At 41.1% G+C, this 276,647-nt stretch overlaps 3 protein-coding genes and 1 pseudogene across 3 annotated transcripts; 1 reads left to right on the top strand and 3 right to left on the bottom strand.

The window, feature by feature from the left end:
- Positions 1–1,059: 1,059 nt before the first annotated feature.
- Positions 1,060–224,627, top strand: LOC140713758 (FYVE and coiled-coil domain-containing protein 1-like). Its single transcript, XM_073024245.1, has 18 exons — positions 1,060–1,195; positions 20,927–21,004; positions 22,873–22,979; positions 35,211–35,336; positions 37,948–38,054; positions 52,457–52,600; positions 61,494–61,581; positions 61,887–64,382; positions 64,963–65,055; positions 65,166–65,284; positions 76,348–76,515; positions 78,967–79,116; positions 107,875–108,086; positions 128,028–128,175; positions 202,310–202,423; positions 203,695–203,905; positions 219,649–219,758; positions 223,754–224,627. Exons 2-18 carry the CDS (start codon positions 20,950–20,952, stop codon positions 223,833–223,835), a joined length of 4,530 nt encoding a protein of 1,509 aa, XP_072880346.1. The 5' UTR covers positions 1,060–1,195; positions 20,927–20,949; the 3' UTR covers positions 223,836–224,627.
- Positions 157,754–160,401, bottom strand: LOC140713759 (C-X-C chemokine receptor type 6-like). The gene is made up of 3 exons (XM_073024246.1): positions 160,166–160,401; positions 158,710–159,818; positions 157,754–158,550 (listed from the first exon to the last, which is right to left on the bottom strand). Exons 1-2 carry the CDS (start codon positions 160,245–160,247, stop codon positions 158,728–158,730), a joined length of 1,173 nt encoding a protein of 390 aa, XP_072880347.1. The 5' UTR covers positions 160,248–160,401; the 3' UTR covers positions 157,754–158,550; positions 158,710–158,727.
- LOC140714003 (C-X-C chemokine receptor type 6-like) lies at positions 168,792–169,816 on the bottom strand (annotated as a pseudogene).
- Positions 186,595–188,252, bottom strand: LOC140713760 (C-C chemokine receptor type 7-like). Its single transcript, XM_073024247.1, has 2 exons — positions 188,152–188,252; positions 186,595–187,953 (listed from the first exon to the last, which is right to left on the bottom strand). The coding sequence occupies exons 1-2, from the start codon at positions 188,158–188,160 to the stop codon at positions 186,877–186,879; spliced, it is 1,086 nt and encodes a 361-aa protein (XP_072880348.1). The 5' UTR covers positions 188,161–188,252; the 3' UTR covers positions 186,595–186,876.
- Positions 224,628–276,647: the final 52,020 nt, after the last annotated feature.

Below are 276,647 nucleotides of genomic sequence, written 5' to 3' on the forward strand. Positions count from 1 at the left end.
CGAGGGGAAGACTTGCTGCTTGGGCAACTGCTGGTCTTCCATACAACCTTGCCCAGGCCTGCGCCCTGGAGAGGCAGAAGCAAGACTTCCCAGGAGCATATCCATGGTCTCGTGAGACTTAACGATGCCATTTACTCTTTAGAGGCATTGATTGTGTGGATAGTCAAAGGCTTCTTCCCAGGGCTGAAATGGCTATCACAAGAGGGCAGTTTTAAGGTGCTTGGAAGTAGATACAAAGGAGATGTCAGGGATAAGTTTTTTATGCAGAGTGGTGAGTGCATGGAATGGGCTGCCAGTGATAGTGGTGGAGGTAGATACTATAGGATCTTTTAAGAGACTCCTGGATAGGTAGTGGAGCTTAGACAAATAGAGGGCTATGGGTAACCCAAGGTGATTTCAAAATTAAGTACATGTTCCGCACAACATTGTGGGCCGAAAGGCCTGTATTGTGCTGTAGGTTTTCTATGTTTCTAAGTCACATTCCGAGGTTACTGAGAGAACTGAGAAAATGCTTCAAGGAAATGTTCTTAAAGTTTCTGTGAACAAGTATAACATTCTCATAGACCCATGCGAATCTCTGGACAGTATCAAGAACGTAATGAGAAACCTCTTCTGGGTTTTGAGTAATTCTAAGTAATGTAAGTTTCTTCTAGGAGGCATGTAGAAACGCAACGGAACTGAAGGAATGCCATAATCACCCATCCAACCTATAAAGCACCGACTGCCTCGCTTGTACTGAACTCACAATACCTTATGGAAGCCCTGCCCCACTCCCGCGACTGCGGCGTCCTGCAGTGTTATGTAGCCAGCTGGGATACCCTCACTAACCATCAAACGTGAGTGACCCAAAGTGTCATGCAATGTTCAGGCGGACGTGCCTTCTGCTAGCCTGTAACCCTCAGGTCCGTCTCGGGCTGTCCTGTAACCTTTGACCGGTGCTAACCCAGACCCACCAGGCCGGGTTGGCCAATGACGGGCGCTACCCTAGAGTGCGGCTCCTCCGTCAGGTCAGGTGACGGACTATTGTTGACAATCTGCCGCTCAGTCTCGCCTCCTTTGGCCGTGTTCATTGGTTCAGTGGCCCGGGCACGGCGCAGCGGCCACGCTGATTGGCTATCTCATGTGTCGCTCCGTGGCAGCTGCAGACGCCAGAGGTTGGTTGGTATGCGGCCTGGCCTGTTGTAGACATAAGGCGGTGAGTGACCGGGGTCTGGCTGGAATCTGTCTGGCTGCTTTATATGTGAAATATAGTAAAATGCTGCGGGAGTTCTGATCTCCTCCCAACACACGGTGCTTTTGCATCACTGTGGAGGAGTGAGGCCAGAACCAACATGAAGTCCAAGGCCATAGTCTCAACCCGATTATACAGACGATGGCAAAATATCAGTTTGCTGTTCCCATTTAAATCTGATCTAACTGCTATCGTTTTATTGCTATGTCTTTGCACTTTTAGATCAGTATTTGTAAGCCATTGATCCTTTCTTGCATTTGCTTCTCCTGAAATGTTTGAATAAAACAATTGTGTTTTGAACACTTTTGGATTCATTTGAATCTTCCTTGACTCTTCTCAACAATGATAATGGCATGTACCTGCATTTTATCTTTAATAAAATATATCAAAGCAGTAGCATGCAGAAGTTGCATATATGCCTACCTGTCTTCAAAAAAAATCCTAAAAATCTATACAATAGAAACAGCTCACTAGATGTTTATTTAGTTTATGCTCTACTCAAGCCTTCACCAAACGTGTTACATCGAAGCCTATCTATTCTGTTACGTTATTGAGAGAAACTTCCTCTTTAATGCTATTTGGTCCAATAACGTCGCAGCAAGTTCTGCTTTTTGAAATAATGAAGTTTCTCCTGAATCCTTTATTTGACTATTTTGTAATTTGTGCCCCTATTTTTTTTTGACTTCTCCATATAAGTGGGAAGGCCTCTATCCTTATCCTACCAGGCCTCCTTTATTTTAAAGACCTATACTAGATTATTTCTCAGGTTTTTGTTCATTAGAGAAAATAGATTCAGCTTGTTCAGTTTTTTTTGGAAAAGACAGCATCTCTGTTCTGACATAATTTTGTAAATTATTTCTTTAGTGCCTTAACAATATATTTTTTGTAACATGAAGACTATAATTATGTTAAGTTCATTATAGCTGGGGGTGGTAGTGTGGCTGGGCTACTAAGGCAAGCAGAATCATTTCTACTAACACAAGGGCCAAAAATGGGTTTCTGGCACCTTAAACCAGTCACTCCGGGCAGATGGGGCTTGTCATCTGTGGATCTCAAATCTCTGCTGTCTTGTGGCTGTACCCACTCATGGGGAGGGCTTTGGGAGTAAACCCTAAGGAGCTGGGCAAATCCTGTGGTGATAGTGTCAAACTGTATTTGCCGATCCTTTGTATTCATCAGCTTCGAGAGGAGAAACCTGTTACATTGACATCAGCTTGCTCCCCATATCACACTGCCTTGGCTTGCATATCATGTAGACAGCTGGAACGCAACATCCGTGGTTGACCCCGACCATGTGAACCTGAATCCCTGTACAACTTCTACTTTGTCAATGAGTTGCTTGCTTCCTTGTTTTCCTTGTAGACTGCATCATCACTCCTGTTTATTTTGAAGTTCCTTTCCTACATATGTTTATTTACAGTTTATTTTCTTGAACTTTGCTGTCTTTCTCAATTATTTGACTATTTGCTGTTAATTATAATTTTTTAGTATTGCATTTACATTTTACATTCTAATCCTTTATGTAGATACTCACCTATTCCCTGCACTGATGACTGTCAAACTCTGTCCACATTCCTCCAGTTTGCTTAGATTCAACAAAGCCTAATTATTTTGCAACTACAGTGGTTTCCTATGTATTATTTCATATATTTTCATGTGAAATGTGCTCTGATTGTAGTTCTGCTTTGGTGACCTTTACAAAATTCAAGCCTATTGCATCAATAAAATTACCATTACCTCTTGCCAGTTGCTTTATGCTGAATATTGTGTTGCTATTTTTCATTTCGATCCTAACAAAATTCTTGAGTTACTTAATTTATACTGAGAGTGAAGAAATGGGAACTTGTTTGCATTTGGTATAATCTTGCCAACACCTTAAAATACGATAATAATACACCATTGTAAATACTTACTCATTATTAGTGTACATTGTTCCCATGCTAAATAAATTTAGGATTACATGAGTGAGTTAATATGGTACTGTGAGTTCAACTGGCTCTCTGCCTGATAATGGATAAGGCATGCAATGTTTTAGGGCATCCCCACTGCTTTAAATGTACAATAAGAAAGAAAGATTCATCCTGCATCAATGAAAAGTAAAATGTATTGGAAAATATGAAGCTTCTGAGTTGCATGAACTCCCAGATTGTACTTTAGATCTGACGTGTTAATGCATGAGGAATGTCATGAGGTGAATGTAAGAGCAGGGAGATTTTGTTATTCATTTTGCAGTCCCGAGAAGTCATCGGAATTGCGTCGTGGGAGAGAGAGTTTAAAACAAGCGAGCAGGGGCAGTTGGCACATTTAATTGAGTCACAGTCCTGAGGAGTAATCTTACTGTGTAGAACGAGAGAGAATTTAAAAGAAGCAAGGGGGCAGTCAGCATATTTTGCGCAACTGTGTTCCTGAGGAGACATTGGAGTGTGTATAATTAAGCACTTGGCAGAGTGACATTGTGTGACTGAGCCAGTGTTGGAGTGGAGAATTGTGGCTTAGGCTCATTGAGGCTTTGGCAAGGAAAGGCGTAGCCATAGGTAGATTATTTTCATTATTTATTCTTTCCTTTTTCCTTATTGTACAATTAGAGCAGTGGAGATGCCAGGTAGGGTAGTGGGATGTGGGAGGGGAAGTGTCACTGATGACTACTCCTGCAAGAAGTGCATCCAGCTATAGTTTCTAACAGATCGTGTTAGGGAGTTGGAGCAGGAAGGAGAGCTTCAGATCTTTGGATCATTGGGCTCTCTTCCAGGGATTTATACAGAAGGGATGGTTTACACCTGAACTGGAGGGGTGCTAATATCTTAGTGAGAAGGTTGGCTTCTGCTGCATGGGGTGGGGGGATGAACTCTCGATCTTTTGGGAGTCTTAAGGGTTGATAACCATACAGGGAGGTACTTACACCCAAGGTGCAGGCCACAGGTAACTTGGTGACTGTCAGGAGGGAGAAGGGGATAGGCACCCAGTGCAGAGTACCCCTGTGGCTGTTTTCCCGAACAGCAGGTATAGCACTCTGGGTACTGGTGGGGAATGAACTAGCAGAGGAAAGTTACAGTGGTGAGGTCTCTGGCACTGAGTCTGACTCTATGGTTCAGAAGGGAAGAGGGGAGGAATGGCAAGCTGCAGTGATAGGGGATTCATGGATTGGGGGAACAGAGAGGAGGGTCTGTGGATGAGAATGAGATTCCTGGATGGTTTGTTGCCTCCTGGGTGCCAGGGTCAGGGGCATCTTGGATCCACAGCACTCTTGGGAATGTGAGAAGCCAGAGATCCACATTGGTACCAATGACATGAATCAGAAGGGTGACAAGGTCCTGGAAAGTGGGTTCAAGGTGCTGAGTTTAAGGACAGACCCCAAGGGTTGTGATCTCAGGAATTCTACCTGTACCACATACTAGTAAGGCCAGAAATAGGAAGATGTACAGTTTTAACATTTGGCTAAGGAGATGGTGCAGAGGGGGTGGGGTGGGGGGGGGGGGGGGAACTTCAGATTTTTGGATCATTGGGCTCCCTTACAGGGGAGGTGGAACCTGTGCAAAAGAGATGTTTTGCACCTGAACTGGAGGGGGACAAATCTCTTAGTGGGAAGGTTTGCTAGTACTCCATTGGGGAGGGGGTTTTAAACAGTAGTTGCAGGGGTATGGGAACCAGAGAGCCAGAACAAATAGTGAAGTGGTTGTGGAGAAAGATGTTGTTCGGCCTACGTATAAGGTCAGGAATCAAAAGATTGAACATGGTGTTCTGAACTGTGTATATTTCAGCGCAAGGTGTAAAATAGGAAGGCAGATGAGATTTTGGGCATGAATCAGCATATTGAGTACCATTGTAGACATTAGTGAGACTTGGTTGCAAGATAGGCAGGATTGGCAGCTCATTTTTCCGTGGTTCTGTTGTTTTAGATGTGATGGAGTGGGAGAGATTAAAGAGGGAGGGATGGTATTACTAGTTAGGGAAAATGTTATGGCCGTGCTTACTTAGGACAGACTGAAGGACTGGTCTAGTGAGGCTGTATGAGTAGAACTGAGAAATAAGAATGGTATGACCACTTTAATGGGGTTATATTATAGAGAACCCAAAAGTTTGTGCAGCAAACTTGTAGGGAGAGCGCATACTGTTGTAAGAAACAAGCTTCTGATAGAGGTGATTTTAACTTTCCACATATTAACTGGGACAGTAAAAGGGCTGGATGGGAAGAAGTTATCAAATGTGTTCAGAAAGTTTTTCTTAATCAGCATAGAGTCCCAAGTAGAGAGATTGTGATACTGGGTGTCCTATTAGGGCATGAGGCAGGGGGCAGAAGTTTGTGTAGGGGTACACTTTGCATCTGAAGATCATAATGCCATTAATTTCAAGGTAAGTATGGAAAAAGATAGGTCTGGTCTTCCAGTGGAGAATCCAAATTCACAATTAAATAAAGGGAATTACAGAGGCATGAGAGAGGAGCTTGACCGCTGCATTGGAGGAGGATACTGGCGGGGATGACAGCAGAGCAGAGGTGGCTGAAGTTTCTGGGAATAGTTCACAAGGCGCAGGATAGATATGTCCCACAGAGGAAGAAGTTCTCAAATGGCAGGGTTAGGCAACTGTGGCTGAAAAAGGAAGTCAAGGACTGTATAAAAGCCAAGGGAAAGGCATATATGGTAGCAAAATCGAGTGGGAAGTTGGATGATTGGAAGCTTTTAAAATCCAACAAAAGGCAACAAAAAAAGCTATAAGAAGGGAAAAGATGAAATATAAGGGCAGACTAGCCAATACAGTAATATAAAGCAGGATACCAGAAGTTTTTTTCAGTTACGTAAAGAGTGAAAGGGAAGTGAGAGTTGATATTGGACCACTGGGAAATGATGCAGGCGAGGTAGTAATGGAGGACAAAGAAATGGCAGATGAAGTTAATGCATACTTTGCATCTTTCTTCCCAGTGGAAGACATTAACAGTGTGCCAGAGGTCTGTGAATGTCAGGTAGTACGAGTGAGTGGCATTGCTATTACAAAGGAAAAAGTACTAGGCAAACTTGAAGGTCTTAAGGTGGATAAATCACCTGGGCCAGAGAGACTACATCCCAGAGTTGTGAGAGAGTCATGAGAGAGGTTAGTAAAGAGACAATGGATGCATTGGTCATGATCCTCCAAGAATCATTTGATTCTGTCCATGTCCCGGAGGGCAGGTAGATTGCAAATGTCACTTCACTCTTTTAAGAAGGGAGGAAGGCAAAAAAAGGAAATTATAGTCCAGTTAGTCTAACCTCTGTGGTTAGGAAAGTGTTGGTGTGTATTATTAAGGATGAGGTTTTGGGGTGCTTGGAGACTAACGATAAAATAAGTCAAAGTCAGCATGGTTTCTGTAAAGGGAAATGTTGCCTGATAAATCTGTTAGAGTTCTTCGAGGAAGTAACAGCAGTGTGGACAAAGGAGAGGCAGTGGATATCATTTACTTGGCTTTTCAAAAAGCATGTGATAAGGTGCCGCTCTTGAGGCTGCTTAATAAGATAAAATCCTGTGGTGATACAAGAATGATACTGGCATGGATAGAGGAATGGCTGACAGGTGGAGGCAGCGAGTGGGAATAATGGTGGCCTTTTTTGATTGGCTGTCAGTGACTAGTGGTGTTTACTCGGGGAGTCATTATGGGAGCCATTACTTTTCACATTGTTCGTCAATGATTTAGATAGTGGAATTGATGGCTTTGTGGAGGGGTAGGTAGTGCTGAGGAAGCAATGTGATTGTAGCAGGACTTAAATCAGTTGGAAGAATGGGCAAAAATGTTGTAAATGGAATACAGTGTTGAGAAATGTGTGATAATGCATTTTGGTAAAAGAAACAATAGTGTGGACTATTATCTAACTGGGGAGAAGGTTCAAACATCAGAGGTGCAGAGTGACTTGGGAGTCCTCGTGCAAGACTTCCTGAAGGGTAATTTATAGGTTGATTCTGTGGTAAAGAAGGAAAACACAATGTTGGCATTCATTTCACAAGGAATAGAATATAAAACCTAGGAGATAATGCTGAGCCTTTATAAGACACTAGTCAGGCCATACTTAGTGTATTATCAATAGTATTTATACATAGAAAATCTAGAGCACATTACAGGCCCTTCTGCCCACAATGTTGTTCCAACCACGTAACCTAGTCTAGAACCTGACTAGAATATCCCTACTGCATAGCCCTCTATTTTTAAGCTCCATGTACCTATATAAGAGTCTCTTAAAAGACCTTATTGTATCCAAATTTATTCTTTGATAATAAATGCATTTTGAACCCTGAAGTACTGTTTCAGTTCATCTACTCCTAAAGAAGTTATAAATTCCTCCATGGCTAATATTTGTTATGTGGATAATGCAGGATTTTCAGTATTTTATTCAGAAGCTCATCTCAATGATACCCACCTAAAGAACTGTAAATATAAATCATTCCTGCATATTATTGGGCCCCATATCTCAGAGTGGATGTGTTGTCATTGGAGAGAGTCCAGAGGAGGTTCACAAGGATGATTCTGGGAATGAAAGGGTTAATATATGAGGAGCGTTTGGCAGCTTTGGGCCTGTACTCACTGGAATTTAGAGGAATGTGTATGGATCTCATTGAAACCTACTGAATGTTGAAAGGACTAGATAGGGTGGATGTGGAGAGGATGTTTCCTATTGTGGGGTATCCAGAACTAGAGGGCACAGCCTCAAAATTGAGGGGTGACATTTTAGAACAGTGCTAAGGAGGATTTTTTTTTTAGCCAGAGAGTAGCAAATCTGTGGAATGCTCTGCCACAGACTGGTGAAGACCAAGTCCTTGCATATATTTAAGGTGGATGTTGATTGTTTCCTGATCGGTCAGGGTATCAAAGGATGTGGTGAGAAGGCAGGTATATGAGGTTGAGTGGGATCCGGGATCAACCATGATGGAAAGGAGGAGCAGATTCAACGGGGTGAATGGCTTAATTCTGCTCCTATGTCTTATGTTCTTAAATTGGAGAAAGGCCAATTTTGATGGTATCAGAAATGATCTGGCAAGTATGGATTGGGATAGGTTGTTTTCTGGCAAAGGTGTACTTGGTGAGTGGGAGGCCTTCAAAAGTGAAATTCTGAGAGTACAGAGTTTGTATGTTCCTGTCAGAATAAAAGACAAGGATATCGGGTTTATGGAACCTTGCTTTTTAGGCGATATTGAGGCCCTGGTTAAGAAAAGGAAGTATGTAGCAGGTAGATGCAGGCAGGAGCAAATGAGGTACTTGTGGAGATTAAGAAATGCAAGAGAACACTTAAGAAGAAAATCAGGAGGGCTAAAAGAAGACATGAGGTTGCTCTAGCAGATAAGGTGAAGGATCATCCTAAGGGCTTCTACAGATATATTGGCAGTACAATAGCAAGGAACAAAATTAGTTCTCTGGAGGATCAGAGTGGTACTCTATGCATGGAGCCGAGGCAGATGAGATATTAAATAGAGTCTTTTCATCTCCTTTTACTCAGGAGATGGACACAGAGATTATAGATGTGCACCAGAATGGTCATGGACCCTATACAGATTACAGAGGAGGTGGTGTTTGTTGTTTTGAGGCAAATTAGGGTGGATAACCAGGCTCTGACAAGGTGTTCCCTTTGACCCCGTAGGCTGGTATTTCAGAAATTTCAGCGACCCTAGCAGTGATACTTAACACATCCTTAGCCATGAGTGAGATGTCGTAGGTTTGAAGGATAGCTAATGGTGTTACTTTGTTTAAGGATCTGGACCAGCTTGAAAAAATGGGCTGAAAATGGCATATGGAATTTAATACAGACAAATGTGCGGTATAGTACTTTGGGTGGACCAACCAGGGTAGGTCTTACACAGTGAGTGCTAGGGCACTGAGGAATGCAGTAGAACAGAGGGATCTGGGAATACAGATCCGTAATTCCTTGAAAGTGGAGTCACAGGTAGATAGGGTTGTAAAGAAAGTTTTTGCCACGTTGGCCTTTATAAACCAATGTACTGAATACAGGAGTTGGGATGTTATGTGGAAATTATATAATACTCCAAATTGCGAGGCCACTTTTGGTCACCTACCTACAGAAAAGATGTAAATAGATTGAAAGAGTGCAGAGAAAATAGATGTTGGTGGGACTTGAGTACCTGAGTTGTAGGGAAAGGTTCAATAAGTTAGGATATTATTGCCTAGAATGTAGAAGATTGAGGGGAGAATGATAGAGTAAACAAAATTATGAGGTGTATAGATGGGATAAATGCAAGCAGTTTTTTCCCACTGAGGCTGGGTGAGACTACTTCTAGATATCATGGGTTAAGGTTGAATGGTGAAATAGTTAAGGGAACATGAGGGGGAACTTCTTCCATGTAGAGGGTGGTGAGAGAGTGGAACTAGATATCAGTGTAAGTGGTGGATGCGGTTCGATTTCAACCTTTAAGAGAATTTTGGATAGGTATATGGATGAGAGGGTTATAGAGGGCTATGGTCCGGGTGCATTTTGATGGGACCAGGCAGATTAATAGACTAGATGAGCAGATAGCCTGTTTCTGTGTTGTAGTGTTCAATGACTTTATGACTCTAAAAGAAAGTGTTGGAAATACAAAGGATTCTGGTTAATTGAGCCATTAGTTAATTGGGACAACTCTTTTAAAAAAAACAAAAAAAATAGTGAAAATAGCCGGGATTTCCTTTGCTTATTTAGGAAAATGTTGTTTAATTGGGCAGGAGAATGTTGTCAAAGTTTCTAATTAGCGTCCACTTGTGTGGCAGTTACACATGAAGGTTAACGTCATTGGGAGAAATGTGTATAATTCATAACCACTGACATTGAATTGGGCTTTCGCTTTAAGGGGCTGGTCTGACATTGTTATATGAGGATTTTTAGCGCGCTTTGGTTGTGTAGGTTTTGGAGTTTAATAAAATATGTTACAGGTTTCGTTAGACATAAAACGCTTCACTTAATTTTATTTGTGTAAACCTACATTAGTGACCCCGATGCTGTAGGACAATTCCGGAGTTATTGAACATGTCAGCCAATGCAGCTGCCTGGTCAGCAAAGCCCCCGACATAAGGATGCCCATGGCTGTGAAACACACCGCTGGGCCTGAGCTTTTACCATACTCACTTTGGTAGGAACACTAGGAAGTGCTGACTGCCTTGCAGCTTTGACAGTGCCAGCGCATCGGGACATCAGAGGTCTGTGAATACCGTGGGTTCCAGCTGCCGGGGTCATCTTCTGTTCATTATGGGTACTCTTTCAGAGTGATGCTTCGGCTGTGACATGGGTGCTCAAGTGAGTGTGCTACCAGCATCGCCTATTGATGAGAAGGCAAACAGCGACAAGACCGGCAGCGGGATCCAGACTTACAGGACAGAATGGGCGATGTTACACACGAGACTTCATCCTGGCTAAAGTGCCTAGACCTCTGCTCGGTGCAGGTTTCCTGTGTGCCCAACGACTGCTAGTTGATTTTAAGAACTGTCGGCTTGTGCATCTTTGGGTCGTTACGCTGCTCCTCCAGGAAGTTCCCCATAATGACTCTGTCAAGTGCACGCATCACCACATGTGAGTTTCCAGACCTTACTGAGCCCACATTCTCCACTAGTCACAAGCCATGGGATTGAACACCACATTCCCTCAACTGGCCCACCAGTCCATGCTCGTGTGCAGAGACTGCACCTAGAAAAACTGGCAACCGGGAAGGCTGAGTATGCCGACATGGAAAGACTTGGAATTGTATGCCAATTGGATAGCCCCTGGGCTTCACCCCTCCATGTGGTCCCTAAGTCTGATGGTAGTTTCCCCCCCATGTGTGATTAATGACAGCTTAACAAGGTTACCACCCCGATTGTTACCTGGTCCCACACATTTAAGACTTTTCGGCAAGTTTAGCTGGAAAGTTAATTTTTTCAGAAGTTGATCTAGTTAAGGGCCACCATCAGGTTCATGTGCGCTCGGAGGACATTCCCAAAACAGCTTGATAAGCACATTTTTCCTTTTTGAATTTTTGTGCATGCTGTTTGGACTGAATAATGCAGCACAGACTTTCCAATGGCTGATGGACTGTCTATTAAAAGACATAGATTTTGTTTACTTGGATAACATACTTGTTACCAGCGAGTCCAAATCCGAACATGTATCTCATCTCCGCACACTTTTGGAGCGCTAAAGCCAGCATGGGTTTATTATTAGCACTGCCAAATGCCAGTCTGGGTTGTCAACCATTTGATATTCTCGGCCATCGCATTTCCACAGAAGGTACAAAACATCTCCCATCAAAGCTAGCCGCTATTATGGATTTCACTACAGGAGCTTTTAGGCATGGTGAATCTCTATCACTGCTTCATTCCACGAGCTGCTGAACTTATACACTTTCTGTATAGTGTGCTTAAAGGCAAAACCTCTAACCAAGTGCTTGACTGGTCAGTGGACATGACCAGGGCATTTGATGATACCAAGCGAGCTCTTTCTAATGCGACCCTACTAGTGTACCTGCATCCCAGCTGACCAAGATACTGACCTTGAGGTCCAGGCTTACCGAACAACAGTCATGGGTGTGTGGTTGGCTGACACTAAGTTTGGGAAAGCTAAGGTTTCTCTCCCGTGTGAGATGTCTCAACTGGTAGCCCTGGCCCCTTCGTGAGCCTTTTGCATCTGGGCTGGAAGGTCTTACAGAAACTGGTTGCACTAAAGTTTGTTTGACACAGCCTCAAAAAGTATGTGCTTGATTGGACTGCAGCTTGTGTGGAGTGCCAGTGGCAAAAATTAAGCATGTTCAGGTGCCATTGGCACCTTTTGAGGTCCCTGAGCAACGGTTTGACAATGTCAATGTGGACCTTATTGGTCCTCTTACACACTCCTGTGGTTTCACGCACCTTCTGACTATGCTAGACTGTATCACCAAGTGACCAGAAGTCGTCCCTCTAGCATCGATGGCGGCTGCAAATGTGTCTCATGCGTTCATAAGCACCTGGGTAGTTCGGTTTGAAACCCAATCTGATGTTTCCTCTGACTGCGGTCCCCAATTCATTTCAGACCTCTAGGCTGCAGTGGCCCAGAACCTTGGCATTTGATACATCACACCACGGAGTATCACCCGCAGTCCAAGGGCCTATGTGAGTGGTTTCACCACTCTTTAGGTGATTTCATTCCTAAAATGAAATTGGGCCACAACTGCCTGGTCAGCCTCTGAACAGAGTTCCACTCTCCTCAGTAAATTTAATTCCCTTTTACCTATTCCTACCTCCTATCAAGGCATACAGCACTCTTTGGTCCCTGTTGACTTACATTCCACCTCATTTGTTTTCTTCCATCATGATACATACCAACATCCCCTTAGGTCCCCTTACAATGGCCCGTTCCATGTTTTGGAATGGGGTAAGAAGACCTTTATCATAGATTTCAGTAGGTCGCCTTAAACCGGCCCACCAAGATTTGGAGTATTCCGCTCCCTGGTGTCACAACGTGACCATGAGCCAGAGGCATCTGCGGCTTGCCTGCGCTTTAGACAGGCTCACAATACTGGTTTTAATGAATTCTGGGGGGGGGGGAGGTGGGGTGCTGTGTAGGGTCACATAACTGGGAGAAATATACATAATTCACAACCACCGACATTGAGTTGGAGTTTCACTTTAAGGGGCTGATCTGATGAGATCACATTATTATGTAAGGATTTTTAGTGTGCTTTGATAGTGCAAGTTTTGGAGTTCAATAAAATGTGTTACGGGTTTCGTTAAACATAAAACACCTGACTTTGTTTTATTTCCGTAAACCTACAGACACTACTAGCTTTGTGGACTGAAGGGCCTGTATTGTGCTATAGGTTTTCTATGTTTCTATCATTCTATCACTATTCCATGCTTAGAGCGAACAGTTTTTATGTAGCATCAGTTCCATATGTTTGTGCTCAAACAGCTGTGATTTTTGTCACTGATAGCTGGCGAGAAATAAGCAGTACGGCAATTCAGAACTGTTTTGCTCACCACAGTTTCAAGCATTCAGGCATGCATGGAGATGCCAGAAATATCTGGGGGTGAAAATGAAAAAAAAAATCACTAGTTCATCAAGTTAGGAATTATGAAGAATTTGAAGATATTGACAATCATCTTGAATGTTGCAATGAAGATAAAGATTTGGAGATTGCTATTGTTAAGAGCATTGTACATTGGCAGTTATCTGCACTAGGTGTCTGTGCTGATTTTGTTCATTTACTGTCAATCAAATGAATACGGCAGCGCACACTGGATTCATCGATAGCTGATAGGAACTAAGACAGTTTTATAGTACTATAGAGGTATTGGCAGTGTTATAATTATTCTGTATGTCATTTAAATACATAATTTGTTGTGCAGTTAAATAGTAGTTTGTCTGTTTTATACCTTTTTAACTATTTCCATGAAATTTTGGCTAATTGGGGCAGCCACTTAATTGGGCCAAAATGCACTGGTTCCAATGTGTTCCAATGAAATGGAATCCATTGTACTAAGAATTCAAGGTATCATTCTATGGTCTCACTTTCAAGAACTCTTCTTCTCATGGTTTCGATATTTATTGCTTATATATTTTATTATTATTTATTTTCTTTTGTATTTGCAGTTTGGTGTCTTTTGTACTCTAGTTGTCCACCCTGTTGGGTGTGATCTTTCATTGATTCTATTATTATTATTGGATTTATTGAATATGCCCACAAGAAAATGAATCTCAGGGTTGCATATGTTGATATAAATGTAGATTGATAATAAATTTACTTTGGACTTTGACTTTGAAGATGAGTGAAGCAAAATTAAAGTTTCAGACTGATGAGTTTTATTGTAATTGGGAAAGACTGGAAATCAGTTCTTTTGGTTTACATGTGGGGGTTGAGAGAACGAGGAATATCTGTGATAAGGGGGAGACATAGAGAGAGGCACAAGTAAAACAGGAAAGAGAAAAAAACTTTTGAACTATAATGTAAAACTGTAGGTGATGGAAGTATGAAATTAGGCTGAAAACACAGAAAAGGAATGTCATTAGAAACGGGGATGGTGCCGGAGGATTGGCGTATTGCTCATGTGGTTCCATTGTTTAGTAAGGGTTCTAAGAGTAAACCTAGCAATTATTGGCCAGTAAGTTTAACGTCAGTGGTGGGTAAATTAATGGAAAGTATTCTTAGAGATGGTATATATAATTATCTGGATAGGCAGGGTCTGATTAGGGGCAGTCAACATGGATTTGTGCATGGAAGGTCATGTTTAATAAATCTTATTGAATTTTTTGAAGAGGTTACTAGGAAAGTTGATGAAGGTAAAGCAGTGAATGTTGTCTATATGGACTTCAGTAAGGCCTTTGACAAGGTTCCACACGGAAGGTTAGTTAGGAAGGTTCACTCGTTAGGTATTAATATTGAAGTAGTAAAATGGATTCAACAGTGGCTGGATGGGAGATGCCAGAGAGTAGTGGTGGATAACTGTTTGTCAGGTTGGAGGCCGGTGACTAGTGGTGTGCCTCAGGGATCTGTACTGGGTCCAGTGTTGTTTGTCATATACATTAATGATCTGGATGATGGGGTGGTAAATTGGATAAGTAAGTATGCAGATGATACTAAGATAGGTGGCGTTGTGGATAATGAAGTAGGTTTTCAAAGCTTGCAGAAAGATTTAGGCCAGTTAGAAGAGTGGGCTGAAAGATGGCAGATGGAGCTTAATGCTGATAAGAGTGAGGTGCTACATTTTGGTAGGACTAATTAAAATAGGACATACATGGTAAATGGCAGGGCATTGAAGAATGCAGTAGAACAGAGTGATCTAGGAATAATGGTGCATAGTTCCTCGAAGGTGAAATCTCATGTGGATAGGGTGGTGAAGAAAGCTTTTGGTATGCTGGCCTATATAAATCAGAGCATTGAGTATAGGAGTTGGGATGTAATGTTAAAATTGTACAAGGCATTGGTGAGGCCAAATTTGGAGAATTGTGTACAGTTCTGGTCACTGAATTATAGGAAAGATGTCAACAAAATAGAGAGAGTACAGAGGAGATTTACTAGAATGTTACCTGGGTTTCAGTACCTAAGTTACAGAGAAAGGTTGAACAATTAAGTCTTTATTCTTTGGAGTGTAGAAGGTTGAAGGGGGGCTTGATAGAGGTATTTAAAATCGTGAGGGGAATAGATAGTTGATGTGGATAGGCTTTTTCCATTGAGAGTAGGGGAGATTCAAACAAGAGGACATGAGTTGAGAGTTAGGGGGCAAAAGTTTAGGGGTAACATGAGGGGGAACTTCTTTATTCAGAGAGTGGTAGCTGTGTGGAATGAGCTTCCAGTAGGAATGGTAGAGGCAGGTTTGATATTGTCATTTAAAAAAAATTGGATAGGTATATGGACAGGAGAGGAATGGAGGGTTATGGGCTGAGTGCAGGTTGGTGGTACTAGGTGAGAGTAAGCATTTGGCATGCACTAGAAGGGCTGAGATAGCCTGTTTCCATGCTGTAATTGTTAAATGGTTATAAGGAAATCAATCACAAGAGCTATTGTTATGAATGTGAAGCAACTCTGAGGTACAAAGTCGCCCTGTCCTTTTTGAGAATCGCAAGATCGCTATTAATTCGGGTCTGAGACCCAGGAAATGAGAGAGAGATGTCCAGAATACACAAGGTTTGGAATTTGTCCTGACCTCAGCGAAACGGAACCACTGATAACGGCTATTGTCTCTTGGAGACGGAATTGTGTATTGAGTACTGTACTATTCATTGAAACCCCTCAGGGGACGACCAGAGTGGTCTGGTTGAGGGATTGCATCATCCCAGCCTGATTGACATCTGAGACCCCGTGAGTAAGGATAAAAGAGGGTCTGGGGAACAACCCCTTTAGACGCACAAGGAGAAACGCTGGAAATCCAGTGACAGCGTTTATAGCAAAAGCCGGTGAGAGCTCGTGTGCGTTCTCCCGTGCCAGGGTGGCGAGCTCACCACGGAAGAATGGTTTAGCTAAAGGAGGGGCCACAAGTGAAAGGCCACGACAACGAGACTCCTGACGGATCGAAATCATAAAAGAAAAGCCGGCAAGTTTTTCTCCAAATCTCTCTCTCTCTCCAACCATTGCAACCCAGTGGTCCCCAATGGCTGCAGCCTGCATGAACTGAGTGAACTTTATATTTCCATCGGACAATACATTATCCCCTAGACAACGATAGAGCTTATTTCTTATTATTATTATACCCGCACTTTTAGATTTAGTATTGACGACGTATATTATCTGTATATCTGCTTTGATATTATTTTTGTATATTTTTACTAATAAATACTGTTAAAAATAGTATCATCAGACTTCAATGTCTCCATCTTTGCTGGTAAGTGACCCAGTTACGGGGTTCGTAACACTATGTCTATCAAAACTGCCCACTTCAGAAACAAGTTGGAAATATTGAAACAACACACACAAAATGCTGGTGGAACACAGCAGGCCAGGCAGCATCTATAGGAGGTCCTGACGAAGGGTCTCGGCCCGAAACGTCGACAATGCTTCTCCTTATAGATGCTGCCTGGCCTGCTGTGTTCCACCAGCATTTTGTGTGTGTTGTTTGAATTTCCAGCATCTGCAGATTTCCTCGTGTTTGCTCTTTGGAAATATTGAATTGAATTGAACTGAATTATTGACCATAACCAGCCAGTTGATGGGATGGTGTTTCCTGAGTTTATGTTCGGCTTTTTTGAAGTGATGTAAGGGTCCAAAAACAAAGAGATCTGAATGGAAATATAAAGAAAACTTGAATTGACAGGAAGCCTCTAGTCACTCTCGAGGACTGAACTGAGGTGTTCTGCAAAGCAGTTACTGAATCTCCATTCAGTTTCTCCATGCTAAAGACTAATTAAAATAAGAGGTAACAATACTTGTTATTTTAATTAATTATTTTCCCTGTTATTAATGTCTACCAATTTTTTTTCTTTTCCATTTTTTTCACTTTCTTCATTTGATTACTAGATACTCTCACCAATTTCTCCCCTCCTCAATATCTACAACAGTTTACTCTTACTTCATGATCCCAATGAAATCAGCAAATGCCTCTCCTAGGTGTCAGGATCTCTCATCCTGACACCTTTACTTATCATTCTAACTTATCTTCACCCCTCTGCCCAAAGAATAGGCCAGCTTCTTTCTCAATAAAAGAACCAACCAGTTCCTTTCCACCACCACCATCCTCAGTCTGGCAGAACTGGTCCTCACCTTCAACATTTTTTCTTTCGGCTCCTCTCACTTTCTCCAGACTCGAAGGGTAGTCATGGGCACCCACATAGGTCCCAGCTATGCCTGCCTCTTTGTTGGCTATGTAGAATTGTCCATGTTCCAAGCCTTCCCTGGTAATGCTGCCGAATTGTTCCTCTGCAACATTGATAACTGCATCGGTGCTGCTTCATGCATCCCCGCTGAGGTTGTCAGTTTTTTCAACTTTGTCTCTAACTTCCATCCTGCCCTTAAATTCACTTGGTCCATTTCAGACAACACTTCTTGATCTCTAGAGACAGACTGGTAACCAAAGTCTTTTTATAAGCCAATGGTTCCCACTGTTTTTCTTGACTATATCTCTTCCCACCCTGTCTCCTGTAAAAATGCTATTCCCTCTTCTCAGTTCCTTTGTCTGCACCATATCTGTTCCCAGGATATGGCTTTCCTTTTCAGGACATCAGAGATATCCTTCTTCTTCAAAGAGCAGGGTTTCCCTTCCTCTATATCATTGATCCGCATCTCCTCCATTTCCTGAACATCTGCACGCACCCCATTCCTGTACTCACCCTAAGGAACATGAGAAAGCTTTAGGATTAAAAGCAGTGTGAGGAGGGAACGTTACACCAGTGGATTATATTGAATGACTGTGGCTTTGGGGAATAATCACCGGAGTTCTTCTAGATTAGCCTTTCTCAACTGTTTTGCCCTGGAGGAACCCTTGAAATAATTTTCAGGTCTCAGTAAACCCCTGTGTAAAAATTATTATCTCTTTGGCTCATGTTACGTTTGTGTGATCAGTAAGTTGTAGACATAATAATCCAAAAATATTTGTCACTGCTCTTTTCGAGTAGAGAATGAATTTTAGCCCACCTTTCTTGAAAAAAAACAGGTAGTTAAGTTTAGCTTACCTTTCTTGAAATTAATCTCTTTCTTTCCCTATCATAAATTTTAAAAACATAAGGCAAGCATAATAAATTTCTGTTTTCAATAAGACTCAAGACATTCTGATATCCTTCCTCACTCTCAAGCCCAAGCAGCAGCGGAAATATTTCAAGATTTCCTTTTGCAACGTGATTTTTGCAAAGATTCCTTTTCCTTTTAAATCCAAGAAGTCAAAACACTTTCTCTAGGGACTTACAGAGACTTGTACAACTGGTTCATATGATGAAAGATGTCTGCTAAGTGGGCTGATTTCTGCAGCCATTCTTCATCTTAAAAGCACTCAGCAAAATCTGACTTACATTGTTTTCTTGAAAGTACCCCTACAATTCACCTTTCAGCTTAAGCACCCTGTTGGGAAATCCTCTGCTAAGCCACCGGATTTCTGTATGAAGCAGGAGATTGGTGTTCTCTTTGACCAGGTTTTCACACAGTTTTTAAACATTCTCGAGTGAATTGGTCTTTGTTTAATAAAGTTAACCATTTTTGTAGCATCATCCAGAACTTTTTGTCATTTCATCTCCAGAAGCTCTTGACATCAACACCTCTCTGTGAAGAAATCAGTGTGTTGTGACAACTTCAGGATTTTCTTTTTTTACAAGAGAAATGAAACCTCTTATGGAGCTAACCATTGATAGAGGACCATCAGTACAGATGCCAACACAGTTCCTCCAAGACAGATCTTTTGTTTCCAGATATGAAGACAAAACATTATATGTATTTTGCCTTTGCTTGTTCCAGGTAGCTCTTTGCAACAGAAAAATTTTTCTTGAATTTTACCATCATTTACAAAGCTTACAAATGCTATAACGTGACATTTATCAACCTGGATGGAAAAGATGTTGTTTTTCAGTTTATCACACAAACCCTTATTAGCATCATGTGACACGTCATCAATACATTGATTTATCATACTGTTTGTGAGTGAAACCGTTTCAATTTCTCATACTGCATCTTGCCCTAACACGGTAATTCGGGTGACATCACAACCCAAATTGGCAAGTCCATTCAATGCTCGGAAAATGCACTTCATGCTCCTCATCAGCCACCCATCCTCCTGTCTGCAATACAGCACTCACCAATGATCAACCTACAGTCTTCCCCTCCGTGCAAGACAGCGTTCACCAATTATCAGCCTACTGTCCTCCACACATTGTCAAAAACACACCAAGCCTACTGTGAAGCACGGTGGTGGCTGCATCATGCTGTGGGGATGCTTCACTGTAGCAGGCCCTGGAAGGCTTGTGAAGGTAGAGGGTAAAATGAACGCTGCAAAATACAGGGAAATCCTGGAGGAAAAGCTGATGCAGTTTGCAAGAGAACTGCGACTTGGAAGATTTGTTTTCCAGCAAGACAATGATCCCAGCAAAAAGCCAAAGCTGCACAGGAATGGCTTAAAAATAACAAAATTAAATGTCCTGGAGTCAATGGCCAAGTCAGAGTCAGATCTCAAACCAACTGAGAATTTGTGGCTGGACGTGAAAAGGGCTGTTCACTCATGATCCCCATGCAATCCGACAGAGCTTGAGCAGTATTATAACGAAGGATGATGAAAAACTGCAGTGTCCAGATTTGCAAAGCTGATAGAGACCTATCCACACAGATTCAAGGCATCAACTAAATACTGACTTAAAGAGGGTGAATACTTACGCTTTCAATTATTTTGTGTTTTATATTTGTAATTAATTTAGATCACTTTGTAGGGGTCTGTTTTCACTTTGACTTGAAAGTCTTTTTCTGTTGATCAGTCCCAAAAAACTCCAAATTAAATCCACTGTGATTCAATGTTGTAAAACAATAAATAATTCCAAGGGGAGTGAATACTTTTTATAGGCACAGTATGTGGTCTGAATCTATGTGCTGCTCCCTCTGAGATGTTTTCAGTCCCAGAAGTTTGGTCATGGTGGAGAACATGACTATGGTAATTGTGGAGGGGAACATAGCTCTGCTATATATAAGGAAGCTGTGGAAGTGCATCATGTTCGAATATAAATGGGCATTTCATATCCAGAGGCTCTGCAGAAAGTACAGAGGACAAAGTTAATGGGACTTACTGATATCCAGGATACTGACAGAATAAAGTGAGTGTGTACAGTGCATGATTTATAACAGGATTTATTGATTGTTGATAAGCTAAAATTTGTTTTTTTCATGACAGATGTGGTAAACATCTGGAGATAAAAGAGTAAATTCTAGAAGAGTTTAGGAGTGCTTTACAAGGAGAGGTAAATAATATTCAGGGTTGTTAATGTTCTTTTTCTTTTTTATACAACGGAATACTAGAAGTTTGTTAACTATTGGTTGGGATTTTAATGCTCAGAGTAAGGTTGTAGCGACACAAAGGTGGAGGAAGACTTTCTGGAAGTATTTGGTGTGCTTGAATGATGCTCAGTAGGTGGCGGTAATGCACCTCATGTGGTCTACCATCCGCCATTAAATATTATGAAGAAGAAGAAGATCTCAACAGATGACAAACTGCAACCCAGTCGTATGTTAGAATTATACAGAATGCTTTGCAGTGAAGCTCAGGGTGTTTATTTCTTTTATTTCACTGCTAGGTGCTACAACAGCATTTTCAATAACTGTATTGATTAAAGTATTTCCAATTAACAGATATCAGATTGGAAATCACTACAATGGCAGGGTCGGTTGGAGAGAATCAGATGCAGAGGATAATCCGTGATCTAAAAGGTTAGTATTTCTAAATTTGCTCTATTGTATCCTTCTTCCTACAAATGTATTTTAAATATTACTTGAACAACACAATTTCAACACGTTGATGATATTTAGTGCCCTGAGAAGGAGGGATGTTGAGGATGATGGAGGTATGTTTGTTTTTTTAAAAGCTATTGGTAGGATCTTCTGCCCAGATATGCTCATGCATTGTAAGGATATCTGAGAAATAATGTCTTTGTCTCCATGCATTAGATAGATAGATAGATAGATAGATACTTTATTCATCCCCATGGGGAAATTCAACATTTTTTCCAATGTCCCATACACTTGTTGTAGCAAAACTAATTACATACAATACTTAACTCAGTAAAAATATGATATGCATCTAAATCACTCTCTCAAAAAGCATTAATAATAGCTTTTAAAAAGTTCTTAAGTAGTTTACTTAAATACATTAATACAATCAACCCCGGCACTTTAACATATCTTACTCCTGGCGGTTGAATTGTAAAGCCTAATGGCATTGGGGAGTATTGACCTCTTCATCCTGTCTGAGGAGCATTGCATCGATAGCAACCTGTCGCTGAAACTGCTTCTCTGTCTCTGGATGGTGCTATGTAGAGGATGTTCAGGGTTTTCCATAATTACCAACCTCCCATACCTCCTGATACTTTCTGTCCCTTTGTTAAGGTTAAGTCATTTGTTTTTCAAGAATGATAATTATTCTCTTGGGGTTGAAACAACATTGAAGGAATTAGAAATTTCTGAATTTGTAAAATGCACAAGAATCCTTTATGGATGTCAAAACAGCACGTGAAATTTTAAGCTCCCCAGCTTTATGGTACCTTTTTCCAACAATTCCAGCAAATGTTGTTGTTGTCTCACAGCTCAGGTGAACTGAGTTTAGTCCTGACCTCTGCCAGTGCCTATATCGAATTTGTAAGATCTGTCTTTGACTTTGTGGATTTTCTTACTTTTTAAAGCAAACTGGTTGCTAGGCTATTTGTGCTGTAAATTTCCCCTATGTAGTTGGATGGTAGGAAAAACAGAGAGCAGATAAGTGTGGGTGAGAAATGGATAAGCTACAGGGAAATAAGTGGGGGTATGGGATAAAGTCGAGATTCTGCAGTTACTGGGAGTCTTGAGCAACTCACACTAAATGCTGGTGGAACTCAGAAAGGTCAAAATTATCTTTGGAAGGGAATAAGCAGTCAATGTTTAGGGCCAAGGTCCTTCATCAGGAATGGAGTGGTGGTATAGCTTTGAGAGCTGGCAGATTATGATTATTTTGCAATATACAGTACTGTGCAAAAGTCTTAGGCACATGTAAAAAACATTCTGAAAAGCGAAGATGCTTTCAAAAATAATTGATTGTAATGTTTGTAAGCATTAAAAATTACTATGAAGTGCAGTAAACAATAAAAAACTAAAACAATTCAGTATTAGGTGTGACCACTATTGGCCTTTAAAAGTGCATCAATTCTCTTAGTTACTGTCATGTGATTTTATAAGAAAATCAGTTGGTGAGTTGTTCCAAGCATCTTGGAAAACTTGCCGCAGTTGTTCTGCAGGCTTTGGCTGTCTCACTTGCTTCCGTCTCTCCAAGTAATCCCAGACAGCTTCTTCTTTCTCCTTCTTTCTTTACTTCTTCTTTCAAATATGATTGTACTACTAAGCTGCATGCAATTTGAACTCGTGATTTACAATCGCCAAAAGACCAAAGGGGTTGCAGCTGCTAGTAAGGGTATAATGCAAAACAAAAGGAAGGCAGTAGTAGGCAAGATGAACATAATTGATGAAATGGTGGATTTTCTGCTCATTTCACTGATGTTAATGTTTACGTATGTGAAATTTTGAGGTTATGTGTAACATTACTATTGCAGATGCAATTTCAGAATTAAGTCGAGAACATAAGGAAAATGGTGATCCAATCACTGATGATAGCACAAATCTCCACAAATGCTGCTTAAAATTAGAATACCTCCTTCAGGTAAGAAGATCCCAGAAAACAAAGAGTTCATCAGCAACTAATAGTGCATGATTAAAGTAAAGTTATAGTAGCTAGTTAGTGATTTGTTTCTCTTTTCAATGAAAAACACACCCATTACGTGGTCATTAAGTTGGTTTTGGTTGACATTGGTTACCACAGAAACAATGACTAAGTCTATCTAAACAGTTTTTCCAGCATTTTTTTGTTGCTGCTTATTCAGAATAAGTTGGTTATTTGATTTATAATTATTAAACAAATTGCTGCATCAAGCAGGGTTTTTTTTACAATAAATAATGACTAGATAAAATAAGAGTATAGATGATCAGTAGGCTTTGGTACATGAAACTATAAACAAAAACTGGATCTAATAAATTAGAGGGTGTTTCAAATGCTGGCTTCTTTTTACAGTGTTCTCTGTTTACATCTTGTCTTTATGGGAATTTATTTATAAGAAAATAATTCATCCTCTAGTTCAGGGGTCACCAACCTTTTTTACATTGTGGACCGGTTTAATATTGACAGTATTCTTGTGGACTGGCCAACGGGGTGGGGGGGTGTTTAATCATGACCGGAATATAGATGATAAGTCACTTATAAGTGGCTAATACACTCAATTTCGTTTCTAAAAGGGTTTATCTAATGAATTTAATATTAAACACACAGTGCATATTTTTCCTCACATGAATATAGTGAAAAGTCAATTATAAGTCACTTATAAGTCAATAGCATCATAACATTTTAAGTTACGTTTGGATATTAACCACACAGTGCATATTTTCCTCGTATGAACATATAAAATCATTGCAACATACCAATATCGCTGAATCAGTGGGAGCCCTGGGCTTGTTTCCCTGCAACAAGATGGTTCCATCGAGGGGTGATGGGAGACAGCGATACTCGAAGGGGGTTCCTTATGTCCAGTCTATTCCGCAATTTAGTTTTCGTTGCATTCATTGCAGAAAATCTTGCTTCGCAGGGATATGATGTTGGAAATGGAAGCACGTTTTCAGTGGTTTCGTGGCTATCTCAGGATATTCAGCCTTGACTTTGATCCAGAATGCCAGCAGAGATGTTATGTCAAACATACTTTTCAGCCCACCATCATATGCAAGCTCAAGGAGTTGATCTTCTTCCCGCGCTGACATGGATAATTCACCAGGGACATTCACAAATGGGTCACGGACCCATTCCTTTCCACATCTTGGGTCATTTGTGGTTGGGAAGTAATGCTAAAATTCTGTCGACAGCAAAGCTAGGTGAACGCGCACCAGCTCTGAGAAGGACGGTGCAGCCTCAGTCTCTGCCAAAATCCCAGCTAATGTTGGGAACATGTCAAATATGCCCTTGTCCACTCGCCATTCTAAACTTCCAGTTTGGCTTTGAAAGCAGACACTTTTTCTGCCAACTTGAAGACAGTTGTCATTCTCCCCTGAAGTGACAAATTGAGTTCATTGAGCAGGTAGAAGATGTCACACAGATAAGTGGGTTTTGCTATCTACTCTTCATCACTGAAGTGTGCTGCCAGTGCTGACTTTTTTCCTGAAAGAAATCTCTCTGGTGGCTCTCTTAACTGAAAAACCTTGGCCAGGGCTTTCCCCCTTGATAGCCACCTGACTTCAGTGTGTAAGAGAAGGCATTTGTGCTCTGCATCCATTTCCTTCCAAAGCTGCTCAAACAGACGTGAGTTAAGGGCTTTAGCTTTGAGGTGATCGATAACTTCAACAATGTCACTCAATATGCTGTTAAGATCAGATGACACTTTTCGGCTAGCCAGCATTTCCCTGTGTATGACATGGTGTGTAGACTGGCATTCAGGAGCAACCTCTTTGACTCGGGTAGTGAAACCAGACAGCCGTCCAGTCATAGCTGCAGCCCTGTCTGTGCATATTCCAACACAGAATGACCAGTCCAGTTTGCCTGACATGTAGTCATTCAAAGACTTGAATAGTTCTGCCCCAATTGTGATAGTTGGCAGCGGCAGTGCACACAACATATCCTCGTGCACATCGTCTTGAAATATGTATTGCACATTGTTATGCCGTTGGCCCCCTCCTTTGTGAAAATCGCAAGAACTCTAGTTAAGGGGGGGTCAGCTGACCTAAAAGAGAGAGACGTGCGGAAGACCACGTTCTCTCAAGAAGCAGAATAACGGTGACTTCGATTATCGTCTCATGGAAACCACGTGAAAAGCCCTCGGGCAAAGTGGGCTGGTTGAGAGAAAGATTGCATTACCTGCAACTTGATTGATACCTGCGATCCTGTGAAGAAGTATAAAGGCGGGTCTGAGGGGAGGACCCTCAGATGCACCCAGCAGATGCACCCAGCAGACACGAGATCGATTCCCGTGGGAGCGGGACGCCATTTTGAAGGAAGCCACGTACGCTAGATTCCGACTTTGAATCTGTGGCTAAAACCGACGAAAGACTGCTTTTAAAATAACAACGGGGAAGTCTGCTCCCCTGATTCCAAGGATTTGCTCTGCCAAGACGACGGGCAAGTGTGCATCTTTTCTAAATTATAAAGGAAAAAGCCTGCAAACTTCTGAGTGACTCTTAAGACTTCCGTTGGACTCAGTATTACCCCCCTAGACAACTGTAGAGCTTATTTCTGATTGATTATGGTTACACCGGTGTTTTAGATTGAGTTTTGACGATTTGAATGTTTTGTATTAACCATACGTTTGTGCCCTTGTTGAATAAAACGTTTGAAAATAGTAGCATCCGACTCAGCTGATCCATCTATCTTTGCTGGTAAGTTACCTGGTTACGGGGTTTTCGTAACAAGTGGGGTTCTCGTCCCGGGTTGGAAACCAAATGGGAGGGTCAGTGAATCGGGCTGTAAGTCCAAACTTAAATCTGGTTACGCAGGTAGCCAGACGAGAAACCAGCAAAGATGGATGTGCAGGAATTTAGGAGAAACCCGACGGTAGGGGCGCTATGGAAAGCTACAAAATCAGACTTAGTAAGTTTGGCGCAGGCATTAGACCTCACAGCGGTGAAGCCAGCAATGAAAAAGCAGGAAGTGCGAAGGGTCATACAACAGCATTACGTTGGGAAGAAGGTGTTTACAGCTGAGGATTTGGAAAATATTCCCGAAAGGAGATTAGTGAGTGGGACAAATCAGGCAGAGTTGGAGAAAGCAAGAGCGAAGAACTCAAGGGGGAGAGAGAGAGGAGGGGTTTGATATTAGTCGGGCGTTGAGGTTGGTCCCCCCGTTCGAGGAGACGGATGTTGATAGTTATTTCTTGCTCTTTGAAAAGGTGGCAGGGAATCAGCAGTGGCCCAGAGAGCAATGGGTGGCGTTGTTACAAAGTGTGTTACGAGGAAAAGCACAGCGGGTATATGCCGCGCTGCCCACAGAAAGGGACGGGAATTATGATCAAGTAAAGGAGGCCATTCTCCGAGGTTATGAGTTAGTACCTGAGGCGTATAGACAAAGGTTCCGAAATTTAAAAAGAGGGTGGAATCAAACGTATACCGAGCTAGCCCATGAGAAGGGTGTGCTCTTGGACCGTTGGTGCACAGCTGAAAAGGTGGCCGAGAACTATGGGCGTCTCAGGGAGCTAGTTTTGATTGAGGAATTTAAAGGTTGCATTCCGGAAGAGATCCGAATGTATTTAAATGAGAGGACGAATCAGTCCATCTCAGAGATGGCTAGGCTCGCAGATGAATATGCCCTAACCCACAAGACAAAGTTTTCCTCGCCAAAAAGTTACCCGAGAGACCGTCGGAATGGTAGGGACAGTCCGCCGGCTAAGGGAGAAACTCCACCGGGAGCTAGCATAAAAAGTGAGGATAACAGACAGGAAACCTGGAGATCTCCTGGTTTCAACTGTTTTAATTGTGGAAAGGTGGGACATATTGCATCAAAATGCACTGCTCCGAGGAAGGAGTCGGAACGAGGGAAAGCAGCTATTTCCATAGGCTGTGTTGCGTCGATCCGAAAATCGACAAGCAGGCCCCAGACAGATGGAATACAGGAGGGGCGGGAGACATTTAGGTCCGAAGGAACCGTGGCTTTGAAGGAAGGGGACCCCCCAATTCCCGTACGAATTTGGAGAGACACGGGGGCGGAACTATCGTTAATTAGCCGTAATGTGTTAAAATTCGGCCCTCGCACGGGGGAGGTAGCCCTTAGAGGTATCGGGAACTGAACCGAGGTCGTGCCTTTGCATAGGGTCTTTCTAGATTGTGAGTTGGTGTCGGGACCAGTAGATCTGGGGGTCCTGCCGGAATTGCCAGGAGAAGGAGTGGACGTCCTTCTGGGTAACGACCTAGCGGGTGGGAAGATGGGTGCCGCCGTGAAGCTGACCACCCAGCCCGTGAGAGTTGAAGACCCTCCCTCAGAAAATAAATTCTATCCCGCATGTGCGGTCACTCGCAGCATGTCGAAAAGGGCCGCTGAGACCGAGAGCGGGTGGAATCTGGCCAGTTTTGATTTGGCCGAAACTTTTTTACCGACTCTGTACCAACGAGAGTCCGAGGAAAGGAAAACGGAGAGTAGGGAGGAACGAGTGGGAAATCGGGAGGAGGTAGACCGGTCCTTAGCTAGAAGAGAGTTTGTACGGGAACAGAATGGTGACGAGGAGCTGGTAGCCTTGAGAGAGTCGGTTCTCTCCGAGACTGAACTGGAGGCAGAGCCAGAGGGTTATTATCTCCAGGAGGGGGTGTTGATGAGGAAGTGGAGACCCCCTGCGGTGCAGGCCGATGAGGACTGGGCGGTGCTACATCAGATAGTAGTCCCGAAAGTATATCGGGACGACATTCTTGACTTAGCCCATAAGGGACCTTTAGGCGGGCATTTAGGAATAAAGAAGACCGTGGAGCGGGTTCAGAGGGAATTCTATTGGCCCAATCTGAGGAAAGATGTTACTGAGTATTGTAAAAGATGTCATACCTGCCAGGTGGTGGGTAAGCCGAATCAAGTTATCCCTAAGGCCCCCCTCCGACCTATTCCCGCATGTGAGGAGCCTTTCTCCCGAGTCATTGTGGATTTTGTGGGACCCTTACCTAAAACTGCGAGTGGGCGGCAGTATATCATGACCCTGATGTGTGCCGCTACACGATTTCCCGAGGCCGTGCCTCTGGGTAGTATTAGGACCTCTGCGGTGGTGAAGGCCCTTATCAAATTCTTTACCACCGTGGGGCTACCCAAGGAGATACAATCAGACCAGGGAAGTACATTCACGTCGAACGCATTTCGGCAGATGATGACCCAGCTCGGGGTGAGGCAGATTATGGCCTCTGCGTACCACCCGGAGTCACAGGGAGCGTTGGAAAGGTTCCACGCTACCCTAAAGACCATGCTTAAAGCTTATTGCCAGGAGAACGTTCGAGACTGGGATGAGGCTTTACCCCTTTTGTTATTTGCCGTAAGGGATACAGTCCAGTGCTCCCTGGGGTTCAGTCCGTTCGAGCTGGTTTTCGGTCACAGGCCCAGGGGACCCCTAACCCTACTGAAAGAAAAATGGTCTAACCCGACCGCCCAAGTCAGTGTGGTCGACTATGTGCTGAAATTCCGGGAAAGACTGCGTCAAGTATGCGCCTTGGCAAACGAAAACCTTAAAGCCTCTCAGGAAAAAATGGGTCAGTGGTATAACAAGAGAGCGAGAGAACGAGAGTTTCACGTGGGCGACCGGGTCCTGGTCCTATTCCCGGTAGCTACTCACCCCCTGGGGGCGAGGTTTCAAGGACCATATACAGTGCGTAAGAAAATAGACTCGCTGAATTACGTGATCGAAACCCCCGACCGACGAAAGCCGACCCAGTTAGTTCACGTGAACATGATAAAAGGGTATCACGAACCCACCCCCCCGGTTGTTGGCGCGGCCATGAAAGCCGATGAAGTTGGGGGGGACGGTAAGGAGGAACCAGAACGGTTCGACAAGATAGGTATAGTCCCTACCAGATTAGAGAACTCTGTCGTATTGGCGAATCTTGCGGGTAAAGTTGGCCACTTAAAGCCTGAACAGCGGGAGCAGGTAATACAGCTCGTTAACCGGCATGCAGACTTATGCCCAGATGTTCCCCGAAGGTGTAATGGGACGCAACATGATGTGATAGCTACCTCAACCCAACCTATTAAACAAGCCCCTTATCGGATGAATCCTGAGAAAAGCCAGCTGGTAGAGAAGGAGATTGAATATTTGCTAGCTGCTGGGATAATCCGCGAATCCTCATCCGCGTGGGCTTCTCCTTGCGTGGTTGTCCCAAAGCCGGACGGGACCATAAGATTCTGTACCGATTATCGGAAGGTCAACGCGGTTACCCAGACCGATGCTTACCCTCTTCCCCGGATGGATGATTGCATTGATCAACTGGGGAAGGCAAGGTACATCACAAAAATTGACTTGCTAAAGGGGTACTGGTGCGTTCCTTTAACGGACAGGGCTCGAGAGATTTCAGCCTTTGTCACCCCGTCTGGGTTGTACGAGTACAACGTTATGCCGTTTGGGATGAAAAATGCCCCAGGGACATTTCAGCGGATGATAGACGCTGTGATAAAGGGGTTAACCCACACCAAGGCTTATCTTGACGATGTGGTAGTTTGGAATGACACCTGGGAGGAGCATCTGGGGGCTGTAGAAAGTTTGTTTACCCGAATGTCGGCAGCCCACCTTACTGTAAACCTCGCCAAGAGTGAGTTTGGTCATGCCACGATCACCTATCTGGGGTATGTGGTGGGAGACGGGCAGTTGGCCCCTGTGCAGGCGAAGGTCCGGGCTATTTCCGAGGTCCCGGTACCCTCCAATAAAAGGGCCCTGAGGAGGTTTCTGGGCATGGTGGGATACTATCGGAAATTCTGTAAAAATTTTGCGGACATTGCGCTCCCCCTTACAAAATTACTGCAGAAGGAGGAAAAATTTGAGTGGGGTCATTCTTGTCAGAATGCCTTTGAAAAGTTAAAAGCCGTATTGTGCCATGACCCGGTGTTAAAAGCGCCCGATCTGTTAACCCCCTTCTCCTTGGCCACGGACGCCAGCGATGAGGCGGCAGGAGCAGTCCTATTGCAGCAAGCGGGGGATGGAGTGGAGCACCCGGTAGCATATTTCTCTCGGAAGTTCAATAGACACCAGAGGAATTACTCTACCGTGGAAAAGGAATTGTTAGCGCTTGTGTTAGCGATACAACATTTCGAAGTGTACATTTGTCCGGCGCAAAGACCCCTAGTGGTCTATACTGATCACAACCCGCTGGTATTCTTGAACAATATGAAAAACAAAAACAGAAGGTTATTAAGCTGGAGTCTGATGCTACAAGAATTTGATATTAAGATCCAGCACATAAAGGGGAGTGATAATGTGCTAGCGGATTGTTTATCCAGGTGCTGAATTAAGTATACGATGTATGGCACGGTAGGGTAAGGTATTAAAGAAAAGGGGCACTGTACTTGTTACCTGTTTAGATACTGACTTGAATGTATAACAGTAGTACTCTGTGAAGAGAAAAGCTTGTGTAGTATGTAGATTCAAAAAGAAAGAGAAAAAAAAATCCGGTGTCAACCTGTTTTTAACCGCTGGTTAAAACCCATTATGGGGGGAGGTGTTATGCCGTTGGCCCCCTCCTTTGTGAAAATCGCAAGAACTCTAGTTAAGGGGGGGTCAGCTGACCCAAAAGAGAGAGACGTGCGGAAGACCACGTTCTCTCAAGAAGCAGAATAACGGTGACTTCGATTATCGTCTCATGGAAACCACGTGAAAAGCCCTCGGGCAAAGTGGGCTGGTTGAGAGAAAGATCGCATTACCTGCAACTTGATTGATACCTGCGATCCCGTGAAGAAGTATAAAGGCGGGTCTGAGGGGAGGACCCTCAGATGCACCCAGCAGATGCACCCAGCAGACACGAGATCGATTCCCGTGGGAGCGGGACGCCATTTTGAAGGAAGCCACGTACGCTAGATTCCGACTTTGAATCTGTGGCTAAAACCGACGAAAGACTGCTTTTAAAATAACAACGGGGAAGTCTGCTCCCCTGATTCCAAGGATTTGCTCTGCCAAGACGACGGGCAAGTGTGCATCTTTTCTAAATTATAAAGGAAAAAGCCTGCAAACTTCTGAGTGACTCTTAAGACTTCCGTTGGACTCAGTATTACCCCCCCTAGACAACTGTAGAGCTTATTTCTGATTGATTATGGTTGCACCGGTGTTTTAGATTGAGTTTTGACGATTTGAATGTTTTGTATTAACCATACGTTTGTGCCCTTGTTGAATAAAACGTTTGAAAATAGTAGCATCCGACTCAGCTGATCCATCTATCTTTGCTGGTAAGTTACCTGGTTACGGGGTTTTCGTAACAACATAAGCCAGCAGTATTGCCTTGTTGTCGTCATCGGTAGACTGGTCGACCTGGATAGCATACCATGGTGACTCATTAAGCCATTCCAACAGCTGTGCTTCGATGTCCTCTGCTATGTCATCGATTCTCCTTGAAACTGTGGTGGCTGAAAGAGAAACCTGTGTCATCTTGTTAGCTGCAGCTTCTCTTAACAGTTCACCGCCAATGTCCTTGGCAGCAGACAGAATCAGTTCTTCACCAACAGTGAAAGGCTTCTTAGCCTTAGCAATACGGCTAGCCACTAAGTACGACACTCTCAGAGCAGCAGCATTTGCGGAGGTGGTGGCTCTCAGCACTTGCTTCTGTCCCGCTTTTCCACTCAAAAAACTCAACGGGTTTGGCTTTAAGTGCAGGGTGCTTGGACTCAAGGTGCCGAAACAGTTTTGAGGGCTTCATTGCCTCATTAGACAGCTTGTCTCCATATATCACACACAGGGGGCTTGGAGCGTGCGAGTGGCTGGTTGCATTAAAGCTGTATTTTATGTAAGACGTTGTATTTTCTGTTGAAGAAAGCTTTTTTCTGCAGTTTCAGTTTCACCTGTCTCTGCATTATTATCATTGTTACGCCTTTTATGTCCCTAACACCTCTTCCAAAGAAACTCTCAAGCGACGTTTGCTTTTTACTCAGTGAGTAGTTGTAGGTTAATGACCGATTGATGACCTCGCGTGCGTAATGACCTCGCATGCGTTCAAGTTCAACAGTGGGCGTGACGGAATGAGGAAAGGTGCAGCTGACTCATATCGTTTCATATTGCCAAATCATATTTTCTTGTGGCCTGGTAGCAAATGCGTTGCGGCTCAGTACCGGTCAGCGGCCCGGTGGTTGGGGATCACTGACCCAGTTAATATGCTACATGTAGAAAGTACATACTTGTGCATTGAGCACCATTTCTAAAATTCAATTACATTGAAATTGATGGATGTATAATACTGACAAAAAATATTGCCTAGAAATTCTGTGGTATAATGCTGCTAATTTTCAGCATTATGCAACTGAACATCTCTTTTCCACTCTGGATTGAAATATGATGTTGACCATTTCTAGGTTATTTTATGTCATTCCAGAAATACAACTGTCCATTTCATTTCATGTATCTTTCGTGTTATGATGATGTAAAGGGACTATGTTGTCTGGGAAAACCTGCCGTTGGGAATTTCCTGAACAACGTGGTCTTGCAACCGTAGACTTGCAGGGAAATCCTCGTTTACTAATTCTATAATATTCACACAGAAAACTTTTACATGTTGTTTATTACCTCTATTTATCATCAACTCTCTATTGCCCTTGCAGTTCATGTGTACAGAGCTAGGGAATTTAATACAGAATTGCTGTGCACCTGTATGTACCAATACCATCGAGTATGCTCATGATCAGTGTTAACCACATGCAACATTCCATAACTATGCCGTGTAGACCAGAGTGAACTTGTGGCATAACGGCAACCTAATACTTAGTCATAGAAAAATACAGCATAGAAACAGGCCCTTCAGCCCATCTAGTCCATGCCAAATCATTTAAACTGCCTACTCCCATTGACCTGTGCTAGGACCATAGCCCTCAACACCCAATGTTCTGTCTAAATTGTAATGACCAGTGTGCGCAAAAAATCTTGTCTTGTGCATTGTCTGTACCGCTACCATCTTCTTTCAAAGTACAAATGGTAAATGTTTACCAATATTGACAAAACTTAAGACTCACAGCTATTACTGTTTCAAGGGCAAATAAAGAGTGGATGGAGATGGATGTCTTTCTACCGCGTGTGCTTCAAGTCGAAATCCAAATTAACTCGCGCAAGAAATTATGGCAAAACACCTTGCGTATCAGAAGTGATGTTCATACAAAATGAAGTGCATACAAAACAAACTGCAGCTTTGGAGCTCAGAACAACCCCTGCTTGTCATCCATGGGATGTCAAACTTAACTACTGAAAATAAAAGTCAAATGATAATTTCATGAAGTCTTTGGCAAAAGAGAGGGTAGACTCAGAGACTAGTCTTGAAACAGTCGAACTGCACAGTCTTTATCTATTCTCGCTTGGAAAATGCCATTCTTTCTTAATTGACCCAAGTATTTGAGTGTCCAGGAGATGTGATTGTAAGCATACAAGCACAACAAAGTAACTTAAGCCTAGTTTATTTTCATAAAAATATATAGCACAATTAAACTACACAAAATACTACATAGTAAGTCACAAAGATTTCTACAAGTCTCAGGGATTTCTTGGCTCATGATTCCTAGTCACCACACAGTTGTTGTCAGGGACACTCCAGTTCCGACTCGTGAAACCACCTTTTGGTACCAGACAGCGATTGTGATTCCATTCTGGTTAAAAATCTAATGAAGCCTGGGAAGGCATCCTCATAAATACGAGTTTCACAAGTGCAGGGTCATCAAGAGACAGAAAAATTCTTTGTTTTCACCCATTAACGCAGTCTGCTTTCTTTCATTTAAACAACATATTGTGTTCATCAACACAGTCTCATAAATCAATTAGATGTTTTAATGGTCACTCCTTTTTATCCCATTCCTTAACCTCAGAATCTGCATGACACACAACATTCCTTGGGTTTACACAGTACATTAATGTTCACAGATAAGTGATATACCCGAATTTTGAAAGAATTCAGCTATCAAACCCACTTGACAGATATTCTCACTAATAGACTTACAGACCTTGTGTGCTATGAAGTTCAAAAAGAGTTATCACCTGACCTGACCTGACATATATTCAATCACTCATTGTTTTACAAATTTCATATGCTACACTTAGTCAGCTTTGGTTTAATTCAGTCATTTCTGTAAAGGTAGTAATTTTAAACTTGAACTCCAGCATTTTAGATGCTTTAATCTGTTTCCTTTGTTCACAAGTATTAATGGATCTTTCAACACACAGACAGCTCTGGAGATTAAGTCATTTGTTATATTTAAAGCAGTGGTTGATAGGTTATTGGTTAGTAAGGGTGTCAATGTTTGCTAGAAGAAGGTGGGGGAATGGGGTTGAGAGGGGTAGTAAATCAGCTATGATGGAATGGTGAAGTAGACTTAATGGGCATAGTGGCCTAATCCTGTTCCAAAGTCTGATGTTCTTATGCTCACTATAAAAAATCCTAAAGTCATGAAAAGTACTATTGAAGTAAAAGTTCGCATTGCAGTAAAACTCCAATAATATAGCACCTTCAGTATTTGGAAGGTGCCCCCCCATACATTCTGATTTTCCAGACTATTGGATATTACTTCTAGACACAATACCCTAAACACACTTTTAATTCACTTGTATTAGATGTTGCACGGTAGTATAATGAATTTTCCCACAAACTTGAAGAGAGCATGGAAACAAAGCCTTGGTAAGTTTAAAAGGAGTATGAGAAACAGAACACTGTAAACCAGACAGTGAGCTGTCAGGATATCCAAATAATTTGATACCTGATTTTCAGAGTTTCACTGTAATTTAGTGATCCTTATGATGTAGTTAACATTCCATATTCTGTGTGTAAGCATGGAAGCTCAATGCAAAATATTTAAATTTCTATATTTTACAATAAGTGTAAGCTATTATAAGCATTGGGTTAAGAACGTGAGGAATTTTACAGTAAAATGAATATCACTTTTAATAAAATATTGAACAGCTGAAATTTTTTTCCCAAACAGAAATTTTGTAAATGAATGCTTTATGATTAAAACTTGGAGTGGATGTTTGGTGAAAGGTTGGTGAATGTGACTTCTATAATAATAAGACTAGATGTGAGTTTGAACTTTGAACTAAAAGAAGCAGATTTTAGACTGTTCTTATGGAACAATTCTCATGTTTGTTTCCTTATAAACTGTATTACATTTATTTTAGTATAATTACAAAGTTTTGTTCTGACAGTTCTTGTTGTTCATAATTTGCATTAAAAGTTTGACCTGAAAGAAAAAACTTCATTTCTTGGCAACAAGAGAGATTATTGGGATTTCTTCTGCAGTTGCTTAGCCAAGGAAAAAGGAGCAAATGATGGAATTCGTTTTGTGAAATCTATTCCAGAGGTAAGGTGGAGAAGGTCTTTAGCGAAAATACTGGGTTTATTTGTGTTTTTTTTCTTATAGCTTTAGATTAGTTTTTTTTAGTACTTTTAGTAAACTACAGAGTGTTTCCATGAACGTGTTGCAGCATGGTTATCATAGATCCAGTCGTCTTGCTTTTGTGCCATTTGCATGGATTTTTCTTTTTAACATTGGCCTTTTACGTATGGAATTCCTGGTTTTATATCTTCTTACTTTCTGAAAGAAATAGTTGAATAACAACAAAGCTGTAGGAGCAAAAAACCTTGTTCTGAACAATTTGAAGGGTGACTTTTACTTTGCTGTTGTAAGTTGGTGATAGAAAGTTTTAAATAAATTAATTAAAATCCTAGAAAAATATGCATCATATTTTTAAATCAGATTTATGCTTGGAATGATAATTAAAGCCACACAAAACAAAAATCTGAAAAGGTTTTTGATATTAGTGGGCGGGAAAGCTATAGTTATTAAAACCTCTAATCATTCAAGCCTGGGATCAGCTTTGGTTCCATGATTGTTAGAGTACAGTTTCTGCAGACTCATTAAAAATGTATGCAATGTTACCTCGACTCTGTTTTCTCCCCCCTAGTTCAGTCCCTTTCTACCTACATCCATGACACTTCACACCTCTGGATCTTTTCAATGATTTCAGGTTCCCTGGCCCCCATCATCTTATTTTTAGTATGGATGTCCAGTCCCTATCCACCTCTATCCCCCACCAGGAAGGCCTCAAAGCTCTCCCTTTTTCTCTGGACACTAGACATAACCAATTCCTCTCCACCACCACACTCCTTTGCCTAGTAGAACCTGTCCTCACTAAATAACTTATTGTTTGGCTCCTCCCACTTCTTTCAAACAAAAGGGGTAGCCATGGGCACTCACATGGTCCCAGCTATGCCTGCCTGTTTTTTGGCTATGTGGAACAGTATATGTTCCAAGCCTACAATGGTGACCATTTTGCAATTTTCCTATGCTACATTGACTACTGCATTGGTGTTGCTTCCTGCACCAATGCTGAACTCTTTGACTTATGCCTCATCCCACCCTGTAAATTGTTAAAATGCCATCCCCTTTTCTCAATTCCTCTGTCCCTACAGCATCTGCTGTCAGGATAAGGCTTTTCATTCCTGAATCAAGGAGATGTCCTCATTTTTCAAAGGAATGAGCTTCCCTTTCTCCACCATCAGCACTGTCCTCAACTGTATCTCTTCCATTTCATGCACTTCTGCTCTTACCCCATCCTCCTCACCTATTAGCTTCACTAGCCTCTGCGTCCAGCACATAATCCTCCGAAACAATGGGATCCCACCACTAAGCACATCTTTCCGTCCATCCCGCTTTCTGCTTTCTTCTGGGCTCGCTCCCTTCGTGACTCCCTTGTCTATTCGTCCCTCCCCACTGATCTCTCTCCTGGTACTTACCCTTGCAAGTGGAACAACTGGTACACCTACCCCTACATCTCTTTTCTCATTATCATTCAGAGCCCTAAACAGTCCTTCGTGGTGAGGTGACACTTCATCTGTGAGTCTGTTGGAGTCATATGCTGTGTTTGGTGCTCCAAGTGTCGCCTTCTGTATATCAGTGAGACCCGACATAGATCGGGAGACTGCTTCTCCGAGAACCTACACTCTATCTGTCAGAAAAAGTGGGATCTCCAGTGGCCACCGATTTTAATTCCAGTTCCCATTCCCATTCTGATATGTTCATCCATGACCTCCTCCACTGTTGTGATAAGGCCACACTTAGGTTGGAGGAACAACACCTTATATTCTGTTTGGGTAGCCTCCAACCTGATGGCATGAACATCAATTTCTTAAACTTCTGGTAATGCCCCCCATGCCCCTCCTTCACCATTTCCCATCCCCTTTTCCCTCTCTCACCTTATCTCCTTGTCCTCCCATCACCTCCCTCTGGTGCTCCTCCTTCCCTTTCTTTCTTACACGTTCTTCTGTCTCTTTCACAATCAGCTTCCCAACTCTTCACTTCATCCTACCCCCTCCAGGTTTCAACTATCATCTTGTGTTTCTCTCTCCCCTTCCTCCACCTTTTAATCTATTCCTCAGCTTTTTTCTCCAGTCCTGCCAAAGGGTTTTGGCCCAAAACATTGACTGTACCTTTTTCCTGGATGCTGCCTGGCCTGCTGAGTTCTTCCAGCATTTTGTATGTGTTGCTTGGATTTCCAGCATCTGCAGACTTCTTTACAATGTTTTACTATGTTGTTAAATAAATTTAATATTATTATAAATTAAGTGTATGTGTTATCATTACCACTAATTTCAACTTAGTTATTTAGAGACTGAATGTTTCTGAATTTCTTGAGTAAAAATTTTCAGTAACCAAATTAACATGATTATAGGTAAATCAATTAAAACTTTGGAAACAATTTTAAAAAATTAACTCTAGTTATATGTTACATAATTTGGTAACTTAAATTCTCAGTTGCCAAACACCTTGGAAATTTTCGTTACATGATGTTGAGGGAGTAGTTTCAAGAATAAGTTAATGTAACAATTTTAGAGTATAAAATCAGTGAATGTATTGTTAATCATACATATTTTTACCCAGATGTGATAATTTTAAAATTTTGTTTTTGAAGATAAAAACCTCTCTTGGTAAAGGTCGAGCATTTATCCGCTATTCCTTAGTCCACCAGCGCCTGGCTGATACTTTTCAGCAATGCTTAATGAATGCTAAAGCTACCAGGTAAGAGGCACATATTTGAATTACTTAAAATACATGATAATAGGTTGACATTTTAGTGCTTTATGAACATATAAGATGTTGAAGCTTTGTGCAAGAACCATTGTGTGGCATTAGGGTTAGATTGTCTTGTGCTAAGCGTTTAGTTCCTTCACTAATCAATTTTATTGCCACAAAAATAGTTTTAATTTTTCACTTTTAACGATTCATTATTGTTTCTCGTTATTGAAAGCATACAAATCTGTTCCATTATTTTCAATGACAGTGGGGAGGGTGAGACTGACAATTCTAAGTTTCACTTGCACAAATTCAGAAATGCCAGATGGCTTTAGAGGATTTTGGTTCTGCCATCCTGACTCCTCTCTGATCATGAATTTCTTTTTAAAAAAAAATATTTTATTTATAATTTTCTACAAACTACAACGAAGAAAAGAAAATCAATAATATATATAGAAGGATCATTGCCATATAAACAAAAATAACAATAATACATGTCTTAACAAATGTGCAAGTCACCCATAGTAAAAAAGGAAAAAAAAGAGAAAAAGAAAAGCACCCAATCCATCACCTATCCAACTCCAAGCCAACCATTATATGAGATAGACTTTTATTACCCCAGAACTACATATTGTAATAAAAAAAGGGGGGGGGGGCAGCCTGCTACCTGATCAGAAAAAAACAAAAGTGGAAAAAAAGCTGGAAATGTAGGGTCTGATTATCAAGGGAAAAAAGAACAAACACCTGTCAATCTAGGTGAGAGTTATGAAAATATTCGAGAAAAGATCCCCACACCCTATGGAACTTTATGTCCAAATTAGAAAGTGAGTAGTGAATCTTTTCGAGATCTAAACAAGACATAATATCCCTAAGCCAGTGAGCATGGGTAGGGGGAACTACATCTCTTCATTTAAGGAGTACTGCTTGTCTGGCTAGAAGAGAGGCAAAAGACAATGTTCGTTGTTTAGCCGGGGTCAAATGCTTGTCAGGGTCTCAAAGAATAGCAAAAAGAGCGATCAAAGAATCTGGTTCCAAATGACAATTTAATATAGAAGATAAAGTTAAAAAAAACATCTTTCCAAAATTTTTCCAGAGTAGGACAGGCCCAATACAAATGGAAAAGGGAGGCCTCACCTCCTTTGCATTTGTCACACCAGGGATTAATATCAGGATAGAACTTCGCCAATTTTGGTTTTGGACATATGAGCCCTGTGGACGACTTTAAACTGCAGGGCACAATGACGAGCACATAAAGAGATTGAATTGACGGATTTAAGAATTGAATCCCAAACCTTGTCGGACAAAGAAAAACCCAAGTCATGCTCCCAGGCAGTTGTAATTTTCTCACAAGGGGCTCGTCTGAGAATCATAAATTTAACACGAGTAGTAGAAATTATGCCTTTGCCCAAGGGGTTCATTTGAAGAAACAAGTCTACAAAATTTTTATCAGGTTGTTCAGGAAATGTGGTATTCAAGGGCTAATAAAATGTCTAATTTGAAGTGTTACGTATCCTGTAACTGGATCACTTACCAGCAAAGATAGAGAGGTCCGCTGAAGTCTGATGGTACCATTTTTAAACGTTTTTATTTATAAAGGGGCACAAAAGTAAGGTTAATACAAACATTTAGATAACATACGTCATTAATACCCAATCTAAAGTGCAGGTATAGTAATAATCAATCAGAAATAAGCTATATCGTTGTCTAGGGGATAATATATTGTCCATTTGGAAATATAAAAGTCATTCAGAAGTATGCAGGCTTCAGCCTTTTGGGAACTGCTGGGTTTCCCGTATTGGAGAGAGAGAGAGAGATTGGTGAGAAAAGGAACACTTGCCCGGGTCCTTACGAAGCAAAGCCGTGGAATCAGGGGAGCAGGCTTCCCTGTTGTTAGTTAAAAGCGGTTTTCCGTGATTCCAGCCACAGACTCCCGATTCGGAATCTAACGCACGTGGCTTCCTTCAAAATAGCTTCCTGCTACGACGGGATCGCTATCGTGTCTCCTTGGTGCGTCTGAAGGGGTCGTCCCCCCCAGACCCTCCTTTGTACTTCCTCACAGGATCGCAGGTGTCAATCAGGTTGCAGGTGTCAATCTCTCTCTCAACCAGCCCACTTTGCCCGAGGGCTTTACACGTGGTCTTCATGAGACAATAGTCAAGGTCGCCTTATTCTGCATCCCGGTGGAACGCGGTATTCAGCACATCTCTCTCTCTCCCATTTCCTGTGTCTATTCAGCACGTCTCTCTCTTCTCTTGGGTCATTGACCCCCCCCCCCCCCCCTTCACTAGGGCTCTTGCAATTCTCACAAAGGAGGGGGCTGGTATCATAACAGAAGATATCTAAAAAAGTGAGTATTCGGTAAATTAAACTTTATAGACAACTGTTCAAAAGACGCAAACCGATTGTCTATAAAAAGATCTTCAAAGCGCCTGATACCTCTCCTACTCCAGTTTTGGAATGTGGAATCCTGCATAGGCGGTTGAAATAAATGATTGTATAAAATAGGACTAGAGAGGGAAAAACTATAAAGACTATGGTATTTTCTAAATTGAGCCCATATTCTCAGAGTATGCCTGATTACAGGATTAATAATAGATTTTGGCAATTGGCAAGGAAGAACAAATCCAAGTAAAGCTGGAATAGATAATTTCTTATAAGTGTTTAATTCCATTGCCACCCATGTTGGACAAACAGACTGATTATAAAAGTAGGACCGGGACTTCCGGTAAGATGGCGATTGCTTAGCAGCTCCGAACTTTTGTTCCGTTACTGTCGCTACCTTTGCACTAAATGTCGCCATTTTATAAAGCTTAGTTAGGAATTATTTCGGTATCTCTTACTTGCCTGTGAATATATCTAACCTACAATGCCTAGCAAGAGTTCTAAATCCGGGAGAAAAGAAACTACGACCTCGTCGGACGTGACGATGGAGGCGCTTGAAAATCTCCGAGACGAAATCTTAAAGCAAATTAAAACCACTTTCAAACAGTTAGAAGAGAAACTGGATCGGATCAACGATAAAGTGGACAAACATGCTGAACACTTATCTCGCATTGATTCGACTTCTGAAGCTTTAGAAAGTCGGGTTCGATACTTGGAGACTCTCTGTTCCAGCTTAGAGGAAAAATCTAATAAACTTCTTTCCAAAATGGTGGATCTCGAAAATCGCAGCAGACGCTGCAACATCAGAATTCTGGGATTACCAGAGGCAACTGAGAAGGGGTCAACCGTGAAGTTTTTCGCCGAGTTTCTCTGTGAGATATTCGGGAAGGATCTGCTTCCAAACCCGCCCGAACTGGAACGGGCACACAGAGTCTATGTCTCCCCCGGAATTCTGGGATCCCGTCCACGACCAGTAATCTTGTGTTTCCATCAATACCAGGTAAAACACAGTCTGGTTGTGGAGGCACGTTGCAGAGGCTCTTTTTCTTTCCAGGATACAACCATTCGCTTTATGGAAGATTTTGCACCCCAGACCTTAAAGATGCGCGCTGAGTATAAAGGCGTAATGAAAGTGCTTTTTGATCGTGGTTTCAAACCTTCCTTTCGTAATCTTGCTGACCTAAGAATCAAGTTTAATACTGGGGAATTCAAGTGGTTCAAATCAGCGAGGGAAGCTGAAGCGTTTGTGGCAAGTCTTCTGGCTATCCAGTCATCTTCGGAATCTGATCGGACCTCCTAAAATGGTGGATAAGTACTCCTCGTAGTAAAATTACTTTCTCTGGACTCGGAATTCACTTGAATCACTCAGACATTATTCACTGAAACTCTAAAGGCTGTTGACAATCTCTCCCGGGATTTGGTGTGTGTGTAATCTATTTTTACCTCTGTATAACTTTACCTACAGAGTTCTACAACTAAATCTAACTTGTTTTGGAGGTTTGAAGTCTTTAGTGAAGGCCTCCCTGTTTGTCGGTTCACAGTTCAACTGCTGATTTATTTTTCCTCTGTTTTAAATACTTATTTATTTTATCTTTTTCTTTTCTTCATCCCCTTTTTTTTTCCATTCTCTGAATGTTTTTTTCTCCCTTCTCGGTAAACTGTTGATAAATACTCGTCTTGAATTTATAATTTTCCCCTTCCTCTTTTTTTTTCTTTTTCTTCTTTTTCCTTCTTACCTTTTTTTTTCCCTTTCTCTTACTTTATTCTTCTATAATATTTCGCGGGTAGGTTAGTTTTGGTTTTCTTCTGATTCGCTCTGTATTAAGTTGTATATCTCGGCAGAAGGTGTTCTAATCTGTAGTTATGTTTTCTAGTGCATAAACTAGTTACTGCTTGTTATAGCATTTATACGGAACTGCTGTCCATGACACAGATCTGGAAGTTGTATTTGGGTTAATTTTTCTGGTAGAGCTAGCTACTTGTTTTGGTAGCTGTCTAGTTTTGGGTTGTGCGGATGGGTTGGGTTTTCCAGTTCCAACATTTCTTTATTGTTTAGGACATGTTTATATTTTGACCTTACGAATCTATGTTTACATCTCTGCTCCCAGACTGCTGTTGTACCGCTTGATTTTTTATATGCCTGCTGCCTTTTATGCATTAGTAATTGATAATGGCTAGTGCACTTAAATTTGTGAGCTGGAATGTAAAGGGACTGAATCACCCTGTTAAAAGGAGGAAGGTATTCTCACATATTAAACAACTCAAAGCTGACATTGCTTTCCTCCAAGAAACTCATATTCGTTGTTTCGATAACTCCCGGCTTCTGTCCAAGTGGGCGGGACAGCATTTTCATTCATCCTTTGCCGCTAAAGCTAGGGGAGTCTCCATTCTTATTAACTCAAATATTCCTTTTGAACTCCATAATAAAATATCGGACACAAATGGCCGTTTTATTATTGTTTCTAGTAAACTATATAACACTAAAGTTGCACTAGCAAACCTGTATGCCCCCAACTTTGATGATGTTAACTTTTTTGAACGGTTTTTTTCCTCACTACCAGACTTAAACTCATACTCTCTTATATTGGGTGGTGACTTTAACTGTTGGTTGGATCCTAAACTGGACCGATCGTCCTCTGTTACCAGATCACCTACCAAATCTGCCTTAGCTATTCATTCGTTTCTCTCTAATTTTGGTATCTCTGATATATGGCGTTTCCTCCATCCTACGGAGAGAGATTATTCCTTTTTCTCACATGTTCACCATACCTTCACTAGAATTGACTATTTCCTACTCGGTAACCAACTTATCCCATTTGCCCACACTTGTGACTATCAGAGTATACTGATTTCTGACCATGCCCCAATTACCCTCTCTCTGAACTTTCCCGGTCTCCCTCAGAGGAACAAACACTGGCGGTTCGATTCAACTTTATTATCGGATGATGATTTCGTAAAATTTATTAAAGACCAGATAACCTTCTATTTTAACACTAATACATCACCTGAAGTGCCATCCCAGATTGTCTGGGATGCCATGAAAGCATATTTGAGGGGTCAAATAATCTCTTACACAGCAAATCTCAATAGAAGATCCCGTGCAGATCGAGCAGACCTCATTAACCAGATTAAAGATGTGGATCAATTATATGCCCAAACTAAGAACCCTGAATTATACAAGAAGCGCGTTGAACTCCAAACTAAATTTAACCTTCTGTCCACTCAACCTGTCGAACGCCAACTTCTCGAAAGCAAGAGCCGCTTTTACATTCATGGGGATAAGTCTGGTAAATTCCTAGCCAATCAGCTGAGGCGTTCTAAAGCCAAACAACATATTACAAAGATCCGGAAGGAGAACGGAGACTTTACATCGGATCATTTAGAAATTAATGACACATTTAAAAATTTTTATTCTCGGCTTTATTCCTCTGAATCCCTGAATCCAAGATGCTTGTTCCTCCTTAGATGGAGAGATGTTGCCCCGCCCACTCATGCGCAATGGCTTAACGACATTATGGCCTGCTTGGACCTCGAAAAAATTCATTATTCAGTTCTCAATTCGGAATTAAAGTTCCATAAGATCTGGGGGCCTTTTATCGAGTACTTTCATAACCTTCCTCTTCACTAGGGTTTTTTTTTCTTTTCAGTCCCTTGCTTTCAGCTCCCTTTTTTTTTCTGGTAGTAGGCATTATTATCCTCTGTTGCTAAGTGTATTCACAGTCTGGGAGTTTGACTGTCCGGACTTATACTCTCTATATTGTGTGGTGGTTGGTCTGGAATTGTTTTTTTTTCTTGTGTTGTGGGGTTTGGGTAGGACACTAAGCTCACTTAACTTTAATTTAGGTGCTTTTTTGTTAAATTCTCTTTCTGTGTAGCATATTGTTATTGTATGCTTAACCTTGCTCTGTATTAATGCTCCTCATTGGGATTTGGGGTTTTTAATTTTGTAAAATGTTTTGAAAAACTAATAAAAAAATTAAAAAAAAAGTAGGACCAAAAGATAATATTATGAATATTGGCTGCCCAATAATATGAACAAAAATTAGGCAACGCCAAGCCACCTTCTCTTTTAGGCTTTTGGAGATGAGCTTTATTGAGTCTGAGCTGTTTACCCTTCCATAGGTATGACGAGATAATAGAATCTAAAGAATCAAAAAAAAACTTTAGGAATAAATATAGGTAAAGATTGAAATAAGTATAAAAATTTAGGGAGAATATACATTTTAATTACATTAATTTGCCCAATTAAAGACATGGAGAGAGGTGACCACTGTGCTAATCTCTGTTTTGTAAAGTTTAAAAGATTATTGAAATTCTTATCGAACAGTCGATTGTAGTTCCTTGTTACGATAATACCAAGATAAGTAAAACAATTGTTTACTACTTTAAAAGGGAGATTGTGAAATTCTAATTTTTGTGCTTCCTTATTTATCAGAAAAAGTTCACTCTTATGTAGATTAAGTTTGTATCCGGATAGCTGACTAAATTTATTGAGAAGTGAAAACAACAAAGGTAAGGAGGTGGTCGGGTTTGATATAAAAAGTAGCAAATCATTGGCGTATAGAGAAACTTTGTGCTCAAAACCACCCCTCCAGATCCCAGTCAGTTCAGTACAACTGCGAAACGCAATTGCCAATTGCTCGATAGCCAGATCAAATAACAGAGGGCTTAAAGGGCATCCCTGTCGGGTGCCTCGTTTATGATCAAATGGTTGAGATTGCTGGGAATTAGTCAAAACTGATGCAATTGGATGGGAATACAGTAACTTAATCCACTTAATAAAATTATATCCAAAATCAAATTTTTCTAAAATGGCAAATAAATAGTGCCACTCCACCCGATCAAATGCCTTTTCGGCATCAAGAGAGATAACACATTCAGGGGTCCCTGATGAAGATGAATATAGAATATTAAAAAGATGTCTAATATTGAAAAAGGGAAGGCGATTTTTAATAAAGCCAGACTGATCCTCAGAGATAATTAAGAGTAAAAGCTCTCCAGCCTACTGGCCAAAACTTTAGTTAAAATTTTGGCATCTACATTTAATAGAGAAATCGGCCTGTATGAAGCACATTCTAAAGGATCCTTGCCTTTTTTCGCTAGAAGAATGATACAAGCCTCATCAAATGATGCAGGCAATTTATTTTGTTTAAAAGAATCAAAAAAAACTAAACTAAGTTGGGATAAGAGCAATGAGGAAAATGATTTATAAAATTCTGTAGAGAACCCATCAGGACCAGGAGATTTACCAGGCTGCAAAGCAGAAATAGCGGAGGATATTTCCTCTAAGGGTAATGGCTCATTCAATTTATGTTTAAGATCAGAAGAAAGTTTAGGAATATTTAAACTATCTAAAAGTTGTATAACAGTAGTATTACCATTAAAGGATTCAGAGATGTAAAGTTGAGAGTAAAAATTCCCGAATGTATCATTAATTTCAGACTGGTCCACACTAATATTCCCATTACTTATTCAAATTTTAGTGATGTGTTGTTTTGCTTTAGAGCATCTAAGTTGGTTAACTAAGGACTTACCAGATTTATCCCCTTGAATATAGAACTTACTTCGACTACCCAAAAGTTGCCGTTCAATTGGATAAGTAGAAATAAGATTAAATTTAGTTTGAAGTTCCATTCTTTTCTTATATAACTCTGGATCCGTGACCTGGGCGTATAATTGGTCTATAGCTTTAATCTGATTGATCAGTTCTAAACGTTCTTTGTGAATCTTTCTTTTCAAATTTGCTGGAAATTATTTGACCTCTTAGATATGCTTTTATTGCGTCCCAAACCACCTGACTAGAGGTTTCAGGTAGTGCATTAGTATTTAAAAAGAAAGTTATCTGATCCTCCATAAATTTTACAAAGTTGTTATCCGACAACAAGGTCGGATTAAAACGCCAGTGTTTATTTACTTGAGGGAGGCCAGAGAGAGCTATGGACAATGTAAGTGGGGCATGATCTGAAATCAATATACTCTTATATTCACAAGAATGGATGGATGGGATCAATTGGTTATCAATTAAAAAATTGTCGATTCTAGTAAATGTATGGTGAACTTGTGAGAAAAAGGAGTAATCTTTCATGTGGATGAAAGAAATGCCAAATATCAGATATTCCATAATTAGAAAGAAAAGATTGAATAAATAAAGCAGATTTACTTAATTGTCTAGGGATAGAAGAAGATCTGTCCAAAACTGGATCCAGCCAACACCCCAATACAAGAGAGTATAAACTTAGTTCTGGCAATGAAGAAAAAAACCGGTCAAAAAACCGTACATCATCCTAGTTAGGAGTGTAAAGGTTGGCTAAGACCACCCGTGTATTATAAAGTTTCCCCGAAACAATAATAAAACGACCATTAGGATCAGATATCTTATTATGAAGCTCTAAAGAAACATTTTTGTTTATAAGAATTGAAACGCCCCTTGCCTTGGCTTGAAAAGTTGAATGAAAGTGTTGTCCTGCCCATCGTGCCATAAGACGAGAATTATCTGAGTGACAAATATGTGTTTCTTGTAAAAAGACTACCTCTGCTCTAAGCTGTTTAAGATGTGCGAACACTCTCCCCCTTTTAACGGGATGATTCAAACCCTTAACATTCCAGCTGACAAAGTTCAATGGACTAACCATTGAACATAAGAAAAAAAAGGATAGCAGGCATTAAACCATATCTGAAATTTATATGTAATTCTGGGGCAAAAGTATAGAAGAAAAAAAAACAGGATGAAATTACATCCTGTATAGTACAAATATGTCAAAATCCCATATATAATATTAGCATTGGAGTTCCCACCCACACCCCCTAAACCTACAACAAGAAAGCTGCAAAATTAAAGCAGCAAGCTCTCCCCGAGAAAACCTAACCCCCTACTGGTCTTCCAATTAGGTAACATCTTAATTATCTCCACTCCAACTGTTGATACAGTAATGGAAATAAACACCAAAAAGCTTTAAGAGTTACAAACAAAGATTTACCTTAACAAGAAAAAACAATACATTCAAAGTTTGTAAATCTTGAAGTATAATAATGGTCGAAAAAAAACTTTACCCCAACCTTCCCGCTAGAGTTGATAACCGAAAAAAAGATAATCTATAAACTCAGTTATACAGAAAAAAAAACTTTAACGTCAAAGTAAGTAATCTAACTGAATCATAAAAATACATTAAAAAACCCACAAATAGCATCTTGAAACACGGGGAAAAAAACCACCAAAGAAAAATCCATTCGAGAGGAGTTTGATCCAAACCCGAAACTGAGTTTGAAGGTACAACATCAACCGCTGCTTAAGGTTAAAATAATCTAACCGGAGAGAAAAAAAATCATTACCTTTAAAGAACTAAAATTATGTAAGATAGAAACTAAAATTGAGAAAATGGAAAAAAAAACACGCTTCAATAGGACAATGCAACATAATTAAGCTACTAATTAAATAGATGCGACACGGCTACATTTTAAATTTAAAAAAGAAAATATCAAGATTTGTAGAAATTGGAGACTGAAGTCTGAAAAGAAAAACAAAAAACCATTCAAAGACGTCGTCACTTCACGAATCGATATCAATTTTTAAATGCAACACCGACTCCATTTTGAAATAAAGTCTCCAAAGACCTTTAAGAGGTGTCTAATTACATAGTTTCACAATCAGCTCTATTTAATGAAAATGTCCATACTGAAAAATAGAAATCCATCGTATCGAAATATATTGAGTTAAATGGATAATGAAAAAGATAGAAATAAAGATTAGAATATTAGAAAAAAAAAACGTTATCTAAACAGAAACGAAAAAGGCTGAAAAAGAAAAAAAATCATATCATATCGTATCTGAGGAACTCGAAGTAGCAGATAGGCTATCAATGAAGGTTGGCGCCTCTGCAACCGAATCGAAACGTTTAAAATCGCCGTTCCTAAGCTTGATTCGGAGCTGGGCTGGATAGGCGAGAGACGGATGAAGTCCACGATTGTAGAGAACTTCCGCTGAGCGAGATGTAAAGATACGGTGCGCTCGAACAATCTCTGGAGGACTGGAAAGTATTTCGCTTCCAAAAGTCTCACATAGAAAGTTTGAGAAAAATTTGACATGAGATCCCCCGTCACAGTCTCAGGCAAGCCGAGAATTCGAAGGTTTTGGCGTCTACTCCTGCTTTCAAGGTCCATAACTTTAAGAGTTAACTTGCTATTATGCTCCTTTAGGGTAGAGCAAACTCTTTCCAGGTCTTTACAACGACGGTCTAGTTTCTCCGTGGCTTCTTCAACATGTGATAAACGTTGAGCGTGATTCTCCAGTGTAGAGTTGATTTTATCCAGTTTCAGTTCCAACAAACTAAATTGAGAAAACTTATCTTGTCGGGTTTGTTCTAACAGCGACACAATTTCACTCAAGGTTGCTCCCGATGGAGTGTCTTTTTTTGCCGATTTAGTAGGCTTAGATACACTCATTGTGCAGCCAGCAACTTCAATAGTGGGAAGAAGAGTAAGAACTAAATGCAGGTATATGAAATGGAGCGGAGCAATAGTTTTAGCGACTTAAGCTACCGCCATCTTAACCGGAAGTCCCTCTGATCATGACTTTCTTCATTTAAAAAAAAAATTACACTGGAATGTAGGACACTGGATGGTAGAGTTAAATGATGCAGTTGAAGTGATTCTGGACTATGGGACATGTTGTGTACCACTGCCAATACAGCCAACCTTTAAATTCACAGTTTTATCCTTATTTCAACAATATTGCCTATGCTTATTTTCTCAGTTACATTTAGATAACAAAGTGATTTCCATTACAGAGTTAAAAGGTTCAAACGTTCAATTTAATGTCAGAGAAATGTATACAATACACATCCTGAAATGCTTTTCCTTCGCAATCATCCATGAAAACAGAGAAGTGCCCCAAAGAATGAACGACAGATAAACGTAAGAACCCCAAAGCCCCCCCCCAGCTCCCCTCCCTCCCATGTGTAAGCACCAATCCCCCTCCCCCCATAACAAAAGAAAAGCAAGCATTGACACCATCACCAAGCATTCAAGCATGAGCAAAGCAATAGCAAGGACACAGACTTGCAGTTACTCCAAAGACTGCGTTACACTTGGCATTTGACATACCGCAGTTTCTCTCTCTCCCTAATAAGGGAGAAAAAGGTGTCTCCATTTTACCAGCGGGCGGGGAGACATAACAAACAACTTGCTGGTTTACGATGTTAAAGAGTCCATTACGTCACTTTTATTGAGCCCTGTGCCTGAAGATCACAAAGATCCTGGGTCTTCAGGCCCTGATGACACACAATGTCCTCTGTCGTGACATTGACCCTCAGTCCACCTGTACCCATTGCCTGAGATTGTAGGCTTCCAAATTTGAGCTGGACTCTTAGGCCAAACCCTTGGCATGCCAAACAATGGCCAGTCCTGAAACCCTGAGAACAGGTCACTTTCCCACAAAGAACTGAAGTCGGCGTATAACTCCAGGTCAGGGACTTCAAAAGAACCCTGAAGGGGAAAAATAGAGATATTAAAGATGGAAATAGAGCTGTTTCCGAAGATACAAGCAAAAGAGTTGCCGTTTAGCGTGACTTTTAAAATAAATGGATAAAAATTATTTGTTTACTGAACTTTATGTAATTTTATTAGTCTGAAGAGGTTAACCTGTTGTGATGTAGAGGTTAATAGGATCTGATGACGTGCTTCTCAGGATTTTGCAAGAGGTGATGGTGGTGCAAGTGAATGTGTTGGGTTTTAATTTTCCTCTTTCCATAGATTCTAGAATGGTTCTCACAGATTGTAATATAACAAATGTATCTGCACTGTTTAAGAAAGTTATAGGAATCAGTTCAGGTAACTACTGAGCTGTTATTTGCCAAAAATGATAGGGAATATTTAGGAAGTGATAACAGGCTTCTTAAAGAATAATAATCAGAATCGGAATCAGGTTTACTATCACTGGCATATGTAATGAAATTTGTTGTTTTAGTCAGTGTCAGAATGAACTTATGAAAGTGAAATCATGCTGGACAATTTTTTGAAGTTGTTTCTAGCACAGTAGGTAAGGTAGAACCATAGATTGTAATGTGTATAGTAGTAGGTGGCACATAAGAGGTTATTATAGTTAAAGCACGTGTAGTATACTGGGAAGCTGAACAAGGGGTAGCAGATGGAAGCAGAATAGAAATAAGAAGATCTGATGCTCTGGTTAGTATGATAGTGCAGTTGATCCCAGCTGCTCAGTCTGCATAAGTAATGTGGATAGACGAAAGTAGAATATATCAAAGTTTCCTGATGATGCATAGCTGGGTGCCAGTTGGAGTAGAGAGGAAGGTGCATGAGCAGGTTAAGTGCATTGGTGAGAATATGGTACGTAGAATGTAAAGTGGAAAAAATATGTAAGATCATCTGCTTTGATAGGTTAAAAAAAAGCATTATCTTTCTATGAGGAAGAGGTGAAGAAGTATTAGTATTTAGATGGAGCTGGGTGACTATAGCTCAGCATTTAATACCATCATTTCCACAATCCTGATTGAGAAGTTGCAGAACGTGGGCCTTTGTACGTCTCTCTGCAATTGGATCCTCGACTTCCTAACTGGAAGACCACAATCTGTGCGGATTGATAACATATCCTCCTTGGTGACGATCAACTCTGGCGCACCTCAGGAGTTGTGCTCAGCCCACTGCTCTACTCTCGATATACACATGTCTTTGTGGCTAGGCATAGCTCGAGTGCTGTCTATAAATTTGCTGATGATACAACCATTGTTGGTAGAATCTCAGGTGGTGATGAGAGGGCGTACAGGAGTGAGGTATGCCAACTAGTGGAGTGGTACCGCAGCAACAACCTGGCACTCAATATCAGTAAGACGAAAGAGCTGATTGTGGACTTCAGGAAGGGTAAGATGACGGAATATGTACCAATCCTCATTGAGGGATCAGAAGTGGAGAGAGTGAGCAGCTTCAAGTTTCTGGGTGTCAGGATCGCTGAGGATCTAACCTGGTCCCAGCATATCAATGTAGTTATAAAGAAGGCAAGATAGCAGCTATACTTTTTAGGAGTTTGAAGCAATTTGGCATGTCAACAAATACACTCAAAAACTTCTATAGTTGTACCGTGGAGAACATTCTGACAGGCTGCATCACAGTTTAGTATGGAGGGGCTACTGCACAGGACTGAAAGAAGATTGTAAATCTAGTCAGCTCCATCTTGGGTACTAGCCTACAACGTGCCCAGGACATCTTCAGGGAATGGTGTCTCAGAAATGCTGTGTCCATTATTAAGGACCTCCAGCACCCGGAGCGTGCCCTTTTCTCACTGTTACCATCAGGTAGGAGGTACAGAAGCCTGAAGGCACACACTCAGCGATTCAGGAACAGCTTCTTCCCCTCTGCCATCCGATTCCTAAATGGACGTTGAATCTTTGGACACTACCTCACTTCTTTTAATATACAGTATTTTTGTTTTTGCATGTTTTTAAAAAATCTATTCAATATACGTAATTGATTTGCTTGTTTATTTATTTATTTTTTCTCTGTTAGATTATGTATTGCATTAAACTGCTGCTGCTAAGTTAACAAATTTCACATCAAGTGCCGGTGATAATAAACCTGATTCTGATTCTGATTTTGTATACAGGAAAAAATTAGGATAGCAAATGCCATGATGATAATGTTTTGAAGAAAGGATTTGAGTGCAAAGAGTAGAGATATCTTACAAGAATTGTTCAGGATTGGTCAGACTAAACTTATAATACTGTACAGCGGCTGAGTTTATCAATGTAAAGAATATATTAATTTCAGATAATGTAACAAATGCACAATTAAATGTAAAGCAATAAATCAATGCTTTTAATAGTATGACAGAATAAGATAATGATTATATGTATACAGGTTAAAACACCAAATAGGTGCATTATCATTCATGTGTTTTCCTGAGTTGTGGAAGAGTAGTATATATCTTGGTAACTTTCAGTATTAAGAAGATGAATATTTTAAACATTTTTACTTCATTTTGCAATTGTTATTTTTGTTTTTACTTTTAAAATTTAAAGTGACTGGTATTATGCTCGAAGCCCTTTGCTGAATTCTCACCTCGGCTCTGATATTGTTACTCATCTGTATGAACTGAATGAAGTGCAGTTTGACTTGGCATCGAGAGGGCATGATTTGGATGCTGCTTGGCCAACATTTGCACGGTAATATACATTTATTTGTATTGACTTGTTTATTTGAAGATTTATTAGCAGGCAATTGAACATACAGTAATTAAGTAAGACTTATCCTGCAGAATTCATTAGTCTGTTATTTAGAAATGTATAGAATTATGTATTATTAGTAATTTAATAATTCTAACCACTATACGTAGAAATGTTTTTTGCTGTTTGATTACAGTTTGGTAAAGTCTCAACATTAACTATTGACTGACTTTGTTGACTTTAGAAGAGTGATCTTAGAAAGTTGAGAGATAATCTAATCAATTTATTTAAAATGGCAGGGTGATTTATTTGAATAAATTTGGGAAAAAATTTCCTCTGGTGAGAGAATCCAAAAAATATTCTTTCAAATAGAATGAGGTTTTGTCAAAATCTAGTGTAGTTAGCTGGTGGTGTAGTGGCATCAGCACCGGACTTGGAGGTGAATGGTTCCGGATTCGAATCTGGCCAGCTCCTTGCACGCTTTCCATCCATGCTGGGCTGAGCATTGAATTAATGACTTGGCTTCATGAAAAAACAGACAAGTGCTAAAGAAGTGACAAGGTTGCTGCCCGATGTGCCACAAAGTGCAAAGACGAACAGCAAAATCCACTGTAAGGTCATGAAAATCTCTTCACACCAAAGGTTATGGAATATTGGAACACGCTTCTTGAAAGTCTGTGGATGTTGGGCTATGAAAGTGAGGAAGTGTTGAAAAAGAGATCAGTTTATTTTTTCCTGGGCATCAGGAGAAATTTGACACCTCCATACTGTGTTGCTTACAGTCTGACAATATGCTCATCCTGCTCTTCTTGGGTATTGGTATGACTGTTGCTCTTAATGAGGTCAGTGAGAACCTCCAGCTGCAACAGTGAGAGATTGAAAATGTGCTTGTACATGCCCACCAGTTGGTTTGCACAGGTTTTCAATCAGGCCTACTAGGTAGACCATCAAGGCCTGACACCTTGTGAAGGGTGTACCTGGACTTGTATAGTTGTGGATCACTGATCATGAAGACCATAGACCATAGATCTAGCCCTCAGCAGACTATGAATATCCTGGTTCAACCATGGTTTTGGTTTGAGCATATCTGGTATGTTCTCGAAGGCACATCATCCACACAGGTCTTGTGAAATCACTGTGGTATGTTTATTCAGATTCGAAGATAAATTCCTGAATGTTGTCCAGTCCACCTACTTAAATCAGTCCTTAAAGCACTTCTCTCCCTTGACCATACCTTGGTCTTCTCCACTGGTGCTTCGGTCTTTCAGGAAGGTAACTATGAGACCAACAATCAGATTAGTTGCGATCTGATTGAGTGGTGGTGCAAGCACCAAGAGGCTGTTTATTCCAATTATGCTTAGTACTTCTTATGAAGAAGCCCAATTTCAAAAATGTTTTCTTTTTCTGTATGTGTTTATCGCTTGTTGAAATTGGCATTATATGAGAAGTCCTTCACATCAATTCAAGAGTTTTGCGGAATGAAGAAACAACATGAGCAGTATTGAAAGCGGAATATTAAATTGAAAAGTCAGATGATTTATATGTTCCTGTAATGTATTTTGATTGTTCCCTTTTTAAGCAAGGAAATGAATACAACAAATGTACTTTAGCAAATTTGTGTAGAAAATGGAACACCATATTGTTAATAGATACATATGTATCCATTAGATACATCTGTTACTTACATAGGCTCCTGTTTCTTCAAAATGTTCACATATGAAGAAGCAGTTTTCCTCAAATTTGAGTTAATACTAGCAGATTAAAGACAATTAAATAAGGAACAATAAGGAATGGATGGGCAGCAGCAAACTGAATGAGTAAATTTCCAAATTGAGAAGCAGAAGAAACTGATCAGTATTTTTTTACGAAACCTCATCTTGAAGTTATCACTAAAATAAAATTATGCAATTAAAAGCTATCCCTAATATGAACTGTGGAGGAAAGGCCTGGCAATCTACTTCTGATTCTTGCCATGAAAACCCTATGGACAACTACACTATCCATAGATTTGCCATGTCGACAACAACTTGGTGGCACTCAACAACAGCAACAATATGAACTAGAAGAGGGTGGTGTTGTGGTAGTTGGTGAATGGGAGCAGGGATGGATGGAGCAGTTGTTCTTAAAGTAGAAGCAGAATTCCTCACAAAGTTGCTGGCAGGAGGGTTGAGTAGTTTTAACCCTTTGCTTTGTTACTGTTTGAATGGTAGACCATCAGAAAGCTCATTTGTATTAACTCTAAATTTCAAATACATTTACAGTTTCTTTTCTGACAATATTCAATAACAGCCATTCTGTCCTCACATCCTACTTCTGATCACTGACCTTCCAATACTACTGCCTCTGTTCATATAAAACACACATTCTTTTATCCTTCCTTTTATGCAATTAATCTTTTAGTGTGTATGCTAAATGTTACCATGCAATTCCATTGACCTTTTCAACAGATTCAAACTAAATCTTCCTCCACGACATTCTGCAGTATATAATCTGAGAGAGAGCACAACAGATGAAGTAGTCGAAGCATTATTACCCACACTCAAGCAAAGCAAAGATCCCTTGGGCTTACTGACATTTGAGGAGCCATTATTAATGCAAAAGAATAGTTGATGACTTAGCTTTAGCAGACTATCTGAATGCTGACTTTTTTTTGATTTTCATTTTCTTAGCAAGTAATTTACAACTGCCACAGATGCAAGCTGCATTTTCAGGATAATCATCTGCTAGTTACTAACTTCATTTTACAATTCTAGTTCTTGTCTCTTTTTCCCTCAGGCACCCCATGGCACCAGGAGACTACTGCATAAGATACCTCGGAGGATGACAGTACTCCTGAGGATGCACTATCAAATGCTTTATTCCTTTCAGTCATCAGTTCAGCCACAGATATTCCAGCTGAGTTAGAAAGGGAGTGGAGCGATATATATTTGATTCATTACCATGAGCCAGTAGGCAGCAGCCTGTATGATAAGCTCAGGCAACCCAAAAAAGTGTTTGCTGAAGGAAAATGACCTTTGACAACTGAACTGCACTATTCTCAGAAAACGAATCAGTAATGTATGTTTTCTTTCATGGCTTCTGGATACCACCAAGCTGCTTACATTCAGCAATGTTATACTGAAGTGCAGTCACTGTTGCAGAAAGCTGAGACAGCAGCTTTGACACAACTCTAGTTCCCTTGAGATGTATTTGAAAATGGCCAAATGCTCTGTTTATTGATGGGTGAATATCTGAACCAATTCTCAGGATACTATCCTAATCCTCATTGAAATAGACACTGGGATTTTTTACATCCCCTGGTGAGAGCGGATGGGTCATGTCCAAAGGAAAGCATTTTATAATCAAGCACTCATTTAATACAACACAGTGACAATCTTGATCTTTTTTTTGTGTGTGATTAAGACTGGAGTAGGTGACGAACACAGATGCTTATGAAACAAGTGTGATCTGACAACTGACTGAGCCATGGGTATAACTGGATGAGAAAAATTATGACTACTGGTGATATTTCATCCATGACATCATAATGAAAATATTCACATGTTTTGGAACTTTGAGGGCAGCTTTAATGGGTGAGAATGTGAGCTCAAATGTACATTATCTATTGAGACAATTGTTCAGCATTGATGAGGGCAACTTTGAAGAAGTGACTCAATAGCCCTTCTCTTGAAGGATCATGTTTTACACACTCAACCATTGTGTCAAATGAGCTAAAATAGTTACACCTGCAGATAAGGTCAAGTTGTCTGTAGTTTTGCCCTCAGATGTCTTTATAGTTCCAGTATAAGGAAAGCAATAGGGGAGCATCTTTTTGGATCTCCATTGCTTGTAATCATCATTCAGGGAAATATACTGGGCTAAGATTTAATTGTTGGGCAATTGTTGACGTATGTGTGGGTTTTCTTGTGGGATGTGTTGTGTATTTTTAGTTTGGTTTCAGATTGACACTGGATTCTCATCATTAACTATGATATAAGCTAACAGGGCTATAAAAACATGACCAGGGTTAGTTTTGCAGTCGTAGCACTGAAAAGCAGAGAAGTTTGTTGAATGTTGGTAAGACCATAACTTAAGTTATACAGAGGTGCACAGCACAGAAATATACCATCCAGCTTTCCACATCCATGCTGATCTATTTGCCCATCTACATCATTCCCATTCCTCTACATTGTTATATCTTTCTTTTGCTGATTTGTGTGTCTTTCTAAATGCCTCTTAAAAAAAGATTTCATATCTGATTCTACCAGCTCCTTTGGCAGTGCTTTCCTGATATCATCCACTCTGTGTCTGTGTAAAACAAAAACTTATCCTTCAGATCAACCTTTGAAACTCCTTCTCACCTTAAATTTATGACATCTTGTTTTTGATGCCCCAACCTTGCAACGAGTTTTTGACTATGTACACTATCAATGCTCATCATAATCTTATATACTTATATTAGATCATCTCCACCTTCATTGTCCTCCCAAGGCAGACTGTTGAATTTCTCTCCATAACTAAAGTCCTAAAATCCTGGCAACATTCTGATGAATCTCCTCTGCACCCCCTCCAGAGCTCTTTATGGTTTCGAGTAAAAACCAGTTCAAAGAACGATGACTGAAGTTCATGATAGTAATCTCGGGTCCCAGGACATCAATGCGGAAGATGCTTAAGGCAGTGTAAGGTCCAACCAACTTCTGCTATTCTATATCCTGTACCCTTCAGTATAAAATCAGAAAAGGTTCACTGATGATTTCAAAGCATTGAGCTCCGTTTACAGTTCTTTGGATCAAGAAGCAGTCAGGGCTTTCTATTTAGCCTATCTAGGACAACAAAATCTTGGATTCAAAAGTGGCAATTAATATTTGAGCTACAGTGATCACCTTCAATAGGAACGAAGCTAATCAGCTCTTCTTGAAATTCAATTCCCATGTCTCCAACATCAGTATCTTTGTCATCATCAGAGATCAGAATCTCAACCAGAAAAACTTCATAAATACTGCAAAGATAAAATATGTTTGAGGCTCGATATTCTGTGGCAATTGACTTGTCTTCTTACCACCCAGTCTGTCCACTATATACAAGGTTTCTGTCAAGAGTGTGATGGAATGCTACTTGGTTGCCTAGATGAATTTAATTGCAATAACATTCAATAAACCTGACACCATCGAGAGCAAATCATTGTATCTGATATCTCATCCGTGTCCTAAATATTCCTTTCTGTTATGCACTGTGGCTGGATTGTGTTCCATCTACAAAATATCTTGCAGCTCAGAATATTCCAACAGCAGCTCCCAAATACAGAATCTCTACCTAAGAAGGTTAAGTACTTAAGGCTATTGGAACATTGCCACTTGCATTAAAAGAGACAATGCTGGATAAAGGCTTCAGGTAAGATAGCATTTGTGGAAGGAGAAGCAATTAAGATTGCATATCTAGAACCCTTCTTCAGAACATATTCTAAACATATGGTTTTCATTACCATATGTACATTCGCTCCAAGCTGTGCACCATGGTAACTTAGGTTACGTCCACACTAGACTGGATAATTTTGAAAACGCCGGTTTCACGTAAAAATAATAGGCGTCTACACTAAGCGTTTTTGAAAATACTTCTGTCCACATTAAAAGGGATATTTCGGCAAATCTCCTCCTATTGCACACGCGCAGGACACATCTACCGAAAACAAGTGACATGTTTGGTGTTGAACCTCGCCGTGAAAGACTTGGTGCGCATTTGTTCGGTTACAGACTAGAAAAACTTAAACGACAGACAGCTGTTGGCTCTCGCGCAGGTGGACTTAAAACTAAATAAAACAAATACTGGAGTGTATGGAGGCAACCGACAGGGAGTTCACGGACAGTATGACCCGGCTGATGACAAACATTGAAAAACTGACTAACTCTGTTGCATTAATAAAGCCCCTTGTTAAATGTATAAAACATGTCTGCATCAGTATTATCTTGTATTTCCATACAATGTTACATTAGTCTGTTACACATCTATTGTCAGAGAAGTACTTGCATAAATAGGTAAACCACCTTCATTCTAGCAAGGACAGAAAACAGGACAAAGTGAGTATACTTACTTATTCAGTAAGTTATGGGTCAAAGTATTTGGTGAGTACATTTCTAACTCTTTTGGCTTCAGTCTCGTTGCCGTCTGTTCGGAAATTGTGGTTGCATTCAAGAAAACAATGAAATGGCGCGCTGCCGTCACCATCTGTTCCGGCACGTCATGACAGTGCTTTTAGATTTCTCCGGTTACCCTGTCCACACTGCTTTGGCCAATCGAGCGTTTTCAAATTTACACACTCTGAAGGGCGTTTTAGGAAAGCTCCGTTTTCGGGGGAGGAAAACGCCGTTGTAGTGTGGATGGAGGGTCAAGCCAAAGAGAAAAAACTTCGGTTACAGATTTATCCGGTCTAGTGTGGACGTAACCTTACACTGATATCTTATCATTGTTACCAGAATCCGTAATAGCACAGTGGGAGCACTATCTACAAGTGGATCTCAGCAGTTTAAGAATGTGGCTTTCATCCCAGATATTCAAAGACAATTAATGGTGGGCAACAAATAATGACTTCTCAAAGATGCTCACATTACATATAATCAAGTAACATACTGTAAAATAAGCGCAAGCAAAAATCATGTTTTCACTAGAAATGTAATATTGACCATTTCCAGGTCATTTGCATTACTCTGGGCATTCAAGCAAACACTTCCTCTGGAATCTCCTTAATGTAAATCCTATTATTATTTGCATTTCACCATCCCCCCCATTCATTGATCAGATCTTTTGATCATGTGACAGCTCCCTGCTTGCCATTGGACCTGAAATTGACCTCCTAGCCCTCCACTGGTTGAATTCTCTGCTTAGGTTCTAATCCATTCAAGTTTGCACCATGCTCCATCCAGCTTTCTGAGCCCTGATCCCCCCATTAAGATTAGCTAAATGTAACACCCACCCCCATGACTACCCTGATCCAAGCTTTAATTATGCTTCTTATGACCAGAGATTAACCTGGGTGCAATTTGAATTTGAATCAGATTCAGGTTTAATATCACTAGCATACCGTATATCATGAAATTTGTTGTTTTGCGTCAGCAATACATTACAACACAATAATAAAAAGCGATACAGAGGGGTATAGGCCATTCCAGCTCTTCAAGCCTTTCTGCATTACCATGGCGCCCAATAAGAAGTATATAAAAGGGAAATTAAATAAGTGGTGCAAAAAGAGAGGGAAATACTGAGGTAATATTCATGTGTTCATTGTCATTCAGAAATCTGATGGCAAAGGGGAAGAAGTTGATCCTGAAATGTTGAGTGCTCCTGTACCTCCTCCTTTGTTGGTTGTAATTTCATCTTGGCTATTTAATGGGGATGGTGAAAACATTGTGCAGTAGATAACCAGCTCCTTAAATGTACAAACCACCAACTGATCATAAGGGAGGGATTGAGATCTGAGATGTTGTGCTTTGATATTTTTTGAGGAGGTCTATTACCCATTGAATAATTTGAAGTATTTTGCAAAGCAAGCTAATGATGCATATTTGTATGTTCACGATTTTCAATACTTTTGGTACATGGAACTTAAGTCCAGATGCTTATATAACTAATAAATGTACTTGCAATATAGAAATAGTACAAGACCATTGCCTCAGAGTATTATGTGCCTTCCTTGAGAGTATTATGTACATCAGAGTATTATGTACCCTGTTTGTGTCTAAAGCAGTTTGGTTGCTCCAGGTCTTGCTGTCTTGACATTTATTGCAAATTTGAAATATTGCAGAGTATTGGTAGCTCAGAATGGTTATCTGGAAGTTTGGTTGATCACCAAAGCTTGGCAAAATGTTTGCAGATGTTTCTGCTCCATTCGAGAAGCCATCATCAGTGTGCAGTCTGAGGGTGTAATGCTGGGTTATATACTCCTCCAGGGGCCGAATAGATATTGATTATTCAGAGCCCGGAGGAGTATATTAGCCAGCATTCTAAGAAGACAACACTCTCAACTGTGCACTGATAATGGCTTCTTGATTGGGCCAAAATGTCTGCAAACAGTCTCAATGATCAATCAAACTTCCAAATGTATGAAGAAAAAAATTAATGAGGTGTTAAAGCATTAAACCGATTATTGAGGTTATTATCCCCTTGTCTTGTTTATCTAATAATAACCATTGTTCTATGAAAATTGAGAGCAGAAAATTAGAAAATGTATGCGACAGTTAAGTTCATCATAAATGAATATTGTTCACTGTTCATCTCAAGTTGTCACAAGGTGGAATAGAAGTTTAATATTTCGAGCCCCATGTTCTTTTTCTGATTTCAGTTATGGAGTCCTATTTAAAGTAAGATGTACTAATTCAGAGTTAGATTTAACCTCAGATTCTCTGCCTTTTGTATCTACGAATGTTACGCTCAATCACTCTTGAGTTTAACACGTCAAATGATCAATTAATTAATTAATTGGTTAATTAATGAGTTTCAGAATAAGTTTGGTGGTATTATGCTTTATAAGATGCACTGAACTCTGATGAAGGAATTTGAGGTTGAATCTCCAAATAAAGCAGGTGAGTTTTTAGGAGCAGTTGACTGATCTTTCTATAAGCATGGCCAAAGCACTGCACCTTCAACCAGACCAGCAAAATGCATTGGTAGTTGCAGTTTAGGTATGTTCTAGTGGGTCAAGTGCTCATTCTTCATTTGTGAATTATCCTGTCCATTGACCATTGATTGACGTTGTTGCAGTTATCCTGGAAATTCGTATCTTAATCTTCCTGTTGGATTTCATTCCAAAATAGACTTCAGCTGTATTTAGGATGTTGTTATACTGGTTCAGAGAAAAAAAACCTTTAATTTGTTGTCATTTAATCTAGTAAGTATAAAACTGCTGTATGTGCTTTCTTTCAAGGCGATCTTCTGGCATATCTTCTTCTCATTTTTGGAAACCACCAAGCAGATGCTCCAGCATAAGCAGTTTGGTTAGCAACTATTCACAAGTGAGTAACTTGCTATCTATAGTCTACAGAGATAGTGTCAATTGAATGCACAATAATGTTGCATAAAACTTATGAGTGAGGCCATTGGAAAATCCTCTGCTGCTCAGGCCATGTTTGGCAGAAGGAAAAATAAATCAAAAATTAGTCTTCACATTTATGTGAAAAAGAATTGTTTGTGTATAATACTTTAAGCAGCTGCTATAGGACTGCTTTCTCATGTGCTTTTCTGAAAAAAATTATATCAATGAAGTCACAAGTATATTTAATTGTAGCATAACTCATATATGCTTTGCATCATTTTGCAGGCTCCAGAAAGTCTTACAAATCTAGACCTAAACAATTCCTTATCAGTAGAGCAACTGGAAACCCTTGACGAGTTACGTGTTGAACTTGATCAGTCTGATATAAAGCAAAAAGAAATGCACGAAAAGATCCAACATTTTGAACTGGAAAGGAGTGAGTTACACAAGACAATATCATTACATGAGCAGACAATAGAAGCTTTGAGGAAATCAGCTGCTGAATCAATGGAGGAGAACCTCTTACTAAAGAAGACAGTGGAAGAGCTGAGTCAGCGGTGCGAAGATTTTGCTCAAGACAGTGTGGAAGAATCTCAAAAGTCTTTGCAAATGTTAGATGTTAGTTCCACGGAGAAACAACAGGTGCTTCAGTCAAAAGCTACAGAATTGGAGATATATAATAACCACTACCCAAATAAACTGCAGCCATTAACACAAGAAGTAGAAAGTCTCAGGTCACACAGTGTAAAAGATGCCAATTTTGATGAATTTCAGTCCAAATTAATCACAACAGAACAGAAGAATATAGAGCTGGTCCAAAAGATAGAAGACATTTTGACTGAAAAGGCACAATTGGAGGCAACCCACTATGATTTAGAGCAGAAAATCCATGAACTTCGCGACAAGTTGGATAATGCGGAGAGAGAGGAGATTGGAATACAGAGGTTAAACAATACGCAGCAACTGCAGATGGAAAAGCTAACAAATGATTTGAAATCAAAAGACTTAATAATAGAGGAGCTTGAGTTGAAGCTGAAAGGAACTACTTTGAAATTTGAGGAAAAGAATGCTATGCTTGTGGAGAAAAATGAAGAGTTAGAATCTTACTTGAATAAGTATGGTGAAATAAAGAGTGTACAAGGAAGTGATGCAACTGAACTTGAATTAATGCAAAAGGCAATTCAGGAGCTAGGAAATGAGAAAGACGAAGCACAAGTCAAATGTAAAGTATTAGAGGAACAAATAAGTACTCTTTCTAGCCAGCTAGTAGCTGCTAATAATGAAGCACAAAATCATCAGGATGTTCGAAATAAACTTTTCTGTGAGAATGAAGATCTTAGGAAAAAAGTGCAAGAATTAGAAGAGATATTAGCTAATGGTCAAAGTAGGTCAAGCCACATTGAGGTTGACCATCAAAAACTTGAACTTGAGAATCAGAAATTTCAACATATTGTACAGAAAAGTGCTGAAAGAGAGGAAGCAATGGAGAGAACATGTTTTCCCTTGGAAACTGATAGCTTCATTACATCTCAGAAAGAGTTGCAGGGTCAGACAGCTGACGCCATGGTTCCAATGGATGAAAAAGTAAAAAATCTAAGGGAGGAAAGCAAACAATTTAATGAGCAATTACAAAATTCTCCCAGGCAGCTTGAAACAGCAGAGGGCAAACTGAAAGAAAGTCAGACTGAATTCGATGAGTCGAGTGATTGCTTGCTAAATCTGCAGGCAGAGGGAATGCTTTCGGATTTGGAGAATAAATTATTAAAGTTACAACCAAATGAAAATTCTCCCATCTCTTTGGTAGCTGAAAACAAAGATAATCTGTTAAAGCAGTTACCAGAAAATATTGAAAAATATCAGGCAAAAGTAGAGATGCGGGAAAAAGAAAAATTGACTCTTGAAGATAATGTTCAGAAGCAAAGTCAGCTTACTGAGGATCTAATAGTTGAGAAAAATGCATTAGTGAAAGCACAGGTGACAGAGAAAGACCTTTATGAGAAAGAAATGCAGAAGATAAATGAAGAACTAGCTACCACGAAAAATCAGCTTGAAGTTGAGCATAGTGAAGTGTCCAGGTTACAGGGAGTGATTGAAGAACTTAGTTCAAAGCTTAAGTATGCCATTGAGGAAAAAGAAAGTATACACAGTAATCTTAATCTTGCAGTATGTTCCAAAGAAGAATACAGAACTCTGGTTCAAAATCTGAAGGAACAGATAGAATCAAACAGCAGGGATCATGCTGAGAAACTCTTGATATTGAAAGAAAAAGAAGGTTATCTTAAAAAAGAGAGAGAAAAATTGACACAACAGATAACTGAACTTGAAGAACAGTTTACAACGTTTAAATGCGAATCATCTCAACAGAAAAAGTATATTGAAAAACTAAAGTCTGAAAATATTGAGACCAAAGATCTGCTTAATAGGGTAAACACTGAAATGGCAGACCTTGGCATGCAGATGTGTGCAATGAGTGCCGAAAAAAATGCCATTGAGCAGAAATATAATGACATCTGTCAACAGCAAGCAACAGTTTTTGAGGTGATGAAACTGGAACAACACCAGCTAAATGTAAATATTTCTGCACTAAAGAATGAGAATGAACACCTTCAAGAGGAGTTAAAGAGATCAGAAAATTTAGCAGCAACCGTAGAGGAGCTGCAGAAAAAGCTTGTGAAAACACAACAGCAAGCAGAAAGTCTCCAGGAGGCTGCAAAGGAAGAGATGTCTGCAGTCAAATTTCAGATAAGTGGAGAGGTGATGGACTACCAGACTAAATTAAAGGTAATGTCCTTGCAGCAAATACAGCAATAAATCTCTATATTTTATTCTGTTGTCAGATTTTCTAATTTGGAAGCCTGTTGGAAAGTCACCTATAATATTATTAGCTTTAATTTAATTTTGTTTCTTAAGTACTCAAATTTATTTACTGAAGCTTTCAGTTTTGTGAGGAAAAAAGATTCATTTATTTCTTTTCTTTTCCTTTTTTTCTTATCCTCATACCAAATTTTATCTACAATGTATATGAAAGGCTTACAGTGTCCTCAAGTTCACTGTTCATCTGTCTGAGGGTGTGCAGTAGTCCTGCTCCTTAGATATATTGTAACTAACCATGGGGAGAAATTAGGGACCAGGTTTCTCCCTTCAGATCTTTTTGACGCAGAAATATATTCGATTTTCCAAATTAGCGAAAAGAAGCCAATTATTTTTTCTGTCGTCTGAGCATTTGATTTTCATCAGTTATTAAAGACAAGTTTGTGAGGCGTTGACTGCTTATTTTGATCAAGGTATATATTAATTTGGTATATATTGTATTAATTTGCATTAATACAAAGTTTTGATGATGATGTTCTTATATTGACAGACTCTTGGTGAAGAATTAGAGGCTGTTAAAACAGACCTCAATGAATGTCACAGTCAAATAGCTTCAAAGGATAAACAACTTGTTGACTTTCAAGTGAGTCATTATTTATCTTTAAGAACAGGATCAGTGATGAATAACTTTCACTTAGGAGTATAATATCAGCCTTACTGTTTGTAATTGTTTAATTATTTTTTATTTAACAGGATCTTAACAGTAAATTAAGAGAGCAGTTGGAACAGAAAGTACAAGTAATTGCAGAATCACAATTACTGAGAAATGAAGAGCAAGAAAAACTGAAGTGTTTTTCAGAAAACTTTACCAGGTATAATTGTTTAAAGCCAAATGGAAGGCTAATTTTTGGCCTGCATTTTGCATAATGTTATAAAATGGAGAAACGGATTACTTGAATGATGTCCACTGGCTTCAGAATTTTTACCTTACATATTCAATTGTGTATATCCATCTCAGACTCAGTGGTACTGCCACAGCTCCTGATGACCTGAGAAAACAGATGTTAATACATAAAACTTAAGACATAGGAGCAGAATTAGGCCATTTGGCCCATGGAGTCTGCTCTGCCATTCAATCATTGCTGATCCTTTATTCCCCGGCCTTCTCCCCCTACACTTTGATTATGTGTCCAATTAAGAACCTGTCAATTTTTGCCTTAAATACACCCAATGACCTGGCCTCCACAGCTGCCTGGGGTAACAAATTCCACAAATTTACCCCCTCTGGCTAAAGAAATTTTTCTGCATCTTTGTTTTAAATGGACATCCCTCTATCCTCTATTTGCCCTCTTGTCCTAGACGCTACCACCATTGGTAACATCCTTTCCACATCTACTCTGTCTAGGCCTTTCAGCACTCAAAAGGTTTCAATGAGATCCCCCCTCATCCTTCTAAATTCCAGTGAGTACAGACCCAGAGCCATCAAATGTTCCTCGTATGTTAATCATTTCCGAAATCATTCTTGTGAACCGCCTCTGGACCCTCTCCAAAGCCATCACATCTTTTCTAAGATGAGGAGCCCAAAACTGTTCACATTACTCAAGGCAAAGCCTCACCAGTACCTTATAAAGTTTCAGCATCACATCCCTGCTCTTGTATTCAAGACCTCTTGAAATGAATGTTAACATTGCATTCGCCTTCCTCACCATCGACTCAACCTGCAAGTTAACCTTTAGGGTGTTCTGCACAATGACTCCCAAGTCCCTTTAGCATCTCAGATTTTTGGATTTTCTCCCCGTTTAGAAAATAGTCTGCACATTTATTACTACCAAAGTGCACGACCATGTATTTTTAAACATTGCATTTCATTTGCCACAGTCTGCCCATTCTCCTAATCTGTTGAAGTCCTTCTGCAGTCTCTCTGTTTCCTCAGCAGTACCTGCCCCTCTACCAATCTTTGTATCATATGCAAACTTGGCAACAAAGCCATCTATTCCAGCATCTAAATTGTTAATATACAGCATAAAAAGAAGCGGTCCCAACACTGACCCCTGTGGAACACCGCTAGTTACTGGCAGCCAATTAGACAAGGACCCTTTTATTCCCACAATACATCTGCTGCTTTGTTCCATGTATGGCTGGGCAAAATCGTTTGACAGAACAGATTGTTCTGAGATTCTTCAGAATAATGCCTTGGTTCATGATTCTGAATCAGCTATACCTATTATATCATTAGTCATTTGAATGGGAATTCTAACCTGGAATTTAGGAAGAACAAAGTAGGTTCAAGTTTTTTCACTTCATTTTAACTTTTAATTAATTTTGGTAGTTTAATGTGGTTGGAAGACATTAAATTTATTTTTAAAATATTTAACTCAATTCCCATAGGTTTTAAATGTCTCTATGTCACAAGCATTAAAAAACTCTTACAGAAAACCTCACAGACATTGACTGCATGTAAGGCCAAGCTGTGTACTTGTCAGCTGTTAAAGCTTGTCAGGGAGGTCATGATGTCAAGTCTCAACAATGCACTGGCTGGCACAGGTTTTGTTTGCTTCGTTGCCTGATTCCAGGATTGGGAGATTTAGAACAGTTGAACTTGGGTATGTGTATCATACTCTTCACACTGCATGACAGACTCTCCAGGCTCAGGTTTGATTTGAATCAGCCTTGATCCATCGGAGTTGAACTTATGTGTTCTGTGTGTATGTGTTCTGGAGGCATTGGATGGCAAAACTTTGTAGCTTTTGCTACAAGGAGCCAGTTTCCTCCAAGTATATAAAGGTAATAGAGTAGGATGTTTACCACATCTACGGCCCAAATTTTAATATTAATATAGTATTGAATTTTGAATTTACTAATTTCTCTTTAACAATTGGTTGCTATTGAGAAGGAAGCCACCTAACTCTGAAACTATTTCCAAGGTCTTTAACAAAACTGGGAGTGAGAAACATGAGTACTCAGCATTTCTGGGAAGTGCATTGCTTGATGTATTTTCATCCATTGCTTGACATGCGTGTCTCCTTACTTCAAACAGATATTTCCAGAGATCTTTAGAGAGTTTAGAGCAACCTTTCCTTCTTTCCCCAAGTCTGGAGAAATTGGAGGCTGAGAGGTTAACAATTATTGAGGGTAGAAAAATAACAGGCTCATGGTTAGCAGAGTGAAATATGTTCGTTTTAATTGTTAAGATATAGTAAGTTAGCTTGTGGACAGCTGATTTGGAGATTAGTGTAATAAGGATGAGGTTTATTGGTCACTTTACGTTATAAGGAGAGGTTAAAAATGACAACTATGACAACTTATAAAGTTCGTAAATGCACCTGTTGCTTTTGTGTTTTAGTTGGTAGATAGAAGTTGCAGTTTGGAAAGTTGTCAGTTTCGTAAATTAGAAGAGTGCATTATATAGATGGTAAACAATGCAACTGCAGTACTCTGATGATGAAGGGGTATATTTAGCATGCTGGATGGACTAACAATCAAGTGAACTGTTTTGTCTAGGATGATGCCAAATTTCCTGAATGTCATTGGAGCTATAGTAATAAAGGCAAGTGAAGTTTGTTTCATTATCATTGTGATTCGAACATTGTAGGTGTTGGAGAGTCAGGAAGTGTGTCTCCTCATGTATTGAATGTTTAAATTCTAACCTGCTCTATGCTCCACAGTATTTCTGTATTTCCGTTATTTAGGATTCTGTCTAATGGGTTCACCGTGCTATTAATAGCAGTAGATTCAATAATAGTAATACCATTGACTGTTAGGGGAGGTGATTAAACTCTTATATTGAAGATTAGCATTGTTAGCCACACAGGTGGCATGAAACTTAATTGCTGCCTTACAGATGAAGTTTAAATGGATTTCAAAGATATAGTCGGCCTCCTTATCCACGGGTTCCGCATGCACAGATTCAACCAACCGCGGATCGGGAAAACCCGGAAGTTGAGCATTGTTCACCTCACATCTTGTTCGTTCGCTACTTGTGTTGTGAGCAAGAGGAAGGAGTTTAAGGCTAGTAAGGGATGGCTGGCTAACTATGTAAAGCGCTACAGCCTCAAGAACTTAAAGATCATGGGAAAATTGGGATCGGCTGATGCCGAGGCAGCATCAGTGTTCCTAGAAGAGCTACGATGGTTGCGTCAGTACTGAACAGACTTTTTTTCCTGGTCATTATTCCCTAAACAATACAGTATAATAACTATTTACATAGCATTTAACTTGTATTAGGTATTATAAATAACCTAGAGATGATTTAAAGTATACGGGAGGATGTGCGTAGGTTATATGCAAATACTATGCCATTTTATATAAGGGACTTGAGCACCTGCATTTTTTGGTATCCGCGGGGATGGGAGGGGTGGTCCCGGAACCAATCCCCCACGGATAAGGAGGGCCGACTGTACATCAAGAACTGAAGCAGGAAAATATGCAGAAGGATTCATTTTGGAAAAGTCTAGTAAAGACGTGATGGGTGGAATAGATAATCTTTATCCCATCAAAACCTATAGTCCTTTTCAATGTTTTTATACTGCCTGTCTAATTAGAGAAAAAGCTTACAGCTTTGTCAATTGCAGCTTACCCTGAGGCATGTCTCACTACTGGCAAAGAAACACTTTGCTATTAGAAGTACTAACTTTTGGAAAAGGAGAAATGTGCAGTTTGGTGTGTGACTGGGATTTATAGGAAAAAAAGAAATGCAATGGAAATTTACAAAAAAAAAAACTGCATAACCGAAGACTGACAAACCATCACTGTGCAGAAGAAGAGAAACCGTGCAATTAAAAGTAATATTGAGAAAGTGAATTGTAAAGAGTCTTTGAAAGTGAGTCTGTAGGTGGTATAATCATTTCAGAGTAGTGGTGAATAAAGTTATTCATGCCATTTCAGGAGCCTATAGTTGTAGGGCAGTAACTGTTCCTGAACTAGGTGGTGTAGTTCTCCTGCCTGATGGTAATAGTGAGTAGAGGGTATGACCTGGATGGTAGGGGTTTTGATGATGGATGCTACTCTCTTTTGGCAGTGCTCGTTGTAAATGTACTCAGAGTTGAGAAGGGTTTTGCCTGAAGCTCCACCTGTCCTCTTGGATAGATACAGAGGATCATAAGCCACTATTGATGAAGATTTAGTCCATGACTAGTTAATGTGTATATGAAAATAATTGACAAAAGAAGAACATATGGTCTTTGAAGGCTTTCGACTGATCTATCAAGCCTAAATAATTTTGATCAAATCCATTTAGTGTAATGTTCTCTGCCTTGTATTAAGCCAGCTATGAACTTTACTGTTTGAGACCAACTAGAGAAAAAAATGATTAAGGACCAACAACAGCTTGCATTTAAGCAGTGTATGTAATCTTGTAAGCTAACATCCGAGGTTATTTGAGGGGTTGGGAAAACAGATGATTTAGTTGTAATTCAGATATTATGCAGTATCTTGGCAGCTGACAGAATGACTACTTATGGTGAGGAATTTGCATTTGATGATGTTCAACGGTTAGAACTGTTACTACAGGTGAAAGAAATTACAGACATATGGACATGCATTAAAATTGGAATGAGAATTTTAAAATAGCATTGTTTCTTAACCGAAAGCAAGGATGTTTATTTACATGTTTTTTATATTTAACTGCTTTTAAAAGGAAAACTAAATCTAATTGTGATATTATAACATGACTACAATGACAGAGAACTATATGGATAAAATGCCATTTGTGGATCTGATAAAGGAACAGAAATGTATATTAACTTCATGTTAGAAATTATCCTCGTATTGATTGTTTTTACACAATAAGAGTTTTAAAAAGAGTTCTTAAAGTTGAAATAAATAAGATTTTGCAGTAATATCAACAAGTTGAGTTCTATATTATTTGTGATGTGGTAAAATTTCCCATGCCACCTCCAGAGTGGAGTTGTTAAATAATACTTGACGCCAAGTTAAATCAGAAGTTACTGAGTCAGTTAACTCAAATTGTAACCAAGGTGTCAAATTTAATACAGAATAGTGTGACCATATTTGGAATATTGTGCAAAATTCCAGTTGACTAGCTATTGGAAGGATGTCATTAAGCTGGCAAGGCTGCAGAGAAGAATTAACAAAGATGTTACTGGGACTGTAGAGCTTGAGTCATAAGGAGAAGCTAAATAGGCTGTGACTTTTTCCCTGGAACATAGGAGGCTAAGGGGTGATCTCATAGAGGTATCTAAAATCATGGGGGTGTAGGTAAAGTAGATAATCCCAGTCTTTTTTCCAGGGTAGGAGCATCTAAAACTACAGGAGATAGGTTTTAAGTGATTGCAGTGTTACGTACCCCGTAACTGGGTCACTTACCAGCAAAGATAGAGAGGTCCGTTGAAGTCTGATGGTACTATTTTTAAAAGTATTTATTGATAAAGGGGCACAAAAATAAGATTAACGCAAACATACAGATAATATACGTCATCAATACTAAATCTAAAAGCGCGGCTATAATAATAATCAATAAGAAATAGCTCTATCGTTGTCTAGGGGATAATGTATTGTCCAATGGAAATATAACAGTCACTGTTAGTTTGTTCAAGCTGCAGCATTTTGGGTTTAAGAGAGACGGTTTAAACTTGCCCAGGTCTTTTATGATGCCAATCCGTTTGAGTCGGGGGAGTTGGTTTCCCCGTTGTTAGCTAAAAGCCGTTTTCCGTGGTACCAGCCACCTGTCCCAGGCAACGGAACTGAACGCACGTGGCCTCCTTCAAATGGCTTCCTGCTATTACGGGATCGCTAGCGTTTCTTCTGGTGCGTCTGAGGGGCTGTTCCTACAGACCCTCTTTTATCCTGACTCGCAGGGTCGTAGATGTCAATCAGGTTGGGGTGATGCAATCTCTCCCTCAACCAGCCCACTTTGCCTGAGGGCGTTCACGTAGTATAGTATCTCAATCCACAAATTTGTCTCCAAGAGACAATGGCCATGTCCCGTAGCTTTACATCGCCGGGGAACCAGACATTCCGCACGTCTCTCTCTCATTTCCTGGGCCCCCTGACCCAACCCAACAGTGATCTTGCGATTCTCACAAAGGAGGGCGCCGCAGGCATAACACCCCCTTTCTTCAACACGTTTTTACCAGCAGTTAAAACGAAGTAGTACAGAGTCTTACAGGATTGTGGAATCTAACACAATACAAAAGCTTTTCTTTTCACTACAGAGTAATACAGTTATACATTCAATTCAGCATCTAGATAAACAGTCCGCGAGCACATTATCACTTCCTTTAATATGCTGTATCTTAATGTCTTGTACCTTACTAAAGTCTCGTAGCATCAGACTTCAATTTAATAACCACCTATTTTTTTTATTTCCTCCCCTCAGCGACAAAACTAAGGAGTTGTGATCTTAGCTTACGTGCATCTACAAAAGTTTATGTAAATACTAATCTTTAGGTCGTTTTCAAACTTAACAGGCAGGCTTCCAGGGGGTTGTCTTTATTATTCACATGCTTTGTCGAAATCCCGTACAACCGGCTTTGCTATTTAAAAATGGCGTCCCCCTTAACCGTCGCCTCTTTTCCGGTTAGTTCCCACGTGGGGAGCTTGGGTACTTTGGCGAGGTAAACTCTCGCCCGCCTCTTTCATAGGGGTTATTTTATCAACACCGTGTCCCAAACTTAGACCATCTTCTGAATTTCCACCCAATTCTTTTATTTTACACAGGTGGCTAGCCCTCTCGTCAGGACCCTTCAGGCTATGTGTTTTCAGTTCGAACTCTTTGCTCAAGCAGCATTTCAAATTCTGCCTTTTCACACCACACTCTGGAATAACAATAGCACGGGGGACCCCGTCATCTCCCGGCTTAATCTGTAAGCGATCCGCAGGGTTTAAAATTTCTTCATTCGATTTGGGAACTACCTATTTCCCGTTTCCTTCAATAATAATATTTATCTCCCCATTTTTGAGCTCCGCATTAACTTTTAACACACCTTCGAGCACAAACACCTGGGAACTCTCAGTTCCCACTATTACCAAGGTTAACCCTTTCTTCACTGAACCAAGTCTATCTGACCCACAAGGACGGCCATCTCGTTCAACTGAATCAAATACCTCAGACTTTTTCTGAGCTCCGTTACTAGGTTCAGTACCACGTGCATCCCCATCTTGGACACACTCAAACGGGACATTGGCCTCTTCCAGGCTTTCAATACCTGTACCCTTTTCAAATTCTAAATTCCCCTGATCCTCCCAGTTACTCTCTGGGCAACTCCCTTCCAGAGTAAACTCAACCCCGCGGGCTGAAACGACCTCATCTGCCAACCCAGCATACTTCTTCAAGGCAAGGGCACCCTTTTCATCTAGGACTGCCCTCATTTCATTATCGGGAACACCTTTAGAATTTTCAACTTCTTCAAACAGTTCTGCCAAACCAGACAGATCATCCCTGTCCAACTCTGGACCTCTTAACCGCTCTATCGGTTCCTCATCTTTATTTTCTGCCTCTAGAACCTTTCTCCTCGCTAAGGGAAGATCTACCTCCTCTCCCTTACCCTCTTTCACTTTACTATTCGTTTTACCACCCTCTAAACCCTCGTGGTACAGGGTCGGTAAAAACGTCTCGGCCAAATCGAAACTGGCCAGATTTAAACTGCTCTCGTTCTCAGCTGCCTCTCTCGACATGCTGCGAGTGACCGCGCATGCGGGATAGATCTTGGAATCTAGGGGCGGAGCCTCAACACTCACAGGCTGTTTTGTCAGCGTCATGGCTGCCCAAACCTTACCACCTGCTAAATCGTTACCAAGAAGGACGTCCGCGTCAGTTCTCGGGAATTCTGATCGCACCCCTAGTTCAACTGGTCCAGACACCAGCTCACAATCCATAATGACCTTATATAAGGGCACCATTTCTGTCCCTTTACCTATTCCTTTCACAGCTACCATTCTCGTCTTGCGACCAAACTCTAGTACCTTACTGCTGATCAACGACAGCTCAGCCCCCGTGTCTCTCCAGATCCGTATGGGAACTGGTGTGTCTCCCTTCCTCACAGACACGGTTCCGTGTGACAGACAAGTTGCAGACCCTTCTCGTACTCTGTCTACCCGGGGCTCTCTTGTCGACTTACTGATTACCACGGCACATCCGATAGGGACCGCTGCTTTCCCTTTTCCTGTCTCTTTCCTCGGAGCAAAGCACCGAGATGCAATATGCCCCCCCTTTCTACAATTAAAACAGGTCAAGCCCGAAAATCTCTGGCCGTCTGGCCTTTCCCCCTCAACCTTACCACTAGCTCCCGGCGGGACCTCTGCCTCAGCCGGCGGACTTTCTCGATTGTTCCCACGGTCTCTCTGGGAACTTTTATTTGAGGAAAACTTTGTCTTGTGGGTTAGGGCATATTCATCTGCGAACCTAGCAAATTCTGAGATGGACTTATTCGGCTTCTCATTCAAATACATCCGGATATCCTCCGAAACACGACCTTTAAATTCCTCAATCAGAATTAACTCCCTGAGACGCCAATAATCCTCGTCCACTATTTCTGCGATGCACCAACGGTCCAAGAGCACACCCTTCTCATAGGCAAACTCGGTATAAGTCTGATTCCACCCTTTCTTTAAATTTCTGAACTTTTGTCTATACGCTTCAGGTACTAGCTTATAACTCCGGAGAATGGCCGCCTTTACTTTGTCATAACTCTCCTCCTCTTCCTCCTCCATGGACAACGCCGTATATGCCCGCTGTGCCTTCCCTTTTAACACACTTTGTAACAACGCCACCCACTGTTCTCTGGGCCACTTCTGATTCACTGCCACCTTTTCAAAAAGCAAGAAATAACTATCAACATCCGTCTCCTCGAACGGAGGTACTAATCTCAACTCCCGACTAACATTAAACCGCTCCTCTCGGTCTGACCCCTGAACTCGTTGCTCTTGCCTTAACTTCTCCATCTCCAAGTCATGTTTCCTCTGTTTCTCTGCCTCCCTTCCTTGTCGGCCCTTTCCTTCTCTTTCTCTCTCTCTCTCTCTCTCTCTCTCGGCTCTTTCTTTCTCCTTCTCAGCTGCTTCCAGCTGTTTTAACTGAATTTCGTGCTCTCTTTGTTTCTCAGCTCTTTCCTGTTCCCGTTTCACCTCTAACTCCTTTAGCTGGCGCGCATGCTCCCTTTCTCTCTCCTTTAGCTGGAGCTCATGCTCCCTTTCTCTCTCCTTTAGCTGGAGCTCATGCTCCCTTTGTCTGCTCTTTCATTCTCCTTCTCAGCTGCTTCCAGCTGCTTTAACTTAATTGCATGTTCCAACCTTAATTTCTCCAACTCTGACTGAGCCGTCCCACTAGCTGGTACCTTTTCAGGGATATTTTCCAATACCTCAGCTGTAAACACATTCTTCCCAATATAATACTGAGTTATTGCCCTTCGCACCTCCCGCTTTTTCATTGACAACCTCACCTCTGCGAGGTTTAACCCCTTCGCCAAATTTATCAAGTCTGATTTGGTGGCCGCCTCTAGCGCCTCCAGAGTCGGGTTTTCTATAAATTCACCCACGTCCATCTGTGCTGGTTTCCCGTCTGGCTATCCACGAAACCAGATCCAAGTTTGGACTTACAAGCCCGATTCACTGGCTCCCCAATTTGGTATCAAATCCCTGACAAGCCCCCAATTGTTACGTACCCCGTAACTGGGTCACTTACCAGCAAAGATAGAGAGGTCCGTTGAAGTCTGATGGTACTATTTTTAGAAGTATTTATTGATAAAGGGGCACAAAAATAAGATTAACGCAAACATACAGATAATATACGTCGTCAATACTAAATCTAAAAGTGCGGGTATAATAATAATCAATAAGAAATAGCTCTATCGTTGTCTAGGGGATAATGTATTGTCCGATGGAAATATAAAAGTCACTGTTAGTTTGTTCAAGCTGCAGCGTTTTGGGTTTAAGAGAGACGGTTTAAACTTGCCCAGGTCTTTTATGATGCCAATCCGTTTGAGTCGGGGGAATTGGTTTCCCCGTTGTTAGCTAAAAGCCGTTTTCCGTGGTACCAGCCACCTGTCCCAGGCAACGGAACTGATCGCACGTGGCCTCCTTCAAATGGCTTCCCGCTATTACGGGATCGCTAGCGTTTCTTCTGGTGCGTCTGAGGGGCTGTTCCTAAAGACCCTCTTTTATCCTGACTTGCAGGGTCGTAGATGTCAATCAGGTTGGGGTGATACAATCTCTCCCTCAACCAGCCCACTTTGCCTGAGGGCGTTCACGTAGCATAGTATCTCAATCCACAAATTTGTCTCCAAGAGACAATGGCCATGTCCCGTAGCTTTACATCGCCGGGGAACGAGACATTCCGCACGTCTCTCTCTCATTTCCTGGGCCCCCTGACCCAACCCAACAGTGATCTTGCGATTCTCACAAAGGAGGGGGCTACAGCAGAAACATTTAAAAGGGACCCGAAGGACAACTTTTTCACACACAGAGTGTTGGCTATATGGAACTAGCTGCCGGAGGAATCTGTAGAGGTGCACACATTTATGATGGTTCAAAAGTGTTTTGGATAGGTACATGGTAAAAGATTTAGAAGGATATGGGTGATACAAAGGCAAATGGAACTAGCTTAGATAGACATCACAGTCAACATGGACAAACTGAGATGAAGGGTCCTTTTCATTCTTTATAATTCTGATAGAGATGTGTGGAAGTGTAGAGATGGATCTTAAGGCTAAACCAGTTGAATGCATTCGTCAATGGGTGGAATGATGAAGATCGGGTGATAAATTAATAATTAATGTGATACCTGCTTAAAAATGTATTTAGCTTTTTCTATTTAATCTCTATAGTGCTTTATATTTGAAGAAATATATATTTCAATCTGCAGTGTTGCAATTGAGCCAGTGTCAAAGAAACTTATCTTTAATTGGATACATGATGTATTCTACAGATTCATAGTTACTTCACAAAGGTCATAACTGATTTACTGAAACTTGTTTTACAACAGGACCCAGCAAGAGTTGGAAGCTGTAAAAAAGGAACAAGAAGAATACAAGCAACAAATGGAGGAGATGCAAGTGGAAATGAAGAGAAATGAACAACAACTTACGGCTGAAGTGGATGATTTGACCCGAACTAAAGAATTTCTAGAGGAGCGCTTAATTGAATTAATTAAGTACGAATCATCCATTAACAGATATTTTTACTAAGAAACAGCAATTGTTTTAAGTATTTATTTGATAAGAAGCTTAACAATTGATGAGTATTACTGTTTGTATTCGTTCATTTGGAATATGTTTTAAGATGTAATGGTTTAGGTATAAAAAAGTGTTATAACTAGAGGCACCACAAAAATTGCACCCTATGTTTTAGTCATTCTGTAGTTTGCTTTCAGTTGTTCTCTGTGATCAGTGTGATTATTATGAACTCTGAAAGTACCAATGCTGATTTGTTTTGTTTACAGTTTTCAGTATTTCACTGGAAACGAACAGTCAACGTTTCGGGCCGAGGCCCTTCGTCAGGACTGAAGAGGGAAGGAGCGGGGCCCTATAAAGAAGGTGGGGGTGAGGGTGGGAAGGAGAAGGCTGGTGGGTGTCAGGTTAAAAACCAATCAGAGGAAAGATCAAGGGGTTGGGGAGGGGAAGCAGGGAGGGGATAGGCCGGAAAGATGAAGAAGGAATGTAAGGGGAAAGCACTGTGTAGTAGAAGAAGGCAGAATCATGAGAGAGGTGATAGGCAGCTGGAGGAGGAGGCAGAGTGAAACTGGGATGGATGAAGGGAGAGGGAGGGAATTACTGGAAGTTGGAACATCTGCAGTGCACTTTGTGTTCAGTATTTCACTGTAGTGTAGGCTTAATTAACATTTGAGCTGGATCTTAGCTGAATCTTGGAGCCTAAAAGCAGGTGTGTTGTAGTTATAATATGCCAAGTCTTCAGTAGGAACCAAATTCTCCCACCGCCTTTTAGGGGATTGAGTTTAGGCCTGAAGAAAAGTACTTAATGCAATGGTCAGTAAAGCTTTCTGAGGATACTTAGAATAAGAATCTGGCTTATTACCATTGACAAATATTGTGAAATTTGATGTTTTGCAAGACTCCTAATGCACTTAAAGAGCAGCCCAATTATAATTTTGCAGGACACAGGAGGTATCCATTCTTCCAATTTACCTGACTGTACAACATCCACTCCCTTAATGCACTTGCCTCCAAATGAAAAACAAAATATTGTGTTTTTGTTCTATAATTGTTCAATATCATAATATCTTCTCAAATGTATTATTTCATTCATCCCTGCTTTAAATTGTGTCTTCCATGAGTCTGCTTATTTCTCAAGGTTGCTTGTCCCTACCAAGTATTTTGTTTCCTTATTGCTCACTGTATGTGTCAGCTGTGAATTTTGAAATTTAACTTAGGTACACGTATATCCATAATGGCAGTGATCTTAATTTAACCGAATAGAAGATAACATTGTTTTCCCTCCAATTGAAATGTAACTGTTTATCATTGTTTCATGCTTTTGTACCATTTTAATATCTGTGCATTCACTGCTCCGTCACACCCAAGGATTTGCACCCAGCTTACATTTTTATATTGCATAACACCAAAGGCTTTATGAAATCACTTATTAATTTTACTTCCTTCAGCAAGACTCCTTTGCTTACTTTTTTACGTATCTCAAATTAAGAGAGTAAAAATTGACTTGCTTGGCATTTATTAATTCATTTTTTTAAGTTACAAGAAAATTTTGTTTTACTGTTTTTCTGACCAGTGTAATTGCTGAGTTTATCCCAACCTGAAAATTATTATGAATCTTTGGGAATCTTTCGAGGTCTAAGAGGGATTCAAAGAATCTGCGCACAGTCCAGGCAACTTCCACTCTTCCCTTTAGAAATTCAGGTTAGGTCCCATTAAGTTGAGTGACTTGTCTGCTTTGAGCATTGCAAATGTTTTAGTATTTAAAAGGTAATCCTTTAGCATAGGATTACGTAGGATAAACAGCATGGAATAGGTAATTCGGCATAGCTAGTCCATGCCCAGCATTTCTACATTACACATTACTCTTCTAAATCATCTATTTTATTCTACTTCATATGCTGCTCCTTAAGTACACCTGTGATATTTGCTTTAGTCACTTCTTGTGGTGACAAATTCCAAATTATCACTTCTTTGGGTAAAGTGTTTCTTTTGTACTTTTGTATTTCTTGTACTACTGTCCTCTAAGTTTGCTGTTCTCCATGCAATCCCAACTATTGAAACTGATCATAATTTTAAATCTCATTATCCAGAAGTTTTATGTTCAGCATTATTGATACTAGGTTTTTAATTCTGTTTATTTAATTAGCTACATTTAGATTGCTCAACTGACATGGTGAGACTTGAACTTGCATCTCCACACCAATAGTCCAAACTTTTATCATTTAAAGGTGATAAAGGATTATAAATGAGGATGCTTGTGATATCCTCTTTATGCTCCCCAGTGGTTCCTCCATTATTATTACTTTGTAACAGTGATTCCTTCTATAAAGTGTAGACTGTAATGATACAGTTATCAGAATACACTATCTATATTACCAATAACCATATTCCTTTGATCATTTTTATGCTATTTATCTTTCTCTTTTTCTTAGAGATAAGGATGCTCTATGGCAGAAATCTGATGCATTGGAATTTGAACAGAAGCTCCGCACTGAAGCCCGATGGCTTGGTGACAAGGAAGTTAATTACTGCCTGGATTGTCAAAGTCAATTTACGTGGTGGCTACGACGACATCACTGCAGGTATAGCTGAAAAATATGTATAAGATATTAAAACAAAAGGCACAGTCCACAATATTGATTTGGATCTCTTGTTTTTAAATAAAACAGCATTAGAATTATTTTACCCATTCATTTTGTTGGTTAGAAAATGTTAATGTGATGAGGGACTGTTCCTACTGTATTCAGTTTGTCACCCATTTCCCCATTTTCTAACTTGTGACAAACTTAAAACAGCAGGAAGTTCTCGCCTAGGTTATCTTCTGGAGAGTCAAGGTACTTCACTGTGTTGTAGAGTCTTAGAGCGCTACACCATAGAAAGAAAAGTAAAAGAATGTCATCACTTGGAATTTACTCCACCCCCCCCCCCCAAACGTGGAATACTGTATATTGCCATTTCTTCACCACTACCAGCTGAAAAGCCCTTGCAGCATCTTCAGTACATCACGCCTCAAGGACAGCTGTGGTTCAAGAAGGCAGGTCACTATCAACTTCTCAAAGCAGTTCTAGTATTTAGAGCATGATGATCTAGACCAACAGCAATCTATTTCAGATTGAAACCATGTGTAATTTGGAGTGGAACCTGCAGATGGTGGTGGTGCTCTGAAGCAACTCTTCCTTGCCTTCTTTGTTGGGAATGATTGCAAGTTTGGGAAACATTGACAGATTAGTCAGAGTAACTAACTGCAGAGTATTTTCTTGATGATACACTTAACAGTCACTATGTGTCAGTAGTGGAAAGAGCGAATGTTTGGGATGTTTCATGTAGGTTCATTTGTTCAGGTTAATGTCCAGACAACAGGAAAATATTCCATCATGGTCCTAACTTGTGCTTTATAGATGATGGGAAGGCTTTTGCATGTTGAATCATTCACTGCAGAGTACCTACACTTTGACCTGCTTTGACATAAGGGTAGGTTATTTGAATCCATGCTGGATTTGGGTGAATGAGTGCTGATTCATAGTACAGGTCCACAATCCCTCATCCGAAATTCTGAAATCTGAAAAGCTCAGAAAACCGAAGTTTTTATCATGGAGTTTGGAGCGTGTCGTAACATGGCTTGTTTGGCGTACTAATAGCTGACGTCACTCAGGTGGCCGCCAGCCATCAGTTGTGGCTCAGCACTCATACTAGTTACATGTGCATTTGCTGTTTGTTGATATTTTGTGTTCACTGTTGACTTTGTGTTTAATTTCACTGTGAAAATGTCAAAAAGAGCTGCAGATACCCCAATGGGTAACAATGAGAAAAAGAGAAGGACACATCTATCATTATCAGTAATGCAGAAAGTGGAGTTATTACAGAACAACGTGCATTTATGAGTGAGCAGGAGATTGTGGCAGTTTACTCAGTTAAAGAGAGAATGCTTAGACATAAACCTATGTTAATGAAACAAATGACACTTGAAGAAGTCTTTAAAAATGCCGTCTGTCATAGTGCCGCTTCATAACTTGAGAATCCTGTTCCTGGCCCATCAGGAGCCTGTAGAGTATTTAGCTTTGTTTTCCAGACGTAATGCAACTTAACTAGAGGTACCTGTACGTACTTAGCTTAGTTTGAACCTGTATATGTCCTAGAGTACTTACGTTCTACATTTATTTCAATAAGTCATTTACTATGTGTTTGATTCGGTTCGTTTGAAGCTGTATATTTTTATGTTTTATTGAATGTTTTTGTTGGAAATAAAATGTAGTATTGTATTTATGGTCTATAATTATCCCACTATTTCATTTATCAGTATATTACTCTATAAATAAACTGTAATAGTATTTGTAAAAGAGCGCAGATTGGGAAAACCTGGAAGTTTTCTCTCCAGCACTTGTTGTTTGAGCATGTACAGACCTTTTTCTTGTCATTATTCCCTAAACAGTACAGTATAACAGCTATTTACATTGCATTTACATTGTATTAAGTATTATAAGTAATCTAGAGATGATTTAAAGTATATGGGAGGATGTGCATAGGTCTGGAACTTCCCCGGGTCCTAAAGTCCACCTGCACTGAGCCAGGTTAATTATCAATATAATTATCAATTTTCTGAAATCTGAAATGAAACTGGCCCCAAGGAATGACCTTTATATCAGTTTATTGATAAGTGACAGGAGACTGATTAGGTAATAATTGACTGGATTAAATGTATTTGGGTTTGTTTGCCTTTGGTTGTTGAAGTACTGACAGTAACCAGTAGGGGGAGTCAAGAGGAGGAAAATGATGATGGCAACTAAGATGAAACGCACATCTTTTCAATGCTTGAATATTGCAAGGGTCCCGTAAATTTTTTTTTTTGGGTGTGTGTGTGTGTGTGTGTGTGTGTGTGTGTGTGTGTGTGTGTGTGTGTGTGTGTGTGTGTGTGTGTGTGTGTGTGTGTGTGTGTGTGTGTGTGTGTGTGTGTGTGTGTGTGTAAAATAGTGAAACCTAAACAGTTGGGGGGAAAAGCTGCAGACGAACAAAATTCCAATAGTTTGGCTGACACAGTATGAGGATTAAAAGAAGACTTTGCTTTTAAGTTGGAATGATTTGAAAGGATTTTTAGTCCAAATAAATCACAGGTTAAAAAAAAGCCAAATATATTCTTTGGTATTTCAGGACTTAGAAATGTTGTGCTTTTTAAACTTCTGGTAGCACCAAAGAAATTGCTGGATTTGATATGCACAAAACTTAGCTAAATTGTCAAAATATTTCAGGCCCAAGACGATGCTTACTCAGAAGGTTTCAGATTTCATCATTAGCAGCAAGAGGAAAGATAAGGTCTTGTTAACTGTATGACTGCATTGAAGTGTCTGGTAATCGTCTGTGGTTTTAGTGTGTTCTCAGATGATGTATAGATGAGTTTGTCAGTGGTTTGTAAGGGAAAGCTTATCACAAATGACTGTTATCAAAAGACTTGACTTGGCCAGCCTGTGATACTGCTTATCTATAGAGACACTGTACCATGGAATTATTTCCATCATCCCAATCAGGAGTGCTGTTCAAAGAGTCTATCCAGCATCAAGATACAGCAAAAGTGCCAATAGTTGAAGTGGTTCTTGTCCATTTAAATAGCAAAGACATGGTCCTCAGATGGATTTACCTCAAACAATGCCACATTGCACAAGCGGTAACATGCCCGATATTGCCTGTGTAGGAGGGCATATAGAAACGGAAGCTTAGGACATGACCACTGCAGCTTTCACACATTCATATCTTGTCATAGATAGGAAACTGTTGCATGCTGTTGTTGTGCCATTGGTAGTGAATAGATACAGGTCATGTGTCACCTGATATTAATCTTACGTGTTTTAGGTATTGGCTGGGAGAGATCAACTTGAATTGGGCAGAGTTCTTTAGCTTACAAAGCCAAATAAACCATTTCACAGTATGTTCTTTGAGGAATGGTTGGATAGAGATGTTTCTATCTTTTAAGCAGGGCTAGAGGAAAAAAAGATTTCAAATCAAAGATGCCCATGGAACCAGAAATCACTTCTAATTTTGCCAAACTTGGACATATCCTATGCCTTTAATGAAGCAGTTAAGAATGAATGGATTGACTAGAGAGGCATGACGTTGTGGTATGTGAAGAGAGGAGTGACAGACAGCTTCTGTTTTTGTACCAAACCAAGATATGGCAGTGAGGCTGTTTGGTGAGTATAAGGTAATAGAAAGATGTGGCATGAAATTGGAAATAAAACCATTTCCTACAGAAGTGGATCTAAGATCTATCTTGGCAGATAAAGGGTTTATCGGTTGATGTGGAGTTTGAAGTCTGCTTTACAATTTCTACCCTTTCAACAGCACCAGCAATCCTCCAACATACATTGAAGCAGTTTTTGTTTGGACTGGACCATGACATGCGCTTCATGGATAATATTCTGGTCTCTGCATTTAGAGCAACACTACATGAGACCATCAGGGTAGGTAGTGTGAATGGTGGAGCATTAACAATGCAGTGCTGGGCCTTGGATGTTGTTCAACTATGATTTTCAAGTTGAATATAGACATTATTGAGACTATTCACAAACGAGAAAATCTGCAGATGCTGGATATCTGAGCAACACACACAAAATGTTGGAGGAACTCAGCAGGCCAGGGAGCATCCATGGAAAAAACACAGTCGACGTTTTGGACTGAAACCCTTCAGCAGGACTGGGGAAAAAAGGCTGAGGAGTAGATTTGAAAGTTGGGGGGAGGGGAGAGAGAAACATCAGGCGATAGGTGAAATTTGGAGGGGGAGGGATGAAGCATAGAGCTAGGAAGTTGATTGGTGAAAGAGTAAGAAGGCCATGGAAGAAAGAAAGAAAGGGTAGGGGGAGATGCCACCCATTTTGATTCCACTTCCCATTCCCATTTTGATATGTTCATCTATGGCTTCCTACACTGTCGTGATAAGGCCGCACTTAGGTTGGAGGAGCAACAGCTTGTATTACGTTGTAGCCTCCAACGATGGCATGAACAGAGATTTCTCAGACTTCTAGTAATGCCTCCCCCCACCCCCTTCACCATTTTGCACCCCCATTTTCCCTCTCTCATGTTATCTCCAGGCCCACCCATCGCCTCCCCCTGGTGCTCCTCCCCTCCCTTTTTACTTTCTTCCATGGTCTTCTGTCTCTTTCACCAATCACCTTCCTAGCTCTTCTTCATCCCTCCCTCTCCAGGTTTCACTTATCTCCTGCTGTTTCTCTGTCCCCTCCCCCCACCTTTCAAATCAACTCTGCAGCTTTTTTTCTCCAGTCCTTCTGAAGGGTTTCAGCCCAAAATGTTGACTGTGCTTTTTTCCATAGATTTTTTGCGTGGCCTGTGAGTTCCTCCAGCATTTTGTGTGTGTTATTTGGACTATTAGCTGTTTTGACGACTTTGGGGAAAAGTAGATGTACAGGAAGTGGAAATGATGAAGCAGTATTTCAATACCATTATATTGTGGAGCAACTTGTATCATCAAATAGTTATTGCTACAAAAACTAGGAGATATCTTGTCCTTTAAAAAGTTTTCAGTTTAATTAATGAGTAGGCTTAATTTCCTGAAATATGCAAAACTATACTACAAAAGGTGAAAACTTTGAAACCGATTTTTTTATAAGACAAGGATTAATGAATAAAGGTGAGAATTAGAATCAGGTTTATTATCACTGGCATGTGACATGAAATTTGTTAACTTAGCAGCAGCAGTTCAATGCGATACTAATCTAGCAGAGAGAGAAAAGGATAATAATAAATAAAATAAAACATATAGGTATATGGACAGGAAAGGAATGGAGGGTTATGGGCTGAGTGCAGGTTGGTGGGACTAGGTGAGAGTAAGCGTTCAGCACAGACTAGAAGGGCTGAGATGGCCTGTTTCCATGCTGTAATTGTTATATGGTTATATAATAATAAACAAGTAAATCAATTATGTATGTTGAAAAGATTATTAAAATGTGCAAAAACATAAATACTATATATTAAAAAAATGAGATAGTGTCCAAAGCTTCAAAGTCCATTCAGGAATTGAATGGCAGAGGGGAAGAAACTGTTCCTGAATCGCTGAGTGTGTGCCTTCAAGCTTCTGTATCTCCTACCTGATGGTAACAGCCCTGGGTGCTGGAGGTCCTTAATAATGGACGCTGCCTTTCTGAGACACCGCTCCCTAAAGATGTCCTGGGTACTTTGTAGGCTAGTATCCAAGATGGAGCTGACTAGATTTACAACCTTTTGCAGCTTCTTTCAGTCCTGTGCAGTAGCCCCTCCATACCAGTGATGTAGCCTGTCAGAATGCTCTCCACGGTACAACTATAGAAATTTTTGAGTTTATTTGTTGGCATGCCAAATCTCTTCAAACTCCTAATAAAGTATAGCCGCAAGTACGATGTTATGGGAATAACAGAGACATGGCTTCAAGTGGACAGGGCCTGGGAAATGAATATTCAAGGATATACATCTTATCGAAAGGACAGACTGACTGGCAGAGGGGGTGGGGTGGCTCTGTTGGTGAGGAATGATATTCAGTCCCTTGCGAGGGGGGACATAGAATCAGGGGATGTAGAGTCAGTATGGATAGAACTGAGAAATTCTAAGGGTAGAAAGACCAGAATGGGAGTTATCTACAGACCCCCAAATAGCAGTCTGGATGTAGGGTGTAAGTTGAATGAAGAGTTAAAATTGGCATGTCGCAAAGGTAATGATACAGTTGTCATGGGGGATTTCAACATGCAGGTAGACTGGGAGAATCAGAATGGTACTGGACCCCAAGAAAGGGAGTTTGTGGAGTGCCTCCGAGATGGATTCTTAGAACAGCTTGTACTGGAGCCTACCAGGGAGAAGGCAATTCTGGATTTAGTGTTGTGGAAAAGGAACCTGATTTAGGTAAAGGAACCATTAGGAGGTAGTGACCATAATATGATATGTTTTAACCTACAATTTGAGAAGGAGAAGGGAAAATCGGATGTGTCAGTATTACAGTTGAACAAAGGGAACTATGGGGCTATGAGGGAGGAGCTGGCCAAAGTTCAATGGAACAATACCCTAGCAGGGAAGACAGTGGAACAACAATGGCGGGTATTTCTGGGAATAATGCAGAAGGTGCAGGATCGGTTCATTCCAAAGAGGAAGAAAGATCCTAAGGGGAGTAAGGGGCGGCCGTGGCTGACAAGGGAAGTAAAGGGCAGTATAAAAATAAAAGAGAAGAAGTATAACATAGCAAAGATGAGTGGGAAACCAGAGGACTGGGAAGCTTTTAAAGAGCAACAGAAGATAACAAAAAAGGCAATACGCCAAGAAAAAATGAGGTACGAAGGTAAACTAGCCAAGAATATAAAGGAGGATAGTAAAAGCTTCTTTAGGTTTGTGAATAGCAAAAAAATAGTTAAGACCAAAATTGGACCACTGAAGACAGAAAAGGGTGAATTTATTATGGGAAACAAGGAAATGGCAGATGAGTTGAACAAGTACTTTGGATCTGTCTTCACTAGGGAAGACACAAACAATCTCCCAGTTGTAATAGTGGCCAAAGGAACTAGGGTAAAGGATGAACTGAAGGAAATTTATATTAGGCAAGAAACGGTGTTGGATAGACTATTGAGTCTGAAGGCTGATAAGTCCCCGGGACCTGATGGTCTGCATCCCAGGGTACTTAAAGAGGTGGCTCTAGAAATTGTGGACACATTGGTAATCATTTTCCAATGTTCTAAAGATTCAGGAACAGTTCCTGCTGATTGGAGGGTGGCTAATGTTGTCCCACTTTTCAAGAAAGGAGGGAGAGAGAAAACAGGGAATTATAGACCGGTTAGCCTGACGTCAGTGGTGGGAAAGATGCTGGAGTCAATTATAAAAGAGGAAATTACGACACATTTGGATAGCAGTAGAAGGATCAGTCCGAGTCAGCATGGATTTATGAAGGGAAAATCATGCTTGACTAATCTTCTGGAGTTTTTTGAGGATGTAACTATGAAAATGGACAAGGGAGAGCCAGTGGATGTAGTGTACCTGGACATCCAGAAAGCTTTTGATAAAGTCCCACATAGGAGATTAGTGGGCAAAATTAGGGCACATGGTATTGGGGGCAGAGTACTGACATGGATTGAAAATTGGCTGGCTGACAGGAAACAAAGAGTAGTGATTAACGGGTCCCTTTCAGAATGGCAGGCTGTGACCAGTAGGGTACCACAAGGTTCGGTGCTGGGACCGCAGCTGTTTACAATATACATTAATGATTTAGATGATGGGATTAAAAGTAACATTAGCAAATTTGCTGATGACACAAAGCTGGGTGGCAGTGTGAAATGTCAGGAGGATGTTATGAGAATGCAGGGTGACTTGGACAGGTTGGGTGAGTGGGCAAATGTATGGCAGATGCAGTTTAATGTGGATAAATGTGAGGTTATCCACTTTGGTGGCAAGAACAGGAAGGCAGATTACTATCTAAATGGAGTCGTTAGGAAAAGGGGAAGTACAACGAGATCTAGGTGTTCTTGTACATCAGTCAATGAAAGCAAGCATGCAGGTACAGCAGGCAGTGAAGAAAGCTAATGGCGTGCTAGCCTTTATAACAAGAGGAATTGAGTATAGGAGTAAAGAGGTCCTTCTGCAGCTGTACAGGGCCCTGGTGAGACCCCACCTGGAGTATTGTGTGCAGTTTTGGTCTCCAAATTTGAGGAAGGACATTCTTGCTATTGAGGGAGTGCAGCGTAGGTTCACAAGGTTAATTCCCGGAATGGCGGGACTGTCATATGTTGAAAGATTGGAGCGACTGGGCTTGTATACACTAGAATTTAGAAGGATGAGAGGGGATCTGATTGAAACATATAAGATTATTAAGGGATTGGACATGCTGGAGGCAGGAAGCATGTTCCCGCTGATGAGTGAGTCCAAAACTAGAGGCCACAGTTTAAGAATAAGGGGTAGGCCATTTAGAACAGAGATGCAGAAAAACCTTTTCACCCAGAGAGTGATGGATATGTTGAATGCTCTACCCCAGAAGGCAGTAGAGGCCAAGTCTCTGGATGCATTCAAGAGAGAGTTAGATAGAGCTCTTATAGATAGCGGGGTCAAGGGATATAGGGAGAGGGCACGAACGGGGTACTGATTGTGTATGATCAGCCATGATGACAGTGAATGGTGGTGCTGGCTAGAAGGGCCGAATGGCCTACTCCTGCACCTACTGTCTATTGTCTGTCTTGCCTTCTTTATGACTACATCAGTGTGTTGGGACCAGGTTAGATCCTCAGAGATCTTGACACCCAGGAACTTGAAACTGCTCACTCGCTCCACTTCTGACCCCTCTATGAGGATTGGTATGTGTTCCTTCGTCTTACCCTTCCTGAAGTCCACAATCAGCTCTTTTGTCTTACTGACGTTGAGTGCCAGGTTGTTGCTGTGGTAATATTCCACTAGTTGGCATATCTCACTCCTGTACACCCTCTCGTCGCCACCTGAGATTCTACCAACAATGGTAGAAATAGTGGGTGAAAATAAGATAAAGCTCTGTTGTTATGTCTCTGAATGTGCAACAGGCTCATCAGCCAAAGTTCACTAAATATGTGCTTGATACTGTCACTCGAGCTTGAACACCACCTTTGACTCAAGTGTGTGCTTATACTCAACCGTTTCTGTGTTGGAGTTCCCTTGTCCTTGTGGGGTGAAGTAGCCAGTTTCTTCTGTTGCCATCTGTTCAGCACAAGCTATTTTACTCTGATTGGATATTATGTATTACATTATTCTTGTATTACATTCAATAGACTGTAGTTAGTTTTTAGCTGTTTATACTTTGACTTCAACTCTGGATAGGTCAGTATTATGATTTACAACATCTAGCAGGATTTCTGGTAGAGGACTTGAAAATAATATTTTGACTTCTCTGCATTTAGGAATCCATTGGTATATCTCTCAAGTCATAAGACCATAAGCCATAGGAGTAGAAGGAGGCCATTCAGCCCGTCGAGTCTGCTCTGCCATTCCATTATGGCTGATCTCAGATCCCACTCAATCCCATACACCTGCCTTCTCGCATTATTTGATGTCCTGACTGATTAGGAGACTATCAACTTCTGCCTTAAGTATACCCACAAACTTAGCCTCCACTGCAGTCTGTGGCAGAGCATTCCACAGATTTACTACTCTCTGGCTATAGAAAATTACTCCTTACCTCTGTTCTGAAAGAACACCCCTAAATTTTGAGGCTGTTCTCTGTAGTTCTGGCTATCCCCATCCTCTCCACATCCACTCTTATCGAATCCTTTCAACATTCAGTTGTTTTCAATGAAATACCCATGCATTCTTCTAAATTCTATTGAGTACAGGCCCACAGCTGCCAAACGCTTCTCATGTTAACCCCTTCACTCCCGGAATCATCGTCCTTAACTTCCTCAGGTCTTTTTCCAAGGACAACACATTCTTTCAGAGATATGGGGCCCAAAACTGTTGACAATACTCCAAGTGGAGCCTGACTAGTGTCTTATAAAGGCTCTGTGTTATCTCTTGGCTTTTTTTTATTCTATTCCCCTTGAAATAAATGGCAACATTGCATTTGCCTTCTCTACCACAGACTCAACCTGTAAATTAATCTTCTGGGAGTCTTGCACGAGGGCTCCTAAGTGCCTTGGCACTTCTGATGTTTAAACCTTTTCCCCATTTAGATAATAGTCCGCACTATTGTTCCTTTTACCAACATGCATTATCATACATTTCCCAACACTGTTTTCCACCTGCCAATTTTCCCATTCTTCCAGTTTGTCTAGCCCTGCTGCAATCGCATTGCTTCCTTAGCACTACCTACCCCTCCACCTATCTTTGTATCATCTGCAGACTTTGCCACAAAGCCATCAATTCCACTAAGTTATTGACAAACAATGCAAAAAGTAGTGGCTCCCATACTGACCCCTGAGGAGCACCACTTGTCACTGGCAGCCAACCAGAAAAGGCCTCCTTCATTTCCACTCGCTGCCTCCTACCTGTCAGCCATTCCTCTATCCATGCCAGTATTAATGCGGTAGCATCAAAGGATTTTATCTTGTTAAGCAGCCTCAACTGTGGCACCTTATCACATGCATTCTGAAAATCCAAGTAAGTGATATCCACTGCCTCTCCTTTGTCCACACTGCTGTTACTTCCTTGAAGAACTCTTAACAGATTTGTCAGGCTACATTTCCCCTTACAGAAGCTATGCTGACTTTGACTTATTTTATCATTAGTCTCCAAGTACCTTGAAACCTCATCCTTAATAATAGACTCCAGCACTTTCCTAACCACTGATGTTAGGCTAACTGCCTATAGTTTCTTTTGCCATCCTCCCTTCTTAAATTGTGGAGTGACATTTGCAATCTTCCAGTCCTCCAGGACCATGCCAGAATCAAGTAATTCTTGAAAGATCATGACCAGTACATCCATTATCTCTTCAGCAATCTCTCTCTGGACTCTGGGATGTATTCCATCTAGTCTAGGTGACTTAATCTCCTGCAGATCTTTAAGTTTGTCTAGCACTTTTTCCTTTGTAATAGCAATGGCACTCACTCCTGCTCTCTGACACTCACAGAACTCAAGGCGCACTGCTAGTGTCTTCCACAGTAAAGACAAATGCAAAGTACCCATGAAGTTCATCTGCCATTTCTTCGTTTCCCCCATTACTAGCTCACCAGCATCATTTTCCAGTGGTTCAATATCAACTCTCACCTTCCTTTTACTCTTGATATAACTAAAAAAATAAACTTAATATCTCACTTTATATTATTGGCTAGTTTGCCTACGTATTTCATCTTTTCCCATCTTATATCTTTTTAAGTTCCCTTTTGTTGGATTTTAAAAGCTTCCCAGTCATTAAACTTCCCACTCACTTTTGCTACTTTGTATTAAAGGTTTCAAAGATACATTTAATGTTAGAGAAATGTGTACAATATACATCCTAAAATACTTTTTCTTCACAACCATCCACGAAAACAGAGGAGTGTCCCCAAAGAATGAATGACAGTTAAATGAAAGATGCATAAGCAACTGCAAAGCAACAATCCCCCCTCCCCCACCAGCAAAAAAAAGCATTGGCATCCACCACCGAGCACTCAAGTATGCAGCAAAGCATCAGCAAAGACACAGACTTGCAGTACCCCAAAGGCTACTCGTTTACCCGGTATTTGACATACCATAGGTGCTCGCTCTCCCTAATAAGGGAAAAAGAGGCATCTCTGTTTCACAGTGAGAGGGGACACAAACAAACAACTTGGTGATTTACGATGTTAAAAGTCTGTTGCGTTGCTTTTTCTGAGCTCTGTGCCCAAAGAACTTGGGTCTCTGTGCACACAAATGGCAGCCAGCTCGCTGCTTTCCATCCTGTCTCCCACAACACACCGAATCCCTACAGAGGCACTGACCTTCGGTCCGCCCGCCTTCAGAGCCACGAGATCCAGGAACTCCAAAGGTGAGCTAATCTAGGCTGCATCCTTGGCCTATCAAATAACAGCCAGTTGTTGAACCCTGAGAGCTGGTCTCATTCCCATGAAGAACCAAAGTCAATGTGTAACTCCAGGTCAGGGTCTTCAAAAGAACCCTGAAAGAGAAAAATGGAGATATAATTAATGATAAAAATAGAGCTGTTTCTGAAGATGCAAGCAAAGGAGTCGCCATTAGGTGCCATTTTCTCTCCTAACCTCCTCCCTTCCTTGGCGTATATGCCATTTTCTTGGCTTTTATGCAGTCTTCAACTTCCCTTGTCGGCCACGGTTGCCCACCCATGCCATGTGAGAACTTCTTCCTTTTTGGAATATATTTATCCTGCGCCTTGTGAACTATTCCCAGAAACTTCAGCCATTTCTGCTCTGCCGTCATTCTCCTCCAGTCCACCTGGACAAGCTCTTCTCTCATGCCTCTGTAATTCCCTTTATTTCATTGTGATGCTGACACATCTGACTTGCGCTTATCCCTCTCAAGCTACAGTATGCATTCAATCGTATTAGGATCACTGCCTCCTAAGGGTTCTTTTATATGAAGCTCCTTAATAAGATCTCGGTTATTACACAACACCCAGTCTAAGATAGCTTTTCCCCGAGTAGGCTCAAGCACAAGCTGCTCAAAAAAGCCATCGTAGGCATTCAACAAACTCCCTCGCTTGTGATCTGACACCAGCCTGATTTTCCCAGTCCCTTTGCATATTGGAATCCCCCCATTACGATTGTGTCATTACCCTATTACATGCCTTTTTCAGCTATATTTGCAATCTCAACCCCACATCTTGGCTACTATTCGAAGGTCTATATTCCAGTAACTCCCTTGCAGTTTCCTAATTCCACCCACAAAGATTCACCATTCTCTGACCCTGTGTCACCTTTCTGAAGATGTAATTCTACCTTTTACCAATGGAGCCACATCACCGCCTTTGCCTTCCTGCCTGTCCTTTGGATACAAAGTATATCCTTTGATGGTAAGCTCTCAACTATGGCCTTCTTTCAGCCACAGCTCAGTGATGCCCACAACGTCAATCTCGAATTGCGCCACGAGTGTCCACCTTATTCTGAATGCTATGCATCTTTAAATACTGCACCTTTGGTTCAGCATTCTTTTCCCTTTTGAGTTTTGCCTCTGTGGTACCATTTAACTCTTTGCTCTGTCTGCATTTGTACCCAGTCACTGGCTTGTCCGTCCTTAAATTCATGTTACATCCATCATCTACTTATAAACCTGCTAGCCCATCCTCAGCTCTATCATACTGTTTCCGATCCCCCTGCCATATTAGTTTAAGCCACTCCCAACAGCTCTATAAACCTGCCCGCAAGAATACTGGTCTGCCTCAGATTCAGTTGCAACCCATCCCTTTCATACAGGTCCCACAGACCCCAATACAAGTTGCAATTATCCAGAAATCTGAATCCCTGCCCCCTGCTCCAAATCTCCAGCCATGCTTGTGAAAAAAACTACATTTCCATTAACCTCTTTAACAACTTCAAGTCGTCTTAAAGGACTTTGCAGACAATATTTAACTTGCTTGGCCTTAGTTAAACCCAAAGCAAAAATGACAATGGAACCACAATGAGTTTTGAAGATTTCCAGTGTAAGCCTCATTTGACTGGAACAAAGCACCTAGATCATCAGTGGGACTTACTGGCTGTTAAACATGTGGAAACATTTTTAGCAAAGATCTGATCAAGATTAAAATCAGTTTAGAAACATAAGTAATCACTAGTAAGAATGATTTTGAATATTCCCTTCAATAAGAAACAATTTAAGATTTGATATATTGATACTGCAATGTATCCTAGTTCCACCTCGCTTTATTTCCCTGCTCTCTCTTAGATTTGCATAAAATATTTGTCATTGATCCCTTTGCAATCTACAAAAAATAGAAGCATAGTTTACAGTAGTCAGTTAATCTTCTAACCTATCTTATGTGAGAGGAGGAAATAGAAGTACACTGGAAAACCCAGTCTCAGAGTTTGTGTCAAAACCACATAGTATGTCCTTAAGGTCAGAATAGCTGAATATATGTTAATCATGCATATCTGTCAGATATTGTCATCAGTTATCGAAGTATCATGTTATAAAACTATGCCATTGTATTTATGCCATTGGTTGTAATTTTGAAATATCACCTATTATTTCAGCTTTCTGGATTGTATTATTTGCCAGTATTCTATTCTATCCACAATACCACCTTATCTTTGTATCACCTGCAAACTTAGTAATACTACGTTGGTATTGGGTTTGCTGACTGTGAAGTTCTAAACTCAAAGACCTCAAGCCCTATCAGATATAAGTAGTCTCGAACACTCTAAGGTTCAAAGGTTTATTTTATTGTCAAAGTATAGATGTAAAATACCACATGATACTCATTTTCTCCAGATGGCCATGAAATACCCTTACTAAAGGGAGATTATACTGTAGCTACTCAAACTTCAAAAGCTAGTTTACGTCCCTGTTTCAAAACACAAAAATACAACTGCAGATGCTGTGGATCAAAGAATACGTACACAACGCTGGAAGAACTCAGCAGGTCAGGCAGCATCCGTGAGAAAAGAGTAGCCAACGTTTCGGGCCGAGAGCCTTCATCAGGAATGGGGGGAAGAGAGGGCCGAAGCTCAGTAATAGAAAGACGGAGAGAGGCAGAGATAACAGAGGGTGGGCTCTGATGAGGTAAATGGGTGAGTGGACCGTCTTTATTTTTTTTCTTTCTTTTTTTAGAGGAATAATAGCATGTCTGTAGGGTTAGTACTTTGCTCTGGGTGTCAGATGTGGGAATCCATGGAATCTACCACTCTCCCAGATGGCCACATCTGCGCTCTTGAGAGACTGTGTTAGGGATCTAGAGCTACGGCTTGATGACCTACAGTTTATCAGGGAAAGTTAGCACGCGTTAGATAGGAGGTACAAGGAGTTAGTCATCCCAAGGCTGCAGGAGTCAGATAAGTGGGTGACTGTCAAGGAAGGAACGGGAAGAGCTCAGTTAGTAGAGAGCATCCCTGTGGCCATCCCCCTCAGTAATCATTATCACGTTTTGGATGCTGTTGGGGGGGGGGGGGGGTGACCTGACAGAACCACAGCGATTGGGTCTCTGGCACTGAGCCTGGTTCTGTGGTGCAGAAGTGAGAGAAGATGAAGAATGCGGTAGTCATAGGGGAGTCCATAGTGAGGGGAATAGACAGGAAGATCTGTCAGCCTAATAGAGATACCGGCATGGTGTGATGCCTCCCAGGTGCCGGAGTACGGGATGTCTTAGATCATGTCCAGAGTATTCTGAAGGGAGAGGGTGAACAGCCAGAAGTCTTGGTACGCTTTGGCACCAATGACATAGGTAGAAAAGGGAGGAGGTCCTGAAAAGAGAATTCAGGAAGTTGGGTAGGAAGTTGAAAAGCAGGACCTCCAAGGTAGTAATCTTGGGATTGCTGCCTGTGCCATGTGCTAATGAGTGCAAGAATAGCATAATCAGGCCTATTAATGCTTGGCTGAGAGACTGGTGTAGGGGGCATGGCTTTGGGTTCTTGGATCATTAGGGCCTCTTCTGGGGGAAGTACAACCTGTACAAAAAGGACAAGTTACACCTGAACCCAAAGGGGTCCAATATCTTAGCGGGCAGGTTTAATTGAGCTGTTAGGGAGGGTTTAAACTAATTTGGCAGGGGTATGGGAACTGGAATGATAGGGCTGAGGAAGGGAAAACTGAAATACAGTAAATCAAAGATAGAGTGCAACAGAGGTGATAGAAAGGTCAGGCAGGAGATGAGGCATAATCACAGCCAGTGGGATGAGTTACAGGGCAATAGAGGCATGGTGCAGTTAAAACAGAAAGCAACAAATACTGGACTGAAACTGTTGCATTTGAATACATGCAGCATAAGAAATAAAATGGATGATCTTGAAATTCAGCTACAGATTAGCCAATATGACATTGCGGCCATCTCTGAAACTTGGCTAAAGAATGGGTGCCATTGGAGTTGAATGTCCAGGGATATACGGTGTATTGGAAAGATAGGTTGGAAGGTAGAGGGGTTGGTGTGGCCCTGTGTATAAGAAATAGTATTAAATCATTAGAAATGTATGACAAAGAATCGGAAGGTGTAGAATCTCTATGGGTTCAGTTAAGAAATGGCAAGGGTAAAAGGACCCTAATGGCAGTTGTACACAGGCCTCCAAACATCAGCTGGGATGTGGATTACAAATTACAGCAGGAGATAGAAAAGGCGTGTCAGAAGGCAATGTCATGATAATCATTGGGGATTTTAACATGAAAGTGGACTGGGAAAACCAGGCCAGTACTGGACCTCAAGAGAGAGAATTTGTAGAATGTCTAAGGGATGGCTTTTTAGAACAGCTTGTTGTTGAGCCCACTAGGGGATCAGCTGTGCTGGATTGGGTGTTATACAATAATTTGGAGGTGATAAGGGAGCTTACGGTTAAGGAACCTTTAGGGAACAGTGATCACAGTATGATCAAGTTCACTTTGAAATTAGAGAAGGAATAACTAAATTCCAGTGCATCAGTATTTCAGTGGAATAAAGGAAATTACAATGGCATGAGAGGGGAACTGGCCAAGGTTGACTGGAAAGTGACACCAGCAGGAAGTACAGCAGAGCAGTAATGGCTGGAGTTTCTGTGAAAAATGAGGGAAGTGCAAGACAGAAAAATTCCAAATAAGAGAAATTTTGGAATGGAAGGAAGCTGGCAACTCATATCAAAGAAGATACAAAAAGTTTTTTTAAGTGTATGAAGTGTAAAAGGGAGTTGAGCAGATAGGACCAATAGAAAATGACGCTGGAGATAATGTAATGAGAGACACGGAGATGGCAGAGGAACTGAATGCCTAGTTTGCATCAGTCTTGACAGTGGAAGACATCTTGAGTATACCAGACATTTAAGCGTGTCAGGGAAGTGAAAAAAGTGCAGTGAAAATTACGACTGAGAAGGTGCTGAAGAAGCTTAATGGTCTGAGGGTGGATAAATCTCCTGGACCTGATGGAATGTACCCTTGGATTCTGAAGGAAGTAGCTGGAGAGATTGCGGAGGCATTAACAATGATCTTTCAAGAATCAATAGATTCTGGCATCGTACCGGATGACTGGAACATTGCAAATATTACTCCGCTATTTAAGAAGGGTGGCAGGCAGCAGAAAGGAAACTATAGACCTGTTTGCCTGACATCAGTGGTTGGGAAGTTGTTGGAATTGATTGTTAGAGATGAGATTACAGAATACCTAGAGGTACATGACAAGATAGGCCAAAAGCAGCATGGTTTCCTGAAGGGAAAAAAGTCCTGCCTGACTAATCTACTGCAATTTTTTGAGGAAATTAGAAATAGTGTAGACAAAGGAGATGCAGTAGATGTGGTGTACTTGGATTTTCAGAAGGCCTTTGACAAAGTGCCGCACATGAGACTGCTTAGCAAAGTAAGAGCCCATGGAATTACAGGGGAGTTACTAGCATGGGTGGAGCATTGGCTGATTGGCAGAAACCAGAGAGTGGGAATAAAGGGATCCTATTCTGGCTGGCTGCTGGTTACCAGGGGAGTTCCATGGGCTTGGTGTTGGGACCGCTGATTTTTATGATGTATATCAATGATTTGTACTATGGGATTAATGGCTAAACGGGCATACTATTGTTTAGATGGGGAGAGAATTCAAAATGCAGAAACGCAAAGGGACTTGGGAGTCCTGTGCAGGATACCTTAAAGATTAACCTTCAGGTTGAGTCAGTGGTGAAGAAGGTGAATGCAATGTTGACAGTAATTTCTAGAAGTATAGAATATAAGAGCAAGGATGTGATGTTGAGGCTCTATAAGGCATTCATGAGACCACACTTGGAGTATTGTGTGCAGTTTTGGGCTCTTTATTTTAGAAAGGATATATTGACATTGGTTCAGGGAAGATTCACGAGAATGATTCCAGGAAGGAAAGTGTTACCGTATGAGAAATGTCTGGCAGCTCTTGGGGTGTATTCCCTGGAGTTCAGGAGAATGAGTGGGAATCTTGTAGAAACATTCCAAATGTTAAAAGGCCAAACAGATTAGATATTGCAAAGTTATTTCCCATGGTAGGGGAGTCTAGGACAAGAAGGCACGACTTCAGTATTGAAGGACGTCCATTTAGAACATATGCAGAGAAATTACTTTAGTCAGATGGTATATCTGTGGAATTTGTTGCCCCGAGAGGCTGTGGAGGCCAAGTCATTTAAGGCAGAGATAGATAGGTTCTTGATTAGCAAGGGCATCAAATGGTATGGGGAGAAGGCAAAGGAATGGGGATCACTGGAAGAATTGGGTCAGCTCTTGATTGAATGGCAGAACAGACTTGATGGGCCGATTAATCTACTTCTGCTCCTATATCTTATGTCTTATGATTTTATCTTGAACATTTTCCAACTCTCACAGAGTATTTCTATCTTACCTCGAATCATTGGATCATTATCTTGAATCATGAAACAACACAAAACATTCCAAAATTATAAACCGTTTCTGAAGCACAAACTATTTCTTAACATAAAGCACTAATAGTGTCTAAACCACAAAGGAGAAAAGATTGCTTTAAGTTGGTGGACTGGACAGTATTCAGAAATTCATCTTTGAGTTTGAATGAGTACACCACAGTTGTCACTGACTTCATTAAAACTTTTGTGGATGAGCGTGTACCTACAAGAACATACTGTACCTACTTGAACTAAAAGCTGTGGGTGAACCAGGACATTTGTAGTCTGCTAAGGGCTAGATGTGTGTACAAGAAGGCCAGGTCTGACTTAAGGCGGGCTATCTCAAGAGCATAAGAACAATACTGATTGAGGTTACAGGTGGAATCGGATGTACATCAACTCTGGCAGGGTTTGCAGGCCTTTACTTCCTACAAAGCAAAACCTAACATCATGAATCCTTCACTCCCAGATGAGCACAAAAAGGAAAATAAAAAGCTTTAAAAAGGTGAATAAAATTACAACTATGAAGATACCTGCAGCATCCATTGACCCTATGATCTCTGTCTTGGAGACTGAAATCATAAAAAAAACTTACAGCAAAATACAGACCCTTTGGCCCACAAAGCTATGCCGAACATGTCGTTATCTGAGAAATTACCTAGGGTTACCCATAGCCCTCTATTTTTCTGAGTTCCATATACCTGTCCGGGAGTCTCTTAAAAGACCCTATTGTATCCTCCTCCACCACCGTCACCAGCAGCACATTCCACACAGTCACCACTCTCTGCGTAAAAAAACTTAACCCTGATATCTCCTCTGTACCTACTTCCAAGCATCTTAAAACTGTGCCCGCTCATGTTAGCCATTTTAGCCCTGGGAAAAAGCCTCTGACTATCCACACAATCAATGCCTCTCATCATCTTATACACCTCTATCAGGTCACCTCCCATCCTCTGTATCTCCAAGGAAAAAAGGCTGAGTTCACTCAACTGGAAAGTCAGATCATCCTTCAAGAGGATGAACCCTTGCAAGGCAACAGGCCCTGGTAGGCCTGTCTACCTGTGTACATGATAGGGCTGTGAGTTGTGCCAACCAACTGGTGGGTGTATTCAAAGACATTTTCAATCTCTCATTGCTACAGTCAAACATTACCACATACATCAAAAGGGCAACATTAAACCTGGGTTTAATTCTAATCATGTGTGCTATCAATGTGGAATTTGCACATTATCTCTGTAACGATATCTCTCTAAACTGGTTATTCTGATTTTTTCTGTTTTAACATTATTCAGGCAAGTGACAACATTGTGTCACAAATTTGCCATGGATTAACCATCTCCAATTGGAGAGAGCCAAGCTACCTATCCTTGACATTCAGTGGCATTGTAATCGCCAAGTTTCCTTCTATCAGAATTATGGCGCTCACTATTGGTTAGGAACTTAGTAAATGGAAGACCTTCAAAAGTGAAATTTTGAGGGTACAGAGTTTGTATGTTTCTGTCACAATAAAAGGTAAGACTAACAGGCTTAGGGAACCTTGGTCTTTGAGAGATATTGGAGTCATGGCTAAGACAAAGAAAGGTGCATAGCATGGTATAGACAACAAGGGACAAATGAAGTACTTGAGGTATATAAGAAATGCAGGAGAATACTTAAGAGGGAAATCAGAAGGGTTAAAAGAAGACTTAAGGTTGCTCTGGCAGACCAAGTGAAGGAGAATCCTAAGGGTTTCTATTAAAAGCAAAAGGATAGCAAGGGACAAAATTGGTCCTTTTGAACATCAGTGTGGTCAACTATGCATGGAGCCGAAATAGATGTGGGAGACGTTAAATGGATTTTTAATCATCTGTAATTACTCAGTATATAGACACAGAGTCTAGAAGTGAGGCAAAACAGCAGTGAGGTCATGGGTCCTATATGGATTTCAGAGAGCGAGATGCTTGCTGTCTTGAGACAATTTAAGGTGAATAAATCTATAGGGCTTGACAAGATGTTTCCTTCGAGTTATGGGAGGCTACTGCAGAAACTTAGGGGTTCTTAGCAGAGGTATTTAAAACATTCTTAGCTACAGGTGAGGTGCTGGAGATTTGGAGATAGCTAATGTTGTTTGTTGTTTAAGAAAGGTTCTAAGAATAAGCAGGAAAGTTATAGACCAGTGAGCCTGATGTCAGTAGTGGGTAAGCTATTGGAAGGTATTCTAAGGGACCAGATATATACAGTAAGTATTGGAAACGACAGGGACTGATTAGTGATAGTCAACGTGACTTTCTGTGTGGTAGATCATAGTTTTAACTGGTCATAATGAGTTTTTCAATGAAGTTACCAGGGAAGATAATGAAGGAAAGACAGTGGATGTAGTTTACATGGACTTTAGCAAGGTCGTGCATCAGAGATTGGTCAAGCAGTTGGTTCAGTTACTTGGCATTCAGGATGGGGTGGCAAATGGGCTTTGACATTAGCTTCATGGGAGAAGCCATAGAGTGATAGTACATGGTTGCCTCTCTGACTGTGATAGTGGTGTGTCGTGGAGATTGGCGCTTAGTTTTTTGTTGTTTGTCATCTGTATCACTGAGATGGATGGTAATATGGTAAACTGGGCCAGCAACTTTGCGGATAACAACAAGATTGGGGGCATAGTGGACAGCAAAGAAGGCTATCAAAGCTTGGCAGTGGCATCTGGACCAGCTGGTAAAATGGGATAAAAAAATGGCAAATGGAATTTAATGCAAGTAGTTATGAGGTGTTGCACTTTGGGAGGACAAGTTAAGATAGGACTAACAAAGTGAAATATAGAACACTGAGGAATGTGGTAGGGCAGAGGCATCTGGGAATACAGATCCATAATTCCCTAAAAGGGGTATCATAGCTAGATAGGGTTTCAAAGAGAGCTTTTGGAACATGGGCCTTCATGAATGAAAATATTGAGTTAGGAATTAGAATGCTATGTTGAAGTTGAACAAAATGTTGGAGTGGCCTAATTTGGAGTATTGTGTACAGTTCTAGCCACCTGCTCACAGGAACGGTATCAATATGATTGACATAGTACAGAGAAAATTTACAAGGATATTGTCATATCTTAAGGACCTGAGTTATAGGGAAAGGTTGAATTGGTTAGGATTTTATTCTATTGAGTGAAGGAGAATGAGGGAGACTTGATAGAGGTATACAAAATTATGAAACTTAAGGGAATATGAGGGGGAAGTTCTTCACTCTGAGGGTAGTGACAGTGAGTAACAAGCTGCCAGTGGAAGTGGTGAATGTGGGTTTGGTTTTAAAATTTGTGAGAAGTTGGTTAAAAGTTCAAAAGAGTTCAAAAGTGGATTTTATTATCAAAGCGCTATATACCACCATATACAAACCTGAGATTCATTTTCTTGTGGGTATACTTTGCAAGTCTTTAGAATAGTAACAAACAGGATCAATGAAAGATCATTTAGACTACAGAAGCCAACAAACTTTGCAAATACAAATATAAATAAATGGCAATAAATAACAAGAACATGAGATAATGAGATATAGAGTCCTTAAAAGTGGGATCATTGGCTGTGGGAACATTTCAATGATGGGGCAAGTGGATGTAGTTATCCCCTTTTATTCAGGAGCCTCATGGTTGAGGGTTAGTAACTGTTCTTGAACCAGGTGGTGCAAGTCCTGAGGCTCTTGTACCTTATACCCAATGACAGCAGTGAGAAGTATACATGACCTGGGTGGTGGGGATCTCTGATGATGGATGCTGTCTTCCTACGAGAGCACTTCTTGGAGATGTGCTTAATGGTAATGGTGGGGAGGGCCTTACTCGTGATGTACTCTGCTGAATCCACTACCTTTTGGAGGATTTTCTGTTCAAGGGCATTGGTGTTTCCATACCAGGCTGTGATACATCCAGTCAATATACCTTCCACTACACAGCTATAGAAGTTCATCTGTGCTTTAGATGTCGTGCCGAATCTCCGCAAACTCCTAAGGAAGTAGAGGTGCTGTAATGCTTTCTTCACAAATGCATCCATGGCTTCCATCGCTCTCACGATGTGGCCACACTTTGGTTGGAGGAACAACACCTTACATTCCATTTGCGTAGCCACCAACCTGATGGCATGAACTTTGGTTTCTCAAACTTCCAGTAATGCCTCCACCTCCCCTCCTTCATCCTTTTTCATTCCCTTTTTCCTCCCTCACCTTATCTCCTTGCCCTCCCATCACCTCCCTCTGGTGCTCTTCCCCCTCTTTTCCTTCTTCCATGGCCTTCTGTTTCTTTCACCAATCAACTCCCCAGCTCTTTACTTCATCCCTCATCCTCCAGGTTTCACCTGTCACCTTGTGTTTCTCTCTCCCCTCCCCCCACCTTTTAAATCTACTCCTTAGCTTTTCTTCTCCAGTACTGCCAAAGGGTTTCGGCCCCAAACAGCGACTGTACTCTTTTCCATAAAATGCTTCCTAGCCTGCTGAGTTCCTCCAGCATTTTGTGTGTGTTGTTCATCACTATGGATGTAAGCACAACTGGGCGATATTCATTCGGGCAGGTCATGGGCACCAGCGTAATAGAAGCCTGCTTAAAGCAGGTGGGTTCCACACACTGCCAAGCGAGAGTTTAACGATCTCAGTGAACACATCATCCAGTTGGTCAGCACAGGTCTTTAGTACATGGCCAGGTATCCCATCCAGTCTGGATGTTTTCTGTAGATTCACCCTCCTGAAGACAACCCACATTGGCTTCAGAGACTGAGATCATAGGATCATCAGGGGATGTGGGGCTTTGCAATGGTTCCCCCATGTTCTATAGTCAAAGTGAGCGTAGAAGGCATTGACCTAATCTAGAAGCGAAGCTCTGCTGTCTCCCATGTCGTTTGATTTAACTATGTAGGAGGTGATAGCATTCAAGGCCTGCCAGGGCATCCCTCATTGATTCAAGTTTGATCCGGAATTTCCACTTTACCCATGAGATGGCTTTCCAGAGATTATAACTGCACCTCTTGTAGCTTTCTTGGTCTCCAGATTTGAATATCTCTGGTCTGGCCCTCAGCAGATTTCAGATCTCATGTTTCATCTGAGGCTTCTGATTGGGGAAGACTGAATGATTTAGTGGGGACACACTCATCTACAGCTGCTTTAATAAAATTCCTTACAACCATGGTGTTTTGATTCAGATCCATAGATCAGTGCTTGAACAAGGCACAGTTCACTGATTCAAAGCAATCCCGTAATCGCTCCTCTGCCTCCTGCGACCACCTCTTTGGTGTCCTAATCTCTGGAGCCTTGTTTTTTTTAGCCTGTATGCAGGTAGGAGAATGACAGCCAGGTGATCTGATTTACCAAAATGCAGTCTGGGCAAGGAACAATAGGCATTCCTTATCTTAGTATAGCAGTGGTCTAGTATGTTGGGATCTCTGGTGCTACAGGTTATACACTGGGCAGGGTTTTCTTCAAACAAGCCAGGATGAAGTCTTTAACTATAATTTGAAATGCATCAGGATTGGCTGTTTGGAGAAGGCATTAGAATCAGATTGAGGTTGAATGTCACCGGCATATGTGATGGAATTTGTTGTCTTTGTGGCTGCAGTACAATGCAATAATACATAATTATAGAGAGAAAATGTGAATTACTGTAAGTATATAGATTAAATCGTTAAATACGCAATACAAAAATAGAAATAAAAAAGTAATCAGGTAGAATTCATGGGTTCAATGTCTATTCAAACTTTGGATGGCAGAGAGGAAGAAGCTGTTGTTAAATCACTGAGTGTGTGCCTTCAAGCTTCTGCACCTCCTTCCTCATGGTAGCAATAAGAACAAGGCAAGACCTGGCTGATGGGGATCCTGAATGATTGACGCTGCCTTTTTGAGGCATCAGTCATTAAAGATGTCCTGGATACTATGGAGGCTAGTGCCCATGATGGAGCTGACTAGGTTTACAACTCTCTGCAGCTTATTTCAGTTCTGTGCAGTAGCTACCCCCTCCTCCCCGCCCCCACATACCAGATGGTGATGCAGCCAGTTAGAATGTTTTATTCGCGACATCTGTAGAAATTTGCTAGTGTCTTTGGTGACATAATAAATCTCCTCAAACTCCTAATGAAATATAGCTGTTCATATGCTGTCTTTGTAGCTGCATCCATATGCTGGGTCCAGGTTAGGTCCACAGATATGTTGATCGTCAGGAACTTGAAATTACTCACTCTTTCTACTTCTGATCCCTCTTTGAGAACTGGTGTTTGCTCTCTCATCTTACTCTGTCTGAAGTCCACAATCAGTTCTTTGATGTTGAGTGCAAGGTTATTGTTGCTACACCACTGAAACAGCTGATATATCTTGCTCCTGTAAACCCTCCTGTCAGCATCTGAAATTCTGAGAACAATATTTGTATTGTCAGCACATTTATAGATAACATTCAAGCTGTGAGAGTCATGCAGCATTGTGAGAGCTAGGTTATAGTTGGCTGCTGGTGGTATTTCAACTCCTGAGGTAAGTTGAATGGGTGGCATTCAACTGTTTGTGTTCCAAGTAGCAGAAACATGAGGGTCGCAGAACTGCTTCATTAGGAGCACAAACAAGAGTTAACCATAAAACACATCAGCTCTCTTTGCCTTTCAAGAGTCTGCAGTTTCATTTAAGACCAGAAACTTAACAAACTAGTACCGTAGATTTCGCACTACACAGCGCACCTGATTAAAAGCCGCTGGCTCTAATTTTAGAAAGAAAATCAATTTTGTACTTGTACAAGCCGCACCGGATTTTAGGCCGCAGGTGTCCCACGTTGTAATATGAGATATTTACACAGAAAGATATTACACGTGAGGATTTTTTAACTTTTAATTAAATCCATATGGTAACATAAACAAATACATATTGCAAATGCTTTTTTTCGAACCGTGCCTGTAACACGGCTACTTTTAAATATACATACGTATCGGTAACACACAAATTACGTTGCGTATACATTCCAATATCTCCTAACGACTGGTAAAAAAATATATACTGCAGCCTACCAGGAAAAGTTATTGATCGCCTTTAACTTAAAAGCTGCATCATCGCGCGGGTCTAATGCCCCCACCTTCCCGTTTATCGCAAACCGGTATTTCCCACAAGACGCGGCGAAACCGGATGTGACGTCATAGTATCCCGGGATGTAGTACTTCTAACTTTAACTAGAAAATACTAACAAATGAATTACTAAGCGAAAATATTATAAACTAAATAACTGCCATAAAGGCAGCACAATGCTTTTCTTCGAGTGTTTTCCATGTTGATGAGGGTGAGTACAAATGACTGATTTACAATAATTTGATTGTGAAAGTGCGCTTGATTTATCGTACAATTTCATTGGACCTCTGTGAACTACTCATCAATTTTATTGGTCTACTGTTACGAGGCAAAATGTTTTTGGCGGCATGAAAAAAAAACATGCATTAGCCGCACCGTAGTAAAGGCCGCAGTGTTCAAAGCTGTTCAAAATGTGGGAAAAAAGTAGCGGCTTATAATCCGACATCAACGGTAGTTAGAAGTTTACTTGCATCTGATTATGATCTTTCAAGTTGCAGCTGCTATTTAGAAAGCAAGCTTAGTGAAAAAAAAACAAGAAGTGAATATGTATCACAAACCTTCCATCTACATTTTATGGTTGACAAGAGCTAACCATAAAATACATCAGCTCTCTTTGCCTTTCACGAGTCTGCAGTTCAGTCCACTCTGTGAATTGTGAATCCTTCTGGACTAACTGCTGCATTCGGCATATTGGGAGAAATCCACGTTTCGATACAGCGTACAATTGAGAAGACATTCAGCTATCTCAGATACAGCAGTCTTGACCTCAGATTCTCAGTTTTATTCTCCAGCGACTGCACATTTACTAACAAGATGATATGAAAATACAGGGTGACATGGACAGGTTGGGTGAGTGGGCAGATGCATGACAGATGCAGTTTAATGTGGATAAATGTGAGGTTATCCACTTTGGTGGCAAGAACAGGTAGGCAGATTACTGTCTGAATGGTGTCAAGTTAGGAAAAGGGGAAGTACAATGAGATCTAGGTATCCTTGTTCATCAGTCACTGAAAGTAAGCATGTAGATACTGCAGCCAGTGAAGAAAGCTAATGGCATGTTGGCCTTCATAACAAGGGGAGTTGAGTATAGGAGCAAAGAGGTTCTTCTGCAGTTGTACAGGACCCTGGTGAGACCATACCTGGAGTACTGTGTGCAGTTTTGGTCTCCAAATTTGAGGAAGGACATTCTTGCTATTGAGGGAGTGCAGGGTAGGTTCATGAGGTTAATTCCCGGGATGACGGGACTGTCATATGTTGAAATATTGGAGCAACTGGGCTTGTATACACTGGAATTTAGAAGGATGAGAGGGGATCTGATTGAAACATATAAGATTATTAGGGGATTGGACAAGTTAGAGGCAGGAAACATGTTCCGGATGTTGGGGGAGTCCAGAACCAGAGGCCACAGTTTAAGAATAAGGGGTAGGCCATTTAGAACAGAATTGAGGAAAAACTTTTTCACCCAGAGAGTGGTGGAATGCTCTGCCTCTGAAGGCAGTGGAGGCCAATTCTCTGGATGCTTTCAAGAAAGATTTAGATAGAGCTCTTAAAGATAGCGGAGTCAAGGGGTATGGAGAGAGGACAGGAATGGGGTACTGATTGTGGATGATCAGCCATGATCACAGTGAATGGCAGTGCTGGCTTGAAGGGCCAAATGGCCTACTCCTGCACTTATTGTCTATTGTCTAAGGTGCTGTGTAGAGGAAGCCTCGTCCTTCTGCTTTTCAGCCTGGTTTGGAGTCCCCCACCTCCTGCCTTGCTTTTGGCGATGGTGATGAGCCTTAAAGGGGCTGTGTCTGACTGTTCCAGGTTCTTCAGACGTTGGTGAGATCTGAAGATCATTGAGGTGACTTGAAAGACTATTGTTTGGAGGAAAGCCACATGCATTTTGGAACTTTTTGCAGCCCATGGAAGGACACCAACACCATCATAGGTGCATAGATGGAAAGGTTATGGAAAGCATTGGTTGATGGGACTGGGCAGAATAATAGTTTGGCTCAGACTAGATGGGGAGTAGGGTTTGTTTCTGTGTTCTTGTGCTCTATGATTATAACTCAAATGGCCTGTGATAAATGATAAAGGTTGTAACTAACGGAGCAGGTCAAAGGTTTGGTATCTTGTGAGATGTGACTCATGTACTTTTCTGTCATTTATAATTACACATGAATTATAACTTGGAATAATAAAGTTGGAATAACAACTGTCAGGAAGTTTGACACTATCCAGGACAAAGCAGCCTATTGGACTGGCATCCTATCAACCACTTTCATCCCTCATTCCTTGTAATATCAGTCCACAGTGGCCAGAGTGTACAATATTCACAAACTGCACTGTGGTGTGGTCCAGAGATGGTTTTTACAGCACTGAAGAATTCATGCAAGTCAGAGTCTTCAGGAGCCTCTTGTACAGTTTTCTATGAGCTTTCTGCTGGACCTCTGCCTTTAGGAGTCTTTAAAGCTGTTTGAATTATCTTGGGTAATACTGGACTTTTTAATACAGACACTCCTTATGTTTGTGATTCTTTAGTTCTTTTTACTCTCTGTTAATTTCACAACATCACTTACTGAAAATTTGTCTTCAGGTATAATGGGTTTTAGGACAATCCATAAATTGTGGACACTTGCAGTCCCTGATGGATTGTCTCACAGTCAGTCCAACAACTCACAATTGATGGATTGTCTGTGAGACGCTGACTGAGAAGAACAGATTCTGTGGGGCCTTTGAAAGCTTTGACATTTATCTCCTTGTTTCAATACTGTGCTTCTGTTGATGATGGTTATTTGGGGTCTGTTCAATGGAGACTGTACATTACCAGAGGATTGCACACTTAATAACATTGGTCCTCTACTCCAGTCACATGCTAGTCTCACACTCACACACATACTCCACTCACACATCAAACCACACTAGTCTCCTTCTTCAGTCACACAGCAAACAATGCTAGTCTCTATTTCCAGTCACTCATCAGTCTCCATCTCCAGTCAGTCACTCAACCACTTCAGTCCCAATCTTTGGTCACACACCAAACCAGGCCAGTCTCCTCCAGTCACACACCAAGCTAGGCCAGTCTCCTTCTCCAGTCACACACCAAACTATGTGTGTCCTCTACTCACATGTCAGTCTTCAACTCCAGTCATACAGCAAGCCACGCCAATCTCCATCTCCAGTCATACATCAAACCACATCAGTCTCCACAGACCCATCACTAATCACACCTATCCATTCTTCCATTGCTGATCCTTTTGCTTTGCTAAATTTAATAAAAGTGTTCATTAAAAACGCTGTGCAGAAATTATGTCACTTATGTTTTATTATAGGTGAAAATGAAGGGCATAAATAGTCATCCAAGAGACATATCTAATTTGGTTTCAGGTACATGTTTGTTGACGGCTGGAAAATGATTTCTGCTTTGTTCCTTTTCAGACTTTGTGGCCGTATCTTCTGCTATTATTGTAGTAATAATTTTGTAATGACAAAACATAGTGGTAAAAGAGAGCGCTGCTGCAGAGCTTGCTACATGGAACATAGTGCAGTTGTTCAACGGTTAAATGACCCTGGATCATCAGATACAACGAACAGTCCTGATGAATCTCCTTCACGATCAATCTCAGAAAGGCAAATTTCCAGAAACACAGGTAATAATTCTTGATATAGATAGATATCTGGTGGCATATGCTGTATGTACATTGACAATAAATTTACTTTGAACTTTGGACTTTGAAGTAACAAAGTTGTTACCATATTTATAGTCAGTTCCAGTAGTTTAACAGTTACTCATCATTTATGTAGCAGTCACTTAAAATGAAATTCATTTCTGCATAGTGATGACACTCCACTGACAAGATATAATCCGCAGTACTGAGGGAGGGCATCACTGTCAAAGGTGCAGAATTTCAGGTATTATTTTAAATCTGGCAGGTAGATGTATGACCCATTGGAAAGCAGGAACTGTCAATACCAAAATGTTGTCATTTGAGAACAGTGTGTTTGTATTAGATGATCGTTGCGATAACAAGTTGGCTGATAAGGATTAAGTTACAAAATAGCTGAGATCTAGTTAAATTGTTGAACAGACTTGGAAGTCTGAAGGGCATACTTCTGTTCCTATATTTTGGAAGTCTGAAGGGCATACTTCTGTTCCTATACTTTGAAATGGGATGAGTGCAAGCAGGTTACCTGATCACATAAAATACATGAACACAAAGAGATTGAATTAAGAATAGGCCATCAAGCATGTTCCACCACCCATTACGATCATAGCTGATTTATACCTGACTCACATCTTTTTCTGTACCAGTTCCCATAACCCTCAATTCCTTCTTTCAAGTATTTATTTATCTCCATCTTAAATATATCTAAAATTCTGATCTCTACCACTCTCTGGAGCAGAGAATTCCAGAGATTCACTACCCTCTGGAAGAAGAAATTTCTATACAACTGAGTTTTAAATTAGCAGCCTCTTATTTTGCAGCTCCTGCCTTTTTTCCCTGGTAGTGAAAACATCTCAACATTTACCCTGCCAACCCCCCCTTAGGATCTCATGTTTGAATAAGGTTATTTGTCATTTCTCTAAACTCCAAGGAATGGAAATCCAAACAGTCTAGTCTCTTGATAGAACAGCACTCATATTCTAGAATTAGCTTGGTGAATCTCCTTTACAATATCTCAGGTGTTAGTGTATCCTTTTTAGGTAAGGGGACCAGAACTGTGTACAATATTCCTGGTGTGGCCTTACGAACACCCTTTACAACTGTAAATTACACCTCTCTATTCTTAAACTCGAATCCCGTTGCAGTAAAGGCCAACGTACCGGCTTGTTGGACTACTTGCCTTACCAATTACTTAGCCTATTTACATAACTTGGCAGAATCACAGTGCCCTGATTGATGACAGCCGGTATTGTAATGGGCTGAATTAATCAGATCCAAACTATTTGAGTGTTTTAGAGATGTGGTAATAATTGGACAAGCACAGCAAAGTAACTTAAGCCTAATTTATTATCATAAAGTAGAAAGCACAAATAAACCTCACAAAATACAAGAAAGCAAGTCACAAAGATTTCCACAAGGCACGAAGATTTCAGGGCTCATGACTCTTAGTCTTCACTTGATTATTGCTGTTGTTGGGAGAGCCCCGAATTTCAACTCGTTCACGAAACCAGCCTGGGTCCCAGGCACCAATCACGAGTCTGGCCTGTGCAAAGTTCATATATGCACAAGCTCCACAAGGCAGAGAGACCCAGAAATAGACAACTTTGTTCTTTTGTCTCAACACAGCTTGTTTTTTTTTCCATACATCCTGTGTCCATTAACCGCATAAATGAGTGACATACTTTAATGGTCACACTTCATCCATTTGTCTATCAATGTTTTGGACACAACGTTCTGCAGACTCACAAAAGGACATTAAAGTTTACACACATAAACAGTAAACCCGATTGCAGATACTAGGAAAGAATCCATCAACCTGGTTCTCAAAGTGACCAATGGATATTTAGACATTAACAGACATCCTCATGTTAATGGTACTTGAGACTAAGAAAGAATCCAGTTACTTAATAGACTTCAAATACTACAGGATCATAAATTGTCATTTGACCTTCCAGATATTTATCCAATATTTTACAAAATTTAATATAATACACGTATGCCAAAAGCCTTCTTCATCACTCTCTCCAACTGTGATGCCACTTTCTGGAAATTCTTTGCAGAGTTTCCTGTGTTCAGTAACATTCCCCAAGGCCCTACTATTCATTGTGAAACCTCTGACCTCATTTGTGTTCTCAAAATACATTGCACTTAATTGAATTCAACACTATTGGAAGGAATGAGGAGGTGATTGATAGGAACTACAATGAGGTAGTCACTCTCTAAGTTCAGGAGGTAGGTACCTGGGTGACTGTCAGGAGAGGGAAAGGGAAGGGACAGCTAGTGCAGAATACTACAGTAGCTGTTCTCTCAATAATAAGTATACTGTTGTTGGGGATGACCTACCGGTGAAGCTGCAACGACGAGTTTTTGACACTGTCTGGCTCTGTGGCTCAAAAAAAGAAAGGGGAAGAAGAGGAGTGCAGTAGTGATTGGGATTCTGTAGTTAGAAGAGCAGACAGGAGATTCTGTGGATGTAGAAGAGACACCTGGGTGGCATGTTGCTTCCCAAGTGCCAGGGTCAGATTTGTCTCAGATCGGGTCGACAACGTTCTAAACTGGGAGAATAAGCAACCGGAAGTCATGGTATTTATTGGTACCAATGCCATAGGTAGGAAAAGGGAGGAGGTCCTGAAGAGAGAATTTAGGGAGTTAGGTAGTAAGCTGAAAACCAGGATCTCCAGGGTAGTAATCTCTGGAATGGTGCCTGTGCTACATACAAGTGAAGGTAAAGATAGGATGATGTGGCAGATGAATGTGTGGCTGAGGAAATGGTGCAGGGGGCAAGGTTTCAGATTTTTTCATTATTAGGATCTCTTCTTGGGAAGGTAGGACCTGTATTAAAAGGAAGTGTTACACCTGAGCCCGAGGAGGACCAATATCCTTGTGGGCAGGTTTGCTAGTGCTGTTGGGGGATGGTATAAACTAATTTGGCAGGGGGATGGGAATCATAGTGAAAGGGCTAAGGATGAAGCGGTTGGTATGCAAGTGGATGCATTGCGTAGTGAGACTGTGAGGAAGGACAGGCATGATAGGACAAAATTACAGTCAGTAGGATGAGTTGAAGTATAACAAAGAGGCAAAATTGAAAAGGGTAATGAAGGGTATTTCAATGCACACAGTATATGGAATAAATTAGATGATCTTATAGTGTGGTTAGAGATTGGCTGGTTATGATGTTGTAGGCATCTCCGAGTCATGGTTGAAAGAAGATCGTGGTTGGAAGTTTAACATCCAAGGATACACATTGTATTGAAAGGACAGGCAGGTAGATAGAGGGGGTAGAGTGGCTCTGTTGGTAAAAAAAATGAAATCAAATCTTTAGAAAGAGATTGCATAGTATCAGAAGATGTAGGATCCTTGTGGGTAGAGTTAAGAAATTGTAAGGTTAAACAGACACTGCTCACAAAATGCTGGAGGAACTCAGCAGACCAGGCAGTATCAATGGAAAAGAGTAAACAGTCAGTGTTTGAGGCCGAGACCATTCATCAGGATAAAAAGATCCTGATGGGAGTCATATTCAGGCCGCTGAACAGTAGTCAGTACAGGTTTCCCCGCTAGCCGAAGGTAGAGCGTTCCTATGAAACGGTTCGTAAGCCGGAATGTCGTAAAGTGAAGAAGCAATTACCATTTATGTATATGGGAAAAATTTGTTAGCTTTCCCAGACCCAAAAAATAACCTACAAAATCATGCCAAATAACACATAAAACCTAAAATAACAGTAACATATAGTAAAAGCAGGAATGATATGATAAATACACAGACTATATAAAGCAGAAATACCTTTCTGCAATTATTGCAGCACTGTCTAGCATAGCAGAAATCTCACCATGTAGCTTATAATCTCACTAAATAGTTCTACTAGCGTAGTGGAAACTGTCCCAATGGAAACAGTCTCAGCAGAAGCACTCTCTCTAGTAAACTTTCAGCTATGAAGCTGCCCTCACCGCAGAAACTGATCAAACCACCCATGACTACATTTAGCATCCACTTTCGCAATACTTTCATCACCATCGTCCAGTGCTTTCTGTTTCAGCTTATTAAAAAGACTGACTGATTTCTCCTTAAGTATAAGCTAACTTAACAGAACACCACGCTTTGTACACCCATCGATCCACTCAAGTAATAGACCTTCCATTTTATCCATTATTGGATGCCGACTAAAAGAGACCACTTTGCTACAAGCATAACCAACAGTAACATCGGCAGCTTTCAAGATTCTTTCTCTCTGCGTATAAATAGTGCAGATGGTGGACACAGGCAAGTTCAACGTGCGGACAATGTCCTAACTTCATTCACCACGATCGAAACGCTTAATTATGTCTAGTTTTACACCCTCATAAGTGTAACACCCTTACGAGGTCTTTTAAGCTTTTCCGATACCTTAGAACTCATTTTGCTAACGGATGCACAAAATAAATCGACATAAAGCACAGATTCTCACAGGAATGTGCTTAAGCAATGGTGGCTAGAATTCAGTTCTGGGGGAGGAGCTTGGCTGCTCGGGGGTGTGCACTGCCTTTTTTCGTAAAAGTGAAAATTCTTCTGTTAGCAAAAGCAGGTAACTAATGTAACAGCAAAGTGTTGTAAAGCGAACGTTCGAAAAATAGGGGCCACCTGTATATGGAATAAAAATTACAATGGGAAATAGAAAAGTCATGTAAAAAGGAAAATGTTACGATGGTCATGGGGTATTTTCAATATTCAGGTAGATTGGGAAAATCGACTTGGTGCTGCATCCCAAGTGAGGGAATTTGTAGAAGGCCTATGAGATGGTTTTTTAGAGCATCTTGTGGTTGAATTCACTAGGGGGAAGATAATTCTGGACTGGGTGTTGTGTAATGAACCAGATTTGATTAGAGAGCTTAAGCTAAAGGAATCCTTTGAAGGCATGATCGTTCTTGGCAATTTTGCCTTCTTCTGGGCAGTGTTTTTACAGGATAAGTGACCCCAGCTATTATCAATACTCTACAAAGGTGGTCTTTCTGGTGTCAGTGATCGTATAACCAGCACTTGTGATATGTACCTGCTGCACGTATGACCCTGATCAGGGGCTAAGCAGCTGCTACACCTTGCCTAAGGGTGATGTGCAGGCTAGCGGGGGGAAGAAGCACCTTACATATCTCCACACTGCCACACATATTCTCCAGGACATTAGTCTGCTGTGCACCACAGAGGCAGGCTTCACCCACTGTGTCTCGGCTCAGGTCCAGTCACTGGGCATAGGGTGCGTTGTGCTGACCACTGAGCTGTTTGTGTACTTTATTTGCACAGATGGTGTCTGCCAAGTAACAGGAGAATCTCAGCAGAAGAATCAGTTGGGGGAGATCTTGTCAGCTATGTCCTTAAGATTTAACTGACTGTACTTTTTCAGAAGTTGAGATTTCATTCTTGGTGCATCATTCAGTCCTCGTGTGCTCTCATTAAGTGGTGAACACCCATGTGTTTCCAAGTTGGGTGACTTTGGGCATTTCTCAATTTGACCCTTAAATGAGGATTCATTCATCTTTCTTTGGATTTGAAACTGAAGCAGAGGATGTAAGTTCAGGAGGAGAACTGGGGAAAAATTTGATGTGAAGTGGCCCAGGAAGCTGGTTCCTATCTTTGTCTGCTGCTTTGATTTTGAGCAACCTTGCTGCTGTATTAGAGGACTTGCAGTTCTTCAGTCACCTTCCCAGAGAGATGACCACCATTGTCCAAGTCAGCTGCTGCTTCATACACCTAAGGCAGCCTCTGCTTCACACTCTTCCTTGAGCACACTGTGTGGCTTCTACACTGGCTTCTTCCATGTCTGTGCATGCTTTCACCATGTTTACACAAGCATTTTCAATTAGCATTTCAGCTTCACGTTTAGCATATGCTGCTCTCATTCTTGCTGCTTCAGCTCTAGCGTCGACTTGTGCTGCAGCTATGCTAACCGCGGTTTTGCCTGAGCGTTGTGAAGACGCGACCGATGCGCCACATTCTGACCTGATTTCCAGGGTAATTGACGTTGTTGGGATTGGAAGCTGATATTGTAGTGTATGGCATTTTGGCATTCAGATGTGTCTCCAATCCGTGGCAGTGTCTTTGAAGGTGAGTTATCCTTTCACTCCACTGCCCTCACAGTGCCTTCTGTTTAAAGCTAGGCAAGGAGTTAAACACCTTCTCAAAAATCACCCAGAAGCTTTCTTCGGGGTCTATTCATTGATTTATTTAATTTATTGAGATACAGCGCAGCTTAGACCCTTCTGACCCTTTGAGTTACGCTGCCCACCAATTCCCCAATTTAATTCTAGCCTAATCATGGGAGAATGGCCATTATAATTTATCAATTGGTACGTATTTAATGAGATAACTTTGTGAAACTGCAGAAAGTTAAGTAAAGCATGTATTAAATTCCATACAGAATCGTCATGTGCCTGAATATGCTAATATCGCTTTAAACAAGGTAAAGCACACATGCAACATTCTATAGCTATGCTGTAGACTAGAGCAAACTCATGGTGAAATGATAGCTTAATAATGATGAATGATAAATATAATACTTCCTTCATTATACATCTACTAAATGTTTACAAATATTAGGACTCACAGATACTGCTGTTTCAAGGGCAAATAAAGTGTGGATGGAAATGGATGTTTTTCTACCTTGCTTGCCCCAAGTCAAAATCCAAATTAACCCATGCAGGATATGATATAAACAACAGCTACAAGCAGGAAGTTATTTTTTAAAAAATATTTTATTTATAATTTTCTACAAACTACAGTGAAGAAAAGAAAATCAATAATATATATAGAAGGATCATTGCCATATAAACAAAAATAACAATAATACATGTCTTAACAAATGTGCAAGTCACCCATAGTAAAAAAGGAAAAAAAAAGAAAAAGAAAGAAAAGCACCCAATCCATCACCTATCCAACTCCAAGCCAACCATTATATGAGATACACTTTTATTACCCCAGAGCCACATATTGTAATAAAAAAAAGGGGGGGGGGGACAGCCTGCTACCTGATCAGAAAAAAAACAAAAGTGAAAAAAAAAGCTGGAAATGTAGGGTCCCATTATCAAGGGAAAAAAGAAAAACACCTGTCAATCTAGGTGAGAGTTATGGAAATATTCGAGAAAAGATCCCCACACCCTATGGAACTTTATGTCCAAATTAGAAAGTGAGTAGTGAATCTTTTCGAAATCTAAACAAGACATAATATCCCTAAGCCATTGAGCATGGGTAGGGGGAACTACATCTCTCCATTTAAGGAGTACTGCTCGTCTGGCTAGAAGAGAGGCAAAAGACAATGTTCATTGTTTAGCCGGGGTCAAATGCTTGTCAGGGTCTCGAAGAATACCAAAAAGAGCAATCAAAGGATCTGGTTCCAAAAGACAATTTAATATAGAAGATAAAGTTAAAAAAAACATCTTTCCAAAAGGCGAGAGACGGATGAAGTCCACGATCGTAGAGAACTTCCGCTGAGCGAGATGTAAAGATACGGTGCGCTCGAACAATCTCTGGAGGACTGGAAAGTATTTCGCTTCCAAAAGTCTCACATAGAAAGTTTGAGAAAAATTCGACATGAGATCCCCCTTCAACAGTCTCAGGCAAGCCGAGAATTCGAAGATTTTAGCGTCTACTCCTGCTTTCAAGGTCCATAACTTTAAGAGTTAACTTGCTATTATGCTCCTTTAGGGTAGAGCAAACTCTTTCCAGGTCTTTACAACGACGGTCTAGTTTCTCCGTGGCTTCTTCAACATGTGATAAATGTTGAGTGTGTTTCTCCAGTGAAGAGTTGATTTTATCCAGTTTCAGTTCCAACGAACTAAATTGAGAAAACTTATCTTGTCGGGTTTGTTCTAACAGCGACACAATTTCACTCAAGGTTGCTCTCGATGGAGTGTCTTTTTTTGCCAATTTAGTAGGCTTAGATACACTCATTGTGCAGCCAGCAACTTCAATAGTGGGAAGAAGAGTAAGAAATAAATGCAGGAATATGAAATGGAGCGGAGCAATAGTTTTAGCGACTTAAGCTACCGCCATCTTAACCGGAAGTCCAGGAAGTTATTTTTGAGACTAAATGTACTGCATGCAGAATGAATAGCATCTCTAGAGGCAGAACTCCCTTAGTACTACGGCATCCGATTCCACTTTTGGAAATTATTTTCTCTTGAATGGTCAACCCACCCCCAGCAGTATCCAAAATAGTCTACTTATTTTTGTTGAGAATACCTATTTACTTACTGCCTGTTATGCAACAGTCGTTTAGGAAAACATTGAAGGTCCTCCACCTCTGGCAGTGCTTAGGACTTCCTTCATTGTGTCAGTAGCTTCCCATCGGTCCTTACAAGTGCCTGCCATGTTCCCTGTGGAGATTCAGAAATATCATCACACTCAAATGTAGAGGATCCTTCTCTGGTGTTTCTGTAACAATTTTGTTTTACTAGTCAGGGATGTTAGCCCTGAACCTGAAGGCTGGTGGATCACTCTTAGTTGCCCTCTACCCTTTGACCTACCAAGAGCCAAAGCATAAAGCCCTGACTCGAGCCAACATAGCTCTCCGGGTCACTGAGGCACGCAAGCTTCCAAACCCTACGACAAGTTTTTGGCCCTCTTGGAGATTTTGATGAGAATGTCCTGGGGAATCCTGCACTATCTGCTTACATGCTTTCCCTTTCCCAGTGATCACCAACTATGGTACCTGCAGGCTGCACTGTAGGTGTGACCACCTCGCTAAAGGTCTGTCATGTACCATTCAGCCAGGTCTTCTAACATACAGAAACAAACTTAAGAGTGGATCACATTATTAATGCATTCATTACTTCACTTGCAAGGGGAGGTATAATTCCAGCCAAGATTCTTCTGAAAAAATAGCTCCAATTTTCTGTTTCAACCAAAGCACTTTGGTAATTATTTTTACAAAGTACAGTAATTTGGACGTTCCATTACATTCCTCCATTATCTTTATCTTATCTAGTTCTGACATTTATTCTTTTGGAAAGTCTATCCTATTTACCTCTGTTGTTGAAATATCCCCTCTGGCCATAAAACAAATTGCCTCTCATAAAAAAGCAGCTTCCTCCCATAAAACATATTGACTTGTGTAACTTTTCCCATGCAAACCAGCAAAGTAACCTGGGATTTCATAGACTCCATTTTGTCACATTAGCTTTTACAAACGTTACAAATTCATAGAGTCTTCAGGGTTACAGAAGTATATATTATTTCCCTAAGTCTTATCTATACTGCTCTCAAGATCTTGAATAATCATCCGTTCAGCTCCAGTTTGTCCAGTTCTGGTTCCTTATTGTGGGCAGTGTGGAGCTGCAGTGTGGCACCCTTCCCCTGTCCTACAAGAAAAGCATGCCACTGCCCTAACTGCTATTCTCACTGCACAAAGTGTGAATAATAAAATAGAATAATTTTAATTTAATTTTATCTCTGCTCCACCTCTTTACCAAAGCCTCAGTACTTCAACCTCGACCACAGCAAATAGAGCGCAAATATAACCACTCTGCTGCACTAACACCTTAACTTTTGTGACCACTGCTACCACAGCCCATATGCACAACAATAATCACTGTTATGCTAATTATTCTTTCTGGTTCAGCTCAAAGCTGCCACTGGCTGCTTTTTCTTCCCTTGCTGTCCTACTACAATTTTACTTCCTTATCGATCTCATCTCTGCATTTCTGAAATTCTCAGTCCTGATTATCATGTCAGCATGTCTCAATAATAGTGTACAATGTCCTGTGTATGTTACTAAAAAGGGCTTCTTTGGTTTGTTACGAGTAGGAATGTTTCTTTGTCTGTTAAATGTTTCTCTCGCCGTTGTTTCGCTTTAGAATGGCTGATATGGTAATTGTATTCATTTGTTAATCAATGGGGAATGTTATTGTGTTTTGTGAGGCTGGGAACTTGGGGGAGGGGTTGCGCGGGCTTGGGGTGAAGGGAGTCGGGAGGGAGACGCCGAGGAAGGAGGACGTGCGCTCGGAAGACCACCGGGAGTCCGAGGTGGAAGACGTGGAAGTCGGGGGGGGGGGGGAAGCGACGAGGGGTCGAATGGTTCGCTGGTTGAGCTCCAACGAGTGCACTAAACTGACTGAACTTTGATAAGTTGGCGCCTTTTGTATTTTTCTTGTATATATATATATTGTATTGCCTAATACTCTTTTAATTTTAGTAAACTCTTTAAAGTGTATTTCATACCGGTATTTGTTGTGGGTTTGATACTGTTGGCGGGTGCGAGGCATAAACGCGATTCTCACAGCACCTGCGTGTACGGGAGGCGGGGTTGGTGAGTGGCTGGATCTCCTTTTCCCCTAGACATATACCAGCCTTTTGGGTAAGTGTTACATTTGTGGGGTGCTCGTCCCGGATTGGATTGTCAGGGGGCTGTGGAATCGCGCAGGTAGTGAGCGGAGATGGACAGAGATAAGATTGTTCGCTGGTGCGAATTTGAAGGTGTACCGGTACAGTACGCATGCGTAGTGAGCGGAGTGGATTTTCGAGTTTCGGGAGACGCGGTAGTGCGGGGGTTAAGTTTGGTGTACGGTATGGGGCAGGTAGAATTGGTAGCTAGACGGTGTGGCAAAGAGATGGAGTCTAGCTGGGTGTTGGTTAGTACGAGTGCTGACGTCATGACGTTGGAACTGCCGGCGACGGTCAGTGTACCGGGGGAGGAGGGGCTGTGGGGGCTCCACCCCTTCTCCGAGGATGAGGCGGAGAAGACATCGGAGGAGGAGCTAGAGCTAGAGGAAAACCCCGGAGAGGTGGCCGGCACTAGCAAAGGGAGGAAGGAGGAGGGAGTCGTGACTAGGCCCCGCCCCCCAGGTAGTGGGGACGCCTCGGAGCTGGCAGCCGCACTTAACTCCCTGGTGGGAGTGGCCGAGAGGCCACGGTTGAAGCTGGGGGTGTTCTCCGGAGCCAATCCGACTCCGGACGGGGAGGTGGACTATGAGACCTGGATCGAGCATACGTCCTTGATGTTAGAGGAGTGGCCAGGCTCGGAGGAGGAGAAGAGGCAGCGATTGGTGGGAAGTTTGAGGGGTTTAGCAGCCAAAACAGTCCTGGAGTTGAAAGCTGAAAAGTTTCGGGCCTCAATGGAGGAATGTATAGAAGTTTTGGAGGGAGCATTTGGGTTGTCAGGGGAACCCTGGCTGCTTTTTGCAGAGTTCCAATGCCTGGAACAATGGAGAGGGGAAAAGCTCTCCGAGTACATATTTAGGATGGAGGGGATGCTCTCGGGGCTGCGGCGCCGGGGGGTAGTGAAGGCGCCTGACGTGGCTAGCGTGAGGATGAGTCAGTTATTCAGTGGCTCTCTGGAGGAGGACAGGGTGGCGTGGACTATCCGGCAGGCTTATAGGAAAGGCCCTCCTCCATCGTTCGGGCCACTGATTAGAGAGGTCTGGGAGGAAGAGAGAGCGTTGGGGCGAAAAGGGGGCGCGAGCCTATGGGAGCGATCCTCAGCGATACAGGAAGTGGTGGCTGGGTGGAGGAATGACAACCCACCCGGGGGTAGAGAACCCCCTCTGGAGGGGAGGGACAGGGGAGGTACCCACTCTCAGGGGCGACCAGTGCAGTGGGTTGGGAGCGGGAGTCGTCCTGGGAGAGGAGGGGCGGCAGGCAGCGTGTGCTTTAACTGTGGGAAAGAGGGGCATTTCAGGCGGGACTGTGGGCGGTCGAGGGTGTGCTATAGCTGTGGAGAGGAGGGACACTTTAGGTGGGATTGTGAGAGACAAGGAGTTCCACGGAGGACAAACCCCCCTGCGACTAAGAAGGGGGAGGTGTCGGGAAACTTAGGAGAGGCTCAGTGAGGGAACGGACTGGAGCCTCTGGAGGAACACGTTCCCAGAAATCAGCCAGGGGACCACCGGGTGCCCACGCCTCTATTTCGGATGGGCTGGTAGGACCCCGTGCCAGTGTGGGTCTACGGATAGAGGGAGTTTACGCAAAAGCCGTTCTGGATACGGGATTGCAGGTGACCTTATTGTACTGGTCTTTCTACAACCAATATCTAAAGCATTTGCCCGTAACCCCATTTGACACCCTGCAGATTTGGAGTGTGAGCGAGGGTGACTACCCGTACGATGGGTACCTGTAGGTGAGATCGGAGGGCGATGTGGGAGTGTCCGAAGCTATTGAGACGTTGGTGTTGGTGTGTCCTGACCCGGTGGAAACCGGTGGTGCTGCCCTCCTGGTGGGGACTAATTCCCCCGTTGTGCGACGGCTCCTGGGAGCTTGTAAGGAGAAAGCGGGGGAAGACTTTCTGGAGACCCTCTCGGTGCATCCAGTGTTTCGAGCAGTGTTCGAAGAAGGGGTTGCCTCCCTAGGACTTGACCCGGAGTGTAAACAAGGGACGGTGTGGTGTACGCAGGCGAGGCCCAAGGTGATCCGACCCGGGGAGGTAGCACTAGTGATGGGGACCCCCAGATTCCCAGGAGTGCCGACGGGCGAAGCCCTGTTAGTAGACGCCCCGGACGATCTTGAAGGGGAGACACGATTTCCGGCGGGGGCGCTGGTGAGGCCCGAAGTGCAGAGACCAGGGGTGGTACATGCGAGGCGTATAGCTATAAGTGTCAGGAACACCACGGCAAGAGAAATCACCTTTAAGAGGGGAATGCCGCTGGCACATCTGTTCCAGGTGACGGTAATGTCTAGCGCACCAGTGAGGACCCCTAACGGGGAGGGATCGGAGCATCGAAGGGAGCTGACCGCTGAAGTCTTTAACTTCGGGGATTCCCCTGTGTCGCCGGAGTGGAAACTCAGGCTAGTGGAGAAGATGCTGAAGATGGAAGCTGTTTTTTCTCTGGGCGAGTTTGATGTGGGCTGCTCCAAAAGCACTCGCCACACCATCCGGGTGACGGAGGACACCCCGTTCCGAGAGAGATCCCGGCGGCTGGCTCCGGCAGATGTTGAGGACGTGCGGCAGCACTTGTGCAAGTTGAAGGAGGCCGGAATCATAGCTGAGTCCCGAAGTCCTTATGCGTCCCCAATAGTGGTGGCACGGAAGAAGAATGGGCGAGTGCGCATGTGTGTTGACTACAGGACGTTGAATCGGTGAACTGTCCCTGATCAATATACTGTCCCAAGAGTCGAGGATGTGCTGGCCTGCCTGAGCAGTGCGAAGTGGTTCAGTGTGCTGGATTTAAGAAGTGGGTATTACCAGATCCCGATGAGTGCGGGCGATAAAGAGAAGACCGCTTTTATCTGCCCGCTGGGGTTCTTTCAGTTCGAACGAATGCCCCAAGGCATATCGGGAGCCCCAGCCACCTTCCAGAGGCTCATGGAGAGAACTGTGGGGGATATGAATCTGTTAGAGGTGCTGGTGTACCTGGACGATTTGATAGTGTTTGGATCGACTTTGGAGGAACATGAGGAGAGGCTGTTGAAGGTGTTGGGCCGACTTAATGAAGAAGGGTTGAAGCTTTCCCTGGACAAATGCCAGTTCTGCAAGTCGTCGGTTAGCTACGTTGGCCATATCATTTTGCGAGAGGGAGTGGCTACTGATTCAACCAAGATAGAGGCCGTGACCACCTGGCCGAGACCCCAGAAAGTGGGCGCTCTGCGCTCATTTTTGGGGTTCTGTGGGTATTACCGGCGATTTGTGAAAGGATACGCCAAAGTGTGTCACCCGTTGACTCAGCTGTTGTGTGGCTATCCCCCGGTGGGAAAGAAAAGGACAGGGGACCAGAGGCAGGACGCTGGAGGATACTGGAACCCGGCGGAACCTTTTGGCTCGAGATGGGATGATCAATGTGAAGAGGCGTTCTGATCTTTGAAAAGGGCACTGACCCAGGCCCCGGTGTTGGCTTTTGCCGATCCCCAGAAGCCATATGTGCTGCACACGGATGCCAGTCGAGAGGGTCTCGGGGCTGTTCTGTACCAGGAGCATGGCAAAGCATTGAGGCCGGTAGCCTTTGTCAGCCGAAGCTTGTCGCCATCGGAGAGAAACTATCCCACTCACAAGTTGGAGTTCCTGGCGCTGAAGTGGGCGGTGGTGGACAAGTTGGGCGATTACCTGTACGGAGCCAAGTTTGAGGTGCGAACGGATAACAATCCTCTCACTTATATTTTGACTTCGGCAAAGCTGGATGCCACAGGACATCGGTCGCTGGCGGCCTTGTGGGTATATGATTTCAGCCTGAGGTACCGGCCCGGAAGCAAGAATGTCGATGCGGATGCTTTGTCTCGTCGGGAGCCAGGGAACAGGAGAGGGAAGAGGAGTGGGTGAGTGTCCCTGCCCTTGGAGTGAAGGCGATGTGTCAGTTTGCTATCACCGTGAAGGCCGAGGGAAGAGGGAGGCTGGAATGAGCCGTGGACCATTTGGGGGGTTTTGACGACGCCATACCCCTAGCTTACTGTGACCTGACCGCACTGCGGACTAAACAGTTGCCGGAACTGAGTCCGGGGGAAGTGGCAGCTGCTCAGCAAAATGACCCGGGCATTGGCACAGTGTGGAGAGCGGTCGAGAGGGGGGAATGGGGCGTTGGCTGAGAAGGCGAAACACCCATTCGTGCCCCTGTTGTTGAAGGAGTGGTCTCGGTTGAAGTTAAAGAACCAAATCTTGTACCGGGTAACGGCACCTCCGGACCAACCTCACCGTTGGCAACAGGTCCTGCCGGAGGAGTATCGGCAGGCTGTACTCCAGGCCCTACATGATGATTCCGGACACTTGGGGGTGGAAAAGACCTATGGATTACTCAAAGACCGGTTCTACTGGCCCCGGATGAGGGGGGAAGTCGAAGAATACTGTAGGGGATGCAGTCGTTGCATCCGGAGGAAGACCCTGCCCGCGTTGGCGGCTCCACTGTCGCACTTGCAGAGTGCGGGACCTCTGGACCTGGTATGTATGGATTTTCTGTCGATTGAGCCTGACACCAGCAACACCGCGAATGTCTTAGTCATCACCGATCATTACACTCGCTATGCTCAGGCACTTCCCACTAAGGATCAGAAGGCGACGACAGTGGCGAAGGTGTTATGGGAGAAGTATTTTGTTCATTACGGCCTTCCCAGGCGAATCCATAGCGATCAGGGGCGGGACTTTGAGAGCCGCCTTATCCATGAATTACTGACTATGCTTGGGGTTGAGAAATCCAGGACTACCCCTTATTACCCACAGGGAGATCTGCAGCCAGAGAGGTTCAACCGGACCCTGTTGGATATGCTCGGGACACTGGAGATTGGGCAGAAAAGCAGGTGGAGTCGTCATATTGGACAATTGGTTCACTGTTACAATTGTACTCGCAATGATGCTACAGGATATTCGCCCTATTATCTGATGTTCGGGCGGGAAGCGAGGTTGCCCATTGACTTGTGTTTTGGGGGTGAAGTGGGTGAATTACCCGGGAAGTCCCATCTAAAGTATGTGTCCGACATGAAGAGGGAGTTACAGAGGGCGTACGAGTTGGCCGAGGCGGCAGCTACCAAACAAAATCAGAGGAATAAGATGCGGTATGATTGAAAGGTGAAGTTTGTTCAATTATTGCCGGGCGACCGGGTCCTTTTACGGAATTTGGGACTCCCTGGTAAGCACAAGTTGGCAGATCGATGGGCGGCCAGCCCCTATGTAATAGAGAGCCAGATGCCGAACCTGCCAGTTTACCGGGTGAAACCTGAGGATGGGAAAGGGCCTATCAAGGTACTCCATCGGAATCACCTGCTGCCGCTGGGTCAAGCGGTGCAGGTGGATATGGAGCCAGAGTGGGAGGTTACGCCCAGTACAAGGACTCTGCGAGGGCACAGAGAAAGGGAAGAGCCCGCTGCTGAAGAGCGGGGACGGGTCCCTCGCCCGGAAATGGCTACTGATTTGGAAGAGGACGACTCAGATGAGTGGCCCCTGTTCCCATTTGCTGGTGCTCCAGTACCAGGAGAGGAGGCTCCTGGCCCTTCCCATACTGAATTGGGTGAGAGGAGGGAAGGTCTTGAGGGTCAGATGGAGAGGCAGCCAACATTGGTGGGAGAGAAGGTGGAGCCCGAGCGTGAGCCGGAGAGATCTCAGGTGAGGGAGGACCCCCGTGAGGAAGGGGGTGAGGGTCTGTCAGGAAGACCTGGGGTGTCCGAGACAGTGGGTTCGCAGGTGAAGAGGGAGCCCAGTGGGGCAGAAGGTGTATGGAGATCTCAGAGGATTAGGCGCCCCCCCGGAGCGGTTGACATATGTGGTACCAGGAGAACCGAGTGTGATTTCTACTGCTCTGGGTAGTTATGTCACTGCTTTCTGCACCTGGGTTGGGTTTTGTGTGTTGCAAGAAGCTTTGGGGAACTCTAGTAATGCCATGAGGGCATGACATTTGCTGGTGGGGAGAGAATGTACAATGTCCTGTGTATGTTACTAAAAAGGGCTTCTTTGGTTTGTTACGAGTAGGAATGTTTCTTTGTCTGTTAAATGTTTCTCTCGCCGTTGTTTCGCTTTAGAATGGCTGATATGGTAATTGTATTCATTTGTTAATCAATGGGGAATGTTATTGTGTTTTGTGAGGCTGGGAACTTGGGGGAGGGGTTGCGCGGGCTTGGGGGTGAAGGGAGTCGGGAGGGAGACGCCGAGGAAGGAGGACGTGCGCTCGGAAGACCACCGGGAGTCCGAGGTGGAAGATGTGGAAGTCGGGGGGGCAAGCGACGAGGGGTCGAATGGTTCGCTGGTTGAGCTCCAACGAGTGCACTAAACTGACTGAACTTTGATAAGTTGGCGCCTTTTGTTTTTTTCTTGTATATATATATATATATTGTATTGCCTAATACTCTTTTAATTTTAGTAAACTCTTTAAAGTGTATTTCATACCGGTATTTGTTGTGGGTTTGAGGGCGTGAGGCATAAACGCGATTCTCACAGCACCTGCGTGTACGGGAGGCGGGGTTGGTGAGTGGCTGGATCTCCTTTTCCCCTAGACATATACCAGCCTTTTGGGTAAGTGTTACAATAGGTTACCATATTATACTTTCCAAGATGCACATTACAATTAATTCAGTTGGTTTCTTTTGTATAAAGAACACATACATTAGCAATGGTCATATGTCCTGTCCTTAGCTACTGATTTATTTGTAGATTTCCTTTCTTCTGGTTATTGTTTTTATATAATTAAATTTTCCATTTACCTGTCATATGTGAAATTCTGTTGCTCTCATATAGTCCGATATAAACCTACGTTCGAAATATTTTTCACTTCACAAACATGACAAAATCTGCAGATGCTGGAAGTCCAAGGCAAAACACACAAGATGCTGGAGGAACTCAACAGGTCAGGCAGCATCTATGGAATTGAACAAGTAGTCCATGTTTCGGGCCAAGGCCCTTCGTCGGGACTGAAAAATAAGATGAGGTCAAAGTGAGAAGGTCACTTCACCTTGTCTTCCTGAGCATTATTTCTTATGCAATCATAACCCTATATGGAAGTGTAGTGGTTAAGTTACTGGACTGGAATTCAGAAGAGAGTAGTGAGTGCGTGGAACGGGCTGCTGGCGACGGTAGTGGGGGCGGATACGATAGGGTCTTTTAAGAGACTCCTGGGTAGGTACATGGAGCTTAGAAAAATAGAGGGCTATAGGTAACCCTAGGTAATGTCTTTGGTAAGGACATGTTCGGCACAGCTTTGTGGGCTGAATGGCCTGTATTGTGCTGTAGGTTTTCTATGTTTCTAATCAGTGATACAGCTGACCAGCTAACACTTCAAGCACTTTCAGTTTATATTCCGATTTATTAGTACCTATTGGGAAATTCGCATAGAAGAGCCTTTCACAATAAAGTAAGACAGAACTATACCCAATCATTCTGTTCTCAATCATCAGAAAAATAATGGCATTATCGTCGATAATGTTAGCAAAGAGCACTTAACCATCTGATGGCCAGCTTTGAATACCAATTACTGAGAGACAGTTTTGGCTTTGTGAGGTTTTCCTTGGTTCAAAGATGAAAGCAGGAAATGAATGGGAGAAGTAAGACTTTAACTTTAAGGCAATATTTGACCTGGTTGTGGGACAGAAAAATGTTTGAAGGTAGAGATCAATTACACACTCATCAATGCATCATTTAGGTAGTGTCCTATGTCCAATAATTTTCAGCTGCTTTATCAATTATCTTTCTTCCAGTATAATGTTAGAATTGGGGATGTTTTCTGATAATTGCACAATGTTCAGATACATCTGCAGCTCTTCAGGAAACAATCCGTGTGTACAGCACAATAACACTTAGTCATAAACTGATCAGTGGCGCAGAATTGCAGAGTCAATTATCATTTCCTCTAAGTTGAGTCTAGCCATATTCTCTTACCATTCACTTGCAAATGCCGTAACATTAACATAGAATCATAAAGTCATTGGGACTATAGCACAGAAATATGTCTTTGGGTTCACCATGTTCATGCTGATACTTTTGCTCATCTTCACTTAATCCATTGCTCACAATATTCTTTTATGCTTTGCCTATTTAAGGGTCTTAATAAATAATCAGAGCATCTAGTTTACCAGAAACTTAAGTAGACCATTGTGCGAACATTGTAACTGTAAAAGTAGGTCAGCGGTTTAGTAGCTGGCAACAATTGCCTCATCTGACACTCCACGGCTTTTGAACCATATACTGGTACACATTCGCAGTACCTAGTAAATGTGTCTGGCTCTGTCAGGATAAAGCAGCCTACTTGATTTGTAACTCATCCACCATTCATTTCCTGTAGCAGTCGTGCAGGATTCCATAAAGGTTAACTTGCGGGTTGAGTCAGTGATATGCAAGGCAAATGCAATTTTAGCATTTATTTCAAGAATACTAGAATGTAAAAGCAAGGATTTAATGCTGAAGATTTATAAGGCATTAGTCAGATCATACTTGGAGTATTGTGAGTAGTTTTGGGCCCTAATCTTAGTGAGGATCTGCTGGCATTTGAAAGGGTCCAGAGGATGTTCACGAGAATGATCCCGGGAATGAAAGAGGTAACGTATGAGGAGCAGTTGATAGCTTTGGGCACATACTCGCCGGGGTTTAGAAGAATAAGCGGGGAGGAATCTCATTGAAATCTATTGAATAAGTCTTAGATGGAGTGGATATAGAGAGAATATTTCTGAAAGTGGGGGAGTCCAGAACCAGATGGCAAAACCTCAGAATACAAGTATGTCCTTTTAGAACAGAGATGAAGAGAAATTTCCTAAGCCAGAGGGTGGTGAATCTATGGATTTCATTGTCACCGATGGTTGAGATTACAGCAGAGAATTTCCTGACTGTTGCCTCTGAGAGGCAGTAAATATTTTCCCTGCCAACAAAGCTTAGTTACAAAAAGCATTGAATGCTTAAAAAAAGCAGGTTTTCAAGTCAGTGGGTCAGGTGAAGTGGTCATTGTTAGGACCAGAATGAATTGAGCATGACTCGGAACTAATTATTCTTGGATGTAACATATTTAGAAGGCAGTGAGAAATTATAAATGGAAATGTAGAGCAATATTGATCATGTAGATAAAGAATTTCAGTAGGATTGTTCAGAGATGATAAAACTGCAGGTAAAATTAAGGAATCTGAGCAGGAGTTTGGGTTTGTGTAAGCATAACCTAACATTTTTGATTTAGTGGGGAGATATAAAAACACTAATATCAAAGAAATCTTTGACAATCACAATATTTCAGCTGGAAATTTTGATTCTCACAGGTGGGAATAAGCCAAGGTTTGGTATCTAATATTTCCTTTGAATAGGAAGTATGCAACCAGAGATTATAGTCTCGGTAAGAAAATGATGATGATAATGGAAATGCCTTCACTCAATGTGTTAAGAATCTGTGTAACTTTCAATCCTGGAGGAATCTATATTTTTCTTCAGTCATATTAAAGCTGGAAGTCTCAAATGGATGATATTCTGTGAAAGAAATAGATATGATGGTTATTTTTGGTTTCACATCTCATTTTTCTGTTCTTAACAATCTGCCGTAGTCCATTGCTTGCTTATTTAAGGCTAACTCCAGTTTTGGCTCTTGCAGGAAGTTTCACCAAACCAGATGATGCAGCTTTTGATATCATCACGGATGAAGAGATCAATGAAATTGAAGATAATGATTGTTCTTTGGAATTCACAAACCAAATTAGCTCTAATCTTCCAGAGTCAACACTACAAGATGCTCCATCTCTGTAAGTAAATGCCCCATAATTTACCATTCTTGCCAAATAAAACAACTTTGTAGCACTATTGTATTGTAATAATTGGTCCTGGACTGGTCATTTGTCAACATCACTTGCCATTGGCCTTAAAGATTGTTTCAATTGAAGGCCTGGTGATCTTCATAATGAAAACCTTTGAAACGTCATTTGTTGCAGGCATCAGTTGAGGGGATTTCTAGCATAATGTGATCATGTCAAGTAACCTGTCAAAATAAATAACTTATAGACAACAAAAGGAATGACATTGGGCAGCTATTAGCACTTGAACATTTTATGGAATAGCACAAGACTGGAACATAAACAAACACAGATTTCATACTAAACTTACATAAAATATAAATGTTTAAAATTATGAGAGATTTTATATGAATGGGTTAAAATTTGTATCCAGTAACTTCATTATTTAAGGTCTAAAAGTTTATTAAGTCATGTCTTAAACTGCCATCAAAATACCACAAATCATGTGAAATGAACCACATGATTTTGAGAGGTGAGACTAGTACATCAGTAAAGCTTTTGTGAATTTATATGTATTTGGTTCATTTTGTTGGAAAGGTTGTTTACAGCAGAGCTTGTGGAGGAAGAATGGATCACTGACAGAAACTTGTATTTTCAGTTGAAGTTATGCACATCAAGAATCACTGAAATTGCTGATTTTTTTTTAGTTTCACTGCAAATAATACTGAATGACAATTAATTTTACCATCAATTTGTTAACAACCTCTAGGCTGTGTTTCATGAATGCTTATCAAAGACTTCATAGCAAGTGTTTGTGCTTTGGACCATTATACTACCAACACATGTTAAACAGACTTAATTAGTTATTCCAAAATAGTACTTCTGCATAAAGTACAACCCTTCCTGTGAAAGGTTTAAAAAAGATAGTATTTTGTATATGAGGCAAGTACAATGTGTTAAACCAAGATAATAGTTGATGTAAATATAAAATATTCCTTCTGAACTGATTCAAAAATATTCAGTCAAGCAACTGAAGAAGAATACTGCATCTGAGAAAATATGAAAATATTTAAAATTCATAAAGGCTCAAATTAGTCAATGAGAAGATAAGATTTTTAGTGTTTTCACATAAACTACATGTAATAATATCTCACCTAGGTTATGTACTGAGAAGTAATGTGCACAACTGACAAGTAGGGTAAACATGAATTATAGTTAGGCGATAAAATAACCATAACCTTGGGTACTTCACTTCCAGCACAGTTTCCATGAGCCTACATCAGTAAAAGTACAACTTTTACCAAAAAGAAAATCAATTTCTTGCTAGTATTTGGTATGAAATCTGTTAAATACAGTGCTTTGAAAAAGTATTCAGCTCCCACAGCTGTTTTCACATTCTACTGTCTCATTTTCTAAATTTTATTTATATTGAAGTAGGGTTTTTTGAGCTCATCTACAAATCAAAAGTAAAATTCCAAAATCTGTCAACAATTTAGTAAAACTTAAAAACCAAAATTGTGAGGCTGAAAAAGTATTCATTCCCTTTATAAGCACTGCTATAATGCAATATTGCACAAGTGCAATATTGTATATTATGTTAACAACTCACCAAATTTGTTGATCTAGAAAATTGGAGGATCAACTGCAGGGAGACTCAGATAGTTTAGGGAAATGTGCAAAGAAGTGGCAAATGAAATACAATGTTGGAAATGGTCATGCACTTTGGTGGAAGAAATACATGGGCAGACTATTATTTAGATGGGGAGAGAATTCAAAATGCAGAGATTCAAAGGGATTTGGGAGTCCTTGTGCAGGATACCCTAAAGGTTAACCTGCAGGTTGAGTTGGTGGTGAAGAAGGCGAATGCAATGTTGGCATTAATTTTTAGAGGTATAGAATTTAAGAGCAAGGATGTGATGTTGAGGCTCTATAAGGCACTCATGAGACCATACATCAAAGGTTGAAAGGTCCAATTTAATGTCAGAGAAATGTATACAATAGACATCCTGAAATACTTTCTCTTTGCAAGCATCCACAAAAACAGAGAAATACCCCAAAGAATGAGCAACAGTTAAAAGTGAGAACCACAAATTCCCTCCTCATTTCCCCCATCCCATGCGTAAGTGGCAGCAGACAACGATTCCCCCCCCCCCCCCTCCCCTCACCAGCAAAAAAAGCGCATCGGTACCGTCACCAAGCCCAAGCATGTGCTAAGCAATAGCAAAGACATAGACCAAAGTTACCCCAAAGGTTTTGCATATCATCCGACATTCGACAAACCACAGGTTCTCTCTCTCCCTACATGCGGGAGACATAACAACAACCCGCTGGTTTACAATGTTAAAAAGTCTGCTTTGTTGCTTTTTCTGAAGACCTTGGTCTTAGGGCTCACAGTGAAAGATTTTCCGGCCTCCCCGACGACACGAGTCTCCTGCCATGACACCGACCCTCGATCCGCCTGTCTCCAGAGCCCCGAGATCCTAGGCTTCCGAACACAATCAAGACTCTCAGGCAAAACCCTTGGCATGTCGAATAATGGCCAGTCGTGGAACCCTGAGAACAGGTCCCATTCCCACAAAGAACCAAAGCCTGCGTGTAACTCCAGGTCAAGGTCTTCAATAGAACCCTGAAAGAGAAAAACAAAGATATTAAAGATGGAAATAGAGCTGCTTCTGGAGATGCAAGCAAAGGAGCTGCTGTCAGGCGCCATTAACCTTCCTTGGAGTATTGCCTGCAGATTTTTGCTCCCTAGATATACTGACATTGGAGAGGGTTCAGAGAAGATTCACGACAATGATTCCAGGAATGAAAGATTTACTGTATGGGGAACGTGTGGCAGCTCTGGGGCTGTATTCCCTGGAGTTCAGGAGAATGAGGGGGGATCTCATAGAAACATTCCAAATGTTAAAAGGCCTGAATGTTAAGAGGGCACAACTTCAAGATTAAAGAATGTCCATTTAGAACAGAGATGTAGAGAAATTACTTTAGTCAGGGGGTGGTAAATTGGTGGAATTTGTTGCCACAAGCGGCTGTGAAGGCCAAGTCTTTTGATGTAATTTAAGGCAGAGATAGATAGGTTCTTGATTAGCCAGGGCATGAAAGCATATGGGGAGCAGGCAGGGGAGTGGGGATGACTAGAAGAATTGTATCAGCCTAATGGCAGAACAGACTTGATGGGTTGAATGGCATACTTCTGCTCCTATATCTTATGGTCTTAAATACCCCCTCTCTCTCTCTCTAAAAGTCCAAGTGTATTGTAGATTTTCAACAGATCAAACCAAAATGAAGACAAAAGAACATTCAAGGCAAGTCAGGGAAATGGTAATAGAGAATCACAAATCTGAGGAAGGGTAGAAGACCATCTCAAAGGCACTGACATACTGTATCTCTGAGCCCAGGGCAGTCCATTGTAAAAAGGTGGAAAAATATTAAACCACTGTTCTGTAAGAGAGGCTACTGTGAAGCCAACAGTCTCTCTGAGGGAGCTGCAGAAGTCAGTGGCTGCAACTAGAGATGAAGTTCATGGCTCCACAATCTCTAAGGCCTTGCACAACAAGGGTATTTATGGAAGAGTGGCAAAGAAGAAGCCCTGGCTAAAAAAAAAAAACATATTCTTGCCCAGAAAGACTTAGTAAAATGTCTCTTAGAAGATACTGTAAAGATGTGGAAGAAGGTTTTGTGGTTGGATGAGACTAAGATGGAACTTTCTGGCCTCTACACTATGCGGTATGTGTGTGGTAAATGTGATACTGCACATCGGCAAGGCAACACTATCCCTACTAAAGTATGGTGCAGGTATGGGGATACTTTTCAGCAGCAGGGACTGGAAATCTGGTCAGGAATGATGGAATGATGACTGCTTCTAAATACAGAGAGATTCTGGATAAAAACCTGTTAGGCTCTGCTAGAAAGCTTAAACTGGCGAGGAAGTTCATTTTTCAATAGGACAACGGAAGCAAAGCACACTGCCAGAGCAACAATGGAGTGGCTTCAAATGAGGAAGATTGATGCCCTTGAGTGGCCAATTCAGAGTCCTGACCTTGACCTGAACATCTCTGCTAAGGCCTCAAATTGCTGTCCACCGCCACTCCCTGACTAGCCTGGCACAGCTTGAGCAATTTTACATGAGGAATGGACAAATCCTGCTCTATCACGTTGTTCAAAGCAAATAGAGACTTATCCAACGATTTGTAAGAGGTGGTTCAACTAAGTACTGAGAAAAGGGGGATGAATACTTTTGAACTGCTGACATTTTGGATTTTGAATTTTCAGTTTTCATGCTTTAGAATTTTCCGTGTGTTTTGGACTCTATTGTGTAGCTCTTTAGTACTCAGCTGGTTCATTGGCCGCTGAGACTAAAATTACAGTGTCATCTAGAGATATGGAGGCTTGTGAGGGTGTGTCCTAGTTCTCCCTCTCAAAGCATGCATGGAGAACCCATCCAGGAGTGATGGGTTGTTACCACTATTACTACCCGACCTTGCCTTTTAGGAACCCATATTGTATAAGTCATGTCACAGCTGTCAACGTTCAAAATGAACTTATTATCAAAGTACATATATGTCACCATATACAACCTGGAGATTCATTTTCTTGTGGCCATTTTCAATAGAATCAATGAAACATCACCAACTGGGCGTTCAACCTGTGTGCAAAAGACAACAAACTGTGCAGATACAGTACAAAAAGAATGAAACAATAATAATAATAGTAGTAATAAATAAATAAGAAATAAATAAATATTGAGAACATGAGATGAAGAGCCCTTGAAAGTGAGCCCATAGGTTGTGGGAACATTTCAATGATGGGGCAAGTGAATTTGAGTGAAGTTATCCACTTTGGTATAAGAGCCTGATGATTGAGGGTTAATAGCTGTTACTGGACCTGGTGGTGTGAGTCCTGAGGCTCCTGTTCCTTCTTCCTGATGACAGCAGTAAGAAGAGAGCATGTGCTGGGTAGTGGGGTCCCTGATGATGGATGCTGCTTTCATGAGATAACACTCCGTGTTGATGTGCTGAGTGATGGGGAGGGTTTTACCCATGATGGATTGGGCTGGATAGATGGATGGGATCTGCTTTGTGATCCTGCAAGAAATTCCATGGCCACCAGGAGAAGTTGGTTTTTCCAGTGGCAGACAGCAGGGATATTTTTCGGTAATGTAGTAGGTATAGTATGGTCTTAATACTAGTGAAGATTGTGGTGCATAGATTCAATTCAAATTTAATTGTCTTTCAACCATACATGAATACCTCTATGAATACAGCCATACAAGACAGTGTTACTCTGGGGCCAAGTTGCAAAACACAGGACCAACATTCACACATCATAAAGCACACTTAGTACATACAAGATTACCAGCACATAAATACAGCCACCCCAAAAACAGCCCATACCTGAGCCGTGAATGCCGCAGATATCTGCAGGCAACTGCAGTATAGTTTACCTTCTGTCAAGCGAACACTGGGGCAGCACCAACTCCAGCCTGGATGTCGTGCCGCACCAGCTCCAATGTCTCACTAGGTGCCAGGTGAAAAACCAGTAAGAGGAAAGATCAAGGGGTGGGGAGGGAAAGCAGGAAGAGGACAGGCAGGAAAAGTGAAGAAGGAATGGAAGGGGAAAGCACTATGGGTAGTAGAAGAAGGCAGAATCATGAGAGAGGTGAAAGGCAGCTGGAGGAGGAGGCAGAGTGAAACTGGGATGGGGGAGAGGAGGGAGTTACTGGAATTTGGAGAATTCAATATTCATGCCAAGGGGCTGAGGCTACCCAAACAGTATATGAGGTGTTGCTCCTCCAACCTGAGTTTGGCCTCATCATGGCAGTAGAGGAAGCCATGTATGGACATATCCGAATGGGAATGTGAAGCAGAGTTGAAGTTGGTGGCAACTGGGAGATCCTGTCTGTTCCGGCGGACGGAGCAGAGGTACTCCCACCTGGCACTTATCCCTGCAAGTGTAAGTGCTACACCTGTCCCTACACCTCCTCGCTTACCACCATTCAGGGCCCCAAACAGTCCTTACAGGTGAGGCAACACTTCACTTGTGAGTCTATTGGGGTCATCTTTTGCATCCGGCGCTCCCAGTACAGCCTCCTCTACATCGGTGAGACCCGACACAGATTGGGGGACCGCTTCGTTGAGCACCTCCACTCCGTCCACCACTACAGACAGGATCTCCTGGTTGCCACCCACTTCAACTCTGCTGCACAGTCCCATTCAGATATGTCTATACGTGGCCTCTTCTACTGCCATGATGAGGCCAAACTCAGGTTGGAGGAGCAACACCTCATATACTGTTTGGGTAGTCTCCAGCCCCTTGGCATGAATATTGAATTCTCCAACTTCCGGTAATTCCCTCCCTCTCCCTTCACCCATCCCAGTTTCACTCTGCCTCCTCTTCCAGCTGCCTTTCATCTCTCTCTGCCTTCTACTACCCATAGTGCTTTCCCCTTACATTCCTTCTTCACCTTTCCTGCCTGTCCCCTCCCCCACCCCTGGATCTTTCCTCTTACTGGTTTTTCACCTGGCACCCACCAGCCTTCTCCTTCCCACCCTCCCCCCAGCTTCTTTATAGGGCCCCTGACCCCTCCCTCTTCAGTCCTGACGAAGGGCCTCGGCCCGAAACGTTGACTGCTCGTTTCCAGGGATGCTGCCCGACCTGCTGAGTTCCTCCAGCTTGTTGTGTGTGTTGTTTTGACCCCAGCATCTGCAGAGTATTTTGTGTTTAGCTCTGCTGTCTCTCATAGTTGTTGTAAACAAGCAACAGTGCGGCCTGTGGCTTAGTCCTCGCACATCCAAGATAACAAGAGCATACAAGTGATCAGTAAAATGCAACCACACAAAATGATAGTCTAGACCCAGAGTCTGTGAATGCTGCGGAAATCTGCAGTGAACCAGTTCCGACGCCTCTCTCCTGGAGGCTGTAATCTGGTGACACCATATCAGAATAAAATAAAAATTTAATTGTTTGGTGAGCAAAACGTAAGGAATTACTGGAAATCACTGGAAGTTAGTAACTGATTTCACTATCAAACAGGGTTTTGTTCTGAAACTGCTACATGTGGGTAAATGTACAAACAGAGTGAAGTAAGAACAGTGTGGTTGATTATTCAAAGGGCCAGAGGATACCTGACCGAAATATTGTTTGAATTGTGGGTAAGGAAAAGAGTGGCAGATCAAATCAGAGATGAAATTCTTTGTGAGATTATGCACCTTGATTGTCAATGGGAAGAAAGTAGTCATGAATAAGGATTACAGGTCTTTTTGAATTTGTTCATATGACTTAAATAGCAGCTTCAGAAGTAGACTGAGGCTTAAAATAAGCCAATAAAATATTTGAATTTACACAGATAAACACAGTATTTCCAAGTTCAGATGAAATAGAGAATCTGCATAACACTTCAGTGAATCAACAATTGTGGCATTTTATGCAGTTTTAAGTTGAAGTCAGTTGAAATAATGTACCCTAAAAGTTTTTTGACAGTGAAGGCAGTATACCAGTGCCTTCTCAGAAGCATTTTGTGATGTGTGGTAAATAGTCCTTGCCAGCGTTCCCACATCTGCTGCTACATTGTAACAAAAAAAATCATTTCATCAATAGAGAAGTCTTAGTCACCATTGTACTCTAGTTGCTTGTAAAGAAGGAAGAGTCCACATTATAAAGAGAATGAAAGTGGAGCAATGTTGAGTTCAGAGGAGAAAGGAGGATACATCAGGTTTGAAGATGGACTGCAGTAGTAAGTGTTCTGCACCTTCATTGTGGATTCAGTGTGAAGTGTGTACTATAGTGAACCACTAGAAGTATGAGATCAAGACCATGCTAATGTGTAAAGACCTACAAAGATAATCTTTATATAACTCTCAGATTCGGCCAGCACCTCTAGACTAGGGAAGACCGTCTCTAGCCCTGCCAAATATGTGAAATCTGAGTTGCAAAACCTTGTTTGTGTGGATGTTGTGTGATCTGTTCGCCTGTTACAAATCAGTACCACAAAATAACAGACAGTACACTATATGCAATTAAATGATTTAGCTTTAATTTGACTAAAGATTTAGTAAAGAAAAGAGCCCATTTTAATGACACAGCTGAATGTGCACAAGTTGGAGCTCACGGTTTCCCTTCTGTTGTCCTCTGTCGATTTCCCCGGGCTTTGTCGACTCCCAGCCCCACTCCAAGTCCACTCTGTCCAGCTGTCTACAACCTTTCCTTTCTGGCATCTTCTCTTCATCTCTCGCTGAACAAAAGACCCAGATCACCTGATTCTCAGGCACACAACAAGAAAAAAACACTCCCTTCATTGGACGGCGCACATTCCAAAGCCCCCATTAACTCTAGCGTTAACCCAAACACCGTTGCACCTGAAAAACCATTACATCAGCAGTGAAACCTTTCCCAGGGTGTTACATTTACATTTGTGTTGCTAGATATCTGAGAAATTGTAATATAATTGCATTCTTATTTGCAAGATACTGCAATATTAGTCATACATGTTCCTGCACAAAGTAATACTGTACCTGAGTCCCCTGGTTGGATTTAAAACATTGACAAGGTCAGTCAATTTCTAAAAAATAATATTTTTTGTTTTGTTGCTACCTAGCAAGACCAGCACTTGTATCCTCATTTAGTTGTAGTTAAGAAGGTGATTGAGGCTGAATGAGGAAGTATAATTTTTTTGCTGAAAGTAAGTGATGCTTTTGAAAATGTGTGTCATATGGTTTGTGGTTAAACAAGTAGAGCTTGCTGACACACAAAAAATATCTGAAGTTTGTTTCCTCTTATATTGGTTTTAAAAACTATATAAACTTTTAAAATCCACAGAAACGCTATATGCACTGTAAATTCTTTGAATAAGTTTTGCTTCACCATATCTGGAATCTCTTTAAATTTGTCCTCACTTGTGGGAATTAATGAAATATAATTTTTCTGGAAACCTTGTGAACTCTGAGTCAGAAACAGGAGAAAATCGGCAGATGCTGGAAATCCAAGCAATGCACACAAAATGCTGGAGGAACTCAGTAGGCCAGTCAGCATCTATAGAAAAGGTGCTGTTTGGCCTGCCGAGTCCTTCCAGCATTTTGTGTGTGAACTTTGACCTATTGAGTGTCAAAAAGATCTTTAGTACACCAGTGCTTCTCGGACTGGCCTCCATAGGGAATTAATAGGTGTTCATGAGGAATATGCCAGTGCAATACTGAACATTGGGTTGCAGCTTTTAATTAAATCTCAGAGGTAGGTATCTGTACTGGTCAGGATGAGCCGTTTCTCTGCAGTTCCGGTTAAAGTACAAGCGTCTGAGAGACAATATCGTCACACTCAGGTTCTAGTTTAAAACTGTACTGGTTCAGCCTTGATTAACAGATGCTCTATTTAATATCATCCTGGTTTGAATATACTGAAACTGTTGTAATTTAAATCCAGTGTATAACTACTGGGATGGGTATTAATTGTAATCTTACTAATGTCATCTAAATACCAAGGGTAATAAAAAGTTGAAAATACTGTAGATTGTATCACAGAGTAGCTTCCAATGTACTGTTTGACCAATAAGGTAGAAAGAAAACAAGAGTTTAGTTGATTGCATATCAGATGAGCATTGCGGTCTTTCTGCTGGGTGTTGACTATAACTTTTTCTTTCTTTTTATGTGCCTTGTTGTGCATATGTATTAGATAATTATTCTGCACACTGAAATCTGATAGAAACAGAAATATCTAGCATTCTCAGGTATTTTTCAGCATATTGAAAATGCTCTTTTAAGATATAAAGTTTGGTCTAAATTAATCATACATTAGTTATAAATGTTGTTACATAAGAGTATGCAGATGCAGGAATCAGAAGCAATGAATAGTCAGTGGGTGAAGTTGCATCTGTGGAGAATAGTTGGGTCAGAAAGGAGAGGGACGGGATAATCAGTACAAAGAGAGGAGAGTGGTGAGACAGGAGCCAAGCTGCTTGGAAGACTGCACTGGTGGATTGGAAAGAATACATTTCAAAGTCACTCTTGTAATTCTTCTTTCTTAAAAAGTGCCCCTTGTCGTATCATGTATGAATAATATTTTTGGTTTTGTATCAATGAGTGTATTGGTCTTCCACCTTATTATAAAAACTCAGACATTATTGATAACATAACAAATTAATTTAGCATTTTCGCACATAATCAAAAGCAAAAAGTAAGTCAGTGGAGACACTAGAGACTTCAGATGCTAGAACCTGGAGAAAAAAAAACAAACTGATGGAAGAACCCCAGCAAGTGAGGTAGCATTTGTGGAAGAAAAGGAATGTTTGATGTTCTAGTACAGGGTCTTAATCTAAAGCATTAGCTAGGTATTAAATTCCTTACACAAATATTTGGTAAAAAAATGCTGACTGTTAATATTTTCTAATGCTGATCTGCAGTGTCTATCTTGAAATACTTGAGTATCAGACAGGATATACATCATTATTCTCAGTACAAATGATGTGACCTTTAATTTCCTCCTTTGTGCTGTTATTTTTAGCACCCTCTTCTTAAGATTCAACCTTTGCAGCATTTTTGTTTTTTATCTTGTGAATTTTTTTCTTTCTAATTGAATTATAAAGTATGGTAAATAGAGTTATGGTAGCAATAAGAGAACCAGTTAAAGCACACAGAAAAAATAGGATAGGTGTTTATTCAAATAAATTACAGTATATTGAAAAGAGCATTCGAGTCTAATTTGAAAGAGTTGGCAAGTATAACATTAAAATGTTCTTCTATTGCTATGGAGTAATGGAGCTGAAATTCCAAGAAGACTAGTTTGAAGGAAAGGTTGAACAGTACAGCATAGGAACAGGCCCTTCGGTCCACAATGATGTACCCAACTAATTAAATGCCTAAATAAACTAATCCCTTCGGCCTACACAGATCTCCATATTCTTCCTTTCCCTGCACATTCATGTACTTATTTAAGAGATTTTTAAATGTCTTGTGATGTAGTTTACAAGGAAGGATATGACCTACTATTTTATAGTAACTGAATTCATAGCCAGTGTATTTCAGTCATTATCAAGGACAAAGCCACTCTACTTTAAAGAAATGTAAAGAAAAAGAGATTTCTCCCTTTTTTTAATATTGTTTTTGCATTGCTTTATGTCTGTCTTCCATTCTGATTCTAATAATTTTCTTTTTATCACATTTTTGTGCTGTTGCATCCTATAACTTTGTAACTTGTTTCTGTGTCGTGTCTTTGTAAATGTTTTTATGAATCATTAACTTTCCAGGTATATTATTACTAGTAATAGCTTTGAATATAGTGTATAGTTAAGTTGATATATGGAATGAAAAATGTGGATTAGACCTTCGTTTTAAATAATCACAGAGTTATTTTACATTGAAATTGAATATCTTAAGATGTTGTATATTTATTTGACTGGGATACCAGTGAAAGAAATAAACTTTTATCATCTAAACAGAAACTGACTCACTTACTGAAATTAGATATTTGGAAGCATCATCATGCTTGCATAATAAACATAAAAGGAGATTATTTTCGAAAGCTTTGATATGCCATTGTGATCCCAAGCTTTTTCATGTTTCAGGTATTGCAGTACATTAAATCTGATACTTATTTTAGCATGGATTTTCATATTCTGTAGAGATTATTGAAACCAATGCAAAATTTGCTGCAATACTAAATTACATGGTTGTACCTTCCTGTCATGCTACTAAAGCTATTATTGAATGTTAAATCATTTGTACATTAAAGAGTGTTACTGTAGATTTTTGTAAATAAAGCGGCAGAGATGTTTTAAGTTTAAGGGAAATCATAGCAACTAACTTTATTGTCAACCAAACGCAGAACATAACGCTCGGTTCATAACCTTCACATCATCATGTCCGACACACCCTCTTAAAGTAAACCCCAACGCCGAGTCAGTGGTTGTGAATTATACATAGTTTTTCACCCATTACTTTACCCTACACAGGCCACCTCCAGAATTCACCAAAACTGTCATCGTGAGCCTGTCCGGAACTCAATGCCACCTGGTCTACATATTAGAGGTGTCTCTGGCTAGTCCAGAGGTGCGTTGACATGCTTATGGTCATGTCATGATGCCAGGGATATGGTAGTGGATTCCTCCAAATCTTGGTGGGCTGGTTTCAGGTGATCTATGAAACACTTTTCTCTCTATTTCGAAACACGGAACAGGCCATTGTAGGGCAGCCTAAGGGGATGTAGGTGTGCATCATGGCAGATGAAAATAAAGAATGTAGAACGTAGGTCATCAAGAACCCAAGAGTGCAGTACAACATGATGCGAGGTAGAAATAGGTGCAAAGGAATTGAGTTTAGTGAGGAGAGCGGAACACTGTGGCTGGCCAACCAAGTGATTGTGGCGTCAGGAATAAAATCACCTTGCACATATAATGGCTGCCTGTATACTAACATAGCCGTGGATGACTGCAGGTCCTCTTTTGGAGCCATTCTAAGCCCCAGCTGGACCTACAAGAGAGGATCATGCCAACACTCATTGGTCAGGGAAGCCTTTAAGGAACAGTAAAACTGCTCACACAGACCATTGCACTCTGGGTGGTATGCCGTGGTGTGATGTATCCTAATGCTGATGTTCAGGGCCATTGCAGCCTTGAGGTCTGATGTGAATTTGCGACCGCACTCAGATGAGCTATCAGATGCGATACCAAACTGAGCAACCCAGGAGCTAATGAGTGCCTGAACTATGGTTGTGGCCGTCATCGATGCTGGAGGGATGACCTCTGGCCACTTGTCATATGGTCTACCATGGTAAGGAGGTGGGTGAAACCCCGGGATGGGGAAGAGGACCAGTAAGGTCCACATTGACATGGTTAAATCATCACTCAGGAATCTCAAAAGGTGCCATTGGTGCCTGACATACCAGTTAATTTTCACCCACTGGCAGTCAACACAAGCTGCACCCAAACACGTATGTCCTTTCTAAGGCCATGCCATACAAACGTAAGTGCATCTAGGTTCTGTGAAGCTTTCCCGCCCAGATGTGAGAGAAACAGTATGCCTCCAGTTTGTGGGCACTATGAGGTGAGGGTGATCAGTTGAGACATTGCACAGGAGAGAAACCCCAGCTTCCCAGAACTTAATGTAAACTAACTGCAGGCCCATGACTACAGTTCGGTAAGCCTGGACCTCTGGGTCAGTAGCTTGGTCGGCTGCCATGCCAGCATAGTTAGCCCCGATGTGTATGACCTCAATGGCTGGCTGTGAGGGGCAATCAGCCACTGGATTATTTTCCCCCTTGATGAGCTGTATGTCAGCCGTGAACTCTGATAGTTAGGCTAGATGGTGTTGCTGCAATGCAGACCAAGGGTCTGATATTTTGGCTGTCGCATGCATACCCTGTCCTGAATATAACAGATTGGATTGATAGCCATTTTATTTGGAGTAAAGAATTTAGAGTAAATGATCCTGATAATTATGACCTTGCATGAGTGAAGCAGTTTGTAAGATAGCTGATATGGGAAAAAAAACCAGAAAGATGAATAAACAAGAGAAAATCTGCAGATGCTGGAAGTCTAAGCAGCACACACAAAATGCTGGAGGAACTCAGCAGGCCAAGCAGCGTCTGTGGAAAATAGTAAAGTTGATGATTTGGGTTGAGACCCTTCAGCAGGACTGTAGAAAAAAAAAGAAAGATGAATAAGCTAAGTTGTTCATGGAAGAAATTGAAAACAATAGAGCCAAATGTAGCTGAAAGTTTCTCATGCTAAATCTGCCTGAAAGGCCTTAAAGGTAATGTTCTTTTTTTTTGGGCTATTTCATACTCTTAAAAACATATTCAAAATTTACTCTTGAGTTCCACAACTTTGAATGTGCTTGAACAAGTCAATTTGTAACAGCGAAGAATGGGGCTTTGATCGGCAGGTACAACAGAACCAGACAATGTTTATAAGCCTTTTCCACTGGAAATCAGTTAGACCACAGCATCGAGCTCAGCATTGTGCTTAAATTAAAATTCTATTGGTTAAACAGTCGATCCATTTCCAAAAGCTTAAATATTTTCTCAGGTAAGTAATTTTCACTTTAATAGTTAAGAGATTGTTTCCAGCTGATCTCAATTTTTGACTGAGTTCAGGATTCTTTTGCAGTATTTTTCTGTCAATTTAGCAAAAACATTTTTAAATTTTTATGGTATCAAAATGTTTGATGCAATTGATATTTTTATAGATCTCTGGATTTTCATTAACTTTCAAAAGTTGTTGAACATCCCAGGAGATTTAGTAAACAATGTATTTGATGTTAGTATTCAATCTTACTAATACCTCTGGTATTACTGGTTCTGGTTAATGAAGCCATCAACTTACTGTAGTGGCATGATTTTTCTGTGAAATCTTGTTTTTGTAATTCTTGGTTCTTGGCTCCCTCCTCCACATTTTTGTGTCCATAATCACGGTGCCTACAAAAAGTGTTCACCTTCCCTTTGAAGTTTTCAAGTTTTATTGTTTTACAACATTGAATCATATTGCATTTAATTTGGCTTTTCTTGACACTGATCACAGAATCAAACGAAAACAGATCTCTACAAAGTGATCTAAATTACAATATAAAACAAAATAATTGATTGAATAAGTATTCACCCCCTTCAAGTCAGTATTTAGTAGATGCACTTTTGGCAGCAATTACAACCTTGAGTCTGTGTGGAAAGATCTCTATCAGCTTTGCACATCTGGACTCTGCAATTTTTCCCTTTCTTCTTTACAAAACTGCTCAAGCTCTGTCCGATTGCATGGGGATTGTGAGTAAACATCTTTTTCAGGTCCAGCCACAAATTATCAATTGGATTAAAGTCTGGATTCTGACATGGCCGCTCCAGGACATTAACTTTGTAGTTTTTAAGCCATTCCTGTGTAACTTTGGCTTTATGCTGGGGTCATTGTCTTGCTGGAAAACCAATCTTCTCCCAAGATGCAGTTCTCTTGCAGAATGCATCAGGTTTTTCTCCAGGATTTCTCAGTATTGTGCTGCATTCCTTTTAGCCTCCACCTTCATAAGCCTTCCAGGGCCTGCTGCAGTGAAGCATCCCAACAGCATGGTGCAGCCACCAGTATGCTTCACAGTAGGGATGATGTGTTTCTGATGATGTGAGGTGTTTGGCTTATGCCAAACATTGCATTTAGTCTAAGCACAATTGTGGTTTCATCTGTCTGTCTGCAGCTTCATTGACCAGCTAGTGAGAATGAGAGGAAGACCAGTGAAATGCAGGCAGATGATGCTGAGCACATACTCATCTTCCACTCTCATCCTCATTGACTTCAACTTTATCCAATGCCTCGATTGGGGAGATTGGGTCGATCATGGGCTTGTGTACCGTCTTCAAGCTTCCTGACCTACAGGACACTTATTACACTCCAAACCTTGTCGAACTCCCTCAGAGACAGCAAAGTAGGAGATTGCTCATTCGGCCCAAAAACACACCATCAAAATGTAAATCACAAGTTCAAATTGCATGTAGCTTAGTAGGTAGAATTACATTTGAAAGAAGAAGTAAAAAAAAGCTGTCTGGGATTACTTGGAGAGACAGAAGCAAGTGAGACAGCCAAAGTCTGCAGAGGAACTTTGACAAGTTCACCAAGATGCTTGGAACAACCTACCAGCTGATTTTCTTCTTAAATTGTGTGATAGTGTACCTAAGAGAACTGATGCAGTTTTAAAGGCAAAGGGTAGACATACCTAATATTGATTTGATTTAGTTTTTTACTGTTTCCTCCTCTTTATAGTAGTTTTTTTCATATTTAGAAACTTTTCCTTGCATTATTTTTGAAAGCACTCTTTGTTTTACAGAATTTTTTTTACATGTGCCTAAGACTGTTGCCCAGTATTGTACACCTCCCATCAGGGTCTTTTTACCTTACAGTTTCTTAACTGTACCCACAAGGATTCTGGACATTCCAATCCTATGTTACCTGTTTCTAAGGATTTGTTTTCTTTTTTTACCAACCGAGCCACCCAATCCCTCTGCCTATCTGTCTGTTCTTTTCATACAATATTAAGCTCCCAATGATAATCTTCTTTCAGCCCTGAATCAGTAATGCCCACAATGTCATACCTTCCAATCTCTAACAGCGTTACAAGATCATATAGCTTATTCCATATACCAGAGATTAATACCTTGAAGATCCTGTTCTTCTGTCTCTTCTCTAACTCCCTATCCTCACTGCATAGGACCTCTTCCCCCTTTCTATGTCATTTATGTCATTTGTGCCAATGTGCACCATGACCTCTGACCGTGCACCCTCCCTCCTGAGAATCTTCCGCAGCTGCTCCGAGACATCCTGGACTCTAGTACCTGGGAGGCAACATAGAGTGCTGGCATCTTTTTCCATGGCCACAGAATCTGTTGTCCTTTTCCCTAAATATCAAGTCTCCTAACGCTATTGCTCTGCCTGACTTTACCCTTTCCTGCTGAGACTCAGAGTCAGCCACAATGTCACTGGCCTGACTGTTGCTGCCATGCCCTGATAGGTCATCACCCACCAGCAACATCCAAAGAGTATTCTTGTTGCCGAGGGGAATGGCCACAGGGGAACTCTGCACTGACTGCTTACTCCCCTTACTTCCCCTGGTGATCATCCATCTACTATATATGAAGCCTGCACTGGGTGTGACCACCTGAGTAAAAGTCTCATCTAAGATGTTTACAGCCTCCTGAATGTCCTGAGTACATTCAGTTCAAGCTCCAGTTCCTTGACCTTGTCAGACAGAAGCTGCTGCAGATGTAGTCATCGGGAAGAATGCTAGCTACCCTGAAATCTCACAGGAGCATTCCACTTCCTGAACCACCATCCTGCTTGCACTCGTCATACCTTCAACTTCTCAAGGCAAGTTCAAGCTCGCACCTGTTCTCGCCCAAGCATGTGTTGAGCCAAAGCCTGACCACTCTAACACTGACTCAATCATACAATGACTGCTCCCACAATTGTCAGTCTTTTTATTGGCCCTTGCCAAGTTACTAATAACCCAAGCAATCTCCTACTCCACACACAAGTCCCTGGCCCAGGCCACTTTTTAAAGCTGGTATGTAAAGTCCACAAGGAATTGTCTCCAACTTGCTCCACAATCTCCCGCTTCGTAAGAAAGTCACTGGTCGTTTTTTAAACCTGGTGTGTAAAGTCCACACGGAACTGTCTCCAGCTGATTCCTCAATCTCCCTTTCTGCAGATAATGAAAGAGCAATGATGTACAGTTTTTCCAAGAAGGATGATATACAATTTATTCTGAAACCAACAGTGTTTTATGTTTCTGTGTGCTTACTGGGATGCTTTGTCCAAGATTATCTTCAGCTTTTTAAATATCCTTAATGTTATCCAGGCAAATGGTTCACCACTCTGACTGTGGAGAAGCCTCGGGGAGCTGTGACTGATACCCAATTTCACTGCTTTTGCAGAGACTGCATTTACAGTATATGATTGACTTGTTGGTTATTGGTGAACCTCAGGATGTTGATAGTGGGGTATATGGTGATGATACTGGCATTGAGTTTAAACACTAAGTGATTAGATTCTCTCTTGTTAGGGTGATCATTTCCTGCCCATGTTCTTAGGGAGTATCTTATGAATAAGAATGATTTCTTCTATATCTGAGGCCTCTGAGGTGGCCTATGGATTTTGCCATAGGTGGAGCCTGACAGACGAATGGTTGAATAGTTTGGAAGTGATACTCTTTCCACCTTTTATACTGGGTTTCCTTATTGGCCCAAAAATGAGCACGAAGTCATGAATACTTATGAACTGCAGATTCCCACAATGAGTGGATTGTATCACATTTTAATGAAGACTTGAGAATATCTTTGAATCTGTCCACCTAGTAATATGCTACTGTTTTAGGGCTGCTTCAGGAGTCTGGTATCGGGCATATGCATGATGTTCCCTGCCTAATGCAGCTGTCAGAGTGTAATTAGGGTCTCATTGCTAGAAATTTGACTTGAGCAAGGATGTTAATGTTATTTGATTATACTGCTCTTTTGAGGACCACAGTTGGTAGTCTCTTTAGTGCTGTGAGATACATTGTGTAGTCTATGTCTTAGAAGCATGTAGGAGGTAAAGGATCACTACTGTCCATTAAACCATGAGCATCATGCTGTACTTGAGAACGTGATCTTTAAATTTTCCCTTAGCCTTAGTGAATGAGCTGACAGTAATGTAGAGCTTGGCTTTTGAATGCACAATTACATATACCTCATCTCTATATATCAGTGGGATGACTGGTGTTAAGGAACTGAAGTCATGTGGGATGAATTGTTCCTTGTAGGCCCTGTAGATATCTCTACACCAGTGGAAAGTCTTTTCTCGTTTAGTAAGGAGCAGCATTGCAGTGAGAAAGACAGAGAGAAGTGCTGAGTAATGGCACAATCTTGCCCTGAAACTGGTCTGCACTGTCGTTTAAGAATGAAACATTCATAGCATCATGAAGCAGATATGGTTTGAAGTAGAATTGGGGTGGGCAGCCTGAGCTGAGGATGATGGTTTGCTGTCCCTGCCAGTGATGACATGAAGGGTTAACTGGGGGCAGATGGATGAGCAGAGCCTGTGATGGCTTTTTCTGTTGCAGAGGCTTTGAGTTCCATTTTGCCAGGCTTATGGATACTGTCTGCTGCAGAGGCTCTTATTACATGTTAGTTGCCACTCGTCCTTTTACATTTCTTGTTGGACAGGGATGTCAGTCTAGTGGTACTAGATAATTTATTGTGGAATCATGAGCACTATTTCAGGGATGGAGTCACAGTTGAGTAGTTCTGTGTTTTAGCAGACACTGACAGCTTCTCTGTCAATGATAAATTCACTTCTGTTCTTTGATCTGGGTGGGAAGCACTCTTGGTTGTTTCAACCATGAATGGCTGTCACTGCACTGAAGAATCTACAGATGTCATGGTTATCAGTGAGTTGATAAATCTGCTGAGCTTTCTCTATTTACTTTTTGTTCATGCTTATTGTTTATCCTAATTTTTCACGTCAGTACAGCTGTTTCATTTCTCCTCCCTTGTGGCGTGCTGTAGCTCCTAATCCTAGAAAACCTTGCCTTAATAGGTAATAAATATTCAGATTTCTATGGCATTGTGATCAAATCATTTCTGGAGATTTCTGGCACAAAAGCCAAGAATCTGTTCACTGATACTATTCATGGTGGATTTCAAGACAGCCTGGACACTGTAGTTATTTCAGTGATTCTTTTAGTATAAAATCATTACATTGTTTTTAAAGCTCTATCCTTACAGGATCCTTGAGGCCTTCAACATAGGCACTTGTGTGGTGTGAGCGTCTTGATGGTTGTGTGTGTCTAGTGTTACGAACCCCGTAACTGGGTCACTTACCAGCAAAGATAGAGAGGTCCGTTGAAGTCTAATGGTACTATTTTTAACAGTATTTATTAGTAAAAATAAACAACAATAATATCCATGCAAACATACAGATAATATACGTCGTCAATACTAAATCTAAAAGTGCGGGTATAATAATAATCAATAAGAAATAGCTCTATCGTTGTCTAGGGGATAATGTATTGTCCGAAGAAATATAAAAGTCACTCAGTTCATTCAGGCTGCAGCCTTTTATTGGAGAGAGAGAGATTTTTAGAAACTTGCCGACTTTCCTTTTTATGATTTCGATCCTTCGGAGTCTCGTTAGGGTGGCCGTTCACTTGTGGCCTCTCCTTTAGCTAAAGCCGTTCTTCCGTGGTGAGGCCGCCAGTCCCAGGCAAAGGGAAAGGACGCACGCGAGCCCCACTGGCTGTCGCTATTAAATACTGTCACGGGATTTCTAGCGTTTCTCCTGGTGCGTCTAAAGGGGTTGTTCCCCAGACTCTCTTTTATCCTTACTCACGGGGTCTCAGATGTCAATCAGGTTGGGATGATGCAATCTCTCAACCAGCCCACTCTGGTCATCCCCTGAGGGGTTTCAATGAATACTACAGTACTCAATACACAATTCCGTCTCCAAGAGACAATAGCCGTTATCAATGGTTCCGTCTTGCTGAGGCCAGGACACATTCCAAACCCTGTGTATTCTGGATGTCTCTCTCTCATTTCCTGGGTCCCAGACCCAAATTAATAGCGATCTTGCGATTCTCAAAAAGGAGGGGGCAACTTTGTACCCTTCGGCCCCTCAGAGTTGTGGCACATTCGTAACCCCCCCTTGCTTCAAAGATTTTTACCATTGGTAAAAATGAATTAATACAGAGTCTTACAGGATTTTAGAATCTAACATAATACAAAAGAGTTTTTTTTCTACAGAGTAATACAGTGATACATTCAATTCAGCATCTAAACAGTTAACGATTACATTGTCACTTCCTTTAATATCTTAACATCTTGTACCTTAATAAATTCTGGTAGCATCAGACTCCAATTTAATAACCACCTATTTTTTTTTCCTTTCCTTCAGCAAACAAAAACTAAAGAGTTGTGATCTTAGCTTACGTGTATACTACAAAAGTTCATGCAAATACTAATCTTTATGTTACTTTCAAACTTAACAGTCAATCTTCCATGGGGGTTGTCTTTATTATTCACATGCTTTGTCGAAATCCCTTAAAACCGGATCTTGTTAGTTAAAATGGCATCCGGTCAACCCTCGCCCCTTTTCCAGTTAACTCCCACGTGGTTAACTTGTATACTAGTGTGGAATAAGCTTTTGCATGCTCCTTTCATAGGAGTTATTTTATCAACAATGTGTTCCAAACTTAGACCATTTTCCGAATTTCCACACAATTCTTTAATTTTCAGCAAGTTGCTAGTTTTCTCTTCAGGACCCTTCATGCTATTAGTTTTCAGTTTAAACTCTTTGTTCAAACGGCATTTCAAATTCTGTTTTTCACAGCACACTCTTGAATAACAATAGCGTGTGGGGCACCTTTACATTCCAACTCAACCTGTAATTGATTAGCAGGCACCGCGTTACCAAGCAATTGTCTCTGTAGCCTGGTTGCTGCTTCTGACATCAATCCAGACTTTAAATTTTCTTCATTCAATTTAGGAACTACACTTTTCCCTTTTCCTTCAATAATAATATTCACCTCACCACCTTTTATCTCCTCACTAACTTTTAACACACCTTCGAGCACAAACAACTGGGAATTCTCACTTCCCACTATTACCAAGGTTAACCCTTTCTTCACTGAACCAAGTCCATCTGACCCACAAGGACTGCATTCCTTTTCAACTGAATCAAATACCTCAGACTTTTTCTGAGCTCCATTACTAGGTTCAGTACCACGTGCATCCACATCTTGGACACACTCAAACGGGACATCTGCCTCTTCCAGGCTTTCAATACCCGTACCCTTTTCAAATTCTAAATTCCCCTGATCCTCCCAGTTACTCTCTGGGCAACTCCCTTCTGGAGTAAACTCAACCCTGCGGGCTGAAACAACCTCATCTGCCAACCCAGCAGACTTCTTCAAGGTAATGGCATCCTTTTCATCTAGGACTGCCCTCATTTCATTATCGGGAACACCTTTAGAATTTTCAACTTCTTCAAACAGTTCTGCCAAACCAGACAGATCATCCATGTCCAATCCTGGACCTTTTAACAGCCTTATCTGTTTCTCATCTTTACTCCATGCCTCTATAAATTTCCTCCTGGCTAAGGGCAGGTCTACCTCCTCTCCCTTACTCTCTTTCACTTTCCTATTCTCCGTTTTACCACCCTCTAAACCCTCTTGGTACAGGGTTGGTAGAAACGTCTCGGCCAAATCGATACTGGCCGGATTTAAACTGGCCTCGTTCTCAGCTGCCTTTCTCGACATGCTGCGAGTGGTCGCGCATGCGGGATAGATCTTGGAATCTAGGGGCAGGACCTCAACACTCACAGGCTGGCTCGTCAGCTTCATTGCTGACCAAACCTTACCACCGGCTAAATCGTTACCAAGAAGGACGTCCACGTCAGTTCTCGGGAATTCTGATCGCACCCCTATTTCAACTGGTCCAGATACCAGCTCACAATTTATAATGATCCTATGCAAGGGCACCGCTTCTGTCCCTTTTCCTATGCCTCTCAAAGCTACCATTCCAGTCTTGCGACCAAAATCCAGTACCTTACTGCTAATCAATGACAGTTCAGCTCCTGTGTCTCTCCAGAACTGCACTGGAACTGGTGTGTCTTCCTCTCTCACAGCCACGGTTCCTTCTGAAATACATTTCTCAGACCCTTCTCGTACTCTGTCTACCTGGGTCTCTCTTGTTGATTTACTGATCACCACAGCACATCCTATAGGGACTGCTGCTTTCCATTTTCCTGTCTCCTTCCTCGGAGCAAGGCACTTAGATGCAATATGACCCACCTTTCCGCAATTAAAACAGGTCAAGCCAGGACCTCTCCTGCCGTCTTGCCTTTCCTCCTCAATTTTACCACTAGCTCCCGGCGGGATCTCTGCCTCAGCCGGCGGGCTTTCTCTACCATTCCCACGGTCTCTCTGGTAACTTTTATTCGAGGAAAACTTTGTCATGTTAGGGCATATTCATCTGCAAACCTAGCAGATTCGGAGATTTACTTATTCAGCTTCTCATTCAAATACATCTGGATATCATCTGAAACACAACCTTTAAATTCCTCAATCAGAATTAACTCCCTGAGACGCCAAAAATCTTCTTCCACTATTTCTGCTGCACACCAGCGATCCAAGAGCACACCCTTCTCATAGGCAAACTCGGTATACGTCTGATTCCACCCTTTCTTTAAATTTCTGAACATTTGTCTATAGGTTTCAGGTACCAATTCATAGGTCCGAAGAATGGCTTCCTTTACTTTCTCATAATTCTCCGACTCTTCCTCCTCCATGGACAACGCCGCATATGCCCGCTGTGCCTTCCCTTTTAACACACTTTGTAACAACGCCACCCATTGCTCTTTGGGCCACTTCTGACTCACTGCCACCTTTTCAAAATGCAAGAAATAACTATCAATGTCCGTCTCCTCGAACGGAGGTACTAACCTAAACTCCCTACTAACATTAAACCGCTCCTCTTGGTCTGACCCTTGAGCTTTACGCTCTTGCCTTAACTTCTCCATGTCCAAGTCATGCTGCCTCTGTTTCTCTTTCTCTTCATACTCTCTCTCCTTCTCAGCTCTCTCCCTCTCTTTCTCGGCTCTTTCTTTCTCTTTTTCAGCTGCTTCCAGCTGTTTTAACTGAATTTCATGCTCCCTTTGTTTCTCAGCTCTTTCCTGCTCCCTCTTCACCTCTAACTCCTTTAGCTGGAGCTCATGCTCCCGTTGTTTTTCGGCTCTTTCCTTTTCCTTTTCAGCTGCTTCCAGCTGCTTTAACTTAATTTCATGTTCCAACCTTAATTTCTCCAACTCTAACTGAGCCGTCCCACTAGCTGGTGCCTTTTCAGGGATAATTTCCAATACCTCAGCGGAAAACACATTCTTCACAATATAATACTGAGTTATGGCCCTCCACACCTCCCGCTTTTTCATTGACAACCTCACCTCTGCGAGGTTTAGTCCTTTCGCAATATTTATCAAGTCTGACTTTGTGGCAACCTCTAGCGCCTCCAGAGTTGGGTTTTCTATAAATTCATCCACGTCCATCTTTGCTGGTTTCTCGTCTGGCTACCCGCGCAACCGGATCCAAGTTTGGACTTACAAGCCCGATTCACTGGCCCTCCAATTTGGTATCAAATCCCGAGACGAGACCCCACGTTGTTACGAACCCCGTAACTGGGTTACTTACCAGCAAAGATAGAGAGGTCCGCTGAAGTCTGATGGTACTATTTTTAACAGTATTTATTAGTAAAAATACACAACAATAATATCCATGCAAACATACAGATAATATATGTCGTCAATACTAAATCTAAAAGTGCGGGTATAATAATAATCAATAAGAAATAGCTCTATCGTTGTCTAGCGGATAATGTATTGTCCGAAGGAAATATAAAAGTCACTCAGTTCATTCAGGCTGCAGCCTTTTGTTGGAGAGAGAGAGATTTTTAGAAACTTGCCGACTTTCCTTTTTATGATTTCGATCCTTCGGAGTCTCGTTAGGGTGGCCGTTCACTTGTGGCCTCTCCTTTAGCTAAAGCCGTTCTTCCGTGGTGAGGCCGCCAATCTCAGGCAAAGGGAAAGGATGCACGCGAGCCCCACCAGCTGTCGCTATTAAACGCTGTCACGGGATTTCTAGCGTTTCTCCTGGTGCGTCTAAAGGGGTTGTTCCCCAGACTCTCTTTTATCCTTACTCACGGGGTCTCAGATGTCAGTCAGGTTGGGATGATGCAATCCCTCAACCAGCCCACTCTGGTCATCCCGAGGGGTTTCGATGAACACTACAGTACTCAATACACAATTCCATCTCCAAGAGACAATAGCCGTTATCAATGGTTCCGTCTTGCTGAGGCCAGGACACATTCCAAACCCTGTGTATTCTGGACGTCTCTCTCTCATTTCCTGGGTCCCAGACCCGAATTAATTGCGATCTTGCGATTCTCAAAAAAGAGGGGGCGACTTTGTACCCTTCGGCCCCTCAGAGTTGTGGCACATTTGTAACACTAGTTACATGCAATCATGTAAATAACTCATCATTGCATGATCATCAGTAAACTAACACACTTGTAACCAGATTATCAAAGGAAGATTTGTGTCTTTCCCCAGTCATGGAACGATGAGACTGTTGTCATCATAGAAATATTGTTTTGAAGAGTTAACATTAGTAGGCGGCTATATAAATTTGGTTTGTTGTTTAACAGTTCATGTCACAGGAGGGATTGCAGTCTTAGGAGAAACAGGGTTCAGTTTTGGTGAGGTGAAGTGTTTTTCCCCTTCTTAAAAGGTGCACAGAGTATCAGTAAAATTTGATGATAATGCCAAAGTTGGATCTAAGTGAATGGACCAGAATTTCAACGAAAAATATTTATGGAAAAAAATAAACTGACAAGGCTAATATTTCAGTGAAAGTTCTTGACACAAATTAATGTTGGAGTTTGGAGGAAATTGCAGAAAATAAGACGCGTGGCAAAACCTTGTAAATGAGGTAGATTGGGAGGCAAGGAAGAGGAAGCAGAGCTGATCACCATGTCAGAGTGGGACGGATCATTGTAGAGTAGGTTGAAAAACTACAGCTGCTGTCTCATAGCTATCATAGTGTGATAGAAAATCTCACACCATTTTCACAGCTGACTGAATTTGCTCACTCTCCCCTGGGTGCTCGGGTTTTGCCCACATTTCAAAGACAGTTGCATTGATAGTTTAATTGCAGTAAATAGTCTTTAGCATTTAAGTAAGTGGTAGAATCGGGGTAATTGAAGATAATATGGGGAGAATGAAATGGAAATAATGTAATTGGTGGGTTGTGCAGACTCAGTGGGCTGATGAACCTGTTTGCATTCTGTGCGACTGCCTGTGAAGGAAGTTACCAGATGTTACATTCACCACAGATTTAATCTCAATTTGTAAATTCATTCTTTTTTTTTAATCTTCTGCTGTTTCAACCTCAGTAATTTTGACTTTAAAACTTTTACACCATTTCTCAAGCTGAAATTAAAATTGCTATGTATTTAATGTTATTTCTTTTTTACATTTCTGATACTTCAATTTGTATGTTTGCATATTCCCAATTTATGGCAAAAAAAACCCTATGATTCTGTTGCATGTCTGGGAAACAATGGCAATACCTTTCATCTGTGGTTTCACGCATAACAAACACATAAGCTGCTGAATGTAAAGGCTGCAGCAAGTTAGAATAATCATTTATTTTTGCCCATGGCATGACTTTGTGGTCTTTACTGCTGACTCATCTGCTTCCCAGTCTGTAGTCAGACAACGCATGGTGAATAAACTATCCCTGATGGTGAATTGAGTGAATTTATCAATAAAGTAGTAGCTGGAAATGTAAGAGTCTTTGTACCTGTCTCATAGTACCAGGTACTTGCTTTAAATAGTGCTAATATCGAGACCATCCTGGCAGTTACCTTCGTAGTGAAGGGCTTGGTTGGTGGAACCAGTTAAAATGTCTGCAGGAAGCAACAAACAAGTTGCTGGCATGCTCTGCAAAACCATTTGTCAGACTGTGTCAAATGAAGCTATATAATGACAACAATTATGTTGTTCTCCTTATACTCCAGCACAGGAAATTATATTAAGCAATCTTCAACAGAGAATAATTTCTGAATCATAATTCCTATGCCATCATCTTATTGTAACTGAATTACTTGTTTTCTCTTGAGAAAAGACTTCATAGATGCACACGTGGTATGATATGGTATGAATTTTTATTAGGTGATACCTCCATTTTTCTCTTTGTGCCATGCTAGATGTTCTTCCATCTTACTTCTAATACTCTAACAAATTAATCTTGTGCCCTCTAGCCATTTAGCCTCCCTTCAGTGAGAACAACTTCTTTTGTACTTCATTGCACAAATACTTATCCTGATTCTGGGGCCAGGTCTTTATGTATATTTAAGGCAGAGGTTGATAAATTCTTGATTTTTCAGGGCATGAAGGGATGCAGGGAGAAAGAGGAGATTGGGGCTGAGAGGAAAATTGCATCAAACATAATGAAATGGTGGAGCAACTCAACAGGCCAAATGGCCTAATTCTGCTCCTATAACTTATGATCTTATTATTCTGAAATCTCTCCTGAACTCTTTTTGGTCTAAAGAGAACGGTCTGATTTCCTCTTCTCTCAAATGTTGTGATTTTTGACTACATGTACTGTATTGTACGAATAGTTCCTACTTCAGTAGCTGTAAAAACACTTTATCAGGGGCTGGATCTTTTTCTTCGTCTCCTTTTATTCCCTGTTTGCTCCAGTTCATTCTTTGGCATTTAAGTTGTGTAAATTAAATTTCTAACTTTTAAATACCGTACTCCTTGAAACTCGTTCATGATATTTTTGCATTTTGATCTCATGTAATCATGAAATTATTTTGTGCTGGTGCAAGGCATATTAGAACATAGAATATAGAACATTACAGGCCCTTTGGCCCACAATGTTGTGCCGACCTCTTAACTTACTCTTGAAAAATCATTCTAACCCTTCCCTCCTGTATCACACTCCATTTTTCTATTTAAGAACTTCTTAAATACCCCTAATGTATCTGTCTCTACCAGGCAAAAAACCATGCTGACTTCTTCCTATTTTATCATTTGCTTCCAAATATCCTGATACCACATCCTTAATAATGTACTCCAGCATTTTACTACCCACCGAGGTCAGGCTGACTGGCCTGTAATTTCGTATCTTTTGCCTTGCTCCCTTCTTAAAGAGTGGATTGACATTTGCCATTTTCCAGTCCTCTAGAACCATTTCAGAATTTAGTCATTCTTGAAAGATCATTATCACTGCCTCCACAATCTTTTCAGCTACTTCTTTCAGGGTGTAGTCTATCTGGTCTGGGTGACATATCTACTACCTTCATACTTTTCAGCTTTCCAGACACCTTCCCCTTCGTAATAGCAACTACACCCACTTCTGTCCCCTGACAATCATGAATTTCTGCATACTACTAGTGCAGAACTAGTACTACTAGTACTAGATGCAAAATACTTACTAAGTTTATCCACTATTTCTTTGTCCCCCACTACCATCTTTCCAGCCGTCTGATATCCACTCTCATCGCTTTTACTCTATATATCCGAAAAGCTTTTTGTATCCCCTTTTATAATATTGGCCAGCTTACCTTCATGTTTTATCTTTTTTCTCTGTATTGCTTTTCTAATTGCCTTCTGTTTGTCTTTAAAAGCTCAAAACCTCATGGAACATGAACTCAATCCCCCAATAATGAAGGCCAACAGACCAAATGTTTTCTTAACCACCTTATCAACTTATGCTACAAGTTTATGGGACCTATGAATGTGAACTCCAAGATTCCTCTGTTCCTCTACACTGTTAAGAATGCTGCCATTAACCCTGAATTCTGCCTTCAAATTCAACCTTCCAAACTGAATCACTTCACTCTTTTCCAGCTGAACTCCATCTGCCATTTTTCAACCCAGCTCTGAATCATTTGCGTATGTCCAAGTCTAATGTGCAAAAGAGCCACAAAACTATTCAGGAACCTTTCTTCATCTGTGTCACGATGATGCACAAAATCTTGATTGAAGACGTCTGATCTTTAATCTGACGTAGATCAATTAATAACTGTTCTCTTTGTACATTTGTCCAAGACAGATGAGAATGTTGATTGGTCATATCAGTTTCCAAACAAAATTCTTTGTTGGCTTTCTATCTTTGAGATGTTATCGCGATCTTTCTGTAGGTAATTGTGTCTTTATTTACACAGTGGTCCTTTTAATATCAAATCTGATTTCTGCTTAGTAGTTCGTATTTTGAAATAGCTCTTGGAAGACTAGTTCTTGGTTGTGTAACCTCTCAACATGGTTCATAACAAATTAGGCTCATTATCTATCCCTGGCTAACAGGCATGTGACTCAGTGATGCATCGGTACAGTGAGATGGCCATCTCAAATACGTAACATACATCTAGGGTCGGTATAGTTCAAGTTCAACCAAACAGGGAAGTAGGAATGTTCCGTTGAGGGAATGCAAGTTACGGAAAATGTTGTATAAATACTGCCCGTGCAAAAGTCATTGTTTCCCAGGAAATAATGGAACTTAAACCGGCACAAACTTAAAGTGGATATATATTTATACATGTTTCAACTTTAACAAACAGTTAACAGAAAAAGGGCCATTACAGTTAAACGAGTCTATAATGTGCACATAAATGTTGGAACTCATTGCTGAGTAATCAGGTGCTTTGCTTTAATTACCGTAGATTCCGGACTACAGAGCGCACCTGATTAAAAGCCGCTGGCTCTAATTTTAGAAAGAAAATCAATTTTGTACTTGTACAGGCCGCACCGGATTTTAGGCCGCACCGGATTTTCGGCCGCAGGAGTCCCACGTTGTAATATGAGATATTTACACAGAAAGATATTACACGTGAGGATTTTTTAACTTTTAATTAAATCCATATGGTAACATAAACAAATACATATTGCAAATGCTTTTTTTCGAACCGTGCCTGTAACGCGGCTACTTTTAAATATACGTTGCGTATACTTTTTTACTGAACAACATTCCAATATCTCCTAACGACTGGTAAAAAATATATATACTGCAGCCTACCAGGAAAAGTTATTGATCGCCTTTAACTTAAAAGCAGCGTTTTCGCTCCGCCGCTCGCCCCCCGCCGTCCCGTTTATCGCAAACGGCATTTTTCCCACAAGACGCGGCGAAACCGGGTGTGACGTCATAGCATCCCGGGATGTAGTACAGAAAACAAATATAGTTAAAACAGTTCTAACTTTAACTAACAAATGAATTACTAAGCGAAAATATTATAAACTAAATAACTGCCATAAAGGCAGCACAATGCTTTTCTTCGAGTGTTTTCCATGTTGATGAGGGTGAGTACAAATGACTGATTTACAATAATTTAATTGTGAAAGTGCGCTTGATTTATCGTACAATTTCATTGGACCTCTGTGAACTACTCATCAATTTTATTGGTCTACTGTTACGAGGCAAAATGTTTTTGGCGGCATGAAAAAAAACCATGCATTAGCCGCACCGTATTAAAGGCCGCAGAGTTCAAAGCTGTTCAAAATGTGGGAAAAAAGTAGCGGCTTAAAATCCGGAATCTACGGTACTCACAGTGCTGAACCCACATTCTGCGTGAAACACACCAGTCACACTTCAAACTTCCCTCAAAGTCTGTTATAAACCAAGTGGCTAACTTAGAAGTATTGGCTTTACCTCTGTGGAACCATTTGTCTGTACAAAGCACTTCTTACAACCATCCCTCTCTTTCAGGAAGGGTTCCTCGAATATCTTCCATTGACTCTTCTCCACACCTCACTTATCCCCCAACTTCTGGAAAAAGACCTCTCCCAAAACCCGCATTCTCCTAGAAATTGGATGTCATCAACCTCTCTCGAATGTTCCATTGCATCCCAATGGACAGAATGTTATCAAGACAAATCCGATTGGCTGACAGTACATTCCTAAACTGATCAAATGACTTCTTATCTTAACAGAAAGCAAAATACTGATAGTAACACAGAAGTTTTACAGAGAAGCTGAAGAAAATAAAATACCCAACAGCATAACAGTAGTAACATGTTATTAACCAGGATATTTCACTTGTAATGATGGACCTTCTGACTATGGCTGGTTCTCCTTGAGATAGTAATACTATGAAACCATCTGAAGTCATACTATTTATTCTGTTTATAGAGAAACAGTTCAAGAAAAACATCAAGTCTTTGGAAATTCTTAAGAGTTCAAATGAAAATTTAGTTCATAAAATATTCTGAAAAGTTGGTTCACTTGCAGATTTTTTCTTTTTTTTGCATTCCAATGGATGAGCGTCAACTTTGCATTTTAATTTCTTAATTTTCTCACTTTGCTTCTTACTGTTGGCGTGTATCAGTAAGCAAACGTCTTCATACTGTGTAAAACAAAGGAATTATATATAATCTCTACGAAGAAGACAAGGAGTAGATCTGAATTAAAAATTGATGTTTTGTCTTTTCAAAGTTAGAACAGGAAACTAGTAAAAACCTGAATAATTATGGAACAATTTCCAGTAACTTTCAATTGCACTTACTGGTATTCCATGAATCCTTTACAAAGGAGACATCGTCGTTTCACTTAGACATGATCGTTGCTGTGTCGTTTCGTACTCAGTTTTCAGATGCATATGTAGTTGTTTTTGACTGATACATCCAACGTCTTTTAAAATCTTCCAAAAATTGTTTCTAAACTTCACTCCAATGAATACGTACAGTATAGGATTAAGACAGCAATGTACATAGGCAATGCTCTCCGTTATAACAATTGCATACTTTAGATTTGCCTGGAATTCACAAGTCCTGTTTTCTTCACTGACCATCTGTAAAGTTTGCAGCATAATTGCAACATTGAATGGAAGTTCACAAATCATGAAAACAATTACAACTGCAACTATGATCTTTAATGATTTACCCTTCAGAAAGCCCTTGGCATGGAGCAGTTTGTTTGCAATGATCGTGTAGCAAATGATCATTGTCACAAAGGGTATCAGAAATCCCACCACCATCTGTGTTATGTGGACTCCTACTTTGATGATGTCTGAATCAGATGAATAGTTCATACGGCATGCAGCTGTACCAGATTCTGCAGCACTTGTTTCACTTAATAGAAATTCTGGAAGAGACAGAATGATAGCAAAAACCCAAATCCCTCCACAAACAAACATGCCATACGTTATTTTATATTTAGGCATTTTTGTTGCTTGAGTAATGGCATGACACCTGTTAATGGTCACACAGGTAAGCATAAACATACAACTATAGAGGTTGACAGTATAAACACCATTTACAACTTTGCACATAAAAGTTCCAAAAGTCCATCCATAATATGCATCTACTGCCCAGAGCGGCAAAGTGCAAAGTAACATCAAGTCAGCAATCGCCAGATTCAACATGTAGAAATCTGTCATGCTCTTTAGCTTCTCATAAAGGACCTTTGCCACAATGACCAAAGAATTGCCCAGAAGCCCTGCCACAAATATGATTGCATATAAACTGGGCACATAAACTCGCTTAAAATGTATAACTTTGCTATTATTACAGAATAAAGTTGATAAAGGAAAGGGAAATGTTATGCTTTCATTATATTCATAATATTGATAATCTTCCATAATGAGGCACCAGGAATTGAATCTGCTGAATGCACCTGAAATAAAGCAGAGGGACTTGTTATGGACTGGGGCTGAACCTTAGTTGCCCGTTAAAGAAGATGAACACAATGTGCTCACTAAACAAACATAAATCATTATTTTATTAATTAACATGATAAGTTCTTATTCTAGTATTTCTTCTGGCAGAGTATTACTTAACATTTGTGTGATCTCAAGTTTAATACTTTGTTAATTCAAATGGAATTTATTTTATGTTTGACACATTCATTTCAAAGTTAAAAGAAATAAGTTATAGCTGTGACAGTTTTAAATGTATCATTCGATACAGATTTTAAATGCAACTTTAAAAGTAAATATTGAAAGCAGCTGTATTGAAACTTACCACAATTGTTGAAAATAGGACCACTTTGGTAACAGTTGATGTGCGTTTCTTGCTTTGACTGGTAGTTATCACACTGATGCATATTGCAGATGATTTTAAACCATATTCATTGATGGAGCGGCTTGATATGCTGATGAGGGGGGCTGTGCATTTGTTATTTTTAACTCAAAGTTTTTCCGGTGGCCCAGTGCTGATTTGCAACCTGAAGCAGTAGGCTGGCTTTTCCACTGCATCTTTTCAACACACACAGAATGCTGGAGGAACTCAGCAGGCCAGGCAGCATCTACAGAAAAGAGTAAAAGGTCAATGTTTCAGCCGACATCCTTCATCAGGACCGCAAAAAAAAAAGATGAGAAGTTAGATCAAGAAGGTGGGAGTAGAGAAGGAAGGAGTACAAAGTACTAGGTGATTGGTGAAACCGGGACTTGGGCAGGGCTGAAATAAAGGGCTGGTAAGCTGACAGATGAAAGAGATAAATAGCTGGAGAAGGGGAAATTTGATAGTACAGAGTAGAAGACAATGGAAGAAGGGGAAGGGGAGGAGCACCAGAGGGGTGTGATGGGCAGTTAAGGAGATGAGGTGAGAGAGGCAAACAGGAATGGGAATGGCGAGCATTGGGGGCAATTACTGGAAGTTTGAGAAATTGGTGTTCATGCTATCAGGTTGGTGGCTAGCCAGACGGAATATAAGGTGTTGCTGCTCCAGCCTGAGTATGGTCTTATCGCATCAGTAGAGGTGGTCATGAATTGATGTCAGAATGGGAATGGGAAGTAGGATTGAAGTGGGTGGCCACTGGGAGATCCTGCTTTTCTGGCGGATGGAGCACAAGTGCTCAGTGAAGTGGTCACACTGATTTACAGGAGGCCACACCGGGAGCACCGGATACCGTAAATTGCCTCAACAGACTCACAAATGAAATGTCGCCTCATCTGGAAGGACTGTTTGGGGCATAAATCGTAGTGAGATAGGAGGTGTAGAAGTAGGTGTAGCACTTGTTCTGTTTGGAAGGATACAATAAATACCAGGAGGGTGATTAGTAGGGAGGGATGAATGGACAAGTGAGTTGCAAAGGGAGTAACCCCTGTGGAATGGAGAAATTGGAGGAAGGATAGATGTACTTGGTGGTGGGATACAGTATCTGTGGATTTTCTTGTCCACTGCATCTTTTGTTTATTTTATCCTCTACTTTTGTGACTTTTGCAGGATAATGTTTCATTCCACAGAGAATTATGTACCATAGGAAACATCCTATCAGAATACATCCCAGCTAGGTATGCAATTGCTCTGCCCAAGGCTGCAAGAAATTCAAGAGTTGTGAATGCAATCCAGTCCATTGTGCCAATCACAATCCTGCCTTTCTTCCATAGATTGCATCTACACTTCCTGCTTCTCTGGTAAAAGAGGGTCAACATAAAAAGGACTCTTCTCACCATGGAACATCTCTCCTTCCCTCTTCTTTCGGTCAGAAGATACAAAAGCTTGAAAGCATATATCACCAGACTTAAGAATAGTTTCTATCCTCCTGTTATCAGACTCTTGAATGGACTTCTCGTTCAGAAAAGTTGAATTGTTGATCTCCCAATCTACATTGTCATGGCTCGTGCACTCTATTTGTTTACCTCTGTATTGGACTTCCTCTGTAGCTACAACACTATATCCTGCATTCTGTTTTCTTTTCACTATCTTGGTGTGCATAGGCATGGCATGAACTGCCTGTATGGCACGTAAACAAAGATTTTCACTGTCTCTCAGTACAATAAACCATTGCCAGTACCAGTAATATTCATTGCTGTTTGTAAGTACTGATTAAATGTGTTTTTGCTTTTCTTTTTTTTTTGCAGAGCCCTTATTTTGCCTTAAATCCATATAATCTGATTGTAGTTCTTACTGTCTGATTATTGGAACTCTTAATGACTTTGAAAACTTCTGTAAATCTTTCATTAATATTTTTAGCTCTCAGGAAAACAATTGCAGCTTTTCTACTTCCCTTGCATACCGGAAGCCTTGCATAGCTAGGATTATTTTTGTAAATTTGTCTTCCATCCGTTCAGTGACTTTCTTAAAAAGTGGTGTCCAGAATTGGTGCTAAAGGGTACTAACTGAGGAATTATTATGATTTCATAGAACTCAAACTCATAAAAATAAAAGGAAAAGTAATGCTTCAGTCCCTTATGTCTATTCTACCATTCAAAAAGATCATGGTTATTCTTCTGCTTCAGCATCACTTTCGTGCATATTTCCAGATACCTTGTTTCCCTTAATATCCATAGCCACAATGACTTTAATCTTGAATATTTTCAGTGAAAGCCGCCTTATCTCTCCTGTATAGAGTACCTTAAAAGTGAACTCACTGAAAATACTGAAGGAACTCGACAGATCAGGCAGCATATATGGAGAGATATAGAGATGATGTTTCAGGCTGAGACCTTCATCAGGATCGGAAAGGAAGGGAGAAGAAGCCAGAATCGGAAAGTGGGTTGGAAAGGAATACAAGCTGGATGGACTCTTCATCTCTATCCAGAATCCACAGCATTTCATATGTTTATCTAAAAAGTGTTGCAACCTTCTGGGTGAAAATCAATTCCTCTCATCTGTGTTGAATGGCTAAGCTCTTTAGTTTGAATCTGTGAATCCCTGTTTCTGGACACCTCAGTCAGGGGAAATATAAATCTTGTATTTATCCTATATATCCCTTTATACACTGAAAAAGGGTCTCGGCCCAAAACGTCGACTATTTACTCTTTTCCATAGATGCTGTCTGACTGGCTGAGTTCCTTCAGCATTTTGTGTGCGTTGCTTTGGATTTCTAGCATCTGCTCATTTTCTCATGTTTGTGATCCCCATAAGAATTTTGCAGTGAGTTCACCACTCTTACTCTTTTAAACCCCTGGAACATCCAGAGACTATCTACTAATTCTTTCTTCCACCAGTTTTTTATGCCGGGGATCAACCTGGTGAATCTTTGTTACCCTCTCTCTATCATAACTATATAATTCTTTTGCTTCTTATATGTAAAAAAGGAAACGTAATAAACATTTACAGGATTGATTCCTGACATGCAAGCTAATTGAGAGATTAAGCCGACTGGATCTACGCACTTCGGATATTTAGAAATACCAGAAAAATAATTCCATGGTTTACTTCAATATTTCAGATCCAGAAAAGTGATCAGTAAAATTACAAGAAAAAAATCTGCAGATACTAGAAATCAAAGTAATACATACAAAATGTGAGGGAACTCAGCAGGCCAGGCAGCATCTATGGAAAAGAGAAAACAGTCAAAGTTTTGGGCTGAAACCCTTCATCAGGACTAGTAAAATACTTATTTACACTGGGAGGATGTCTCAACAATATATCTCTGAATACTCACAGCTTTGTTAGGGCAAAGTAATTTACTTGTATGTTCTAAAAGCCTCTGAGCACAAAATCCGAGACATTCAAAGCATACTTTTATCAAAGTTTTGCTGAGTGGCTTTCAGTGACCATAAAGACTCAATTATTGATTGACAAATCACATATGTGTATGTTCATGCCTACTGTGCACAATAGCCACAAACTACCGTAGATTTCGTACTACAGAGCGCACCTGATTAAAAGCCGCTGGCTCTAATTTTAGAAATAAAATCAATTTTGTACTTGTACAAGCCGCACCGGATTTTAGGCCGCACCGGATTTTCAGCCGCAGGTGTCCCACGTTGTAATATGAGATATTTACACAGAAAGATATTACACGTGAGGATTTTTTAACTTTTAATTAAATCCATATGGTAACATAAACAAATACATATTGCAAATGCTTTTTTTCGAACCGTGCCTGTAACGCGGCAACTTTTAAATATACGTTGCGTATACTTTTTTACTGAACAACATTCCAATATCTCCTAACGACTGGTAAAAAATATATATACTGCAGCCTACCAGGAAAAGTTATTGATCGCCTTTAACTTAAAAGCAGCGTTTTGGCTCCGCCGCTCGCCCCCGCCTTCCCGTTTATCGCAAACGGCATTTTTCCCACAAGACGCGGCGAAACCGGGTGTGACGTCATAGTATCCCGGGATGTAGTACAGAAAACAAATATACTTAAAACACTTCTAACTTTAACTAACAAATGAATTACTAAGTGAAAATATTATAAACTAAATAACTGCCATAAAGGCAGCACAATGCTTTTCTTCGAGTGTTTTCCATGTTGATGAGGGTGAGTACAAATGACTGATTTACAATAATTTAATTGTGAAAGTGCGCTTGATTTATCGTACAATTTCATTGGACCTCTGTGAACTACTCATCAATTTTATTGGTCTACTGTTACGAGGCAAAATGTTTTTGGCGGCATGAAAAAAAATCATGTATTAGCCGCACCGTAGTAAAGGCCGCAGTGTTCAAAGCTGTTCAAAATGTGGGAAAAAAGTAGCGGCTTATAATCCGACATCTACGGTATTCAGAAGCCTTTTTGATCTGTGTCACAATAATGCACAAAATCTTGGTTGAAGATGTCTGTCCAAGGCAGATGAGAATGTTAACTGCTCATGTCAGTTTCCAAACATTATTCTTTGTTGGCTTCCTGCCTTTGAGTTGATATCCTGATCTGCCTGTAGGTAAATATATCTGTTTATTTAGAGAGCTGTCCTTTTAACTTAAAAGGTGTTTTCTGCTCAGTAGTTTATATTTTGAAATATTTCTCAGAAGACTGGTTCTTATTTGTAATAATGGAGTTTCTGACCATGGCTTCTTTCTGAGATAGTAATATTATGAAATCATCTGAAGTCATATCATTTATCCTATTTATAAAGAAACAGTTCAAGAAAACATCAAGTCTTCAGGAATTCTTGGATGTTCAATTGAAAATTTAGTTCAGAAAGTATTCTGAAACTTTATGTTCACTTGCAGAATTGTTTTTCTTTTATTAACATTCCAATGCATTTTGATTTCTTCATTTACTCACTTTGCTTCTTACTGTTGGCTTGTATCAGTAAGCAAACTTTTTCATACCATTTTAAACAAAGGGATTATAATTTCTACAAAATAGACGAGGAATAGATCAGAATTAGAAATTGGGAGTCAGCAGGAGACGCTCATGGAGTGAGCACTGTTTCAGATTCGCTCCATAACCTTTACTTTTTTTAACCTATGATCACCCTTATTTAACTTATTTTTACCTACACCAAAAGATTCTTGTTACTTTTTTGGACTTATCTTTAAGAGTTTATTGTGAATTTTTGAAGAAAGGAATACAGAAATGGCTCTTAGATCTAAAGGGCGAGAACTCGGGAAGGATCCTAACGGGAACGGGAAGAAGAAGATGACTGATCCTAAGGGCACTGAATTGACTTATGAAATGTTATTGGAGGTTTTAAATCAAAAATTTGAAGAACAACGACAAATTTTTAAACAAGATATAAAGGCTTTTCAAGATTATATGGATAAGACGGATTCAGTAGTTAACCAACAGCAAGTACTAATCACAACTCTGCAAGAAGACACTCGGAAGCGAGATTTGATAATTGAAAAACTGGAGCAGAACTTACTTTCGACGATTAAACAGGTGGAAACACTTAAAGCCAAGAGTGTCGACTTTGAGAATCGGTCCAGAAGACAGAACCTACGCATACTTGGTCTCCCGGAAGGTATTGAACAAGGGGACCCCTCGAAGTATTTTGCTCAACTTTTAAAGGATGCGTTCCCTTCTGTATTCCCAGACAGTCCTCCGTTACTCAATCGCGCTCACAGAATTATGCGTCGATCACCAAGTGCTTCAGCTAAACCACCGGTTGTAATTGTCCGATTTCACTGTGTGCATGTTAAAGAGCAACTTATTCGTGTGGCTCGGCGTGTAGGGATGGTCAAATTTCAAGATCACAATTTTCGTTTAGTAGAAGATTTTAGTCCAGAAGTAATGAAGGCAAGGCTTCTTTTTAAACCTCTGATGTCTGAATGTTATGAGAAAAATCTAAAACCTGCGCTCTTATACCCAGCAAAGTTCAGAATATCGCCTCCGAATGCACCACGGCGTGTTTTTCTTTCTACATCTGAAGGGAGAAGCTTTCTGAATGAGAACTTCCCTATTGCTACGGACACTCATTTCAAATAAATGAGTGATTTTGATCGTGCAAGATGGTTTTTATTTCCAAAACCAGATTTTGTTTCTGGCTATTGGTGTAGGTTTACTCTATATTTTATACTCTAGTTAAAGTTTTTTTTTTCTCGACATGCTAATCTTTTTATTTTACTTACTTCAACCACTGTACTTTATCTTTGGTCATTATTATTAATCCTTCGAAGGTGAATTTTTTTTTACTAAGATGGCGGTTTCTTCTCTAAAATATTTTTGGCTTTTTTTTTGATTTCGCCTTTTTATTTTCTCTCGTCTTCTTCCTATAATGCATTTCTTATCACAGTTTAAATTTTTTTTGGTTTGTTTGGGTTTTAACCCGATTTATGAGTTACTAGTGATTATACTCTTTTTGTTTTTTTTACTACCAATTATATTAAGTAGTTTGGTTTTAGTATAGTGATTATTATTTCTTTAGAGTTTGGGTGGATCTTTTTTTTTATCCTTTATATACGGAGTTGTCTTCTGCTGATATGGGGGTAGATTTAGTTTCATCTTTTCTTTTTCCCAGCCTATCCCTGGCTGGGGTGGGGGGTGGGAGGTCTTTTTCTAAATCTTATGTTTCTTTTATCAGTTTTTTTTTAGTTTTTTCATTTGGGCTGATTTTAAACTACCGTAGATTCCGGACTACAGAGCGCACCTGATTAAAAGCCGCTGGCTCTAATTTTAGAAATAAAATCAATTTTTTAATTGTAAAGGCCGCACCGGATTTTCGGCCGCAGGTGTCCCACGTTGTAATATGAGATATTTACACAGAAAGATATTACACGTGAGGATTTTTTAACTTTTAATTAAATCCATATGGTAACAAAAACAAATACATATTGCAAATGCTTTTTTTCGAACCGTGCCCGTAACGCGGCTACTTTTAAATATACGTTGCGTATACTTCTTTACTGAACAACATTCCAATATCTCCTAACGACTGGTAAAAAATATATATACTGCAGCCTACCAGGAAAAGTTATTGATCGCCTTTAACTTAAAAGCAGCGTTCGCTCAGATCCAAAGCCGCTCGCGTAATGTGCTCCCTCCCACCTTTCCGTTTATCGCAAACCGGCGTTTTCCCACAAGACACCGCGAAACCAGGTGTGATGTCATAGCATCCCGCGATGTAGTACAGAAAACAAATATAGTTAAAACTCTTCTAACTTTAACTAGAAAATGAATTACTAAGCGAAAATATTATAAACTAAGTAACTGCCATAAGGCAGCACAATGCTTCGAGTGTTTTCCATGTTGATGAGGGTGAGTACAAATGACTGATTTACAATAATTTAATTGTGAAAGTGCGCTTGATTTATCGTACAATTTTATTGGACCTCTGTGAACTACTCATCAATTTTATTGGTCTACTGTTATGAGGCAAAATGTTTACGAGGCGGCATGAAAAAAATCATGTATTAGCCGCTCTGGATTAAAGGCCGCAAAGTTCAAAGCTGTTCAAAATGTGGGAAAAAAATAGCGGCTTAAAATCCGGAATCTACGGTACAAAAATGTCCACAATGTCATCACTTCCGTGTCCGCCCCTTATTTTTGTTCCTCTTCCGGGTGCATGAGTTCATAACGTGGTTAACCCTTTATATACCAAAGGGTTGATTTCAGAAATATGGCTCAGACCATTAATTTTGTTTCTTGGAATACTAATGGCTTAAACCATCCGATTAAACGGAAAAATGGCTTACCAATGATGGACTCACTCCATTTATCCTCTTCCGCTTGTCGAATGATTGCATTTCTTACATTAATGGCTAGAAGATCTATTTTGTTGAATTGGAAAGAAATTAATCCTCCTACCATATTTCATTGGTTTTCTCAAACTATGTTATGTCTAAATTTAGAAAAAAATTAGAAGTGTTGTATTTGATACTTCTATTAAATTTGAAAAGATATGGAGACCATTTATTCAATATTTTCATATGATGTAATATGACCCTGTTCCAAGCCTATTTGTTTTTCCAGTTTCGATTTTATATATGTTGAGAGGATCGGAGTTGACGACACTGATGATTTTGTATTTTTGTGAGATATTATAAACAGCCTTCTTTTTTTCATTTTTTCTTTTTCTCTTTTTTCTTTTTTTGTTTTTTTTTCTTTATTAGTTATTACATTATTAGATTAGTTTTCTTTTGCATAATTTTTTCTTCTTTTTCTTTTTTCTGTTTTTTTAAATATATACTATGATATACCTAGGTTTGCCTTGTTTATTTGTATATTGTATCGTCCATGATTTGGGAATACTCATTTATACTGTAATCATTGCTTATGTATTCTTTCATGTTCAGTCGAAATGTGTATGTTTGTAATCCCATTATCTATGTATCAATTTTATTTTGTTGATATTAATAACAATAATAAAAAGATTGAAAATGAAAAAAAAAGAATTAGAAATTGACTGGAATTTCAGAATTTCAGTCTTTTCAAAATTAGAACATGAGACTAGCAAAAACCTTAAGAATTCTGGAACCATTTCCCATAACTTTCAATTCCATTTACTGATATTTCATGAATCTTTTACAAAGGAGACAGTGTTGTTTCTCTTTGACATGATTTTTGCTGTGATATTTCATACTCACTTTTCAGATGCACATGTGGTTGTTTTTGACTGATACATCCAATATCTTTTAAAATCTTCCAAAAATTGTCTCTAAACTTCACTCCAATAAATACATACAGATTAAGATTAAGACAGCAGTGTAGATAGACAATGCTCTCTATTATAAAAATTGCATACTTTAGATTTGCCTGGAATTCACAAGTCCTGTTTTCTTCACTGACCATTGCAACATTGAATGGGAATTCACAAATCATGAAAACAATTACAACTGCAACTATGATCTTTAATGTTTTACCCTGCTGAAAGCCCTTGGCATGGAGCAGTTTGTTTGCAATGATCGTGTAGCAAATGATCATTGTCACAAAGGGTATCAGAAATCCCACCACCATCTGTGTTATGTGGACTCCTACTTTGATGATGTCTGAATTAGGTGGATAATTCATACAGCATACAGCTTTACCAGTTTCTCCAGCACTTGTTTCACTTAATAGAAATTCTGGAAGAGACAGAATGTTAGCAAAAACCCAAATCCCTCCACAAACAAACATACCATGTATTATTTTATATTTAGGCATTTTTGTTGCTTGAATAATTGCGTGACACCTGTTAATGGTCACACAGGTAAGCATAAACTTACAACTATCAAGGTTGACAGTATAAACACCATTTACAACTTTGCACATAAAAGTTCCAAAAGTCCATCCATAATATGCATCTACTGCCCAGAGCGGCAAAGTAGCATCAAGTCAGCAATCGCCAGATTCAACATGTAGAAATCTGTCATGCCCTTTAGCTTCTCATAAAGGACCTTTGCCACAATGACCAAAGAATTGCCCATAGGCCCTGCCACAAATATGATTGCATATAAACTGGGCATATAAACTCGCTTAAAATGTATAAGTTTGGTATTATTACAAAAGAAAGTAAGTATATAAGAGGGAAATGTGTTTTCATTATATTCATAATATTGATAATCTTCCATAATGAGGCACCAGGAATTGAATTTGCTGAATGCACCTGAAATAAAGCAGACGGACTTGTTATGGATCGAGCTGAACCTTAGTTGCCCCTTAAAGAAGATGAACACAATGTGCTCACTAAACAAACATAAATCATTATTTTATTAATTAACATGATAAGTTCTTATTCTAGCACTTCTTCTGGCAGAATATTACTCACATTTGTGTGGTCTCGTTTAATACTTTGTTATTTCAAATGGAATTTATGTTTGACACATTCATTTCAAAGTTAAAAAAACAAATTATAGCTGTGACAGTTTTAAATGTATCATTCGATACAGATTTTAAATGCAGCATTAAAGTAAATATTGAAAGCAGCTGTATTGAAACTTAACACAGTTGTTGAAAATAGGGCCACTTTGGTAACAGTTGATGTCTGTTTCTTGCTTTGACTGGTAGTTATCACACTGATGCATATTGCAGATGATTTTAAACCATATTCATCGATGGATTTGATTGATATGGGGGGAAAGGATGCACTATGTTTTTCCAGAGGTCCGATGCTTAATTACAACCTGATGTACTAGGGCAGCTTGTCCACTGCATTTTTTATTTTGTCTGCTACTTTTGTGACTTTCACAAAATAATGTTTTAATCAACAGTGCATTATGCATCATGGGCAGCATCCTATCAGGATGCATCACAGCTTGGTATACAAGTGCCCTGCCCAAGGCTGCAAGAAATTCTAGGGTTGTGAACGTAGGCCAGTCCATCATGCCAATCGGAATCCTGCTTCTCCTCCATTGACCCCATCTACACTTCCTGCTTGCTCAGTAAAAGAGGGCCAGCATAACAAGGACTCTCCTTACCATGGGAAATCTCTCCTTATCTCTTCTATTGGTTAGAAGATACAAAAGTCTGAAAGCATGTATCATCAGACTTAAGAATAGTTTCTATCCTGTTGTTATCAGACTCTTGAATGGACCTCGTTCAGAAAAGTTGAATTGTTATCTCCCAATCTACGTTGTCATGGCTCGTGCGCTGTATTTGTTTACCCCTGTATTGGACTTCCTCTGTAGCTACAACAGCACTATATCCTGCATTCTGTTTTCTTTTCACTATCTTGGTGTGCATAGGCATGGTGTGATCTGCCTGACTGGCACGTAAACAAAGATTTTCACTGTATCTCAGTACAATAAACAATTGCCAGTACCAGTAGTATTCATTGCTGTTTGGTAAATCCTGATTAAATTTGTTTTTGCTATCCTTATCATAGTAAAAAACTAGATGAAGCAGCATCCACCATCAACAATATCTAATATCTTAATATCCATTTTCTCCAATCTGGTTAAAAGGAGCTGACCAGACAGATTTCATACTGTTCCATCTGAGTTGTATAATAATGTACTAGGAATTACACACTTTAACGTCCACTTCTTAAATACTAGAATAGGCACCAATTACAATAAATATCCTGATAACTCTCTTGTATGCAATAGAAATCTATATCTGTACTAACTGCGTCATTTATACTTGGATCATATTTTAATTAGAACTTTTAGTATTTTTTGAGGTACTGCCTAAGGTAATAAAAGCTTCTTTAAGCAACTCTCAAGCTCTCTGTGGATCAGATGAGGGTGTGTTTAAACTCCGGTGGAACAAGTGCCATCTTTAACTTTTGATCACTTTTTCTTTAATTGCAACCCTTGGATTATTTCTGTGTCAGATACCTTGCTGTTGAGATTCCCTGTGCTTCTATTACCCTTTTCAGTCTGATAGGAAATTATAATGAGCCAGCTAATCAACTTCTACACCACAAGCCTCCTGTTCCTATGGCTACAATAAAAGTACAAAGAAGCGCTGACTTTCTTAAGAAATGGTTTTTGACATCTGTATCCTTTTCTGCAACCTATCCCCTGTGATAGTTAAGGTTTACTACACTGGAAAATTGTGGGTGATATTTCCTTCAGACAGATGTTCCAATGTATGAATTAATGAGGTAGACACAACAAAGACAGACAGACTACATCACAGACTATACATTAAGATTCGACTACAGATTATTTTCAACAACTTTAACGTACTTAAAGGTTAAGGTGGTCAGAAGAAAGTATATTATTTGAGAAAGTGTCTTATTTTAGGTGGTGGTGGAAAATAATCATCTGTACACACTTCCAATGGCCTGCAGCAATGATCCTCTATTCTACCTCATTCTATAATATTATTCAGTGTCCAGAATTAATCACACTAAGACAGTTCACTTTACTTGAGAGTAAACTCTAATATTTCAGTATTTGGAAAGATAAAAAAGTGTTATAAAATGTACCTATACAAGGAATAAAACATTCTGCAGAGGCGATAGTATACCATCCAAAGTACAAACTTTAGGGCAAATGATACTTTTTTTAGGAGAAAGAAAGATGTAATTTTTTCAAATCATGCATTATCAATGGTTATTTATTATAATGGAAAAATCCAGAATGGATTCAATCTATATTAATGAAGCAATAAATAAATGCTTTACATGTTGTTCTTCAGCGCTGCACTTTAAGTAAGAAATCTAATTGCAGAAAGTTGTAAATGTACTTACTTAAATGTGAAAATCTGAGCAAGAGCAATGAGCTGCCTTGGTTTGCTATGTAATTATTTGGAGTAAAATATGAATGAATGAAACATAAGTCTTATTTGCAGAGCCCTTATTTTGCTTTAAATCCATATAATCTGTTTGTCGTTCTTACTGCTTGTTTATTGGAAACTTCTTAATGACTTAGAAAACTTTTGTAAATCTTTCAGTAACATGTTTAGCTCTCATGAGAACAATTGCAGCTTTTCTCATCCTCTTGCATACCTGAAGCCTTGCATAACTAAAGTTATTTTTGAAAGTTTGTCTTCCATCTGTTCAGTGACTTTCTTAAAATGTGGTGTCCAGAATTGGTGCTAAAAGGTACTAACTGAGAAATTATTAAGATTTCATAGAACTCAAAATCATAAAAATAAAAGAAAGAGTAAGCCTTCAGTCCCTTATGTCTGTTCTACCATTCAAAAAGATCATGGCTAATCGTCTGCTGTAAAATCACTTTCCTGCATAATTCTATATCCCTTGATTCCCTTAATATCCATCAGTACAATAACCTTTGGAGTATTCTCAGTAAAAAGCTTCCTTATCTCTCCTGTTTAGAGAACCTAAAAAGTGAAACATACTAAAATACTGGAGAAACTCAACTGATCAGGTAACATCTATGGAGAAATATAGTGCAAAGCACTTTTGTCCAAGCATATTTATTTATTATCAAACAATGTATAAATTATACACCTTGATATCTGTCTGCTTACAGGCAGCCACAAAGCAAGATACTCAAATAACCCAATAAAAAATAACCAAAAAAACAATGCACAGAGAAAAACATATCTCATGCAAATGATAGAAACTAGCCAACAGCATTCCGAACCCGACCGAGTCTCAGTTCCGCTCCTGGAGCAGTCAGAGTCCCCAGTTCATCATACTAGTGGGGCAGAAAGGCACAGTAGCTGGATCAGTTCACAGCCTCAGCGCCATGGGGAAACGAATGAACATTCACAGGAGATTGAGTGAAATCAACCTCCATACTCAACCCTTTAACCTTCAGTCTATCTGGGTCACTGTTTAAGTTGTCCAAGCATTGATTAGTGTCAGACTCCAGAACCCAGATCTGTTATGCATGGGCCACCCAGCCCAAAGCTGTTCTCGATCTGCTGCGAAAATGAGGCCACCTTCAGACTGAAGGAGCAACACCTCATATTCAGCCTAGGTAGCCTCCAACCTGATGGCATGTTTTCTCCAACTTATGGTATTATCTCCCTTGTTCCCTTTTCTTCTTTTCCATTCCCCGTCCTAGCTCCCTTCTTGCACCTTCTGACCTGCCCATTACTTCCACCTGGTGTGCCTACTCCATCCTTTTCTCCAGTGGTCCACTCTCCTCTCACATCAGATTCCTTCTTCTTCAGCCCTTTACCTCTTCCATATCACCTTCAAGCTTCTTACTTCATCCCCCTTCCCTCACTTATCCATTCTTCCCCCTTACCTGCTTTCACCTGTGATCTGCCAGCTTGTACTCCTTCACCTCCTCGCCGCTTTCTTATTCCGGCTTCTTCCCCCATCTTTTCCAGTCCTGAAAAAGGGTCTCCATTTGAAACACTGACTTTCTATTCCTCTCCATAGATGCTGACTAACCTGCTGAGTTCCTCCAGCCTTTTGCTTGTGTTACTATGGATTATTAGCTTCCACAAAATCTCATATGTTTACCTAAAAAGTGTTGCAACCTTTTGGGTGAAAACCAATTTCTTCTGAAACATCATGGTTTCCTCAGTTGTGTAAGTCCAGGGAAGGCAACTTCCGACCCTGTCAAACTCGTGAGACTGTGGCACGCTCCCACCCCAAACCCCTGTTTGTGTGGATGCTGTGTAATTTGCTACCCTGTTACAAATTAATGCCATGAAGTAACTGCATATAATTAAAGGAATTATGTTTATGAATCTTAACTAAAGGTAAAGAACAACAAAAAGAAAAGGGCCCTTCCCAATTAAACAGCCAAATGTGCATCAGTTGGAGCTCATCTTGAACTTCTTTATCACTCACGTGCTGGGCCCTTGGTCAGTGTGGAAATACACATTGCCTTCCAAACATCACTCGCAATCCATCTTGAACAAACAGGTCTCCCACCGGTTCTCCTCAGCGTCTTCTCTCTTGTTGATCAAAAGCCCCAAGCCCAACCTTAGTGTCCCTCACCAGAGTAACGTCCCCTTAACTCAACCATCCTAATTGGATGGCACATATTTCTCCTCAATTCTTACCTTCAACAATAACCCAAACAAGCATGAAAACAGAACAGACTGCTCTTGCAGAACTGCCAAAATGAAATACATTCAGCATAATTGTAAAAATATGAACCAGGGCATTACATTTCTGTCTCAAATGGCCCTCTTTATTTAGGATCTGTGAATCCCTGTTTCTAGACACAGGGAGAAACAGGGGAAATATAAATCTTGCATTTATCCTATATATCCCTTTATATTCTGAAAAAGAGTCTCGGCCCGAAACGTTGACTCTTTACTCTTTTCCATAGATGCTGCCTGACCTGCTGAGTTCCTCCAGCATTTTGTGTGTGTTGCTTTGGATTTCTAGCATCTGCTGATTTCCTCATGCTTGTGATCCCCATAAGAATTCTGTATATTTCACTGAGTTCCCTGCTCTCACTCTTTTAAACCCTGGAGCATCCAGAGACTATCTACTTATTCTTTCCTCCACCAGTTTTTCATGCCAGGAATCAATCTGGTGAATCTTTGTTACTCTCCATCTATCATAACTGTATACAGTCGGCCCTCCGTATCCGCGAGGGATTGGTTCCGGGACCCCTCGCAGATACCAAAAAACGCGAATGCTCAAGTCCCTTATTCAACCTGTCTCGATGCGGTGGACCTTAGGACCCAGCGGAACCCCAGACCTTATTTAACCTGTCTGAGTGCGGTGGACATTAGGACCCGGCAGCGGAGCTCTGAATCCGCAGTGAATCACCTTTGAGCCTGCTCTGCTATTCATCAAGATCAGTGCTGTGTACAATATGTCAGGTCAGAAAGACCAAATATACTACATCCAGTAGTTCCCCTATATCTTTATTCCTCACATGAGCATCACATCCCTGGATGACCATGTCATTTCAGTCTCTGGGACCAACATCTAGGCACTCAAGAGGATGAATCCACAAGAGACAGCTGGTACAAATTAAAAAAATTTTTTGGAGGATTTACAGACAAGTTTATCTTTCGTTTCTGCTTCAAAACACATCTATTATACCAGTGCCCAAGAAGAGTGTAGTAACCTGCCTCAATGACCACCATCCCGTAGCACATGCATTAACAGTAATGAAGTGCTTTGAAAGGTTGGTTATGATGTGAACCATCTCCTTCCTCAGAAATGACTTGGATTTACTCCAATAGAGTTGAAACCCCTTTTTATTTGGCATCTCTGGAAATGCAATTCGTTAGCCCCTCACTAACAGCCACTGGACTCCACAGTGAGAAACCCACTTCGTACATCTAGGATATATGCGACTTTGGTCCCACAAAATCCATGAGTTTGGGATGTCTTGCCCACTCAAACCTCGTTTGTGTGATTTACTGCCCCTGGTAATTGCCCGTCTGCAAGAAATAAAAGAGAATACACTGCATACAAATATAAAGAACTATATTTAAGAATGCTAACTTAAACAAAGTTAATAAAGGAATAAAAGAATAAAGCAAAAAGGACCCATTATTCTTCAACAGTCAAGTGTGCAGATAAGTTGGAGCTCATCTTGAGCTTGTCTGTAATTCACGTGTTGGACCCTTGCTCTGTGTGAAAGCACACACCACGTTCTGAATGTTGCTTGAAATCCATTTCGAACAAACGGGTTTTCCATGGGAGTATTGGTGCTTCTTGAAGCCACTCATCTGCACTGAGCACCTTGTGCAAAAGGGATGGCACCCTTAGCCATCTCCCCTCCTGTCCTCTCCCAGCTGCTGCCAAAAAAAGACCTCGACCCACACCAGTGTCCCTCCAAAACGTCTCTACCCAGCGCTGTCCAGAACATTCTCCCAATTCTGCTGTCCTGATTGGCTGACACTACATTCCTAAGTTGAAGAAAAAAGCCTGTTATCTCAGCTCAAACCCAAGCAGGCTGAAAGCAGAGCAGACTGCTCTTATAGAACTGTTAAAATCAAATACCTGCTCCATAGCAGTAAAAATCTTAACCAGGGCCTTAGCGTCATAGAGGCACAAGACCTGGGCCCCTATACTTCTCATTGCAAATTGATACTCAACTTCCTCATTGGCAGACTTCAATCAATAAGCATTGATAGCAGCACCTCCTCCCCTTTGATTATTAACACCAGTGCACTGTTAGGGTGTATGCTTAACCTTTGCCTTATTCTCTATATTCATGTGACTATGGTAAAGCACAACTCCAATGCTATCTTCAAATTTGTAACAACACAAATCACAGGTGATGACAAGGCAGGCTGCCAGAGTGAGATAGGACACCTGCTTAAGCATTGCTAAAACAAACTTCTGCTCAACATGAGCAACACTAAAGAACTGATATTTGACTTGAAGATGGGGAAGGAAAACATGTGCCAATTTGCATGGGTGAGTAGTGGTGCAGAGTCACAGCAATTTTAAATTCTAGTATGTTAACATACTGAATTATCTGTCCTGGGCCCAGCACATAGATACAGTCAGGGGGAAAGCACAGCAGTGTTTTATTTTAGGAGACTAAAGAGGTTCAACCTATCAGTAATTCTAAAGGTGCACTGTTGGTGGTGTTCTGACTGGTTGCACCATGGTCTGGTATGGCAGTTCGAATACACATAAACCTAAGAAGCTGTAGATAGTAGTGTATTTTACCCAGTACAACACGGCCACATCCCTCCCCACAATTGGTAGTATCTACTGCCTCAAGAAGACAACATCATCAAAGATTCCCACCATCTGGGCCATGCCATCTTTTCATAGCTACCATCAGGGAGCAGGTACAGAAGACTCAAGTCCCATGTCACCAGCTTCAAGAACAGCTATTTCCCTTCAACCATTCAGTTCTTGAACCAACCAGCAAAACCCCAATCGCTACCATTTAACAACTATGATGCACTAAAATGGACTTTGTTGATTTTTGTCTAATTGCGTTCTCTTTTATTAAAAAAACGTGTAACTGTTCTTGTGAGTGCTGCTTATATGATTCTATGTATCTGATACTACTGCAAGTTTTTAATTGTGTCTTTGCATGTATATACAGTACATGCATATATGACAATGAATTCAACTTTGAAACTTTATCTATTCTGTGCACTAAAAGCTCAAGAAAAATCAACAAATTGGATACACTTGATTTTCTTTTCATAAATCAATTCTATTTTGTTCTACCTAATTTTGTTATTATTCTGTAGTTGCACTTCAAGAGCTTCCTTAATAACAGGCATTCACATCTCCCTACTGATTTATGGATTCAAGTTTTTCGCATTCATTCTGAATTGCAATTGAAAAATACAGAAGTTGCATTCATTTTTAATGCCTTAGTTGACTGGCTCTGTCAGGCTAATTCATTTTATTTGTATTGCCTATGGTTGCTTTGTTTCTACATCCATTTTGAAATTTTAATATTCAGTTTATATCATTTCATCAATGATCTCATCTAAAGGAAGTTCATTTAACTCAGAAAAGACGTCAACTGCTCTGAAGTTGAAAACCACAAAGAATTAATTGGCAACCAATGAGAAAATATTTACACCAATGTCTCAGCTCAGATTCTAACACCTTTTCTTTCCCAGACATTTCTATAGATAAGTGAGAAATCAAGATTGCCATATCAGTTTTCAAAGCATGTCTTTTAAATGGAGTGCTGCTGTGAATTGATCGCATGTACTCTTACCAGACAGTACTACTTGCTTATACTGCTGTTCTTGTAATTTCAGAACAGATGACTATCTGTAGGTTATATTTGGAAGTTTGATTTCTTTCAGTATTAATGAAATCAATGGTTACTGCACAATGCCCCCTCGAACTGTGTTTTGCTAGTCCCTGACAGCACCACACTTGAGAATAATTCTATTCCCTTAATATGCAGTTTGTGCATCATTACTGACAGTGTGTCATGAAAGCTGCCTTGTGTCCTGGGTATAGTCACTATACCTTCATTCTGCATGCATTCCCCTTGAGAAATTCTCCAGTTACTTCTCTTCCTCCTTTGTTAACTGTTATGGACACTTTTTAATCATGCTACTGTTTGTCAGCATTCTCCAAAAATACAGCATTGAATTCCATGCACACAACCAGCTCTAAGTTGAAATCATCTCACTTGTACCTTCCACTCTTTTTAAGTTGACAGTATTCTTGCCTCAAAGGTATCTAGAATTAGATGAGCCCAAACTTCCTGCAAATGAATAATAAAAAGGCTGATGTATTTATCTCAGGCCCTTGTTAACTCTATTTAAATGTGTCAGTTTCCAAGGCTTTGATTCAATCTCTCTGCCAGTCATCTGTATGAAGCTTATTGTACCTATTCTTGAAGTTGTATTTATCTTTAAGATAGCTTTGGGCTATAGCTCTACATCATCATTAAGGTATCTATTTTCATATCTGTTGTGCTCTTCCCTCAACTTATGAAACCATTATCTATTTATTTGTTTCATTTGATGTAACATTTTGAACATTCTGCTCATTAGATTTCATCATTCTTTCTTCCATGAACTTGAGGTTACCCAAAACTCAGATGCTGTGTATTACATTCTGTCATATACATTTTACCCATCACCTGGTTATGGCAGATCTAAATTGAGCTCTACTATGCATTTGGTGTCTATGCTAGTTGATTATGCCATTTTGATCATCCTTGAATATAATCTCCTTGGCCCTACCTTCCTAATTAGACTAGCATCCCATAATTTTTTCTATTGTCTTTTTGTCATTGTCTAACTGGTTTCCTACAGTCCATTACAGACATAAACACAAGACCAAATCTGTAGCAATATTAAGAACTCATTTCTAATAATGGAAGAGGTAATTTGAGTTGTCTGTATGCAAAGCATCATGTGCGTGTTTTATTTTCAAGTCTTACAATAATCTTGGGTTTCGATTTGCACAGAGCTACGTTCCACACACAGCTATGTAGTAACTAGGTAATTTGTTGTACCAAAGTTAGTCAAGGTCTAATCATTGTCCAGTGTGCGAGGAGCATCAATGCAATGTCACAACTTTTTATGACCACCTGTTGAGAACAAATAACTCACCCAAAAATGCAGGATTCCGACAGTAACACCATTCCTTCAGTACTGCAGTGATTTGCCAGCCTGGATTATATGTATCTTAAAATGCAGTGGAAGATAAACCCGTTACCTTTTATGTCAGACGAAGGAATGCTGCAATCTGAGCCTCAATGGGAACTGTTTGAGATGTAGAAAACTCCTAAATTTCACTTGAAACCTCTGTTGCTATGTGTAGGTAACAAGCACCACCTGCAGCCCTGAATCATAATGACTTGACTTTGAAAGTTTGCTTTGAAAGTGCATGGGTAAAGTTCATGCTAGAGTAGCAAACTTATTTGCATCTTTAGCAATTAGACAGGTAGCCAAAACCAGTTTTCTAGGTCCATCTTTTCAGCACTCTTGAAGTTTTGTTTGTGAACAGACCACTGTGTTGGAATCTTTGAGATGTAAGTAGCTGACAACAACTAGCAGTCAGCTTGATTTGGTCCGTTATGGACTCTTGTTAGAATATTATGGAGACCCTTGAACTCCTTTCAGATTTGGAGTTGACTCCAATCTACTCCACCAAATCATATCGTCATGGCTAGTCTCATGTAACCCTTACACCTATAATCCCTTCTGCCTTTGGTGATCTTTCACCTCTTTGCTTATCAAAAGTCTATCTACCTCTCTCTACCTTACAAATATTCAGAAATTCTGTTACTACCACTCTTGGTGAAGATTTCAAAGATTTATACTCGCTGAGAAAAAATGTTTATGTTCAACAATCCTCATTTTTAAACAAAGGACAACCTGACCATTCCAAGTATTAATCTAGAAAATGTCTGATTTGTTTCCTACATATTAATATAATTCATTAAATTAATGAGTTCAATAAACAAATGGTGCCCCAGATGGGATCAGATTAATGCCTCTCTACTTATGTAGTCAATTCCCCTCATAATGATCCATAACATTTTGTTAGCTTTCTTGCACCATACTCAGGTAATACTGGGAGTGCAATATAAGCACTCAGATGCTGCTAGGTACATTTATTTATATATTTAGCAATACAGTGCAGAATAGGCCCTTCCAGCCATCGAGCCACGTCACCCCAGCAACCCTACAACCACAATTAACCCTCATTTAATCACGAGACAATTTACAATGACCAGTTAACCTACCCGGTACATCTTTGGACTGTGAGAGGCAACCAGAGTACCTGGGGAAAACCCATGTATTCCACAGGGAGGGTGTCCAGAGATTCCTAACAGAATGGTGCCAGAATTGAGCTCCGAACTCCGGAACACTCTGAGCTGTAGTAGTGTCACAGTAACTGCTACACTACTGTGGCACCCACAAATAAAAAGAGTTGAAAAACTGAACTAAGGAGGAACAAATCAAATTACATGACAATTTGATAACAAATATTAAAATTAAGATGAAATAGCTATAAGCAAAATATTTCCAATAATTAAGCATCCAGAAAATGGGGTAATACATGCAATATCATATAGCAACACAGACTAAATACTGGAAGAACTCAGTAGGTCAGGCAGCATCTGTTGAGAGGAATAAACAGTTGAAATTTCAGGCCCTTTCATCAGGATCTGATGAAGGGTCTGGGCTTGAAACATCAACTGTTTATTCCTCTTCACAGATGCTGTCTGACTTGCTGAGTTCTTCTAGCATCTTATGTGTGTTACTCTGGATTTCCAGCATTTGCATAATCTCTTCTGTTTATCCACACACACACACAAGATTTAGCACAGAATATTACAGGGAGAGTTGTGAAATTTTGTAATTAGTTTACAGGTTCGATGTTGAAATTGTAGAAATGATGACTTGAAGTGTTATTAAAGTGATTAAGAAATCTAATATGGCTACCAATAACCAGCAGAGGGAGTTATATCCATGTTCTGTTAATCGTGTTCACATACAAAATCAAATTAAAATAGTTATATGCACTAAACATCCAAGAAATATATTGTATTTAGAGTTGCTTGAAATCATTCTTTAATAATAGCTGGAAATTAAAATAACTGTAGTTAATTACTGTCCTGTTTCACTCCTAAGTAATTTACTTCATTATTTCACCTCCTATATTTGAATTGAATTGAATGATCTTTATTGTCATAATGCATAGGTACAATGAAACTCTGTTTGGCTTCCTCTCAGGCAATCAAACAAAGCGGCAGATAAGAACAAGACAGTAATAGAAAAACGGTATTAAATAGATAAGTAGCATAAAATAAGTTACAGCAGCACCAGACTGTCACAGTTATGCACTAAGTGCCATTAGTGCAAGTATTTGAGTCCTTGTGTGTGCTCACAGTTTCAGTCATTGTTCTGTGGGAGTGGTGTGTTGGAGGCCACAGCTCTGGGGTAGAAGCTGTTCCTCAGTCTATTTGTTCTGGTTTTTAGTGTCCTGAACCTTTTGCTGGACGGAAGCGGGTCAGACAGGGAATGGCCAGGGTGTGTGGTGTCTCTGGTTATGATGATTGCTTTCCTCCTGAGTCTGCTGGAGTAGATGGTGTCTAGTCCTGGGAGCTCCATCCTGACAATTTGCTGGGCCGCCTTCACCACGCAATACAGGTCTTGTTGCTCAGCAGCTGTGCAGCTAGCATACCATACTGTGGCGCTGTTGGTCAGGATGGTTTCAATTGTGCTTCTGTAGAAGTTAAGCAACAGCTTTTGTGGGAGTTTGGCCTGTTTCAGCTTTCTGAGGAAGAAGAGTCTTTGTTTTGTTTATACTTTGGTTTGATTATACTTTGACAATTAAGTACCATATGTGCCCAAAGAAAGTACAACAGAGCCTCTGCTTCCTTAGGAATCTGCAGGGATTCGGCATAACATCAAAAGCCTTCATAAAATTCTATAGATGTGTAAAGGAAAGTGTATTGACTGGCTGCATTACAGCCTGGTTTGGGAATACCAATGCCTTTGAATGGAAAATCCTACAGAAGACAGTGGATTCGGCCCAGTATGACACAGGTAAGGCCCTCCCAACCATTGAGCACATCTACATGAAATGATGTTGTAGGAAAGCAGCATCCATCATCAAAGATCTTCACCACCCAGGCTATACCTTTTTCCCAGTTCTGTCTTCAGGTGGAAGGTGCAAGTGCCTCAGAATTCACACCACCAGGTTGAAGAACCGTTACTGCCCCCAAGTATCAGGCCCTTTAACAAAAGGAGATAACCTACACTCATCTATTGAGATATTCCCACAACAAATGATCTCACTTTAAGGACTCTTTATCTTGTTATTTCATGTTCTTATTATTTATTTGCATTTGCAGTTCGTTGTCTTCTATGCTCTGCTTGATCTTTCATTGATCCTGTTTACAGTTCCTGTTCTAAAGAATTGCTGAGTATGCCCGCAGGAAAAAGAATCTCGGGGTTGTATGTGGTGCTATATATGTATTCTGATAATAAAGTTAATCTTTGGTGCCTAGCTGAAATAACAGAGCTAATGAAATCGAGATCTGTTGCAAAGGAAATCAAGGGTCTATTGTAAGCATACCAATGGTATATTTTACAGAATTCATTTATGTTCATCTTCTAAATAGTTTTTTTGGAAGAAAGTCCCTTTGAAGATGAGATAAGTTTCTTTGTAGTGAATTATGCTTAATTACAGAACCGCTAGCTGTGTCATCCCCATGTATCAGCTTATCTCTGGTTTACCTGAGTAACTGTTGAAAATAGAAATGAGCTGAAAGTCAGATGTTGACATACCTGACCTCCAATTATGGTGCTGGACTAAGGGAGCAAGTAGACTTTTCATCTGATTCCTTTGCTTTAAGTTGTAATATTGGGATTATTGACCTTAAAAACTAACTAATGGCAGGTTACTGATTTGATTACTTTCCTTTTGATTAATTTATCTCAGTGTATTTCATTAATTCATTTCTGAAATAAACATACTATTCTTTTAATGTTTAAGCATATTCTCATCTTCTCTAAGTTAGTTTGAGCAATAGTTCAAAGGCTTTCAATAGCAACACATTTCAGAGCATTCCATGGAGAAGCCCCAGATTTAGTTGCTGCTCAAGTCTTGTTCTTTTTGAGAAAATTCTTAACTTAGGATGGGTTTCTTAAGGGACCTTCCATGTATGAATAAGATTAGTAGGGGTGGATAAGCGTTGTGATTGTAAATTCAGACAGTATACTGGACTAAGTAAGATCTGACACATTCTTACCACTGCACAGAAAAAGCTAAAATAAAATTTATTCTCATATATAATATATCCTAATGCTGTTTTTAAAATGTGTTCTAGAATTTAATGTTCTGGGCTTTTAGTAGCTTATAAAAAATGCCAAGACATAATAAATTAGCTTACAGAAGAAATGCACCAAAAATCCACTTAACAAGTGAGGAAACTGGAATAAACAAACATGGATCATAGCAAAATGGAAAATACTATTTGGCCCTTAATCTGCTCCACCAATTTATTAAATTATTGATTACTCCTCTGTTACAAAACTTTGTTCCAATGCTTTCTCCACCGCCCTATAATTCTTGTGTCCAGAAGTTAATCGACCTCCATCTATATGTGATGAGCTGGTTTCCAGTGCCATCTTGATAGAATGAGGAAATTCTTCTTCCTAGATGCCCAACAAGGGAAAGCATTCTCTCACCACCCATCTTGCCAAGCCTTGTCAGTATCTTGTTCTTTGATGAGATCAATGAGATCCCTTCATAAACTGCAGTGAATCCAGCCCTGGATTCAATGCCTGCTTATGCAATAGATCTGCTATCCCTGGAATCAGTTTATGAACCTTTGTTGCATTTTTTCTATTGTAAATCCATATTTCCTTAAATAAACAAACCAAAACAAAGCGAACAAAATGAGGGGTGATTTCATTGAAACTATCAAATATTGAAAAGTCTAAATACAGTGGATGTGAAGAAGATGTTTCCTATAGTGGGTAATTCTAGGACTAGAGGACACAACTTCAGAATAGAAAAACGTCCATTTAGAACAAAGATGAGGAAGAATTTCTGTAGCCGGATGCTGGTGAATCATGGAATTTATTGCCATCGACAGTTGTGGAGACCAAGTCATTGAGTATATTTAAAGCAGAAGTTGATAGGTTCTTGTTTAGTCCAGGCATCAAAGGTTATGGAAAGAAAGCAGGAGAATGAGGTTAAAAGGGATATTAAATCAGCTACGATGGAATATCTGAGCAGGCTTGATAGGTCGCATGACTTAATTCTTCTCCTATGTCTTACAGTCTTATGGTCTTAAAACTGTATAAAGCATTTCACATGAGATCTAACAAACACTGCAGTACAGTATCCTTGCTCCAGTATTCAAAATATCTTACAATGAGCACAAACATACCATTTGCCGCCTTGACTGTTTGCTGCACCTGCATGCTTACTTCCAGTGATTACAAGAACAAACTAATTCTTTAGTACATCAACATTTTCCAAACTGTCCCCATTAAATCAGCACTCGTTCTTTCAGTTTTACCTATCAAAATAGATGACTTCACGTTTATTCATGTTACTCTGCATTGTCATGGATTTGCCCAATGGTGCAAGTTGCCTAAGTCAACTTGAATATTCTTTGCCACCACATTTGAATTCATAATCTCACTCTGTTGTGTAATTAACAGACTTAGAAACATTCCATTTGCTTCTGTCCTGCAAATTGGTCTGCTTATTAGGTATACCTGGACCTGCAAAAATTTCATTGAATCATGTGGCAGCAACTCAGTACATAAAAGCGTGCAAGAGGTTCAGTTATTGTTCAGACCACACATCAGAATGGGGAAAAAATGTGATCTAAGTGACTTTGACTGTGGAATGATTGTTGGTGCCAGATGGAGAGGTTTGAGTATCTGCTGATCTCCTGGGATTTTAACACACGACAGACTCTAGAGTTTACAGAGAATGGTGTGTAAAATGAAAAAAAAACCAATACACAGATGTTTTATGGGCAAAATTGCCTTGTTAATGAGAGAGGTCAGAAGAGAATGGCCAGACTGGTTCAGGCTGACAGGAAGGCGGCAGTAACTCAAATAATCATTTGTTGCAACAGTATTGTGCAGAAGACCATCTCTGAACATGTAACACATTGAGCTTTTAAGTGGATGGGCTACAGCAGCAGAAGACCACACCGAGTTCTACTCTTGTATTTAATTAAGTTGCAAGTGAGTGTATAGTATAATCTTTTTCTTAAGCAATCCACAGCTTTGAGGATGACTTGTTTTTATTCCGTTCTCGTGGATTCTGAGGTGACTGATATGGCCCCTCTGTGAATTGCAGATTCTCGGCAGATGAGGCAGAAGGGTGCATGATGTGTTGGGCATTTAAGTGGTTTGTGAGGATAGCTGTGGCAACTGATTTATTATATCACCCTGTTTCCTGTATTACAATCAATTTTAAATCAATGCCACTAGAAAATCCAATACATCACATCCATTGGTTTCTTCCTACCAGTTATATCCTCAAAAAAAGCGCAACAGGTTTATTAAACATCATCTTCCTTTCAAAAGTCAATGTTGTCTTTATTTAATCCTGTTCTGATATCACATCCTTAACAATATGCTCCAGCATTTTCAGTAGTACTCATGTTAGGCTGACTGGTCCGTGTTCTCTGTGTGTTCTTTTTCTTTTCATTTTTAAATGGTGGGGTTACATTTACCGTCTTCCAATCTGCAGGAACTGTTTAATAATCTATAAAGTTTGTAAGCCGAATGCATCCATTATTTCCATGACTACTTGTTTTAGTACTCTGGGTTTCAACCCCATTAATTCCTCCAAATAAAAATAAACATAGAAGACCAGTCAATATTCAGAAAATATAAATACATTGTCATTGTCAAATCTCACTGGAACTTCATTTTTGGTCACTTGAATTTTAATTCATGTTCAGTTATAATTTTACTCTTTACTGAATTGGGTGTTCCTCTATTGATTCTGATTGTGTAACTTCGTAAACTTCTTGTGCAACCAATAGCTTTTATACTCTTGCATTATTTTAAGATCCTGCACCAGTTCTGCACCAATGAATCCAAAATCATGAATGCTGAACAATTTTATCAAAGCTTTAATTAGGTAAATTCATATTTGCATGCATTTGAACATAATTTATGCATAACAACTTTTGGGTCTATTTACAATTTATGTCTGACGATATTAACATAGAATTTGATGCTGCATAAAATGCATCTATTCCACAAAGGCCTAGTTCAATTGAATTAGAAAATGCCTATCAAATTACAGCAAATGATTAGGAAAACACATACAATCCTAGACCAGATTATCATGATATACAAACGTTTGTATGTACATTTTAATATCTTGATTTAGCCAGGATTCTTATAAAGGGTGCAAACTAGTTGTTTCTGATATACCTGATTTTTGCTGTGATGTCTCACACTCGGTTTTCAGATATTTCGCCAATTGTTTTTGACTAATACATCCCATATCTTTTAAAATCTTCATGAAATTGTTTCTAAATTTCACTCCAATAAATACATATAAAATAGGATTAAGGCAGCAGTGTACATAGGCAGTTCCTTCTGTTATGATAATTGCATAGTCTACATTTACACGAAGTTCACAATTCATGTTTTCTTCATTTACGATCTCTAAAGTTCGCATCAAAAGTACAATGTTAAATGGCAATTCACAAATCATAAATACAATTACAACTGCAACAATAATCTTTAATGATTTATTCTTCTTAAAGCCCTTAGCATGGAGCAGAGTTTTTGCAATAATTGTGTAGCAAATAATCATTGTCACAAAGGGTATCAGAAATCCCACCACCATCTGTGTTACATGGACTCCTACTTTAATAATGTCTAAATTAGAAGGGTATATCATTGTACAGATAATTTTGTCAGGTATACCAGTATATGCTTTACTTAATATAAATTCTGGAAGGGTTAAGATGATTGCAAGCAGCCAAATCCCTATGCAAGTTAACTTACTGTGAACTATTTTAGTTCTACCTTTATACATTTTTGTTGATTGAACAATAAAATTGTATCTGTTGACACTTATACAGGCAAGTGTTAACATACAACTGTAGAAGTTTATAGTATACAGACCATTCATAATTTTGCACATAAAAGTTCCAAAGATCCATTCAGTATATGCATCAACTGCCCAAAATGGCAGGGTGCAAAGGAAGATCAGATCAGCGATGGCTAGGTTCATCAAGTAGATATCTACCATGGTCTTTGGCTTCACGTATAGGACTAATGTCACAATGACCAACAAATTGCCCAAAAGCCCTGTGGCAAATATTATTGCATATAAAATGGGGATGAAAAGCCTGCTAAAGTTTATGACACTTGATGTATCACAGGAGTTTTCAAATAGTGAAGGGTCTAGCATGTCCAAGTCGTAATAATCATCAGTGATGGCTGGAATCTCAAAAGTGGGTAACTGAAAACATAATAGTGATAATTAGTAAAGAATAGATGTTAATTTAAAAAGTTAAACACTTAACTTTAAACTTTACACTTGATATTTCCAATTGAAACTATTATATCAGGTACATTCCATGAATACAACTAGAAAAGCAAACATACGATTCTTCATTTATACAGGCGATACAGTTTCCTTATTGAAAATAATTTTTACCTGAGTCATTCTGTTTGAAGGTGTAGAATGTTTTTATAATTTCATTGACTTCTGTTCGTACTGCACTGTCTCCGCAGCTTGCATTCTGAGTGTGTCTGGATTGTGAAACAGTAATCACTGTCACATCTGGAAAATAAGGAAGTAATATTTTTCTGTTCTCAACTAAATGCTGACTTAAAACTTCTGGACCTTGAAATAAATAGAACTTTTGTGAAACTGGAATATTGTCACTTACTTTAACTCAGACAGTGAAACTAACTTCAAATCTATCTTTATTTACATTTTAATTAATTCATAATATGGTTTGCCATTCTCCACATAATTAATGCATTTAATTGCTCTGAAAATTCTTTTCTTGAAGGTCTTCTTAAGATTTATGCACATTAAACTCATTGCATTTTTCCACTTTTTATGTACATTATGTAGTCATATGAGTGTCAAACACAATTAGGCATTTTAAATTCTATACTGCTATCCAGGTACGGAATGCTGCAATTCTGGTCTGAAATTAATTTGTGAGTGCAAATGGTGAACCAGAAAATCTTATGGCATAGAAAAGTACCATCATCCCTGTGATATCCATACAAATTAAAATACAAACCCCATTTCCCGAAAAGTTGGGATATTTTCCAAAATGCAATAAAAACAAAAATCTGTGATATGTTAATTCACGTGAACCTTTATTTAACTGACAAAAGTACAAAGAAAAGATTTTCAATAGTTTTACTGACTAACTTAATTGTATTTTGTAAATATACACAAATTTAGAATTTGATGGCTGCAACACACTCAACAAAAGTTGGGACAGAGTTAAAATAAGATTGAAAAGTGCACAGAATATTCAAGTAACACCGGTTTGGAAGACTCCACATTCAGCAGGCTAATTGGTAGCAGGTGAGGTATCATGACTGGGTATAAAAGTAGCGTCCATCAAAGGCTCAGTCTTTGCAAGCAAGGATGGGTCGTGGCTCACCCCTTTGTGCCAAAATTCGTGAGAGAATTGTTAGTCAGTTCAAAAGGAACATTTCCCAACGCAAGATTGCAGAGAATTTAGGTCTTTCAACATCTACAGTACATAATATTGTGAAAAGATTCAGAGATTTCAGAGACATCTCAGTGCGTAAAGGGCAAGGTCGGAAACCACAGTTGAATGCGCGTGATCTTTGAGCCCTCATGCGGCACTGCCTAAGAAACCGTCATGCTACTGTGACAATTATAGCCACCTGGGCTTGGGAGTACTTCAGAAAACCATTGTCACTTAACACACTCTGTCGCTGCATCCAGAAATACAACTTGAAACTGTATTACGCAAGGAGGAAGCCATACATCAACTCTATGCAGAAACGCCGGCGGGTTCTCTGGGCCCGAGCTCATCTCAGATGGACTGAAAGATTGTGGAACTGTGTGTTGTGGTCAGATGAGTCCACATTTCAGCTAGTTTTCGGAAAAAACGGGCGTCGAGTTCTCCGTGCCAAAGATGAAAACAACCATCCTGATTGTTATAAGCGAAAGGTGCAAAAGCCAGCATCTGTGATGGTATGGGGGTGCATCAGTGCCCATGGCATATGTGAGTTGCATATATGTGAAGGTACCATTGACTCTGAGGTGTGTATTAGGATTTTAGAGAGACATATGTTGCCATCAAGGTGACGTCTCTTCCCGGGACGTCCATGCTTATTTCAGCAGGACAATGCCAGACGACATTCTGCACGGGCTACAACAGCATGGCTTTGTAGACACAGAGTGCATGTGCTTGACTGGCCTAATGCCAGTCCAGATCTATCTCCTATTGAAAATGTATGGCGCATCATGAAGAGGAGAATCAGACAACGGAGACCACGGACTGTTGAGCAGCTGAAGTCTTATATCAAGCAAGAATGGACAAAATTTCCAATTGCAAATCTATTACAATTAGTATCCTCAATTCCAAGACGATTAAAAAATGTTATTAAAAGGAAAGGTGATGTAACACAATGGTAAACATGCCTCTGCCCCAACTTTTGTTGAGTGTGTTGTAGCCATCAAATTCTAAATTTGTGTATATTTACAAAATGCAATTAAGTTGGTCAGTAAAACTATTGGAAATTTTTTTCTTTGTACTTTTGTCAGTTAAATAAAGTTTCATGTGAATTAACATATCACAGATTTTTGTTCTTATTGCATTTTGGAAAATATCCCAACTTTTCTGGAAATGGGTTTGTACTATTTAAGGTAATTCCCCTTATTTTCTCTTAGTTCGTAACCTTGTAATCTGCCGGTTTACGTGGCTGTTTTATGAACTGAGATCAAGGCTTTGGGTCTGCTCTGGGGATTTAGATCTAAGGACTCAGTTTGGCTTGGAATACTGTTGCTTGCTTCTGTTGTTTGCATGACAGGTGAGCACATGGGGGAGATAGCATACTCGACCACTGCTACTCTCCCTTCCACAGCACTCACAAAGCGCTCTTCCATCCGCTGTTTGGGAAGTCGGATCATTCCTCCGTCTTGCTTCTGCTGATGTACAAGCAGAAGCTGAAACAAGAGGCAGCCATAGTTAAAACCGTCCACCACTGGTCCGATCAGTCGGTCTCCATGTTACAGGATGGCTTTGATGACATCAACCGGAATGTCTTTCGTGATGAAGATGTCTCCGAGTTCATGGAAGGGGTCACGAGCTTCGTTCAGAAGTGCATCAAGGACATTGTCCCCAAAATCGGTCAGGGTCGATCCAAATCAGAAGCCCTGGATCAACAGATCTTTGCGTGCAGCACTTATCACGCAAGAGGGAGCTTACATTGCCGGTAACCAACAGAAACTCAAGAAATGCAGCTACGATCTATGCAAATTCATCAAGGCAGCGAAACGACAGTATATGGACGAGATTCAGGCACAACTGTCCACAAACAACACATGCAGCTAATGTCAAGAACTGCACACCATCGCAGACTTCAAATCTAAGTGCAATGCAGCTGCCAACTTTGCTGCTTCTCTGCCAGATGAGCTAAATCTTTTTTACGTTTGGTTTGATGTTGCGAACACTGAGCTCCCGAAGAGAGCCGTCGAAGCGACCTGCACCTTGGTAATCTCTGAGGCTGAAGTATGCAGGTGTTTCCAGTGAGCGGACAGTCGCAAGGCTGCGGGACCAATCAGCATTCGAGTGCGGGTTCTCAGGATATGTGCAGCACGACTGGCACATGTATTTACAGACATTTTTAATCTCTCTCTCTCTCCTCCTGCTTCAAAGCATCCACCATTGTTCCTGTACCTAAAAAAGACAAAGGTAACATGTTTGAATGACTGGCGTCCTTTCGCATGCACCTCAATAATAAGCAAATGCTTTGAGAGGCTAATCTGCTAATTGAATTTGCTGATGATACCACATTGATTGGCCTATCTCAAATAATAATGAGGCAGCCTACAGGGAAGAAGTCATCACCCTGACACAGTGGTGTCAAAAGAACAGCCTCTGCCTCAATGTCACAAAAATAAAGGAGCTGGTTGTGGACTACAGGAGGAATGGAAGCACGCTAACTCCTATTGACATCAATGGGTCTGGGGTTGAGGTGGTGAACATCTTTAAGTTCCTTGACATACACGTCACCAAGGATCTCACGTGGTCTGCACATACCGGCTGTGTGGTGAAAAAGCACGAAAGCACCTCTTTCACCTCACATGGTTGAAGAAGTTTGGCATGAATTCCCAAATCCCAAGGACTTTCTACAGGGGCACAATCGAGAGCATCCTGACTGGCTGCATCACTGCCTGGTATGGGAACTGTACCTCCCTCAATTGTAGGACTCGGTAGATGTAAACTTCCTACTATTCTGGACATTTACAGAGACAGATGTGTATAAAGGGCCCAAAGGATCATTGGGAACCCAATTCACCCCTCGCACAAACTATTCTAGCTGCTACCATCCAGGAAACGGTACCACAGCATAAAAGCCAGGACCAACATGGTCCAGGACAGCTTCTTCCACCAGGCCTTCAGACTGATTAATTCACACCAATGCAATTGTATTTCTATGCTATATTGACTGTCCTGTTGTACATACTATTTATTGCAAATGACTATAAATTGTATATTGCACATTTAGTCGGAGATGCAACAAAGATTTTTACTCATATATGTGAAGGATGTAAGAAATAAAGTCAATTCAATTCAATGATTTGTGTTTTTTCTTTCTTTACAATTTGGGTCTTTTTGAAATTGAGTTCTTTCATGTTTCTTGTTCTGTGGCTGCCTGTAAACAGACACATCTCAAGGTTGTATAATTTCTACACAAAGGCAACACGAGTGAATCTGCAGATGCTGGAAGTCAATTAAAACACAAAATGCTGGCAGAACTCAGCAGGCCAGACAGCATCTATGGGAGGAGGTAATGAGGACGTTTCGGGCCGAAACCCTTCATCAGGAGTGAAGTAACACAACCATCTCATGTTACTTCACTCCTGATGAAGGGTTTCGGCCTGAAACGTCGTCACTACCTCCTCCCATAGATGCTGTCTGGCCTGCTGAGTTCTGCCAGCATTTTGTGTTTTTAATAATTTCTACACACTTTGATAATAAATGTACTTTGAATCCTTTGACTTTACTTATTGAGGTACTTTTAAACGTGATAAGATTTTCTGTCTGAACTACTGTCTCAGGAAGTGAGTTTCAGACCTCTCATTACTCGTTGGATAAACAAATGCAATGCACCATAATTATTGAGTATTGTTCTAAGGGAAATTAATCTTTCTTGATCACTCTTTTGAAAAATCTGTGTTTGAGCATGAATTAATAGTCATACACCGCCTTGTTGCTGGGCTATGGGACTTCTGGCAAATGAGGTCAAGTAGAATCTTAAGAGATTTAAAGGCTCAAGGGTTCATTTATTGTTAAAGTATGCAACTTTAAAATTCTTCTCCGGATAGCCACAGAACTAAGAAAGAAAAGCGAGGCAGTACGATCATCAACTCCCAAATCCCTCCTCCCCACCCAAAAAAATGAACAAAATTGGAAAAGACAAAATGACCCCCAAATCCCCCATCCCCAAGCAAAATCGGGCGAAAAACCCAGAATACAAAAAAACTGTAAGACTGAAAAAAGTCCACATTCAAAACGCAGAAAACCTGGACAACATTCTCCCTCTCTATAGCAGAGCAATCTCACCAGTGAAATGGAGTCGAACATCGACTCGCAGCCTTCTCGCCACAAGGTTCCCGCATGCTGCCTCAGCCTCCCAGAGTCTCCTTGAAGACTGCAGAGCGCTGAAACACCCAAATGATCTCCAAATGGCAAATCACAGACTCCAACAGTCCCAGAAATACGTTCAAGATGTAAAACAAACATAAAAGACGTAAAAGAAGTGAAATACATAGTTTCATCATCTATCCAGATGCAGACCGAAGGAGCGTTGTACGTAGGTGACATCTTGACTGGATTCTTAAGAGCAATATGGATGTTAGGGAGAGAATAGTTCTCCTTAATGTTCAGTAGGGTCTCAAGGGATGGGAAAGATCTTAGGTGAATATTTCTCATCTGTATTTACTATGGAGAAGGTCATGTAAGCTAAGGAATTAGGGTATGTACTGAATGATATTGTGGGACATACCCACATTATAAATGCTCGCAGTCTTGAAGCATATGAGTTGGCAAGTCTCTTGGGCCTAACCAGGTGTATGCTAGGGCTTTGAGTGAAGCTAGGGAAGAAATTTCATGGGTACTCAGAGAGATATTTGTATCTTCCTTGGTCAAAGGTGAAGTATTGAAAGAGTGGAAGGTGGCAAGTGTGGTGCCTTTTTTCAAGAAAAGCTGAAAGGACAAGCCAAGGAACTATAGGCCAGTGAGGAAAACAGTACTGGCAAAGTTAATGGAGGAGATCCTAAGGGACATGTTCTTACATTTGGAAAAGCAAGTACAGGCAGTCCCCGGGCTACGAATGAGTTCCGTTCCTGAGTCCGTCTTTAAGTCGGATTTGTACGTAAGTCGTAACAAGTACATCCGGTGTTATTTAGTGTCAGTTAGTCAAACGTTTGTCTTAGTATATAGTATATATTTTACCTTTCTGTGCATAAAAAACACTTAAGAAACGTATGTACTCCAATGATTAAACCACTGTGTGGCTTAGTAATAATTGTAGCTTTCATCGGGGCAGGGCCTTTCACATGATCCATTATTCTCATTTTATCTTTTAAAATTGTTCCGATTGTTGACTGACTGTAGCCTAATGCTTTTCCAATGACCGATGGCGTTTCACCTCTTTCTGATTGCTTTATTATTTCCACTTTATTTTCAATCGCGATTGCTTCCTGTCAATGGAACAGAAACACTGCGGGTCCCGAGGTCCACTGGGTCCTAAGGACAACTGTACTGAATTCCCTGGGTCTGAAAGTCCACCGCACTGAGACAGGCTAAATGGGACAGGTGGGGGCTGTGCTGGGTTTGGGTATTTGATCCTCCACAATATTCCGCGTGGGGATTTAAACTGGAAGTGGCAGTGTTTTTTATGAGGTCGAGTTGCAAGCTCAACATCAACCCAGCACAGAAGCTACGGGAGTCACTGGATCGACATCAACCCGGCATGGGAGCGGTCTGTCACTGGATCGAATTCAGGAACTTCTTCTCCAGCCCGACGCTGATCTGACTGCGCCACCAGCCGACTGAAAGGGGGGAGCGGGGTAAGGGTGAATCTTGCTAAGAAAAATTTAAGCCAAATACAAAGTTACACACTCAATACAGTGTCAACGGCGAGGACTTAAAATGGCGGACGGCGTCGCAATCTGAATCAAAATGGCGGACGGTGTCACGATCCGACTCAAAATGGTGGATGGCATCGCGATCCAACTTAAAATGGCGGACGGTGTTCTCCTTCCTCGGTTTGTAAGTATGAGTTGTCCGTAAGTCAGACATTCGTAACTCGGGGACTGTCTGTACTGATTAGGGTTAGACTGCATGACTTTATGCATGGTAAGTTATGTTTCACAAATTTGATTGACTTTTTGAAGATGTGTCCAAGAGAATTGAGGAGGGTAGACAGATAACCATAAAGTTTTTGAAGACCATGAACTTCGACAAGATTTTTGACCGTATTCCACGTGATTGGGTCTAGAAGGTTACATCACATGGAATCCAGACTGAGCTAGTTAATTGGATACAAATTAATTAATAGATAGGTAGATAGGTACATAGGTAGATACATACATATAATTGGCTTGGTGGAAGCAAGCTGAAGGTGGAAGTGAAGGGTTGGAGGCCAATATGAAAAACACAGGAATCAGTGTTATTGATTTGAGCCATGTTATTGATTTGGATAACAATGCTGTCAACATGATTTCTAGAAAATACAAAAACTGGTGGTGTAGTGGACAGTGTAGAGGGTGCTTATGAGTGGATCTAGACCCACTGGGGTAGGTGGACTAGAGGATGATAAATGGAATTTAACTCGACATGTGTGAGGTGTTACAGTTTGGTAAATTAGACCAGGGCAGGATTTACACCGTAAATGGCAGCACCCTGGAAAGTGCTGTAGAACCAAGCAATTTGTACTTATTTCCCTGATAGTGGAGACATAGGTAAGATGGTGTAAAAGGTGGTTGGCATGCTTGCCTTCATTGGGCATTCAGTACAAGAGTTGAAACATTGTGCTACAGCTGTACCAGCCATTGGTGAGACTGCATTTAGATTAGAGTGTGCAGTTCTGGTTGGATGGGTGTATTAAATTGGAAAGGGTGCAGGAAGAAAACTCCTGAGGATGTTATAGCATGATCTATAAGGCACAACTCGATAGGCTGGGACTTTTTTCTTTTGAGCATAGGAGATTAAGGGGTAATCTTATTGCGGTTTATAAATCACAAGGGATATAGATAAGGTGATTGATCACAGTCTCTCATAGACTTGAGGAATTTAAGACTAGACGGCATTGGTTTAAGTTGACAGGGGAAAGATTTAAAAGGGATCTGAGAGGCATTTTTTTCCACACAGACTATAATGGGTATACAGAAAGAGCTGCCGGAGGTACTGGCAGAGTTGAGTATAATTATAGCATATAAAAGACATTTAGACAGGTACATTGATAGAAAATGTTTTAAGAGGGATGTCCATCAAATAGAGGAAAGTCCTCATTATGTATGATATTGGTGAGAGTGGGAAGTTTGCAGTAGTAATTTGGGTATGTGTATGTGAAATGACCGTAGCAGAAGAGGCCTGCACTGATTGAACATAAAACCTGGAGCAGTATGAGCATCACAGGACTCATTTTATACACGTGCCATCCAAATTTAGGCCTGTAATACACTCTACCATTGATGTATTCATCATCTTTGGAAGACAACATTTCAGATTAAAAATAGTTGTTAGCAGAGCTTTGAGCTCAAAAGTAGCACCTTTGGTATAAAATCAGCTTTATTGTTTGCTATTAACTGTGGGTCCTAGCTGTGTATGAAATAGCTGTGTCCAAAGTCTGCTGATACTAACATGGTGTCCATATGTATTTCTTTATTTTGAAACAGAAAGAGAACCCATAGTCTCCAAAAAATGCACTCTGTTCAATAACAATTTTTGCAAGTTAATCTTCCTAATGTGATAGTCATTCCAGTTTTTGCAGTTGATTTCTTCTTTCCTAAATATGTTTAGTTTCTTAAGATTTTTAAATTACTCTATTCTACAGACACCTAAAATTTCAAGATTACCTGCTTACCTGTTTTTTTCTCTTTTTTTATATTGATGTAGTAAATCAAACCCTATATTAAGCAGCTTTAAAATACCTTCAGCTGTTCCTTCAGGGCCTAGAACCTTCTTGACAAAACTGAATTTATATCTCTGTTATATTTTGGTCACACTAGAATGTTCTTATCCTGGCTGTCCAATTGCTTGCAAAATGAGTAACTTTACATATATCTACCTCACATATCTTTTTTCTTATTCGCACCACTGAATACGAATCCTTTAAATTGTTTTCTTTTACCCTGGTATCAGCTGCCTGCAAGCCCCATTCTTTAGACTCTTCTCCTGGACTTGTTCTAAATATTATCAAGTCCCTCATTTCACCATGTCCCATCATCCAGGTCCAACATTGTACAGGCAGACATTCAGCTCCCTCTGAGCACAGAACACTGTTGCCAAGTTATCCAAGACTGGTGTTGAGTGCTGTAACTAGGGCTCTATAACTCCATTGTGACCTAAGTTACATCATGCCAAAACACTAAACTTTGCTCTTTCAGTACTGAGTGCTGCTACACCATTGTAGCATTTACCCCCAAATTCTCATCCAGTCACTGACTGTCAACCCTCCTTGGCCTTTGTTCTTGTTCAACTGTCCTCGTTTTTCTATGAACTGAAGATCAAGTTTCAAACAGCTTGTTTTTCACACATGCCACCCCCAAATCTCACAGGTGTGCATGTGAGATTTTCATTATGTCTTTACGTTATGTCACTGTTGAAAACGTGCAATGTGAAATTTATAGTAGTTTGTAATAAATAGTTTTTACAACAGGACAGTCAGTATAATATAGAATTACAATTGTATCAGTGTGAATTAATCAGTCTGATGGCCTGGTGGAAGAAGCTGTCCTGGAGACTGTTGGTCTTGGCTTTTATGCTGCAGTACTATTTCCCGGATGGTAGCAGCCATTGACTGGGGTAACTCAGATCCCCAATGATACTTCAGGCCCTTTTTACACACACGTCTTTGCAAATGTCTTGAATAGTGGGAATTTCACATCTACAGATACGCTCTGATGTCCGCACCACTCTCCCATACCAGGCAGTGATGCAGCCAGTCAGGATGCTCTCAATTGTGCCCCTGTAGAAAGTTCTTAGGATTTGGGGCCCATACCAAACTTCTTCAACTGTCTGAGGTTAAAGAGGTGCTGTTGTGCCTCTTTCACCTCACAGCCAGTATGTACAGACCATGTGAAATCCTTGGTGATATTTATGGCAAGGGACTTAAAGCTGTTCACCCTCTCAACCCCAGATCCATTGACGTCAATAGGGGTTAGCCTGTCTTCATTCCTCCTGTAGTCCACAACCAGCTCCGTTGTTTTTATGACATAGAGGAAGAGATTGACACCAATGTGTCAGGCTGATGACTTCTTCTCTGTAGGCTGTCTCGTTATTATTTGAGATAAAGCCAATCAGTGTAATATCATCCACAAATTTAATTACCGTAGATTCCGGATTTTAAGCCGCTACTTTTTTCCCACATTTTGAACAGCTTTGAACACTGTGGCCTTTACTACGGTGCGGCTAATGCATGGTTTTTTTTCATGCCGCCAAAAACATTTTGCCTCGTAACAGTAGACCAATAAAATTGATGAGTAGTTCACAGAGGTCCAATAAATTTGTACGATAAATCAAGCGCACTTTCACAATTAAATTATTGTAAATCAGTCATTTGTACTCACCCTCATCAACATGGAAAACACTCGAAGAAAAGCATTGTGCTGCCTTTATGGCAGTTATTTAGTTTATAATATTTTCGCTTAGTAATTCATTTGTTAGTATGTTTTCTGTATTACAGCCCGGAATGCTAGACGTCACATCCGGTTTCGCCGCGTCTTGTGGGAAATACCGGTTTGCGATAAACGGGAAGGTGGGGGGGAGCGGCGGAGCCAAAACGCTGCTTTTAAGTTAAAGGCGATCAATAACTTTTCCTGGTAGGCTGCAGTATATATATTTTTACCAGTCGCTAGGAGATATTGGAATGTATATGCAACGTAATTTGTGTGTTACCGATACGTATGTATATTTAAAAGTAGCCGTATTACAGGCACGGTTCGAAAAAAAGCATTTGCAATATGTATTTGTTTGTTACCATATGGATTTAATTAAAAGTTAAAAAATCCTCACGTGTAATATCTTTCTGTGTAAATATCTCATATTACAACGTGGGACACCTGCGGCCTAAAATCCGGTGCGGCCTGTACAAGTACAAAATTGATTTTCTTTCTAAAATTAGAGCCAGCGGCTTTTAATCAGGTGCGCTCTGTAGTGCGAAATCTACGGTAGCAGATTAATTGTTGAGGCAAAGGGTTACGAAACAAAGAGAAACAGAAACTGAATACAAGGTGGAACAATTACAAGAATCGAAATAAACAGTTACAGGAAGGAAATGTTAAAAATAAATCTCGACAACCAGCATGAAAAATATATGTACAGATTCCCTTTAATCCTTATTTTGTTTTTAACAGTGTTTTGGTGAGATTGTTTCTCAGTTTAATGTACTGAAAATAATTTCAAAAGTGGAAAGAATACATTTATTTTTATAATTGAAACCTCTCTCCCAGAGAAGACATTACATGGACAATGGACTTGAAGTTCACAGATGACATAAAACTCACTCATGTGGTAAACTGTAAGGTAGTAGTTGCCAACCCGTCGATCGCGATACACTAGTCGATCTTTGAGACTTTCCCAACAGATCCCGGAAAAAAAAGAAAAAGAAATACACAAATACTGTTGAGAGATTGTTTCCGGGTTACAGGGTTTTAGTTCCGTTCTTTCTGCCTGGTGCGCATGCGTGTAGCTCCCCCACCAGTGCACTACGGTGTACTTTAGTGTCCCCAACCACTGGGCAGCGAGGAAACGATATGAGTCAGTTGCATCTTTCCTCATTCCCTGTCACGCCCACTGTTGGACTTGAATATACGCAAGCTCATTACCCAAGCGCGTCAGGGATCACTGGTTGGCCTTGGGTAACCGGCCGCCAGGAAGTGCCATTGCTACTGGCCTAGAGTGTGGACAGATGGACGCCGCCTCTAAACCTGTCTACCACACCAAATGTTCATGAGGAACCCGGTGCTAAACTATTCACAGACCTCATTCGGGCTCAGGGTTTCATAAGCAGCAGAGCAGCTACCTCGCTGTGATCTACTGAAACAAACTTTTGTCAGCCGATAGATCCTACAAGGGGTCGGGAGAGCACTCCTAATGCACTCCTTGCTCGGTTGGTCACTCTCGCCGGACTGTGACCGCTGCGGCCCCGGCATGGGAACAGCCACACCTGGCCAACGCGTCTGGCGGTGGGCGGGCGAGAGGCTGGAGTTTGGGCCCGGAGGCTGTCTAATGAGGCAATGAAGCCCTCAAAACTGCTTTGGTACCTTGAGTCCAAGCACCCTGCCCTTAAACATAAACCCGTTGAGTTTTTTTCCAGCGGAAAAAACGTGAACGAGCGGGACAGAAGCTGAGAGCCACGAAAACTAAATTGCGGAATAGACTGGACATAAGGAACATGCTTCGAGTATTGCTGAATTCCAGTCGCGTTTAGCACCCCCCCTCCCCCCCCCCCCACCGTCAGCTGGTCCGCAAAAATATTGTGAATATTAAACCTGTCCACGGTGCCAAAATAAGGGGTGGTCACCCCTGGTGTTCATACATTATTTTTACTTCCGGTCTTTTCTGCCCCGGTGCGCATGCGTGTAACTAATCGATTTGGAGTCGATCTTGCCTTTCACTGAGGCCGAGGTAGGGGATCTTGGCTTTAAAAAGGTTGGTAACCACTACTGTAAGGATTATAGCAAAAAAAAAATCATAAAGTGGTGATACACAAAGGCAGCCTCCATCCCATTGTTATAAAACTATTGAACAACTTACTTTGGTGATAAGATGGATTTTTGACCTCACCGTCTACCTCGTTTGACTTTGCACCTTATTGTCTACCTGCATCATGCTTTCCCTGTAGTCTTAACAATTCATTCTGTACTTTGTTATTGTTTTACCTTGTTGTGATGAATTGATCTCTATGAATGGTATGCAAGACAAGCTTTTCACTGTACCTCAGTACATGTGATAATAATCAAATTATTTACGTATTTAAGATAGACGCATCGGTGACTGAGAAATCTGAAGCAATACATTTCAGTAGTAAGAGTAAAAAGATTAGCAAATAGTACCATTTTGAAAAGGTTGCAGGAATAGTACAGATATGTTCATAGATGTTGAAAATGCCAGGACAGAATGAGCAGGACAAAAAAAGTCTTTGACGTGTAGAGCATGAAGTATAAAAATAGTTGTATTATAAGTCACTAGTTCTAGTTTATGTATTGGCCATATAGTTTTGACTATGTAGCATCTGTTGTTTGGTGCGCCTATTGCTGAATATTGTTCAATTTGGAAGTGTGCAAACATATTTGTTACATGAGAAATGAAAATTGAAAAAACACAGATGCTGGAAACCCAAATAAAAACAAAAATTGCTGGAAAAACTAAGAAGGTCAAGCAGCATCTATGGAAAAGAAAACAGTTAAAATTTCAGATCAAAGACCCTTGCATATTATGTTCTTCAAAGTTAACTGCTAATTCTGTTTCTAGTTCTATGTACATTGACTGATCTGCTGAGTGTTTCCAGTATTTTCTGTCTTGGGGCACAAGTCACTCTGATTGCTGTATTGGGAAGGCCACATGACCATGCGAACCTATTCAAACTGAACAATGGAATTAATGCCATGTTGTTAATATGTTTAGAAGAAAAGATGCAACCTGTCCTGTCCTCATCAGAGTCACAACAATAATAATTGATTGCCTTAATCATGCATGTTAAGCAATGATCAAAAAGCTGGAGGGAATTAGCTAGTCAAGCAACATTTAAGGAGACAAAGGAATAATTGCTATTTCTGTTCAAGGCTCTTGTGTGAGACTCTCATAAGAGATGAGATATCATGTTACAGTTCTACAAAACCTGAGCTAGTCCACACATAGTATTGTGTGTAGTTCTAATCGCCACACTAGAACATAAAAGAGTAAAGTCTCTGCTGACTGCTGGCCGTATTGCATAATTAAACTAATCATATCTGCTTGCACATGGTCTACATTCCACCATCTGCTGCTTATTTACCTGTCTAATTACCTGTTAAATGTTGCTGTCATATCTGCTTCCATCTCCCCGGCAGCATATTCCAGACATTACAATTCTCTGTGTCAAAAATCTCCTTTAAACTTTTTCCTTCTCATCTTAATTCCATGCCATTTAGTTTTTGGCATTTGCTATCCCGGGAAGAATACTATGACAACCCACCTTATATATGCCTTTGTAACTTTATATACTTCTCTCATGTCATCTATCAGCCTCCAACACTGCAAAGAAAACAATCCAAGTTTGTCCATATAGCTAATACTCTCTCATCCTGGTGAACCTCTTTTGAGCCCCCTTGAAAGCCTCCACGTACTGTACATTTAGCTATACAAATTTACTCTTTTCAGAAGTCCAACCTGCGATACACCATCAGTTGATGGTGCAACACTTCCAGCTGAAGATGGATCTAGGCAATCTATGCAAGATGTGGAGATTAATCTGTTGAAATGTGGTGAAATGACGTGAGTATTTAAATGTGGTAAAATACGTGAGTACCTGAAAGCTTTCCATGTAAATTTAAAACACAGAAATTTTCAGGAACCGGGAAAGATTATTGCAGTCCATCAGTTTAGTCTATGTCTGAAAGAAGTCTAATATTCCATATGAACCCCTGTTGTTGTTCCTTAATTGACAAGGAACAATCAAATCTTCTGATACCGTCAATTGATATTGCCAGATATCACATTATGATATTATATCCCTGAAGTTAACCTTTCATATGAATTGGGGAAAGTCAGAAATCAAACAAAATCAAAGAAGTAGAGAAAGTTGGCTCGGCTGGATAAAGTTGGGAGGGGTAGAGAGAACACAAGGGAAGTTGAGTTAAGATTGAGGTTTTATTCTTTGAGCCAACATTGAGCTTTGATGAAATAGACTAAGGACAGAGAGGTCATCCTGGCAGCAGGGGGTGAAGAATTGAAATAACCGCAGTAAGAAGCTTTGGTTAATGCTTGAGGATGATGCTTAATGCTTTAAGTACCACAGCTGCACTTTCATCCTTTTATTAAATGCTTCTAGATTATTTGCCTCCACTACAACAATTTCTTATACATATGTGCATATATATGGTGTAGTGAATGTGAACTGAACAGTGGTAGAGTTAGTTGGAGATCAATGTGTTAGCAAGTGCATAATGTTGGTAGAAATACCCCCTTCATCCATGGTATTCAGTTATAATTGAAGAATGCAACCTAAACTGACTACTGCACATTGAATTCTTTGTAGTTTGATATATTTTACTGCCATTATCCTAGCCTTTATGTTATGAACTCTCATTCACAATCCACTGTGCACATTTTTAATTGTCTGTATGTCTGTAAACTCTTGAAATTTAAAGTTTTCATATTTGTTTCCAAATCTCTGCATGGTCTCATGTGCCAAGTCTCTATAATCTATGGTTTTGTTGTAGATTTTGTGAGATCTCAGTGCACCTACAATTATAACTTCATTTGCAGTAGTGATGCTTATTACTCCACTGTCAGTGACCATGTCTTCAACTGTCAAGACCACAAACTATGGAATTCTGTCTCTACATTGTTTCTCTGACTCTCCTATAAAATGCTTCTGAAAACCTTACCATATTGATCAAGGTTTCATACATCTTTTATTGCTCACTCACTAATTGTGCCCAATAATGCTCCATTGAAGTACTTTGCAATATCTTGCTACATCAGCAATGTCTATATAAATGCAAGGTATTGTTGAAACCCTATTTGTTTTCTTTCCATCTTAGGCTCAAAATACCCCTCACAGTGGATGAGATTCGACAGTTTGGAAATAGTAACAGAGAGCTGTTTATTAAATCCAGCTGCTACAGTCTTATCCCTATTGCAGTTGAAGAATGTGGATTGACCATTAGCTGGGTCTTCTCTTCTGATCCAAAGAGCATATCCTTTAGCGTTGTTTATCAAGAATCTGAAGAAACGTCATATGAACACTGTAAGGTGAGAAGTGCTCTGTTACAAATGGACTGTTTGTTTAATCGTTACTTGGCCAAATTTGCAATATATTCTAAAATTGGATCTAGTGGGAGGACTAAAATGCAAAGCATAAAAAACAAAAAAATATAGTTTTGTATACTTCATTTTATCTTATAATTATCATCAATATTTATTATAATTAATTTTGAATGATGTCATTATTCAATAAACTATGTGTTGGGTTACAAAGCTGGTGAGATATTGCCCATATCCTGTCAGTATCTCAACAGACGATAGGTAGAAAGCCTGAGAAATACTCAGGCAGCTTCCCCTTTCCGTTCCAGTCTTGAAGGAGGGTCTCGGCCCAAAACTCCGACTATTTATTCAGTTTCATGGATGCTGTCTGACGTGCTGAGCTCTTCCAGCATTTAGTATGCTTGATTTGGATTTTAAGCATCTGCAAAATTTCTTGTGTTTATTATAACTAGAGGTTTATGATGTTACTTTTATCTCTGCAGTTTTGACAAGTGCTTGAAAAATACCTACTAAGATGCCAAGTACCTGCATCTTGCCTATTCCTAGAATATTGTACCTCATAGATAGATAGATAGATAGATAGATAGATACTTTATTCATCCCCATGGGGAAATTCAACTTTTTTCCAATGTCCCATACACTTGTTGTAGCAAAACTCATTACATACAATACTTAACTCAGTAAAAAATATGATATGCATCTAAATCACTATCCCAAAAAGCATTAATAATAGCTTTTAAAAGTTCTTAAGTCCTGGCGGTAGAATTGTAAAGCCTAATGGCATTGGGGAATATTGACCTCTTCATCCTGTCTGAGGAGCATTGCATCGATAGTAACCTGTCGCTGAAACTGCTTCTCTGTCTCTGGATGGTGCTATGTAGAGGATGTTCAGAGTTATCCATAATTGACCGTAGCCTACTCAGCGCCCTTCGCTCAGCTACCGATGTTAAACTCTCCAGTACTTTGCCCACGACAGAGCCCGCCTTCCTTACCAGCTTATTAAGACGTGAGGCGTCCCTCTTCTTAATGCTTCCTCCCCAACACGCCACCACAAAGAAGAGGGCGCTCTCCACAACTGACCTATAGAACATCTTCAGCATCTCACTACAGACATTGAATGACGCCAACCTTCTTAGGAAGTACAGTCGACTCTGTGCCTTCCTGCACAAGGCATCTGTGTTGGCAGTCCAGTCTAGCTTCTCGTCTAACTGTACTCCCAGATACTTGTAGGTCTTAACCTGCTCCACACATTCTCCATTAATGATCACTGGCTCCATATGAGGCCTAGATCTTGATATTGTATATTGATATGATATGATGATATTGTACTTCAAAAACATAGTTCATGAAGGAGCCATTAACTGTTGAATTAACATACTGATCAGCACTAATATCTGATCTATAACAGATTAGAAATGACCCTAAGCAGGGATCCATGCTGATCAGCAGACAAGCCAACTGTTTTTTTTTGTTTTCACCTTTACAATTCAAAAATAAGTAATTGCTTCAAATCTGGCCAGGTAAAAAAAAATCAAGTTTTTAAGTAGACATTGTTTACTAACTACTACGTGTATGTCCATAACAAGGATGTAGTTGCATGGAGAGAGCACAGAGGGTATTTGTCAGGATATTGTCCTATTGTAACTATGATCATCCAGGGTTGTTTGCTGTGAAATTATGGTCCAAAGTAAATAAGAAGGACACAGAAAAGCAAGGAAGACAGCAGTGACTGTGACAAGATGATTTCAAGTCGTCACTTTTATTGTCATTTCGGCCATAAGTGCATAGTAAAAATGAGACAATGTTTTTCTGGACCATGGTGTTACATGACACGGTACAAAAACTAGACTGAACTACGTAAAAAAACAACACAGAGAAAGCTACACTAGACTACAGACCTACACAGGACTGCGTAAAGTGCACAAAAGCAGTGCAGGCATTACAATAAATAATAAACAGGACAATAGGGCAAGGTGTCAGTCCAGGCTCTGGGTATTGAGGAGTCTGATAGCTTGGGGGAAGAAACTGTTACATAGTCTGGTCGTGAGAGCCCGAATGCTTCGGAGCCTTTTCCCAGACAGCAGGAGGGAGAAGAGATTGTATGAGGGGTGCGTGGGGTCCTTTATAATGCTGTTTCCTTTACCAATGCAGCGTGTAGTGTACATGTCCGTGATGGCTGGAAGAGAGACCCGATGATCTTCTCAGCTGACCTCACTATCCGCTCCAGGGTCTTGCGATCCAAGATGGTGCAATTTCTGAACCAGGCAGTGATGCAGCTGCTCAGGATGCTCTCAATACAACCCCTGTAGAATGTGATGAGAATGCAGGGGGTGGGAGATGGACTTTCCTCAGCCTTTGCAGAAAGTAGAGACGCTGCTGGGCTTTCTTTGTTATGGAGCTGGTGTTGAGGGACCAGGTGAGATTCTCCGCCAGGTGAACACCAAGAAATTTGGTGCTCTTAACGATCTCTACTGAGGAGCGGTTGATGTTCAGCGGGGATGTAGAAGAAGTGGGCATTGAGAGGACTGGAACTTCAGGGTGCACTTCAGAGGTGTGACTTTTAATGAAGAACATGGTATGCAGTGCACTCACTTCTCAGCAGAAACTGTAACCAGTCTATGTAGTCACTCTTAAGGAAGTCAACTAAAATATCCACCATACATATTGGATAGCAAAACCCTTTGTCATATGCCAGGGTTCCTTTCAGGTAACAACAGTGATACAACATAGCTTGTGCATGTTTGTTTCAGGAAAGGTCCATTATGTAATACTTTCATCCCTTTCCCTGTGGTCATAGGTCTGGTGAGCTTTGCAAAGTAAGGAGCAGAGTTCATAAACCCTGCCATGTTTCCTTGTATTCTTCCTAACAAAAACTTTTCATGAATTGCATTGAGTACATTTGTAACCTACATATGGGCAGATGTCACAACTATTTAAAACTCTGTTACCTTTATTTAAATTAAGCACCAGTGGTGGGTGTGCACTTATATAGCAACTTCTACATCATTTTTATGGTGTGGCACAGCATTTTGCAACCACAGTAAATATTGATGTGTGTTATTTTAACAAGCAAAAGCTGAGGGTTTTCTAATACAGGAGGAAGTTATGGAGGGATTGTTTACGGAGTCTTTGTGGGTGGAAGTTAGGAACAGGAAGGGAGTCAATAACTCTACTGGGTGTTTTTTTATAGACCACCCAATAGTAATGGACATCGAGGAGCAGATAAGGAGACAGATTCTGGAAAGGTGTAATAATAACAGCGTTGTTGTGGTGGGAGATTTTAATTTCCCAAATATTGATTGGCATCTCCCTGGAGCGAGGGGTTTAGATGGGGTGGAGTTTGTTAGGTGTGTTCAAGAAGGTTTCTTGACACAATGTAGATAAGCCTACAAGAGGAGAGGATGTACTTGATCTGGTATTCGGAAATGAACCTGTTCAGGTGTCAGATCTCTCAGTGGGAGAGAATTTTAGAGATAGTGATCACAATTCTATCTCCTTTACCATAGCGTTGAAGAGGGATAGGAACAGACAAGTTAGGAAAATGTCTAATTGGAGTAAGGGGAAATATGAGGCTATCAGGCAAGAACTTGGAAGCATAAATTGGAAACAGATGTTCTCAGGGAAACATACAGAAGGAATGTGGCAAATGTTCAGGGGATATTTGCATGGGGTTCCAACGAGACCAGGAAAGGATGGTAGTGTACAGGAACTGTAGTGTACAAAGGTTGTTGTAATTCTAGTCAAGAAGAAAAGAAGAGCTTATGGAAGGTTCAAAAAATTAGGTAATCTAGAAGATTATAAGGCTAGCAGGAAGGAGTTTAAGAACGAAATTAGGAGAGCCAGAAGGGGCCATGAGAAGGCCTTGGCGAGCAGGACTAAGGAAAACCCCAAGGCATTCTACAAGTCTGTGAGGAGCAAGAGGATAAGATGTGAGGGAATAGGACCAATCAAGTATGACAGTGGAAAAGTGTGTATGGAACTGGAGGAGATAGCAGAGGTACTTAATGAATACTTTGCTTCAGTATTCACGATGGAAAAGGATCATGGCAATTGTACGGATGACATACAGTGGAAAGAAAAGCTTGAATATGCAGATATCAAGAAAGAGGATGTGCTGGAGCTTTTCGAAAGCATCAAGTTGGATAAGTCACTGGGACCGCAGGCTACTGTGGGAGGCAAGGGAGGAGATTACTGAGCCTCTGGCGATGATCTTTGCAATATCAGTGGGGACAGGAGAGGTTCTGGAGGATTGGAGGGTTGCAGATGTTAATTCCTTATTCAAGAAAGTGCGTAGAGATAGCCCAAGAAATTATAGACCAGTGAGTTTTACTTCAGTGGTTGTTAAGTTGATGGAGAAGGTCTTAAAGGCAGGATTTATGAACATTTGGAGAGGCATAATATGATTAGGAATAGTCAGCATGCCTTTGTCAAAGGCAGAGCAGTTTGTGGATCCAGAACTGGCTTGCTCACAAAAGGCAAAGAGTGGTTGTAGACAGGTCATATTCCGCTTAGAGGTCGATGACCAGTGGTGTGCCTCAGGGATCTGTTCAGGGATCTGTTCTACTCTTCATGATTTTTATACATGACCTGGGTGAGGAAGTCAAGGGATGCGTTAGTAAATTTGCTGATGACACAAAGGTTGGGGGTGTTGTGGATAGTGTAGAGGGCTGTCAGAGGTTACAGTGGGACATTGATAGGATGCAAAACAGGGCTGAAACGTGGCAGATGGAGTTCAATCCAGTTAAGTGTGAGGTGGTTCATTTTGGTAGGTCAAATATGATGGCAGAATATAGTATTAATGCTAAGACTCTTGGTAGTGTGAAGGATCAGGGGGATCTTGGGGTCCGAGTCCATAGGACACTCAAAGCTGCTGTGCATGTTGACTCTGTGGTTAAGAAGACATACGGTGCATTGCCCTTCATCAGTCGTGGGATTGAATTTAAGAACCGAGAGGTAATAGTGCAGCTATATAGGACCCTGGTCAGATCTCACTTGGAGTACTGTACTGAGTTTTGGTCGCCTCACTACAGGAAGGATGTGGAAGCCATAGAAAGGGTGCAGAGGAGATTTACAGGATATTGCCTGGTTTGGGGACCATGCTTTATGAGAATAGGCTAAGTGAACTCGGCTTTTTCTCCTTAGAGCGACTGAGGATGAGAGGAGACCTGATAGAGGTGTACAAGATGATGAGAGGCATTGATCGTGTAGATAGTCAGAGGCTTTTCCCAGGGCTGAAATGGCTAGTACGAGAGGGCATAGTTTTAAGGTGCTTGGAAGTAGGTACAGAGAAGACGTCAGGGGTAAGTTTTTTACACAGAGAGTGGTGAGTGCATGGAATGGGCTGCCGGCAACGATAGTGGAGGCAGATACGATAGGATCTTTTAAGAGACTCCTGGATAGGTACATGGAGCTTAGAAAAATAGAGGGCTGTGGGTAACCCTAGGTAATTTCTACGGTAAAGACATGTTCGACACAGCTTTGTGGGCCATAGGGCCTGTATTGTGCTGTAAGTTTTCTATGTTTCTATTACCCATCAATGTTTTATAAGCCGTTTGGATGGATGTTGTTCTGGCCTGTGCCCATGTTTCGATCATGCATTATATTGGCCATGATACTACTATATAATATACTTTAAACCAATAGGTTTACAGTTTAGTATTTGACCCAGTGAAATATAGGGTGATGAAGAAAATTACAAGTGAATGCAGGTGGCAGGCCCTGAAACATTGACTGCTTCTTTCAATGGATGCTGCCCAACCTGCTGAGTTCATCCAGCTTTTTTGTACGTCTTGATTTGACCACAGCATCTGCAGTGTACTTGTGTTTCTTGATCAGTATAACCTAGGCCACAGGCCAAGCAGCAGTGCCACTGGAGCATTTGTAGGAGATAGGCAGTTTGCATTAGAACTCTGAATTGATGACTTAATGGAAGACTTGTCAAGGGATTTGCTTAAACATAAGATATGGTTCAATATTGTACAATTGGAGTGAATTTGGACTGAATAAGAATGAGGTGACTTGGTAGAGGTATAGAAGTTGATAAAAAGCAAAGATACAGTAGACAGCCAGCACTTTTTGCCCTTGGATGGCAATGGCTAATGCAAAAGGACATAGGTGAAGACATACTTGATTGGAGGAAACTCTGTGGGGAAGTTGTGTCAGAGGTTGTTTTGTAATTTCCACAGAGAGAGGTAAGTGCATACATTAGATAGATGCATTAATATTCCATTAGGAATATTTCAGAGACTCTCTAGATTAATGGATGAAAGAAAAATGGAGGACTATGTGTGAGAGAAGGGTTAGATTCATTCTAGAGTAGGTTAAAAGAATGACACAACGTTGTGGGCTGAAGGACATGTACTGTGCTCTGCTGTTCTATATTCTATGATCTAATATGGCAAGTGGGGCTATAAAGGCCGGAGATCAATGAAACAGGGAAAATGGCAAAGCAGAAATGGAAAGCTATGATATACATTGTGTATATTCAGTTATTACCAAAGATCTCATTGCTAGTTTTGTTACATGGACAAGTATCATGTGTGTTAAATACTTGTCATTCTATTTCAGTGAAGGTAAGAATACTATCATTTGGCAGGTGAATGTGTGGTTGAGGAAGTGGTGCAGGAGGCAGGGTTTCAGATTTCTGGATCATTAGGATTTCATCTGGGAAAGGTATGACCTGTGCAAAATGGATGGGTTACTCCTGAACCTAAGGGGAACCAATATCTTTGCGAGCAGGTTTTCTAGAACTATTGGGGAGGTTTGAAACTAATTTGGCAGGAGGATGGGAACCAGAGTGTTAGAGCTAGGGATGGGGCAGTTGGTATACAGCTGAGACAGTATATAGTGAGACTGTCAGGAAGGACTGGCAAATGAAGGGCAAAGTTGCTGTCGGTGGGATGAGCTGCAATGTAATGGAGGCAAAATCGAAAAGGGTGACAAATACAAGGGTGAAGGTGGTTTACTTGAATGCACATTGTATTCAGAATAAGGTAGATGAATTTGTACCGCAGTTAGAGATTGTCAGTTATGCTGTAGGCATCACTGAGTCATGGCTGAAAGAATATAATAGTTTGGAGCTTAACATTCAAGGATATGTAACGTATCAAAAGGATAGGTAGGAAGGCAGAGGAGGGTGGCATGGCTGTTTTGGTAAAAGATGGAATTAAATCCTTAGAACGAGGTGATGTAGGATTGAAAGCTGTAGAGTCCTTGGGGGTAGAGTAAAGAAACTCCAAAGGTGAAAAGACCCTGATAGGAGTTATGTGCAGACCTCCAAACAGTATCCAGGATGTGGGCTGTAAATTATGACGGAAGATAGAAAATGCATATCAAAAGGGCAGTGATACAAGTCATGGGGGATTTCAATATGCAGATAGATTGGGGAAATCAGATGGGTGCTGGATCCCAAGAGGAACTGGTGGAAGAGACTCCATGGGGCAAATAATCTAATGCTGTTTCTGTGTCTTATTTATATTACATAATCCACATGTTTAGTTTTCGGTCAGAGGTAGACAGGCACATCTGAGTGAGATTTATAACCTCAAATACGTAATAATTGCAAAATGGAATAGAATAGAGGATCCAAAGAACTTTAAAAAGATTCTATTTTGATTAATGTGTCTTTAACTTGCTGAGATATTCGGCCCTGGGGTGGAGGCCCTCGGCCCTCTGAGCTCTGCTGACCGATTCTTTGGTGCTCCCCAGGTTTAGGGGGATACGGGACACCACAGGCAAATTAGGCTAGCACGGACAAGAGAGGCCGAAGGACCTGTCTCCATGCTGAATGTAAGAGAACACTGTACCTTTCATTAAGTGTTTTCTTTGTAATTGAAGTCTGGAAGCTCAGATGTCATCCAATACACCGGAATTCGCAGGCTCAGCAGAAGGGACCTCATTTATAGGCCAGCATACTCAGTGATGAAGTGCTTTGAGAGGCTGATGATGAAGCATATCAACTCCTGCCTGAGGAGTGACTTAAATCTGCTCCATATTGCTTACCGTCACAACACGGCAACAGGAGATGTCATTTTATTGACTCTTCTCTCAACTTTGGAGCATCTGTATAGTGAAGGTGCATACATCAGGATACTCATCATTGACTACAGCTCTGCATTCATCACTATCATCCTGTTAAAACTAATCAATAAGCTCCAAGACCTAGACCTCCTTATGCAACTGTATCCTTGATTTCCTCACTTGCAGACCCCAGTCAAATCGGATTGCCAAAAATACCTCCTCCACATTCACTATCAGCACAGGTGCACCACAAGGCTGTGCGCTTAGACCCCTGCTCTACCTACTTATACTTATGACTTTAAGGCTAAGAGCAGCTCCAATTTGCTGATGACACAACTGTTGTTGGCCAAATCAAATTGGTGACGAATCAGCAAATAGGAAGGAGATTGAATGGTGCCACAACATCTCATTCAATATCAACAAAATCAAAGAGTTGACTATGGACTACAGGAGGATGAACCTGGAGGTCTATGAGCCAGTTCTCATCGGGGATCAGAGGTGCAGAGGATCTCATTTCAGAAGATTTATCGTACAGAGAAGGAACAGCAGTGCCTCCACTTTATTAGAAGCTTGGACAGATTCAGCATGTCATCTGAAACTTTCATAAACTTTCAAAGATGTCTGATGGCGAGTATAGTGACTGGCTGCATCACAGCCTAGTATGGAAACACCAATGCCCTTGTACAGAACACCCTACAAGAAGTAGTGGGCACAACCCAGTCCTTTCCACCACTAAGCATATTTACAAGAAGTGCTGTCACAGGAAAGCAGCATCCATCAAGGACCTCCACCATCCAGTCCACATTCTCTTCTTACTGCTACCATCAGGAAGGAGATACAGGATCCTCAAATCTCACACTTCCAGGTTTAGGAACAGTTATTACCCCTTAGCCATCAGGCTCTTGAACCAAAGGGGATAACTTCACTAGTCCCAATACCACACTGATTCCACAACCTATGGACTCACTTCTAAGGATTCTGCAACACATGGTATTGATATTATTTATTTATTATTTCTGGTGTTTGCACATTTTGTTGTTTCTTTCACATTGGTTGTTTTACCCATCTGTGTGGTGTGTGGTTTTTCATTAATTCCATTGTGTTAATTTGTAATTACTGTGAATGCCCACAAGAAAATGAATCTCAGTAGTATATGGTGAAATATATGTGTTTTGATAATAAATTAACTTTGAACTTTGAACTATATCCTTCATAACTCTTTGATAGTGTAGCCCACAAGACTGTGATAGTCTGCCCTTTCCCTGAGCTATTAACCTTTTCCTGTAGACACTAGAGACAGCAAATGCTAGGATCTGCAAGAACTCAGCAGGTCAAACAGCATCTGTCGACATTTCAGGTTGAGATTCTTCATTGAAGTTCTTTCTGCTTATGTTGTTTTTCGTAGTCTACTGTATCTTGAGACCAATTGTTGGAATGTTATTAAATATTATTAATATCTCATTATTAGTTCCCAAAATTGATTTATAATTTTTGCTGAAACTATTACCAAAGTATTATTTTATCGTGGATTTTCCTACTGTCTGATCTCTAGTGGCTTCCTTAAGGTTTTCATAGCTGGGGGAGTGGCTAGTGGGGATAAGCTCCCTCTACCTACTAAATGATCCCAATGCTGTTTTTCTCAAATAGCTTCTAAGATCTGCGGAACCATTTCTACTGACAGGAGAAAGGGCAATGGTCGGTTACTGGTGTCTTAAAACCAGTCGCTGTGGGCAGATGGGGCTTGTCAGCTGTGGTTGACAGCTCACCCAGGAGAAAAAAAACACTCTGATCTCAGACCTCTCAAATCTCAACCTCCAGAGCTGGAGTCTGTAAGGAAGACCTATTTTGAGTTCAACGCTGACTGACGACTCCTGCAACGCCGTTGGTGCCAAACTCTATTGGTTGCTGCCATTCCTTTGGATTCATCAGCTGTATGGACAACAGCTTGTTCTCCATTTAGTACTGCCCTGGTTTGCATAAAGGCTTGCATATCATATAGACAACTAAGACACAATATCCATGGTTAATCCTGACCAACAGAGAACCTCAGAGGACATCATTATGTCATTGGCTACTCATCACTGTCTTGGCAAAGCTAAGTGACTGGCTCTTATTTAATTCAACTATTTAATAAGACTTCAACATCAGAGCGTCTCATTAGTATCTTGCTCCAGTCCCAGCACAGGTATCAATTGCTCAAAGGCACAAATATGATAACTTCAAACAGGAAATGTTTCATTACATTTCGGGTGGATCACCAAGACAACAGTATGATACTCCTTGGAGCTGGCTTGCTGGACCCTTCACACTTGCTGGAACATTGGTTTTGAAAAAATATTAAGTTTCTGGTTAAGAAAATAAAAGGAGATACATAGCAGGTATATAAGGTAAGAAACAAAGGAGGTGCTTATAAGAAATGCAGGGGAACACTTTAGAAAGAAATCAGGAGGGCTAAAAGAAGACATGAGGTTGCCCCAACAGACAAGGTGAAGGAAAATCTTCAGGGATTCTGCAGATATGTTAAGAGCAAAGAACTGCAAAAGACAAAATTGGTCCTCTAGGAGATCAGAATGTGTGCAGCCAAAAGAGACGAGGGAGATTTAAATGGATTTTTTGCATCTGTATTTACTTGGGAGATGGACACAGATTCTATAGAACTTGGGCAACACAGCAATAGATGGATTACAGAGGAGGAGGCAGTTGTTGTCTTGAGGCAAATAAGGGTGGATAAATCCCCAGGGCCTGACAAGGTATTCCCTTGGACCCTGCGCGAGGCAAGTGCAGAAAAGTGAAAGGAGAAAAGTTTAAGGGGAACGTGAGGGGAAACTTCTTCACTCAGAGGGTCATGGAAGTGTGGAATGAGCTGCCAGCACAAGTGGTTTATGTGAACTTGATTAAGAGAAGTTTGGATAGGTACATGGGTGGTAGGTCTCTGGTCCCAGTGCAGTCGATGGGAATAGGCAGCTTTAAATGTTTTAACATGGTCTAGCTGAAGTGCCTGTTTCTGTACTTTTATATGAGTCTCTGAGGAAGAGGATGTTCTATTTGGCTAATACCGACAGTAAAATATATATTATTATAATGTGTGATATTTCTTCATTTGATTACAGAACAGTAAGAAATATAAATTGAGAGTTGATCAACTGGTTTGTAGGGATAATGACCTACAGGACACTGTAATTGTCTCCTTGTACAAGAACAAAGAGGAGAAATTGGATTGCTCAAACTACAAAGGCATTCCCTGCTGTCCACTGCCAGGAAGATCCTCGCCAGAATTCTCTTGGACAGAATCATTCCTACTATTGCTAAAGACTACCTCACAGAGGGTCAGTGCAGATTCGGAGTGAACAGAGGCCCATCTGACATGATCTTCATCCTGCACCATATACAAGAGAAGTGTGAACAGAGCATGTGACCATACATGGTGTTCATTAACCTGCCAAAGCCCTTGATACAGTCAGCCATGATAGTCTCTGGAAGATTCTGTCAAAGTTAGGCTGTGCCCAGAGATACCTCACCATCCTGCAGTTGCTCCATGAAAGCCAAAATGGTCAGGTTAAACACAACGACGCCTTGTCTGACCCATTCCCCATCAGTACCGGCTTGAAACAAAGCTGTGTTTTGGCACCAACGCTGTTTGCCATCTTTTTCAGCATGATGCTACGAGAAGCAAAAGAGACTGTCTTGAAGAACATCTACATCAGGTTCCACACTGACAGAATTATCAGGCGCCTTCAGAAACGTATGAGAAAAAACCACCAGCAGTGTTTATCGACAGAAATACAAGTGTCCAGTGCTGCCATCATCACAGCACTGCTATATGGTTCTGAAGCCTAGATCTTGTTCCACAAGCAAATCCAGTTCCTCGAGCACTTCCATCAGCACTGCCTCCACTCCATCATGGGACAACTCTAGGTTACCAAAAGCAGTACTCTATGAGGAACTCTCGCAGGGCAAGAAAGTTCATGGTGTTCTGTGCAAGAGGTACAAAGACCAACTTAAGCAGCAGCTCTCTCAGGCAAATATCGAGGTTAACAAATGGCAGCAGCTGGCTTGTGATGGAGACTGCTGGAGAATGCTGATGCACGGAGCTGCCAAGAATTTTAAGGAATCCAGAAGAACAACTGCTGAAGAGAAAAGAAAGGATCCTACTACCCAAGTACCTGCATCCCAGGTGTTCCCGTGTCCCTACTGATCCAGAGTGTGCAGATCCACAATTGGCCTCTACTGTCACCAACAATTGTGCTGTCGCTCCTGATCTTTGCAAGTGAAGAACCGGCCATTACCATGATTACATCAAGAAATATAAATTGAGAGTTGATTACCTGGTTGGTAGGGGTAATGAGAATTTGCAAAGGAATGTAACTGACTGGAACTCATCATCAAGCAATGTATACTTAGAAATCCTATTTAGTAAAGTTCCCGCTGTTGCTTCAAAAACAAGGAAAAGAAAAAGAGAAACAACACACACAAAATGCTGGTGGAACACAGCAGGCCAGGCAGCATCTATAGGAGGTCCTGATGAAGGGTCTCGGCCCGAAACGTCGACAGTGCTTCTCCTTATAGATGCTGCCTGGCCTGCTGTGTTCCACCAGCATTTTGTGTGTGTTGTTTGAATTTCCAGCATCTGCAGATTTCCTCGTGTTTGCAAAAGAAAAAGAGAATTAGGTGTCTCTGATGAAAAATTACTGAATAATGTATAGACATGCAAATTTGCTATTGTGTAAACCTTAACTTAGGACAAGATGATTTAAGTTATCCAATTTTCCATCTTGCAGCCTAAATAAAATAAGCAGCATGCTTGGAATTTGTAGGCTTGCAATGTTTGGCATTCCTTGTGTATAGTACTAAACTGTTAAACTGATAATCCAACAAGTTTGGGACTTTGGTTTTGTTAGCTATTAAGTTTTATGAATTTTGGATGTTATTCCTATTAATAACCAAATATATTTATTTCACTGTTTTTACATTACACATTTTAATAATAAATGCAACATAATAAATAAAATCCCTTTAAACAAAGTAAATCCACCGTGTTTAAAGGGTGCAGTAAATATATAAGCATAGCAAAACCTGTTTCTGGCCATACATCCACTTGCACTCGAGATCCGTAGCTCACATACCTAAGTAGTAAGTGAGAAATTGCTGAACCTTCAGGATATCCAAACAATTGGATGCTAGATTATCAGAGTATGAATGTATTTCACAATAAAGTGTTAAATTTGCTCCTCATTTGTAAACAATTAGACTAAGTAAAATTTCATTTTCCCATGAAGTTCCTCTGGCTCTGGTTCCTACTTCTTAAGTATGTTGACCACAGCTATCATAAACACATCCTCCAAAGTGCTGTGTTGGTGCTTCTGAGGTTTGATGCTTGGAATGTATGTGTTAGCTGGCGGAAACAAATTTGCAGTTTTCTTTTCCCCGGCCTACAGTAAGAAAAAGAAATAGACACGAGATATCCTGTAGATGCCAAAAATCCAGAGCCACGCCCACAAAATGCTGGAGAAACTCAGGAGGCCAGCCACCATCTGTGGAAAGGAATCAACAGTTGATGTTTTGGGCTGAGACCCTTCATCAGGACTGGAAAAGAAGAGTGGGCCATGGGGGAAAGGGAAGGAGGAAGGGAGACATAGTGAGGAATGGAAGAAGGGGGAAGTGGGAAAAAATAACCTGAAGTTAGAGAAGTTGATATTCATGCCGTCATGTTGGAGGCTACCGAGATGGAACATGAGATGTTGCTCCTCCAACCCAAGAATGGCCACATCATGGCAGTAGAGGAGGTCATGGACTGACATGTCGGAATGGGAATATGAATTGGAATTAAAATGGTTGGCCACAGGGAAATCCTTGTGGATGCAGCGAAGGTGCTTGACAAAGTGGTCCCCAATCAGAAAGAAAACTTACCATTGATACAGTCATGAAGACTGGATCATGCTGGCAATTATAAGCAGTATCAAGTAGTACATATGGAAAGGTCCTCTCTGCAGAAGCTGCCTGACCTGCTGTGGATTTGCAACACCAACAACTCGTATTTCAGATTTCCAGCATCTTCCAAGAGAAAATAGCTTTGTTTATGCCATGCCTATACACACGTCTGTTTGAATGAAAGGCTGGATGAGTAGGATGCTGCTAACATTTAGGGAGTGAGATTACACCGGCTGAAGGTTTATATTCCAATAAGCCAGAATTTCCAAATTGACATTATTCAACAGAGTCAAAAGTTAGGATTTCCTAATCATTATCCAGTTTTGGTCAAGGATTCATTTTTGGCATTGTGAATGTGTAGTTGATATAGATAAATTTTGTAACAAACTGCTTATTTATTGCACTTCCAAGAAAAGTTTGCTTTTGTATGGTTTATGTGAGCTTTTTTATATAGATTATCTTTCAGCATGTTTTGCCTATTGAATAAATTGTTACTTGTTGCACTTGATTCTGTGGTTAAAAAAAGGATATGAATCATGGTTTTTGAATTGTATCATCTTAGTGCCTGCAATGGGTGCTACTTTTCTAATAGTAAGCACTTTTATACAATACTAATCAGCAACTAAAATAACAAGCGTGGAGTGAGGCAGTTGATTTGGATAGATACTCCAGAAGTATTGAACTAGAACTTTTAGTCCCACAAAAGGATCCAACACTGCTTCAGAATCCCCTTGCCAAAATGGCATGTCTTGAATGGAGCAAAGACTGACCCTATTTTGGTAAGGTTTTTCCTTAATAAGGTAGTTTAATAATCAGTCCAACTCCAAAGTTAAGTACATTTTCTTGTCAGTGTTTGAAAACAGAATAAGGAAAAATTAACAGTTCTTTTCTAACTCCAAGCATTATTCAGGACTGCTTTCATTTAGCTACTTTCTCTCCCCAGGACATTAGCACAACTACTAGAGCTGCTGCCTCACTGCCCCCACAATCAGGGTTTAATCCCAATCTCTGTGCGCTCTGTGGAATGTACCCACATGTACCCTCCATGTGCCCACATGGGTTTTCTCTCACATTCCAGGAATGTGTGGATTGATAGGTTAATTGACTGCTAGTGAGTCGGTGAGTGGTAGAATCTTGGGCGAAGAAGCTATTGAGAATACGGAGAAATTAAAACGGGCTTGTGTTTATCAGGCCAAGCAGCTCAATCCTATCATGGAAAGGAAAGTTGCAGTTCAATTCCAATATGCTGTGGGCCGAGCTGCTGTATATGCTGTATGTATAATTCAATTTCTACCTTTTTACTTCTACTTTTTTCCACAGATGCTGCCTGGCCTGCTGAGTGCTGCCAGCATTTTCTGTGTGTTCTTGTTTTATATATAAAAACATATGCTAATCTATATTTCTATGCAAAGATGATTCCCTGGAATGTGAGAGAAACCCCATGTGGGCACATGGAGAAGGCGTACATTCCACAGAGCGCACAGAGATTGGGATTAAGCCCTGATTGTGGGGGCAGTGAGGCAGCAGCTCTAGTAGTTGTGCTAATGTCCTGGGGAGGGAAATCATCTGATTTTATTTTTGTTGTTGGATTCATACATAACTCTGGTTTATGAAGTTAACCTATACTCTATTTTAATTCGTATTCTTGTATGATGAAAATTGAATTTAAACATCTTAACAACAATTTATTTCTAAGGAGACAAGTTTTCTACCAAAACAAATAGCACATGAATGATCAACTTGCAGATTTTAGATTGCCTCTCTTGTGCTCTATTTTCATACAGGTTTTAATTCCTTTAACTCGCTGTAATTCTCATAAGGAAACAATACAAGGCCAACTGAAAGCCAGAAATCCAGGACAGTACTTACTGATATTCGATAACTCATTTTCAAGGTGAGTTATGTCAGTTGATTTGAAATTTGTTTAATATTCTCATATTAGGGCATTGCTGATAACTACTGAACTTCTCAATAACAACATGTTGTCAAAGATAAATCATTATTGCATGATTGTCAGAATCTGTCTTTGTGCTAAAATTATGCAATGATAGGGAAGATAGCTTGAGTACTTTGTTGTGCAGTTTAGCTTTGCACCTGTGATGCATCTGTAACACAATCTCTGCACCAGTTAACATTATTATTCACATATCTCCTGTTATTTTTAAACACAGACATACAAATTGAAAGCAAGAACTCTAAATTGGCCTCTTCAGCCAGCTTATCTATTCAGTCTGATCATAGCTGATCTGATTATTACCGTAATTCTGCATCTCTATGTAATTTATGCCTTAGTTAGCCCTGCCAAAGTGCAATATCTCAGACTTGTCGACATTTTTCAGTCCATTCTCCCAGCTGGTGCAGATCATGCTGCAAGCTTTGATAGCCTTCTTCAGTGTCCTCTATACACCACAGTATTACATAAATCATTTAAATGGGTGATAAGAAACGATGGACCCAGCACCAATCCCTGTGGAATGTTACTTGTCACTAGCCCAGTCTCTGTCTTCTCCCACTAAGCTAATGTTGAATATAATGTATTACTTAAAACTGAATGCCAAGTGACTTAACTTCTGGACTGGCCTTCCATGTGGGTCTTTGTCATAGGCCTTGCTAAACTCCATGTAGACAATGTCCACCACCGTTCCTTCATCAACCTTTCTTATAACTTCCTCAATAAATTCTGTAAGACTGGTTAGATATGACAAACCATGCACAAGGTCACGTTAACTATTCCTAATCAGGCCCTGACTATCAGAATATTTATATATCCTGCCGCTTGGAATGTTTTCCAATAATTTACCCATAACTGGCATCAGGCTCACAAAACTATAATTCATGGCTTATTCCTAGAGCACTTCTTGATCGACAGAACAACATTTACTATCCTCCAGTCCTCCGGCATGACACCCATGGCTAAAGCCGTTTTAAATATCTCTGCCAGGACCCTTACAATTTCTGCACTCGCCTCCCGCAAGTCCAAGGGGATCTTTTATCAGCCCTAAGGATTTATCCACCTTATTTTGCCTTAAGACAATAAGTACCTCCTCTTCTATAATCTTGATATGGCCCATGACCTTACTATTCTTCTGCATCAACTCTATAGATCATGTGTCTGTCTCTTGAATAAATACAGGTGAAAAATGGTCTATTTAAGATCTCCCCCAACTATTTCTGCTTCATGCTTAGAGAACCACACAAAGCATCAAAAGATCAAATTTTGTTCCTTCTAATCTTTTGCTCTTAATATATCTATAGAAGCCTTGAATTTTTCCGTCTCATATAATAGGATGAGCATTTTCACATTTTCTGCCATTATAATCTATTTGCCAGATATTTGTTCACTCACTACCTGACGTAAATTGTACTTTTTTGTGGGTGACTTTCAAACTTTGTTGAACTCTTTTCATTGTATAAAAGGAGTACATCATGCAGTAAGGTCCATTTAAAGCGATACTGTACTGACTTTGCAAGGCATGACTGGACATCTTTACTACTAACTGTTAGATAGTCAAACTTTCCAAAGTTCACAGAATCGAGTACAACAAATATTTCATAACACTTTTAGCTGCTGAGATACCTATTCAATGTATGTCACAGCATTACACCACCGGAAGAAATTTATATTAGTGGCTTTGGTAGGGTAATGACAAATGCTTAAAGTGTGGTTGACCAGAGCACGTAGACATGTCCATCTGCACAGAATCTACATTCACATGTTTTTTTCAGAGTCAGTTCATCCTATTTAGATCTTGCTGATGAGTGGTGTGTTTACACCCCCGTGTTATCAAAGCTTGCCATCGCTGAACTATGTAAAATTCCTTGGGAAGGTCTTTGATCACAGTTATGTCCATGGTAATCAAAGTTGCTATGACTTCCATTTTCTTGCCGTAGGATCTTTCTAAGTATCCACAATGGTTTTAATGCTTACTGCAGTTTTATGGATGGAAAAAAATGGGCTTGATTTGCAGTTTTTTTTTGTTTGTATTGTTGCTTGTGTTATTCTGCTTAACATTATGGGCATGCTTTGTTGTCACCAGCATATGTGGTGACACTTGTGGGCTGTCCACCGTGCATTGTGTTGATTGTTAACTCGAATGACAAACTTCACTGTGTTTGATTTACATCTGATAAATAAATGAATCTGAATCTGAACCATAGCAGTTGCTTTCTAAGTACCGTAGATTCCGGATTTTAAGCCGCTACTTTTTTCCCACATTTTGAACAGCTTTGAACTTTGCGGCCAATAATCCGAAGCGGCTAATGCATGATTTTTTTCATGCCGCCTCGTAAACATTTTGCCTCATAACAGTAGACCAATAAAATTGATGAGTAGTTCACAGAGGTCCAATGAAATTGTACGATAAATCAAGCGCACTTTCACAATTAAATTATTGTAAATCAGTCATTTGTACTCACCCTCATCAACATGGAAAACACTCGAAGCATTGTGCTGCCTACTTAGTTTAAACTATATTTGTTTTCTGTACTACATCGCGGGATGCTATGACGTCACACCCGGTTTCGCGGTGTCTTGTGGGAAAATGCCGGTTTGCGATAAACGGAAAGGAGGGGGGGAGCGCATTACGCGAGCGGCTTTGGATCTGAGCGAACTCTGCTTTTAAGTTAAAGGTATCAATAACTTTTCCTGGTAGGCTGCAATATATATATTTTTTTACCAGTCGTTAGGAGATATTGGAATGTTGTTCAGTAAAGAAGTATACGCAACGTATATTTAAAAGTAGCCGCGTACGGGCACGGTTCGAAAAAAAGCATTTGCAATATGTATTTGTTTTTGTTACCATATGGATTTAATTAAAAGTTAAAAAAATCCTCACGTGTAATATCTTTCTGTGTAAATATCTCATATTACAACGTGGGACACCTGCGGCCGAAAATCCGGTGCGGCCTAAAATCCGGTGCGGCCTAAAATCCGATGCGGCCTTTACAATTAAAAAATTGATTTTATTTCTAAAATTAGAGCCAGCGGCTTTTAATCAGGTGCGCTCTGTAGTCCGGAATCTACGGTACTTAAGGACATGGATTTGTTCATATACAGTACTGTGATTTGGCATTTTGAGCAAATAATTTACAAGTATTGCTGCTCTCTTAGAAATGGAGACAGCTGTTAATACAATCTGTGTGCCAATAAAAGCTCCTACTCTGACGATGGTTACCAATCATTTTCCTCTTGGTCAATACCTTGCATCTGGGAAACATGTAAGACTGAAATGCTGACCATTTTCATGGTAGCATTGATTGGAGGGAGAACTTTTACCTCCCTGGCTCTTGCCATCTATTTGTAACACTATACTTAAAACTATTCATCAGTAGCTCAATGTGTACATAGAATTCCACCCTTTGTGATGCCCAAGTGAAGGTGCCTGTCGAAGGTTTCTTTTATTATGAAGTAGAGACTTTCTTAGAGCCATTAAATAGGACACTGCTGAAGGCACCTAGAAATGGCCAAGGCTATACTAAGGTATCCTTAGACAGGGAAATTATATATGTTATTTCCTAAAACGGGAGGTTTCTGGGTCTCTAAATATTGAGCAACATCTTTCCCTAATATTTTCCTCCTGTAAAGACTTGATTAAAATAAATTTTATCCAGCTACGTTGACCTAAAAATCTTGTGAGTACCTGCAGAAACCAGTGAGGTGCAAATTGGGCAGTTTTTGAGTGGGTAATTTGCTTGCCAGATTGTTTTTTAATATGTTGTCAGATAAAGTTTTAAAACATTAAATAAAATAGAACAAAGTTTAACTGTAATCTCTGACAAATTTTTGTAAAGATTCTGAATAAATTTCAGTTGTTTTCTTTTTCATTAATTCTGTCATTAATTCCAAATAATTACGATGTCAAAGTAACTATTGTCATTTATTTCTTCTAGGTTTACATCAAAGAAGGTGTTTTATCGCTTAACAGTTGAAAAACCCATAATCTATGATGGAAGTGATGTTTCTGAACCATGAAATATTTGCACAATTTTTTTAACCTGTTCAAGTGTAACCAAATATGGGGCAATATTTTCAAAGGTTTGAAATCTATGCAAATAAGTTTTAAATAAAAATATATTTAGTAATATATACCTCTTCCGCACTAAATAATGTAAAGTAGGACTATCAGGTGCAGGCAGTATTTTGGTAGTGGGTAAGTGTAAGAGCTACCTGTCTGAAATGAGAAATTATGGTTACATTATCTTTCCTTCATATAATGAACTACTGGTGTAATATTATAAACTCGCTTTGGTTGTTATACCACTACTTCAGCCATATTTCAGCTGCAACTCATTATATTATGATAAGTGACGCATACAAAACAAGTATCATTTGTGGCATTACACCTAGGAATAACTTAAGCAGGTTAATACCTCTTTTTACTAGTAATTTGCTGGAGAACTGATAGCAGGAACGTAGCCTAATGATGCAAATATGTGGCAATGATCTATCTAATATAAGAACATGCAACACTATAATCGGGGCAGCTTAACAAGCAAAACATATTTGTATTGACTGTTATAGATATTTTCACTGGAATATATATATTTTAAAATGTTTGTATGCCGGGAGCGGTTGGGTGTTTGTGAGCGGTTTTAGTTTAACTTTGTGGTATTGCCAATTTTAATAGTATGCCACTAATATTAATTTGGAATAATAATACAGATATTTTTAAAAATTACAATGTATAATGCACTTTTATTCCAAAATTTGATATTTGGATAGAAACAATCAATAAAGGAAATCAGTACTTAATTTACAGTTGAACTTGTTTATACTGAGTTGTTTCTTTAGTTTATTAAACAGTTCTTGCATCTGAGACTCAGAAATACTCTTTTTATTCATTAATGGGTTGTCCTTGAGAAGCTAGTAGTCAGCTACTTTCTGCAGTAAGGGTAGACTGGTTTTCCCATGGTGACATTAGATAGGAAGTTCTAGCATGAAGAATCTGTAGGGTATTAACTGGTTGGGAGAGTAATAGGATTAGATCTTAAGAAAAACTTGTACGCTGTTTGGAATAAATTTGAAGAATCACTCAATATTCAGCTTATTACAAGCATCAGAAATTGTTAAACACAAGAGATGCTACAAAGGCTGGAAATCTTGAGTAGCACACACAAAGTGCTGCAGGAACTCAGCAAGTCAGGCAGCATCTGTGCTGATAGAGTGCTAATAAACACTCAGTGTTTTGGGTTGATACCCTTCATCATGATTGGAAAGGAAGGGAGCAGAAAGCAGAATAAGAAGGTGGAGGAGGGAGGGATTACAAACTGGCAGCTGATAAATAAGACCAGATGAGGGGAAAGGCGGGTGGGCGGATGAAGTAAGAAGCTGAGAGGGGATAGGTGGAAGAGGTACGGGGTTGAAGAAGGTGGAATCTAATAGGAATGTACAGTGGACCATGGAAGAAAGGGAAGGTGGAGGGGAATCGGAGGGAGGTGATGGGCAAGTGAGAAGGGGTGAGGTTTTGCTGTTTATCATTGGTGGAATTAAGCTTTGTATCTTTTAGACAGGCTCTCTACAGTATAAAGGAAACCATCTATTGTTACACCTCTTTCCAGTTCCTCCCCAAGTGGCAACAGACCAATAAAATTAATAATTGACTGCATGCCTTTCCAGCCATGTGTTTAATAAGGTATGGAGGCCATACATTAACCACCTTACGGACAGATGATAACCAGCTGTGGGTTGTCTTTTGATGGCTACCAGACAATACACTCTCTCTATAAATGGCTTTAGTATTCAGTGATCTTGTGTGTCCAACTGAACCTGCTCAGCACTGATAAGCAGAGGCCAGATTTGTCAGTTTTGTCACACCACAGAATTGGAAGGTTATCAACTCCCACAGTACCTACTCAGTTCTCAATCTTTTAACATATTCTGTGATTATTCCTATTTATTTATGCATTTCTACATGTCTACTTTGGTGATGCTGCTTTCAGCCTGATCACTTCTAACATAGGTGATGATGTTTCCATTCATACTAATACCATCTTCCTAGCTGAGCTTGAGATATAGAAGTGTAAACTGTAGATAGAACATTAAAGTGTCCTCGTCAAATGACTGCAAAGCTCTTAGTCAGACCTTGCTGCACATCAATTGGCAGATAACCCTACTAGTAACAAAAATAATTGAACAATATCTGTCCTGAAATTGATTCCTATGATCACATTCCCAAATGCCCAAACTTGGATTCTTGACATGAATTTTGGCAAAGCTGTCTTAGTACATCATAATAGGATGAAACCTTTGACATGACTATCATTCTAAAAAGTAAGGAGTAAACCTCAGTAGAAGTATTACTTCTATTACTTTAACCCCACAGTAACCAAGAAAAGCTTACCTGCAGGTAAATTCTGATAACTTTTATATTGAGAAATTTTTCAAGCATTTACATCATTTTACTTTATTTTACATCTAACATAACAATGCCAGTTCAGAGGAATATAAAAGAGGGAGAGGGGAGAAATTTAAAGATTTCAGGGGCAAGTTTTCATACAGATTGTAGAGGTTATATGATATGAGGTCCCAAAGGAAGCATAGTTTCAACATTCAAAATTGTGTGCAGGTACTTGGATAGGAAAGGCATAGATGGATAGAGATCTAATATACTGTAGGTCTACATGGCGAATGGGATTAGTGTGGCATCCAGTCCTATTAATCAAACTGTAGGTCTACATGGCAAATGGGATTAGTGTGGATAGACATCAAGGTTGGCATGGATAGTTGTGCCAAAGGTCCCATTTCTATGCTGTACTACTCTATGACTCATTACTGTCAGGTGAAGCAGCTCAAAATTAAGCTAAATATCTTGAGATTTCTGTATGCACTTTCCTGGTTAAGCTTTTAATGCTAATGCTGTAGGGTATTTCATTTAATAGTTTTCTGTGGAAGCAGTGTGTTCTGCTGGTAGTGTTTTGGTTACCGTTAAACATGAGGAGTTGTGGTATTCAGCTGAGGAATGTCAGTCAGCTAATCAGGATGGTGGAATTGGGAGAAGGTACTAAAGAAAACTGGGCGGAGAAGTTTTGTGACGGATACTAAAGGGGTTGAGGTCTTTTTCAGCGGGAGATGGAGGGAGAAGAAGATTGAGAGAACCAACTTAAGGATTCCAACCATCTGGAATACGCAATTCAATGGAGTCCAGGATGGAAAGATCTATCGGTGAACGGTAAATAAGAGTTGATGCTGTGAATACAAGGACTCCTCCAGCTTTTAGAAGATTTGAGCTCCAACTTGTGCACATTTGACTGTTTTAATTATAGTAGGCCCTTTTATTTCTTTCTTTCTTTCTTTAACAATTGTTTGATTAAGATGACATTCATAAATACACCTCTCTTATAATTGTATGCAGTGTATGATCTGTTATTTCTTGGTGACAGGTAATTACAAATGGGCAGCATTTACACAGTACTTGCTCAGATTGGGGTGCAGGTGGTTGAAACATCCCGGCTCTTCTGCTCTGGTGGGACCCAAGTCATATCGACCCGAGATCAGAGTTCGAGAAAGGTGGCTTTCTCACTGCTGAGTCCTTGTTAGCGAGGGGTCAACCAGCCATGTTTTTAGAGACTCCCGGTAAAAAGGGGTTTCATGTATTTTTGCCAGTATTTTTTTGCTCTACATTTTATTTTCTTCAGAATTATAGAAATAATCCCAAAGGTACAAACAATCAAGACCACAGATACAATCTGAATAATCATGACTCTGGAAACTATTAAAGGAAACATTTCTTACTGCAGTTTCCAAAGGAGCCATAAACACAGTAGCAAGGAATGGAGAAAATAGGGAAATGGTATTGCAGTTGAATTATATACATGAATTAATATTAAAATTTGATTTGAAAGTACGATTATTAAGTTGGTTCATGGCATCATTTCGTTCATGTGATGACCTTTTCGTACAAGATTTCAGCCAGCAAGAAGCAAACGTAGGATCACACTCCCTGTGGAAGCGGAAGTTCTCAGATCCATCCAAACGAAAATACGGTAAATTTATTTCAAAAGTAAATGGTTTATGAATCATTTTGGATATGCATTATGGTTAATGTATTGGACTTGGGAAGAACTGGTGATTTTAAATCATTAAACCCAGGGCTCTCCACTAGGGTCATAGAGAAATACAGCACAGAAACAGGCCCTTCGGTGCATTTAGATCATGCCGGAACCATTAAAACTGCCTACTCCCATCATCCTGCACAGGGACCATGAGCCTCCATATCCCTACTATCCATGTGCCTATCCAAACTTATCTTACATGTTGAAATTCAGCTTACATGGACCACTTGTGCTAGTTGCTCATTCCACACTTTCACAAGCATCTGATTGAAGAAATTACCCTTAAACTTCTTACCTTTCATCCATCCATAAGTCAAGACCTCTGGTTGTAATTCCACCCAACCTCAGTGGAAAAAGCCTGCTTGCATTTACCCTATCTATACTCTCATAACTTTGTATATCTCTATCAAATCTCCTTTCAATCTTCTATATTCTAAAGAATACAGGTCTAAACTATTCAATCTTTCCATACAACTCAGGTCCTCCAGACCCAGAAACATCCTTGTAAATTTTCTGTGCACTCTTTCAACCTTGTTTACATCCTTCCTGTAGGTAGGCGACCAAAACTGCACATAATATTCCAAATTAGGCCTCACCAAGTCTTAGATAACTTCAACATAACATCCCATCTTCTGTACTCGATTCATTGATTTATGAAGACCAATGTGCCAAAAGCTTTCTTTACTACCCTATCTATCTGCAATGCCACTTTCAATGAACTATGTACCTATATTCTCAGATACCTTTGTTCTACCATACTACTTGGTGTAAGACCTACCCTGGTTGGACTTACTGAAGTGCAAAACCTCACACTTGTCTGCATTAAATTTCATCTGTCATTTTTCAGCCCATTTTTCTAGCTGATGACGATATCTTTGCAAGCCATGATAGCCTTCCGTACTGTCCATTATACCCCCAATCTTGGTGTCAACTGCAAATTTGCTGATCTAGTTAACCACATTATCATCCAGATCATTGATACAGATGATAATCAAGAAAGGATCCAGCACCAATCAACACACTACTAGTCACAGACCTCCTACTACCACTCTCTGGCTTCTCCCATAAAGCCAATGTCTAATCCAATTTACTACCTCATCCTGAATGCTGAGTGATTGAACCTTCTTGATCAGCCTCCCATGCAGGACCCTGTCAAATGCCTTACTAAAGTCCACGTAGACAACATCAACTGCTCTGCCTTCATCCACTTTCCTGGTAACATCTTTGAAAAACTCTGTAAGATTGGTTTAACAGGACCTAGTACAAAAGACGCCATGCTGACTAGCCTTAATCAGCCCATGTCTATCCAATTACTTATGTATCCGGTGCCTTAGAAAACCTTCCAATAACTTTCCACAATTGATGTCAGACTCACTGGCCTATAATTTCCTGGTTTCTGTTTAGAGCCTTTTTAAAACAGCCGAACAACTTTGGTTATCCTCCAACCCTCTGGTACGTCGCCTGTTGCTAAGTATATTATAAATATCTCTGCTAGGGCCCTGGCAATTTCTGTATCTGCCTCCTATAGGATCTGAGGAAACACCTTGTCAGAACCTGGGGATTTACCCACTCTGATATGCCTCAGGGTAGCAAACACCTCCTCCATCATCTAAATAAGGTCCATGAAGTTGATGCCACTCTGCCTCACTTCTATTGACTCTGTATTCATCTCCCAAGTAAATACAGGTGTAATGAAAGCATTTAAGATCTCCTGCATTTATTTTAGCTCTACCCATGGATAACCTTCTGGTCCAATTTTGTTCCTAGCAATCCTTTTGCTCTCAACATACTTACAGAATCCCTTAGGATTCCCCTTCACCTTGTCTGTGAGGGTAACTTCATGCCTTTTATCCTTTCCGATTTATTTATTAAGTGTTCTCTTGCATTTCTTGTACTCCATAAGCACCTCATTTGTTCCTACTTGCCTATCCCTGCTATGTACCTCCTTTTTTCTCTTAACCATGACCTCAATATCTCTTGAAAACCAATGTTTTGTACACTTGTTATCTTTCCCTTTTACTCTGACAGGGATATACAAGCTTTGTACTCTCAGAATTTCATTTTTGAACACCTACCACTTTCCAAGTACACCTTTGCCAGAAAGCAGCCTGTCCCAATCCACACACTGCCAGATCATTTCTGATTCCATCAAAATCGGCCTTTCTCCAATTTAGAATCTCAACACCTGGACCAGACCAATCTCTTTGTATATTTACTTTGAATCTAATGACAGTGTGGTCACGGGAAGCAAAGTGTTCCCATACACAAACCTCTGTCACTTGCCCAGTCTCATTCCCTAATAGCAGATCCAGTAACGCACGCTGTCTCGTTAGGACTTCTGTGTGCTGATGAAGGAAACTTTCCAGAACACATTTGACAAACTCTATCCCATCTAGTCCTTTCACAGTATGGAATTCCCAGTCAATATGTGGAAAGTTAAAATCACCAACTATAATAACAACCTTATGTTTATTGCAACAGTCTGCGATCTCTCTATAAATTTGTTCCACTAGATCCCTAGAATTGTTGGGTGATCTGTAATATAGACTCACTAATGTGCTCATACCTTTCTTATTTCCCATTTCCACCCAGTATGATTCACTAGTTGAGTTCTCCAGTCTGTCCTGATGGAGCATTGCTGTGACATTTTCCCTGACTAGTAAGACCACTCCTCCTTTAATCCCTCCTGCTTTGTCACATCTCAATAACAGAATCCAGGAATGCGAGGGATTTTAGGGATTTCTTTCTCTTGTGTCTGAGAAACTGATTGATATGATTATTTATCAACTATATTATATATATTACTGTCCCTACCCAGACAGTGAAAGGCAAATCAGATGAATTCTGTTTTCTTAAACAAAAAAATGGTAGAGTTACTCTTGTTAAATCCAATCCTTTTCTTCCCAACCTCAGGTTAATTATGAGATTCCCTGTTTTTATTTCATATTTGCAGTTTGACCTTCATTCTGCTGCTTTCCAGAGCTGCTCAGGCTGTGAGTAGATTGACAGATAAATTGCTGCACAGCACCAACCTATCACCCGAAAATGCAACTGTATCATTTCAAAGAAATGTTCAAATGCAGGGGCTTTCTCTAATTTAGTCAGACTAACAAGCACCTATCTTTACATCTATAGCTTTTGTTTCATGTAGAGCATAGACATCACCTGAAAAAAAACATACAGCCCATTAATGTTGAATTATCCAATGAAGTTCAGTAGTCATTTACTCTTCTCCTATTTATAGCCTTGAATCGTTTCTTGACAGATTCATCCGCTGGTGCTTTCACTGCTACCAGTCACCTATTCACATGCTAACCACTCGGAGTAATTGTATCTTTGTTTGGCTGGACAAAGCTGGGGACAGCGAAGAAACATCCTGCGTAACATCTTTCCATTTCTCTTTACTTTGAAGTTATTGTTTGACAGATCTTGACAACCTGTAGCCTATTCTAATCAGCAATCACTTTCTTTTTGTATTCTGCTCATTGTAATTAAAAGGCTTTTATGAAGAAAATTAATCTTCCAATATTATCAATATTTGTTCAAAACATTTTTTCAAAGACAGTTAATTAAATAAGTAAAACACATCAGAGATTTTTCTGCCCTAGCATCCTTCACAATCATTTAAACCTAATTCTGTATAATTAGATAATAATAATTTGGTAGTAGTATTTCTTTAACTTTGAAGATTGTTACAGTTGAATTTTCAAATAATCTATATTTTTGGAAGTAGACAAAAACTTAATGTATTAATCAATATCATTGATCTATGATATGCCTCCTATTCTTGCTATTTTGGCTGAAGTTCTGGAGCTTAGAATGGTGGTTGATTGTTTTGGTGTCAATAGGACATATCCATACATTAACCAATATTTATAACAAGCTAGATTGGTCACTATGTGATTTAAGGAGAATTCTTTGTTCTCTAAGGTAACAAAGCAAGAATTAAAGTTTTTGCTTATCCGCAGTGTAGTCTGGCATAACTTTCTGCTGGAGGTAAGGTGAAAGAGGATTTATTTTTTTGGATAACTTCGATGGAAGTTGTATACAAAGACACAGGGATTGGAATGGAATGTAGCTGCTCTCAGTAATCATATTATGCTTCACTTTTAATGGAAGTAACATTATTCCATTCTTAGGAATGTTCATTAAGTCCATCAGTGCTGGTCAAAAGTAGACATTGATTTTGATGTGAACTTAGCTCGGTCTAGAATGGGAATATTGAACTTCACAATTCTAATGTGAATGAGCGTGTGTGAGACAAATTAGCCCATGTAACATGCGTTCCCATCGTCTAATTAAACATTGAGATAAAAGTAAGAACAGAAACTGAGAGCTGCAGCAGTGGTTTTGACAGGTAAGTAGTTGGCTGGTGAGAAAAATGTATAGCCAGCACAAGGCAGAACTTACTTGAGAGGTGTTAACAAGAGTATCATATTGTTTAAATCGATGTTAGTACCATTTGTGGTACTTCTAGACCTACCACCCTCATCAAATACACTATATCCAACATGCCTAAGAAGCATTTGTAGGTCTCTGGGGCTTTGCAGGATGAAAGAAGGCAGGAAAGGATCCAGGACTGAAAACATGACTCCATCACCACAAGGCAGTGCAACGCATCTTGTGCAGAGATACGATCTGCAAAGTAGCAACAGTTAGTCCTTTCTGAGCGTTGGCACAGAGTGACAGCAATCATCTTCTGGACGCAAAGCATATCCAGTATGTACTGGAGCTGGGTGTAGAGGAAAAACTTTAGGTTGGGCACATCAACTAATGAGCAGCAATTTTGCAAGATATTGGCAGTCCACCACCAACAGTGGCACAGAGAATAGAGTCATCGGCAGATAGCCTCTGTGGCATTGGCTCAATGTACTGACAATATCCGTGCAATAACATGCTTTCTGAATGTGTCAGCAGAAACAGTAGATGGGACATTACATTCCAAGGTGTCACTAATCATCTCTACCTGTTCTCCAGGAAAGATAAGGAAGATGCATTCAGCTCTCCCAGAAAAGAGAAGACTGGTATAAGTAAGGTGAAAACACATTTCCCATCTACAGTGAAGTCACTTTTATTGTCATTTCGACACTAAACTACGTAAAAAACAACACAGAAAAAAAAACTACACTAGACTACAGACCTACCCAGGACTGCTTAAAGAGCAGAAAACAGTGCAGGCATTACAATAAATAAAAAACAAGACAATTGGGCAGTAAGGTGTCAGTCCAGGCACTGGGTATTGAGGAGTCTGATAGCTTGGGGGAAGAAACTGTTACATAGTCTGGTCGTGAGAGCCTGAATGCTTCGGTGCCTTTTCCCAGACAGCAGGAGGGAGAAGAGTTTGTATGAGGGGTGTGTGGGGTCCTTCATAATGCTGTTTGCTTTGCAGATGCAGCGTGTAGTGTAAATGTACATAATGGCGGGAAGAGAGACCCCGATGATCTTCTCAGCTGACCTCACTATCTGCTGCAGGATCTTGCGATCGGAGATGGTGCAGTTTCCAAACCAGGCAGCTGCTCAGGATACTCTCAATACAACCCCTGTAGAATGTGATGAGGATGGGGGGTGGGAGATGGACTTTCCTCAGCCTTTGCAGGAAGTAGAGATGCTGCTGGACTTTTTTTGCTATGGAGCTGGTGTTGAGGGACCAGGTGAGATTCTCCGCCAGGTGAACACCAAGAAATTCTGTGATCTTAACGATCTCTACCGAGGAGCCGTCGATGTTCAGCAGGGAGAGGTGGCTCCATGCCCTCCTGAAACCATCTCTTTTGTTTAGTTCATATTCAGAGACAGGTTGTTGGCTCTGCACCAATCCATTAATCCACCAATCGCTGCACCTCCTCTCTGTAAGCTGACTCATCGTTCTTGCTGATAAGACCCACCACAGTCGTGTCATCCGCGAACTTGATGATGTGGTTTCAGCTGTGTGTTGCAGCACAGTTGTGGGTGAGCAGAGTGAACAGCAGTGGACTGAGCACACAGCCCTGGGGGGGCCCCTGTGCTCAGTGTGATGCCTCCTTCCTAACCACCCCTTGGCCCTGTGCCATGTTGCATCAAGCATGCTTGTTGATAGCATCAAGGATATACAGTATGATTGGACTGTTTTTAAGCATATGTTTGAAGTGTTACTTAGATCACACTATTTATTCCTACAATTTTTGCTTTGCAAGTGACTTTACCGCTGTCCATTTATTTTGTGCTGAATGTATAATTAATATTGATTAGCAGATTGAAAATAAGTCCTGCCAAAGGGTTTAGGCCTGAAACGTTGACTATACTTTTTTTTCCCCATACATGCTGCCTGGCCTGTTAAGTTCCTCCAGCATTTTGTGTGTGTTGCTTGAAAATCAATAGATGGATGGTTGCAGAGCTGCTTGCGTCACTTCATGGGAATGGAGATATTACACTCTTATTCGTTACTCCAGGCTGAATGACTAACTGAACCCTTGGTTTGTCACCCTGTCTCAAGGATCCCACGATTGGCCCTTCTTCCAGCCACTGGTAAACTCATAGGACAATAAATTCTAAGTAGCTTATTCAACATGGATTTCTAGTTCCCACTTGCAGATTATTAGTGTTCTGGAGATGTTTACTGTTGAAGTTTGAGCGACAGCTCCAGACAAGCACGATTGTGTGTGTACTGAGAGACATAGTGGATGTCACTTAGTCTGTTCAATCATCACACTTCTGACTGGAGAGTGAGTGGACAGCGCCCTCTGCAGGCTGAATCTCAGTTTGAAATGAAACCAGGGAGGCCAGAAATCTGAAAAAAATCAGAAAATGCTAGAAACACTTGGCAATATCTGTAGAAAGAGAAACACATTTCAGAACCTATTTTGTCAAATCCTGATATTGCTCCATTCTCCACTGGTCACCTGCTGTTTCTTCCACATTGCACTTGTGTATTTAATATTTCAGTAATATTTGAGTTATATTGTAAATATATTGTTTGATAAGTAATTCAATATGGGTTATATGTAAAAGTACATGAATGGCATAGGTCATTACTTCACAACATCATAAATGTGCGCCTAACTAAATCGAAAAGCGTACACGTTTTTTCCCAGGCTCCCTGTGTTTTACTTTCAATTCATTCTTGGATTTACAAAACATTACAGTGATGATGAGTAAATTTGTAAACAAACCCAAGACAGCTACTTACCTTTTGAAGCACAGTTTTAAAAAAAGCACAGCATGTGGTTTCTTCTGAAAAGTAAAGAGATGGTTATGTTATAAAAAAGGCAATAATTTCTTAGCTTCTTAACTAGTGAATACTGGGTGATAATAATCATAAGTTAAAAAAGGCTGGAATGGCTGGCTACATTGAAATGGTAGACACATTTAATTAACAAAAGATAATTAGCATAGGTATTCTGAGCAAATTGAGCAGTATTTTGAAGTAAATGAAATAGCCAATGAAAAGCAAGTGCCAGTTTTGTGAGTGCATAAGGTGGAAAGGTGTACAGTTTGCTTAGAAGCTTGACTGGTCCAACCAAACCAGCAGAAATTGGCTTTACTGATATCATGGAAGTAGTGCAGGAAAATTTAGAACTGAAACTATTGTTGACTGCAGAATGCTTTAGGTTTCATAAGTGGAATCAAAAGGAAGGGGAGTCCATTTCGGCTTATATGGTGGAATTAAATAAATTGAGCATTGCAAGTTCAGTGATGGGCTTAACGATATGCTGAGAAATTGTTTCGTTTGTGGAATCTTACAAGAAATCATTCAAAAATGGCTCTTAACTGAAGCAGAACTCATGTTTAAAAGAGCAGTTGAAATCGATGTATCGATGGAAACCGTAGCCAGAGATGCAATTGAGTTGCAGTCAGGAATTAAAGTGAGCATCAACAAAATTGCAATGTCTGAACAGAAACCTACCTGGCCAAACAAATTGCAGCAGGGGTTCACATACACCAGACCAATGCAAGTTTAAAGGTGCAACTTGCCGAAAATGCAACAAAGCAGGACATAAATATACAAAGAACGTGTTGGGCGGTCTAAAATTAATGGATTTCACAGGGAAGAGAAAAAGATAAAAGGTCATATTGCAGTTTCAAAAACGCACTAATCTGCATGCTGTCAATGAAAAATCTGATAGAGATGAGAGTGACACAGGACTGAGTAGCCTTCAGATTTACAATGTATAAACTAACAATAGACAAGCAACATTGCTTACACCAGAGTGAACAGCAAATTAATTGAAATAGAATTGGACACTGGCTCAGCTGTTTCAGCCATTCAACGAAATGAGTTTGAATGGCATTTCAAAGATACTAAACTGAAGCCAGCAGGTATCCAACTTAGAACTGGTACTGGAGAAAGGATCATTCCTATAGGAATGACATTTGTAACAGTGAATTATAACACCAACACGTCACATTGGGCTTGTATGTGGTAAAAACAGGAGAGGGAGCATTGTGGGGAGAGGGGGAGGTGTGATTGGCTGAGACAAACACAACTTGATTGGAGATCCATCCACCATTTGTGTGCCCCATCCCCTGCAAGAGTCAACTGAAAGCAAATTAAGAAAGGTACGGGATGATGTTATAGCAACGTTCAAGGATGGCATTGGAAAACAGACATATCCAGGGTAAAATAGTGTTAAATGAAAATGCCACGCCCAAGTTTTACAAAGCCCATCCTGTTCCTTATACCATCTGTGGTAAAGTAGTCAGTGAGTTAGATCATGTTGAGGCTGAAGGCATTATTTCCAAGGTTGAGTGGAACCAATGGAAAACGAAGTGGTCCCAGTAGCCAAGAAGGTAGGATGTGTTAGGATCTGTGGTGATTTTATGGCCACCATCAATCAGTACTGAAAGTATGGTAGATCAATATCCTCTGCTCAGGATAGAGGATATCTCTGCAAACATTTCCGGAAGGAAGCACTTCAGCACAATGGACTTCACTGAGGTCTACCTAAAGATGGAGATGGAAGAAGAATCCAAGGTGCTTCTAACCAGAAACACTCACAAAGGGCTGTATCACTATAACAGGCTTACTTTCAGAACAGCATCTGCATTGGCACTCTGGCTATGGATCAGGTGCTGCAAGGCTGCCCAGGCAATCATTGTTACTGGCAAGGATGAAAGGAAATTCTGTAAAATCTCTGGATAGAGTTATAAAGATTAGAAGGTGATGGGCTCAGAGCATGATGCAAAGAGTGTGAATTCTTTAAACCAAGCATAACTTACTATGGTCACACCATTGATGTGCAAGATTTACACAAGAGTGCTGATAAAATTCAAGCAGTGGTGGATGTCCCAAGGCCAAAGGACATGTCACAGTTGCGATCCTTTTTAGGATTTTTCAATTACTACAACATGTTCCTGCCAAACGTAGCTACTATACGCCACCACTTGAACTGATTACTACAGATCAGGAAAAACTGGCAATGGTCAGACACTACTTACGCTTTATGATCCATATCTTCCAGTGAAGCCTGCCAGTGACACCTCACCTTATGGTAAATGTGCAGTCATGTCACCTGTTATGAGTGATGGAAGTGAACACCCCATAGCCTTTACATCTTGTTCCCTTACTGCTGCAGAGAAAATTGGTGCACCGAGTGACAGAGAGGCTTTGAGTCTGGTTTGGGGTGTAAGAAGTTTCTATTAGTACCTGTATGGCAGAAAATTTACCCTCATTACTGATCATCAATCACTAGTGTCCATTTTGAATCGACAGAAAGGCGTTCCACTAACAGCAGCAGCACAAATGCAGAGATGGGCTCTGTTTCTTGGAGGATACAATTACAAGATCGAATTCAAGAGGAGAACTAATCATGGAAATATTGACGGATTGTCTCGTTTACCCTTGGAAAAAGAAATATCTGAAAATGTTACAAAAGAGGACACCCCTCTAGATGTATTCTCCCTGTTACAAATTAAAAGTCTCCTATTATGGCAGAGATTAGAAACATAGAAAACCTACAGCATAATACAGGCCCTTTGGCCCACAAAGCTGTGCTGAACCTATCCTTACCTTTAGAAATTACCTAGGGTTACCCATAGCCCTCTATTTTTCTGAGCTCCATGTATCTGTCCAAGAGTCTCTTAAAAGACCCTATCATATCCACCTTCACCACCGTCACCGGCAGCCCATTCAACACACTCACCACTCTCTGCGTAAAAAACTTACCCCTGACATCACCTCTGTATCTACTTCCAAGCACCTTAAAACTGTGCCCTCTCATGCTAGTCATTTCAGCCCTGGAAAAAAGCCTCTGACTATCCACACGATCAATGTCCCTCATCATCTTATACACCTCTATCAGGTCACCTCTCATCCTCCTTCGCTCCCAGGAAAAAAGGCCAAGTTCACTCAACCTATTCTCATAAGGCATGCTCCACAATCCAGGCAATATCCTTGTAAATATCCTCTGCATCCTTTCTATGGTTTCCACATCCTTCCTGTAGTGAGGCGACCAGAACTGAGCACAGTACTCCAAGTGGGGTCTGACCAGGGTCCTATATAGCTTCGACGTTACCTCTTGGCTCCTAAACTCAGTCCCACGATCGATGAAGGCCAATGCACCATGTGTTTTCTTAACCACAGAGTCAACCTGTGCAGCTGCTTTGAGAGTCCTATGCACTCGGACCCCAAGATCCCTCTGATCCTCCACACTGTCAAGAGTCTTACAATTAATACTACATTTTGCCATCATATTTGACCTACCAAAATGAACCACCTCACACTTATCTGGGCTGAACTCCATCTGCCACTTCTCAGCCCAGTTTTGCATCCTCTCAATGTCCCGCTGTAACCTCTGACAGCCCTCCACACTATCCACAACACCCTCAACCTTTGTGTCATCAGCATATTTACTAACCCATCCCTCCACTTCCTCATACTGGCCATTTATAAAAATCATGAAGAGTAGGGGTCCCAGAACAGATCCCTGAGGCACACCACCGGTCACCGAACTCCATGACCCATCTACGAGCACTCTTTGCCTTCTGTTGGCAAGCCAGTTCTGGATCTGCAAAGCAATGTCCTCTTGGATCCCATGCCACTTTACTTTCTCAATAAGCCTTGTATAGGGTACCTTGTCAAATGCCTTGCTGAAATCCATATACACTGCATCTACTGTTCAACATTCATCAATGTGTTTAGTCACATCCTCAAAAAATTCAATCAGGCTCATAAGGCAGGACTGACCTTTCACAAAGCCATGCTGACTATTCCTAATCCTATTATGCCTCTTCAAATGTTCATAAATACTGCCTCTTGGGATCTTCTCCATCAACTTACCAACCACTGAAGTAAGACTCACTAGTCTATAATTTCCTGGGCTATCTCTACTCCCTTTCTTGAATAATGGAACAACATCTGCAACCCTCCAATCCTCCGGAACCTCTCCCATCCCCATTGATGATGCAAAGAGCATCGCTAGAGGCTCAGCAATCCCCTCCCTCACCTCCTACAATAGCCTGGAGTACATCTCATCTGGTCCCGATGACTTATCCAACTTGATGCTTTCCAAAATCTCCAGCACATCCTCTTTCTTAATATCTACATGCTCAAGCTTTTCAGTCCGCTATAAGTCATTCCTACAATTGCCAAGACCCTTTTCCGTAGTGAATACTGAAACAAAGTACCCATTAAGTACCTCTGCTATCTCCTCCAGTTCTAAACAAACTTTTCCACGGTCACACTTGATTGGTCCTATTCTCTGAAATCTTATTCTCTTGCTCTTCACATACTTGTAAAATGCCTTGGGGTTTTCCTTAATCCTGTCCGCCAAGGCTTTCTCATGTCTCCTTCTGGTTCTCCTAATTTCTTACTTAAGCTCTTTCCTGTTAGCCTTATAATCTTCTAGATCTCTATCATTACCTAGTTTTTTGAAACTTTTGTAAACTCTTCTTTTCTTCTCGACTAGATTACAACTGCCTTTGTACACCATGGTTCCTGTGCCCTACCACCCTTTCCCTGTCTCATTGGAACGTACCTATGCAAATATCCCCTGAACATTTGCCACATTTCTTTCATACATTTCCCTGAGAACATATGTTCCAAATTTATGCTTCCAAGTTCCTGCCTGATAGCCCACACTTTCTCAGGTTTGCATGACCACCCAAAAATGGTTGGAATGTCCAGCAGGAACTCCCATTTTCCCATTTTCAGCAGTGCAGGAATGAACTTGCCCTTGATGGGGGTTGCCTTATGTGGGGATTGAGATTTGTTGTCCCATCCAAGTTGAGAGATAAAGTGTTGGAAGAGCTATATGCCAGACATATAGTCATGGTCAAAATAAAATCTTTGGCTCAAAGCTCTGTCTGGTAGGCTGGGATAGTTCAGCAGATCGAGCAGCTTGCATGCACTGTTGAGGATGCCAACATGTCCAGAAGATGCCAAGAGCAGCACCTCTCCACCCCTGGGAATGGCCTGCATTCCACTTGCAGAGTATTCATGTGGATTTTGCCAGACTATACGTGGGCGCACATTTCTTAGTAGTAATGGTTGCAGCTAGAAAGCAGCCAGGAGTATTCCCCAGACCCTCCAGTACAGCCTTGCACCCTGATGTTAAAAAGCCTCTTCTCAAGGACTATTGTCCCAGAACACTTAGTCTGTGACACTGGACCACAGTTTGTTGCTGAACAGTTTCAGTCGTTTCTGAAAATGAGTAGATATTTGCAGCATACCACTCAGCTACAAATGGCTTAGCAGAAGGGTTTATCCAGAGTCTAAAGAACACACTCTGAGCAATGTCAGGAGAGCGCACTAAACTAACTTTGAAGCAAATCCTTGTATATCACAATGCAGCACACTCCACAACCAACAACTCACCAGCTATGCTGTTCCTGGGTCACCCCTTGCGCTCATGCTGGGGTCTGCTCTAACCCAATCTCAGAAGCAGTATGCAGGAAAACCAGCTGAGGCAAATTGAGGGTTCCTCAAACAAGGAGGTTCAATGTTTCCCTCCTGCACAAGCATTCGTGGCGAAGGATTATACAGTATGGGTGATCAAAAGTGAGTACTTGAAAAGTTTAAGGACAGAACTGGAGCACTCTCCAGCATAGTGGAAATTGTGCCTGATATTATCTGGAGGTGAAAGATGGACAGAGCCTTGAGAACTACCTCCTGCAGTACCAGGATCAATTCCTATAACCACTATTGATGGGGCTCCAGAGCTTGAGATTGTTTTTCACAGTCACATGCCTCACCTGCAGGCAGAGTGATTACACCTACCCCCTCGCCAACCACTTTCAGGAAAGACATTGTGCCACAAGAGTAAGAAATCCTCCACAGCGATTAAATCTTTTGGCCTGAATATGACAACTTAAAATTTACTATACTCTGGACATCTGTATAGTATTTGTATTATATAGTATACTGTGTTGAGGAGTGTTGTGCATTTAATATTTCAGTAATATATGAGTAATATTGTAAATATGTTATACATGAGATGTTCTGCAGATGCTGGAAATCTAAAGCAACTCGCGTAAGGTGCTGGAGGAACTCTACCGGTCAGGGAGTATTTAAGGAAATTAATAAACAGTGGGTGTTTTGGGTTGAGACCCTTCTTCAGGACTGGAGATCAAGGGGAGGACACCAGAATAAAAAGTTGGATAGCTAGAAGGTAATAGGTGAATCCAGATGGGTCCTCTTCCAACTGGAGACGTAGGAATCTGATAGGAAATGAGAGTAGATCAACCTGACAGGATACAAGGTATTGCTCCTCTACCCTGAGGCTGGCCATATCATAGCACAAGATGAGGCTGAGATGTCAGTACAGGAGTCAGAATTAAAATGTTTGGCCACTGTGAAGTTCTGATTTTGGTGGATGGCGCAGAGGTGCTTAATGAAACAGTCACCCAATTTACAGTGGGTCGCAACAACATAGAGGAGGCCCAATCAGGAGCAGCTGACACAATGGACAACCCCAACGGATTCGCAAGTCAAGTGCTCCCTCACCTGGAAGGACTGCTTGGTGATGGAGCACTGAATGACGGTGAGGGAGGAGGTGAATAGGGAAATGTAACACTTTGCCTTTTGCAAGGACAAGTGCCCAGAGGGACATTAGTGGGGAGGGACGAATGGACAAGGGAATCACAGAGAGAGTGATCCCTGCAGAAAGCAGAGGGACTGGGGAGGTAAGGTATCTTTGGAAATGGCAGAAGTTGTAGGGATTGATATGTTGGACCTGGAGGCTCATGGGATTGTAGGTAAGGACAAGAGGAGCTCTATCACTTTTAAAGGTGGTGGGAAGATTGGGTGAGCGTGGATGTTTGGGAAATGGAGGAGAAGCATGTAAGGGTAGTATCAATGGAGAAGGGGAACCCCCATTCTTTGAAGAAGGAGGATATCTCTGATGGCTTGGAAAGGAAAACTACATTCAGAGAACATATGCGGACAAAGGAACTGAGTAAAGGGAATAATATTTTTACAGGAGACAGGGTGGGAAGAGGTATAATCAAGATAACGGTTAGAATCAGTAGGTTTATAAAAGATGTCAGTCAACAGTTTTATCTCCACAGATGGAGACAGAAAGAACAAGAAAGGGGAAAGAGCTGTCAGAAATGGACCAAGTGAATTTAAGGGCAGGGTGGGGAAGTTAGAGGCAAAGTTGATAAAATAGCCGAGCTCAACAGAGGTGCATGAAGCAGCACTGATGCAGTCATCAATGTAACAGAGGAAGTGTTGGGAAGCATTACTGGGGAAGACTTGGAACATGGACTGTTCTACATAGCCAATGTAAAGGCAAGCATAGTTGGAGCCCATAGCAACCCCTTGAGTCTGGAGGAAGTACGAGGAGCCGAAGGCAAAAATTGTTGAGGGTGAGTACCAGTTCTGCCAGATGAAGGAGGATGGAAATTGGTTTGTTCTTTTGTTGACAAAGAAGCGAAGGGCTTTAAGGCTTTCTTGATGGGAGATAGAAGTGTATAGGGACTGGACATCCACGGTGAAGATGATCAGGGCTAGGGAATTGAAAGTTTGTGAGGAGATCGAGAGCATGAGAAGCATTGCAGATGTATATGGGAAGGGTCTGAACCAAGGGGGTTAGATATATTGTATATTTTTTGATTAAGCATTCTTTGTTGTGTACATTATTTTTATGGGTTATATGTAAAATTACATGAATGGCATGTCATTATGCCACCATATCATAAATGTGTGCCTCACTAAAATAAAACAAAGAGTGTACACATTTAGCCTCGGCTCCACGTGTTTTTTTACATTAGTTTTTGTTACATAACAATATTCTTTGTTCAAAGATCTCAGGAAAGCAATTAGGAAGGTCAAAAGGCGCCATGAAATGTCCTTGCCAAGCAGGATCAAGGAGAATACCAATGCATTTTAAATTTCAACTAAGTGAAAGGATAACTAAGGAGAGTATACACCCACTCAGTTACAAAGGAGGGAATTGTTCAGAGTCTGAGCAAATGGGCTGAGGAGAAGGAGTTGGAGGTTTGCGAATGCAAAGAAGTGCATGCTAATGTGCTGGGGCTTTTTGAGATTAATGAGAAGTTAGTGCTAGGTCTTCTGAAGAGCATTAAGGTAGTTAAGTCCCCAGGGCCAGACGGTATGTATATATTCCAGAATATTGAAAGAAGTAAGTGAGGAAATTGCTGGGGCTTTGTTAAAGAGCTACTAGCTATATACAAGGTCCCAGAGAACTGGAGAGTAGCAAATATGAGGCTTTTGTTCAAGATTAAAAACTGGACCATCCAGGTAATTATAGACCAGACACAACCCATACAAAATACTGGAGAAACTCAGTGGGTCAGGCAGCAGCCATGGAAGAAGTGACAGTTAACATTTTAAGCCAGGATCCTTCATTAGAGCTGGAATGAAAGAGGGTGGAAGCCAGAATAAAAGGGTAGGGGGAGGCCTGTGATGGGGAAGTACTGGAGAGGATACTGGGGATTAGGATTTGTGCTTATTTAGAAAGGCACAGCTTCATTAGGAACAGTCAGCACACCTTTGTGCAGATCAGATTGTGCCTTACAAACTTCGAGTTTTCTGAGGTGTCAAAGTAGCTTGATACATCTAATGCAGTAGATGTTATATATGGGGTTTGGTAAGGCATCTGATACGTGAACAGGATGAATTACAAGTTTGATACTTGGAAACGTCTTGCCCATAGAAGACCAAGAGTAGAGGAGTGGAAGACTCCTTGGCTGATAGTACTTAACCAGTGGTGTTCTGCAAAGACCAATGATGGAATATATATCAATGATTTAGATGGAAATATAGATGGGCGGTTTTGCATGATTACGGATGACATCAAGATCAGTGGTGTTGTGGAGAGAATAATGATCTATCGAAGAATGCAGTGGGATATAGATCAATTGCACATATGGACAGAGGAGTGGCTGATGGAGTTTCATCTTGGTAACTGTGGGGTGATGCACTCTGGGAGGTCAAATGAAAGGAGAAAGTGTGTGGTTACTAGTCATCCCTAATTAGCATTGAGGTGAAAAGCAATCTTGGAGTCCTGGTTCATAGTTCACTGAAAGTGACTATGCAAATATGTGGACAGGCTGACTAGAGAAGCAGCCTTCTTGGATATAGTACTAAGCAATGAACCTGATCGAGTGACAGAGCTCTCAGTGAATGAACATTTTGGAGACAGTGACCACAACTCTTTGATCTTTAGCTTAGCCATGGATAAGGATAAGAGCAGACAATCTGGGAAACTATTTAACTGGGGGAGGGCTAATTATGATGGTCTTAGGAAGGAAACTTGGAGCGTAAGTTGGGAGCAGATGCTCTTAGGAAAATGCACAGTGAAAATGTGGAGGTTGTTTAGGGAGCTCTTACATGTGGTTCGGGATAGGTTTGTCACATTGAGGCAGGGGAAGGATGATATGGTGGAGGATTCATGGTTGACAAAGGAGATGGACATTTAGTCAGGAGGAAGAAGGAAGCATATTTAAGGTTTAGGAAGCAAAAATCAGACAAGAGTCTTGAGCGTTATAAGGTACACAGAAATGATAATAAGAAGAGACTTAGGAGATCTAAAATGGGACATAAGAAGGCCTTGACAAGTAGAATTAGGAAACCCAAAGGCATTCTATCTGTATGTGAAGAACACAAGGATAACTAGTGCGGGATTAGGAATGCTCAGGAATAAATGGGCGGGGGACATGCCTGGGGTCTGAGGAGGTAGGGGAGGTCCTTAATAAATACTTCAGCTCAGTATTCACCAATGAGAGGGATGTTGACAAATGTGAGGTCAATGTGGAACAGGCTTTTGTGCTGGAGCATGTTGAAATTAAGGAAGAGGCAGTGTTGGAGTGTTGAAAAACGTTAGCATAGATAAATCCCTGGAGCCACATGAGTTATTCCTCAGGTTATTACAGGAAGCGAGGGAAAATCTTGCTGCACATTTAGCAATGATCTTTGCATCCTCACTGGCTACAGGAGTAGTACCAGAAGATTGGAAGGTGGCAAATGTTGTTCTGTCATTCAAGAAAAGTAATAGGGAAAATCCCAAGAATTATAGACCAGTAAGGATACTAATGGACAGGATTATTAGTTATTAGATTTAAGAGTATTTGTAGAAGCATAGTCTGATTAGATATAGTTAGCATGGCTTTGTGAAGAGCAGATTGAGCATCATTGACTTTTTCAAGTAAATGCTGAACAAATTGATGAGGGTAGAGCAGTGGATGTGGTGGATTTTAGTAAAATGTTTGACAAGACTCCCCATGGAATGCTCATCGAACAAGTCATGAGGCATGGTATCTATATAAACTTGGCAGCATGGACTAGGAATTGACTTGCCCACAGAAGCCAGAAAGAGGTAGTAGATGCAGTGTATTTTGCCTTGAGTTCAGTGACTAATGGTATTCTGCAGGGATCTGTTCTGGTACCCCTGCTCTTTGTAATTTTTGTACAGTAAATGACTCTGAATGAGGAAGCAGAAGGGTGGTTGGCAAGTTTACAGATGACACAAAGGTTGGTGGGCAGTGGATGGAGTAGAAGATTGTCGTAGGTTAATCTCTTTGGAATAAAGGAAAATGAGCGGCGACTTGATAGAGATGCATAAGATTTTGAGAGGTATAGACAGAGTGTACAGCCAGCACCTTTTGCCCTGGGATGGTAATCAACAATACCAGAGGACATCTTTTTAAGGTGAGTTGTGAAAAATCTGGGCAACATGTAAGAGGTTGAGTTTTTAGTGGAGCTTGAGTTGGTAAAGGCTAATACATTAGGCACATTTAGGAGACCCTTAAATAGGCACATAGAAGAAAGAAAAATTATTGACTATGTAGGAAGAAGGGATTAGGTTGACCTTACAATAGGTTAAAAGGTTAGCACTGCATCGTGGGCCAAAGGGCCTGTGCTCTGCTGTTCTATGTTCCACATTCTATGTTAGTACACCCTGAGTATTAATCTCTTGTATATTCAAGTAGTCATAAATTACTGGCACGTTTTTAGTTTAATAATAATTGTTGTGTCTCGTCAATCAAATTCTACACAAAGTGGAATATGGAGCTTTTTGAAGAGAGTGACAACACTTTCAAGGTGTTCCAGGAAAGGGACCAGAATGTTTTGGAAATTAAGGTTCTGAATTTGGGGAAGGCTGATTTATATATCATAACAGAGGAACTAACAAAAGTAGATTGGTCACAAACAAGAGAAAATCTGCAGATGCTGGAAATCCAAGCAACACACACACAAAATGCTGGAGGAACTCAACGGGCCAAGCAGCACCTACGGAAAAGAGTGAACAGTCGACGTTTCAGGCCTAGACCCTTCATCAGAACAGGAGAAAAAAGATGAGAATTCGCAGTAAGAAGGTGGGGGTAGGGGAGGAAGAAATACAAGGGAATAGGGACAGGGAGGAACACCAGAAGGAGTGATGGGCAGGTGAGGAGATAAAGTGGAACAAGGAAATGGGAATGGGAAATAGTGAAGGGGGGGGGGCATTACCAAAAGTTCAAGAAATTGATGTTGATTCCATCAGGTTGGAGGCTACCCAGACGAAATAAGATGTGTTGTCTCTCCAACCTGAGTATGGCCTCATTGCACCAGTAGAGGAGACCATGGACTGATATATGGGAATGGGAAGTAGAATTAAAATGGCTGGCCACTGGGAGATCCCACTTTTTCTGGAAAAAGGTGCTCGGCAAAGCGGTCTCCCGATCTATGTTGGGTCTCATTGATATACAGGAGGCCACACTGGGAGCACTAGATACAGTAGGTAACCCCAACAGACTCAATGATGCCTCACCTGGAAGGACTGTCTGAGGCCTTGAATGGTAGTGAGGGAGGAGATGTAGAAGTAGCTGGAGAACTTGTTCTGCTTGCAAGCATAAGTGCCAGGAGGGTGATCAATGGGGAGGGACAAGTGGACAAGAGAGTCGTATAGGGAATGATCCCTGCGGAAAGCAGAAAGTTGGGGGGGATGAAATGATGTACCTGGTCGTGGGATCACATTGGAAATGGTAGTAGTTAAGGAAAATTATGTGCTGGACGTGGAGGCTGGTGGGTGGTAGGTGACGACAAGAGGAACCCTATCTCTAGTGGGGTGGCGGGAGGATGAAGTGAGGGCAGATGTGCGTGAAATGGGAGAGGTGTGGGTGAGGGCAGCATTGATGCTAGAGGGAGGGAAGCTCCCTTCTTTGAAGAAGGAAGACACCTCCTTAGTTCTGGGGACTGGTCACATTTATTTACAGGTATATCTACATTGAACAATGGAAGTCATTCAATAGTAATATAAGTACAGGACAATTGTGCTGAATATTAAGGGATATTGAAGATAGAATAAAAAATACACATAAGGCAGATACGTAGGGCTGATAACAGAAACACCAAATTTTAGTAGAGTACTTAAAACAAATTAAGAAAGCAAGGGGGGAGTGCAAGTGGACAAAACTGAGGAAAATCTCAAAGCAATTTATAAGTATATTAAGAGCAAAGGGGTAACTAGGAGTAGGATCTATTAGACTGAAACAGCTATTTCTGCATGACATTAGATTGTAGATAAGGTCTTAATTCAATAATTCTCATGTAAGGAGAAGGGCATCATAGTTGGATAATTTGGATGATGCTCTTTGGGAAGACTCAATATAGTACAGTATACACAATGAACATTGAGGAGCAGAGGGATCTTATTGTACAAATTCAAAGATCCCAGGAGGTGGCAGTATAGTAAACAGTGAAGAAGGCACATAGAATTGTTGTCTTCATTAGCTGGGGCATAGAATATAAAAGTTGCTTAAACCAAAGCTGTAGCCCTGTGTATAGTTCTGGTTGCCATACTATAGGAAGGATGTGATTGCACTGGAGAGATATCCAAAATAAGAGGACATGGTTAGGGAAAGGGGAAAGTGGTTTAGACGGGATCTGAGGAAGAATTCCTTCACCCAGAGATGATGCAAATCTGGAACACACTGTGGTAATGACAGGTACTCACACAATATTTGTCAGAAAAGGCAGGCAGGTGATAGGAGAAAATTGTAGCCAGCAGGGTGAGTGTCAGTGCATTAGGGATGCAGAATCAAAAAGGGTAGCAAATACAGTACTCAAAGTGTTGTATCTCAATGCACAGAGTATAAGTAATAAGGTGGATGATCTTGTTGCACTTTTATAGATTGTCAGGTATGAGGGTGTGGCCACACTAAATCATAGCTGAAAGATGGTTGTAGATGGGAGCTGGATGTCCATGGTTAGACATTGTATCGGAGGGATAGAAATGTAAGCAGAGAGGGTGGCGTGGCTCTGCTGGTGTCAAATCATTAGAAAGAGGTAACATAAGATCAGAAAGTGTTGAATCCTTGTGGGTTGTGTTAAGAAACTGCAAGGGTATAAGGACCCTGGCGAAGGCCTCCGAACAGTAGCTGGGATGTGGACTACAGGTTTCAACAAGAAATAGAAAACACATGTCAAAAGGGCAATGTTATAATAGTCATGGGAGATTTTAACATGCAGGTAGATTGGGAAAATCAGCTGGGAATGAATCCGAAGAGACTGAATTTGTTGAATGATTATAAGATGGCTTTTTAGAGCAGTTTGTTGTTGAGCTATACTGGAATGGGTGTTATGTAATGTACCAGAGGCAATTAGGGTGGTGAAGGTAAGCGAACCCCCAGAAGGCAGTGATTACAATATGACTGAGTTCAACTTGAAATCTGATAGGGAGAAAGTAAAGTCTGACAGCAGTATGTCAGCGGAGTAAAGGAAATTACAGTGGTATGAGAGAGGAGGTGGTCAAAGCAAATTGGAAAAAGATGCTGGCAGGGATGACAGCAAAGCAGTAATGGCTTGAGTTTCTGGGAAAAATTGAGGAGGTGCTGGATAGATGTATTCCAAAAACAATGAAATATTCAAATGGCAAAATAGTATAACTGTTGCTGACAAGGGAAGTCAAAGCTAATGTAAAAGTAAAAGAGAGGGCATACAACAAAGCAAAAATTAGCGGAAAGATAGAGGTTTGGGAAGCTTTTAAAAACCTACAGAAAGCAACTAACAGAATTATTAGGTGGGAGAAGATGAAATAAGAAAGCAAGCTAGTGAACAATATCAAGGTGAATAGAAAAAGCTTTTTCATGTACTGTATATAAAAAATAAAAGTGAGATGAGAGTGGATATAGAAACGCTAGAAAATGAGACCAGAGAAATAATAATGGGGGACAAGCAATGTGTATTTTACATCGATCATCACGGTGGAAGACACTAGCAGGGTACCAGGTGTTGAAGGGTGTGAGGGAAGAGAAGCGAGTGCAATTACCGTAGATGTCGGATTATAAGCCGCTACTTTTTTCCCATGCTTTGAACAGCATTGAACACTGCGGTTTTTACTACGGTGCGGCTAATGCATGGTTTTTTTTCATGCCGCCAAAAACATTTTGCCTCGTAACAGTAGACCAATAAAATTGATGAGTAGTTCACAGAGGTCCAATGAAATTGTACGATAAATCAAGCGCACTTTCACAAATTATTGTAAATCAGCCATTTGTACTCACCCTCATCAACATGGAAAACACTCGAAGAAAAGCATATGATGCAGCTTTTAAGTTAAAGGCAATCAATCTGGCGGTTGAAGAAGGAAATCGAGCTGCTGCACGTAATCTTGGCATAAATGAATCGACGGTGAGAAGGTGGAGACGCCAGCGCGAAGAACTGAATCAATGCAAAAAGACGACAAAAGCTTTCAGAGGTAATCACAGCAGATGGCCCGAACTTGAAAACTTTCTTGAAGACTGGGTTAACACACAGAGAGCAGGCGGCCGCGGTGTTTCCACCGTGCAGATCAGACTGAAGGCTAAAGCAATCGCCACCAAAATGAAAATCGAAGATTTTAGAGGTGGGCCATCGTGGTGTTTTAGATTTATGAGACGAAAAGGCCTGTCCATCAGGGTACGCACGACTCTCTGTCAGCAGCTCCCTCCCGACCATGAGGAAAAACTTGCTAACTTCCGCACATTCACTCAAACAAAGATAGCGGAGAATTCCATCGGGCCAGATGAAATCATAAATATGGATGAAGTACCTTTGACGTTTGACCTGCCTCTCACTCGGACTGTTAATAAAAAAGGTGACTCGTCCATCATACTGAAAACAAGTGGCCATGAGAGAACGCATTTTACTTGTGTTCTGAGCTGCACAGCATCCGGACTAAAGCTTCCACCGATGGTGATTTTTAAGCGGCTGACAATGCCAAAGGAAAAATTCCCAAAAGAAATCATGGTGAAAGTCAATAAGAAAGGTTGGATGATGGAGAGTCTAATGAAGGATTGGCTGAGTGAGTGCTACACCAAGCGACCGGGGGGGATTTTTTCACATTAAAAAAGCGTTGCTCGTTATGGACAGCATGAGGGCTCATATAACAGATTCAGTGAAAGCTGCCATCAAGAGTACAAACTCAATTCCAGCTGTGATTCCTGGGGGCACCACGAAGTATTTGCAGCCACTGGACATCAGCGTGAACCGGGCATTTAAAGTGGCACTACGCATTGAGTGGGAGACTTGGATGACGAGCGGTGAGAAATCCTTTACCAAAACAGGCCACATGCGAAGAGCATCTTTAACTCAAGTCTGCCAGTGGATCCTAAATGCTTGGAGCCATGTCACAACATCCACCATCACCAATGGGTTTCGAAAGGCTGGACTGCTGCGTGATGAAGAGGATCGCGTGCGCTCAAGTGAGAGCGACAACGAAGAGACTGAAGTGAGTGATGAGATCCTGAGGTTGTTCAATTCGGACACTGAAGAAGAGGACCTTGATGGTTTTAGTGCGCAGGAGGAAGATGAAGAAGGCGATCAATAACTTTTCCTGGTAGGCTGCAGTATATATATTTTTTTTTAACCAGTCGTTAGGAGATGTTGGAATGTTGTTCATGCACTGTTCAGTAAAAAAGTATACGCAACGTACCTAATTTGTGTGTTACCGATACGTATGTATTTTAAAAGTAGCCGTGTTACAGGCACGGTTCGAAAAAAAGCATTTGCAATATGTATTTGTTTATGTTACCATACGGATTTAATTAAAAGTTTAAAAAATCCTCCCGTGTGTTAGGGTTAATTTGGGACTGCCGCTTCAGGTCAGGAGTGGCTCACGTGATATTAGGAGACAGCAGTACAAGGGAGGGAGGGAGCGAAACTGAGGATTCCGCTGCACCGAAACTGCTAGCGATTCAGTAAACAAAAAAACAGGAAAACTCGTGAGTGAATGGTATCGGGCCAATAAGGACACAAGTGTCCGATGTTACCAAATAGGTATAACAAAGTTTAGCCTTACCAAATATGTGTAGTGAGGGTTTGGTTTGGGGGAAAAAGGGGTATAAATAAGAGCAGAATGTAAAGGGAAGGCAGAATGCGTTCTGCAATAAAGCCACGCTTCACTATAATCCGGTGTTGGTTGTCTCTCTTCCAAAACGAACACAGGGCAGAATTTGAAGCCCAACACGTGTAATATCTTTCTGTGTAAATATCTCATATTACAACGTGGGACACCTGCGGCCAAAAATCCGGTGCGGCTTGTACAAGTACAAAATTGATTTTCTTTCTAAAATTAGAGCCAGCGGCTTTTAATCAGGTGCGCTCTGTAGTGCGAAATCTACGGTACTATTACAGGGGAGAAGGTGCTCAAAAACCCGAAAGACCTAAAGCTGCATAAATCACCCTGGCTAGATGAACTGCGCCCTAGGGTTCTGAAAGAGGTAGTGATAGAGATTATGGAGGCATTAGTAATGATCTTTCAAGAATCATTGGACTCTGGCATGGTTCCAGAGGACTGGAAAACTGCAAATGTCACTCCACTCTAAGAAAGGAGGGAGGCAGCAGAAAGTAAATTATAGACCAGTTATCCTGATCTCAGTGGTTGGGACGATGTTGGACTCAATTGTTAGGGATGAGGTTGTGGAGTATTTGGTGACACAGGACAAGATAGGACAAAGTCAGCATAGTTTCCTTCAGAGAAAATCTTGCTTGATGAACCTGTTGGAATTCTTTGAGGAGATTACAAGTAGGATGGATAAAGGGGATGCAGTGGATGTTGTATATTTGGATTTTCAGAAGGCCTTTGATAAGGTGCCATGCATGAGGCTGCTTTCCAAGTCCATGGTATTAGAGCTAAGTTACTAGCGTGGTTAGAGCATTGGTTAATTGGTCGGAGAGAGCAAGTTGGAATTAAAGGATCCTTTTCTGGTTGGCTGCCTGTGACTAGTGGTGTTCAGCAGAGGTCAGTTTTGGGACTGCTTCTTTTTATGCTGTATATCAATGATTTAGATGATGGAATAGAAGGCTTTGTTGCTAAGTTTGCAGATGATACAAAGATTGGTGGAGAGGCAGGTAGTGTTAAGGAACCAGGAAGGCTGAAAAAGGACTTCTATAGGTTAGGAGATTGGACAAGAGAGTGCCAAATGAAATACAATGTTGGAAAATACATGGTCATGCATTTCGTTGGAATAAATAGATGTGCAGACTAATTTCCAAACAAGGATGAAATCCATAAGTCTGAGTTACAAAGGGACTTGGGAGTCCTTGTGCAAAACACCCTAAAGGTTAACTTGCAGCTTGAGCCGGTAGTGAGGAAGTCAAATGCAATGTTAGCATTCATTTCAAGAGGTTTAGGATATAAGATCAGGGATGTGATACTGAGACTTTATAAAGATCTGGTGAGGCCTCACCTTGAGTATTGTGAGCAGTTTTTTCTCCATATCTAAGGAAAGATATGCTGGGATTGGAGAGGGTTCAGAGGAGGTACACAAGGATGATTCCAGGAATGAAAGGCTTATCATATGAGGAATGTTTCATGACTCTGGGCTTGTACTCACTGGAATATAGAAGGATGGGTGGGGGGGGGGGGAATCTAATTAAAATGTTTCAGATGTTGAAAAGCCTAGAGAAAGTAAATGTGGAAAGGGTATCTCCCCTGGTGGGGGAGTGTATGACAAGAGGGCACATCCTCAGGATAGAGGGGTTGCCATTTAAAACAGAGATGTGGAGAAATTTCTTTAGCCGGAGGGTGGTGAATTTGTGGAATTTGTTACCACAAGCAGATGTGGAGGCCAGGTCGTTGGATGTACTTAAGGCAGAGATTGATAGGTTCTTGATTGGCCATGGCATCAAAGGTTACAGGGAGAAAGGCAGGGAGTGGGGCTGAGGAGGGAAAAAAAAACAATTCTGCTCCTATATTTTATGATCTTATATTTAAGAAATATTTAGATGAGCCTTCACATTATCAATGCAGAGAGGGCTGTGATCAATTGCTGGTCAATTAGATTAGTAAAGGTAGGTACTTGTTCATTGGTAAGGTAGTCTGAAGGTCTTATTTCTTACTGTATGACTATAAACTTTCTTTGTCGATTCTCTATAACCAGAATTTGATTCTCCATCTTCCAATTCCTTAAGCATTATTTTCCTTCTCAGCAGTCCAATTCACCTATGTGCTAATGTCTGATAATTTGATTCCTCCACATGCCCTTCTTTTCTCTCCACCCCTGTAGTCTGCTTGGACTTTGCAATGCAGCCTTCCGACCAGGCTGCAACAATCTCTTATTCAAGCTGTAGAGCATCAGAGTCCTGGATTCCAGAGCTACATAAGAAAATCTTTTCGCAAAAAAAAACATTTGCTTTGTTCTCTGTATTTTAATTGCAAGTTGTGGTTTCCAAATCTTTTGAAACAGATCTAGAGTTCCCTGGTTTGTGGATGTGTCGAGAAACTTAGATCAATGACCTCCACCCTCTGCTATCTCCCATCCTGTGACATCATAGCAACATGGCTACACAGAGTTATGAGCATTGAGAGGGGTCAGGAAAGTTATAGGTGGGCTGCGGAATCACCAGAATGAGGCATAGACTCCTCTGAAATCTTGTTTGGAAAGTGTGGAGTGTGCTTTGAAGTGCTGTAACAACTTGTTCCATGTCATCGAGGAGCAGAATTTGAAAGAGGGTGAGTAGGGTAATGGTTTGGAATTGAGCTCCTGAATTTCACAGGAGATTGGAGTAGACAGGAAAGTCAGGAATGGGTGTAACAAGGTAATGAACTATTAAAGGAAGAATGTTCAGTCCAATTAAGGTGTGAATTTGAGTGAGTCTGAGAGCAGGCAATAAAGTAGTGTGTGTCGAAGCAGTTCAGAGAGGAACATCTATTGAAAGGGTGAATAGAGACTGGCACTATTCTGCAAGTAAACAGTAAGTAAACATGTAGGAAAAGTGTAGACTAAAGAATATAAACCAAAAGATTCCAAATGAATGAACAAAATAGCAATAATTTGTATTTAACATACAAAAAAGATTCATTTTTCACAAAAGAGCATTTATTGCAAGTCCACCATTAAAACCCTACAGAAGGTGGTAGTAAACTGCCGTCTTGAACTGCTGTAGTTCTTCTGGTGAAGGAACTTCCATGACAATATTGGGCAGAAATTCCAAATCTGAGATCCAGTGGTGATGAAGTGATGCCGATATATTTCTAGGAGTGGATTTGGTGGATGGTGGTGCTGTTATGCAGGTGCTACTCTTGACATTCTTGGATGCGGTGTTGTAGTGACCCAAGTGAGAAGCTGTAATGCCTTTGTAGATGGCGCACATTGCAATCACTCCAGTAGAGGCAATAAACTTTTGAAGTTATTGATAGGGTACCATTTGAGCAGGCTGCTTTGCCCTAAATTTTGTCAAGCTTCTTAATGTTGAAACTGCATTCATCCAGGCAAGTGGGAATGATCCAATCACAGTCCTGACATGCCTTGTCAATGCTGGGAATGCTTTAAGTCACACAATACCGAAGTTTCTGAATTGCAGAGACGGGTACTTTGTTTTAGTAATGATGTGAAAAAGTCATCCAAGGGTCATGTTAGGAGGTCAAATGCATTACCATAGTTACATCTGGCTCATCTTCACAAAGATGTTAGGAAGAGGGATAGAAATGATAGCTATGGAGTAACATTCTGAAGACTAAATTTAAGGTCGTCAGTGATAATTTCTGCTGGTTATTGGACACAAGTCTTACCAGTGTTCCTTATACTCAGTTCACTTTCAAAAGTGACCATTATTCCATTTAATGCACATTTTTTGGTTCCATTTTCCTCTCATCGCAATGCTTCCTCTCCATCTTCACCACGGTCACTAGCCCCAATCATTGTGCTGTCAATCAGCTCCCCCAATTCTCAGCAACCTGCCCAAATGACACTCCCAGCAAGTTGCTTCTGTATAAGCTGGTGTCATTTGTACTACTTCTGTTTGTTATCACATTTACCAGATCCACTATAGCCTTCGGAAAGGTCAATGCTGAAATCATTCCTGCAGTGAAACCTATTCATCAGCATTTTATAAAGGTAAAAAACCCAGGACTGCAACTATCCAAACACCTTGGTGAGATAACGGACAGGGCATTAAACAGGATGACATTCTCATGAAATGATAAGCGACTAATGCCGTGAAATACGAGTGAGAGGACAATTTTCAAAGATGCACAGCACACAGACAAAATTAAGATAAAGCTGTTACTGTCAATGGTTGTTGTTAGAAGGGGTGGTGAACGTGTCAGTCAAATTATCACAGATTTCTGTATGATAAAATGAAGAAGGCTCAGGACAAACTGCAAATTGCATAGCTAAGGAAAAGGACTGATGGTTCATACCTTGGTGTGGATGAGTTATGTTCAAAATCATTTAAGGACAACTGGGAGTCAGTAATATTTAATATTTAATGTGCTTTTCTGCTAGGAAACTTCAGACAGATGTCATTGTATGTGTAGACAGGGATTAATTTTTGAGTAACTACTAGAGTAAACAGAGTTAGAATTAGACAGAAGTGTATGTGAGTTAAAATTATAGTTAATGTTAGAGCTCTGTAAACATGTTGCAGTTTAAAGATCATATTACTGCATGATATTTTGTAGTACCTTGCAACATATAATTTTCAATAGTTTGTTGTAAAATTTTCCATTATATTACTTGCAATACTTATATAATAAAATAGAATAGAATAGAATAGAATAGAAAACCTACAGCACAATACAGGCCCTTCAGCCCACAAGGTTGTGCCGAACATGTCCCTACCCTGGAAATTACTAGGCTTACCCATCGCCCTCTATTTTTCTAAGCTCCATGTACCTATCCAAAAGTCTCTTAAAAGACCCTATCGTATCTGCCTCCACCACCTTTGCCAGCAGCCCATTCCATGCACTCACCACTCTCTGAGTAAAAAACTTACCCCTGACATCTCCTCTGTATCTACTCCCCAGCACCTTAAACCTGTGTCCTCTTGTAGCAACCATTTCAGCCCTGGGAAAAAGCCTCTGACTATCCACACGATCAATGCCTGTCAACATCTTATACACCTCTAACCAGTCACCTCTCATCCTCCGTCGCTCCAAGATGAAAAGGCCGAGTTCACTGAACCTATCCTTATAAGACATGCTCCCCAATCCAGGCAACATATTTATAAATCTCCTCTGCATCCTTTCCATGGTTTCCACATCCTTCCAGTAGTGAGACAACCAAAACTGAGCACAGTACTCCAAGTGGAGTCTGACCAGGGTCCTATAATGTTGCAACATTACCTCTTGGCTCCTAAATTCAATTCCACGATTGATGAAGGCCAATACACCATACAACTTCTTAACCACAGAGTCAACCTGCGCAGCAGCTTTGAGTGTCCTATGGACTCAGACCCCAAGATCCCTCGGATCCTCCACAATGCCAGGAGACTTAACATTAATACTATATTCTGCCATCATATTTGACCTACCAAAATGAACCATTTCACACTTATCTGGGTTGAACTCTATCAGCCACTTCTCAGCCCAGTTCTGCATCCTATCAATGTCCCGTTGTAACCTCTGACAGCCGGCCACACTGTCCACAACACCTCCAACCTTTGTGTCATCAGTAAACTTACTAACCCATCCATCCACTTCCTCATCCAGGTCACTTATAAAAATCACGAAGAGTAAGAGTCCCAGAACAGATCCCTGAGGCACTCCACTGGTGACCGACCTCCATGCAGAATATGACCCATCTACAACCAATCTTTGCCTTCTGTGGGCAAACCAGTTCTGGATCCACAAAGCGATGTCCCCTTGATCCTATGCCTCCTTAGTTTCTCAATAAGCCTTGCATGGAGTACCTTGTCAAATGTCTTGCTGACATCCATATACACTACATCTACTGCTCTTCCTTTAGTCACATCCTCAAAAAATTCAATCAGGCTCGTAAGGCATGACCTGCCTTTGACAAAGACATGCTGACTATTCCTAATCATATTATACCTCTCCAAATGTTCATAATTCCTGCCTCTCAGGATCTTCTCCATCAACTTACCAACCACTGAGGTAAGACTCACTGGTCTATAATTTCCTGGTCTATCTCTACTCCCTTTCTTGAATAAAGGAACAACATTCACAACCCTCCAATCCTCTGAAACCTCTCCCATCCCTATTGATGATGCAAAGATCATTGCCAGAGGCTCAGCAATCTTCTCCCTCGACTCCCACAGTAGCCTGGGGTACATCTCATCCAGGCCTGGCAACTTCTCCAACTTGATGCTTTCCAAAAGATGCAGCACATCCTCTTCCTGAATATATACATGCTCAAGCTTTTCAATCTGCTGCAAGTCTGCACTACAATCACCAAGATCCTATTCCATAGTGAATACTGAAGTATTCATTAAGTACCTCTGCTATTTCCTCCGGTTCCGTACACACTTTCCCACTGTCACATTTGATAGTTCCTATTCTTTCACGTCTTATCCTCCTGATCTTCACATATGCCTTGGGGTTTTCCTTAATCCTGCCCACCAAGGCCTTCTAATGGCCCCTTCTGGCTCTCCTAATTTCCTTCTTAAGCTCCTTCCTGTTAGCCTTATAATCTTCTAGATCTCTAACATTACCTATCTCTCTGAATCTTTTGTAAGCTTTTCTTCTTTACCATACTTATTACAGCCTTTGTACACCACGGTTCCTGCACCCTACCATAACTTCCCTGTCTCATTGGAACATGCCTATGCAGAACTTCACACAAATATTCCCTGAACATTTGCCACATCTCTTCTGTACTTTTCCTTGAGAATATCTATTTCCAATTTAAGCTTCCAATTTCCTGCCTGATAGCCTCATAATTCCCCTTACTCCATTTAAACTCTTTTCTAACTTGTCTGTTCCTATCTCTCTCCAATGCTATGGTAAAGGAGATAGAATTATGATCACTATCTCCAAAATGCTCTCCTACTGAGAGATCTAACACCGACCAGGTTAATTTCCCAATACCAAATCAGAATCAGAATCAGAATCAGACTTTAATCGCCAAGTACCTATGCACATACAAGGAATTTACTTCCGGCAGATGTTGTCTCTCTGCTCATAACAATAATAATGATAAATATAAATGAAAATGTAGATTATACATACAGGTAGTGCAATCCAAGTAATAGTTAGCCGACAGTTAACCGTCAGTTAACTGTCAGTTAACTGTTCAGCAAAGTGACCGCAGTAAGGAAAAAACTTTGCCAGTGCCTATTAGTCTTAGTCTGGAGGGATCTGAAGCGCCTACCAGACGAAAGCAGATCAAACAGTCTGTGCGCAGGATGGGAGGAGTCCTTTATGATGTTCCCCGCCCTCTTCTTCAACCTGAAAGAGTACAGGTCCACAATAGAGGGCAGGGAGGCTCCAATGATGCGCTCGGCAGTCCTCACTGTGCGCTGTAGTCTGGTTCTATCCTGCTTGGTGGCGGCTCCAAACCACACAATGATGGAGGTGCACAGGACAGACTCAATGACTGCAGTGTAGAACTGCAGCAGCAATTCCTGAGGCAGACTGTATTTCCTCAAGAGCCGCAGGAAATACATCCGCTGCTGGGCTTTCTTCAGGATGGAGCTGATGTTCTGCTCCCACTTCAGATCCTGAGAGATGGTGGTTCCCAGGAACCTGAAGTTCTCCACGGTGGACACAGGGCTGCTGAGGACTGTGAGGGGAGACATAGCGGGGGGATGTCTCCTGAAATCAAGTGCAGCCTCTCCTCTTGTAAGCTCATCTATATATTGTGTCAAGAAACCTTTCTGAACACACCTAACAAACTCCACCCCATCTAAACCCCTTGCTCTAGGGAGATGCCAATCTATATTTGTGAAATTAAAATCTCCCATCACGACAACTCTGTTATTATTACACCTTTCCAGGATCTGTTTCCCTATCTGCACCTCAATATCCCTGTTACTATTGGGCGGCCTATAAAAACACCCAGTAAAGTTATTGACCCCTTCCTGTTCCTAACCTTCACCCACAGAGACTCTGTAGACAATCCCTCCATGACGTCCACCTTTTCTACAGCCATGACACTACCTCTGATAAACAGTGCCACACCCCCACCTCTTTTGCCTCCCTCGCTGTCCTTCCTGAAACATCTAGAACCCGGCACTTGAAGTAACCATTCCTGTCCCTGAGACATCCAAGTCTCTGTCATGGCCACCACATCATAGCTCCAAGTACTGATCCACGCTCTAAGCTCATCCGCTTTGTTCACAACACTCCTTGCGTTAAAATAGATACGTCTCAAACCGTCGGTCTGAGCGTGTCCTTTCTCTATCACCTGCCTATCCTCCCTCACACACTGTCTCCTATCTTTCTCTATATCAGAGCCAGACGCCTCTTCCCCAGTCTCTTCAGTTTGGCACCTGAGAACATTTCTATCACATACAAACCTTTGATTTTTGTCCACACAAGCAGTCCTTGCATGAACTTTATCCTCCTCCATCTCACCATCTGCTCTAACGCTCTGATCCCCCTCCACCTGCAAATCTAGTTTAATCCCCCCGGAACAGCACCAGCTAACCTACCCGCAAGGATGTTAGGCCCCTTCCAGTTCTGGTGCAAACCATCCAGTTGGAACAAGTCCCACCTTCCCGGAACAAATCCCAATTGTCCAGAAACATGAAGCCCTCCCTCTTGCACCATCTCCTCAGCCACGTATTTAGCTGCATTATCTTCCTATTTCTAGCCTCACTAACATGTGGCATGGGGAGCAATCCTGAGATTGCAACCCTGGAGGTCCTGTCCTTCAACTTTGCACCTAACTCCCTAAACTCTCTTTACAGGACTGCCTCCTTCTTCCTATCCACATCATTGGTCCCTACATGGACCACGACATCTGGCTGCTCACCCTCCCTTCTGAGAATACCGAGAACTCTATCTGAGATATCATGGACCCTGGCACCAGGGAGGCAACAGACCATCTGAGATTCTCGATCTCTCCCACAGTACCTCTTATCTGTCCCCCTAACTATTGAATCCCTTATCAGTACTGCTCTCCTCTTTTCCCTCCTTCCTTTCTGAGCTGAGGGTCCAGTCTCAGTGCCGGAGTCGCGACCACTGCAACTTGTCCCTGGTAGGTCATCCCCACCAACAGTATCCAAAATGGTATACTTATTATTGATGGGAAAGGCCACAGGGGTGCTCTGCTCATTCTGTCTAATCCCCTTCCCTCTCCTGACAGTCACCCAACTACCTGTCTCCTGACTTTTAGGGGTGACTATCTCCCCGAAACTCCTGTCTATTTCTGCCTCTGCCTCACGAATGATCCGAAGTTCATCCAGCTCCAGCTCCAGTTCCCTAACTCGGTTTGTCAGGAGCTGCAGCTGGATGCACCTTTTACAGGTGTAGTCATCAGGGTCAATTGTACTGTCCCTGACTTCCCACATATTGCAAACGGAGCACCCGACTGCCCTAACTGCTGCTTCCATTACCTAATTCTAAGTTAATTGGATTAATTAAAGGAGCTTACCTGGCCTTACCTCACTTGGAGCAAGCTCGTCCTCAGCCTCTGCTCGCCAAAGCCTCAAAGCTTCACTCCTACCCTGAGCCACTCACACCACAGGCCGCTCCTCGCTAGCTGCTCCTCTTCAGTTACCTGTCCTTTTATTTGTCCCTGTCAATTATCTCACGAGCCCTTCACTCCTCCTCTTCCTGCTGCAATGGTTACTCGATCACACTGACCGGAGTACCCACTGCATGCGCCTTTTTGAAGCGCGCTCACCTCAGCTGATTCCCAGCTCTCTGCACTCTCACGAGCCCTTCGTTCCTCTTCTGCTGCAACGGTTTCTCGATCTCATTGTGTGAGTATTATTTTATTTATGATGTTTTCCAATTAAATCTGAACATTTATAAGAGTTTCATTTTGTTCTGCTCTATGGTCTTATCTAGTTTAACCTCAGCAAATGGTTACAGGCTGACTTGAGAAAATAGGTATCAGAGACAATTGCTGACATCATTCCTCTCCAGACTCTGCTCAGCTGGTCAGGGGCCGGGGAGGGGGTGTTAACTCTGTGACCGGAGGCATTAATTTTAAAGGGAAATGAGCAACAACTGTTAGAATGTATTGGTAATCCAGTTAAGAATATAAGCAAAGAATGAAGTTTCATAAACGGAAGGCATTTATCCTTTGAAATATTTCACCATCTGTGCCAGATGAGGAAGAGACTAAAGGTTCACTCGAGAAAGAAATTGGCCAAATATTTTCAAGGGATTGTGGAAATATTTTGGAGAGTGCAATGGAATTACAAGAGAACCATAAGCCATCACTTCACCATTCTTTCCCCAGTATACCCAACTCTAAGGTTCTCAGACCCTCTGTATCTTACTTCTATTTGGTTAATTTTCCAAACCCTGACCATCTACTGTATGTTCTATTCACAACTGACTGTTTCCTCACTCTCAATTCCGTATTCCTGCACTCATTCCCACTCCAGTCTTTCCCCCTTAATTCAATTTTATTAGGTTTCCACCTTCACTTCCATTGTCCTGGGTTCCCAACCTCCAATAACCAACCATACCCATGCATCCACAAGCTCACATTCTCGATTCCTTCTGCCTTTCAGCTCTCTACCCTCAATTCCTTCTGTTCTCATTATTTCTTCCAGAATAGCTACGGGTGCAAACCCATGACCAGAGCACCCAAATATTTCAAAGTACGCATAATAACTTGTGCATTAATCAGTTTCACCTGGTATTTGAGCCAAAAGCAAGTAAAGGAGAGGTCAAGTCAGATGTCAATGCAACCAAAAACGCCTTGAGCCAAAATCCAGGCATGTCTCCATTGACAATAGACAATCGACAATAGACAACAGGTGCAGGAGTAGACCATTCAGCCCTTTGAGCCAGCACTGCCATTCAATGCGATCATGACTGATCATCCACAATCGGTATCCTGTTTCTGCCTTCTCCCTATATCCCTTGACTCCGCTATCTTTAAGAGCTCTATCTAACTCTTTCTTGAAAGCATCCAGAGAATTGGCCTCCACTGCCTTCAGAGGCAGAGCATTCCATAGACCCACAACTCCCTGCGTGAAAAAGTTTTTCCTCAACTCTGTTCTAAATGGCCTACCCCTTATTCTTAAACTGTGGCCTCTGGTTCTGGACTCCCCCAACATCAGGAACATGTTTCCTGCCTCTAGCGTGTCCAATCCCCTAATAATCTTATATGTTTCAATCAAATCCCCTCTCATCCTTCTAAATTCCAGTATATACAAGCCCAGTCGCTCCAATCTTTCAACATATGACAGTCCTGCCATCCCAGGAATTAACCTCGTGAACCTACGCTGCACTCCCTCAATAGCAAGAATGTCCTTCCTCAAATTTGGAGACCAAAACTGAACACAATACTCCAGCTGTGGTCTCATCAGGGCCCTGTACAACTGCAGAAGGACCTCTTTGCTCCTATACTCAACTCCCCTTGTTATGAAGGCCAACATGCCATTAGCTTTCTTCACTGCCTGCTGTACCTGCATGCTTACTTTCAGTGACTGATGAACAAGGACACCTAGATCTCATTGTACTTCCCCTTTTCCTAACTTGACACCATTCAGATAGTAATCTGCCTTCCTGTTCTTGCCACCAAAGTGGATAACCTCACATTTACCCACATTAAACTGCATCTGACATGCAACTGCCCACTCACACAACCTGTTCAAGTCACCCTGCATTCTCCTAACATCCTCCTCATATTTCACACTACTACTCAGCTTTGTGTCATCTGCAAATTTGCTAATGTTACTTTTAATCCCTTCATCTAAATCATTAATGTATATTGTAATTAGCTGCGGTCCCAGCACCGAGCCTTGCGGTACCCCACTAGTTACTGCCTGCCATTCTGAAAAGGACTCGTTAATCCCTACTCTTTGTTTCCTGTCTGCCAACCAATTTTCTATCCATGTGAGTACCCTACCCCCCAATACCATGTGCTTTATTTTTGCCCACTAATCTCCTATGTGGGACCTTATCAAAGGCTTTCTGAAAGTCCAGGTACACTCCACCCACTGGCTCTCCCTTGTCCATTTTCATAGTTACATCCTCAAAAAATTCCAGAAGATTAGTCAAGCATGATTTCCCTTTCGTAAATCCATGCTGACTCAGACCAATCCTGTTATTGCTATCCAAATGTGCCATTATTTCATCTTTTATAATTGACTCCAGCATCTTCCCCACCTCTGATGTCAGGCTAACTGGTCTATAATTCCCTGTTTTCTCTCTCCCTCCTTTCTTAAAAGTGGGATAACATTAGCTATCCTCCAATCCTCAGGAACTGATCCTGAATCTATAGAACATTGGAAAATAATTACCAATTACTATTGCTATCAACCCTGTTGCAAATATGCGTTACATAAAGAGGTGGGCGCACGTCGCTTTCCCATTGAATTCATCTGAAGGACAGTGCAAAAATCTGAAATGCTTCACAAATCCACAGAATGTTAATAGCCTTAATCTTCTCCCTGCCATTCCAACTATTTTGAACTGTGTCAGTTGAACTGATAGTAAGAATGTGAGCTTTAACCAAGAAAGAATGCCTGGCTGCTTGGTGTAATTCTATAGTAACTAGTGGATGCTTGAATAACATCCCGAGATTAGTAGTTGGAATTTAGATAAATACAAACATGTTGAAACCTGTCTCTGCTGTCAGCAGTACTAAAAGCTGTTGGGACGGTTTTGGTGTCTATCATTGAACTTCCCTGATACTAGGGTTAAATAAGATTTACTGTATGTCCTTGGAATGTATTATTCTGTTCTCACGGTGAGGTATATATATGGATATTATATTTACATACTACCGGGATTAAACTACTTTTCATCAAATGGCAATCACACTATGAAAATAGATGGTGTGAGACAAGGAATTCTGTGCTGAAAGGGAATCTGAGCCCAAGACTGTCAATCTGAAACTCATTTACATACAAACCCTATTATGTCTGCGTGAAGTTTGCCACCTCCAGTAGCTGTTATTCTGAGTAAGTGGAATAATACACACAAGGTTTTACACTCATTTATCAACCTTTTCATTAAGTTTAGGAATAAAGGGATCTCTGTCCTGATTATGAAAAACATCAGACTTTTCTGTGTAAAGCCATCAAACAACTGATGGTATTTGCATTCAGTAAGCATTAATTGGTTTTAAACATCTACTTATTTGTATAATGATGTTATAAACAATCAAAATTCCAATTGCCTTCCCCTAGTTGAGTTTGATTAATGATATGAAACAGTAAAATTTACTAAAGTTGTAACAGAAAATCCTAGAAACATTCAACAAATCAGAAAAAGGCCTGGAGAGATCTCCCAGTGGCCTCACATTTTAATTCCATGTTCCATTCCCATTCTGATATGACTATCCATGGCCTCCTCTACTGTCAAAATGAATCCCTCAGGTTGGAGGAACAACACCTTATATACCGGCTGGGTAGCCTCCAACCTGATGGCATGAACATTGACTTCTCTAACTTCCGTTAATGCCCCTCCTCCCCTTCTTACCCCATCTCTGACATATTTAGTTGTTTGCCTGTTCTCCATCTCCCTCTGGTGCTTCCCCCCCCCCCCTCCTTTCTTTCTCCCGAGGCCTCCCGTCCCATGATCCTTTCCCTTCTCCAGCTTGGTATCACTTTCGCCAATCACCTTTCCAGCTCTTAGCTTCATCCCACCCCCTCCGGTCTTCTATCATTTTGCATTTCCCCCTCCCCCAACTACTTTCAAATCTCTTACTATCTTTCCTTTCAGTTAGTCCTGACGAAGGGTCTCGGCCTGAAACGTCGACAGTGCTTCTCCTTATAGATGCTGCCTGGCCTGCTGTGCTCCACCAGCATTTTGTGTGTGTTGTGTGGAGAGAGAATTAATTATTGTTTCAGGACAATGATCTGGGAATGAGAGGAGGACCACAATTTTCGCCTACTCGAATTTATCCTGCCATGAGCCTTTCATTCTGTTAATTTTCTTCCTTTCAACCCAAACTCACCCAACCAACTTCTCTCCTGGGTCTTGCAGTCCTGAAATGTTAATCTATTCCTTTGTTAGATCTCTTCTACCATCCACATTTACTGCCTGACCTTTGGAATATTTCCTGTTTTAATTTCAGACTTTCAAAGTCAGTAATATTTTCTCTCTTAGTTAATTAATTGAGAGAGATTACTTACAATTACGACTAAGGTTAGGGATTTGGGTTCTGATGTTCTTGTTGGTGTTTTTCATTGCGGGCGATCCGTTAATCTTTTGTATTCGAGAGAGAGGGGATTGGGGTTTGATATTATTGTCACTGCTTTTTTGTGTGGGAGGGGGTTGGGGGTTAGGGGTTTGATGCTCTAAATGCCACTTTCCTGTTGGATGATCTGTTAGTTTTTGACTGAGGAAGGGGTTGGTGATTGGGCGGGGGGGGGGTGTGGAAAGCTTGTGGTTGGTGAGTTTTGTTTCTTTTTCTTTTTCATGCGGTGGGGGTGATGACTTTTCCTTCAATGACCTCTATGGTTTTTCTGTATTTCATGCTATCTGGAGAAGTCAAAACTCAGGGTTGTATTCTGTGTACACGCTTTGATAATAAAATAAACCTTGGAACCTTTTGAACATTTGAATTAAGTTTGCTGCTGCCTGATCATTTCTATGGGGTGTCCTTTGTTCTCATTACTGTTAGCAAGACTCCAACAATATATGGAATGAGAACTGGCAGATGCACAAGCTGGCTTTAGAAGAGGTAGAGGCAAAAGAGACTAAATTGCTAACCTTTGCTGGATACTGGAGAAATCGAGGGAATTCCAGAAAAGTATTTATCTATGTTTTATTGACTATTCTAAAGCCTTCGACAGTGTGGACCATAATAAACTGGCAAATCCTTTTAGAAATGGGGATGCCTGGACAACTGATCTGCCTTATGAGAAACTTGTACGAAGATCAAGAAGCACCAGTTAGGATTGAACACGGAACAACAAACTGGTTCAAGATTGGAAAAAATGCACGACAAGGCTGCATACTGTCACCCTACTAATTTAATCTATTTGCTGAACACATCATGAGGAATGTTGGTTTACAGGACTGAAATGTTGGAATCAAAATTGCCGGATGAAATATTAACAACCCCAGATTTGCAGATGACACTACTCTAATGGCTGAAAGTGAGCTTCTAATCAAAGTGAAAGAAGAAAGTGCAAGATCTGGCTTGTTGCTCTATATTAAGAAAACCAAGATTATGTTGACCAGCCTTATTAACTCTGGTAATAAAGAAAGAAAGTGGAAGCAGTGACTGACTTTGTCTGCCTCGGTTCAAAGATTTCTACAGATGGTAACTGCAGCCATGAAATAAATAGTGTTTACTTCTGGGGAGGGCCCCAATGGCAAATTTAGATAAAATATTGAAGAGCAGAGACATAACATTGTCTACGAAGATCCATATAGACAAGTCTATGGTATTTCCAGTTGCCATGTATGGCTCTGAGAGCTGGACTATTAGTGTGGCTGAATACAAAAGGATCGACGCCTTTGAACTTGGATACTGGAGGGAAGTGTTAAGAGTTCGCTGGTCAGCAAGAAGATCCAACAGGTCAATACGTGAAGAAATACAGCCAGACTACTCACTAGGAGGCTTGATTATGAGACAAAACCTCAGATGTTTTGGCCACATCATGAGAAGACAGGATTCCTTGGAGGAGACTTTCACGTTAGGTAAAACAGAAGGTAAAAGAAGGAGAGGATGACAGAGGCTACGGTGGATAAATAATGTTACTCAGACAATGCCAATAACCTTAGGAGATCTTAGAGAGGGAGTTTCCAACAAGAAGGCTCGGTGCACAGGAGTCCATGAGGTGATGGAGAGTTGGACTCGACTTAATGACTGAACAACAAAACACAAAGAAAGTTATACATTATTTGTTTAAAAATTAGCATTATTTAGGTTATCTGCCATCTTTGTTTATTATTTTTAATTTTTCTAAATTCCAAAGATGTGTTCTGAACTCGGAAATTGAATAAATAAAAGGCTTTTCCCAGGACCCAGCTCTGTATGGTATATATTAATGACATTTGGCAATGATAGAAAGGTACTATGATTGAGTTAAAAGAGGTAGTTAACAAAGAGCTGCTAACAAGAGGAAAATTAATCATGTAGCTTAAAAAGTGACAGTAGATATAAACAGGAAGCACTACAGAAGAATAATCAAGAGGATAAATATAATTTAGTAAGATTACAATAGCAATAACTCACCCTTGCTGATAAATCAACACAATCAAAATTATCTTTCATTTACCAGGATTATGACAGATTAACTTTAAAACTGGCTGTAGTGAGGATTTCTTCGATCCAATGTGTTAATGAGACCGAGGGACAGATGTAAAGAAGGTTAAGCAATTTCTCTGACTCAAATCTTGTGGGACAGAATTTCACACAAAGGAATGTCTGGCTAGTGGGAATGATACGAACAGGGTTCAGGGCCAGCGTGTTCCTGTTAGAGTGAGGGGTAAAGCCAGCAAGTTTAGGGGAATCATATTTGTCCAGCAGTATTGAAAGTAGCCTCTCCATCAGAATGCAACAACTAAGGTTCAATTAACCTTTTTGATGCCCAGTAATTAGTATATTTTTAATGTGATATGCAAATCTTCAAAGAGCTGGGTGGCACAGTGGTGAAGGAAGTAGAGCTGCTTGCTGCCTTAATGTTCTGTGACCCAGTTTAATCCTGATCTCAGGCGCTATCTGTGTGCAGTTTGTACATGTTTCCTGTGGCTACCTGAGTGTCTCTCCCACCCCCCCCCCCCCCCGAGATCTCCAGTTTCCTCCCTATCCCAAAGGCTGTAGGTTGCACACTCATTTAAAAAAATGAGTGTGGGATGTGCAAAAGTGAGTGGTTGATGGTAAATGTGTTCCTGGTGGGCTGAAGGACTGGTATCCCTGCTTTATAATTGTATGATTTTATGACTTCATCTATGCCAGGATTACACCTAGTTAAGATGCAAGTGCTTTTGGTAGCAGAGGTGGCTGTGGACAGACATGGCAGTGTGGGAAAAGGAAGTGGAATTAAAATGGCTGCCCACCAGGGGATTCTGACTGCTATGGAGGATGGAATAAATGTGCTCAATGTGAACCCCCACTCTGCGTCAGGACTCACGGATGAAGAGGAGGCAGCACAGGATACAACACTTGGAAGGACTATTAAGGCACTGAATAGTTGTGAGGGAGGAGGTGTAGCAGCAGGTGGAATATTTGGGACAGTCACAGGGATAAGTGGCTGGGAGGGATGAGTGAACAAGGGATTTGCAGAGAGTGCAATCACTGTCAAGAGAGGAGAGGGGAGTTGTGACCATTGGTGGGATCCCATTGATGAGGGCGGAAGTTGTGAAGATTGATATATTGGATACAGAGGATAGTTGGGTTGTAGGTGAGAATAAAGAAAATCTACCCCCCCCCCCCCATACTGGGGAGTGATAGGGTGAGAACAGATATGCACACACGCACAGGATAGCCTCTGCACTTTGTGTATGCCGTACGACCCAATTGTAAGAATAGATGCTGCAATTAAATTTCACCATAATACTATTCAGAGTTTAAATCTGGTACCAAGGCACAACACCGTTCCCAGGCAAAGTGAAACATCGCTGCCATCAGAACATCAGAGAATGATGCAGCATTGAAGGATAAAAACTGCCCTTTGTGCCCAGGCCAACTCTTCGAAGGAGCAGCTGATTTTGTTCCGCTGCCGTTGATCGTTCCCTCATTTCCCATTAGAAGTTTTGCCAAGATGTGATTCTCAGCTAAAAGCATTTATGTGGGGCGGGGTTATTTGTTCTTCAAGGGGGCTTACTTTGGATTCTGTGATCAGTTGTCTTATAACCGTGTAAAGACTGCACCTTAACACAATGTTTTCCATCAGCACTGTAGTTGTTATGGGAAAGCATTCTCAAACAGCAGAAAATATTTAATGTGTATCCAAATCTTTCTACTTTATAATTAAGAGTGAATTTCAGATGAATATGCATCCTACCTAACAATGAAAGATCATTTGGCTGCAGGTTTTCACATTTTTCATTACCCTGATGTGAGCCTTTGTTTTATGTTGGAGGAGGATGTATGTGTTTTAATCTTCTGTGAGGTATTTTTCCAGGGGATGCAACATTTAATGTAGGGGAATACTTTCACTCTTTCAACAGGCCAAGAAGTGGTGTTTTTAATGGGAGAACAGACTTGACGAGATTAGCAATCTGAATAAAGATTTCTCCTATCCTCTCACACAGCATGTCCAAAGCTTGATAGGTACTTGTTCTCAACATGGGTATTCGTTAGAGCCAGTGATCAGTTCTGGGAAGAAGGGCTCATTAGAAGTGGCCAGTCAGTTGACCACAGGCTCCATTATTGAATTACAAGTCCTTCACAAGTTGTCATGAGTCCTGCAGCACGATGTGATGTGTCGGGCTCCGAGGTTTCCAGAGGACCTGTATTTGTTAATGGTATTCTTAATAATCCTGTCAAGTTAATTGTGACTGGCATGGGTTTGTGTGAAATTTCATGGTGAAGGGAAAAAAGCTGTTCCAAAAATGTTGAATGTGTCTTCAGGCTCCTAAACCTCCTGTCACGGTCCCAATCAGTAATTCCCTATCTTGCTCCTAATTTCCTTAGATTGTGCCACGGTTCCAACCGTTAATTTCCCATTTGCTTCTAATTCTCTCTGATGACGGCACACCTGGTTTCCATCAAGATCGGCAGCATAAGAATCCCGGCGATACAACCACTAGCCGCCGGATCATTGGTTTTTCCTGTGTGGTGATTAACGTTTCCCCGGCCGCTTAGAGCCGTGTGTTCTAAATTTTGCTCCAGTTTCAGGGTTTACCTATGAAACTCCATCTCTCTGTGTCAAGGTCCCTCATGTTAGCTGTCCAACGTTCACGTCCGTGTAAGCATCCGAATTTAATCTCTGTGCCTGTGTCCTGCGCTGGGGTTCGCTTCATTCGCTCATTGCAACAGAACGATCTGGCCACAATGAACCCAGCAGACACGAATACCCTGCAACAAGCCCTCACTGGCTAGGGCTCCCAACTGGGTCTGCACAATCGACTTCTCCGAGATGTCATGGAGAATCTCCGTTCCCTGTCTGCTAACATAACGAAGATCGGTGACCAGGTGTACCGTGTATCCACTCCTGGAACCCTGTCTAACTGGCCCAGACAGTCTGTAGCGGCAACCCCCTACGTGTCAGCAACACCCCCGCAGGAGAGCCGCACGTTCCTGAACCAGACCACTACGCTGGGGATTTGGGGAAGTGCCGGGACTTCCTTCTGCAATGCTCCTTGGTGTTCGACCAGCAGTCATCCACGTACTCCACAGATAAGTCAAAGATAGCATATATCATGGGGTTGTTGCGGGGAAGTGCCTTAGCGGGGGCCACAGCTGTCTGGGATAATCAACCGGATATCTGCTCTTCTTTCTCCACCTTTATCGCGGAAATGAGTAAGATCTTTCACCACCCCGTCCATGGTAAAGATGCCGCTAAGCGTTTGCTCACTCTCGGTCAGGGCTCGGGCAGTGTTGCCGAATATCCCGTGGAGTTCCGGATGTTCGTAGCCGACTTGGGGTGGAATGACGAGGCACTCCAAGGGGTATTTCGGAATGGTCTCAGTGACATGTGAAAGACAAGTTGGTGGCAAGAGATGACACTGACGGCCTGGATTCCTTGATCTCCCTAGCCACCAGGTTGGACAATCGTCTTCGAGAACGCCATAAGGAAAGATCTGGTCGTCCTCCACCTTTGGCCACTCTGCGGCACTCATTACCGTCTCCCGCCAGCACAAGCCCCTCTTCTCATCCCGCTCCCAGAATGGCTCGCAGCCCGGCCGTTTCCACCGCCCCGGGAGAGGAACCCATGCAGCTGGGATGGAACCGTTGTTCTCGCACCGAGCGACTTCGGAGATTGAGAGCAGCTGAGTGTCTCTATTGCAGCCGGTCCGGCCACTTCCGTGCCACCCGTCCCCTTCGGCCAAAAGGGAAGGCTCACCAGTAGAAGGGGGATCCTTGTGAGCCAGACAACATTCCCTTCTGTCCTCGCAAACCCGGATGCAGATCCAAGCGACTTTACGTTACAACCAACAATCCTTGCCTCTGTCAACTCTCGTCAACTCCGGCGCTGAGGAAAACCTTTTGGATGAAGATATAGCTTCCCAGGCCGGAATTCCTCGGGATCCGTTGAGTATCCCTCTGGAAGCCCGGGCACTGGATGGTAGACTTCTGGCCCGAGTCACACACTGCATGCCACCCCTGTCTCTTATTCTCTCTGGGAACCACTGGGAGCAGGTACGATTTAACCTAATTTCCTCTCCTCAAGCTCCTATCATTCTTGGGTACCCCTGGTTAAGCCGCCGTAATCCCCGCATTGACTGGTCCACTGGGAAGGTAGCCAGCTGGAGTCCGTTCTGGCACTCCACTTGTCTACAATCAGCCCTGCCCCCTGTGAAAGTCACCGCGACCTCGGCTGCCTCTGAAACCCCCCGACTTCCAGCAGAGTGTCATGATCTGGGAGAAGTGTTTAGTAAGCAATGGGCTCTTTTCCTACCTCTACACCGCCCTTAAGATTGTGCAATTGACCTTCTCCCCGGGGGCCCCTCTACCCACCAGTCAGCTGTATAACCTGTCCTGGCCAGAAAGGGAGGAAATGGAGACTTACCTAAATGACTCTTTCGCGGCTGGCATTATCCAACCCTCATCCTCCCCTGTAGGCACAGGTTTCTTTGTGGGGAAGAAAGATAGCTCACTGCACCCCTGCATTGACTACCAGGATCTAAATAGCATAACCATAAAGAATAAGTATCCAATGCCCCTTATCAACTGTGCTTTCAAACCACTTCATGGAGCCACCATCTTCTCCAAGTTGGACCTACGAAGTGCCTAGGATAAGGATAAGAGAGGGAGATGAGTGGAAAACAGCTTTTAACACCCCTCTTGGTCACTTTTGAATACCTGGTCATGCCATTCAGTCTCACCAATGCCCCTGGCATCTTCCAAGCCCTGATAAACGATGTCCTTAGGGACTTTATTAACCATTTCATTTTTGTTTATTTGGACGACATCTTAATCTTCTTCCACAGTCTTCAGGAACACACCCACGTCTGTCTGGTTCTGCAGAGGCTTTGGGAGAACAAACTATTCATTAAGGCTGAGAAGTGCGAGTTTCATGTCCCCTCTGTCAGTTTCTTGGGGTACATCATTGATAGCGGGTGAGTGAGGGCAGATCCTGAAAAGATCAGGGCAGTGGTGGAGTGGCCAAGACCCACGACACTCAAGCAACTCCAGTGATTTCTGAGGTTTGTAAACTTCTATCGTCGCTTCATTAGGGATTGCAGCCACACGGCAGCACCCCTTGCTTGACTCGCCTCGCCTACGACATCTTATCACTGGGACCCCGAAGTGAACTCAGCCTCCTCCGAGCTTAAGAGGCGTTTCACCTCTGCTCCCATCCTGCTCCAACCAGACCCCTCTCGCCAATTCATTGTGGAGGTCGACGCCTCCGACTCTGGGGTGGGAGCGGTCCTCTCCCAGCGTTCCAGCACAGACCAAAAACTCCATCCCTGCGCCGCCTTTTCTCGCCAGCTGTCTCCCCCCCCCCCCCCCCCCCCCGCCAAAAGGAACTATGATGTAGGGAACTGGAGTTACTGGCTGTCAACCTAGCTTTGGAGGAGTGGAGGCACTGACTGGAGGGAGTGGAACATCCATTTATCATCTGGACAGATCACAAGAACCTCGCAATCATCCAAACTGCCAAACGCCTGAATTCCTATCAAGCCCGTTGGGCATTATTTTTTGGCTGGTTCAGGTTCACACTCACCTATCATCCGGGGTCCAAGAACGGGAAGCCCAATGCTCTCTCTTGTCAATATATCTCAGAGGAGGGCCTTCCCATCCCTGAAACCATCCTTCCACCATCCTGTGCAGTGGCTGCCCTCACCTGGGAGACTGAATCCATAGTCAGAGGCCCAACGGACTCAACCTGATCCAGGCAATGGGCCCTCCAATCGCCTCTTTGTGCCCGATTCTGTTCAGTCTCACGTTCTCCAGTGGGGGGCACACTTCTCATTTTGCCTGCCATCCTGGAATCGATCAAACTCTGTCCTTTCTGAAGAGACATTTCTGGTGGCCCTCCATGGACGCTGACACCCGTTCCTTCGTCTCTAACTGTTCTATGTGTGCACACGGAAAAGCCTCCCATCGACCACCTGCTGGGTTGCTTCGTCACCTACCTGTTCCAAGCCACCCTTGGACTCACATTATGCTGGATTTCATTACGGGACTACCACCTTCACATGGGAACACTGCCGTACTCACCCTGGTGGACTGCTTCTCCAAAGCTGTGCACTTTGTACCCCTTCCCAAACTCCCTACAGCTCATGAAACAGCTGACCTCCTTGTTCATCACATCTTCCGCCTCCATGGAATTCCCTCTGACATTGTTTCTGACTGGAGCCCCCAATTCATCTCTCACGTCAGGAGATCCTTTTGTCAAGCCCTTGGAGCCTCAGTAAACCTGTCTTCCGTTTTCCATCCGCAGACTAATGGTCAAACAGAACGAGCAAACCAGGATTTGGAAGCAGCACTGCGCTGCATAATCACCAACAACCCGTCATCCTGACGCACCCATCTCGTTTGGGTCAAGTACGCCCACAGCTCCCTGGTCAGCACCGCCACCGGAAGGTCTCCCTTCGAATGCTCCTTCGGTTCCCAATCCCCTCTGTTTCCTGCACATGAAGATGACATTGCTGTGCCTTCTGTTCAGGCCCATCTCCGCCAGTGCCACAAGATCCGGAAGGGTGCACGCGCGGCCCTGCTCCACTCAGCCGACTGCAACCGGAGGATTGCCAATCGACATCGAATTCCTGCACCCAATTATCAGCCTGGGCAGAAGGTTTGGCTCTCGTCAAAAGACATCCCCCTCAAGAATGAACCCACGAAACGCTCCCTTCGCTCTCTGGGACCATTTGAGATTGAGAGTGTCACCAACCCCTCGGTGGTCAGACTCAAACTGCCCGGATCCATGCACATTCGTCCCATGTTCACGTTTCCCAATTGAAACCTGTGTCTGTGTCCTGCCGAAACCACTCCACTTGCCCAGATCATTGACGACCAGCCAGCGTACACTGTTTGGCGAATACTGGACATGCGCTGCCGAGGCATGGTCGATTGGGAGGGATATGGCCCAGAGCAATGTTCCTGGATTCCCTGCTCCTTCATCTTGGGCCCTTCCCTCATCCATGATTTCCATTGACACAATCCAGACAAACCTGGTGGTTCACCTGGAGGCTCCTGTTGAGGGGGCAGGAGATACTATCACGGTCCTGATCATTAATTCCCTATCTTGCTCCTGATTTCCTTAGATTGTGCCACGGTTCCAACCGTTAATTTCCCATTTGCTTCTAATTCTCTCTGATGATGGCACACCTGGTCTCCATCAAGACCTGCAGCATAAGAACCCCAGCGTTACAACCACTAGTCACCAGATCGTTGGTTTTGCCTGTGTGGTGATTAACGTTTCCCAGCTGCTTAGAAAAGTGTGTTCTACAAACGTTTGTAAGTTTTGCTCCACTTTCAGGGCTTATCTATGAAACCTCGTCTCTCTGTGTCAAGGCTTCATGTCAAGGTCCCTCCTGTTAACTGTCCAATGTTCGTTTGCGTCTGTGTAAGCATCCTAACGTAATCTCCGTGCCTGTGTCCTGCACTTGGGTACGCTTCATTCGCTCATTGCAACACCTCCACCCTGATGAGGGCATGTTCTGGATGGTGAGGGTCCTTAATGATGGATTCCCACTTCTTGAAACTTTGGCTTTTAAAGACGTATTCTTTGGCAGGATGGCTAGTGTTCATGATAGCACTGGCTGAGTCTACAACCCACCAGCTAATTCCGATTGTGACAATATACTCATATGAAAAGTACTCCCGGTGCCCATTTCTACCTTCAACATGCTTTATTTTGTTACTTTTAATATGCATGACCCTAGCCTTCAAGTCTTTTAATTAGTCTGGAAATGGAGAAAATGGAGAGGAACTGAAAGAAGGTTTTTGATTGGAAACTGTCACCATTATCTTGTTCTTCTTGTATGTACTATGTCAGGTAATATTTGTGGGAAAAGAGAAACATAATTAACATTTTAGGTCACAGACCTTTTGTTAGATCAAAGGATCTCATATCTGAATATGCTTTTCCTTCCTCTGATGTTGCCTGACCTGCAGATTCTTTCCAGAAATTTCTGCTTCTATCTCTTGTGCAAACAATAGATAAATTTGTGTCATGAATAAGGACACGTGAAAACCGGAGGCGCCTTTGATAAGTAGAAGAGTCAGAAACAAGACATTGGAGCAGCTTTGATCGGTGTGAGCACAGTCTGCTAGAAATCACGGCAGACGCTGCCTTGACGTCGTGAATAACAAGAAGAAGCGGGAAAAGAAAGGATTATTACTGGGGGGAGAAGTTAGGGCTCTTGATGGTAAAATCAGACGTAAATGGTATTCTTACTTAAGCATTGCTAATGAAATTATTGAATTCCTTTCGACGCTAGAGCGGCGACTTAATGATGTTCATATTCTTGCTTCGCGCCATCTTTTTATGACAGTTGACCAAGGACACTTGTGGTGTAAACCAAACAATGTCCCACTGGTTGTACACACCTGAATGACTGTTACATTAATGGATAATATAGTTTTCATTTTGTCTTTTCCGAGTTAGTTTCTACATTAAAGGTAATAGGTTGCGTTCAGGAATCCATCAGAGGGAGCAAATTGAATTTTAAACGAGTTGCTGCAGTGTGGGATAAATGAGGAATGCTGAAGCTCCTTCCATTCCGAAAAAAAAATGTTTTTGTCTTAGCGGTAAGATTTAACCTTCTGATGCCGATTTTGCACAATATTTTGCAAATCCTACTTACATAAAAACGCATCTTCGCTTTTGGACAAACTTGAGAGGTGTTGGAAAATCAATAGTTTGTTATCTTTTAAATGAAGATATACAAGAGCGCGTACAAGTGTTAAAATTTAAATTTAAAAACCATAATCTGTAATAAGGTTCCCAATT

Source organism: Hemitrygon akajei, chromosome 20, assembly GCF_048418815.1.
Source record: "Hemitrygon akajei chromosome 20, sHemAka1.3, whole genome shotgun sequence".
NCBI classification, from domain to species: domain Eukaryota; kingdom Metazoa; phylum Chordata; class Chondrichthyes; order Myliobatiformes; family Dasyatidae; genus Hemitrygon; species Hemitrygon akajei.

Coding starts and splice junctions, on each gene's coding strand:
- LOC140713758 (XM_073024245.1), top strand. CDS start 20,950: ATGGCAGGGTCGGTTGGAGAGAATCAGATGCAGAGGATAATCCGTGAT. Junction 22,980..35,210: donor AATTAGAATACCTCCTTCAG/GTAAGAAGATCC, acceptor TTGCATTAAAAG/TTTGACCTGAAAGAAAAAAC. Junction 79,117..107,874: donor CTACGACGACATCACTGCAG/GTATAGCTGAAA, acceptor GTTCCTTTTCAG/ACTTTGTGGCCGTATCTTCT.
- LOC140713759 (XM_073024246.1), bottom strand. CDS start 160,247: ATGCATCAGTGTGATAACTACCAGTCAAAGCAAGAAACGCACATCAAC. Junction 159,819..160,165: donor TCCTATTTTCAACAATTGTG/GTAAGTTTCAAT, acceptor GCTTTATTTCAG/GTGCATTCAGCAGATTCAAT.